The sequence below is a fragment of the Drosophila obscura genome, unplaced genomic scaffold, assembly GCF_018151105.1.
Source record: "Drosophila obscura isolate BZ-5 IFL unplaced genomic scaffold, ASM1815110v1 contig_185, whole genome shotgun sequence".
In the NCBI taxonomy this organism is placed as follows: Eukaryota; Metazoa; Arthropoda; class Insecta; order Diptera; family Drosophilidae; genus Drosophila; species Drosophila obscura.
The window spans coordinates 1316740-1555648 of NW_024542773.1; the positions used below are offsets into that span (position 1 = coordinate 1316740).

A 238909-nucleotide genomic window follows, 5' to 3' on the forward strand; every position below is an offset into this window, starting at 1 on the left:
TCTGATCTGTGGTGTATATATCGTATCTATCATGTATATATACTCGTATCGTTAGGGCGTAAATAAATTACCAAAAAAAAATCATATATATATATATTTATAAATATATATTGAAACCTAGCGGAGAATTAAACGAAATCACGAATAAGCGCAAGATCACAAGCAGTTTTTGTAGTGTTTTTTGTTTTTTCTTTCTTTTCTTCTTTTTTGTTTAGTTATTGTTGTTTGTTTTTGTTTTGTTTGTTCCTCTCCGACGACTACTCCACATATGATGAATGATTGATATATGTATATAGTATGTATATATACGATATATATAAATATTTATACATTTTTAATGTTTATTTTTAATTTAATTCGACACATAAAAAAGAAAAAATTCAGCTAAAAATTTGTGTATATTCTTGTTGAGTTTTGGACTCTTTCTTGCGTGCGTGTGTGTGTTTGGTTTATAAGGGTTTCTTATGTAGTTTCAATTTTTGTATGGTTGGGTTGTTCACATGACTTGACTATAGCGTAGTGTAAACTCAAATCGTAATTTCGCAGGGGATAATCGTAGGGGGGGAGGGCAGCGGGGGGGGGGTGTGTAGGTGTGCTGTGTGCTGTGTGCTGTGTATTGTGGTGTGGTTGTGTTTGTGTACCTTTTGTATGTAACTAATGTGTTTGTTTTCTGTGTAGCTTCTCTCTACTTTGCCGCCTTGGCCTTCTTCTCGTTCTCCGAGGTGATCTTGTTCTTCAGATGATCCTTGTAGTCGAGAATGCCGCCTTTCCACTTGGTCACCGTCTCCTTTTCGCACACCCAAATCTCCTCAGCCACCTGGAAAATTCAATCATCCATAAGCTTTCTTCGTGAATCTATATCTCGATTGATATCTTACCTGATTGATCAAACGGAAATCGTGACTAACTAGCACCATGCCGCCATCAAAGTCATTGATGGCATCGGCCAGGGCATCGATTGTCTCCATGTCCAAGTGATTGGTCGGCTCGTCCAGCAGCAGGAGGTGGGGTACCTGCCAGGCGAGCCACGCGAAGACCACACGACAACGCTGTCCATCCGACAGCTGGCGAATGGGGCAGACCTGCTGGCGACCGGTCAGGCCGTAGCGGCCGATAATCTTGCGCATTTCCTCCTTCTCCTTGACATCGGGAAAGGCGTGCATCATGTACTCCAGCGGACTGACATCAAGATCGAGCAGCTCGTGCAGATGCTGGTGGTAGCGAGCGATGCGCAGATGGGAATTCTTGCGTATCATGCCAGAGGTGGGCACCAGATCCCCATACAGCAGCTTCAGCAGCGTCGACTTGCCAGCTCCGTTGGGTCCCACCAGAGCGAGACGTGTATCCAAGTCAATGCCAAACTCCAGATTCTTGTAGATCCAAGGCGTTTCATCGTTGTACCGGAAATTCACATTCTACAAAAGGGGGGCGACACGTGAGAGATAAGAAAGATGTGTGGATGCGCGATGAATGATTGATGGATCGATGAGCTTACCTGCACCATGATCACAGGTGGGGGCACCTTGCCGCACGAGGGGAAATAGAAGTTGAGCACCTTATCGTCCGACACCTTTTCGGTTAGGCCCTGGGCGACCATTTTGGCGAGGGTCTTCTCCTTGGATTGCGCCTGTCGCGCCAACTTGGCGGAACCGTGACCGAATCTGGCAATGTAGTTCTTCATGTGCGATATCTGGTCCTGCTCCCAGTTGTACTGCTTCATTTGGTTCTCAAGCAGCTCCATGCGCGTCCGCACAAAGGCCTCGTAGTTGCCAGTGTAGTATTTGAGGCGCTTGGCGGTCAAGTGAACGATGTTGGTGCAGACGCCGTTGAGGAAGTCCTGCGAGTGCGAGATGAGCACTAGGATGCGTTTGTATGTCTTCAGCTCCTCCTCCAGCCACACACAAGCGTCCAGATCCAAGTGATTGGTCGGCTCATCGAGCAAAAGCAGATGCGGTTTCACGAACAGGGCACGAGCCAGGGCGATGCGCATACGCCAGCCACCAGAGAAATCCTTGGCCTGTTTCTGTTGCATGGCCTTGTCAAAGCCAAGACCATGCAGGATGCGGGCGGCCTTTACCTCGGCCAGGTCGGCGGACATGTCGTCGAGGCGCTCGTAGATATCGATAAGCTGCTCCTGGGCATCGTCCTCCTCGCTCATGGCCAGCTCTTCGGCGAGCTTCTCGAGCTTGATGCGCTCCTCGTCCACCTCCATGACGCACTGGAGGGCGCTCTTCGAGCTGGCCGGTATCTCGCGCGTCAGATGGAAAATGTCAATGTGCGGCGGAATGGGTACCTCGCGACCACCCAGCACAGCCAGCAGCGAGGACTTGCCGCAGCCATTTAGACCGATCAGGCCGTAGCGACGGCCGCAGTTCAGCTCCAGCATGGTGTCCTGAAGCAGCTCGGAGCCAAAGAACGTGATCGAGAAGTTGGCGATCTTGACATCGCGCGAGCGCGGATGCACAGCCAGGGAGCCGGTGCAGGAGCGGGCCTCGGCACTGATCCGGGCCTCCTCCTCAAGCTTGGCGCACAGCTTCTCCTCCTCCGTCAGTTCACGCTCCGGCTGGCCGTTGGCCTTCTTGGTGGAGGGAATCTGTTGGATCTTCTTGTTGCGGGCATCCTTCTTGCGCTGCGCATCGCGTTTCTTTGAGTTCATTCTGCAAGCTACACACAGAAAAATATATTTTACACTATTATTTTGAGTTTTTGTTTGCCGAGTATTTTGTAATTCAATCTGATTTTTAATCTTTCCAGGCCAAAGGGTTGCCTTATACTGACTCCGGAATACTGCCGAGATGCCAATAAAATCAGTGCTTACTGCATTAAAAAAAAAGGATATTTATTTTTCTCGAATACTGTAAGTATTAAAGCGCTTGTTACGACAAGGTCATGTAACGGTGCACAGCAGGGTTGCCAGCAGCCCTGCGTAATCAGGGTCACCTGCGTATGCATGTGCAGCACGCTTTCAGGCGTCCCGCCGGTCCTCTCCAGCCCAAAAGGCACAGACGCTACGTATGTACATAGATATGATCCCCCATCCACAACCCACAACCCACCACCTTGCACCTGAACAGCGCAGCGAAGCGAACAACTGTTTCAGAAAATGTTTGGTTCGGTCTCAATTTTAAATTTAGACAGCGTCAGCAAAAACGGAAAAATTTCCACTGTGCCTTCGGCGTGTGCTTGCGGGTTTCACTGTTGCTGAGCGGACAACTTCGTGTGCCGCGTCGCGTCTCGTCTGCCTTGCCACCCCGCTCGCTTCACGATGATTCACAGTTCACAGTTAGCCAAGCTACTACACACAATACCAAGGAATTCCGTTGCTGCAACGGACGTTCGTCGAGAGGGCGAAACCAAAAAGAAAAGGTGCAAAAAAAAAATTGCAGCACTCGTGTACGTACACGCGCTAGACAACACTACTGCCGATCTACCACCTTGCCCCTGTAGACGACGATGGCAACGCACACTTGACTGATGTTACACCACTCACACACACGCACGGCCCACGGGCGAACGAAATTCGCAGAAACACAGACACAGAGGAAGAAAAGTGCATGTGTGTGGCATACGCACATTATTGAATTTTCCGCAACTTTAGCTGTGCAGTTACTTACCTTTTAATTTTTAATAAATAATAGAGGTGTCGCGAACAGGAACGGATCGAAGTCTTAATACACTGGCTCGCAAATTATCGGCTGTCTCGGACTGGTGCTGGGCCGCTTAGAGGGGGGAACGGAACACACACATTTACACGTGTTTCGTAGGCAGTGTGACCGCGTATCTATCAACAAAATATACTGTCTGTCGCTCAAAAAATACCGAAATATACAGAGGAACGCGTTTCGGAACGCCGCCTTTGAAGATGCTTCATTTTTATAACATAATATAAATGTTACATATGTATGTGTATGAATATATTATATTTAAAAGCAATCGTCTGAGACGTGACCACATCCGACCTCCTCCTCGTTTATTGTGTCCAAATGGGAGTGGATTGGGAGGGGAATGGAGTCCGAGGCACAGACATGATTTAATTTGCTCCTTGCCGGCAGTTTCAGCAGCGGCCAATGTACAATAGACGTTATATACCGACTAACCGTTAATATACCTTGAACTCAATTTCGATGACAAAATATCCCGAAAAGTATTTAGATACCGTCAACGGTCACCCTGTTCGTAGGGCTGCAAAATCATTGATGGCACTATTGATAACATCGATGGTTTTAGAATTGTATGGTGCGATAAATTAATGGTTTTTTTTCGACCAAACATCTAACGAGAAATCTGAAACAAAACACACAAAATCACAGTCAAAAGTGAATAGCTTGTACAATTTTGTTATAAATTGGTTGGTTCCTTTGTATTCTGTGAGCTACTTCGTTCGTATTTTCCCCTCACTAGGCAGCACACCTTGCAGCTTGAATAAGTTCGCTCAACAACACAAGCTGCAAGTAAACAAACATTTTTTGTGTACTTACCTAGACCTGTGGGAAAACTGAAAACTGTAGCCATGTGGAAATTGGGCGACGGCAGCATTTCAATCAGCAAGTTCTTGGAGGCGTACCAGCAGCAGCCTTGCTTGTACAACCCACAATTGGAGACCTACAAGAGTCGTGTTGCCCGGGAGGGGGCCTACACTGCGATGATCGAGGCCCTCAACATTCCACAGCTGTCGATCCACGATATCAAGCGGAAAATCAAGAGCGTACGCACCGTCTACTCCAAGGAGCTGGGCACTCGCAGGCGCTTCAAGGAGCAGGGCAAGCCCTACGACACGAAGCTCATTTGGTTCAATCTGGCCGATTCCTTTCTAAGCAACGTTTCGCATTCCCACGGCAGGAACGTGAGTACCCAATACATCTTTGAAGATGCCCTCTTTTATGCACATAATCCACATTCACAGCGAAAGAAAACGACAGCGGTGAATCCAGGAAGCAGAATCCTCTTCAATGCCACTTCGGACATCAGCATGAGCGAGGATGCCATAGAGGCGGCGGGTGGTGACGAAACGGATGATGTGAGCAATACGGAAAGCACCAGGCGGCATCCTGTGGCCCGGTACACTCCCGATGGTCGCAGCATTCGGCAGAGCTCCACGCCCAATGCCAGCGCACGCAGATTGACCTACGACCTCACTATTGATGATTCCATTTTAGAGGAAAATCCACAGGCACAGGAAGAGCTCACGGCTCAGAGCCAACCAAACGCACAGCAGCAGAGAAAACTTTTTTACAATTCTTCAGCAGCTGCACTGGGCCGCAGCGTTCAGCCGGAGTCGGAACAGCAGGTCGATCCACCAGCACCAGCACTAGCACCACCACCACCAGTGGCAGTGGCAGCTGCCACACCACATCCCGATGATGATATGACGCACTTTGGCCAAAGCATTGGCTCGCAGCTGCGGCAGATAACCAATCCGTACAGCCGCTCCTGGGCCAAGCTGCGCATTCAGCAGATACTCTTCTCTGCCGAGACCGGAAGCTTTGAAAGCTCTGCTGGGAACCTTATTGAAGCCACAAATTTCACATCTCCTGTGTAGATTACCGACTTGCAAGGTCTTATTATTAATTATTATTGTACCTTTAGATGGGGGTATATCGATTTTATCCAGCAGAGCAGGAAGCATACGCGTCTTTTTACATGCAAAAAAGTACCCCAGTTCCAATTTATGTGTTTATTTGTATCACCATGTCATATAGCTTAATTGTAAATTTAGGTATTAATATTTTGTTATTTGGTTTATTTTATTTAGTATTCTAATGAATCCTTATGTTCGATGGCACATAAGAAAGCATCTCCAGTCCTATAAAGTATAAAAAATATATATTCTCACAAGTTCACAAAGGTTTCAAATTTGTGTCTATGTGAATGTCGCGTCGCGACGCTAATTTTTATATTTTGTTAAATTTTGAAGTCTAGTGTAAGATAGTTTAGGGCGGAGCGGGAGCGCAAGAAAGCTCTCTCTAGCTCTTGGCGAATTCGCCCCGCTTCACCGCCCTAGATAAGTTAGTTAAGCCTAATAACGTTATAACGTGGAAGAAAAGAAGTCGTTAAATATCATTGAATTCGAGCGCACGTCCCTTTTTTAGTCTTCCCTTTTCTTCGAAATATACATGTAACAATTTGCAGCCACCAAACTCATTTCTCAAATTTCAGTGAGTTTTTTACATAGATTTACATTACATACATTAAGATTTTATCCAAATCAAATTTGTCATTTAGTTGCCCTAGTTAGTAACTAAATATTTACATACACTGCTCAGCAAAAAGTCGGCATCGAAAAGTATACATTATTCGTCCTGCAGTAAGGGTATTTAAATTTTATAAGTAACTGTTTTTATAGTTTATTTAAACGATCCCCCTAAAACGAATATAATATTTTAGAAGGATCCTGTAATGAAGAAGATTTTGTGACCAAAGATATTCCAAAATAAAATTCAGTAAGTTTAATTAATTTAATTAATTATTTTTATAATATATTTAGCTATAGTTGGATTTATTTTTTAAGTTAGCAGTTAGTTATTTTCAAATATAGGCATGTAACCGCGAAATTCAACTTAAATTTAATCATTTTTATTGTTTTATCACCATTTTAAGGGCGAATTATGGTATATCGGTGTATAATAAAGTATATTTCATCAATTTTTTTGGTATATTTCTGAGGGTCACGCGGTATATTTTATCGGTGAGTCCGTGGTCACACTGACTGTGAGTTTCCTTGCTTTTGTTTCGTCAAAAATAAACTTTAACTATTTTATTGGTGAGTGAGTCTGCTGCACTTTGATTGTCCGCTCTGGGGGGAATGCGCAGCCTTGAGTGTGATGCGACGAAACTTAAAATGTTTTCTGTTTTTGTACGTAGCCGCCTTCAGCAAATAATTGCCAAAAGCAGCAAAAGCAACTCAATTAAGTGCAACATGACCGTGTGGAAATGTGTAGAAGGGTGTGAAACAAAGGATCGTAGGAGTAGCATTGCCAACACCAGCAACAAGGAGGAGAACCACTAACAACGACCGAAATAGCACGCAACAAGTTCTTATAGGATTCGGGGCACACAAAACATCGATACACAACCACCCATATACACACATATATATATACATATAGATATATATAGACATAACTACACAATTAATCATAATCATCACATAATCGGCATTGAAGCAATGAGCCCGTTTGGGTCCAAGAAGAATCGTTCCTTGCCCGTGCGGGTGAGCACATTTGACTCCGAGTTGGAGTTCAAACTGGAGCCGCGTGCCTCGGGCCAAGACCTTTTCGATCTCGTCTGCCGCACCATCGGATTGCGTGAATCGTGGTACTTTGGCCTACAATATGTGGATACACGCAACAATGTCTCCTGGCTTAAATTTGATAAGAAGGTCAAGGATCAGCGGGTGGAGCTGCATGCCAACAACAACATCTACGTGTTCAGTTTCTATGCCAAATTCTTTCCGGAGAATGTCAGCGAGGAACTTATCCAGGAGATCACGCAGCACCTCTTCTTCCTGCAAGTCAAGCAGAGCATCCTCTCGATGGATATCTATTGTCGGCCAGAGGCCTCTGTCCTGCTTGCCTCCTATGCGGTCCACGTTCAGTATGGGCCGTACGACTACGAGACCTACAAAGACGGCATGCTTGCCGGGGGCGAGCTGCTGCCAAAGGGTGTGACTGACCAATACCAAATGACGCCCGAGATGTGGGAGGAGCGCATCAAGACTTGGTCACTATGCACACCATCTACGCGGAAATCGAAGCTAATGAATTTCAATGCATTCACATTCACAGGTACATGGATCACGAGCCAATGACGCGCGATGAGGTCGAAATGGAGTATCTGAAAATTGCCCAAGATCTTGACATGTACGGTGTCAACTACTTTCCTATTACAGTGAGTCCCAAAACTACTCGGTGCTATTCATTTTAATTTCGTTATTCACCATTCACCCGACAGAATAAGAACAAAACCAAATTGTGGCTGGGTGTCACGGCCGTGGGACTGAACATCTACGATGAGCGTGACAAGCTAACGCCAAAGACAACGTTCCAATGGAACGAGATACGGCACGTCAGTTTCGATGACAAAAAGTTCACCATTCGCCTGGTGGATGCCAAGGTCTCAAACTTTATATTTTATTCGGTGGATCTGCACATCAACAAAATGGTAATGTAAATTTGTTGTATTTTAATTTCCTCGACGACGTTGCTAACGAATGTGGTACATTGTCCATCCAGATACTCGACCTGTGCAAGGGCAATCATGATTTGTATATGCGTCGCCGCAAGCCGGACACAATGGAGATACAGCAGATGAAGGCCCAGGCGAAGGAGGAGAAGCAGCGCAGACAGATCGAGCGCAAGAAGTTCATCAGGGAGAAAAAGTTGCGCGAGAAGGCCGAACATGATCGCTACGAGCTGGAGAAGAGCTTTGAGCATCTGCAGAACGAGATGCGCATGGCGAGCGATGCGTTGGTAACTGAATCAAACAGTTTGGGAGCACACAGTACCCAGTCCTATAATGTCCAATCAATCTATTGTTTTGCTAGCGCCGTTCCGAGGAGACAAAGGAGCTGTACTTCGAGAAGAGTCGCGTCAATGAGGAACAGATGCAGCTGACTGAATGCAAGGCGAATCACTTTAAGACCGAAATGGATCGACTGCGCGAGCGTCAGATGAAGATCGAGCGGGAGAAGCACGATCTGGAGAAGAAGATACGTGACGCTGACTTCTTTGTCCATCAACTGACGGTGGAGAACGACAAGCGTGAGGCCGAAACCGAGAAGCTCAAGAAGGAGCTCATCTGTGCCAAAATGGCTGAGCGCGAGGCCACCGCCCGCCTGTTGCATTTCCTTAACAGCGGACGCAAATCATCAACTGACAGCCTGCTAACCGCCTCCACCGTATCGAATGCGGTCAATACATCCTCCAGCCTAGCGGCGATTAGTACACCCTCGCTAACCACGAGTAGCTCTACCAATGATATGGAAACGGCCGGCGGGGCCGAACTAACCACATCCGCATCACACTATCTGGTTCAGGGTGACAACTCGAGTGGCATTTCGGACGATTTCGAGCCAAAGGAGTTCATACTCACCGACAACGAAATGGAGCAGATCACCAACGAAATGGAGCGCAACCATTTGGAGTATCTGCGCAAGTCCAAAAAGCAGGTGCAAAACCAGCTGCAGACCCTCCGCTCCGAGATAGCACCACACAAAATCGAAGAGAACCAGAGCAACCTCGACATACTCAGTGAGGCGCAAATCAAGGCCGGTGAAAATAAATACTCAACGCTCAAGAAGCTCAAATCGGGCTCAACCAAGGCGCGTGTGGCCTTCTTCGAGGAGCTCTGACCTCTGCCTCTCAGCATTGTATCATCGTCAGCCGTCAGCCCAATAACGATCCAAGACAACTCTCTCTTACGTTTAGTGCTCATGGAATGTTCTTCAATGTGTGCGTAACCGTAACCTCCTGCATCGTTTCGTTTGTAATATTTGGTAAAGCTTTTAATGTGTGTGTTGGATGATTGATTGATTGATTGATTGAGTGTTGTCTATAGATATAATTGCGTACTCGTAAATGTTTCGATTGTATACTCAAGCCGCTGCTGTAATAAATAAACACAACCAAGGACCAAGACCTAGGCCACACGAACATGTGGGCTGGGCCCAAAAGTACATGCACAATCCCTGTTTTGAATTTCTTTTTTCAACGAAGGAGAAGTAACACCAGGCAGACACAATGGTTAAAGCGTTGGTCGTTTTTTGTTGGCTATGAAGTCGAGTGCCTGTTCCCAGGGGCATGCAGATGAGTAGGCCGCCAGATTTCTCGGGGTAGAGACCATTTACCAGCTAGCATGACCCAAGAAGCTCGATGGCCGCATGGGCATTGTGGATCAGTTCAAAAACAAATAGAGATGCCCATTTCTTGGTCTAATCTAAACCAAAGCTGCTTTATTATCGTTTTAAAACACGTGACCATTTACATAATTATTACTTAGTTTCATTTTCATTCCTTCTCGTTAAACAAATAAACGTATATAGCTCCGTCTTTCTTTTCTGTCACACCACACTCCCTCGCTCCCTGCGCCAACACCACCACCCTCGCCGTCACTTCACTGTGTGTCCAGGAGGTCGAGGCGCTGGACAGAGGCTCTCCCTGCTCTTCTGCTGTTAGCCGCTTTGGCATCCGCTCCCTCTCACCAAAACTGTTGGTGGAGTGGCGGCGAGTGGCGATATTTTATAGTTAAAGTACTTACAGATTATACAAATAGACTTTATAGTTTATATATAAACATAAAGGGGAAAACAAACAAAAAAAAATTGAATAGGATAGGAGAGGAGAGGAAAGGAAAGGCAATATAGAATGCTGGGGATAGTAAAGCAGCAGTGGAAATTAAGAGGGGAAAACCAAAGAAATATATATGTATGATGACATACCACCACCCACATATACTCCGTACGCTCCCCGACCGTAAACAGCAGAAGTCCGTTAGTTACAGTTACAGTTACAAACAAAATATGTTGGCTAATAATATTAAAGATTAATACATTTGTTGTCGTTTTGGTTTTGTTTTTTTTTTTCGTGTTTGTTTTACTAAAGAATTTCAAGTTTTTGTTTGTTTTTGTTTTACGTCTTTTTGTTAACACCATTGGAATATTGTGTGATAGATATGAACCATATATGTATGTATGTATGTAGAAAATACCAAAATGTGAGGGAGAAAATGTATAGAGAGGGGGGAAAGGAACAACAGGCTGGACAGGGGATGGTTTGGGGGAGAGGAAGGACAAACAAAATATATATAATTATCCACCATGGGATCCACGCCACCATCGACAGTGCTCGGTCGCTCGCTCGCTCTCCACTCATAAAGATTCTACCGATGGCCTTGGGTTACGCTTTTTGATGCACAACATGCACGTAAAATGTTTCTTTTCATGCTAAATGTATATATATATATATATATCTAAATATATGTATGTATTTGTGTGTCCATTTCCGAATTTAACTGATCCAAACAAAAAAAATTCAAATAAAAATATCAACTATGCATCTTCCCACTTCCGACACTTTGGTATGGGGATTTTCTTTCTCTCTAAATCGCTCTCTTTCGATCTCAATATATATTTATATATATATATATATACGTATATATCTTTTCTATTGTCCACCCGCTCCACCCCATGTTCCGCACCTCTTCATATCCCAGGATTCTCTTTTTGTTTGTCTTTCTGTGTGTTTGTAGGATGTGTGTAGGATTGAAGGTATTTTTTTTTCCCAGTCAGTGAGTGAGTGTATGAAAATGCGCCCATATTTAGCTAATCCTGCCTGAGCTTATATAGTAGGATTATTGTGTGTGTATGTCCCTGTGTTCCTTTTCCCCTTTTAGGGCTCTCTTTCTTTTTCTGTACTTCTCGCTCTTTTCATATATGTATCTATCTCTCTCCCTCTCACATAGTTTCCGTCTCCGGGGCGGCCATAAGTGTCTAGGTATAGTTGTAGTGCGTAGATATATAGACAGGTTGTATACAATGTTGAAGGTTGTTGTTTTGTTGTTGTTTGTTGTTGGGAGGTGGTTTAGCGATGTTAACTCAGGGACAGCTGATTCACGGCCAGTAGACGCTCCACCGCCGCATTAATGTCCCCGAATGTGGCAATCAGAGCTGGCAGAGACAAAAGAATGGTTTCAATTTTACTTCGCAGAAGAATGTTAATGCCATGCTTTAATCGCTTCTTACCCTGCAAATTGGCATCACGGTTGCCAAATCCCATGGCCGCCAGCTGCTCCAGCTGCGATTGATAGCGCACCTCTGGTGGCTGCGTGACGTCTGCATTGGTGGACATGCCGTTGAGCATGCGCGACATGAAATCGTTGAAGAGCTGTGCATTGGGTCCGCCACCTGGGGCCAGGGCGGGAGCTGATGCATTAACGCTGTTGTTGCCAGCATTTGGTACGCTGCTGTTCGGCAAGGAGATATTGTTCGTGTTGGTGGGCGCAGTGCGGCTGTTGAGACCACCATCACCGCTGGCCGGGTCCGTGTTGATGCCGGGTGGTGGCGGCGGAATGCCCATGCTGCCGGCCAGGCCGGGAGCGGCACTGCGCAGCTGCTCCATGCCCTGCTGGATCTGTAGAATGGCATTCATGGCGTCCGGATTGGTCAGCATATTCATCACCTCGGGATTCTGCATCTGTGTCATAAACTGGGGCATCATCTGGCGCACCTGCTCCTGCAGGGCGGGATTGTTTGAGAGCAAGGGACTGCTGCTTAGGAGGCGCGACGCCATGTCCGGGTCCTGCGCCATGGAGTCCATCATGGAGCGTGTGTACGGGGCATTCAGGAGGTTCTGCATCATAGTCGGATTGTCAGCCATCTGTTGGAGCAGGCTGCGCATGGCCGGCGTATTGAGTACGTTATTAGGGGGCTGATCACCAGTGCGATTCGCCTGGCCGGTGGGGCCATTTGTAGAGGAGTTGGTACCATTGCCAGTGGCTGTCCCGCCGCCGCCGCCCCATGGATTGGGCAGTGGATTGCGGTTCTCAGTGCCCTGCTGTGGATTTACGGCAGTCACTCCGCCGCTACCGCCGCCGCCGCCCTCGACGAGACCAGCAAAAGGATTGCGCCCGAAGGACTCTGTGGCGGCATTCATCATGGGCTCCTGTATATCACGATAGATACGCTGCAAGGCACTGTAACCGCCTGGCACCGACTCCAGATTGGACATGGCCCGATCGTGGGAGCGCATCAGCTCCTGCAGCATCGATGGGTTGCGGGCCAGCTCCATGGTCTGGCGGAGCAGATCGGGATTGTTGAGCATGTGCGTGATCTCGGGATTGCGCTGCATCAGGTCCTGCATCTGCGGATTCGAGGTGATCAGTTGGCGCATGGTATCCGGGTTGTTCATCATCTGCTGGACCAGGGGATTGTCCATCAGGGAGCGCAGCATGTCCCCGTTGTTAAGCAGCTCGTTCTGCATGCGTGCCTGCAGATCCATAAAGGTGTTGGATCCGGCACCCAGGGCCTCCATGCCTGCCAAGCCACCGAACTGGTTCAGGCCGAAGGGCGTCTGACGCACATCGGCGGGCGCACGGGCCGGTGTCTCGTTGTTGCGCGTCGGCGACTTTATCACCAAATGCACCGTCAGCTGGTCCTTGATGTTGTGCATCTTGAGTGTATCAGTGTCCTTCATGATTTTACCAGCGAAAATCAGCACCAATTGCTCTGGCTCTGCCTCAAACTTTTGTGCAACCAGAATTTTAAACTGAAAAACACGAAAGCAACGGAACAGAACATGAGATATAGAATTATGACGCTACTGAATATCTACTAGGGGATCTCTTCCGGGTGGGAGAGATCCTCAAGGTCTGGGACAAGCAGCAAACTATCTCGCAAGAACAGAACGAAACAAAAAAGCTCTCGCTTTGCATGCACACGCACTCGAACCAGCACACACACACGCACACACATACAGGCAGACACACCGAGGGGAAGCAAAAAGACATTTCATTTGCACTTTGCCACCCTTTTTTCCATTTGAGTCGCTTTGAAAAAATGCACTGTACTTTGGATTAATTGTGTGGCACGATGGTGGGAGGGGGTAGCGAGAGCCACCGACTCACATGCCCGGTTGGGTCACAAGGTGTTGTGTACTCACATCTTTTATTCCAGAATCTTCATCAACCTCAACAGTTTTCTTGTCCTTTGGCGTTTTTACAACCACGTTGATACGTTTACTGCCGCCTTCCGCCATTTCGCTTGTGTAGTAAGCTAATTGTTCGCTTTTTTTATGGGTACTGACGCTGATTTGGTCTGCGATATTAAATAATAGTAGTGACTACCAATTTGAGTTGCTGAGAAAAATTTATACGTGTTTTCAAAGTAAATTATTTTCCATTTGATGAAAAGTAATTCGTCACTTTCTTACACAGGCAAACACACACACACTATCTCATCTGAAATGTCATTCATACACGACAGGGTTGTCGATAGTGTATCGATATACATCGATATGATGAAACAATGTTTTGTTGCAACACGACACGACTAATTGTTTAAGCGGTTTATTTAACCTATGCTTGGTATATGAAACACTGAGTTCACTTTTAATTTATTACAACCTCGCATTTAATAATAGTTTTTTTTTCAGGTATGCACAGTGTGACCGTTGACACCTGAGTGTTGTGTTTGATTGCGTATCGTGTATCGATTCCCGATATGCAAGTGCCTATCTAGCCAAAAAGAAAACGACAGCAGCGAACGAGCAGGGGGGTAGATCTTTGTGTACCGTTTTTTTCGTAGCCAGTGCAACAAACAATAATTAAAGTGTACCCAATATTGGAAAAATTAACTATTAACAGGCTAAGTCGTGCAAATAGATAAACTATTGAGCAGATTGGTGGAAAGGCCAAATCGAAATGCCATAAAGGCCTTTCCAGGAATTCTCATCACATAAACGTTTCCGAGAACCACACACCAATACAGAGCCAACAAGTGCCCCTACCAGTGCAAGAAAGGTGTGTGTGAGAGGAGGGCCACTCGCTCTTGGCGCGCGCGCGTGTGTGTGAGTGTCAGTGCCAGTGCCTGTGTCGGTGTCGGTGCTGGTGCGCAAGTGTTTGTGTGTTGTTGGCCCATTCCAAACAAAAACCCGAATAGCTGCTTATAGGAGGGGAAATCCATCTTCCAAATGCAACCGAGTCGGTCCATTATGCAGCAGGTCCTCGAACTGCTGGCCCTGCTCACGGCCGTCTGCTGCCAGCAGGCGGTGGCCACCGTGGAGCCTGGTTGGCTCTATCCCGACAAGGTCGAGCAGTTAATCGGCGCCGACTTTAACATTAGCTGCACCATCAACGAGACATACTTCCGGGAGACAAACACCGCTGAATCGTGTACGGTGGACCAGCTGTACTTCAAGAGCAAGGTGCAGGAGTACCGCCGATCGCCGGACATCCGCATCGTGAACAACACGACCATCATCTTCAGCGCTCGCGACGCCGTCGAGCAGGAGGATGAGTACCGGTGCATGTGCGGCTATTACGTGATTAACACATCGAAGGTGTACGTGGGAACCCGGCCTCTGCTAATCGAGGACTTCAGCTGCGTGGGCTATGACTTCAATTACATGCTGTGCAACTTCACGAAGCCGCAGAACAAAATCATCACCAAGTACAATGTCAGCTTCACCTTCAGTCAAAAGGACGCGAGCTACTCGTACCCGGTCGATTGTAACTTTGATGCTGCGCCGGTGGTCACCTGCAACATCACCGACGAACTCTACAAGAAGTTCACCAAGCTATACTACTTCCACCTGGACATCGGGAACACACTGGGCCAGGAGAAACAGATCATCGAGGTGAACCATTTTGAGCGGACAGTTCCTTCGCGTCCCGGCCAGAATCTTACCGTGGTGAATCGCACCGAGAGCTCCATCTGCCTGTCCTGGGAGATGCCACGGCGCACCAACTATATACTACTACACGGCCTCACCTGGCAAGTGCTCGTTACGCCCGCCAATTTTGCCGCCCTTAAGCGTAACAACTGGCGCAACAATTCTTCCTCAATCAAGGACACTCTGTGCCTCACCGAACTTCCCTATGCCGGCTACGACTATACGCTGCGGCTGCGCGTGCGCGGCAACCAGAATAACACCATGTGGAGCGAGCCGTTGGTCTACAATTTTGTCACCGGCCCAGAGCGACCGCGTCGTCCACCCCGCGTCACCGACGGCAGCTTCTACGTCTACTCGTCCGAGACAATGATGCGCTTCTACTGGGAGCCGCTGGCACCACACGAGCTGAATGGTGATGGCTTCAAGTACATTATCAGTGAATATCGTGTGAATGGAAGCCTCGTGTGAGTACATACATACATATGTATATGAATCATAAATCAATCAAATCGTCCCACAGATCTGATTAGATCTGAGCCCTAAGGGAGTGGGGATTTGCCCTTTGCGATTCGGGGGATTCCTTTACAATTCTTCCAAGTGATTTGATTGTTTCGTTGAATAGTCAGGTCAGCCATAAAACAAAACAAAAAAGAAACACATCCATTTGTACATTTTATTGGCAGGGGCCAGAGGTCCATACATACGATTGTACATACATTTGGTACAAGTATAGCGATTCTAGAGAAAATGTTTATTTTTAAAATTTCGTTGAAAGTGCTACACACACAGAGATACACAGTGATACACACACACACACACACACAACAGTGACGGTAAACGCGAAAAAAAACACGTTCATTTATGGTAAAGAAGAGCGAGCGGAGCAAAGAGGCGGCAGAGTATTTTGAGAGAGCGAGAGAGTGGGGGGAGGAGACGAGAGATGCTTTTTGTTTTTAACAGAAATAGGAGGAAATAAATCAACAAAATTCCACACAACTCCTGTATATATGAATGTGCACACGGGAATCGTATGTTTGTATGTAGGTACATAAATATTTATACAGAAATTCTTCAAGAGCTGTTATTGCTTCAGTGCAATTATTTCGCGGTATCCCGCTCCGGTTCGGTTCGGCTTACATTCGATTTTCTGGAAGTCGGGGAGCCGCCACCGCAGAGAAACAGATGCACTGACCAAGACGGCACAGAAAAGCAGCGTCGTATGGGGGGGACGACATTTCATATCGATTCGAGTTCGTAGTAATAGCGTTATCATCATCATAGCGCCATTGATGAATGCTAATTAATAGACAGTGTGAGGCTTGGCCTCCTCCTCGCTGTGCGTGTGACGATTCGTGGAACGTGTGCGGCTGGTTGGCTGGCTGGCATCAAAGTTGAAGATTTTTCCAACGAATCCAATGTTCCTGGAAATCTCATTTGAAAACAAGTCACAGACAAAGTTATCGTGTGCGAGGGGGCAAAGAGTTCAACGAAAAACATATTTGAGAGAGTGTCTTGTCCTTGGACTTTTTGGACAAGGATTAGGACTGGGATTGAATCCATTTTAGGTTGAAACGGTTTTGCAACATGTATTCGTATCAAGAAACTCTGATCACGGAAGGCGGCGTCCCCTTTGGGGGCCCTTCTCCCCCCTTTTTTTTTTTTTTTTTTTTTTTAAATTTTTTTTTTTTTTTTTTTTTTTTCTTTTTTTTCCTTTTTTCTTTTTCTTTTTTTTTTCTTTCTCCTTTTCTTTCTTCTCCCCCCCCCCGGGCGCCCCCCCCCCCCCCCCCGCGGGGGGGGGGGGGCCGGGGGAAGAATTTTTTTTTTTTTTTCCGCCGGGGGGGGGGGGAAAAAAACTTTTTTTTTTTTTTTTTTTTTTTTTTTTTTTTTTCCCTCCCTTTTCTTTTTCCCCGCCCCCTTCTCTTCTCCCTTCCTTTTTTTTTTTTTTTTTTTTTTTTTTTCCCCTCTTTTCCCCCCCCCCTTTTTTTTTTCTTTTCTGGGGGCGGGGGGGGGGGCCCTTTTTACCTTTTTTTTTTCCCCTTTTTTTTCCCCCCCCCTTTTTTTCTTTTTCCTTCCCCCCCCCCCCTCTCCCCCCCCCCCCCCACCCCCCCCCCCACCCACCCCCCCCCCCCCCCCCCCCCCCCCCTCCCCCCCCCCTCCCTTTTTTTTTTTTTTTTTTTTTTTTTTTTTTTTTTCTTCCCCCCCCTTTTCTTCCCCCCCTTTTTCCCCTTCCCTTTTCCTAAAAAGGGCAAAGAGGAAGCGAGTGTGGGCTAACTTCGATAGTGTAGAAAGTTATCGACACGAGGCCATCACTATTTCCAGTGATGAAAAACTACGTTTCAGAGGGTGGGAATACAAAGGGAATTTAAACCTAAGGACTATATGCTAATGACTCGTCTTTATTTACAGCGATCCCTCAGTGATCAAAGTGGAATCAAATTCAGCCCTAATTGAGCACTGGAACAATAATGCCTACCATGACATCCTCATACGGAGCAGCAACAGCGTAAATGCCTCGGTGAACGCCACCCGCATGTCCATCGGCCCCATCAGCAATGCAGACATCAACGAGCGTGTGCCCAAGAATATACGGAGCGTGTATCATCCGAACAACAAGAGCTACACGGTCAGCTGGGAGTCGCCATTGGATGTGTTCGAGCTGACAAACTACACGGTGTTCTGGTGCGTGGCAAAGCCGGCCCTACAGTCCGAGTGCGCGGGCTCCATACACTTCGAGAAGGTGGACAGTAGGCAGCGGCAGTTCACGACGACTCCGGACCAGCCGCCGTCCCTCCACATGGCGGTGTCGGCCAACTATCGGCGTCACAACACTGGCATGCGGTGGCTGATCTGCAGCAGCGACAAGAAGGACGACCTGGCCAAGATGGAGCCGACAATCGATGCGTCAAGCAACTCAACGCTGACTGTCAAATGGAGCACAGAGCGCGTCTGCCCGGTGATCCTTACTGGCTACAATCTCACCTACTGCCAGAGATCGGCCGGCAAGCCAGACAACTGCACTACAGAGGCGATCGAGGATCGCGATGCCAAGCAGTATGTGATCCGTGACCTGGTCCCCTACACTGACTACAGCGTCAAGATGCTGATGAAGTCCGAAACGCGGGCCAGCAAATATAGCGACGAGCTGATCAAGCGTACCGGCGAGGCGGCCTCCAGCCAACCACGTGAACTCCAGCTCCACAACGTCAGCAATTCGAGTGCCCAACTGGCCTGGAAGCCGCCCCTAAAGGCCAACGGCGTGGTGCGTGCCTACGAGGGCATCTTCCACCACGACAACACGACGGACTACTTCAAGCTGCCGGCCTCTGCCGACGAGCTGGTGGACAAGGAGAAGCTCATCACCTATGAGCTGGGCAACCTTACCGCCTATACCGACTACGTGGTAAGCATCCAGGCGAGAACATTGTACCCATCGGAGCCCAGCAATGTCATCCGCTTCCGGACGGCCATTGGAGGTGAGTAGCTAGATTGGAGGGAGGGTGATTCTGGTGTGACTCTGCAGTTGCTTTAACCGAATGTGTTGCATTGTTCCATTGCAGTTCCCTCACCGCCCACGCTGCAGGTGACAAACAACAAGGACCAGAGCTACAGACTTGACTGGAAGCCGCCGAGTCATCCGGCCGGACTTGTCGACTACTACGAGATCTCGCTGCGCGACAACAATGCCAGCTGCCTGTTCAGCTACATACTCTCCGGGCAAAATCGCTCGCTCGTGATGTCCACACCGCAATGCACCAGCCATAATCCCCTGCAGCTGGCGGTGCGTGCAATCAACGTAGAGCGGCTGGTCCACACAGGTGCCCTGCAAGGCCGTGGAGAACGATCTGCGGTGGCGTTGGCTTCGGCGTCGCCTAAGAGCTGCGAGATGCACCTGGAACGGCTCGGGGAGGAGGAGCGTATCGCCTTTGAGACATTCAGCAGCAACGCCACCGGTTACCGCCTGCACAGATCCGATTGGGGAACGTACGGATTCATTTGCACGCCGGACATCCACAGCGTGAAGGCCATGTACCAGACGATCGAGGTGACGGTGGCCTTCCTGGTGCTGGGCGTCATCTTCTACACGGTGTACAAGAAGTACCGAAAGATGTCGGACATTGATCTGGTGCTGCCGCAGGGCATTATGGAGACGCTGAAAAAACCGATGGATATGGGGGGCCTGGGACTGGGCATGGGCCCCGACATGGCCTCCAGCGGAGGCATCATCTGCACTCGGGTGGACGACTCACCGCAGTACACGCCCCAGGACATGCCGCACGACTTCAGTAGCTGCGGCAGCGAGAGCTCCAAACTGCTGCTGCGCAACACTTCCAGCAGTGGGGGATGCACGGATCGGGACGATCGCTACGACGACCAGCAGGAGATAGTTGGCATGAATCCCATGAACGCCATTAGCGCCATGAACAGCAGCCCCGCCGCACCCACAAGTTATGTGTCCATGCGCCACGGACTACTCGTGCAGAACGATAGGGAGAGCGAGAGTGAGAGGGACAGGGACAGGGACCAGCAGCGGAGCAGCATGCAGGAGCTGCAGGCGAACCACAACCAATCGAGTGGTTACATCAAGCCCACCCAAATGAAGAGTTGGCCCTCGTCCAATGCCAATACCTTGCCAGGTGCCAATGTTCCTACCCCAGCAGCAGCCGCAGCAGCAGCAGCAGCCACGCAGCCAATGTCGATGCCACTGTCCATGGCCCGGATGCCCCTGACTGGGTATGTGCCGGTGAACATTCTGAAGTCCCGGCCACAGATGGACCCAAACGGTGGCCCACGTGGTGTGCCATCGCCTGATGCGTCCTCCTTCTTTGCGCCAGAGCATTTGCTTAACGCGGAAAACTTGATGCAAGGATCCGACCGATCCGACCTGCACAAGCTGCAGCCCCTGAACGTTGTTCCCGCTGCTGCAGCGGCAGCCGCAGCTGCTCCGCCGCCTTATCTGCCAGCTATGAGTCCATCAGCAGCGCCTAAGCTGAACGTTGACACCAGCTACACGACCTTGGAGCAACTGCAGCGCACCGGAATGATGAAGCCACAGGCGTTCATGCCAGCCATAAGTCCATCAGCAGCGCCCAAGCCGAACGTTGACACCGGCTATACGACCATGGAGCAGTTGCAGCGCACCGGCCTGATGAAGCCACAGGCGTTACCACAGTCAATTGGCATGCACACATCCACGCATCCGAGCGGAGGAGCTGCTGGCGCTGGGGCTACGACGGGCCCGCGAGTGCAGCCACAGATCAATGGCTATGTGACGCCCCAGGATCTGAATGCCCTGGCCCACAACAGACACGTTCTCTAGGAAGATGAAGTTGGATAGAGAGAGAGTGTGAGAGAGAGAGAGAGAGAGAGAGAATAGAGAATAGAGTTAATCGTTGCATGGAAGTGCAAGCAATAACAACTTTAGTCCACACTCACGACATCGGCACCTACGCATCCATCCATCCATCCATCCATCCATCTATTCATTCATTCATCCATCCATCCATCGATCCATATAGCATTCATTCTGACCATACCCGCGCATAAGCACATCGATATCGATTCACCACAGACTATTGTCGGGCAGCTTTGTATAGTAATAATGCCACTCATCCAAAATAGGAGCAAAAAGAACGACAACGTTTCTTTATAATTTATTTATTTTTTTCTTTTTTCTTTGCGATGCGAGCGAACGTGTGAGGCACAACAAGTACTTTTAATGCTGTAGTATTTTTTTATATTATATTTGTACACTTACCTACTTAGCTCTTAGCCCGCGTCAAGCAGATCAAGAATATATGATATATATTTTAAACTAAATATACATAACAAGAAAACTATAATTTTAAACCCGCAACATACTGCAACCCTGCGTCTTCATTCCGTTAAGTTACGTTACGGTGAGAAAGAGACAACTATAGTTCGATGATCGATACCGACGTTTGTTATTGCCATATGACATTCGATTTTTCTATCTGATTAACTAGCAGCTGTCAGAGAGAGAGAGAGATATTTGTATATATATGCGCCCAGTTGAGCTGGGAGCAGGTGTGTGTTGGAAAACATCATTTTGTTTCAAATAGTGCCTCCGTTTTTTGACTGAAAGCCGGTTGACATGTCTAGGGGCGGGGGTGTGGCTACGAACACTAATTTTCCATTTAGTTTCACGTAAATCTCTTTTTTGAGCCAATAATTATTGGCAAATAATTTACTAGTTATCCTATCCTATACAAATGGTAAGTGAAAATCAACTAAATCAACTTTAATTTGATCAAATAAAATGGTTGTAATTTATCGGCATATCGAAACATAAGGAAAAGAAGAGAAAAGAAAACGGTTTTTTCTGAACGCTAATCTGAACACTAAATAGACGGATCGGATGATGGATGAGTTTCACGGTTCAATGGATCAGCATTGCGGTTTAAAATCGGGAATATTCATGTTCATATTTCACTGGAATCACCTCTCTGACCCCGAATTCTGAATAATTCTTTTCTTTTGTTTCACAGTTTGGATGAGGAGGCGGCAGGGCTATCAAATTCGTGCTGATAACAGCATTCAATTCGTTGATTCCACTGGAGCCGGTCAGCTGCATCCGCCGCATCCGCGTGCGCCTTATCGCAAAAAACGAATACAAAAAAAGGCTACAAAGAGAAGAGAAGGGCAAAAGCAAAATAAAATGAGTTGGAGTTGGCGGGCATATTTGTCGTTGCTGGTGCTGGCATCAGCGTGCTTCAGCGTCAGCTGCCAGAGGACTCAGGGGCCGTCCACGCTAACAGTGTCGCGGGAAGAAATACGCTCGGGCGACTCCTACAACGTCACCTGCCGCTGGGATGCGGCGGCTGTGAGCCCTGAGCATATCCAAATCCAGTCGGCCCCAAGAGGCAGCCAAACCAGCCACAGAACGGCGACGGACACAACGGTCGTGGATAGCGTGGATAGTGCAACGGTTGGCGAATGGCAGTACGAGTGCATGCAGGATGGTAGGACCCTCATGGGGCTATATGTTCGAGTGGGGGCACGACTGCAGGTTGAGGACTTTGAGTGCCGCATCAACCTCTATGATGCCACAATGATGACAAACTGCAGCTTCAGCAAGCCGAATGGCGTCAAACTTCATGGGGATAATGTCTCGTTTTATCTAAAGGAGGAAAAACTGCCTCCAGTCCAGTGCACGGACTATCCGCACAACGCCTCCAGGATACTGTGCCGCATTGACCCGGGCGCTATGCCAAAGGCAATATTTGAGCCGAGCCACAGCTACACGCTGAGCATGACCGATTCAGTGGGCAACCAGACGCAGCATTTCATTCGGACGAAAGAACAAGTCCGTGTCCTGGATTGGCCCAACAAAGATCAGCCCCTGACCCCGTCGGGCAATTACAGCTGCTTGATCTGGCAGAATTCCAAGTGGCTTGAGCACTACGAACAAGAAGAATCGATTGAGTGGCAGGTGCGTGTGATTCCCCTGAACGATGCGATCGCCGAGACCGTGATAAACCCCAACGAAACTCGCTGCGACGACAAAAGCAGAACGCGTGAAACTTTTTGCGTGAATATGCCGCCCTATCCAAACCAGCAGTTTGAGCTGAGCCTGCGACGGCGCTTTAGCCTGCCAGAGGCGCCTTGGAGTGAAATGATAACGCGCCAGTTCTGGGTGCCCAAATCGATACCCAGCCGGCCGCCACGACTTCTACCGAATGGATTCTACCTCGATCCCAGATCCAAGGGACTGTACATCTTCTGGGAGCAGCTGAGGGCGCTGGAACACAACGCTCCCAATCTGACCTACAGTCTAACGACCAGCGACGGGTAAGCTTTCGTTTTTGCATCTCTGCCATACATCGCTCATAATCCATTCGAATTGCTTTTCCAGAAAGCAGGCGAGTCGCGTCGGTCGCAACTTTGCCATCTTTCCACACTGGGACGACGCCAGGGACTCCACCATAACCGTATGCAGTGAAAACTCCGAGGGAAGGTCGCTGAACTGCAGCGATCTGTATGTACCAGTCCTAGAAAACGCCAAGGAGCGACAGCCGCAGGCCTTGAAATACGACAAGGCGACACACACCCTCAGCTGGACGGCGCCAGAGATGAGTTCTGGCCTTCTGCATTACACCGTCTACTGGTGCTCCCCCGTCAACGATACCCAGAAGATTTGCGACGATTCGCAGGCCGTGGATCTGCTGACGCTGAACGATGCTTCCCGGCAAGAGCACCGCTTCGACAGATCGATGGAGATGATCAATTTGGGCATAGCGGCCACATACCAGGACAAGGTGGACAGCGGCGGCATGCAATGGTTAAGGGTGGGCCTGCCCACAGAGGCTGATCTTGGCAAGAGTCGGTATCTGGAGGGCATTGTCGCCCTGATCGTGCTCTGCCTAATCTTCATCTCATACCGTAGACTCCATAGATGTTCGGGCATCGAAATTGAATTCCCAAATGGCGTCTACGACGATGTGGGAGAGCTCGGTAGAACGGGTGTGCCCGAGGATGATGACACAGATGACACCAAAGATCCATCCCAAGACCCCAATCCCGATAGCCCAAAAAGCCCAAAAAAGACTGGTTCTGTAATTGAACTTGCTGTAATAGAACATCCCACAGAGCCAACCAAACCGATTCCCGAGCCGAGTACTCCGTTGCCAGTCACTGTTAAGCCATGGATTGCCCTTGCAGGCACAATGCCCGATATGGTGCTAAAAGATGAGACAGCACGAATGTACCCAGCCGAATCCACAACGGGTGCGATAGAAATTGCCACATATGACGCCACTCCACCGACGGCGCGACCAATTCAGATTAAGAATGAGACTGATTCAGACGGAATGATGACTTCTAATGACGGGTACTTCAGCATGGCGGCAGTGGAACCGAATACGAGAAAATTGAATTTAATAATGAACAACAACGGTAATGGCTACGTGACGGCACCGTCTTTCAGATAATCCTGGGCACCCATCAGCCGAATCTGAATCTCTACTGCTTGCTACAGACGGGACTGAATCATCTGCAGCAGAGGAGTAGAGGGGGCTCAATTGACTCATTACATTGACCTACATTACATTAGGCCCTGCCTTCGTTTTTTTTTTTAATGTTATCTTGTATATTATTTATAAAGCAAAGAAAAAAAACATGTTCTCCTACAGACCATAAGAAAATTAAAAATAACTAAAGATATGTACATACATAAGAGACTATGTAAGTAAATAAGAGAGAGTGCAAAAAGGAGTGAGAGAGAGAGAGTTGCTTCAAATGATGTTATGATAAGGATTTTACATACATACATATGTACATATGTACCTACATATATGTAAACGACGATCACAATGTGAAAGAACCACCCAGAAGAATTATCCAACCGCTTATCAACAAATGTGAAGTGTTTCAGTGTTTGGATGTGGTCTGTTATGGAGTGGCCTTGCTGCCGTGCCATTTGTACGATCCCGAGTACTGGAAGTTATTGTCCTCGCATTTACGATCCGCCAGCTTGGGGCCCCGCGATCCGTACTGGTACGCGATTGGCCTAATGTGATCCTTCTCGATGCGATGGAGTATTGGCGTAAAGATGCGCCACGCCTCGCGCAGCTCATCGGAGCGGACAAAGTGCATCTGGGAGCCACAGAAGACGTCGAGAATGAGACGCTCGTAGGCGTCCGGCAGATAAGAGTCCTTGTAGCGATGCTCGTACGTCAGATCCAGCTCCGTCTCCTCGATGTCGAACGTGATGCCAGGACTCTTGGTCATCATCTTGAAGTAGAGTGCCTCGCCCGGTTGGACGCGTATCACCAGCTCGTTGCGCTTTGTGTTGCCCTCAAAAATGTCGCCGGGCACATCCTGGTACTGTATGCGCACCTCCGCCTTGCGCTCGTTCAGCGCTTTGCCGCAGCGCAGTATAAAGGGAACGCCCTGCCAGCGCTCGTTGTTGATCTTCAGCACGCCCAGAGCATAAGTGGGGGTACTCGAATTCTTGTTCACTGTGGGATCGTCCAGATAGCCAGTGCGCTCGTCCTCGGTTTTTCCCTGCGGATTGCCAACATACTGTCCCAGCACCATGTCGTCCAGCTGCAAGGCCTGTATGCTCTTGAGCACCTTCACCTTTTCGTCACGTATATCGTCCGGATGGCAGCTGACCGGCTTCTCCATCGCCACCAGTGAGAGTATCTGCAGCAGATGATTCTGCATCACGTCACGTATGATGCCAAACTCATCGAAATAGCCGCCACGGCCCTGTGTGCCGAATGGTTCCTTGAACGTGATCAGCACCGAGGCAATGTTCTCGCGATTCCACGTGGAGCTGAGTATCTTGTTGCCGAAGCGAATGGTCATCAAGTTCTGCACCATCTCCTTGCCCAGATAGTGATCGATGCGGTAGAGCTGCTCCTCGTCGAAGAGCCCTGCCAGATGGTCGCTCAGCGCCTTCGATGAGACATCGTCCCGGCCGAATGGCTTCTCCACAATCACACGATTCCAACCGCTATTTAAAAGACATTTTATAATCAATTATTATCTGTATGCTACTCGATTCGATCCACCTACCAGACAGACATGCAAATCTGCTTAATGTTGACGGTCACCTCCTCAAAGACGCTGGGTGGCAGGGCCAAATAGAAGATGCGATTCGCCTTGTTCTTGTTCTCCATCAGCTCCAGCTGCTGGTTGAGTAGCTCAAATCCTGTGCGTCCGTCATAGCTGCCAGCCACATACTCGTTGAGGGCCCAGAACTCCTCGTATTTGGTCTGCTCATTTGGCTGCACCTATTCTCAAATAAGGGGGGAAGGTTCTCAAAAGTTCTGTGTTCCAATCTGACATGGTATGTGTGAAACCCACCTTCATGTACTGCTTGCAGCTCTCCTTGAGCTTTTCTATCGACAGCTTGGAGCGGGCATATCCACAAAATTTGGTGGGCTTGGGTAGCAGATCATCTCGGTACAGCCACCACAAGGTCGGGTAGATCTTCTTCTTGGCCAGATCGCCCTGCAAAAGCGCAACAATTGATTCTCACTCTCATTATCAATCATTCAAAAATTTCAATTCAATTCTTACCGAAGCGCCAAAGATCACAAAAGTGTGCGGAATCTTGCCATCAAAGTGGGTGCCCTCGCACACCATGCTGGGCGACTTGAGCGACTTGATGATGAGATCCAAAGCGGTATGATCTGCGGTCATTATTAAATTATTTAACAATGTTTAGTATATATGTATGTAAGTTGAAGGACTGAAAGACAGATTAAAGCCCAAGTATGGTGGGGATCGAAGTCAAAGCTCAACTACCCCGAACCTTGAACGCCAAGGCGTGTCGAATAGAGAGGGTCATGTGCATGCCGAATGGTGGTCGTTAAGTTTTTGAACCGAATCGAATCAGTTATTCCATGAGTCTAGATACAGCCAGTAATTACGAAAGGTATTCGAGCACCCTAAGCCATTTTCAGTTTCAGTTTTTTGTATGGAACAGCCTAGTAAAATATAGAATGAAACAAAATACTCGTACAATAATCCCATCGGGCATTCATTCTTTATAATATTTATATTCACAATCGGAATGTTTCGATTATATCACATCAAATATCAAAGAATTCACATCATATTCGTCGACTGATTCGAACTGATTTTCCATAATCGACAGGACACAATTGTTTTGAATGACACAAACAGAGACCATTCGCTAGTGATTTAAAATTTGTAACAAATAAATTCCTACAAAATATAGAGGATGCATCACTGATGAATTGAAAAAATTCAAAAAATATTTGGAATTCAGATGAATTTTTTATTAATTACTTGGGAATCACTTTCGAACGGGACCAAAATTTCTGGAGTGGATAAAAGTTAAATTTAACCCAGAACGCGCCAATTTCAATATTCTTGAAAATAGTATTGTTGAATATGTTGAAGAGGAAGAACTTTTATCACGAATTAAATTAAATATACCAACTTTCACAATAAAGTTAATGAAAGATATGTCAATTGGTTCAATTAGTTAAATTTCAAAACATAATATCGGTACAGAATTATATGGAAATATGTTTTAATATTAGCTCTAAATTGATTGGTCTTTAGAGACCTTTTGGTACAAATTCTCATAAGCCACAGAAATATCTAAAATCATATCGGGGGGATCGTATATAGTGAGTTATCGAATAGCACCAGTAAACGAATATTTGAACATACTTGAACAAAAAATAGAGTCCTTTTTCCGTTCCTATCGCTGGTCTTTTATAGGGTTTAGTCAGATCTAACTGAATTTTCCGTGTATTGCAGGCCAAAGAGAGAGAGAGAGAGAGAGCTGGGGAACGCGTTGAGGACTCACCGAGTGCACGGAATGGAGTGAATACTTCTGGCCGTGCCAGTGCTATGACCTTATTTATGGAAGGTAAGTGGCAGTCATGGACTGGTGTCTGTGTCCGCCACAGTGGAAAATTGATTGATAAGCACTCGATTAGACTCCCCGGCCCTTGTCTAATCGAGAATGACTCCACAGGTTATCCGTGTGAGACAGCTAGAGAGAGAACTGAAAGGTGCCCGGAACGGGACTCGGGCGCTTTTAGAGGTCACCTCACCCGATCATCAACCGGAGATGCCGGAGATCGGTGCGATTGCGTCTCGTACGAGTATCAGTATCTTCCGATACGGTTGCAAACCAACAAATAACCGAGTGCCACTTACTATTGCATTACTTGACTTTGAAAAGGTACACAGAGACGTCGCCAATGGCAATGGCAGCGCCGTCAAGAGCGACAGCAGAGTGCATATAGCGACACTGCCATGTAATGTCTGGATACATATGTATGTACATATCCAGGTACATATATATATTGTACATAGTATGTAGATGCCAATGTGCCTATGTAAACATCAGCGTGACACGAACTGTTCCGCCCAATCGAGAATACGAGAGTACATATGTATATGTATGTAAGCCCCCTCTGATCGACTCATCTTGGCTGAGACGCATTCAGTTGGCATCACTTGCTTGGGGGCTCCAGAACCGGAACGAGCCACAACAGTTAGCTGAATCTGTGTGGGGTGGCAGCCAAGTGTAAGTCCGAACAAGTCCGAAATGTATACTTTCAGCCAGATATCAAAAGTGGCCGCAATAGATCTGAGGCTGCGATCTCCTGTCTTTCTCTGATCAGTTATATTCTACGCAAGCCACAGGATTTCTACCAATACGTAGAAAAAAAAAACATAATGTAACGTACCTATGACATTGCCAAACACTATCTGATTGGATCAGGGGGCATATGACTCAGTATACATATTTATGTATGTACCTAATGGATTGTATAGCTCCTTCGGTTGACCGATAATCGTGAATCAAACTATTAATCTCCATTGGAAACGTATCCGAAAGCAAAGTCGCGAATTTGACATTGACACAGACGATGGGTGGGGAGAGAGGAGAAAGAGAAGGAGAGGGAGAGGGAGAGGGAGAGGGAGAAGGAGAACAAGGTAAAATAGACATGAGATAATTTTTGAATAAATTAAAACATGTTTTTCGAAAGGCTTTTTGTAAGACCCCCCCGAACACGCACACACAAACAGATTGCACGCAACCGAGTATGCATGTGTGTGTGCTAATAATTTGCGTGTACATTTTTCAATGTCATTACCACAGAAGAGAGCACAGAAGAGAGTGGAGTTGAACCAAAAAGAGAGTGGAGCCAAGCACGAGAGAATATACACGCAACACATACTATGTACATAGATAGAGCAAAAGAGAATGCAGCCGAGGTAGACCGACCTCTGCGGTTCTTTAAACTTTTAATTCGAAAGGTGATTGTCATGGGGAGAGGGGGGCTTTTCTAATCTTGAGAGTGAGTGAGTGCCCCCAGCAGCAGCAGCAGCTACAGCTCGACGTCATTGGTAGATAATTAAAGAGCGCAAGAGCCACCGGGAAGCCAGAGCAGCACCGTTTCGTTTTCTTGTGATAAGACAACCGTCCGTTATATTTTGTAGGTGACCCTAGAGGCAAAAGAACACACATTTGAAGGGCGCGCGCGCACGACTTCAGGCAACCGTGCCATCCATTCACCTGATGTGCGACAGTGATCACATCAAGTATATGTACGCGCACGCATGCGTCCACATCACATCCACACATCACGCAACACGCACTCTGCCTGGACTTACCCTCTTTTAGCGTTGCCATCTTTTCGTCGGTGTGCCGTTAACAGTTAATAACAAAAAACAAACAAAACAAAAACTAGCATAAAAAACAATCGCCTTTGATCAACTTTTTTTTGCGTTGTTTATTTGACTATAAACAAGCTTAAGATTTCGGGATTGGTTACTGTTCAAACAACCAACAGTTGGCGGATATTTCATAAAACAAAGCCAAGCAATTACGGAATTACACCAGAGCTTTATATTTCGGTTGGTTTATTTGTTGTGAAAACGATGCGTAATGTTTGGTGTTTGGATTAACTTGATATTGGTGCGCGGAGCCCTCAGAAAGTAATGGAGCCAAGCGCGCGATCGTACCCTGACTGCGCCAGGTCGAGCGCACAAAACGTGCATGAAGCGTCGGCGGCAATGCCATGGCAGCGCAACAACAACAACCAGGGCCGCTTTGTAAACTGGCAAACCAGTGATCGGATCGGCAACAGGGGCGGATCCAACGCAAGCGGCGAGGGGGCGAAAAAAATGATGTTATCTTAGCGCTCCTTTACTAAAACTAGCATATTTTTATATCATTTCTTTTTTTGTCAAAAACTGACTGCTATGAAAACAATCGTTTACAAATAAAAATCAGTGGACTATATCATATAGTTAGGAACGTTCCATTTGCAAAAGCTTCCACCAACGAAGCTACTCCTCTTCACCCATCTGGTTAGTATTGAATAGAAAACAGAACGACGTTGGTTTTTATAATAATTTATTACGTGTACAGCTTTTTTAATAATTTTATTATTTTAACTTGATTGTTTCCGCCCCTCCCCACTGTGGGGCTTCGGCGATTGTTTGAAACTAACAGCCAGTCTACAATGGTCTACTGCCACACTGATTCGATTAGGTGTCTAACTTTTATTTTTAATTTTAGATTTCTTTAAATAAAAAAGCTATGGTCCGCCCACCCTTTAGGGCTGAATGCGCTACTGGTCTCCTCGGCCAGTTGCCGGTTCTCCGTTGTGCATACTCATACACACGCATCCACTGTACGAGAATCGTAAGAATGGATGTGTATGGGTGAGAGTTTGTATATTGTATGTGTATTAGTCGTCGTCCCATGCGTTTTTTGTGTGGAAAAGGGGGAGCCAGATCGTTACCCAGCCAGAGCTGCCAGTTGGGGAAATTCGGTATCAAATGATAAATAAAATATAAAACTAGGCTAAAATTGTTGAAGTACCATCGATAGTACTGTACTCCTTATTGGCATTAAAAAAATAAGTTGGACGCTCACACATACAAACATATGACATAAAGGAAAAGTATTCAAGCCGATAACCCTACGGCGTATTGTTTGATTGTTGTAATACACACATATGTATCTATGGAGAATGCTTGCTGCGAGTGCGGTTTAAAAAAAAACCAACAACGGTGTCAAATTATGCATGGGGCTGTCTGTTGTCCGTGTTTGTGTGTATAGTATCTGTCAATTTGTTGTTTAAATAAATCTAAATCTCGCTTTCGCTCTCAATCTATGTATGTACAATTCTTATGGCTCCCATTATTAAAGTTGGTATGCTGCTGTTTCCTCCTCACTCCCTTTCTCACGAATGGACTGTAGTATATGTAGCTAAAGCGCAGGTGATGGATAGGAAAAATACAAGTACCGTTGATGAATGTCGGTCGTCAGTAAAAGAGAACCGAGTGCAGGATCACTCGGTTGCGACGTTCTTCAAATTCCTGTATCATTTCATCAATATCATTATCGAGATCGTTTGATTTGGCCAGCTGAAAATGAAGTCAGATCAATCAATGATTGTTTCAGATTCATATTGATTATCATATTCATACTAAATTAATCATATCTGTTATCAGAAATGCCCCCATCAATGCATCCTCGGCATTGTCCACTACGTCGACGTTCAGCACGTGAACGGGGCGATTGTAGACTGAATCCATGGATTCCATGTGCAGCACCACCAAGTCGTAGACACGCTCCTCTACAGTAACAATAATATCAAACTTTTCTTTGGTTTCCTGAAATCGTTCCGGGGCCTTTTTGAGTCGGCGATTGCGATCTAGCATGTGCAGCAGACCGTTTTGTGTGTAGCTGCAGGGGGGCGAAAAACAAATGATATGTAGTAGATGCAGCAAAATTATTCACTCCACTTACAACTCCTTGTCCTTAGACTCCAAGTCGCGGTGTATGTCCTCATAGCTGGTACCGAACTCGTAAACATTCGGCTTGTCAAAGGCCATGCCGGGGAGCTTGACGCGTTCGCCGGTGCCATAGGAGCGCACGTTGAAACCCTTCTTGGCCAGAAAATTGTGCGCCTCCATGGAACGATTCATGTTGGAGGAACAGACCACAGCCACAGACAGTTTGCCCTTATCAGTCATGTTTCCGTCTCGTCTCCCTTCGGCAGTGCAATTTTTTTTTCAGCAAAAAAGAAAAATATACTGGATATGGAATATATCAGTGTGACCGCGGACTTACCGATAAAATATACCGCTTGACCCTCTCACATATACCGAAATATACCTTCTTATTTTCAAAATATACCGTAAATATACCGATTGGTATTGAGCTATTTAAATTATTTATTTATTAAGATTCATTTTAATACATTATGAACTAATATTAATATTAATTGTATGGAGCGCTAGCATCGGAACTTTTGGCTCTGTACGGGACAAAAGGGTCAAGCTATTTATATTTGTTTATTATTTGTTTCTACATTTTTGTAAAACTAATGCAACCATAACGTATTATTTTTTCGGTATATTACGCTTTAATAATATTCCGGTATATTACTGTATATTTAATAAGGTAACGCTATTCTCCGCCAGAGGGCGCTCACTACACGAGGAAAAGTGTTGGTTTAGAGAGGGGGAAGTCGGTATATTTACGGTATATTTTGGCTATATGAAGGTTTTTCGGTTAATTTCTGAGGGTCAGGCGGTATATTTTAGCGATAGATCCGCCGTCACACTGAAATCCACACTGTTGTGCCGTCAAGCGACAAGTAAAGCTGTCAAACGATTGATAGTTGAGCCATCGATAGCTTTGAATGTTTTGAAAAAACAATCGATACTATCGTGATAGTATCGGGCTCAAATAATTATTAAAAACCATTGAAACCTTTTAGGAACTTGTCCATTGTAAAAATTAGATGCCACCTGTCGATTTTTTTACAAATTTGTCTTCGTATATTATAGCAGCCAATCCAAACATATCAAAAGCGCAACGACTGTAGCTCGATACTATCATGATAGTCTCAAAACCGTCGATAGTAGAGGCCATCAGTAAAATATCGATACTATCGATAGTGCCCTCGATGGTTTGACACCTCTAGTTGTGCCGACAAGCGACAAGGGGGAAGAAAGAAAAAAGTGTTCGTGAAAAGTGTTCGGAGTGGTCGTCGTGAAATTTTGCTAGTGTGATTGATCAATCCGAAATTAACATGTAAGTATAAAATTAAAACTCGCTCATGTTTTTCTTTGCGCAAGAAGTTTGTGAAAAAGAACTGAGGTGCGGCGTACGGACATTGCCCACTGCAAAACTTGTGATGGCGGCGCGTCGGTTTCTTTCGGCATTTCGGTGCGATTGGGCATTGCATTTATTTCGTACAAATATTCTTGCTAATGGCAGCACCGGCTTTCAGTTGCCTAGCTTAGTTTTTTTTTTTCTGTTTCCTCGATCTCGTGCTCCGTCCCTTATCCAATCCGTTTGCTCATTTAGGGTGCTCCGCTGGTCTGGCGTCAGGGGCGACGTGGTGCCGCTTCTAGAGCCGCGTGTTGGCATCAGAATGTGTGTCTGCATGTGCGTCTGGGTCGGACCAGGTCAGCAAAAAGCTTCACCACTGCCCGGCAAAAATTTCCATGTGGATGGGCTAGCATAAAGAGCAATTTTTTCCATCCGCCGGATTGGCAACTGCTATTTATCGCACCCAATATTTTGTGAGGTTAAACATGAATTGCAAAAAAAAAAATAAAGTAGAAATTTGCGTCATATTTGAGACCGAAGCTGGCGCATGTGTCGGCAGCAAGAGCGTCGACAGCGGCGGCGTCTGGCCGGCCCGTTCATAGTGTGTGTGTGTGTGTGTGGGTCTGTTCGGGTGTGTGCGTCAACATTTGTTATTTCGTAAAATTTTTTTATTATTATGAGCATTAAATGCTCTTCGGTGGTTTGTAATTATGGTTGAAACGCTTGTGGCTACCACAGTGGCATTATTTCAATACATATATTTCATGCCGGCCTGCATTTTGGCGCGCTTTATTTGCGTCTATGGCTGTGGTTGCTGCATGTATTTGTTTGAGTGGGGGGAAGGGGCAGCGTTGCTACAGTAATGGAACTGAAGAGAGTTACTTTTTGCCTATTAAGCGTAAAAATTGTTGTTTTCTAATTTTGTTGATGGGCTTTGAGCTCAAGCATTTTCAACCATGACTTTCTGTTTTGAATAGGCAGCACGAGTGTGTGTGTGGCCAGACTTGCGTTTATTTGCGAAATAAAAATATCCTGTATATTGATACGTTTTTGCGTGAGTGTGTGAGTACGATTTCAATTTGCCAAATATTTCCTTCCGTATTTGGGCATGCGTTTTGTGTGTGTGTATTTTGGTTCTTGTGCGTAATGGAATTTTTCGCTTACAACAATTATTTGGTGGTGTATACCTGCCCTCTCTCAGGGACAGCAGCAGCTGCCTGCAGTATCTCGTTCTCTTTCTGTCTCTCCATCTGCTCTAATGAATGTTGTGCCCTGCTGTTGCAATCTATCGGGCTCCCTTTCACACACACACCCGTCTGCTGGCTTAGCAACAGCTGTTTGCTGTCCTTGGCGGGCTTTGGTCGCATCCGCTGCTACTGCGTCATATTTTGTTCGAGCCCACGTCAGGACTCTCGCAATCAGTCGCACCGCGCTCGGCCAACTACAAACACATCTCCAGTTCGCTTCCAAAAAAAACAAAGAAGCAAAGCAACAAAAAAAAACCCCCAAATAATAATTAAAGAAACGAAAAGATTTTGAAAAAAGTGTAACCTACTACCACTGCTTACAGCTATCGACGCTCCACTTGCGAGAAACATTTGAGTCTTCCCGAAACCAATTGAAATCGTTGAGAGTATAACATTCGATATGGCTCAGGAAGGTCAGGATATTCCCACTTTCAAGTGTGTGCTGGTTGGCGATGGCGGCACTGGCAAGACTACGTTCGTCAAACGCCATATGACTGGCGAATTTGAAAAGAAGTATGTGGCCACACTCGGTGTGGAGGTGCATCCTTTAATCTTCCATACCAATCGTGGAGCTATCCGTTTCAACGTATGGGATACAGCAGGACAGGAGAAGTTCGGCGGTCTGCGTGATGGCTACTATATTCAAGGACAATGCGCGGTAGTTATGTTCGATGTAACTTCCCGAGTTACATACAAAAATGTGCCCAACTGGCACAGGGATTTGGTGCGTGTGTGCGAGAACATTCCCATAGTTCTCTGCGGCAACAAAGTCGACATCAAGGACCGGAAAGTTAAGGCCAAAAGCATTGTCTTTCATCGTAAAAAGAATCTTCAGGTAAGTGTAAAACGGCGGTACCACCGGCCCACTGCGATGTTATTAATTCATGGTTTTATCCGTTCTTCTTTCATTCCACGCAGTATTACGACATTTCGGCCAAGTCCAACTATAACTTCGAGAAACCATTCCTCTGGCTGGCCCGCAAGTTGGTTGGCGATCCCAACCTAGAGTTCGTTGCCATGCCGGCACTCCTGCCGCCAGAGGTAAAAATGGACAAGGACTGGCAGCTGCAAATCGAACGTGATTTGCAAGAGGCCCAGGCGACCGCCTTGCCGGATGAGGATGAGGATCTTTAAGCGAGAAGCGTATTTAAAATAGTTAACTGAGAGACGGCAGGCCTATGCACACACAACATATACACATACCCACCACAACAATCACACACACACAACATACAAAAGACGGCTCCAGTACCAGAAAAACGAAGATAAATCCCCGCACGACCAGAGCAACTGCAGCCGAAACAAACAAAATCGCAAGCGGCTGCTTGCTCTCCACCCAGTGATACATCCAGAACTGTTTTGGCAGCTAATTTTGTTTATCTGACAAACGTTTGGAGATATCACAACACAGCAGCAACACAACAGCAACATAACCAGGAATCCAGAACACAGAAACAGCAGCAGCAGCCACTCCACCAGTGATGCATCCACAACAACAACAACAACATCAGCTGCTGCTGCCCAAAGTTAGGAGACCTCCAGATGGACACAACAACACCCTCAACAGCAGCACCCCAACCCCGTTTTCCAGTTAGTCGCTCTATGAAAATAAGTGCATAGTTTTTTTTTTTTTATAATTAAATTTTGTTTTGCCCTGGGGCGAGTAATTAAAAAAAAAAAAAACAAAAGAGAACACGAAACATAAAGTTTGAAAAAAAAAAATAAAGAAAAACGAATTTTTGATTTAGTGTGTGCGTGTGTTTGTGTACCACTACTACTACCAATCCAATGCTATCCAATAATATAATTTCGAAAAAAAAAACAGCCCAAAAACATTCAAGATATAGTCGTCTTCTATATCAATGTAAATGATGAACAGACGTACACAGACAAAGAAAGATAGAGAGAAGAGAAGAAAAGAAAGGTTGGCGCACGCCTTCATGGAAACGAGCGAGAGGGCCGAGCAGCGCTGCGCCGTAGTAGTAGTTGTAGACCGTAGAAGTAGGCGTAGGCGCTGGAAAAAGAACTGAGTCGATGAGAAAGAAGAGAGCCAGAGCCGCCCGCTTAATCCTCTCCACATGTTATTAATCTAAGAAACTATGAAAAATAAAAACACACAAAAAACCTTCAAACAACAAACAAAAATAACTTGAAAAACATACGTTTTGGTATTGTATGGAAAAAGAAGAAAAAAATAAAGGAAAGAGAAACGCCAAAATTTAAACTGAATTTTCATTAGGGAGATTAGGATTAACCTCCTTCCTATCATTGTCTTTGGTTTATATCTAAATGGAGGAAACTCGTCCCTACACACAGATCTGTGCAAGTGTGAGAGTTGATAAACAGCGAATGACACGTATTAGCAAAGAATGAAGCTGATATAACTATTGTATATTTTTTTCAAAGATTAGTTTCCTGTAGATTCAGCCATCATCTAGGGCACATTAATACCATTGTAATCCGCCTTTTAAGTACTCCGTTGTATGAAAAAGATAGACTGTAGCAAAGGGTTTTGTTCTGTAACACTATAAGAAAGAAAGAGGAGCAGCTCATGAACGAAAATTAGTAGATAAAGAGCAAAAGGCTTCCAACATCGCTTCGGCAGAGTGGGGACAGGACAGTGCATGATTATTGCTTTAAGCTGCGCCACTGGCTATGAATTCGAGATTTAATTGCTTATATCCGGGCCGCGCTGTGCTGTGTGAACACCGACAACTCAAAGTAATATGAAAAAGCTTCTTTGCTGTAGGTTTTCCTTTTGATAATACCTGAGATATCATCCTGTAACATCAGTTTTCGTTTAGCTTTCGTTTGATTGCAATTTATTCATTATACATAAATGATTATTATTGTCTTCTACTTCGCGAGTATTGTTGTATTTTAAGAATTAGGAGAACAGCAGGAAAATTCATACGTATTCTGTGCTCCTCCAGATCTGCCTACGGACACTTGAGACAACAGGCTGGATAGACGCCCGTAAAGCGATCCTTATTGGCACAATTGATCTTGTGCTGGGCACAGCTGAAAGTGACACAAAATAGATTCTAGACGTACCACTCGGGCCCCATAGTATTTGGTTGAACTTACTCCTCCACCATGATCTTAAAGGTATCCGTGCAGATGGCACGCTTCAGACATTTGCCATCCTGACCAAAGTCCACATAGTCCTGGCCACGCTTCAGCAGCGGCAGATACTTGAGAAATATGGTCTCCCCCTCTGAGTTACGATAAGTGCACACCGGCTCGCTGGCTGTTTAGGGATACACAGAAATCATTGAAACCGAGAAAAATGTTTGTTCCACTGGCTCTCTCACCCGCATCGATGGTGGATGGGATCACCAGCAGCATTAGCAGCACGGCGGAGAAGCACAGTAAGATCGAAACAGCGCTGGTACGCATCTTGGCAATGTGGAAACGAGACTGAAACGATGGTGAGGCAACCTGTTTCCTATTTATAGTTTGCACTTTCGTTGCGATTCATGTGTGTAGAAGTAGAAACTGGCATTTGCATATTCACAGCGAGCGGCTCTACGATCATCGTATGATGATGCTGATGATTGGCCCCCCACTGGCTGGGGGATGGAGACAACTGGACAACTGCGGAACAGAGCAAATTCAGAAGCGAGGAAACGAGACAAAATCTGACCTACCGACCACACCACATGCCAGGCTTCTTAATTGTGTAATTGTTCAGATTGTGCAACGCCATTGTAGACATAACGTAACATACAAATTTAAAACTCTCTCAACTTGTGACAGTCGTACGAGTAAATCGAAATGTATTCCCTTAGATACGAGAAATCTATTGATGTATAGAAAACAATGATAATACTACAAAAATACGATCCATTGCTGGAGCAGCACACAACCTATAGTTTAACAAAGAGTAGTCGTACGGGCGCTCATCCAGTTCCGGCCTAGATGTAGTTGCTCTCCGGCTCCTGCTCCTGGCAGATCAGCTTGGGACAGCAGTCGGGGAATGTGCGCCGCATATCGCTGGCAATTTTACACCTTTCGTTGGGCACTAGATTATGGCGGCCGCAGCTGCGCATTAAAAAAAAGGGGGGAATTCTCTCATTAGTAGCTTAGCCAGTACATGTGAATATTCCTCTGAATACTTACTATCCAATTTCGAGAACATAGTCCGGCCGACAGTAGATGGATTGGCAGTAGCCGTCGCGATTGATTGGCTTGTAGGACTGCTTCTTGGGTATTGCCTGATTGAGCTCCTCATAATAGCACTGTCCGGGATAATCTGCGGGAATAATAGGCGGGCGGGTATGCTTCAATTGATACCGAGTGATGCTGGGTATTTCGATTGGATGCAAACCTGGATGCACAGCATTGCCGCGGTATGTCACATCGCCCCAGGCCATGCCACAAATGGCTAGGAGCAGGAGCAAAAAATGACAGCGGAGTCCTCCGGCTCGCAGCATCATCATTATCAATTGCTGCAGTAAACGCAAAGCGAAAAAAGGAAAGAAATCAAAAGATTTCCCGACCTGGGCTCTTGTGCGCTGCCCGTGCGACTGAGTCAATTACAATTAATTGTTGTTGCTTTTATATAAAATTAATATTAAACATTTTACACTGTCTGTGTATGTACGTGTGTGTATATCGCATCTGTAGCGCTGTGGCTTTTGTTTGTGCGACGACTTAAGGCGTCCTCCGCTCTAGCTCTAGTTTAAATTAATTAAGCCAGCCCCAGGCCCTGAAAGCGAGAGTGCGCGGGGCAGTGGCAGTACGGTTCCGTTGTATCGCATGGTGTGATGGCGGGTAGAGGGAATACACATCCACATCCATGACAGTTAAGTGCCACGGTTCGAGAAACTGTGGCAAGGTTGCTGCGCCGCTAAAAAATTATCCAAACACACAAAATAAGTACAATGCTTGACAAAATACAATAAAAGAAAATAAGGCCTAGGCCACGACTGCCGAAGTTTTTGATACTCTTTTTTTGTACTCTGTACATATGTACACACTGCACTCACATGAAAATGGTTTACTTTGCATTTTTGTTGTCATTTTGCGTAATTTATTATAATATCCTCCTCCCTACAAGGGTATCAGAAGAATAGTCGTGAGCATTTGTCAATTTAAATTTCGGCCAAACACAACGACACGACACGGACACAAGCAAGCAAGCACTCATGTAAATGCATATGTATATTAAATGGGATTTACTGCTTGCGAATGCATTCTAGACGGCTTAGCCTGCATTTGCATTAATTAACTGTAATCGAGTGAGGAGAAGATACGATATCGAGAGAGTGATGTGACCGCCGCACCGCATGTGACTCTAATTGAGCCAATGAACTCTTTCAGCACTGGCTAAACGAGGTAAGCTGCGCTGCATGTATTATGTTGGCATCATCTGTTTGCGCACCCACGCACATTCACAACAATGCTGCAATGGCACCCGTTGGGCAGTGTGCTTTCGATTCAATCATTTTGGTTACATTATTTGATCATTTTTGAAATATATATTTAAGATTCTTCCAGTAAGTGCCTTCCTGCCAGTCGATTGATTGGCGGCCGGCCACTCACTAAAACGATTTCATTTCCTTTGTATTTGATATTGATATTGTTATGGACTTTCTGCAGCCACATCGCTTCGAGAGCAAGGCAAACCTTAAACAAATCACTCGACAACGACAATAGAAAACCGTAAATGATTGCAAAGCACATACGAGGCGCTCTATATATATTTGTTTACATATAAGCCCCCAAAGCTGATAACAGAACCCTGTCCGAGGTGGGACTGCCCTTATAAGCGGCGGATCCGCCGCTGGGCAGCCAAAAATCAGAAGAACCATGAATAAGCTGCTAGTGCTGATCGTCTCCGTGTTCATCCTGCTACAGCTGGCGGCGGTTAATGTCAATGGCAATGGCTTCAGCACACAGTATCGGGGACACACACAACACCCCACACTGGCCGGGCATTGCTACTACGAGGAGTTGGATCTGGCTGTTCCACTTAATGGCGAAATTCTGCCGATCAATCACGAGGACTACTGTGTCAAGGTGCTCTGTGCCGATGATTACCTACTGATGATCAAACAGTAAGTGGTCGTTACACACATATACATTATGTTCAAAATCCCCCATCAACAGCTGTGAGCCGCAACCATTTCCGCTTCCTGGATGCCAACTTTCGTCCGGTAACTATGCGGTACAATTCCCCGAATGTTGTCCGCAGCTAGAGTGTCCCAGTCGTACATAGTATTTTGTTATATGATTTTTAAATAATTATATGTATGTATATAGCTTTGAAATATATTATTTTTGTATTGCATAAAGCCTGTAGTATGAAATCAGTTTGCATTGTGTATGGTTGACCTTTTGATAAACCCATCGAACCCCGTGACCAACACGGGCGCTGGGGAATCTAATCTTCTCTCTCTCCCTCTTTAAGCTAGAATAGAACTATATATTGCAAGACGCACAGCGACGGTCAGCTCAGTTCGATCAGAACAATGAAGTCGCTTACTTTTGTGCTGTGCCTCGTGGTGCTTGGCGCCCACTCGCTGCTGGTTCTGGCCGGTAAGTGTGCAAAATACTCACACTTTAAGCTCATGTATGATCTGATCTAATGTATTGGCAGCGGATTGCGAGATAGATGGTCATCAGTTGAAAGCGGGTGAATCGTACAAGCCAAATGGTCGATGCATACAGTACACCTGCAAGGCACCCAAACAGATGATGGGCGTTAAGTAAGTACACATGTATACCCAGAAAGGAGATCCAACACTCTCACTCTATTTGGTACGTTTTAGTTGTCCTCTGGAGAATAGTCTGAAGCCGTGCAAGCTGGTTGGCGATGTAACGAAACCATTTCCCGAATGTTGTCCCAAATTTCAATGTTGATTACAATAAATTTGCATTGCTAATGTGGTAATCACTTCACTTACAAAGACCAAAAAATTATTCATTTATTCGGTTTGGTATACATGCTTGAACTATGCTCATATATATATATATATATGGATCCTAGGTATATAAGTACATACATATAAATATGAGTGTGCCAATTGCCACTAAATTTGTAGGGGGTTTTCCTTCCACTTAATCTTGATCGCGCACTTGTATTATAGGCATAACAAGTCTATATACATATATGTATGTGTATATCTTTTCAATATATATATATATCTCTTGTATCTCTTATTTTTTCTTCATCTTTTGTATTGTATATACATCATACATCATTGTATAGTTCTCTAAAATAAGGGGGGGAATCAGCTTAAATTTCACACAATATCGGAGACCCCGGGGGGCAGTGTAATAATTACGATCTCCTCGTTATACGGTTATTTAGAAAACGACATTCGCACACATTCATACACACACACACACACACGACTTTTCCTTAAAATAATAAACCGACGACCAGATCTCGTTGCGTATCCAAATCCAATTGCATACATCGATTCGACCTGGATCTGCCTTCGGTGTGTGTGTACATAGATCTATTATGTATTCTATTAACCTTATATAACCTGAGCTAGTCTAAACATTCTTTAACTATGGTCGGGGGGCACAGTTTGCCCTTTATATGGAAAATATATAAAGCAAAACGGAAAGCCCTTCAAGTGAAAAGGGTTACGTTTATACAAATTGCTTCTCGTTCGTTTTGCAGCATTCGGACAAGGCCTAAACCTTCGACTGAGATTATACATACATACATACACATACGTGCATACATATCGACAAACCCAATTTACTTTAAACTTAAAATCCTAGCCCTAGAGCCTAGACCACCCCCGCACGACCGACCGACACTCAGTCAGGCGAGAGGAGCTGTGGCGTCAAATCGCCACTGCACTCCTCTTCTCATTGACGCGCTGCCCGCTCTGTCTCCATCAGGCATTCGCGCACCAAGATGCGGGCATGAACAATGCCACGCTTCAGCCGCTCCGTGGAGCTGCGCGACCCTGTGTATGTGGGTCTTATGTCGCGTCCCATCTCCTCAATGACGGCCAATAGCTGGGCGTATTTGGTCAGGCCATTGCCGGTGCTCAGGCTGCCCACCGTCGGCAGGTTGGCTGTGGATGTGAGGGGTGTGGTTATGTTTGCCGATGTCTGGGTGGTCACCACCAACGGCGATGTGGACGGGGGCGGGTACTTAAGCTGTGACTGTGTCAGATTCAGGCCAAGATTGTTACCATTGCTGTTGCCCGAATTGCGAGCCCCATTGGTGGCTGCGGCAATATTCGCGAGCGAGAGGGCCGCTGCAGCAGCAGCCGCCGGTGTGGCCGTGGTGTTCGATTGTTGCTGCAGCAGAGCCAGCTGCGCCTGCAGGAACTGCGGTGAATATTGCAAGGCGGCAACAGCGGCTGCTGCAGCAGCATTGGCTGCCGCCGAATTCTGTTTGCTGGATGCGCTGTAGTCGGCGGAACGGTCGCGCTTGTTACTGTTGGCGTTGCCGCTGCCGCTGGTGGTGGAGTAGTCCGTGGCACCCATGCCGCCCATGCTGTTGTTGCCGGAGCTGTTGCCACGCGAATGATGGATGGCAGATATTTGGATTTGGGGCTGCTGTTCGCGCTGTTCACGCTGCTGCTGGTAGTTGTAAAAGTTTTGCACTTGCGAGCGTGGTATTGGTGTCACTGTGACGTCACTCAGCTTGGATTCGACAGCCTGTATGTCCATGATGTCCATGCTGATGCGTGGGCTTCGTGGGCTGCACACCAGGCGGATCGTTATTGGATTTCCGGATAGAAGTGCGGGGCATGCTTACCGAATATTCTTTGGGAGTTTGCAAACGCTTCTCTGCTCTCTATGTCCAATTTTCGTTGCAACAATTTACGCTTTCCTTTCTACGCACAAACAAATCTATTGCAACCACCACAAACATGCACGCACACACACACACGCACTCAGCTCATGCACAGAGAAACAGTTATAGTGTTGTCAATGTGGGCGCAGATGTAAATACCGCAAGGAGACTGTAAAAAATACCAAAACATATTTTACATAAACATTTTTGTATTCATATTTTGAAACATTCCCTGACGATTATATATGCCTGAATCTCTCTTGTTAGCCCAATTAAATTCGTTTATGAGTTATCCACAGCTTTATCTTTTTCCAACAAAATGATTGGAAAACAGCTGGCAGCGTCAGTCCTGTAAAGTGGTTGGATATGAAGTGATTCAACATAAATAAAAAGTGGACTATTGGAAATAGCTATGCGTATTTTATTGCCGAAAATTTGCAATTGAAACATTAGGATTTACATTTTTTTGGCCCAAAGTCTAACTTTTCGACGTTAATACTGCTGCAATTCAAATAAAACGATTGCTTTTTCAGCACTACCATAGCCGAATAAGTGCTGCACAACGCCGTGCCATCGTCATGACAGTGTGGCGAAAAACAATGGCGAAGAAACTGTGAAACTATAAAACTCTTGTTGTTGACATCTGGTCGATTTTGTAAAAATTGTGCGTTTGCAGTTTACTATTTATTTTGTTGTGATTGGTAATTAAAAATCAAATAGACGTTTTAGGGAAATTAAAGTGTTTCGGACCACAAACAAGGTGAGCGTAAACAGCAGATTGCAAAAAAATTCAATCCCATTTCCGCGACTTCGTCTGTCCGATGCATCTGTGTGTGTGTGTGAGCCGTTTGTGTGGGAGCCAATGTATGACGTAAAACGATAGCGTAACGCCGTGCGTTTGTATGCTGCGCTTGCATATTAACACCTCAAAGCATTGATTAGTTGCCCTGCAATCGTCGTTAGTTTCTTCTCATTTTTGGCAGACTTGGCTGCCGCATATGCAATGTGTCGCTATGTGCCGCATAGGCGATCAGTGTTGCACAGTGCCGCAAACGATGCATGCAAAATGGGCGCACAACCAAAAAAGAATCACAATTGGTCAGGGTCCGTCCCAGGGCCAACTGCAGATCCCCCAAAGGTATCTGGCCGGTCCCACCTGGAGTGATGGTTCTGCTTGGCAACTCCACCTTTTCTCTGCTTTTCCCCATTTGCATTTCCATGTGTGCTGACTTTGTTATTCGTTGCCAGACGCGACCAAAGCGACAGTTGGCATTTGAATTTTGCTGTGAACACACACAGACACACACAACACAAGCTCAACCAGATATACACATATGTATGGAAGCACGCACACAATAGGCACACACAACACAGATGCGTTCACCGAAACAGACGCTGTCGGCGACCTCGACATAGAAGAAGCAGAAGCATTAAAAAATCTCATTTGGAGGCATCAAAAATTTAATCTAAAATCTATTACTGGCTCTGCTGTCTCTTGATCCTGTTAGTGCAACACAGAAATCAATTGATTGGCAAGAAATAATACTAATAATTCACCCTCGTAATATTTCTTTCAATCAGAATACATTTTGGAAATCCGCTACAGTGGGAAAACTGTGGCCACAACTATTGGATTCGCAAGCGGAATCGGAATCGCAGCGTTAAGCTGAGCTGAGCTGACCAGACCAGACCAGAGCAGGCGAACTCGATAGATAGGCAAAAAGTGATATTGGATATTTGTTTACACCAAGTGATAGCCATTTGTGGAACGGAGTAAAAAGTGATCAAAAATGGATATTATTACGATTGGACAGAACGTTAAAATCAAACGCACTGACGGACGCGTTCATACGGCCATCGTAGCCATGATCAATGCGTCCGGTAAGTGCATAACAGTCGAGTGGTTCGAGCGTGGAGAAACCAAAGGCAAGGAGGTGGAACTAGAGGCCATACTCACACTGAATCCCGAACTGACGCAGGAGGCTGTGGAGCAGCATGCGGCCCCAGAGCCAAAGAAGCAGGCCACTGCCCCGGTGAATCTGGCCCGCAATCCCACACAATCGAATATCTCTGGTAACCTCACCAGTCGCTTGACCATGGCCGGCAATCAACTGAACAAGATACGCGAGACTCATCCGACCATCAGCACGGGTAATGCAAACTCGAATGCTACTACGGGTGGTACCACCCCTGCAGTGTCGACCAATTCCGGGCTGCAGCGGCCACGGTTCTCACAGGCCACGACTAGACAGCAGCATACGCGCAGTGCCACGGCGCCCATCACAGCGTCCGCCCAAGTGGTCGCTGGTGGGCAAATCAGCCAATCCACAAGTAATCCAGTGGTCAACAATAGCACACAGAGCAGCATTGGTGTCGGTGGTGGTGGTGGTGGAGGTGTCGCAGGAGGAGCGCGTCGTTCGCATGCCCTCAAGGAGGTGGAGCGTCTAAAGGAGAATCGCGAGAAGCGTCGGGCACGCCAGGCTGAACTTAAGGAGGAGCAAAAAGCACTGCAGAATCAGGACCCCGGTAACCCCAACTGGGAGCTAGCGAATATGATACGGGAATATCAGAATACGCTGGACTTTATACCGCTGCTCGATGGTCAGGCGGTGGACGATCACCAGATCACGGTCTGTGTGCGCAAGCGTCCACCAAGCCGAAAGGAGACCAATCGCAGGGAGGTCGATGTCATATCGGTGCCCCGCAAGGACATGATGATTGTCCATGAGCCGCGTACCAAGGTCGATCTCACCAAATTCCTTGAACATCACAAATTTCGTTTCGACTATGCTTTCAACGAATCGTGTGACAATGCCATGGTGTACAAGTGAGTATAGTATAGCGCATACATACCATACATACACACATACTATGTATGTTTACCAAGTAGCAAACTCGATTTCAGGCATTACCATATATGTATCACATCTATTTATCTATCCTCAACCTCTCATGATATCTGTACAGTTGTACATATGTACATACATACATATGTATGGTATGCACACGGTATTTGTCGGTTGCCAGGGGATAAATATATCCATATGCACTTGTAGCATATCATAAACATACAGGAACGGCCACAATTTCATTGATACAGGGCTCCAATTCAATTCCAGTTATAACAAAAACTTTAAAATATTGTATTTATTACAGTTGAAAATGTAAATTTCCAATTGGTATTCCCACGCATGCACGCATACTGTTGCATTCAACAGCTGTTATTGTCGCTTGGCGTCGCGACACGACAATTGCTTGTGGACCATCTCTAGTAGAGCGACTCATTCGAATGCACACAAACAAACAAACCCACACACGCACACACACACCCATAGAGAGAGGCGGCCAAAAGCGGGCTTATGACTAATTTCACACAAGCTCTGGCCATCTCTCTCTGCCACTTGCATGGCCTATAAGCGGCCACTCCATTGCGTTCCGTTCATTCATTCATGGGTCTGCTCTGCCTGTCTGAACTCTGCCGACGACGCTTGATTTGATTTGATTTACGTTTCAGTTTTGAACTCTCTAAATTGTACTTAGCGCCTCTTTCGAAAAGTAACCGCCATCCGGCGTCCATTAAAAATTGTTTACCTTTTGTTCAATTGCGTTTAAGAAGCTCTCTCTTCTCTACCTCTCCCTCTCTCTCTCTCTCTTCTCTACCTCTCCCTCTCTCTCTCTCTCTCTCTTCTAACTGGCGCATGAGTCAATGGCTGCTGCCGTAGTGGATGCGTCACGTAACGACAGGCGCTAAGTGAAACGTTAAGCCTCCTTCCTTCCCCCTTCCTGCTGATGATGCATAACATTTCGCTAGAAATTGTAGGGAATTTCCTTACGATTATGATCGTAGATAACAGTCAGGCTGTGATATTTATTGTGATTAGTAGATCGCATACTGGCATACCTTTAAATAGATTGCCTGATTCATTTTCCTTTTTCCCGTCACCAATTATGATACATGCTCTGATTCTCTGTGATCCTCCTTCACCTTCTCAGATACACAGCCAAGCCGCTGGTGAAGACTATTTTCGAGGGCGGAATGGCGACATGCTTTGCCTATGGCCAGACTGGATCCGGCAAGACCCATACCATGGGCGGGGAGTTTACGGGCAAAATACAGGACTGCAAGAACGGCATCTATGCCATGGCCGCCAAGGATGTGTTCGCGACACTCAATACACCGCGCTATCGCTCCATGAATCTAGTCGTTTCGGCCTCGTTCTTTGAGATTTACAGTGGCAAGGTAAGACTCGTAATTAATCACACGCAATTAATCCAGATCAATCCCATTTGCTAATGTGCTTGTCTCCTGTGCTGTGTCAAACAGGTCTTCGATCTGCTGGCTGATAAGCAGAAGCTGCGCGTGCTGGAGGACGGCAACCAGCAGGTCCAGGTGGTCGGCCTTACCGAAAAGGTGGTGGACAGCGTCGAGGAGGTGCTAAAGATCATCCAGCTGGGTAATTTGGCGCGCACCTCGGGCCAGACATCGGCCAATGCGAACTCATCGCGATCGCACGCCGTCTTCCAGATTGTCTTGCGGCCGATGGGCACGACAAAGATCCACGGCAAATTCTCGTTCATTGATTTGGCGGGCAATGAGCGGGGTGTGGACACCTCATCGGCTGATCGCCAGACACGCATGGAAGGGGCTGAGATCAATAAGTCGCTGCTGGCACTCAAGGAGTGCATTCGGGCACTGGGTAAACAGTCGGCCCACTTGCCGTTCCGTGTCTCGAAGCTCACGCAGGTACTGCGCGACTCGTTCATTGGAGAGAAGAGCAAGACTTGCATGATAGCCATGATCTCGCCGTGCATCAATTCCTGTGAGCATACTCTCAACACGCTGCGCTATGCGGATCGTGTCAAGGAGCTGGTGGCCCCCAACGTCCAGGAGATGGGACCCTGTGGCGATGGCAATGATCCCATGGATGATAATGATATTGAAATCATGGACGATGACGATGAGGAGGAGCAGGAAAACAATCCGGTGCGTAAGCCAGATATTCGTTCACACAATCAGCGGAATGTTCCAATATCTGCGGGCATTCACAATAACAATAATAACAACAACAAGAATGGGAATGCCGGCAACACGGATCTGGCACTTTTAAGTTCGCTGAGCGTAAGTATTTACGAAAGTCATTTATGTGTTATATATTATAAAGCCATTCGATTCAAAAGAGAATACTGTGTAGAGAACGATTTGATTTTATATTATTTTTTTTTTTGTAAAACTAGGGGGAAAGCCCCCTGCTCAGTCACTTCGCTCGTTCGCCAACCCCAAGTCTATCCTTAGCTATTCCCCCCCCCGCCTTCGCCCGCTGTCCGTCTGCGTCTTGACGCCCTTTTTTAGATCTTTTTAGTTGTTTGTTTTGTATTTGAATCATTTCACATCGCTAGGCATTCATATCACTTAAGAAACATAGTCATCGCCTTTATTCTTGATTGAAGATAGTTTAAACTGACTGCAGAACGATTGTCAATATCAATGTTGATACTTGTTGATCACGTGCACCATTATCAATATTTTTGTTTTAAAATATTGGATATGCATCAACGTTTTTGCCATTAATTCAATATTCGCTTGATAAATAATTGCAATAATACATTTTGAGCAGTACATAGTGCCGGCATAGTGAGGCTGTTTCTATAGAAAAGATTCGCCAGGCACAGGCCGAGGCACATTAAATTTGTAATTTCCAGCATTTAGGTAGCCTTTGACTTTGCCACACGTTTTATATATTCACTCAACCGTATATCGTAGTATACGGACAACAAAAAAAACAATGTTCTCGCACAGCAAGACCACAAATGGAGGCGGCCAACAGAAGGCGGCTTCTACTGACAACACGGAAGCGAGAATTCAATTGGAGCGTTCGTGGAACAATACACCCAAGTTGAGACCCCAGTCCAGTCCAAAGCTACGCACAACACGAAGATACTGCATGTACGCACACGTGCAAAAAAAACTGCCGAATGCGACAGCAGATTCGGTGGAAAAGTCGAAAGTTAAAGTGGCTGCCAATGTGGACAGAAAGCCAAAACAGTTGGCAAATCATAGATCGCCATATGCTAGAGCAGCTGTACGAAGCAAGAAGAAGCCGGAGATACGCAACATTGGGGATATTCTGCTGGATAAGAAGCCGAAGCCGAGTCAGAATCGGAAGGATGATCCGGATGTCATGGCGTTGGCCAAGCTAATACCGCGCGTTCGAGAAGAGTTGATTAAGAAATTTGGGGAAATGCCCAAGCTGCTACGCAGCAAGACTCGGATAATTTTCACTGTGCGTGACTGTGGCTTCAAGGGGGTACTGTTCGATTACGCTAGTCGCTTGCCCCACATCAATTTGGACGAGTTGGAGCCCCTCGAAGATCTAAACTGAATATATATCGCAGTTTTCCCTGCACTTACACATGCACATTTCATTTTGCTTATCTAATCTTATATATTAATCCTGCTAGATCCATCCTCAGATCCCCGCCACAAAAGTAATAATTAACCTAGGCAAGACACGCTCTCTGATTCTACCATTTCTACTCTACTTTGCAGGAACACGAAATGTCACAGGAGCTGATCACACAGCATGAGGCCATTGAAGATTTACAGCAAACTGAAGAAATGGTTGTGGAATTCCATCGATCGGTGAATACCACACTGGAGACCTTCCTGGGTGAATCAAAGACACTATACACTCAAACAAATTATGTGAACTATGATCAGGAGGACTATTGTAAGCGCGGTGAATTGATGTTTGCCCAACTGATGGACATTGCCACACAGTGCCGTGACATGATGGCTGAATATCGCATTAAGTTGGCCAAAGAAGAGATGCTTTCTTGTAAATATAGTCCAAACAGCCAGCGCTAGAACCTACCTACTAGCAATACACATCCCCCCACGATCAACATTTACCCCCACCCCCTCACCACTACTAACTATCATCCACAAAATTTTTAAATTTTTTTCATCACACAAATGTGACCCCGAATTTTTGTCAAGAATCACACAATGAAATTAACCCCACCCAGCTCTATCCTTTATCCCTCACTGCTGCCCGTAATTGAAAATGTGATCCGAAAAGGCAAAGACTTTATATCTATGGTCGAATTCCAAAAGAAAACGTTGCAAAACAGAAAAGAACTGAAGGCTGCTGCAGATGAGGTTAAGTGTTCACCCACGCAAGGGAAAGGGCGAACACACACACAACACAGATATGCACACCCTCGCAGAATCAATTGTTGGTTATTTTTTGTTGGTTTTTGCGGCAGTTCAACAATTTTGTAGCGTTTAGTTTTAAATAAAAATTCCCTATACTGTTAAAGAATTTCATGAATTCATTATTTGCCCCCTGCAAAAAGAGCGGCGTCTCGTCTCGTTCCAAACTATTCGCTCATCACAGTCATCACTCCATCTCATTCAGTCGTCACATTTCGCTCTCTGAACGCACTAACCGCCTTTCCTCTTAAGCGGCTTGCTCTCTCGTAAGAGCAGTCGCGAATCTTATTAAGTTTTACCGTTCATTCAATTGTTGTTGAATGATTGGGGAAACGGGGAAGCTGGGAAAGGCTTTAAGCGGTTGAAAGTTTTACAGTAAAAACAACCCAAACCAACAACAACAATAACATTTAATAAGCGACATATTTTCTTTTTGGTTCTCATTGATTTATACGATACTTTTGTAAAAGAAAAAGACATTTACATACTATAACTAAAACTTACTATTATGAGATTCCATTTACATTATAAATTACCTGATAAAGAATTCTAAATATTTTTTTTTTTTGTTCTTTTTGATTGATTGGAGAGGAGAGTCCTGCCCTGTCCTCTCTGTAGCGCCGCGGCACAAATCAATGACATTTTACTATTATGGATTAGTTGCGTATAGTATTTGTAATTATTTAAAGGCCACAAAACTGTATTTAATTTGTATTAATTTATTGAGCGTACTACCACTAATACTGCTACAGCACCGATACCAATTTACCAGCGTATTCCTTCTCCCACTCACCCTAACTTTAATGATATTTATCTTTTTATATATTTACTATATAAATATGTATACCATACCCCCACATATGAATTCATTTGGTTTTCAAACTGATTTTATATTCTTTGCCTGAGAAATATTTAGCCTATGTTTAATTTTCCATTTATTCGCTTTCCTCATTTCTGGTATGAATAATTTATTTTTAATAATTATTTTTTTTATTGTATGCGCGTGTGAAAAGAATTTAAAATGCACTTATTCGCGTTGCTCATTTGATTTTGAGAAATTTGAATTTGCATTTCATTTTGTACTAATATTTATTGCATATATTTAACTAATTTTACACGACTAAAATGGATAACGAATGACAAAAACAGGAACATAACCAAACCACAGATTTCCAGGCACTGCTTGCACTTCTTACTTGTAGGCAAACAAACAAAAATCAACACGAATGGAACACACAAAGCAAATAAAACACCTTAGCCTTAAATACAATACACGAAATGACACGAACACAAAACAAAACAAAACAGAACGAAACTGTAGAAATGTAAAAGTAACGAAACGAAACGAATAATGAACAACATACTCACTTCCCGTGCTTTCTCCCAAAAGGGTTTAAACAATTAAAAAAAAGGTTTTAAACAATTAAAAAAACCTTTTATAAAGTTGTTTTATTTTTATTAATGGCATTTTTCCAAAGCACTTTACTACTACAGAACTCCCCTTCTACTACAGTCGAACGATGACAATTTTTTTTTGTAATTCACCAAATGCGAGTTTTTAAAACAATGTTAATACGAATTAAACAAAAACAAACTGAATAATGAGTGCTTCGATATTATACAGTATAAATATAATAATAAAGAAATGTGTTAGGAATGGAATGAACTCTAATAATGTATTATTAAATATAAATAATAATTTATATTGTAATAGAAGCGAAGAGACACGAAAACTAAATTTAACATTAAAGATGTGTAAAAACCAAAAAAAGGAGAAATATTTTTGTTTTTAATGGGAGTCTTCACTTTGTTCTAAATCAGCGGACGGCAAACGGCCCTACATGGGAATAGGAAAGACCAGTATAGACCATTGGGTCGGCACCAATAGATTATATATATTTAATCAATTTCATTAATATATTAAATATAATTTTAAAAGGTATATTAGAAGGCTATGATTTTGGTATATATTCAGCAACATTGGGAAATGAATTAGCAGCATTGTTGTGCAACTTTTACACGAAATGAGCAACAAATTTGAATACCTTGGGAAAATGGATATTATGGACTTGAGATATTGTTTGTAATATCAGGCTCCCATTAATGCAGAAACTAATCAGTCTCTGTTTTAAAGATATTAACGAAATTGAGCATGTCACGGGTTCCAATAATAGGTATCAGACCCGGGATAAATGTATATATAAAACACAAAACATATGCATAGCTAGGTAAAAAATAACTCAATCTAACGAAAATGCAATATTGATGTTTCAAAGCAGCCTGAAACAACAAATTTAACATCAATTAAAGGAAATAATGTATACAAAAGCCATACGCATAGAAGAAACTTTGTTGACCAGCAACACTGACGTCACATTTAGTCAACATTTACGTTTTATGCTTTGGCCGTTTTCGCTTAAACCCTATTATGTAAAGAATTAAATGAAAAGGAGTTCTGAAAACTAGCCAATCCTGTAGAAAATTTTGTATGTATCTATGGATAAAATTATTTGTTTAGGGCTGAGAGGGCCGACTATCCTAGTAATATTAAACGGAATAGAGGAATCCCGCACCAGCGCATCTGTTGACCGAAAACTTCCGGTTTATTATTTAATATATTTTTTAATATATTAAGATACTTTTCAATGGAATGACCGCCAAACTCACATTAGAATCGTACAAAAATATCGATATTATATCGCCACTCCATTTGATCGTACAAGAGTTTCGAAATTACTCGCTCTCAATTCGTGGAGAGTTTGCAAAACTCGCTCTCAATTCGTGGACAGTTTTCAACATTTGCTCTCAATTCGTGGAGAGTGCTCTCTTTTCAGTGGAGAATAGAGTGTTTTTGTGGAGACTTTCCCCTCATTTTCGTGGTGTGGCAGCATGTTGCTGAAATTTTTCCCATACAAAATCAAATGTATCTTACGGGAACGCGTATGGAATAAAGATTAATTGTTGCGTCATTCCATACGCGTTCCCGTATGATACATTTGATTTGTATGGGAAAAATTTCAGCAGCATGGGGAAATGAATTAGCAGCATTGTTGTGCAACTTTGGCACGGAATGAGCAACAATCTGCATACCTTGGGAAAATGGATATTATGGACTTGAGATATTGTTTGTAATTTCAGGCTCCAATCAATGCAGAAACTACTCAGTCTCTGTTTTAAAGATAACGAAATTTTTCAGCTCACGGGTTCCAACAATAGGTATTAGAACCGGGATAAATGTATATATGAAACACAAAACATATGCATTAATGAGTAAAAAACATCTCAATCTAAGAAAACTGCATTATTAATGTTTCAATGGAGCTTGGAACAATCAATTTTACATCAATTAAAGAAAATACGGTATACAAAAGTCCTTACGCGTAGAAGAAACTTGGTTGACCAGCAACATGTGACGTCACATTTAGTCAACATTTACGTTTTATGCTTTGGCCGTTTTTGTTTGAACCCTATTATCTAAACAATTCAATGAAAAAGAGTTCTGGAAACTAGCCAATCCTGAACAAAATTTATGTATCTATCGGATAAAATTATTTGTTTGCGGCTGAGAGGGCCAACTAGCTAGTAATTTTAAACGGAATATCAAAATCGAGAAATATCATGTCACAAAATATCATGGTATGGCAGCCCGTAGCAACTCCGAATTGCACGAGTCTGGCAGCGCCTCAAAAACGACGTCACATTCGTTTTATGTTGTTTTTGTTTGAACCTTGATATGTAAATAATCCAATAAAAAGGACTTCTAACAACTTGCCAATCATGTAGAAAATTAATGTCTCTATCGGCTAAAATTATTTGTTTAGGGCTGAGAGGGCCAACTAGCTAGTAATGTTAAACGGAATATCAAAATCGAGGAATATCAACGTTGAATGTTTTGAAAAAACAAAAACAAACAGCAAAATATCGATACTATCGATAGTGCCCTCGATGGTTTGACATCTCTAGTGAACGGCCAACGCGTGAAAAGCGACGAAAATTGACGCACCGTAAAACGTACGTATAAAAATGCAATATAGCCACTTAAAAAAAGCTAATGGTCTTTTCCCTACTGTTTTTTTTCAAAGTGCGTCTATCTTTGTATCTACCGTGTGCAAACTCGACTTCGGCCCTTCTATTGGCAGTGGGTGAAAAAGAAAAAGTTTGACGGACGACGCGCAGCAGCCCACTGAACTCTCGCAGGCCAGCCTGGCCCAATCTATTGCTGAGTGGTCACAATGAGCACCACTACTGACTCCAAGGCGCCCCTGCGCCAGGTGAAGCGTGTACAGTTTGGAATTTTATCACCTGATGAAATTGTAAGTGCAATTCCTTTAAATGTCTGGGACGCCATATTGAAAAATGATCACCCACACCAAATGCAAAAATATTTAATTGCAAATAGCTTAAAGAGAAAGGGAAGTGGGGGTTTTTTTCGTTTGTTAATTTTTGTCTGGCCAAAAAGTTATCCATCCATACCCTATGATATATACCATGTATATTTAAGTCGGGTAGCTTTGGGGTCTCGTCTCTCATCTGCTAGAATGTATCCATATCTATCATTGTTCTTGTTTAACGTTTTTCAGCGCCGTATGTCAGTTACTGAAGGTGGCGTCCAGTTCGCCGAGACGATGGAGGGCGGCCGTCCAAAGCTAGGCGGCCTCATGGATCCCCGACAAGGTGTCATTGACAGGACATCGAGATGCCAGACCTGTGCCGGCAACATGACCGAGTGTCCGGGCCACTTTGGACACATCGATTTGGCCAAGCCGGTATTCCACATTGGCTTCATCACGAAAACCATCAAGATCCTGCGCTGCGTTTGCTTCTACTGCTCGAAGATGCTGGTCTCGCCGCATAATCCGAAAATCAAGGAGATTGTTGTGAAATCGAAGGGTCAGCCACGCAAGCGTCTGGCCTATGTCTATGACCTGTGCAAGGGCAAGACTATCTGCGAGGGCGGCGAGGACATGGACTTGACCAAGGACAACCAACAGCCGGATCCAAACAAGAAGCCAGGCCACGGCGGTTGTGGCCACTACCAGCCGTCGATCCGGAGAACGGGCCTGGACTTGTCCGCCGAGTGGAAGCATCCGAACGAGGATTCGCAGGAAAAGAAGATTGTCGTCTCGGCGGAGCGCGTGTGGGAGATATTGAAACACATAACCGACGAAGAGTGCTTCATTCTGGGCATGGACCCGAAATACGCACGCCCCGACTGGATGATTGTCACCGTACTACCCGTTCCGCCACTGGCCGTGCGTCCGGCTGTGGTGATGTTCGGGGCGGCAAAGAATCAGGACGATTTGACCCACAAGCTGTCGGACATCATCAAGGCCAACAATGAGCTGCGCAAGAACGAGGCCAGCGGAGCGGCGGCACACGTTATACAGGAGAACATCAAGATGCTGCAGTTCCATGTGGCCACGCTGGTGGACAACGATATGCCCGGCATGCCCAGGGCCATGCAGAAGTCGGGCAAGCCCCTGAAGGCGATCAAGGCGCGGTTGAAGGGTAAGGAGGGTCGCATCCGTGGCAACTTGATGGGCAAACGTGTGGACTTCTCAGCCCGTACCGTCATCACACCGGATCCCAATTTGCGCATCGATCAGGTCGGCGTGCCTCGTTCGATAGCCCAAAATTTGACCTTCCCCGAGCTGGTCACCCCATTCAATATCGATCGCATGCAGGAGCTGGTGCGTCGCGGCAACTCGCAATATCCGGGCGCCAAATACATTGTCCGCGACAATGGGGAGCGCATCGATTTGCGTTTCCATCCCAAGTCGTCGGACCTCCATCTGCAGTGCGGCTACAAGGTGGAGAGGCATCTGCGCGACGACGATCTAGTGATCTTCAATCGCCAGCCCACCCTCCACAAGATGAGTATGATGGGGCATCGTGTGAAGGTGCTGCCCTGGTCCACGTTCCGCATGAACCTTTCCTGCACATCGCCCTACAATGCCGATTTCGATGGCGACGAGATGAACCTCCATGTGCCGCAGTCAATGGAGACGCGCGCCGAGGTGGAGAACATTCACATCACACCGCGACAGATTATCACGCCGCAGGCGAATAAGCCCGTCATGGGTATTGTGCAGGACACCCTCACCGCCGTGCGGAAGATGACCAAGCGCGATGTGTTCATCACGCGCGAGCAGGTGATGAATCTGCTCATGTTTCTGCCCACATGGGATGGCAAAATGCCGCAGCCGTGCATCCTTAAGCCGCGTCCGCTGTGGACGGGCAAGCAGATATTCTCTTTGATCATACCCGGCAACGTCAACATGATCCGCACCCATTCGACGCATCCCGATGAGGAGGACGATGGCCCCTACAAGTGGATCTCGCCCGGCGACACCAAGGTAATGGTGGAACACGGCGACCTCATAATGGGCATACTCTGCAAGAAGACGCTGGGCACATCGGCGGGCTCTCTGCTGCATATCTGTTTCCTGGAGCTGGGCCACGAGATAGCCGGACGCTTCTACGGCAACATTCAGACGGTGATCAACAACTGGCTGCTGCTCGAGGGCCACAGCATCGGCATTGGCGACACCATTGCCGATCCGCAGACCTACAACGAAATTCAGATGGCCATCAAGAAGGCCAAGGACGATGTCATTAATGTTATCCAAAAGGCCCACAACATGGAGCTGGAACCGACGCCCGGCAACACGCTGCGCCAAACATTCGAGAACAAGGTGAATCGCATCCTGAACGATGCCCGTGACAAGACTGGTGGCTCCGCCAAGAAGTCCCTGACCGAATACAACAATCTAAAGGCCATGGTGGTGTCCGGTTCCAAGGGATCCAATATTAACATCTCTCAGGTAAAGTTGAGCGCATACATACGCTTTATCGCCTCCACCTAATCAATGTTTCTTTTGCCCAGGTTATTGCTTGCGTGGGACAACAGAACGTGGAGGGTAAGCGTATCCCGTACGGATTCCGTAAGCGCACCCTGCCGCATTTCATCAAGGACGATTATGGTCCCGAGTCGCGCGGCTTTGTGGAGAATTCGTATCTGGCCGGTCTGACGCCCTCAGAGTTCTACTTCCATGCTATGGGCGGTCGTGAGGGTCTCATTGATACGGCGGTGAAAACAGCCGAAACCGGCTACATCCAGCGACGTCTTATCAAGGCTATGGAGTCGGTGATGGTCAACTACGATGGCACTGTGCGAAATTCGGTGGGCCAGCTGATCCAGCTGCGATACGGTGAGGATGGCCTCTGCGGCGAGTTGGTCGAGTTCCAGAACATGCCCACGGTGAAGCTCTCGAACAAGGCGTTCGAGAAGCGCTTCAAGTTCGACTGGTCGAACGAGCGATACATGCGCAAGGTCTTCACCGATGAGGTGATCAAGGAGATGACCGACAGCAGCGAGGCCATACAGGATCTCGAATCGGAGTGGGACCACCTGATGCAGGATCGCGACCATTTGCGACAGATCTTCCCCAACGGCGATTCGAAGGTGGTGCTGCCGTGCAATCTGCAGCGCATGATCTGGAATGTACAGAAGATATTCCACATTAACAAGCGACTGCCCACAGACCTGTCGCCCATGCGGGTGATCAAGGGCGTAAAGACCCTGCTGGAGCGGTGCGTGATCGTGACGGGAGCCGATCGGATATCGAAGCAGGCCAACGAGAATGCCACATTGCTGTTCCAGTGCCTCATCCGGTCCACGCTGTGCACCAAATACGTGTCCGAGGAGTTTCGCCTGTCCACGGAGGCCTTTGAGTGGCTGATCGGTGAGATCGAGACGCGCTTCCAGCAGGCCCAAGCGAATCCTGGCGAGATGGTTGGCGCTTTGGCCGCTCAGAGTTTGGGCGAACCGGCCACACAGATGACCCTCAACACGTTCCATTTCGCTGGTGTGTCCTCGAAGAACGTGACACTCGGCGTGCCCCGTCTCAAGGAGATTATCAACATCTCAAAGAAACCGAAGGCCCCGTCTCTGACGGTATTCCTGACGGGTGGTGCTGCCCGTGATGCCGAGAAGGCCAAGAATGTGCTGTGCCGCCTTGAGCACACCACGCTGCGTAAGGTGACGGCCAATACGGCTATCTATTACGATCCGGATCCACAGCGTACGGTGATATCGGAGGATCAGGAGTTTGTGAATGTCTACTACGAGATGCCCGACTTTGATCCGACCCGAATCTCGCCCTGGCTGCTGCGTATCGAGCTCGATCGCAAACGGATGACGGACAAGAAGCTGACCATGGAGCAGATCGCCGAGAAGATCAATGTGGGCTTTGGCGAGGATCTCAACTGCATATTTAACGATGACAATGCGGACAAGCTGGTGCTGCGCATCCGGATCATGAACAACGAGGAGAACAAGTTCCAGGACGAGGACGAGGCCGTCGACAAGATGGAGGATGACATGTTCCTGCGCTGCATCGAGGCCAATATGCTGTCGGATATGACGCTGCAGGGCATCGAGGCCATTGGCAAGGTCTACATGCATCTGCCGCAAACGGACAGCAAGAAGCGGATCGTCATCACCGAAACGGGCGAGTTCAAGGCCATCGGCGAGTGGCTGCTCGAGACAGACGGCACGTCCATGATGAAGGTCCTCTCCGAGCGGGACGTCGACCCCATTCGCACTTCGTCCAATGACATTTGCGAGATCTTCCAGGTGCTGGGCATCGAGGCGGTGCGAAAGTCCGTTGAGAAGGAGATGAACGCGGTGCTGCAGTTCTACGGCCTGTACGTGAACTACCGCCATTTGGCTCTGTTGTGCGATGTGATGACCGCCAAGGGCCATCTGATGGCCATCACCCGTCACGGCATCAACAGACAGGACACCGGCGCCCTTATGCGCTGCTCCTTCGAGGAGACGGTCGACGTGCTCATGGATGCGGCTGCCCACGCGGAAACGGATCCCATGCGAGGCGTATCCGAAAACATAATCATGGGACAGCTGCCCAAGATGGGCACCGGCTGCTTCGATCTGTTGTTGGACGCCGAGAAGTGTCGCTTCGGCATTGAGATACCCAACACCCTGGGCAGCAGCATGCTGGGCGGCACGGCCATGTTTATTGGCGGTGGCTCCACGCCGAGTATGACGCCTCCGATGACGCCGTGGGTGAACTGCAATACGCCACGCTACTTCTCGCCCCCGGGGCATGGTAAGTTGAACGTCGGCTATGGATATGGCTGTCTCTTTCTATCATTTATGTAACTATCTCGCTTCAATTCGATATTCTTTGTTCTCTTTTTTTTTTTGCCTGTACTGCAGTGAGCGCCATGACACCAGGAGGACCTAGTTTTTCGCCATCGGCCGCCTCGGATGCGTCTGGCATGTCCCCAAACTGGTCGCCTGCACATCCGGGCTCCTCGCCCAGCTCTCCAGCACCCTCGATGTCCCCGTACTACCCGGCCTCGCCCAGCGTATCGCCATCGTACTCGCCGACGAGTCCCAACTACACGGCCTCGTCGCCCGGCGGGGCATCGCCCAACTACTCGCCTTCCAGTCCCAACTATTCGCCGACATCGCCGCTATATGCAGCGCCCAGTCCGCGGTATGCCTCCACCACACCCAACTTTAATCCGCAGTCGACGGGCTACTCGCCATCGGCATCTGGTTACTCACCAACATCTCCGGTGTACTCGCCCACATCCAACTTCCCCTCGAGTCCGTCGTTTGCGGGCAGCGGCAGCAACATGTACTCTCCGGGCAATGCCTACTCGCCCAGTTCGACCAACTATTCGCCGAACTCCCCCTCATACTCCCCGACATCGCCCTCGTACTCCCCATCGAGTCCCTCGTACTCGCCCACGTCTCCTTGCTATTCGCCAACATCGCCTTCGTATTCGCCCACATCGCCCAACTATACGCCGGCGACACCCTCGTATTCGCCCACATCACCAAACTACTCGGCCTCACCCCACTACTCGCCGGCATCGCCTGCCTACTCCCAGACAGGGGCCAAGTATTCACCGACGTCTCCGACCTATTCGCCGCCATCGCCCTCGTACGATGGCTCTCCAGGATCGCCCCAATACACGCCCGGTTCGCCGCAATATTCACCGGCCTCCCCCAAGTACTCGCCCACATCGCCCCTGTACTCGCCCAGTTCGCCGCAGCACTCGCCGTCGAACCAGTACAGTCCCACTGGATCCACTTATTCGGCCACCAGTCCACGGTACTCGCCCAATATGTCCATCTACTCGCCGAGCAGCACCAAATACTCGCCGACATCGCCGACGTACACGCCCACGGCACGCAACTATTCACCCACTTCTCCCATGTACTCGCCGACGGCACCATCGCACTATAGTCCCACCAGTCCAGCGTACTCGCCCAGCAGTCCCACGTTCGAGGAGAGCGACGACTGAGCCACGGGGAACCCTGGAGGAGGAGGACGAGGAGGATCAGGAGTAGGAGTAGGAGTGGCCGATAATCGATCAGATCAGAGTTTTGACGCCCAACCATCATCCGACACAAAACCGAAAGCCCCCAAGAAGCGCACTTAAAAAAACATGCAAAAACAAATTAACCGATTCTGTGTTTGTGTGTTCCATTACAATATTTCGTTGCTTTAAGATAGCAATAAGATAAGTCGCGTTTTAGCTGCAACAACAACTGCAGCTGCAATCGCAACAGCAAAATCAACTCTATAAAAGCACAGCCCAAAACGGGACGCACGGGGGCATGTTCTACAACCGATCTATAATGTATCTATATTTTTTTTAGCACCACACGATTGGGTACCACTATCAGATTGTTATTATCAACGCACATATGCGTGAAACATAACGTTTCGAAAACATAAATAAACATAAACATTTTAAGAGTGCAGCAGACAAGCGTCATCTATGTATTCATCCAAGTACATACGACCATACATATACAGATATACATACATTTGAATACGTGTAGATCTATGACCATCAATTACTAAACAAATTGTAAATTATGACGGAAACGTATTAAATATACAATAAAAATACAAAGAAATATTTTTTTTTTATTAATTAACGAGCGAGCTGAATGTCCCCAGAGTGTCCCCGAATATAGCACATTCTGTGTGTCTGTAAGCTTGTATCAAAAATGTTTAAATATATAGCTGACCTGTTTCGTTTTAATATAGTTTTTTGTTATGTATTATGCACAGCATAGTGGCCGATAGCGATGTCAGTTGAAGAGGTTCAAGAGTTACATTAAAACTAATTGCAAGGACCAATTACGAGCCGAATGTCGGTGCCCAGAGTGCACGCAAAGCTTTGAATGAGAGCGAGATCAGCTAAGATGGTGATGTTAGTAGAAAGTCAACGAAAATGTGCACTGGGGGCAGTTCCAGGAGCACAACGAGATTTGAGAGTTTACTTTATGGAACGCCACTAGCTAAGAATTATTAATACGTATTTTTAAATGCTAATTTCGGGCTGTGTGACCGGACAGTGTCATTGCTGGTGTCCCTCCAAGTGTCGGATCAGAGAGTGGAGCGTGCAGTCCCATCTGATTGTATACAAAGTGCATGCAGCCATCAGTGTATGTACATATGTAAGTGCCTGGATGTATTCATGAACTGTGTATCACCCAAATAAAATACACTACCCTTAACGTTCGAAGGAACACACTTGCATGAGCACTTATGTACATACTCTTATGCTGACCACCAATTTTAAATCAATCGAACTGTGTCTTTCTTGTGGTCTTGCGGAGTTTATTCACGGACGTCTTCGTACAGATAATTTTTAGGGTTTGATCCTTCGGCTTAACAATGACCGATCGTGTTGCTTAAGATTAAAAACACAATCAAATAAAAATCAACTCGTAGATCCCCTCATTTCCCGAATTATTATTTGATCCACTCGTATTTCTTTGTTGCACCAATCTAATTGTACCATAAAAATGTTCGCAAATCAACGCACATCCGTCATCTATAGTGCTAATTTCTAATTGTAGATATTTTTAAACTATGCGAGAACAGAAAGGAAGTAAATAGTATCAAATACACGCTGGAGTTCAGCAAGAATGTTTTTGTAATCAGTAGATTTCTTAAAGAGTTTTATCTGCGTTTGTGTGTTGCAAGTGTCAAGTACATATTGTTATCAATATATTATTTATGGAATACATATGTAAGTGTGTGTCAAGTGTTAAAAATTAAAAATTCAGTTTTAAATTCCTTCTATAGTATTGAATTTGGAAACAATATACATATATCTTTACTGACTGCGTCGTGGCTCATGCTCTTCTTTGAATGCCACTCGTTCTTAAATTGAATAGTTCTGGAATTATAGAGAAAAAAACATGCACAGGTATTATGAATCGGTTTCCAGTCATTTACTACTACTACATGTACGTACATAAGTGCTTTAAAACTTAATTCATTTCGATCTTCCTGTAGTCTTCGGGTCGCTCCACCCCCTCCTCCGATTCGGTCTCGGACAGCGGGTTCCTCGCTGCTTTCCACTTTTTCTTTGATTTTTGGCACTCCCCATCCATGCTGACGTATCAACTGTTCAAAGTTGAATCTTTCTCGCTGATGCCACTTCTCCTCGATCACAATCTTGTCGTAGTTCGTTTGAAAGTACTTTAAGTGGACAAATTGTGTGGGGTAGTAGCCTGGATTCTTCTTTTGAAGCTCGATGTATACCGTGCGCCCCTTCATGGAATGTTGTATACCTTTGAAGATCATATGTGTGTTCACAGAGAACTCGTAGCCCCCAGAGTTAGAGTTGCAAGTGGCGGATCCCAATCCTGATCCGACAGTAGGGATGGCCTTAAAGAAAATCGTGCTGCTTTTTATCACACGTGTTCGGTAGGAAACTTTTTCATCGACCATGGTCACCTGCAGATGGAGGGCGTGGAGGGTCTGGAAGTATTTGACATCGGGACGCGATGCGGACCGCAAAATACGGGCAGCATTACTTGCTGTTACTCCTGTCCGGGCTGACAGTTTCTCGCCGTTGGATTCTTGGATTAATTCTTGTTTGGGCTTTGCCTTCTTGGACTCCCGGGAGCGCTGGACTGGGGCTTCAGTCAAAATCTGATAGCCAACGTTCGGACCTGCCTTGCTAGTGCCCGTTTCCATTTCCTCCATGCGGTCCAGCGCGGCGCATTTCATGAAGCAGTCGTAGAAATCGGACATTGGGACCTCTTTAAGTACGGAAGCTTCCGATTCTGCAGTCTGGTCCTGGTCAACAGGCGTGGCAGGTCTCTGACTCTGCTTAGGTTCCAGCTCGACGTTAGTGGTCTTGGCTTTCTCGGAATCCGTTTCTTCCTGGCTGCGCTTTTGGCATAGGCGGTTCTCCAGGCTCATCTTAAGCATCTGGTCCACTACACGCTGGAATCTGGCCGGCAATTTATGAGTGTCCTGCTTTGAGGGTGAGCTCTTGTACTTGTCCTCGGCGATGTGCTCTTTGGGCCCATTTTCCGCCAAACGCACATCGTCACATGTGTTCGTTTCCTGTTCCTGTTCTGGGGGTTCTTGGGGGATCGGCGGTGCGTCCAGCTTGATGAGCTCCTCGAAGAATTTTAAAATCTTCTCTTTGGTTCGGGCACACCGCTTGCTTATCTTGTTCTCGATCTGGGCTCTTAGTAGGTTCAAGTGGAGATTAAAAGTCTTCACTGTCTTCAGGTAGAGCCATAGACACCATACATGTGGCAAAGATCGTGTGCGAAGTGGAGAACGCGACTTTGGCCTGAACGAAGTGGTCCTTGGGCGCCTTGTCCAGCCAGTCTTGAACCGTCTTCGCGTCTGCGCCAGCCCAATTGCGATCACTCATGTGATTAACCATTCCCAGGAGGCGCAGATCCATGCACAATGGCGGCTCACTGACGTACTCATCGGGGCAGACATGAAGGGACATGCATTTGGTCTCGAAGCGGCGAGTGCTATAGTCCATGGCCTGCACGAGCACCACGAGGTCCGACTGGGCCAGATTCACATTCTCAATGGGCGGCACACTGAGCACCCGGACACGCTCATATGAATAGCCAGAAACCGTCTCAGACTCTGTCTTCCACAGACACACGGCTTGGTGTTGCGGTGGCCAGTAGCGAGGCGGTGGCTCCACATTCTCCCCGCTGAGTTTGAAATTCAGCAGAGTCGGCAAATTGCTGTCGGGGCTCTAAGCTGTGCCATTTACCCTCCGGGGGCAAATGCTCGTAGGCGATTACACAGTAGTGTCCGGGGGAGTACACGCGGAGCACTTTGACCTTGATGTCTCCCGAGCAGGGTACTGCCGATAAACGGCGATCCGATTCGTGCAAATAATGACGATGCACGCACCTGGTGTCCCAGCAGTCGCCGTGAGTCAAGATCTCCCTGCATATCGGCTTAACAATGTTTTTCATTGTGTTTACCTTCTTGCGGATGCGATCAGCCATCGCCACAATATTGGGATCCAATTTCTGGCGGAGCAGCATTAAGTCGACCAGACGGGGCAGCTGCCTGGCGTTCGCCTCATCCAAGAGGACAAGCGAATCCAGGATCCTTGGATCGGTTGCGGTTGCTGTTGCCGTTGGCGCCGGTTCCGGTACCTTGGGACGTTCCAGGGCATTGGGCACATTGTTGGACAGAAACATGAAGCGATTCTTGAACTTGTTCCACGAGCTGCTCATGCTGTAGTGGATAATGGTGTGCGCATTGCGTATTTTCAGCTCCGGACAGTCGTCAGTGCAGACAAATATGAGGCCGCGGCTGTCACACGTCCAGCTGCTTACCTTATCAAGTTGCTCCAGATCCATGGTTTGGTAGTAGGCCAGACATTGGTACTCGAAATCCTCTAAGGCTCCGACCAGCAGGGTCATTTGCAAATCGTCATCGCAGAAGATTATGGTGCGATACACCGCCGGCGGGCGCTGAAGAAGTAGATTCACGATCGTAGCGACCTTACCCTCCGCCCCGACCATATTGACCAACAATCTCATCCCGCCATAGAGAGCAGCTTCCAGTAGATCGCCAAATATCAGGCACGGATGTTGATTGAAACGGCGCACCTCGGAAATCAGGGACGGAGTGAAGTGTTGACAAACTATCACCACCTGCGGACGGGGATTGGCCTTGCGTATTGGCCTATTGTGTTTAGCCGCCATGCTTGGAATGTACTGCTGGGCCAATTTCAGTTCTTCTTTCTGCATTAGGTCCACATCATCGAAGACCACTACCTGTAGCTGATTAAGCTTTAGCAGACCTTCTCCTTGCTTGCACGCGTTGACAAATCGGGCGGGGGTGGCCACCAAGACGCCTATTTCGCTGATCCACGCACCCATGAACGTGGGAGTGCACTCCGATGGAACGGTCAACACCTTCTTCACCATAATGGTCCACATGTCCTCGACGGTCTCATCCCTGGGCATGAGTGCACTGCATAGGGCGGCAACCTGCTCCATTCGCGTTATATCTGGCACTAGAATCAGGGCAATGGGTCCCATTCCATGCGAGACATCCAATAAGTCAATTGCCATTTCTCTCCTGTATCGATTCGCGGCCAGGACCGTGCTGGCCACGTGACAAATGGGCGGCACATATCCCATCGTGCGACCGCTTCGTGGGGCACTCACAATGAGGACACCGTGGCCCGGTCCATTGAGAATGTGCGGCCAGGCATAGCTCTGCAGCCGCTGCAGACGGTTCAGGCCCAATTTCCTCATCCTCTGCACAATATCCGGCAGCAGTGAAACCTCTGCAAATGTGCGAAACGGTATCACATTCACAGTTGCATGGGCCACTGCATAATCAGAGCAGTTCGCCCCTATAAGCGGCTGGATAATATCCTCCAGGTTGAGCAAATTGTTATTCTCGCTGTCTGACATTTTGTTGGGCTGATCGCTGTCGGGATGTCGCTGAACTTCCGCGATTTCTTTCGCTTCTTCTGAATCACTCATTTTTGCAACAACAACAAAAAGCACAGACAGCTGCGTGAAGTTGGCTGGGCTGCAAGAAAGACCTGCAAATGGATATCGGTGATAATCGGTCTCTGTCAATCGAATATGGATCTGATCTCATTGCTTTGTTTAATTCATTTGTTTAATTTAATTGCAGAGCAGTCCATTTATTTACAGGTAATTAATTTGAGTTTGCAATTTAGGCTTTAAGCCTGTACTAGATCAAGAAAACTGTTTGCTAGCAAACAGATGTCATATATTTTTCGAGCGACCAGTGGTGTGACCAGAGTGTGCACTGCATTCCGAACGGTTACACTGCTCAGACCGCTGCTTGGTTTTGTTTAAAGTTAACAAAATGCAAAATCCTGGGCTCACCAATATTTTATTGGCAAGGTAATGTGTCTGACTATCAGCAGCAGCAGATGGCGACGCCACCCGTGCCGACCACCGTGAAGACAAACTGTTTTGAAAGCAATATTTGTTTTATATTTATGAAAATTAATAAAAATATTATATTATAATATCCATATAATTGTCCTTTATATAATGCTGCATTAATTAGATTCTATTTGTCTTCATTATTAAAATATTTCATTTGGTTTTTTGTTCTCTTATTGCAATGTTTGCTTCGTGTTTGCTGGCAAAAGATATCAAATTGATATCTTTTTCGAGGTGGGTCGAAACATACAAAAAAAACAAGCAAATACTTCTGATACTTGTCCATTATATACCGACCTTTTTGTTTTTTGATCTGAGTACTGCCTTCCGTACAGAGCCTAGAAAACAGTTTTGCCGTAAAACATTTCTTATCGGTTTCATACGAATATCAACCCTGATTCCGTTCGCTAGGTGTTTTTCTCGATCTGAGTATTAGGATTAATTCAAACGGCACGGCCATGTTTATTGGCGGCGGCTCCACGCCGAGCATGACGCCTCCGATGACGCCGTGGGTGAACTGCAATACGCCACGTTACTTCTCGCCCCCGGGGCATGTCAAGAACTTCGGCTATGGATATGGCTGTCTCTGTCTATCATTTATGTAACTATCTCGCTTCAACTCGATATTCTTTATTCTCTTTTTTTTTGCCTGTACTGCAGTGAGCGCCATGACACCAGGAGGACCTAGTTTTTCGCCATCGGCCGCCTCGGATGCGGGCTTCTCGCCCAGCTCTCCGGCACCCTCGATGTCCCCGTACTACCCGGCCTCGCCCAGCGTATCGCGATCGTAGTCGCCGACGAGTCCCAACAACACGGCCTCGTCGCCCGGGGGGGGCATCGCCCAACTACTCGCCTTCCAGTCCCAACTATTCGCCGACATCGCCGCTATATGCAGCGCCCAGTCCGCGGTATGCCTCCACCACGCCCAACTTTAATCCGCAGTCGACGGGCTACTTGCCATCGGCGTCTGGTTACTCACCCACATCAAACTTCCCCTCGAGTCCGTCGTTTGCGGGCAGCGGCAGCAACATGTACTCTCCGGGCAATGCCTACTCGCCCAGTTCGACCAACTATTCGCCGAAGTCCCCCTCATACTCCCCGACATCGCCCTCGTACTCCCCATCGAGTCCCTCGTACTTGCCCACGTCTCCTTGCTATTTGCCAACATCGCCTTCGTATTCGCCCACATCGCCCAACTATACGCCGGCGACACCCTCGTATTCGCCCACATCACTAAACTACTCGGCCTCACCCCACTACTCGCCGGCATCGCCTGCCTACTCCCAGACAGGGGCCAAGTACTCACCGACGTCTCCGGCCTATTCGCCGCCATCGCCCTCGTACGATGGCTCTCCAGGATCGCCCCAATACACGCCCGGTTCGCCGCAATATTCACCGGCCTCCCCCAAGTACTCGCCCACATCGCCCCTGTACTCGCTCAGTTCGCCGCAGCACTCGCCGTCGAACCAGTACAGTCCCACTGGATCCACCGATTCGGCCACCAGTCCACGGTACTCGCCCAACATGTCCATCTACTCGCCGAGCAGCACCGAATACTCGCTGACATCGCCGACGTACACGCCCACGGCACGCAACTATTCACCCACTTCTCCCATGTACTCGCCGACGGCACCATCGCACTATAGTCCCACCAGTCCAGCGTACTCGCCCAGCAGTTCCACGTTCGAGGAGAGCGACGACTGAGCCACGGGGAACCCTGGAGGAGGAGGACGAGGAGGATCTGGAGTAGGAGTAGGAGTGGTCTATAATCGATCAGATCAGAGTTGTGACGCCCAACCATCATCCGACACAAAACCGAAAGCCCCCCAAGAAGCGCACTTAAAAAAACATGCAAAAACAAATTAACCGATTGTGTGTTTGTGTGTTCCATTACAATATTTCGTTGCTTTAAGATAGCAAAAATAAATTGCGTTTTAGCTGCAACAACAACTGCAGCTGCAATCGCAACAGCAAAATCAACTCTATAAAAGCACAGCCCAAAACGGGACGCACGGGGGCATACACTACAAGCGATCTATAATGTATCTATATTTTTTTTAGCACCACACGATTGGGTACCACTATCAGATTGTTATTATCAACGCACATATGCGTGACACATAACGTTTCGTAAACATAAACATAAACATTTTAAGTGCAGAATACAAGCGTCATCTATGTATTCATCCAAGTACATACGAACATACATGTGCAGATATACATACATTTGAATACGTGTAGATCTATGACCATCAATTACTAAACAAATTGTAAATTATGACGGAAACGTATTAAATATACAATAAAAAAAATACAAAGAATATTATTTTTTTTTTTATTAAGTGCGAGTGAAATGTCCCCGAATAGAGCACATTCTGTGTCTGTAAGCTTGTATCAAAAACGCTTAAATTAATAGCTGAAATGTTTCGTTTTAATATAGTTTTTTGTTATGTATTATGCGCAGCATAGTGGCCGATAGCGATGTCACTTAAAGAGGTTCAAGAATTATATTAAAACTAATTGCAAGGACCAATTACGAGCCGAATGTCGGTGCCCAAAGTGCACGCAAAGCTTTGAATGAGAGCGAGATCAGCTAATATGTTGATGTTAGTAGAAAGTCAACGAAATTGAGGGCAGTTCCAGGAGCACAACGAGATTGGAGAGTTTACTTTATGCAACGCGACTACCTAAGAATTATAAATACGTATTTTTAAATGCTAATTTCGGGCTGCGTAACTGGACAGTGTCCCTCCAAGTGTCAGATCAGAGCGTGGAGCGTGCAGTCCCATCCGATTGTATACAGAGTGCATGCAGCCATCAGCATACATATGTACATAAGTGCCTGGATGTATTCATGAACTGTGTATCCCCCCAATAAAATACACTACCCTTAACGTTCGAAGGAACACACTTGCATGAGCACTTATGTACATACTCTTATGCTCACCACCAATTTTAAATCAATCGAACTGTGTCTTTCTTGTGGTCTTGCGGAGTTTATTCACGGACGTCTTCGTACAGATAATTTTTAGGGTTTGATCCTTCGGCTTAACAATGACCGATCGTGTTGCTTAAGATTAAAAACACAATCAAATAAAAATCAACTCGTAGATCCCCTCATTTCCCGAATTATTATTTGATCCACTCGTATTTCTTTGTTGCACCAATCTAATTGTACCATAAAAATGTTCGCAAATCAACGCACATCCGTCATCTATAGTGCTAATTGCTAATTGTAGATATTTTTAAACTATGCGAGAACAGAAAGGAAGTAAATAGTATCAAATACACGCTGGAGTTCAGCAAGAATGTTTTTGTAATCAGTAGATTTCTTAAAGAGTTTTATCTGCGTTTGTGTGTTGCAAGTGTCAAGTACATATTGTTATCAATATATTATTTATGGAATACATATGTAAGTGTGTGTCAAGTGTTAAAAATTAAAAATTCAGTTTTAAATTCCTTCTATAGTATTGAATTTGGAAACAATATACATATATCTTTACTGACTGCGTCGTGGCTCATGCTCTTCTTTGAATGCCACTCGTTCTTAAATTGAATAGTTCTGGAATTATAGAGAAAAAAAACATGCACAGGTATTATGAATCGGTTTCCAGTCATTTACTACTACTACATGTACGTACATAAGTGCTTTAAAACTTAATTCATTTCGATCTTCCTGTAGTCTCGGGTCGCTCCACCCCCTCCTCCGATTCGGTCTCGGACGCGGGTTCCTCGCTGCTTTCCACTTTTTCTTTGATTTTTGGCACTCCCCATCCATGCTGACGTATCAACTGTTCAAAGTTGAATCTTTCTCGCTGATGCCACTTCTCCTCGATCACAATCTTGTCGTAGTTCGTTTGAAAGTACTTTAAGTGGACAAATTGTGTGGGGTAGTAGCCTGGATTCTTCTTTTGAAGCTCGATGTATACTGTGCCCCTTCATGGAATGTTGTATACCTTTGAAGATCATATGTGTGTTCACAGAGAACTCGTAGCCCCCAGAGTTAGGAGTTGCAAGTGGGGGATCCCAATCCTGATCCGACAGTAGGGATGGCCTTAAAGAAAATCGTGCTGCTTTTTATCACACGTGTTCGGTAGGAAACTTTTTCATCGACCATGGTCACCTGCAGATGGAGGGCGTGGAGGGTCTGGAAGTATTTGACATCGGGACGCGATGCGGACCGCAAAATACGGGCAGCATTACTTGCTGTTACTCCTGTCCGGGCTGACAGTTTCTCGCCGTTGGATTCTTGGATTAATTCTTGTTTGGGCTTTGCCTTCTTGGACTCCCGGGGAGCGCTGGACTGGGGCTTCAGTCAAAATCTGATAGCCAACGTTCGGACCTGCCTTGCTAGTGCCCGTTTCCATTTCCTCCATGCGGTCCAGCGCGGCGCATTTCATGAAGCAGTCGTAGAAATCGGACATTGGGACCTCTTTAAGTACGGAAGCTTCCGATTCTGCAGTCTGGTCCTGGTCAACAGGCGTGGCAGGTCTCTGACTCTGCTTAGGTTCCAGCTCGACGTTAGTGGTCTTGGCTTTCTCGGAATCCGTTTCTTCCTGGCTGCGCTTTTGGCATAGGCGGTTCTCCAGGCTCATCTTAAGCCTCTGGTCCACTACACGCTGGAATCTGGCCGGCAATTTATGAGTGTCCTGCTTTGAGGGTGAGCTCTTGTACTTGTCCTCGGCGATGTGCTCTTTGGGCCCATTTTCCGCCAAACGCACATCGTCACATGTGTTCGTTTCCTGTTCCTGTTCTGGGGGTTCTTGGGGGATCGGCGGTGCGTCCAGCTTGATGAGCTCCTCGAAGAATTTTAAAATCTTCTCTTTGGTTCGGGCACACCGCTTGCTTATCTTGTTCTCGATCTGGGCTCTTAGTAGGTTCAAGTGGAGATTAAAAGTCTTCACTGTCTTCAGGTAGACCATAGACACCATACATGTGGCAAAGATCGTGTGCGAAGTGGAGAACGCGACTTTGGCCTGAACGAAGTGGTCCTTGGGCGCCTTGTCCAGCCAGTCTTGAACCGTCTTCGCGTCTGCGCCAGCCCAATTGCGATCACTCATGTGATTAACCATTCCCAGGAGGCGCAGATCCATGCACAATGGCGGCTCACTGACGTACTCATCGGGGCAGACATGAAGGGACATGCATTTGGTCTCGAAGCGGCGAGTGCTATAGTCCATGGCCTGCACGAGCACCACGAGGTCCGACTGGGCCAGATTCACATTCTCAATGGGCGGCACACTGAGCACCCGGACACGCTCATATGAATAGCCAGAAACCGTCTCAGACTCTGTCTTCCACAGACACACGGCTTGGTGTTGCGGTGGCCAGTAGCGAGGCGGTGGCTCCACATTCTCCCCGCTGAGTTTGAAATTCAGCAGAGTCGGCAAATTGCTGTCGGGCTCTAAGCTGTGCCATTTACCCTCCGGGGGCATATGCTCGTAGGCGATTACACAGTAGTGTCCGGGGGAGTACACGCGGAGCACTTTGACCTTGATGTCTCCCGAGCAGGGTACTGCCGATAAACGGCGATCCGATTCGTGCAAATAATGACGATGCACGCACCTGGTGTCCCAGCAGTCGCCGTGAGTCAAGATCTCCCTGCATATCGGCTTAACAATGTTTTTCATTGTGTTTACCTTCTTGCGGATGCGATCAGCCATCGCCACAATATTGGGATCCAATTTCTGGCGGAGCAGCATTAAGTCGACCAGACGGGGCAGCTGCCTGGCGTTCGCCTCATCCAAGAGGACAAGCGAATCCAGGATCCTTGGATCGGTTGCGGTTGCTGTTGCCGTTGGCGCCGGTTCCGGTACCTTGGGACGTTCCAGGGCATTGGGCACATTGTTGGACAGAAACATGAAGCGATTCTTGAACTTGTTCCACGAGCTGCTCATGCTGTAGTGGATAATGGTGTGCGCATTGCGTATTTTCAGCTCCGGACAGTCGTCAGTGCAGACAAATATGAGGCCGCGGCTGTCACACGTCCAGCTGCTTACCTTATCAAGTTGCTCCAGATCCATGGTTTGGTAGTAGGCCAGACATTGGTACTCGAAATCCTCTAAGGCTCCGACCAGCAGGGTCATTTGCAAATCGTCATCGCAGAAGATTATGGTGCGATACACCGCCGGCGGGCGCTGAAGAAGTAGATTCACGATCGTAGCGACCTTACCCTCCGCCCCGACCATATTGACCAACAATCTCATCCCGCCATAGAGAGCAGCTTCCAGTAGATCGCCAAATATCAGGCACGGATGTTGATTGAAACGGCGCACCTCGGAAATCAGGGACGGAGTGAAGTGTTGACAAACTATCACCACCTGCGGACGGGGATTGGCCTTGCGTATTGGCCTATTGTGTTTAGCCGCCATGCTTGGAATGTACTGCTGGGCCAATTTCAGTTCTTCTTTCTGCATTAGGTCCACATCATCGAAGACCACTACCTGTAGCTGATTAAGCTTTAGCAGACCTTCTCCTTGCTTGCACGCGTTGACAAATCGGGCGGGGGTGGCCACCAAGACGCCTATTTCGCTGATCCACGCACCCATGAACGTGGGAGTGCACTCCGATGGAACGGTCAACACCTTCTTCACCATAATGGTCCACATGTCCTCGACGGTCTCATCCCTGGGCATGAGTGCACTGCATAGGGCGGCAACCTGCTCCATTCGCGTTATATCTGGCACTAGAATCAGGGCAATGGGTCCCATTCCATGCGAGACATCCAATAAGTCAATTGCCATTTCTCTCCTGTATCGATTCGCGGCCAGGACCGTGCTGGCCACGTGACAAATGGGCGGCACATATCCCATCGTGCGACCGCTTCGTGGGGCACTCACAATGAGGACACCGTGGCCCGGTCCATTGAGAATGTGCGGCCAGGCATAGCTCTGCAGCCGCTGCAGACGGTTCAGGCCCAATTTCCTCATCCTCTGCACAATATCCGGCACAGTGAAACCTCTGCAAATGTGCGAAACGGTATCACATTCACAGTTGCATGGGCCACTGCATAATCAGAGCAGTTCGCCCCTATAAGCGGCTGGATAATATCCTCCAGGTTGAGCAAATTGTTATTCTCGCTGTCTGACATTTTGTTGGGCTGATCGCTGTCGGGATGTCGCTGAACTTCCGCGATTTCTTTCGCTTCTTCTGAATCACTCATTTTTGCAACAACAACAAAAAGCACAGACAGCTGCGTGAAGTTGGCTGGGCTGCAAGAAAGACCTGCAAATGGATATCGGTGATAATCGGTCTCTGTCAATCGAATATGGATCTGATCTCATTGCTTTGTTTAATTCATTTGTTTAATTTAATTGCAGAGCAGTCCATTTATTTACAGGTAATTAATTTGAGTTTGCAATTTAGGCTTTAAGCCTAGTACTCAGATCGAAAAACTGTTTGCTAGCAAACAGATGTCATATATTTTTCGAGCGACCAGTGGTGTGACCAGAGTGTGCACTGCATTCCGAACGGTTACACTGCTCAGACCGCTGCTTGGTTTTGTTTAAAGTTAACAAAATGCAAAATCCTGGGCTCACCAATATTTTATTGGCAAGGTAATGTGTCTGACTATCAGCAGCAGCAGATGGCGACGCCACCCGTGCCGACCACCGTGAAGACAAACTGTTTTGAAAGCAATATTTGTTTTATATTTATGAAAATTAATAAAAATATTATATTATAATATCCATATAATTGTCCTTTATATAATGCTGCATTAATTAGATTCTATTTGTCTTCATTATTAAAATATTTCATTTGGTTTTTTGTTCTCTTATTGCAATGTTTGCTTCGTGTTTGCTGGCAAAAGATATCAAATTGATATCTTTTTCGAGGTGGGTCGAAACATACAAAAAAAACAAGCAAATACTTCTGATACTTGTCCATTATATACCGACCTTTTTGTTTTTTGATCTGAGTACTGCCTTCCGTACAGAGCCTAGAAAACAGTTTTGCCGTAAAACATTTCTTATCGGTTTCATACGAATATCAACCCTGATTCCGTTCGCTAGGTGTTTTTCTCGATCTGAGTACTAGGATTAATTCAAACGGCACGGCCATGTTTATTGGCGGCGGCTCCACGCCGAGCATGACGCCTCCGATGACGCCGTGGGTGAACTGCAATACGCCACGTTACTTCTCGCCCCCGGGGCATGTCAAGAACTTCGGCTATGGATATGGCTGTCTCTGTCTATCATTTATGTAACTATGTAACTTCAACTCGATATTCTTTATTCTCTTTTTTTTTGCCTGTACTGCAGTGAGCGCCATGACACCAGGAGGACCTAGTTTTCGCCATCGGCCGCCTCGGATGCGGGCTTCTCGCCCAGCTCTCCGGCACCCTCGATGTCCCCGTACTACCCGGCCTCGCCCAGCGTATCGCGATCGTAGTCGCCGACGAGTCCCAACAACACGGCCTCGTCGCCCGGGGGGGCATCGCCAACTACTCGCCTTCCAGTCCCAACTATTCGCCGACATCGCCGCTATATGCAGCGCCCAGTCCGCGGTATGCCTCCACCACGCCCAACTTTAATCCGCAGTCGACGGGCTACTTGCCATCGGCGTCTGGTTACTCACCCACATCAAACTTCCCCTCGAGTCCGTCGTTTGCGGGCAGCGGCAGCAACATGTACTCTCCGGGCAGTCCCCGAAGTCCCCCTCATACTCCCCGACATCGCCCTCGTACTTCCCATCGAGTCCCTCGTACTTGCCCACGTCTCCTTGCTATTCGCCAATATCGCCTTCGTATTCGCCCACATCGCCCAACTATACGCCGGCGACACCCTCGTATTCGCCCACATCACTAAACTACTCGGCCTCACCCCACTACTCGCCGGCATCGCCTGCCTACTCCCAGACAGGGGCCAAGTACTCACCGACGTCTCCGGCCTATTCGCCGCCATCGCCCTCGTACGATGGCTCTCCAGGATCGCCCCAATACACGCCCGGTTCGCCGCAATATTCACCGGCCTCCCCCAAGTACTCGCCCACATCGCCCCTGTACTCGCTCAGTTCGCCGCAGCACTCGCCGTCGAACCAGTACAGTCCCACTGGATCCACCGATTCGGCCACCAGTCCACGGTACTCGCCCAACATGTCCATCTACTCGCCGAGCAGCACCGAATACTCGCTGACATCGCCGACGTACACGCCCACGGCACGCAACTATTCACCCACTTCTCCCATGTACTCGCCGACGGCACCATCGCACTATAGTCCCACCAGTCCAGCGTACTCGCCCAGCAGTCCCACGTTCGAGGAGAGCGACGACTGAGCCACGGGGAACCCTGGAGGAGGAGGACGAGGAGGATCTGGAGTAGGAGTAGGAGTGGTCTATAATCGATCAGATCAGAGTTGTGACGCCCAACCATCATCCGACACAAAACCGAAAGCCCCCAAGAAGCGCACTTAAAAAAACATGCAAAAACAAATTAACCGATTGTGTGTTTGTGTGTTCCATTACAATATTTCGTTGCTTTAAGATAGCAAAAATAAGTTGCGTTTTAGCTGCAACAACAACTGCAGCTGCAATCGCAACAGCAAAATCAACTCTATAAAAGCACAGCCCAAAACGGGACGCACGGGGGCATACACTACAAGCGATCTATAATGTATCTATATTTTTTTTAGCACCACACGATTGGGTACCACTATCAGATTGTTATTATCAACGCACATATGCGTGACACATAACGTTTCGTAAACATAAACATAAACATTTTAAGTGCAGAATACAAGCGTCATCTATGTATTCATCCAAGTACATACGAACATACATGTGCAGATATACATACATTTGAATACGTGTAGATCTATGACCATCAATTACTAAACAAATTGTAAATTATGACGGAAACGTATTAAATATACAATAAAAATACAAAGAATATTATTTTTTTTTTTATTAAGTGCGAGTGAATGTCCCCAAATGTCCCCGAATAGAGCACATTCTGTGTCTGTAAGCTTGTATCAAAAACGCTTAAATTAATAGCTGAAATGTTTCGTTTTAATATAGTTTTTTGTTATGTATTATGCGCAGCATAGTGGCCGATAGCGATGTCACTTAAAGAGGTTCAAGAATTATATTAAAACTAATTGCAAGGACCAATTACGAGCCGAATGTCGGTGCCCAAAGTGCACGCAAAGCTTTGAATGAGAGCGAGATCAGCTAATATGTTGATGTTAGTAGAAAGTCAACGAAATTGAGGGCAGTTCCAGGAGCACAACGAGATTGGAGAGTTTACTTTATGCAACGCGACTAGCTAAGAATTATAAATACGTATTTTTAAATGCTAATTTCGGGCTGCGTGACTGGACAGTGTCATTGCTGGTGTCCCTCCAAGTGTCAGATCAGAGCGTGGAGCGTGCAGTCCCATCCGATTGTATACAGAGTGCATGCAGCCATCAGCATACATATGTACATAAGTGCCTGGATGTATTCATGAACTGTGTATCCCCCCAATAAAATACACTACCCTTAACGTTCGAAGGAACACACTTGCATGAGCACTTATGTACATACTCTTATGCTCACCACCAATTTTAAATCAATCGAACTGTGTCTTTCTTGTGGTCTTGCGGAGTTTATTCACGGACGTCTTCGTACAGATAATTTTTAGGGTTTGATCCTTCGGCTTAACAATGACCGATCGTGTTGCTTAAGATTAAAAACACAATCAAATAAAAATCAACTCGTAGATCCCCTCATTTCCCGAATTATTATTTGATCCACTCGTATTTCTTTGTTGCACCAATCTAATTGTACCATAAAAATGTTCGCAAATCAACGCACATCCGTCATCTATAGTGCTAATTGCTAATTGTAGATATTTTTAAACTATGCGAGAACAGAAAGGAAGTAAATAGTATCAAATACACGCTGGAGTTCAGCAAGAATGTTTTTGTAATCAGTAGATTTCTTAAAGAGTTTTATCTGCGTTTGTGTGTTGCAAGTGTCAAGTACATATTGTTATCAATATATTATTTATGGAATACATATGTAAGTGTGTGTCAAGTGTTAAAAATTAAAAATTCAGTTTTAAATTCCTTCTATAGTATTGAATTTGGAAACAATATACATATATCTTTACTGACTGCGTCGTGGCTCATGCTCTTCTTTGAATGCCACTCGTTCTTAAATTGAATAGTTCTGGAATTATAGAGAAAAAAACATGCACAGGTATTATGAATCGGTTTCCAGTCATTTACTACTACTACATGTACGTACATAAGTGCTTTAAAACTTAATTCATTTCGATCTTCCTGTAGTCTTCGGGTCGCTCCACCCCCTCCTCCGATTCGGTCTCGGACGCGGGTTCCTCGCTGCTTTCCACTTTTTCTTTGATTTTTGGCACTCCCCATCCATGCTGACGTATCAACTGTTCAAAGTTGAATCTTTCTCGCTGATGCCACTTCTCCTCGATCACAATCTTGTCGTAGTTCGTTTGAAAGTACTTTAAGTGGACAAATTGTGTGGGGTAGTAGCCTGGATTCTTCTTTTGAAGCTCGATGTATACCGTGCGCCCCTTCATGGAATGTTGTATACATTTGAAGATCATATGTGTGTTCACAAAGAACTCGTAGCCCCCAGAGTTAGAGTTGCAAGTGGGGGATCCCAATCCTGATCCGACAGTAGGGATGGCCTTAAAGAAAATCGTGCTGCTTTTTATCACACGTGTTCGGTAGGAAACTTTTTCATCGACCATGGTCACCTGCAGATGGAGGGCGTGGAGGGTCTGGAAGTATTTGACATCGGGACGCGATGCGGACCGCAGAATACGGGCAGCATTACTTGCTGTTACTCCTGTCCGGGCTGACAGTTTCTCGCCGTTGGATTCTTGGATTAATTCTTGTATGGGCTTTGCCTTCTTGGACTCCCGGGAGCGCTGGACGTTCGGACCTGCCTTGCTAGTGCCCGTTTCCATTTCCTCCATGCGGTCCAGCGCGGCGCATTTCATGAAGCAGTCGTAGAAATCGGACATTGGGACCTCTTTAGTACGGAAGCTTCCGATTCTGCAGTCTGGTCCTGGTCAACAGGCGTGGCAGGTCTCTGACTCTGCTTAGGTTCCAGCTCGACGTTAGTGGTCTTGGCTTTCTCGGAATCCGTTTCTTCCTGGCTGCGCTTTTGGCATAGGCGGTTCTCCAGGCTCATCTTAAGCCTCTGGTCCACTACACGCTGGAATCTGGCCGGCAATTTATGAGTGTCCTGCTTTGAGGGTGAGCTCTTGTACTTGTCCTCGGCGATGTGCTCTTTGGGCCTATTTTCCGCCAAACGCACATCGTCACATGTGTTCGTTTCCTGTTCCTGTTCTGGGGGTTCTTGGGGGATCGGCGGTGCGTCCAGCTTGATGAGCTCCTCGAAGAATTTTAAAATCTTCTCTTTGGTTCGGGCACACCGCTTGCTTATCTTGTTCTCGATCTGGGCTCTTAGTAGGTTCAAGTGGAGATTAAAAGTCTTCACTGTCTTCAGGTAGACCATAGACACCATACATGTGGCAAAGATCGTGTGCGAAGTGGAGAACGCGACTTTGGCCTGAACGAAGTGGTCCTTGGGCGCCTTGTCCAGCCAGTCTTGAACCGTCTTCGCGTCTGCGCCAGCCCAATTGCGATCACTCATGTGATTAACCATTCCCAGGAGGCGCAGATCCATGCACAATGGCGGCTCACTGACGTACTCATCGGGGCAGACATGAAGGGACATGCATTTGGTCTCGAAGCGGCGAGTGCTATAGTCCATGGCCTGCACGAGCACCACGAGGTCCGACTGGGCCAGATTCACATTCTCAATGGGCGGCACACTGAGCACCCGGACACGCTCATATGAATAGCCAGAAACCGTCTCAGACTCTGTCTTCCACAGACACACGGCTTGGTGTTGCGGTGGCCAGTAGCGAGGCGGTGGCTCCACATTCTCCCCGCTGAGTTTGAAATTCAGCAGAGTCGGCAAATTGCTGTCGGGGTCTAAGCTGTGCCATTTACCCTCCGGGGGCATATGCTCGTAGGCGATTACACAGTAGTGTCCGGGGGAGTACACGCGGAGCACTTTGACCTTGATGTCTCCCGAGCAGGGTACTGCCGATAAACGGCGATCCGATTCGTGCAAATAATGACGATGCACGCACCTGGTGTCCCAGCAGTCGCCGTGAGTCAAGATCTCCCTGCATATCGGCTTAACAATGTTTTTCATTGTGTTTACCTTCTTGCGGATGCGATCAGCCATCGCCACAATATTGGGATCCAATTTCTGGCGGAGCAGCATTAAGTCGACCAGACGGGGCAGCTGCTGGCGTTCGCCTCATCCAAGAGGACAAGCGAATCCAGGATCCTTGGATCGGTTGCGGTTGCTGTTGCCGTTGGCGCCGGTTCCGGTACCTTGGGACGTTCCAGGGCATTGGGCACATTGTTGGACAGAAACATGAAGCGATTCTTGAACTTGCTCCACGAGCTGCTCATGCTGTAGTGGATAATGGTGTGCGCATTGCGTATTTTCAGCTCCGGACAGTCGTCAGTGCAGACAAATATGAGGCCGCGGCTGTCACACGTCCAGCTGCTTACCTTATCAAGTTGCTCCAGATCCATGGTTTGGTAGTAGGCCAGACATTGGTACTCGAAATCCTCTAAGGCTCCGACCAGCAGGGTCATTTGCAAATCGTCATCGCAGAAGATTATGGTGCGATACACCGCCGGCGGGCGCTGAAGAAGTAGATTCACGATCGTAGCGACCTTACTCTCCGCCCCGACCATATTGACCAACAATCTCATCCCGCCATAGAGAGCAGCTTCCAGTAGATCGCCAAATATCAGGCACGGATGTTGATTGAAACGGCGCACCTCGGAAATCAGGGACGGAGTGAAGTGTTGACAAACTATCACCACCTGCGGACGGGGATTGGCCTTGCGTATTGGCCTATTGTGTTTAGCCGCCATGCTTGGAATGTACTGCTGGGCCAATTTCAGTTCTTCTTTCTGCATTAGGTCCACATCATCGAAGACCACTACCTGTAGCTGATTAAGCTTTAGCAGACCTTCTCCTTGCTTGCACGCGTTGACAAATCGGGCGGGGGTGGCCACCAAGACGCCTATTTCGCTGATCCACGCACCCATGAACGTGGGAGTGCACTCCGATGGAACGGTCAACACCTTCTTCACCATAATGGTCCACATGTCCTCGACGGTCTCATCCCTGGGCATGAGTGCACTGCATAGGGCGGCAACCTGCTCCATTCGCGTTATATCTGGCACTAGAATCAGGGCAATGGGTCCCATTCCATGCGAGACATCCAATAAGTCAATTGCCATTTCTCTCCTGTATCGATTCGCGGCCAGGACCGTGCTGGCCACGTGACAAATGGGCGGCACATATCCCATCGTGCGACCGCTTCGTGGGGCACTCACAATGAGGACACCGTGGCCCGGTCCATTGAGAATGTGCGGCCAGGCATAGCTCTGCAGCCGCTGCAGACGGTTCAGGCCCGATTTCCTCATCCTCTGCACAATATCCGGCAGCAGTGAAACCTCTGCAAATGTGCGAAACGGTATCACATTCACAGTTGCATGGGCCACTGCATAATCAGAGCAGTTCGCCCCTATAAGCGGCTGGATAATATCCTCCAGGTTGAGCAAATTGTTATTCTCGCTGTCTGACATTTTGTTGGGCTGATCGCTGTCGGGATGTCGCTGAACTTCCGCGATTTCTTTCGCTTCTTCTGAATCACTCATTTTTGCAACAACAACAAAAAGCACAGACAGCTGCGTGAAGTTGGCTGGGCTGCAAGAAAGACCTGCAAATGGATATCGGTGATAATCGGTCTCTGTCAATCGAATATGGATCTGATCTCATTGCTTTGTTTAATTCATTTGTTTAATTTAATTGCAGAGCAGTCCATTTATTTACAGGTAATTAATTTGAGTTTGCAATTTAGGCTTTAAGCCTAGTACTCAGATCGAAAAACTGTTTGCTAGCAAACAGATGTCATATATTTTTCGAGCGACCAGTGGTGTGACCAGAGTGTGCACTGCATTCCGAACGGTTACACTGCTCAGACCGCTGCTTGGTTTTGTTTAAAGTTAACAAAATGCAAAATCCTGGGCTCACCAATATTTTATTGGCAAGGTAATGTGTCTGACTATCAGCAGCAGCAGATGGCGACGCCACCCGTGCCGACCACCGTGAAGACAAACTGTTTTGAAAGCAATATTTGTTTTATATTTATGAAAATTAATAAAAATATTATATTATAATATCCATATAATTGTCCTTTATATAATGCTGCATTAATTAGATTCTATTTGTCTTCATTATTAAAATATTTCATTTGGTTTTTTGTTCTCTTATTGCAATGTTTGCTTCGTGTTTGCTGGCAAAAGATATCAAATTGATATCTTTTTCGAGGTGGGTCGAAACATACAAAAAAAACAAGCAAATACTTCTGATACTTGTCCATTATATACCGACCTTTTTGTTTTTTGATCTGAGTACTGCCTTCCGTACAGAGCCTAGAAAACAGTTTTGCCGTAAAACATTTCTTATCGGTTTCATACGAATATCAACCCTGATTCCGTTCGCTAGGTGTTTTTCTCGATCTGAGTACTAGGATTAATTCAAACGGCACGGCCATGTTTATTGGCGGCGGCTCCACGCCGAGCATGACGCCTCCGATGACGCCGTGGGTGAACTGCAATACGCCACGTTACTTCTCGCCCCCGGGGCATGTCAAGAACTTCGGCTATGGATATGGCTGTCTCTGTCTATCATTTATGTAACTATCTCGCTTCAACTCGATATTCTTTATTCTCTTTTTTTTTGCCTATACTGCAGTGAGCGCCATGACACCAGGAGGACCTAGTTTTCGCCATCGGCCGCCTCGGATGCGGGCTTCTCGCCCAGCTCTCCGGCACCCTCGATGTCCCCGTACTACCCGGCCTCGCCCAGCGTATCGCGATCGTAGTCGCCGACGAGTCCCAACAACACGGCCTCGTCGCCCGGGGGGGCATCGCCCAACTACTCGCCTTCCAGTCCCAACTATTCGCCGACATCGCCGCTATATGCAGCGCCCAGTCCGCGGTATGCCTCCACCACGCCCAACTTTAATCCGCAGTCGACGGGCTACTTGCCATCGGCGTCTGGTTACTCACCCACATCAAACTTCCCCTCGAGTCCGTCGTTTGCGGGCAGCGGCAGCAACATGTACTCTCCGGGCAATGCCTACTCGCCCAGTTCGACCAACTATTCGCCGAAGTCCCCCTCATACTCCCCGACATCGCCCTCGTACTCCCCATCGAGTCCCTCGTACTTGCCCACGTCTCCTTGCTATTTGCCAACATCGCCTTCGTATTCGCCCACATCGCCCAACTATACGCCGGCGACACCCTCGTATTCGCCCACATCACTAAACTACTCGGCCTCACCCCACTACTCGCCGGCATCGCCTGCCTACTCCCAGACAGGGGACAAGTACTCACCGACGTCTCCGGCCTATTCGCCGCCATCGCCCTCGTACGATGGCTCTCCAGGATCGCCCCAATACACGCCCGGTTCGCCGCAATATTCACCGGCCTCCCCCAAGTACTCGCCCACATCGCCCCTGTACTCGCTCAGTTCGCCGCAGCACTCGCCGTCGAACCAGTACAGTCCCCACTGGATCCACCGATTCGGCCACCAGTCCACGGTACTCGCCCAACATGTCCATCTACTCGCCGAGCAGCACCGAATACTCGCTGACATCGCCGACGTACACGCCCACGGCACGCAACTATTCACCCACTTCTCCCATGTACTCGCCGACGGCACCATCGCACTATAGTCCCACCAGTCCAGCGTACTCGCCCAGCAGTCCCACGTTCGAGGAGAGCGACGACTGAGCCACGGGGAACCCTGGAGGAGGAGGACGAGGAGGATCTGGAGTAGGAGTAGGAGTGGTCTATAATCGGTCAGATCAGAGTTGTGACGCCCAACCATCATCCGACACAAAACCGAAAGCCCCCAAGAAGCGCACTTAAAAAAACATGCAAAAACAAATTAACCGATTGTGTGTTTGTGTGTTCCATTACAATATTTCGTTGCTTTAAGATAGCAAAAATAAGTTGCGTTTTAGCTGCAACAACAACTGCAGCTGCAATCGCAACAGCAAAATCAACTCTATAAAAGCACAGCCCAAAACGGGACGCACGGGGGCATACACTACAAGCGATCTATAATGTATCTATATTTTTTTAGCACCACACGATTGGGTACCACTATCAGATTGTTATTATCAACGCACATATGCGTGACACATAACGTTTCGTAAACATAAACATAAACATTTTAAGTGCAGAATACAAGCGTCATCTATGTATTCATCCAAGTACATACGAACATACATGTGCAGATATACATACATTTGAATACGTGTAGATCTATGACCATCAATTACTAAACAAATTGTAAATTATGACGGAAACGTATTAAATATACAATAAAAATACAAAGAATATTATTTTTTTTTTTATGAGCTACTGCCAATGACCTGTTGCTCCAATCCACAGGGCTGTTCTTTCTTCAGCATTTGGTTAATCAGCTCATATCTGCTCTGCAAGTTTTTTAATTTTTCCGTCAACTGCCCATTCAGCAGATTATCGTGCTGCACAACTGGCACCTCTTGCTCCATGATATGCCAATACCATACCTTGGCCCGCGCCTCTACGAACCTCAACAATGCATATGTGAGGCATAAGACTATGACAAAACTGGCCATAATTTCAAAGTGGAGAGTATATCGTATATTTTCGCTTGACAATTGCTTGGATGTGAGCCAAGGGTTTTCTGGAATGCAGCATACACACAGATGTAGGCAAGGATATACAGTCGTAATTCGCTCCATCTCTTACCTGTGTACAGCTCCACATCGAAGTTCTCAGCGCATTTTTTTTCTCAATTGCATTAATATAGCAATTCGTACACCAAGTGGTGAAGGCCAAGGCCGAGGCCAAAAGAAACAACGCATTTACACTATTAGACATATTGGTTCCAAAAAATGTTGATGTGTGTATGTGGTTCGAGTCGAATTTGTTACTCAGAATGAAATCAAAAGAAAATGTAACGAGAAATTTAAGTATTTTCATGGGTTGCTTTGCTGGCAATTTTCAACTAAGATTGGGCTGGCCACACTGATCGCTAAATAAAAGGAAACGTGCTGTTTTTTTTAAGTTTTTTCGAGAAATATTTGTTATTTTCAAAATGGAGATGATGGTATGTATCGCCCGTGTATAGATCATATGAGCAGACATTACTTAAAGTACGTCCCATGCTTAGCACGGAGCCTCCATGCTGTCCAGGCCAGCGGACGAGTTTGGCAACGATTCGATGGTTGAAGAAATGTGGGCCGCTAAAGCTCTGGAACATGCCGAGGTTCATTTCAATGTAAGTTCTACTTTCCAAATGCAAATAACAATCGTTAATAAGCCCACATCGTTCATCCCTTCCAGCTGCGACTCACGCCCTATGACGATCAGATCTATGAAACCTTTCGCCAGGACTTTCCAGATCTCAAAGTGGGCCTGCTAACAGATGACGTACTAAAATTTGCTGTGGAGAAGCTGAAGTGGCGTGAGTTCGCCGAGAAATTCAACAAAATGGATGACTATTCCTATGGGACGCTGATGAGGGCCGATGCCAGTCAAGAGTTCAGCCCAGACAATTCCATTTTTGTGTTTCGCGTACAGTTCCTGGCCATAGAGATTTCCCGCAACCGGGAGGGACTCAAGGACGAGGTCCATGCGAATCATAAGCCTGCCAGAAAGACCACCCAAGAGGACACCAAGTGAACCTTCGCCTCCGTTTAAGTCTCTAGGTTATCGGCATTTGGATATTTCTAAGCAATAAATGCCTTTTTAGACGTTGTTGATTGATTTTAATTCCAAAAACAACAATAAACCCAAAATTTCTCAAATTAACTGTTGGTTTTTGTTTAGGTTAAGGCTAATGCTCGATTTTGAGGCGTTGTGTCGTGACGAGATTCTCGACGACTCTGACGCCGACATAACAGTGGTGGAGAGTAACTCTAATGAAGTCTCTGAGGCTTCTGCAGATAAATCTCCACCACTGTAAATAAGCATCCGCTGCCCAAATACTCCGCTTAGTCGCGAGCGGAGGGGACATACTTTATTAAGTGCGAGTGAATGTCCCCAAATGTCCCCGAATAGAGCACATTCTGTGTCTGTAAGCTTGTATCAAAAACGCTTAAATTAATAGCTGAACTGTTTCGTTTTAATATAGTTTTTTGTTATGTATTATGCGCAGCATAGTGGCCGATAGCGATGTCACTTAAAGAGGTTCAAGAATTATATTAAAACTAATTGCAAGGACCAATTACGAGCCGAATGTCGGTGCCCAAAGTGCACGCAAAGCTTTGAATGAGAGCGAGATCAGCTAATATGTTGATGTTAGTAGAAAGTCAACGAAATTGAGGGCAGTTCCAGGAGCACAACGAGATTGGTGAGTTTACTTTATGCAACGCGACTAGCTAAGAATTATAAATACGTATTTTTAAATGCTAATTTCGGGCTGCGTGACTGGACAGTGTCATTGCTGGTGTCCCTCCAAGTGTCAGATCAGAGCGTGGAGCGTGCAGTCCCATCCGATTGTATACAGAGTGCATGCAGCCATCAGCATACATATGTACATAAGTGCCTGGATGTATTCATGAACTGTGTATCCCCCAATAAAATACACTACCCTTAACGTTCGAAGGAACACACTTGCATGAGCACTTATGTACATACTCTTATGCTCACCACCAATTTTAAATCAATCGAACTGTGTCTTTCTTGTGGTCTTGCGGAGTTTATTCACGGACGTCTTCGTACAGATAATTTTTAGGGTTTGATCCTTCGGCTTAACAATGACCGATCGTGTTGCTTAAGATTAAAAACACAATCAAATAAAAATCAACTCGTAGATCCCCTCATTTCCCGAATTATTATTTGATCCACTCGTATTTCTTTGTTGCACCAATCTAATTGTACCATAAAAATGTTCGCAAATCAACGCACATCCGTCATCTATAGTGCTAATTGCTAATTGTAGATATTTTTAAACTATGCGAGAACAGAAAGGAAGTAAATAGTATCAAATACACGCTGGAGTTCAGCAAGAATGTTTTTGTAATCAGTAGATTTCTTAAAGAGTTTTATCTGCGTTTGTGTGTTGCAAGTGTCAAGTACATATTGTTATCAATATATTATTTATGGAATACATATGTAAGTGTGTGTCAAGTGTTAAAAATTAAAAATTCAGTTTTAAATTCCTTCTATAGTATTGAATTTGGAAACAATATACATATATCTTTACTGACTGCGTCGTGGCTCATGCTCTTCTTTGAATGCCACTCGTTCTTAAATTGAATAGTTCTGGAATTATAGAGAAAAAAACATGCACAGGTATTATGAATCGGTTTCCAGTCATTTACTACTACTACATGTACGTACATAAGTGCTTTAAAACTTAATTCATTTCGATCTTCCTGTAGTCTTCGGGTCGCTCCACCCCCTCCTCCGATTCGGTCTCGGACGCGGGTTCCTCGCTGCTTTCCACTTTTTCTTTGATTTTTGGCACTCCCCATCCATGCTGACGTATCAACTGTTCAAAGTTGAATCTTTCTCGCTGATGCCACTTCTCCTCGATCACAATCTTGTCGTAGTTCGTTTGAAAGTACTTTAAGTGGACAAATTGTGTGGGGTAGTAGCCTGGATTCTTCTTTTGAAGCTCGATGTATACCGTGCGCCCCTTCATGGAATGTTGTATACCTTTGAAGATCATATGTGTGTTCACAGAGAACTCGTAGCCCCCAGAGTTAGAGTTGCAAGTGGGGGATCCCAATCCTGATCCGACAGTAGGGATGGCCTTAAAGAAAATCGTGCTGCTTTTTATCACACGTGTTCGGTAGGAAACTTTTTCATCGACCATGGTCACCTGCAGATGGAGGGCGTGGAGGGTCTGGAAGTATTTGACATCGGGACGCGATGCGGACCGCAGAATACGGGCAGCATTACTTGCTGTTACTCCTGTCCGGGCTGACAGTTTCTCGCCGTTGGATTCTTGGATTAATTCTTGTTTGGGCTTTGCCTTCTTGGACTCCAGGGAGCGCTGGACTGGGGCTTCAGTCAACATCTGATAGCCAACGTTCGGACCTGCCATGCTAGTGCCCGTTTCCATTTCCTCCATGCGGTCCAGCGCGGCGCATTTCATGAAGCAGTCGTAGAAATCGGACATTGGGACCTCTTTAAGTACGGAAGCTTCCGATTCTGCAGTCTGGTCCTGGTCAACAGGCGTGGCAGGTCTCTGACTCTGCTTAGGTTCCAGCTCGACGTTAGTGGTCTTGGCTTTCTCGGAATCCGTTTCTTCCTGGCTGCGCTTTTGGCATAGGCGGTTCTCCAGGCTCATCTTAAGCCTCTGGTCCACTACACGCTGGAATCTGGCCGGCAATTTATGATTGTCCTGCTTTGAGGGTGAGCTCTTGTACTTGTCCTCGGCGATGTGCTCTTTGGGCCCATTTGCCGCCAAACGCACATCGTCACATGTGTTCGTTTCCTGTTCCTGTTCTGGGGGTTCTTGGGGGATCGGCGGTGCGTCCAGCTTGATGAGCTCCTCGAAGAATTTTAAAATCTTCTCTTTGGTTCGGGCACATCGCTTGCTTATCTTGTTCTCGATCTGGGCTCTTAGTAGGTTCAAGTGGAGATTAAAAGTCTTCACTGTCTTCAGGTAGACCATAGACACCATACATGTGGCAAAGATCGTGTGCGAAGTGGAGAACGCGACTTTGGCCTGAACGAAGTGGTCCTTGGGCGCCTTGTCCAGCCAGTCTTGAACCGTCTTCGCGTCTGCGCCAGCCCAATTGCGATCACTCATGTGATTAACCATTCCCAGGAGGCGCAGATCCATGCACAATGGCGGCTCACTGACGTACTCATCGGGGCAGACATGAAGGGACATGCATTTGGTCTCGAAGCGGCGAGTGCTATAGTCCATGGCCTGCACGAGCACCACGAGGTCCGACTGGGCCAGATTCACATTCTCAATGGGCGGCACACTGAGCACCCGGACACGCTCATATGAATAGCCAGAAACCGTCTCAGACTCTGTCTTCCACAGACACACGGCTTGGTGTTGCGGTGGCCAGTAGCGAGGCGGTGGCTCCACATTTCTCCCCGCTGAGTTTGAAATTCAGCAGAGTCGGCAAATTGCTGTCGGGCTCTAAGCTGTGCCATTTACCCTCCGGGGGCAAATGCTCGTAGGCGATTACACAGTAGTGTCCGGGGGAGTACACGCGGAGCACTTTGACCTTGATGTCTCCCGAGCAGGGTACTGCCGATAAACGGCGATCCGATTCGTGCAAATAATGACGATGCACGCACCTGGTGTCCCAGCAGTCGCCGTGAGTCAAGATCTCCCTGCATATCGGCTTAACAATGTTTTTCATTGTGTTTACCTTCTTGCGGATGCGATCAGCCATCGCCACAATATTGGGATCCAATTTCTGGCGGAGCAGCATTAAGTCGACCAGACGGGGCAGCTGCCTGGCGTTCGCCTCATCCAAGAGGACAAGCGAATCCAGGATCCTTCGATCGGTTGCGGTTGCTGTTGCCGTTGGCGCCGGTTCCGGTACCTTGGGACGTTCCAGGGCATTGGGCACATTGTCGGACAGGAACATGAAGCGATTCTTGAACTTGCCCCACGAGCTGCTCATGCTGTAGTGGATAATGGTGTGCGCATTGCGTATTTTCAGCTCCGGACAGTCGTCAGTGCAGACAAATATGAGGCCGCGGCTGTCACACGTCCAGCTGCTTACCTTATCAAGTTGCTCCAGATCCATGGTTTGGTAGTAGACCAGACATTGGTACTCGAAATCCTCTAAGGCTCCGACCAGCAGGGTCATTTGCAAATCGTCATCGCAGAAGATTATGGTGCGATACACCGCCGGCGGGCGCTGAAGAAGTAGATTCACGATCGCAGCGACCTTACCCTCCGCCCCGACCATATTGACCAACAATCTCATCCCGCCATAGAGAGCAGCTTCCAGTAGATCGCCAAATATCAGGCACGGATGTTGATTGAAACGGCGCACCATGGAAATCAGGGACGGAGTAAAGTGTTGACAAACCATCACCACCTGCGGACGGGGATTGGCCTTGTGTTTAGCCGCCATGCTTGGAATGTACTGCTGGGCCAATTTCAGTTCTTCTTTCTGCATTAGGTCCACATCATCGAAGACCACTACCTGTAGCTGATTAAGCTTTAGCAGACCTTCTCCTTGCTTGCACGCGTTGACAAATCGGGCGGGGGTGGCCACCAAGACGCCTATTTCGCTGATCCACGCACCCATGAACGTGGGAGTGCACTCCGATGGAACGGTCAACACCTTCTTCACCATAATGGTCCACATGTCCTCGACGGTCTCATCCCTGGGCATGAGTGCACTGCATAGGGCGGCAACCTGCTCCATTCGCGTTATATCTGGCACTAGAATCAGGGCAATGGGTCCCATTCCATGCGAGACATCCAATAAGTCAATTGCCATTTCTCTCCTGTATCGATTCGCGGCCAGGACCGTGCTGGCCACGTGACAAATGGGCGGCACATATCCCATCGTGCGACCGCTTCGTGGGGCACTCACAATGAGGACACCGTGGCCCGGTCCATTGAGAATGTGCGGCCAGGCATAGCTCTGCAGCCGCTGCAGACGGTTCAGGCCCAATTTCCTCATCCTCTGCACAATATCCGGCAGCAGTGAAACCTCTGCAAATGTGCGAAACGGTATCACATTCACAGTTGCATGGGCCACTGCATAATCAGAGCAGTTCGCCCCTATAAGCGGCTGGATAATATCCTCCAGGTTGAGCAAATTGTTATTCTCGCTGTCTGACATTTTGTTGGGCTGATCGCTGTCGGGATGTCGCTGAACTTCCGCGATTTCTTTCGCTTCTTCTGAATCACTCATTTTTGCAACAACAAAAAAAAGCACAGACGAAAGGAGCTGCGTGAAGTTGGCTGGGCTGCAAGAAAGACCTGCAAATGGATATCGGTGATTATCGGTCTCTGTCAATCGAATATGGATCTGATCTCATTGCTTTGCTTAATTCATTTGTTTAATTTAATTGCAGAGCAGTCCATTTATTTACAGGTAATTAATTTGTGTTTGCAATTTAAAAAAAGTTAAAAGCTATGTTGTCGTGTAAATGCAATCGGTTATCGAATAGTCCGCAAAAATTCGCGAATTATGGTGCTATGACACTAGACTTTGCTAGCTGACTGTCTTATGGGAAATGACAGCAGTCAGAGCGAGATAAGTATATGCGTCTGGCTGGCTTTCCAGTTGAGCTGGGGCAGAATTAGTCGACTATTTTACTTTGCGGATACAATTTTGCTGGCTTGGTGTCTGGGTTGTGCTGGAAAAAATAACTTTGTCTCAAATAGTGCAGTAGACGTGTCGTCGTCTATGTCGTTTTGTTTCTTATGCTATCTCACTCTACGCAGCAAAGTAAGCAAAGTCTAATGTCAAAACACCTTTAGATAACTTTAAGGATTGGAGAGCCAATGCGGCCACTCCTGAATCTCATTGTAGAGCGTCAGCCCGGGACTCTGTGTGCTGATCACCTGCGAGCCTGCAATCAGTCCATAATCCTCGCTCAGCTCCCCCTGCCTCACTCCGCACGCCAACAGCTGTTTGGCCGCCAGCAGGGCAGCTGGCGTGGGAAGTTTTTCTGTGAAAATGGAGAGGATAGGATCGGATCAACAATCAGCCGGAGTGGCTCCCTGTAAACGTAACTCACCCCCGTAGTTGCCGATGAAGGCAATGCCCGTGCCATTGGCGTTGTAGCCGTAAGTGTGGGCGCCGCGCAGACCCCAGCCGGTGCCCTCGTAGACGATGCCATCGCTGCCAATAAGGAAACTGGGAATGGAGCGTTGCAGTGAGTGGCGGCGTGTCAACTGATATCTCTGATTATACTTACTTGTAGCTGATGTCGTCAAAGTCGAGCTCCGTCTGGTGATAGGCTTGCATGCCCTGCAAAATCTGAGCGCACTGCAGCAATCCGCTGCACTCGCCGGTGACCGTGTGATGGATGACCACAAAGCGGATGGGACGCACCTGATAGTGGAGATTGTGGGAAGGCTTTCCGCCCCACTGCCGCTTCAACTTGATCTGCGGACAATCCACAGCCCGATGGCGAGCTTTACCGGACACACCAACCACCACAACAATCAGAGCAGCAGCAGCAGCCACAATCAGCGTGCAAAGGCGAGCAGTGGGAAACATGACTGTCGCTCGGCGAGATCTATCGTCGGATGCGAACTGCCAGCACGGGGCTTATCAAGCGTATTTATCAAGACGATTGAACTCCGTTGCGATCCATTTGGGGACTCCCGTACCCGACGCTCTTCCCGGCCTCACCATCTGGCTCTGTCCATGCTCATTTGTGCGGGTCTTTTTTGCTACTGTCAATTCAGACGGCAGAACAGCGCAACCAGCTCAAAAACAGTTTGTGGCATTTCCGATGGACCCGAGCGCTTGGAACAGTGACGAGAGTATTAACACCACACCACATACACAAATACGCGCACAAACAACGACGAATGTTTCCCAGAATTTGTTTATTGGCAAGTAAGCATTATATACCTAAACGTACTCTTATTTGCTAGCATTTTCTTATAACTGATTCAATTTACAGATTCGCTCTTAATGGAAATGCTGATAACAGGCCGCCAGGCATAAAACGCTCATTTAGTTACAGATAGAAGGTATACAAATCTGCCACTATATGCGTCGAACCAGGCGGAGCTGCTGCCAAAGAATGTGATCAAACTAGTCATGGGTCTGGAAGTTGTTTATCCGACGTCCAGTAGAGGGCATTCCTTTAACTTATAGACCTCATGATCCCTTCAATATGTGCTATCTCTCGAACAGTAAGTAAGACGGCCCTGTGGCTCCCAAGAAAGTTGATTTAATTGCTTGATTTTTATAGTAGCTCCTGGGGAGTGTGTGGTGACAACGAGGAGTTCACAGCCGACCACCAGAGCAGAAGAATGCGTAAGAGGTCGCCGAAGAAGACTTGTGTGCTATGGGGCCAAAGCGTAAGCAAGTTTTTGCCTGTAATCCCAAGTCTTGCCCTTGCACAGGGCTGAACTGGTTTTAATTATAATAAAAATGCAGTGATTTCTGAGCCCGGCTCAAGTCAACCCCTTAAGGCAGTGTTAAGCCTGAACTGATGATTATAAACGCTTGATAAGTTCAGTTTATGATTTACTCGTGGCATGCGGCATTTCACGAAAAAAACAAAAATTAAAAGTAAAAAAAAACCCATTTTCATATTATTCTCTCCTGATAGGAGAAATAATTTCATTCACTTTGATGTGATAAAGATCATATTTACTTTACATTTTGGTATTTTTAATAGCAGGCTTACCTTTATTATTATCGCCCACGATACGGGGAAAAAACATCAGAAACATTTTGGCGCATTTCGCTCTCATTGGTTGCTTTAGGGTTTTAAATAAAAAAAAAAAAAATATTTAAATGATATATGTATGTCTCTCTGTACCTAAAATTAAGTCAAGTCCCATATGCACTATATATGTATATGCACTTTTCCTTTCACATTTCCATGTTCTATACAAAACACTGAAGTACCAGAACAAATTTCACTCTTCCTTCCGCGACTTTCTGTTTCTTTATTCTAGACTTAGGAAAAATAATTGTGTAAATGAGTGAATCCACTCTATGTACGAGTATCTCTCTATAAACCATTAATAATTAAAATTTGTATTTTATTTTCAGGCATCCTCATCCTGATCCCCGTTCTCTCCATACCCAAGACAGACCAGATATAAACAATTAATTGCTATCCCTTTCCATGCAGATGGGCCGACCAACCGCCGGACGTAGTCCTGAGCTCCAGCAACACATTCACAGGGTGCCTAAAGCGGCGATTAGACGCTTGAATGGCTGCACAGGGCCAACACTCTGTCAACACGCCGAAATTGGCTAACGGACAACGCACATGTTCGATTATGGCCAAAGAGCGACCATGCAGAACCAGCACCCAGAACCCAGAACCCAGCACCCAGCAGCAGCACCAGTACGCGCGTCCACATGGTGTGCGGGTCTGGTACTAGGCCTGAATACTGACTGGACTGGGTTGTGCTTGACTGAGTGCGCAGGGGTAATGAGAGCCGCCAGCAGGCGCAGGCGCAGCACAGACGAGCGGGGAGCTACTACTCTGGCACCAACTCCGCTCCTGGCACCACTCAGCGTTTGTCCGCATTCCGTGGCTAGTCGCAGCGCGAGACGGAACTCGGCTCGGAGAATCCACACACAGAACACACACACCGCCAGTTCCAGTTCCAGCTCCAGTGCCAGTCCAAGTCCAGCTCTATATCGTTTAGCTCCTGTGCTCCTGGCGGCTAGTGGCCCTTCGTCCTGTGCATCCTTTTGTTTTTTGTTTGTTAGTTGCCTGCTGGTTACGTTGTTTTTTTTCCTGTGCCTCCGTGTGTGTGTTTTGGGCGTCGCGTGAAGTGCACGTGAAGCGAGCGAGCGAGCGAGGTCTGGGCCATGATTGTCAATATGCCCGTCAATGCCACGGGCAGTGTGAGTGCTCCCGGTGTCCATCTCAGTCCCGCTTCCAACAACAACAACAACAGCAACACCACCAATAATAACACCAACACTAGCAACACCAGTGACGGCAACAGCTCCAACAGCGGACACCTGGTAGGAGACTGCGAATACAACTTTTTGAAGCGCAAGTACGAGTCGCAGGTAGAGGTGGAGGTGGAGGGACAGGAGCTAGCACTGGGCCAGGACTACGACCAACTGGAGACGAATCCCTGGAAGAAGCGTCACCTTGAGTACGATGCCGGCGACCTGCACTTTCACCTTCAACTGGAATCGCCAGCGGCCAGCAGCACGGCCAGTGGCGGCTCCGCTCCTGCTGCCGTTGCCTCTATAGTTGCTGCTGCTGCTGCTGGACCAGCCCCAGAGTCCTCGGCCGCCTTCATTAACGATCTGTTCGCCTACGACAGCAGCCTCCTGGTGCCGTCCGCCGCATACTGCGGCCCGCCCAGCACGCTGCCCACGCCCACACTGAGCGCCCCCCTAGAGGATGGTCCCGGCGGCGGCTGGCAGACGGGCGAGCTGCTCGAGCTCGATCATCGCTACAACTCTGGTCTGCAGGCGGAGATTGGCCAGCTGAACGCGACGCTGCCGCTTACCAGCTCCCAGCCACAGCAGCAGCAGCAGCCGCAGCCGCAGCACCAGTCCCAGTCATCGGCGCAGGGAACACAAAATCAAAGCTTCATGGTTCCACTGAAGCAGGCGGGAAGTCGGATTCTGCCCACGGGCAGGCGCACTTCATCAGGCTCGACAGGCGCGCCCACGACTACGACAACTTCAGATGGCTCGGAGGCGGACTTTGAGGACAAGAATCTGTCGTGGCTGCTCAACTTCAAGTTCGACGAGTTCCCCCATCTGTCGCCCCATGGCCAGGGGCAGGGCCAAAGCCAGTCCCAGCCTGTGGGTCAAGCCGAGGCCGTGACGCTAACAACCGCTGTCAGCACATCGCCCTGTAGCTCTACCTCGCCCCCATCTGCATCCGCATGCACCACGAACTCGAATCACTCTCTCAACTCCAGCCAGAGCCATGGCGCCCTGTTGGATCAGCGCGCCCGTTCCCCCAAGAGCTGCCCCAGCGCCTCGATCGGTGCATCAACAGTCGTAGGAGCTGCTGGGGGCACTACAGTGTCCGGCAACATAAGCAGCTCCACCAAGACCGGCCGCAAGTTCGAGGAGCTGGTGATGGAAGTCACCTCGGAGCTGGATGGCAACGATATGATAGTGGCCGAGCATGTTGTTGTCGAGGATACAACCTCCAAGGCGTGAGTATAATCCGATTCAACATCCGAAGTACTTGCATACATAATTGTGTGCTGGCTTAGGCGAAATTACACGCATGCTCCCCAGTCCCTCTAGGAACATTGTATCCTGATGGTGTCCCTACCCTGCTAGCGGGGCCTACGTTTGAACAATGGATGACTATATCATACAGCTCTGCCACAGCTCTAAACGATCCGTAGAAAAAAGTCTTTGTCAGAAGAATTCTTTTGTTTCTTGCCTCAAAATTCAGCAAGCTGTAGTTTTATAAATTGTATTAAAATAATAAATATCACAGCTCAGTTAAATGGTATCAAAAATGCTTTAATAGATTTCTTAGGGAAAATATAACTGCCAAAGCGTATCCATACTCGAGAGTATCTGCTGGGAAATTCTTTTCTTACCTTTATAGAGGCGACTCTTGAATTTGATGAATGCTATAATATGAATGATATAATATCAGATATGCTATCTGATCATGAGATATTTATGGATTTTTACTTATTTATTTATTCAAAAAAAATCAAGCCAATTGCATCCACTCCCAATACCACCTGCCTCTCGCCTTTCTACAGAAATTTTCTAAACATTTTTGTAATACGTTTTCTTGATATGAATTTTCTCCATTTCCATTTCCATTCTGGCGCCGCCAATCGATGCCGACCACCGAATGAAAACCGCTCGCCCCATTACCCAAACGAATCAACGAACGAATGAAACACCCAACCACCAATCCACCCACCCATCCACCCGAAACGTGAAACCCGAAACCAACCACCGCAAAACAAGCAGGCCAAAGAAACCACCGTTCACCTACACGGAACTCATCGAATACGCCCTCGAGGACAAGGGTGAACTGACTGTGTCGGGCATATACCAGTGGATATCGTAAGTACTCCAATCCAGCTCTTCTATGTACATCAAACCAAACCACCCTGTACACCCTGTCCACCCTGTTCACCCACTGGTCCACCCCCACACCTATGTATGTACGTATGTACATACATCCCCCAGTACACTTGATGGACGCCATTTTGTTGGATGCTTCTTGGGCGATTGTTTTGGTTTTGTGTTCATGTTTTGGCTGTAGTAGATCTTTTTTGGGGGGGAATGGAAACGCCAGCCGGATGCAATTAAACAAATCTCAAGAATTTCTCCTGGGCATTCCCGCTGGCCATTTCATTGGCTCCTTCCTTCTTCAAGGTGTTGCTCACTCCACAAACAGCGAGGAGCGAAGGAACACACAAGGAACACCCAACCCCAAAGCTAGTGCCAAAAGTTTTTGACTCGAACAATTTATAGGCAGAAAAATTGCATTTTCCTAGCTGGAACTGTGTGTGGGTTTGTTCAACAAGTTGTTGGAACTAAGCAGAGCGGAAACCTTGTATTTATTAGATGTGTTAGGGGTCAAAGAGGAATTTGATGCCATCTCATACCATGTTTGGGGTCAGGAAAAGAATTCGATTCAGGTCGGAAATATCAAGGAAATTCCTTTGATGGTTGCTCAGAGAGAAATCAAGCAGGGCTATCAAACTATACCCACAGAGCGTTGTCATTGGAGGAACTGAAGGAACTTTTCCGATCTATCAGATAGGTCAAATGTTAAGCTACTTAATGAGCTTTTTATACCAGCTGTTGCGAAAGGTTTAGCTATGCAAACGTGCAGTTTATTGTTTTGTCAGCGATCAGACGATAGCGAAAGTTTCGAGATGCGTGAGGAAGATGTTGAAGCATCAGTTCACAATGAGTCAGTTCTAGATCTAGATCAGGAGGTTAGGCCAGTTGAAGACTAATTGCAGCGGCAGGCAAGCCGAATGAAAAATGAATGAATGTCGAGTGATCGAGAGAGCTCCAGGGAGCTCAGTTGAAGCTGCTAAAGAACGAAATAAAGTTAATTCTTAGCCTGCTGCCTTGTGTAAGCGTATTTAGCACTAGCTGTTATTTATGGCACTACTTGCGTACCAACATAAGATTCGATTGCTTTGATTCTGATTTACAAAATGTAAGATCTTTCTTTGAATATATTTTATGTGGATAAAAAGAACACAAATTTGAGATATTTCTCCTTTACTGATACGAGTACGAGTATCTACAAAATGATGATCTCTACTTGCATTATAGCTGTGCATAAAGACGGTTACGAACATTAAAAAAGTGTACCCATGATTCTTAATTTCCACTAACTCTTCAATACAAAATTCTTTGTTCTCTTTTTAGTTTTTCTGCTCAAATTCTTGTATGTTTTTACTGCTAGATCTACTGCGAGTATTTAGCTGTGTTTATATTCGATATCTTTATTTTTAATTCAATCAAACTGCACGTAAAATGTAAAACGCAAAATCATTTCCACTTCTATAGATAAATGTTCGGGCATATTCTGTCCTTTGTTTCTTAACGTTATACATAGATGACGGATATTCCACCCCTGATAACCCATTACCTACTTTTGGTCTATACCCGTCCCTCTGGGCAAATAAAAACTATCCATTCGGTTCAAATCATGAAGGGAAAAAAATAGAAAAACTTTTAACACATTTTTCAAGGTTCATTAATTCGGGGTTTCGCCTACGAATGGTAAAAACTCATCCCTGGCATTTACTGTGCCGCCTCCTGCCTCTCTGCACCTGTTCGGATGGGGGCCTGAATCAGTGTAAATATTTGAAGCCGCAGCCCAAAAGGTTGCGTGTAAATATCCTATATAAATTTACATACAAAACCATCCCCTCACACTGTGGTGGGGGAGGGAAGCAAATAATTTATGACATTTGCCCATCACCTGCACCACTCACCCACCCACCCATCCACCCATCCATCCAACCAACCAACCACCGACATACCCATACCCCTTTCGGGGCAGAGGTTCATTAAATGTAATGAGCCGACAGTCCAGGACTCCCCCTCCGGTTCCTTGGCAGAAGTTTCGTCTCAGGTTTTGGGGAACTTTTCATTAACCATTCACAAATTTATTTTGCGGCTCCCAGAAGGGGTGCCACTGCCACCCCATGGCCACGTCCTCGTCGCATTCAAGGCAAAAGACGACGCCTGCGCAATGGCCAATCCCCGATCCCCAATGCCCAATATATGTATATGTATATGCTCTATAGCAATAGCAATTTATCCAACCTTTTTCGCCCCCGCCACCCATTCCCTTAATCGTTTTACCTGTCCTGGCAATTGCCCATGAAATTTCAACGCTGCACATTGCTCACAATAATTATTAATTGCGGGGGTTGGTATATCGGAAGCAAGAGACCAGGTCCGTGCTGGGGTTGGGGTCGCTTTCGGCTCCCTTCCGGTTTTTCTACACCTTTTACATGCATCAATGAATCCCGGGGATCAGGTGTTTGACATGCCCATGCCCATGCCCATGCCCAATGGCTGTGCCTAGAGTTGAGTGCAATTACCTGCCAGTGCCAGTGCCAGTGCCAGTGCTAGTGGCGGGGGGTTAAGGGGCAAGGGGTTAAGTGGGTTAATAGAGGGAGTGGAGTGAAGTAGAGTGAGTGGTGGGTAGTGGCATACGGCCGCTTCCGCTCTTCCGGTCAATTGGAAATGTGCATATTGAGTGTTTATGGGATGCGGATCATGCATGATCGACCAGGACATGTGCCACATTTAAGCCACCCTCCCGCCACGGCTCTGGTAACCGCAATCGCTCTTAGCTGGGGAACGATAGAGGGTCCAGAAAAGTATACATACATATGAGCATAGGTACGGGTCATAAGTACTAACGACTATCTAGCAGCTGTAGTGCTCGTATCATTTGAATACGCGGCCTTAACTTTACCCTACAACCCCTTCTCAATCAAAATGTTATTTTAAAGGAAAACCTATCCTTCGAATAACCAACAGCACGATCAACATTGTCTTTAATTCTGTATTCTGTGTACGGAAAATAATGTGGTGAAATATGTACAGCAGTTCTGCTTCAAAGAATTATCCAGTTTTGATTATTAATTCACTTTCACATCTTCCGTTTATCCTTAAATCTAGACAAAGTCTTAAGAGCAGTGAACAAACCAACATTCAGGCAGCTGTAAGTTTTTCCCCAGCCGAATACGTTAATGGTTATCGAATGGCTATAAATATTTTTTATTCGGCATCAAGTTGAAACGTTCAAACTTTAATCTCATTGCCGCGTATTTGCTATCGATCTCGAAATTAAATCAATAAAGCAGAATGCGCCTTGTTTTGAGTTTCGTACGATCAGGAATCTAACTAAATTATGCAAAATGCCAAGAAAACGGACGAAAAATACTGGCTCTTCTTTTTTGATTTTCTTTAGGCATTTCCTTATAGACGTGGGCGTTCTTTCTCACACCACGAAAACCATCAATGTTTTCCTCCTATAGATACAGCAGCGCCTGTATGGCCACAGGGGTCCACAAAAATCTCATATCTATTGATACTATTGGTTTAAAGTTGTAAGGATTTTATGTCAATATTTACATTTCTTCTCTTCTCACACCAAAACCAGCCGGTTTATATCGCTTCCCTCCACCAGCTCTAAAAAAACGACTCGACTGTATGTGACTGAAAGAGAAAGAGAGAGAGTAGGCACGTGGAAGGGCGTAGCGTATCCACTGAAATTCGATTTTCTATTGCTGGCAATAATAATGATACGATCTGACCCAGATTCGGCAATCTGGTAGATTCACTACGATTCTTGTTCCGATTTCTCGAATTTTTAAAAATTTTGGATTCCTCAGGGACAACCTTGTGGGGGCGTGTTAATTTGGGGTTGACTCAAAGACAAAATCGAAGAACCCATTAATGCTGTTTTTGGTTAGTGGCGGATCAAGAAAGGAGACGCCTACTCAAAAGCGGGATGAGTCCTTTTGGCTTCATAGGATTGATCCACCTTGAGGCAGATCCAAGGAGAATACTTTCTGTGTCAGCCACACCGAGATCTAAGATGGAGTCGTCATTGGTCATGTGATTACTTTTGCCTTGGGATTTTTTATATATTTTTTTGCTGGTTGGGCGTAGCTAGCCGCGGTTACACCCACCCGTTCGTAGAAAAAAGAATCGAAAATTGCCATTAAAAACTTTTTCACTTTGCTTGAATCAAAATGAGGCAACTTGGGCTTTCGGTTCGGTTCGGTCTCAGTCTCAGTGTGGAGCTGCAGCTGCAGCTCTGGTTCTGTTTCTGGCCATAAATCCACGAAATGTATTTTAGTGGCTAGGAGAAGGAGAAGGGCCCCAAGAGGTGGACGCCAACGAGCCGCAACAATTTATGAACTGACTAACGTATTGCCATAAATATGCACATTTATACACACATATACATACGTTGGCTATACCTATTCAGATATACACGAAAATATATATATATGCATATTTTGAGCATATAGTATATGGAGCCAGTGCCAGTGCCAGTGCCACAGGCAGAGCCAAAAGTAGTTGCCCAGTCCGATGGGTCCTAGCTGCCATGTCAAAAAAAAATGAAGCTCTCTCTCTTTGAATATATGTACATATATAGTATACTATAAGTATATATGTATGTATGTGCATACTTATACAATATATATGCGTGTGTGTGGGTAAGATAGAGAGAATGAGAGGTGGTTTGCGTGCCAGGCACGCCCAGACACGAGCGAACCAACCATTTAGTCCGAGCGACCAGCCTATCAGACCTCATCAGAGTGCCTGCAATGGATGGTGGGGGGCTGGCTGGATAGTACCGAGGACCAGGGCGTGTGGTGCATCCAGTCAATTACATTTCAGTGCCCGACCAGGCCTGGACAGGAGGAACTAGAGCAGCCCCCACGAATGGAATATATGTAGAGTGCCCCGAAAGACGCTCGCAATAATTTTTTCATTTAAACCGAAACTGAAACTCAAAATATAAACCCACATATATGTATACACATATACATATATGATAATAAGTGGGTGTGGGTGTGTGGCATGCCGTGTATTCTGACAATTTCATACAAAAAACCTTTACCCAGAGCCAGAGCCAGAGCCAGGCCCAATCCCAACCCCTACGTGGCTCAAAGCGCAGAGTTAGTCAGTCAAATTCATTGACAACGATGACAATAGCTGATAGCGGGTATTTGATTTTTACCAACTTAACGAAGCCACTCAAATTCATGAACTAGTACCATCTAAATCACCCAAGAATATAATACATACAAATATACAAAACATACATACATATCTCTTACCCGATTTTCCGATTTCCACGACTCGAGTGCTTCAGGCCACGTTGACAATTCGACAAGTGCGACGATGGGCTTTGCCAACATGATATGCCCGCACTCATATATGTAGCTATAGCTGTAGATATATATGGGTGGGTGGTGGGGTGGGTGTTTTGTCTGGATGGATACACATGTATATGTCGCTTCTTGTGTAGGCCCATCGATTGCCTGAGTCCATGATTAAGCCCAAACAGACACGTAGATACCATGAACTATTGCAACATCAATGCCTGACTTAATATTTGGAAATTTACAAGTGCCTTCGACCAGGCAAGGGCTGGGCCCACAATGGAGCTGCTCCAGGCGGCGGCGACAGTTTATTTTTGGCAATAACTTTAAAGCTTAAAGAACTTTTGAACGAAAGCAAATGTCTCAAAGAACTTGGAAGTTGGAATTATTGGAAGTTCCAAGCATAAAATATACAGAAGAGATTACATTTAATAAATTATTTGATGGTGAATCACCCAAAAAAAAAAAAAACCCTTCAAAGACGTACTATCAAATGGGTATATCTTTCATTTATGGGGACTAATAGCTACAAATTAACGAATCTTTGATACAAAAACCAAGCCAGATAATTTAGAAGAAATATATGGGTGAAGTACACATCAACCAGAATCTGGTTACTCTTTGTATTAAACCTTAAGGCTACTATCAATGGGTATAGCTTTAAGAATTAATTCACTAGATCACTGGTCAGTCATAAAGAATATCTGTTATCGGATAATTTTCGGGATAACATTCAATATTAATTAGGAACTTTAAGACTTTAATTTCGGAGGTCAGATAATGGGATAACTCAAATGGATGATAAAATTCGATAAAAATAAGTTAAAGAAAATATACCAGAAAAAGTAGCTGCAAATATATACCAGAACTTTGGGTGAAATAACATGATTTGATGATGCAATAATAATATATTTATACCTGTTAAAATATATATATTAAATATGGTATAGAAGGGAATCCACAACTTAAGGAGCGAGTCAGATGCGTATAAATGAATATATCACCAGCCCAACCATTCCAATCTCAGCAAAGCAAAGCAAAGCAAATCAATTCAATTTCTTGTTAGGGTTGGAATGGAGCTAATTTCATTTAGCTACCCTTCTGCTGCCCCTCTTTCAGAGAGTGTGGCATAGCCATGCCTTCGCCGATCCCGCCATTGCCGGCGCAGTTTCAAGTGCCACATCATTTGATTCCGCTGTTTGATGCGTCATGACGGGACTGCGTGCCAGATCGCTTGAGGCATCTACATGTACGAACACACCATGAAAGTATATGATATCTGTGCACAGAGGAATACCACACACACACACAAACATCCCAGGGGAGGGGAGTCGGCGTAAAGCGAGTTATCAGAACATTACCGAGGGGTCATTAAGGACTCCACCAACCACGCCCAAACCTCTGCAAAGAGTCATCCAAACAAGACGGAGCGGAGCGTCAGTCCGCCATGAATTTCTCTATAATTCATTTCACTTCATTTATGAGTCGTCATTTTCCCGTGCCCAAAACAGCAACAACAACAACAGCAACAAAACACCAGGAAAATACGGAAAATACACGGAAGAAAAGCGAAAAACCAAGAAATAGCAGGAGCCATAATGGGCCCGCCCGCCCAATCCCCCCCTCCTGCTGGTGTGGAGTGATGGTGGGATGTTGGCCTCCTCTTTTGGGACTCGCGTGCTGAAATTTTTTGGATTGCTTTTCAACTCTACGTGGGCGTAGAATGGATGGTGGTGGGGCAGGGACAGCAGCAGCAGCAGCAACAGCAGCAGGGGGGCACTGGCAGTTAACCAATGACATAGCACATAGATCCCTTCTTCGGGGGTTGGTTTCTCCTTCTCCACAAGCGGCGCGTGTCTTCCATACCCTCCCCTCCCCCACTCGCTCCGAGCCATGTCTGTGCCGTAATTTGAAATACTTTCCATTTTGTTGCCTCGACCCGACCCGACCCGACCCAACCCGATCCACCACCCAATGGTCGTACACCCATACTCTAAAAAGAAAACCCCCCCATCCCAAAGGCAGAGTGGGAGTGGGGAGCACGCCCGGCATGGCACGCGATGTCCTTTCCGGTCGTCGTTGTTTCCTTTTTACATCTGGGCAAAATGGGCTGGCCGGAGCAGGGGGTTTGGGATGGGAGTGGACTGATGGCGGGTCTATCGGTGGTGCTGGTGGTGGTGGTTCCACCTGCCACTGGCATATACATATGTACGTACGTACGTACGTACGGCTCCGAATGGCCTGTTCGTGACTGGGAAACGGGAAAAAAGAATAAAAGAGAGGTGAATAAAAACGACGCATAATTTGTGCCAGTGCCAGTGGCGCTGTCCCTGTCCATGTCCCTGTCAGTGCCCGTGTCCATGTCCGTGTCCGTATTCAGCTGTACGTCGTGGCTCTGTGTGCGCTTCTGCCGCAGTGCCTGTGCGATGACGTGTTCCATGGAAATTGGCTTTCCCATGCATGCCCGCCCGCCCGCCTTCCGATAGGGATTGGCTGGGCGCCACCTCCTGCTGCTGCTACTGCTGTTGAAAACTTTAATTGCAATTGGTCAACAATGTTTTGGCCCTCCTGACCAGTGAATGGGGTGGAAAATGATTGACCAATCCTGAAGTATCTGCTTTAAATATACATGGAATGCAAGAAACAAAAAAGCAACGCTCATTTTTCTTTGTTCATTCCGCAGCGATCGCTTTCCGTATTATAAATCGAACGATGACCGCTGGAAGAACTCGGTGCGACACAATTTATCCATCAATCCGCACTTCCGGAAGGGCGTTAAGGCGCCCCAGGGCGCTGGCCACTTGTGGGCCATATCCAGCGGAGATTCGGCGGAGAATGTCTTGGCTTGGGAGCACGTGAGTGGAGTTGATGTGTTGTGGTCCACGGTAGCTCTAATTAAGGTGTTTTTCGTTTTTATTTTTTAGAAGAAGCAACGTCTGGATTTATTCTTCAAAATGGAGTCTATCAACCGGGAACGCATCCAACAGCATCAGCAGCAACTCCAGCAACAACAGCAGCAGCAACAGCAGCAGCAGCAGCAACAGAATTGCCACTCGTCGCAAGAGGGACAGGGGCAGGGGCAGGGGCAGGGACTCCATCAAACGAACAATGGCTGCCTGTACGATGAGGCAGCCGTGGCAGCTGCCACACTCACGCAAGAGATGCTGCAACATTCTTCAACAACAACGACGAATGAGTCAACGGCAGGACAGTCGCAGCACCACCATTCCGATCATCAGCACCATCATCATCACCAGAGACTGCTGCCCTTCAATGATCTGCTGAGCGACGACGAGCTGCGCAAGACGGCCGGTCAGATACTCAATGGCATCCATCGCGAGGTGGAGGTGCAGTCGGTGAACTCCATCATCAGCACCTACCACGACGTGCTGCTGGACAATGGTGAGTGCAACAAGCCAACAACCCGTAAAGCTAGGCAAAACCTAACATGGTTTCTCATATTTCTTTTCTCTTCCTGTTTGTTCCCAACCAGAAGACTATCTCAATCCCATACACAAGGACGTCGTCGTCACGGAGAGTGGTCTGAGGCAGCAGCAGCATGGCGTGGGCAGCGGCATCCACATGAACAGCGGCAACATCAACAGTCTGACCCACTCGCAGTACTACATCACCGAGATTGATCCCATGGAGCTGGGCATACAGATGTCGCACCAGGTTGAACCCTCCGAGGAGGAGGTGCTATTCAGCGATGAGTTTAATCTCAACTACTTTGGCTACAATCCCGGTAGTGATATTGTCGCTTGACCGCGTAGACAACAGTCGGAATCGGCTTCGGGTTCGGCTTCAGGTTCAGGTTCAGGTTCGGTTCTAGTGCCCGTTCCAGTGCCCGTTCCCGTCGCCATGTCCGTTTCAGCTTCGGCTTCAGCTCAGCCAAGCAATTGAGATGGGTCCGCAGGGGCCCAGTGCTCGCTCCATGCCAGACAACAATCGTAACTGTAGCAGATCCTACTCATAAGCCAACTCTCAACGAATACTAGTCACACACATTCATCACAGAAAAACACTCACAACTAACCACCTAAGGACTGTAGGACCCCTTCCCATCATCAGCGCATCCCCCCCGACCCCGACCCCGCCCCCGCCCCATATGTATAGTCTAGTCTTGAGTGTACCAATGCAAATCTCAATCCTATCATGTAATTTGTGCCCATTTTTTGTCTATTTTTAGTTGAGTGACATAGGCGCTAAGCTCTCTACCGTTAAGGATATATGTATCTACTATTGTATGCCTTGTATATCCCTCATAGCTCCTCCCCGAATTTAGTTAAGTGTTTCTACAAGTAGTCGAATAAACCATACCAGAGCCGACAGGCTCTCCCCATACCTAACTAATCTAGGCCTAGAGCATTATCGAGTAAACCTAATCCTTGTATGTACTTGGGGACACTGTTTACCCCTGTCTATCCATGTCTGTAGTAGTAACTGCACCTATCTGGTTTTATTCATTATGGCAAAATAAACCCTTTTTTTTTATTAAATCTATTCTATGTTATGTGAGTGGAGGCGTGTGGAGGGTTTTCCCAAAATCATATCGCTTGTTTGGTGCAAGTGCTTCCGGGTTGAAGGAAGGGAAAGGGAGTAAGAGCATCACATGATGATTGGTAAGGACACTACGCCGCTCTCTATTGTGGCAACCAAAAAGCATTTGGATATTACGTCGCAGCCATTTTAGTCATACATCCATATGAGAGACCAGGATGCTGTTTAAAAAAAGAATTTTGGGTCGCTTTATATTGTGTTCAGTGAGTGCGACGCTCCTAGGGAATTCCGCATTAAAGTTGAATTTAGCAGATAACCAGAGGTGCTGCCACACAAGCGAAAACCCATAAGTAAGACCTTAGAGCTGCCAGACAGGCGAAAAAACTAGCGTTTCAGCTGTTCTCCCGCGTTTAATTTTTTTTGGCTTTAAAAGGATGTTCGTCTTATAAGATTATGGGTCATGGAATTGAATTCAATTCAGGCATTTGCCAAGGTTTTTATATTATATAATTTATTAACAAAAAAATGTATTATGATTCTCATATGATGATAATCATAGCTTATATGTAAATCCAAATGCAATTGATACTACATAAAGTCGTCCGACTCGTTGCCGGCATCGTAGTTTGTGCGCATATTCTCCGACTTCTGGAGCGAGGCATAGCTGCGAAGCTCGGCCTCCAGTTCGCGCTGCTTGGCCGCTTCCTTCTCCTGTTCGCGCTTAACGCGAAGCATCTTCTTCTGATCGTTGCGCGCAGCCACATCACGAGCCTCGCGCTGGCCACGAAAGTCGGGATGCTCCTCCTCCGTCTTGGTGCGGTTCAGGCGGTTCACAATCTCATTGACCCGCTTCTCCAGGCGAATCTTGCGCACAGCACCCTCATCGTGATAGGCCACCTGACCCGGCTCCATGTCCGGGGTCTTCTTCAGGTTCTCCCACATGGTGTAGACAACCTCCAGATTGTTTACCTTGTTGCCCTGGATGCTATTGGCCTTGCACAGCTGGGCGGCATCCACCAGCACATCGCTTGGTATGTCATCAATGGTCTGGCCCGGCTTCAGGCGCAGGTAAACGTGCGCCGACGACAGATTGTTTACATGGAACCACACATCCTCCGGCCAGCCCCAGCGTATGAGCTCCTCGTTCTCGTGCTTGTCGCGGCCCATGTACAAAGTGGCCGGCGGCTGGATAATGTTGCTTTTAAAGTAGAAAACCATTTTGGCAGATCGAAAAATAAAAAAAAACTTTCGATTGACTTTTTGACTATTTTGACTAGGACAGACAGACCAGACACGTTTTGTTGTATTTTGTTCTTTTTTCTTCTTCTTTCAAAGCTTTTTGGTAGTACGGTCATATTATTTGGCAGTATTTCAGTGGCAATTTTAGGGTCATTACAAAATACCAAATGCATGCAAAAAATACCATCAACATATGTAGTTTTCTAAATTCAAACGTAACGTGTTTCCCACAAGCAATTACCATTTACCCACCCGATGCTGATTCTAGGCCACAATTGACTGACAAAAATCTGTCTTGTTGCCAAGCGGTCCTCAGCCGATCTGACGCAGCCCCAGGCACTTGAGATAACCAGTTTTGTGTGCTTTTTTGGTTGAGGTTCTTTTTCGGGGTAGACAGTCTCACGTTTCGCTTTGTTACAGATTTATCAGCTGTCTGGACGGGCCATTAACGTGTGAGAGTGTACCCTCTCGCAGACGGTATGCCCAAATGTCGGCCTGTTTCAATGACTTTTCTTTTTACTCTGGGGAAAACTCAACTACCAAGAAATATAGTATCGAAAAAAGTCTTCCATATCATAGGGCTTCAGTTGTAATGATCGATCTGCCAGAGTATATATTACTCCTCGCTTTTCTGTGTCTCACGACGAAATAGTTTGCTGGCAGTCCAAGATGATCGATAGGTGGCGATAGGGTGAGTGGGGTTGTAGAGGTATTTGTCATCGGTAGACACGAGAGAAACCGGAATCTGTTCATAACTCAGCTCGAGCGAGACTCAAAACACGAAAATAAAATTAAATTACTTTCTAGAACCCTTGTCGCCTGGCCATGCCATAAATAACTTATCGTTTCACTCGGCTTCAGCTTCAGGTTCGGCAATCCCATTTTTAGGGGGGGGTTATTTGTTGTTGTCTAATTTCATGCCTGGCAATCGCAAATTGGTAGCGTTACTCAAATATTGGGCGATAAATATTTTATTTTTGCCAAATTGGCTTACACAATCAGGGAGTAAATATTTGGTTTAAAGCAATGTTCCACCTGCCTCATTATGGCTATTATTATTAGAATTGCCGCGATTAAGTTGTTGTGGCGCTAAGAGCCACCATAAATGAGGCTCGAATTTTGTTAATTAAACCAACACGATTGGCGGGGCGATCCCCAACCAAACCGCATACTCGCAGACCACAACAGCGCAGGCCGCGTGGCAGCGGCGTGACCGCACGCCCGCCTCCCCATTGCTGAATGGGAAGACCAGAATACTCGCAGAGCCAGCGATAACTCGAGTTGCGCATAATTTATGCACCTCTTCCGCAGACCACAGGGGAGAGTGAAACATGAGCAACAGTAGAGCAAAGCAGAAGTGCTAGAGCCATCTGATAAGCATTCCACATTCTCTCTGTCTCTCTCTTTAAAAAACTCTCTTTAGTTTGCTTTGGCTTCTGGCCAATTGCAGCGGCACTGCCTGCGATCGTAAACAGAAAAATCATTATGCAAAACATTTTTGTTACCCTAAACCGAAAGCATGTAGATTTCTGCAGTCAGTCTTCAGTCTTCAGTCTTCACATCCAGAGATATGTACATATGTATCCTCTATATCTTCGTATACATATGTACATATATACTGTTCCTGCTGATTTATAATATCTTGATTCTGTTAAGGCTACGTCTCCGCAATGACAGTACATGACTATATTTATTATCCCAATACCCAATCCCAAGCAGATCTGCCCTGCTACTTATACTTATAAATATCAATGAAACGTGAGTGCCATTTATAAATTAAATTTCAGAACGGTAGAGAAGAATATATGTACATATAATTTCTGAATGAATGCACAACCCACCACGCAGGCCAGACCCAGACCCCCCCCTGAACGTTTTCCAACCAAAGAGTATGCGAATGACGACCAAGAATAGCTGTTACATATTCTAATTTTTCAATTCAATTTTCATTTTCATTGCACAGCAGCCGCAGCCTGCCGCCACCCGTCCATGGCCATGTCCATGCCCCAAGTTCGTTGCCAATGTCGTTCGATTGTGGGAGAGGGGAGGAGAGTGAGAGTGGGAAAGTGAGGGGGATTGAGAAGCGGGTGCCACAGGTTCGATGAGGCAAACAACTTGTGGGCTTTACTTCCGCAGATAGGGCAGGGCGTATACGTAACGCCGCATTCGATTTGTGCGGCACACTGCGTATACGCCGTGTGGAGCCAGCCAGCCATATTTTGTACACAATTAATTTGCAAATTATTCTGACCAGTTGAGAAAATAAAGCAACGTAAGCAGAGCATCCAGCCCAGTTCATTCTCAGTTGCTTGGCAAACGTTGACCCAAGCGGACGCGCAACCGGTTGATGCAACTCGCCAGAACCGCCAGCGTCACAAGAACAAAAGAACAGGAAGAACAAGGCAAAAAAGAGCAGGCAGCAGGAGCTACTTGTGGCAACAACAACAGCCTCGAACAAAGCCCCAGTGAAGGGAGCAGTCCAGACATCAGGCAGCGGTAGGCAAGAACTGCCGCTGGTTTTCACACAGAACACACCAACAAAAGCCCGCGAGAACGGGTAGGGGCAGGTAGACAGCCGAGAGCAGGAGTAGGAGCTGGAGCTGGTTGTCATAACAACAGTGTGGCCCAGGAAAGGGTAGGCAGACAGCAGACAGTAGACAGTGGAAACCGATTGAGTATGTACATGCGGAGGCTCGTCATTGGCTGTCATTGACAACAGAAGCAGAAGCAGTAGCAGCAGCCGCAACAGCAACAGCAACAGTAGCTCATATTGACTGAATGGTGAAAACAAATTGCTGAATTTGCAAAATTCACAGTCTATGAGTGGTTTAGTGAGTGCCTCAAATGAGAGAGAGAGAAGAGCTTGTGTTGACAGGCGATAATCGATAGGGGAATCAATAGCAAGCACGTTGCTGGCAAATGTTCAATACAGAGAGCGACATTCGTTCGACAACTGATAACTGAGGAGGGAACAGAACAGAACAGCACAGAACAGAACACAGCGCTCAGGAGGCGCCGGCGCCCGTCCTCCGTTATAGGTGGCTGATTGGTGGCTGCAGGCCACAGACAGAGACACGCACGCACACGGCAAACGACACACGGCACTGACACTTTCGCCGAAGTCGTCATAGAAAGAAGCTTATGAAATTGATACTGGAGCGAGCCCATGATTGAAATGCGCGGAAGTTTCCACTTGTCGTTACAATTCGAGTGTAGCCACCAGCAGCAGCAGCAGCAGCAGTCAAAGTATCAGAACAGAGTGGAGCAGCAGTCAACGACGTTGACTCCACGGTTCGTTTAGAACCATTAATTGATTGGCGGCGTGCGCGCAAAGAACTCCAACAGACAGCGCCAGGCAATTGGTCACACGCCTCATCCAAGAAACCCAAGGAACAGACACACACACACACATCTACATTCACCATGAAGGACCAAGAGGAGCCATCGTTTCGCAGTCCAGTGATCTGCAAGGATATGGACCACACCAAGGCAAAGGAGCATAGTAGAAAGCCTCTGGGCGAGAGCCACAAGGCTGTGTTGCGACAGAAGCTGATGGTATTTCTGGGCAACAGCGGAGTGCTCGGCTCGGGCATGGTCATCAGCATGCCATCGGTGACGCTCAGCCAGCTACATGACGAGAGCCAGCCCTTCTGGCTGAACAAGGACGAGTCCAGCTGGTTCGGTGAGTAATACAAATTATCGCAGGCGGCGAGCGGCTCTTACTTTTTCCGTTTTCTCCATGTGTTCCTTACGCACAGCTTCCATCAACAACATGGCCTGTCCCTTGGGCGGGCTTCTGGTCAGCTATTTCATGGACCGCATTGGACGCAAATATACCATTCTGCTGACCAATCTGCTGGGCCTGCTTGGCTGGCTGCTGCTGGCCACCAGCTTTTTGCACTCTGACCGCGACTTGATCTATGCCCAGATGCTGGTGGGTCGGGCCCTGGGCGGCATAATGATCGGCATGTTCGTGTCACCAGTGGGCGTGTACTCGGCCGAGATCAGCCTGCCACGGATACGGGGAAGACTCATATTGGGCACCTCCATTGGCCTCGCCAGCGGCATCTTGCTGATGTACGTGCTGGGTTACTTCATACGCAGCAACATTGTGCTCATCTCGACGATTAGCTGCTGCTACCAGCTGGCGGCCACTCTCCTGGTCTTCCCCATGCCGGAGTCACCTAGCTGGCTGCTGACCAAGGGACGCGACGAGCGGGCCAGGAAATCACTGAGATACTTCCGGGGCCTGACAAAGAAAGGTGAGTTCATATTAGGATTCCCGCCTGGCGGGATATTAATGATTCCTTTTTACTTACAGAGGACGACTACGTGCCGGAGTTCGAGGACGAGCTGGCGCACATGAAGGCGACAGCCGAGAATAGCCGGAATACGGCTGCCAGCGAATCGCTCAGCCAGGTCATTCGGCGTCCAGAGGTATACAAGCCGGTTCTGATGCTGACCGCCTTTTTTGGCTTTCAGCAGGCCTGCGGCGTGGTCGTCATCATCGTGTATGCCGTTCAGATTGCCCAGAGGGCCGGCGTCTCCATTGATCCCGTGCTGGTGGCCGTCATGCTGGGCGTTGCCCGCATCATCACGACATTTTTCATGAGCACCATCTTCGAGAAGTGGGGCCGTAAGCCGTCCGGCATCTTCTCCGCCTCGGGCATGGGCCTCTGTATGCTGCTGCTGGCCGCCGGCGGCTGGCTGCCGGATACGGTGGGCACCTGGCACTGGCTGCCCGTTGTGTGTATCGTTGCACACATCGTCTTCTCCACAATGGGCATGCTGACGCTGCCGTTCTTCATGATCTCCGAGGTGTTCCCGCAGCGGGCACGCGGCAGTGCCTCTGGCATTGCCGTCTTCTTTGGCATGATCCTCGCGTTCATCATGCTGAAAATCTATCCGAATATGGAGGATGCCATGGGCCCTGCCAATCTGTTTGCCTTCTATGCGTTCATCTCGTTCCTGGCGGCCGGCTTCATCGGCTTCTTTGTACCGGAGACGCGGGGTCGCACCCTCGAGGAGCTGGAGGAGCACTGGCGGACGGGTAAATTCACCCGCCGACTCACTCTCAACAACCTAAAGGAGGTGGAGCTGCACGAGCTCTTCCTGAAGAAGTAATAGTTAAGTGAAATTTATCAGTGTGGAGTATTCAATCTGTGATGTGTCAAGTACTTAGCCTTGGCAAGCAATGGAATGCGGCCCAAACGAATCAATCGGGGAAAACACAAACCATTTACAAAACCGATATCAATATCAATAAACTAAATAAACAGACGAACCAAGCCGTAATCAAAGTCAATTGAAGTGCATTCACTCTAGGGACTTCACTCTCTGGGTGTGTTCTGGGGCCAGTCCAGGCACAGGCACAGGCAGAGCCGTGCCCATTTCCCACTTCCCAATCAATTATGCAACGCAGCGATCCGCCTCGAGCCAGATCGAACCCTCACAGATTATGCGATTCGAGTCGAGTCAAGTCCAAACAATGACAGTACAGAAATTGGCCAATGTCCTCCTACGTAACCAAGTTATCGCACTGATACGATACGTAGTCATAGTGATTGATAGTTGGACGGCTGGCCGCCCCATGAAGCTTATGCGATGTGCGTGTCACGAAGGATCGCTATCTGGGTGCCAGTGGGGGAGACTCTGGAACATTTCTGCTTATCGTGCGAATTGCGTTCCCTGACGTAATTCAACAATGGATCGATTGGACCGTGTCGATGGTGGTGCGAACATTAATTGGATGTGATTGGAAAACGTGTTGGAGCACATACTATCATCAGCTGGCGATCATCATCATCATTAGTCGTATTGGAATGGCAGCGCACTTCGACTTCAATACGCTTGTTGTTTAATGGGAATTGGAACTGTTATCGCTTTGGGGAAACACTTGGCTTTGTTCCCCTATCAATTGGATACACTCGAGTGATAGGGCATTACTTCTGAGGACCACTGATGATATAATGTTTGTTGTGTTTCGAATAAGACAGGCCTGACGAAAGTGCATTAAGGAGAACGCAGCGACGTCTCATGGCAGCGGCCACGCTGCAGCTGTGTCGAATTCAAGTGATTTGTTAACAAACAACATTACATTACTTGTGGTGCCCGACTGATAAGCCTTGCGTAGCTGACAATACGACTGCCCAGTCCTGCCCTGCCTGTTGGTTGGCATTTTCCGTTTGAAGAGTGCGTTATTGACCGATTAAATACTTTGTTTAATACATATTTTTGTTAATCAATAAATATACCGTCAGACGGTATATACCGAAATATAACGGTATATAACGTAATACACAATTTCATACTTGTACCGTAAACGGATTACAGGGTATCAATGGGGAAACTATGTGTGCTGTAGGTTGCAGCTAGAACAAATCTCACATTAAAACCTCCGTTATTTCGTTCGTTTTCCGTTGAATTTTAAATATTTTCGTTTATTGGTTTTCCTTTTCGTAAGTACTTATCGCTTTGTAATGTGACATCTTAAGTACAACAATTAGCTGCTATTATGTATATATATATATATAATATATGTATATATGTATGTATTTATTTTTATAAACGAATAAAATTCAATTTGTTCTTATATCCGTTCGTTTATAAATGTATGTAAGTGTCAATGCGGGTTGTTGTGTGTTTCATTTACGGACTACGGAACAATACGAGTTCTCTTTGTATGCCTCTGTGTCTTGTGTGTGTGTGTCGTCGATTATTTGGTATTTTTATGATTTATTACGGTATTAATTATTTAAATATTTATTTATTTCAAAAAAAATTCCACTTGGGCTTAATAATTATAATATATATATATATATATATAGGTATATAGTGTATATACGGTTGTATAGTTAATATAATCTGCATTTCGGTTGAATATAATCCCTATTTTGTTTGTTTGTGGCTGATTTCGTTCGTTATTTAAATTGTATTTTGTTCCACTAAATTTGTTCTATTCATGAATGTAATGTATATTGCTTATTTCAGTAGGTCATTTAGTATTTTTTGTTTATTTTTGCATGAATTTATTTTCAGCACTGTCGACTTATAGTTGTTTGTTTCTCTTTGTTGGTGTTTGGTTTTTGTTTTCATTTTTTGTTTAAGTTTTTTTAAAAATCTTTCATAGGGCAGTTCACGTTTCAGATACAATCCTCGCCATCCGACCAACTTTAAACATCTTCATTACTCAAAAAAAATTCTCTTCTCTATGCTGTCTCTTTTAATGGTAGCTACCATACATTATCTTTTTAAGTATACATATATCTATACATACATATGTATATATTTATTGAATTGTATATCATTTGTCGGTGTTTTCGAGATGCTATAGGTGAACGCTAGAACAATAAAAGAGGGGACTTGGGATTGGTTGGGGTAGAGAGCAGAGATGGTCGAGATTGAAACCACAAAATAATACCAAAAAGTTTCATAGGTAAAAGCGCCATTAAACCTTTCTAACTCTACGCTCCTTTCTTCTCTTCCTCCACCGCTTGGCTTTCCAATTGACGACACGACGAAGAAGAATTCTTAACTATCTGGATCTCTATATACGAGTATACATATGTACTTTATGCACTAATCTCACTGATCACCGCTTTCTTGAAGTTCGATTTAAGTGGTTTATTTTTTTTTTCTTTTTCTATGTATAATACGTTTATATAAAACACATTTTCCCTTACACTAAACAAAAAAAATGTTATGCATATTTCTGGTATTTGGTTTCTTTTTTTTCTATTCTTTTTATAAAATGAAGCTTTGTTTTTTTTTTTATCTTCTAGACTTCTAGACATTTATTTTGACATAAAAAAATGTATGTTATTTTCCATGTTCATTTGTTTCTAAATATCCATTGAACAACATTTTAAATGTATTTGCGATTAGGTTGCCGTGAGGTTTTCATGTTCTACAACTTCTTTATTAAAAATACCAACAAAAAAAAGTCTCTCTAATTGCGCTTTCCTAGGCTACTTGCTCTGATTCTCTGATTTTCTGATTAAACATTGTCTCGTCTATCGGTATTCCAACAAAATTAGCTTGGCTTCTTATGAGTAAAGAAAAAATTGTCTAAAAGATGACGCCCGACAAAAAAAAACACTTCACTGACAAAAAAAACTATATTGATGATTTCCGTTTAGTCACATGCCCAAAAAAAGGTCACAAAAAATACTTATTCATACTAAAAAAAAAGGAGGATTAAAACCCACATGAATATTGAATTTGGTTTTCTTACTAAACGATCGACCACATTTTAGGCGCCATATGATTTGTTCCTCTGAGTAATCCAATATCCGTAATTCGTATATGTGTAAATCCACTTACAGGCTAAGGCTACAATTGGTTGAGAGTTTTTTTTTTGTTCGATTTAAAGTGTATCCATTCGCCCCCATCCGGTGGCAAACGACCGGTCGGGAGCTTTAGCATATGTATTATACGAACATACATAGAATATTGATTTAATAAACATTTCGTTCGCTTCTGTGTATATTTTCTTTTTACTTATTCGGGAATCCTATTGCATATCGGTATATTCGGGTATTTTTTCCGTTTAGAATCGTAAAGTTTGAGTGTTCAGCACAACCAAGCTGTAGGTTTAATCGAGTTTTTACTGTGTTGCGATTCGCCTTTCAAATACTTTTTTTTAGCTTACATATTCTCTTAAAGCTAGTTTTTTGTTTTGAAAAAAAAATTGTTTTACGTGTACTAATTCGTTGACATTTTCTTCCGCACAAACTCTGGGAAAGGGGTCGGTCTTGTCTTCAAGAAATAATAAGGTTAATAAAGTAAAAGAAAACTCATTGTGCATGTTTCTGGTGGTGATAATGTTTATTAGATAATTTTTCTTTCTTATTTGTTGGTAATTGTTGTATTTTGAAGTCAGATGTTGGACCGTGCAATAAAACTAGAAATAAATGGTATTTCAAAAAATTTTAATTTTTTGTGGACAAATTAAAAGTTTTCACATTCACTAATTAATGCATACAAATATTGAAAGGTTTGAATAAAATAAACATAATTGCATATTCTGAATTTTTATTTTTCTACATGTGGTTTCTGTTTTTCCATTAATTTATGCACCTACACCGAAAAAAAATTATGAATGCTATCTCTGCTTCAGGGTGAGAGCATGGTTGGCCAAAAAATATCATAATAAAATGAAACAAAAATAAAAAAAACCTAAAACTAAATACAGAAAATCAAAACAAAAAACAATGCGGGATGCTTAAATAAAAAATTGGGTTAATATTTTATGCCTAGACCATGCTCCCCAACCCCCCACCCCACACAGGCGCTTAAGATTTTGAGTGCTTTTGTTTTTTTTCATTTGCTTTTCCATTTCTTCTCTCTGTATTTCTGTCTCTTCTGATTTTCCTTTTTGTCGGACTCTTTATCACGTGGTTTCATTCATTCTTTTGCTTTCCTTCTTACAAATCTTGTTTTATTTTCGCTGTCACATGCTCAAGTTTTTTCATAAAATAAACTTAAAAAAAATGGATTTCACATCGATTATTATTATGTTATAAAAAAAAGAAGCGTTTCTTCTCTATAGCTATGAAAAAATTGGTATTATGTAATTTCGTGTGGGGAGATCGCGTCCCGTTCCCCACTTAAAGTTTGCCCTCTCCTCAAGCCTATCTCTAGCTAAGTATTTCTCTTGTATTTTTTTTTTCGTTTATTCTTAAACAGCCTGAAAACTTGAGCATGCACAGCCGCCTTTCCAGTCCATTACGGTTACAGTATATATTGAATAGACAAAAAAATTGGATTATAAATTAGGAAAAAAAAAACAATATTTATAAGATAATCATATAGTATCTGGATTAACTTCAGCTATAAACATACACGAAATTCGTGTACGTTGTTGCGGCATAGTTCGCGCCAAAAAAATCAGTTTCAGACACGTTGAAAAAAAAAACAGAGCTTATGTCCTCACGCCTACAAGTATGCTATGTGGTATTAGATATATAGTTATATGTGAGTGTTTTTGTATATATATATTTCTGTATATATTCTTTTTTATATATATTATTTTTAATTATAAATATGTGACAAAAAAATGTGTTTTCGTAGTTCTTTCTCTAAGTGTACGCAAAAAAAAATGATCGCTTTTTTCTTCGATCTTGATCTTTCGATCTATATATATATATAGTTATGTATCTTTTTATATATACTTGTCTTGTCTTACAACTAGTTACAAAAAGAAAAAAAAAGATTCATCCCAAAAAAAAGCACAAAAAGAAAAAAAAACGTACTACAACATAAAAGTTCGAATGAGGAACATACACAAAAAAGGTATCGGGGTTTGAGAACATACAAATTTGGGTTACGTATCTATATATATGTATAAATGGTTTCGATGGAAACTGCCACTAAGATGCTCCATATAAGGGTTTCATATATATATAAATCATTTTTTTATATATATTATCTTTTTTAAATCAACGTTCGAGGCTATGTACGCCAGAGGAAGTTAACATTTGATGAGTGATTGGCTGTAGTTGTCGCTATGGTGGCTGTTGTTGCTTCTTCACTTGTTGCTGCTGATGCTGCATGGAAGCTGTTGCTGATGTGCAGTTGCTGCAGCTTGAGTGTTTGCTGCTGCAGCTCTCGTTCAGTGGTCGATATATTGAAGCTGAACTCCTGCTGTGGTAAGCGAAGACTATGGCTGCCGTTGCTCTGATTGCTATGACTGTTGTTGTGTGGCAAGCCATTGCTGTTGTTGCTACAGCTATTGGAGATGCCTGTGCGGCTATTGTTCTGATTGTTGGTGTAGCTGCCAGTGTGACCTGAATTGCTGTGACGCGCTAGACCACTGTTACTGCTACTATTGTTGGTAAAGCTGTTGGTTAGTGACAGACTATTCCCACTATTGTTGGGGAAGCTGTTGTTGAGGGCCAGACCACTACTACTGTTGTTGGAGCAAGTGTTATTGAGTGACAGGCCACTGTTACTGTTGTTGGTGTAACTACTGGTATTGTTGAGTGCCAGGTTATTTCCACTAATGTTGCCGTAACTGTTGTTGAGTGCCAGACCACTGCCACCGTTGTTGGAGTGGGTGTTGTTGAGTGCCAGCCCACTATTACTGCTGTTTGTGTAATTGTTGGTGAGTGACAGACCATTGCCACTGTTGTTGGTGCAACTATTGTTGAGTCCCAGGCCACTGTTACTGCTGTTTGTGAGTGGCAGGCCACTACTACTTTTATTGGTGTAACTGGTGTTGTTTTGGTTTATACCACTGTTGGTATAATTGTTGATTTGGCTCGATTTAATGCTGTGCAGCATCTCATTGCTGTCGCTGTTGGCATGGTTGTTGGTGTGACCATTGTTCAAACTGCCACAACTGGAGGGTTGTTGATGCTTATGCTGTTGTTGTTGACGGGATGAGTGTCCATTCATCTGTTGCTGGTACGGTGGTGGTGATAGTAGTGGTTGTTGTGATTGCGGTTGCTGCAATTGCAGTTGTTGTTGAAGATAATTCAGAGCAGCGACTCCATTCTGTCGTATTACATCCAAATGATTGTTTGAGTGATTGTTATTGGATTGATTGCAGTTGTTGTTGTTGTTTCCTCCATTCGGGCTTAAACTGTGAGCAGCAGCAGTATTGCCCAGGCGTTGTAGTTCTTGTTGTTGTTGATGATATTGTTGATGGTAGAGTAGCATATTGTTAATGTTGGTGTTACTGTTGTTATTACTGTTGCTATTGCCAATCGCCTGCAGCTGATGTTGTTGTAGTTGCTGCTGCTGATGCGGTGTCAATTATAAGTAGGGATAATGGTACTTCCTACGGTACAGTCCGTCAAGCAAATCGGCAAAGTTGTCACCTATAGTGTTTCAACCACGATTCGGGAGAAAAACAAAAGTTAGAAGACAAAAGAAACATGCATTAGTATGATTCATAGGCATTGATGTACAGAGTTCTTAAATCATGCGTCTATTTGAAAAAGTTTATTGAGAAAATATATTTGCATTTCTAGAAGTTTCGATTCGTATCAATTCTATCGTTAATTCCGCTGTTCATTTCTGATCTGTGTCCTATTCTGGACTTTCCCTGACTTAACTACCTTATGGTGGAAGATCAATTAGATTAAGTAAGTTATACATATGTATATAGAGACTTTTGTTTGTTTTTTTTTCTCTCGTGTTTAAGGGGGTGTTGGGTTAGTGTTTATTGTTATTTTTTGTATTTGTTTGGTTTGTTGCTTTCGGTTAACTTTAGAGATTTTTGTATTTTGATTAAGCTGAAGTTTGTTTGTTAGCTTTTCGATTGCGGTGTCAGTAATATAATTAGTTTTCATTATATTCCATTTTCGATGCGTTTGTATTCGTCCACACGATTAAAAAGTTATCATAGTTTTTCATTTAACGTGCCATGTTTTTTTATTTTTCTTTTCTTTAGGATGAAGGATGGGATCGGACTAGGAATGGTACTTGGAACTGGGGTTAGGGCGGGCTTTGGTTTTTCATGTATGTACATATAAATATGGATATATGGATGACTGACGCTATGATGGTCGTTCTATTTAGATGTGTAGACATACATGTGTGATATGTGACTGATATGTTGCATATATAGAGCGTACACATATACACATTACCCAAGTGCGGCCAAAGAACATAGCAAGCAAAACAAGTTGATATATAGTTGTTATAACACATATAGGGGTAGTTGTAGCTGTGGTTTTGTTTAGTTTACTTTTAGTTTGGGGAAAGAACTGAACATTTACAAACTGGGGTACTCGGATGAATGATTATTTATTAGAGCAGACAAGACAGATCATGAAGAAGGGCGACTAAGGCGATGTTTAAAACAAAACAAAAGTGTAAGCAACTCTTTGGACTGTGTCTATGGCTTCTAAGAGAACCCTGGCTGGGAGGTGAAGTAGTTGTGTGGGAAAGCGTAAGCCAACTAATTTTTTGGTAGACGAAATTATTGTTTTGAGGGCCAGCAGCGTAGCAGATATCCATTCTGGTTTAAATTGTTTATAGTTTTTGTTTTATGTGATTTAATTTGATTGGGGATTCGAATTGGTTCATCTAGAAGTACAATTTTGGCAACTTTTCAATTGAAACTTTTTCAAATAACGCTCTAGCCTTTGGCACTTGCTCAACAGCACTCTGGAGCTAGAACATGGGCCAAAGGCGACAAATTTTGGGCTAAAATTAAATCGAGAGGGTTTTTTTTTTTTTTGAGAGAGTGAGATATGAGAGATAGATAGAGATAATTATAGTAGCTATTATGGCATGAGAGAAAGTAATAAAGAAAAAACATGGCACGCTTTGAAAACAATTGATTTTCTCCTTACATTTTTTTTTTTTGTATATACGATTTTATGCATGAAAAACTTGAAAACTGAAATTGAATTTCGATTTCTTCTGTCTTCTAATCGTGTGGGAGAGTATGAGTGTGTGTGGTAGTGTGTGTTTTCATGTGTGTATTCTCTTCTTGAGAACTACTTATATAGATTAGACCTTGGACTAAATCTCATTCTTAAGTGCTCTCAAAAAAAAAAAAACATTTATATTATGTATATGCTTTTGCTTTTCAGTGAAGCAAGTAATCTATGATAGATTATGATTAGGAATAGTATTAGAAATATATATATATATATAAAAGAGGAATAATTACTATCGAGACCAAAGATAGCATCGCAAATAGCATCGAATAATGAGCGTAATTTTTCCATAGCTCCGTCTATAAAAAAAAAAAAAGAACGAAACGGAAAAAATTGTACAACTTGGATTAGTTGCGGCGTAGGTTGGTTTTTTTTTTGTTTTTTTTTTTTTGGGTGGGGGGGACTAGGGAAGATTTTGGTTTTTTTTTTGTTTATAAATATTATTCAATTATGTGGATTTTTTTCTCTGTCAACAACAATCAATGAAAATGAATGGAATGGACCGCCATTCCCCAGGCTTCAAGCTAAGGGAATGACGATCGTTTCGGGTTAGTGCTGTGAGTAGATCAATCAAAGTGAAGAAGAGTATCTACGGCAAGAAAACAACAAATGCGGTTACAGTGGGGCAAAGAAATACATCGGGGCCATTCTAACTACGGATTAAGCTTAACAACGGTAACAGGTTTCACTTGTATTTAAAACAAGCGACCCAAGTTAAGGCAAACTAAAATTAAGCAATTCCCTAAACTGTCTTCGGTCGAGGGTACCCCCTGTCTGAAGCCCTCGATGCCCTTGCATTGAGTATGAAGTGCTGTCTGATTCGATATTCTTTTTGTATGGGCTGCCTCCCTTTCTGCAAGGACACCGATTTTGAGTTCAAAGATGTTCAAATAGCTGATTGCCAAAAAACGTTGCCTACTTTCTGGCTGACCCATAGTGCTCGCACAACATTCAAAATTACAAACACTAGAGTTCCTTGAATTACTGTGGCGCCTACTCATGTTCACAGACATTTAAATACACTTGTATATTGAAATTAAAATATCAGAAATTTTCTATTACGTTCGACAAATAAATAAGGGTCGGGCCTCTCTGTGTACCCGGTACAAAAACCCTGGTCCCCAACCAGGGCGAATAAAATAATATTAAAGACTTGATTTTCGAATTCAAAGCATTTTGGTTGATTCATCGACTATTTTTATTTGATTGTTAATTTCTGCTGTTGACTAAGCCCTATATTTGTTATTACTCGGATAGCTCGAGTTAGTTGAGAGGTAATAGTCATACACACTGGCGGCTTTTCAAAAAGTAGGCAACGCAATAATCTCAAGCCAAACTAAAAGTCTGAAACAGAACCCAACTCTTTCTTAATCTACAAACTAAAGACGTGCCAAATAATATGCCAAAATACTAAAATAAAATTGTATGTACGTATGTTCCAAATTAAAACTCATTTTTTGTATTTAAAACAACAACAAAAAATCACAAAAAAAATATATACATATTAATTTATAAAAAAAAAAGAGTAAGCTAGAAATCTACTAAAATTTCAAATGGGTTCTGCATATTTTGTATACATATATTATATGGAAAATACAGCATTAAGTCATTGGATCCACGCCGAACACTGACAGGCACAATAAAAAAAAATACACTAAAAAAAATCATTAAAACAATTTAGTTTTAATTTGAGTAGTCAAAGAAGTCTTGAGCACTAGCAATATACAGAAGAAAAAAACAAAATATTGGCTCGGCACACAGTTAACACTTGGAAAAAAAATTGAATTGTAATGGTTCCTCTCGTCATAGATTTAGGAAAATACACTGGCAAAAAAAGTTAAAAAAAATGTTTTTTTTTAATCTTTTAGTTTTTAGTTTTTTTTTCTTGTTGGCACTGGAACCGATAAAAGGGTGAGAAGTGTGTGGGCAGAGAGATAGCATTTAAATGTCATCGTTTTTTATTAGTTTCCTTTACAAAAAAAAAGAATTGAACATCAATAAGTTTGCACATTAAAAAAAGACAAAAAAAAACCATGTTTTGGCGATAGGGTCTTTTGATGTAGGAATGGAGGGTTCAGGGTATTGTTTCGGGGGTGGTGTGCGATAGCAGCACCCCCTTATCGTTTCGGTTGAGTGCGCGCATACTTACCATGCGCCACGCCTTCCTCACTTCTTTCTACTCAATTTCACAGTCTCTCTGCCTCTGTCTGTCTCTTGCGTGCCCTCGCTTTCGCATTGTCTCTTTCGCACCGCCTGGCCGCTGTGCCTGGGAACAACTGTAAACAGAAATCTGCACTCGCGCCACGCTCTCATTCCATCTCATTCTGTGATCAGGAAAGGATCCCGATCCCAACTCTCACTCTCACACTCGCACACACACAAAGACAAGCACACGCACATGCACGGGAGACGAGGCAAGGCAGATTACAAAGATAAAAATAAAAAAAAAAAAACAAACAAACAAAATAGTAGGGAAAAGAAAAAAAATATGGGTAGAAAAAACTTCCCGTTGTGGCATCGGGCGCTGCTTTGCTTTGTGCTGATTTCCAACACTGTTATCTCTCGTGAGAAATTCTTCTCGAGATTTGCTTTAAACTTGAAAAAAATTTGTAAAAAAAAATGTCGGTTTTGTTTTGGTTTGTTCTTACGATTGTTTTGCGTTTTGCCTTTTTATTTTTTTCGCTTTCTCTGGTCACACTTTCGGCTTTAATTTTTTTTTAAGCTTTTTTTGTCCTTTTTTGTTGCTTTTTAACGCACTACATACTAAATAATTATTAAAATTTAACGCTATTTATATAGAATAATTATCATATAATCAAGAATATATGTATATTATGTAAATCTATAAAGGTGTTTATTTTTTCCCCTTTTTGTTTAGATTTTTTTATTGGAAAAACTTGACTGACGAGTGACCAACTTGTGTTGGGAAAAAAATAGATGCCTTGTTGTTTATATTGACGTATATTTGGTTGTTGGTTCTCGATATTGTTTTTGTTGATGTGGTTTTAGTTGGGGCTGATTTTCATGATAAATAATAACCAACCAAAAAAAAATACGTGATTCGATACGATCTGTAGAGGTTTTAGAAGGGAAGGGTTGTTAAGAGGAAGAAGATTTTATGCTCGGGCGACGCTTTGTACATTTTACTCCTTCTTTTGTTGTTTTTTTATTTTTATTTTAAGATCAGTTCTGGTTGCTTTTTGATTCAATCTATAATCAATTTGTTAGCACAGTCTTTTTGTGAACAGAAAAAAAAATATTCCAAAAAAATTGCACACTTTTCGCTTGATTTTTGTTTTTTTGTCGCCGGGGGGCCACTGCAAACTCCATTTATAGAAATATATTTATCATTTATTTTTTAAGTTTATGCGTGTTTTTTTTTTGTTCTTTATTAAATGTTTTTGTTGTGTTTTTTCTTTAGATTAGGTAATGATTCAGTCCTTGGATGATTTTCTTTTGATTATTCACATTTAATTATAGTTTCGGTTTTCTGCGTTAATATTTTAGTTATTTCGTTAAAAAAAAATATAGTACATCTAAATTGCTACATGTCTTATGTGTGTCTGTCGTTTTTCTGTGTTTTTGTTGAAGGCTACATCCGATTAAGATGCTGTGGAACAAAAAAATACACTTGGAACTAGTTCGCGATTCACTGGAGCTAGTTCAAAAGATATGTCTTTAGTGTGTGTGTTGGTGTGTGTGTGTGTAGAGGGGAGAAGGATGGTCAAATCTTAAAAAAAAAACTTTGAATTCTTCCAAAATGAGTTGGTATTTAAATTTAGGTTTTTTTTTAATTTTTGTAAAAATTAAAATTGTTATTCTCCTTTAAGTTTTTGTATGTGTTTTTTTGTATTAATTTGTAATAAAACTAAATGAAATTTACAATTCAATTTTTGTTTACACATATATATAGATATATATATATATGTATATACAATATATAGAAGTAAGGAGGTAAAGTAAATTGCAACATTCAATTGAATCTTTTACGTAGATACGACGAAAATAATTAGTTAAAAGTTAAAAACAAATTTAAACAAAGGATTTTTTGTTTTGTTAAGGTTAGTGTTAAATTGTGTTTTTGTTGCTGTTGCTATACTCTTTTTTGTTGTTGTTTATAAAAATACAAAAAAAAAGTGAATAAAAATCGGGAAATATAATCGAATCATAGAAGAATAAATGAAACTCTTGTAACGACTTGTGTATATATATATATATATATATATATATCGTTTTTAAGAGTGTTTTTGGATGTAGTTTGTTTTCTGTTTGTGGGGGGATTGGTGGTTGTGGTTGTGTTGGTGTTGGTGGTTTGGTTCATCTCTTCTTTGCATTTTTAGATAAACTTTTGCGCATCGAAATAGGGATGCGTTTTTTGGAAGCGTTGCTGTGATTTTATTGATCTACCTCTGTGAACCATGTTGTTAAAGCCGGCGGCCATATGCGGCGGTGGTGGTGGTGGCGGCGGTGGTGCATTTGGCGCTGGCACGCCCATCTGTGACATAAAGTGCGCCGCCTTCGCCTTGCCATGCTCCTCGGCCAGACGTACGGATAGCGGCTGGGACCCGCCCTCGGGTATGACATTGTTTAGTGCCGAGATGGCCTCCTGTGCCTCCTCCCGTTTGTTATAGCTATATGATGTGATGTATATAGTAGTATATGGGATCGGTTCGATATGGGGGAGCATAAACATGCGCGCAGTAAAAGTATGTGGAAAAAGAAAACAAAAGAAAGAGAAAAGAGAAAGAGAACAACAATGAGAACGCTTTCAAAACAAAAACAACAAAGTGTGTAAACCAAATATAGTTGGATATAGTCTCGTATCTTCTCAGATCGATGTTGTGGATGTGGAAGCTTTGAGTAAAAACGTCCAACTGGACGAAAACTTACCGCACAAATGCCACGCCCCTCGGCCGACCCGTCAGCTTATCACGCAAGATATTCTTCTGCACAATGGATCCGTATTTGCCAAAGATCGTGTCCAGCTGATCATCGGTAATTGTGCGCGGCAGATTGGTCACATACAGATTGGTATCCTTGATGGATTCACCGCCAGGACGAGCATAAGAAACCTAGAAAAACAAACAGAGCAATGTTATTAGCGGATCAAGAAGAGGGGGAGGACAGGACTCACCTTTAGCCGCTTGTTGCGCACCGTAATGCCATTCAGAACTTTGATGGCGCGCTGTGAGTCCATTTCTGACGTGAAGTCCACAAAAGCATAACCAAAACTGTAGCCAGTCTATTCAAATATAGATCAAAAGTTTAAATATCAATTTTATTAATAAATTTATAGAAAAAAATTACTCACCTTATAGTCTCTCATGATTCTGCACGTGTTGATGGGTCCAATGGCTCTGAATAAGGCGTACAGCTCGCGATCAGTCATATCCTGGGGCAAGTAGTTCACAATCAGATTGGTGTTGCTGGATCGTTGATCATGCATCATCATGTGATCATCGCTGCCGCCGCTGCCCAGCGACAGTCCGCATAGATTGCTAAGCGAATTGTTGCTGGTCATTGGCAGCAGGTTGCACATGTTGCCGCCAAGATTATTGGCACTGCCGCCATTGGCACCAATGCCAATGCCACCGCCGCCGGGAAACTCATTGTAACCGCGACGGGACGAGGAACTTGGAAATGAGAATTCTGTATCCTGTGGTGAGAACGCATAACGTGACTGGAATCAGATTAACCATACAAAGATATTCTAATGTTGAGAGAAGGCCTCATATCGCTGTCTTGGGGTTTGGTTTGGTTGATTGATTGATCGTTTTGATTTATTGATTGGATGGTTGGTTTGGTTGGTCTGCTTTATTTATTCGGATATTTGTCGTTGAAGGCAGCACAAGGCACAAGCACCAGCAAAAACAACAACACACACAACTCTGATCGGATTGATGGTTGGTTGATTGGTTGATTCGATTGGTTGGTTGATACGATTGTTTGATTAAGGTTCAGGTTGATTGAACAGGAAGCGGAACGTGGAACGTGAACGTTTTCAACGTTTTTTGAAAAAAGTGGCAACTACGAAAAAAAACTAACGGTAACATATGCCATTTTTTCTTCTTCATTTTTTAATGCGTGCTTGAAATTCGAGTGCAGCAAATATCATTATCATAGTTATTTTTTTGCTTTGGAAGAAGCAAACATTCGCTTGCTTCACTGTACTTCCGAGTGTTTTCTGTTGTTCTCTGTCTATTTTTTAGTTTGCGTGAGTGTGTGCGTGTGTGTAACGGCATTCACAGGGTTGCAAAAACAAAACATACTCATGTTTATTATTTTTGTCTGTTTTTAAGCATCTAAGAAATGTTTTTTTTTTTGTGGTGTGTTTGTTTTTTTATTTGTGAGCTTTCCACAAGCACCGTTTCAATGAGAGACAGGGAAATACAGTGCGTTTAAATGGTATTAAACCAAAGGAACCAAAATATTAAGTAGAATTAAGTGAAATCTTAGAAATGCCAACCTTCCTCTTTCCGTTTTAGTACAATTTTAGTAAAATTTTAGATCGTTTGAAATTTGGATATAATTTCAAATTTGTTGTGATTTAAATTTTAATAATGGAAACGCATAAAATGCAAATATTTTAAGTCATTCAATTTTAAAACGCACTGTAGTCGGAAGTCTTAAGGGAAGCCGCAACTGTTGCGGAAACGGAAACGAAAGTGGGACGACGGGCCAGGTGGCAAGGCTGCTTTTCCCTCGACTCATGCAAGTGTGCGTGCTTGTGAAGGTAATATCTTCACGTGTGAGTATTTCTGCGTGTCTGTATTTTAACTTTCTTTTGTCTTATTTATTTGTTTATTTAAAAAATATTTGTTTGTGTTGTTGCTGTTGTTGTAGTTGCTTGGATTTGTTTTAAAGTTTATTTCTGTTTCTGTTGTTTAAGGTTTTCTGTTGTTTAAAAATGCAAACTTTAATTCGTTTTTTTTTTTTGTCATAAACCAAAATAAAATTTATAGCATCCACAAATAAAATTTAATTTATATTTTTTTGTTTTTTTATAGTATTGGATTCTTGCTTGAAAAATTCGTAATCAAAAGCGTGTGTCCCCAGAGCGTTCATGAGACAAACTCAATAACATACAACTATGGATAGTAATATAGATGGATAGATAGGGCATAAAATTTATATTATTATTATTATTTATGAGTATCGAAAACGGTACAGAACGGAACAGAGAACAGGAATTAAGCAGAGCAGGAAAATACAGAAAAAACATTCAAAAACGTATTTGCCGTATCATCATATTGTCTCTTTTTCTATAACCTGTCCGTCGTTCGTTCCGCTGATTGCTCACATGCAATGGAAATCGAATTGTAGCACTGATAATAATTATAAATTTCAGGCATAAAATTCTGGGATACTAACCATTCCAGATGGCAGTGAATGCGACATGCCAAATCCACGCCCACCGCTGCACGAATCGATTCGATGATGAGGAATAGAGAAAATATATATTAGCACTGGGAATTGATGGTGTTTTATGGTTGTTAGGGTTGTTGTTAAATATATTTTAAAATTATCAAAATTATATGTATAAAGCGCAATTTACTTTTAATTTTATTTTCTTCTATTTTTCTAATATTGGTAATTATCTTACAAAGATGGTTGATAAATGGTAGCTTCGGTGTTGAGATGATCTGAAGTTGCATTTATAAAACTAACTTAGGCTTACGGGCTAACTTATGGGAAAACAACAATTGCGGGCAAGTACAGTCAGGAGGCAGACTGTTAGCTAACAGAGCTGCCAGCTGTTAACTGACTTGACAGCATTTGCTTCTGCTACTGGAAGTCGATCTTAAGGACTAAGCGGAGAAACTTCGTGAGAAGGTTTTGGAAAAGAGGTTTTCAAAGAGCTATCCAACTTTCCCTTGACTTAAATTTGGCAAATCCCTCACAAAGAAGGATCCTGACAAGTTCAAGTCTTTCTGGGAAATTTGCAAAACTCTTTGCCAATGAATAAGTAAAAAAAAATTCGTTATTTTCACAATAAAAAAATAGGCACTTAAAAAAAGTTTATGTATGGTATGTATTTTTCATGCACTTTCGATTCACCGAAAAAAAAAGAAAAAAATATGTATTTAATATTGAATACTAATGGTTGGAACCCTTTTTTAAATCAATTCCAAAAATCGGACACAATTTAGTGGAACCATTTTTTTTCAATATTGTTGCACTTGAAAAAAAAGTTTAAAAAAAAAATCGATATTTTTCGATATTCAATCTTCATTGAGTGTTTCACTTGTGGCACTTGAAAAAAAAGGGAAAAAAATGTGATGTACAATATAGTATGATGGGTTCTCGGACTGACCCTCTCCAACGGCGACGACATTCAGTTGATTTTGATGTGTGGAACTGTGTGTGGTTTTAATGTCTAAGTAAGGGCTTATAGCCGGATTTTCCCTCAATTTTAATTAATTTTTTCTTTTTTTCATGGTATTTTTTTCTTTCTTTTTTTCATGGTTCTTTTATTTTTATTTTTTATAAGTTTCTTAGATTCTTGTTACTTACAGGCGTTCGATGCGTCCCCGTTTCAAGAACATTTTGTCTCAGCCGACCCCCGCAATGCGATCAATCAGCATTCATTTAGCCCTTCATCGAGCGACAACAAAAAATGCCTACTACATAGTATCTATCTAAGAGTTTCGTGTGTCTTTTCGCTTCTGACGGAATCGAAATCGGTTCCGCAATTTGCTAGGGGGGCAAGCTGTTACTCCTGCTACTCCATGGCTGTGGAAAGAGATGTCTACACAAAATTAAATTCAGCTGCAGGACAACGTCGATGACGGTGGTGGTGTTTACGTAATTGCTGGATGGAGGGGTTTTAGTGGGTATTGTACGTGGTTGGGGTTTCATATGTGTTCTTTGTCTTGAGGTTCTGGAGGTTTATTTTTGTTTCTTTATTTTTTTCAAGGTGATTACGATACTCTTGATACGTTTCTTCTTTGTCAACTAAAAACGATATTTAAAAAAAAAACAAAAAAGTGTCACAGAAAAAAATATGTAAAAAAAATTGTTTGCCAAAATAGATTCCAAACATTTTTGGACTGGCAAGGGCTCCTGCTGCTGCTACTGCTGCTGCTACTGCTGTTGGCGTCTGTTGAATGTTGATTGTTGACACTGTTGATTGATGTTCTGCTGCTGCTTTCGTTGTTGTATTTTTTGGTGATGATGCTGCTGAAGCAGTTCTTCTGCTGATGATGATGACCTTGAGCAAAAGCTGCTCTTTGGGGTTTCACTATCTCTCACCCACTGCTGCTACTGCCCCCAAAGGGCCACAAGAGGCAGAGTGAGAGAGGGTATATGTGCTCATTTTTGAGAGATAGAGATAGATAGAGAGAGAGGGGTTGGGTGGGAGGGCAAATTTGTCAGGTATGCATTGGGATATATGTATGCGGGGGCTGGGTCACACTGTGTTTGTTTTTGAGAGTGTGCTGCAATAACCACAACAACAACCGGTGCTTAAAACTAGTTTAAACGGTAAATGGGGGTCCCTCGAATGGGGCGGCTCCATTGGTGGGCTAGTAAAATGGATGACTATACAGAATACATAACTTAAGGCTACTGCAGGCTGCTGCGCAGCGACTGCAACTGTGCGTGTGTCTGTGTGCGTGTCAAGGTCCTGACACAAATTCAGCAGAGCACGTGGTGGGCCCCAAGGGGGGTTTGGTTCAGTTTCCGCTATTCTGAATAATGTGCCGTTAAGTGAAATGGGGCAAAGGCAGAAGAAGCAGCCTCAGCCACAGCAGCAGCATCATCAGACTTTGGCGAGTCATAAAAATGTCGAACTGTGACGCCGCCATGCATCTTCTTGTGCATCTGTGTGCGTGAGTGTGTCAAAAGTTCAATGGCTGCTGCTGCTGCCGCTGCTGTGGCTGCTTGCTTGGGTATCCCCCCCTCTGTGGGACTCTGGCCTCTTTTTTTTTAGGGTAAGATGCTATCCCTACATCATAAACTATGGCACGACTGCAGTGGACTGCCAAGGACCCCTCCCTAACTGCTGATATTGTACAGCAAAAAAAAAAAGAAAGATATAAACTGCTGGCCAAAACTTAATGCTTAACCTTAAGGCTTACATTCTAGGGAAGATTTGTATTTCGGATGCGGAAATGGTCAATGGGTAGTCAATGAGGAATGCGGCGAGGCGAGAGAACCAAAACAAACGGAAGAAAACTAAACACGCAAAAAGAAAAGCCATACGAAAACAAAACGCAACGGTTAAAACAAAAAATTTACTGTCAAGCAATAGTAGTAGGGTGTGGATAGAGAGAGAGAAAGAAAGAAAGACAACATTTACCGGTACATTGTGAGGCTGTTTGGGTAGCACAGGCCGCACGACGACGAGAACGTTTTGAGGCCGTTTCTATAATCCTCTTGCCACGAACAAATTATACCAACACATATACATCGATGGTATGTGTCGGTGTATCATATATATACATATATGTGTGTGTATGCGTGTGGGTTTTGTTGTGTATGTGGGTGGGTAACGACACTCGATGGCCGTTCCCCCAGTGTCGAGAATGTGGGTGTGAGCGAGAACAGACGCGTATCAAAGTGTCTTCTGAGTGCCAGACATGGCAGCGCTCTCCCCGCTCTTCAACATTAAATGCAGTTTTGATCTCTTTCTTCCTTCTAACGGTAATTTAATAAACACAAATATACATGTAAATACATACGTATGTATTTGTTTATGTATAAATGTGGAAGATTGCTTTTTCGTTGTCTTTCGTTTGATATTTCTTGAGTTTCCTTTTTACATTTTTAGTTCTGTATTTGTATTGCTTTTGGTAACTTTATATATCACATTTAACTGTAAACACAGTTTTGGGGAGGAGCAGGGGCGAGGCGACGAGGGCGCTGCGGAAGACGCTGCAAGGAAACATAAAAAAAGACAGGCGGGATTGCATGTCGCGCCGTTCACATTACATGCACGTTCACGTTGCGTTGCATTAGGTTGTGATATCAATGGTTTTACGTTACGTTATAGAAAACACGCAGACGATCAGCTGATTGTGTGTGAGAGTGAGCTCGCGCACGAATGTATGCAATGGAGATGGCAAAACGCAAAACGTAACATCTACAACGTGAGTGAGTGAGTGACTGATAGAAGGATAGAGAGCGAAAAAAAAAAAAAAAAACTAAAAAGCGGATCACTAAAGGTGGGGTCCTCTTTGTACTTTTTGTTGACACAGATTGAGATAGTTTTTGTTTTGGAAGGGCTTCGGTGTATATGTATGTATGTGGGTGGGGGTAGTATCTGTTGGGGGTTGGTTGGAGTGTGTTGTGGCTTGCTTAATCAATTGATTTACTCATTGTTTTCTGTACAATCTAGTACATGAAATATTTGCTAATACTTATAAACTGCTGTTGCTGCTGCTGGTGCTGGTGTTGTTCTTTTTACAATATTCCGTTTGTTGCTGTTGTGGTTATTGTTCTCCTTTTCTACTGTTGTTTCTTTTCTGCTCTGCTTCGCTCTGATTTAATCAAAGCTAAGAGCGTAACACAAAATATATGGAAACAAAAAAGAGAACACATACATAAAAAAAAAATCAAAGACTCAAATCGTTGAGGTGTGGGAGGAAAATATGGAGACGGGGGACCATGTGCTTGGCGACCAAGGTATATTCATACAAGGCAAGACATTCAGCCAGAGTTACTTTTTCGGTGTATATGCAAATGCCTTTCCTCATAAAAACACACCTTGCGCTGCCCTTGCACACACAGACATACCAATGCATACCGTTAGATTTGTTCCCACCAATATTCAAGCCTAACAAAAAAAAAGATTCGTAATTGCCTCAACAGTTGCTGCAAAAAGTTTGCTGCATCAGCTCGAATTTGTACTCGTAAAACTATTTAAAAAAAGAGAGATGGATTGAGAGTTGGGCAGAAAAAAAATGGGAAGAAAAAAATTGTGGGGGGAATTAGGTCCAGAGCTGGGTAGAAAAAAATCGTCAATACTTTGTCCCAAGTTTCGTTCGTGGCTCATGTTAATTTGTGGGTGGCTGTGTACGTATTTTGTTCGTTAGTTTGTTTGTATGTGTGTGTGTCCGATGTTGGTGGGGGTGGGGGAAAGGATTGTGATGGGAATAGGAGCGGGTAAAAGGCAATTCTTTGTGGGGATATCATGTTTTTTTTTTTAATGGAGGGTAAATAAATTAAAATCAAAAACGAAATGAAACGCATAAAAACTCAAGTTACAAAATTTACCTCGACTTGGTGTAACCGTATGGGGGATAACCACCGTTATTATTGTTACTACCCGGATTATTGTTGCCGTACATATCCTGAGTGTGTTTGGGCACGAGTATTTTTTCAACAAAATACTCTGCGCGCTCTTCCTTAATGTATATATAGATATTTATATACGTTTATCGATAGCAGTTCTATCGATCTATCAAAAAAAAAACCGTTCACTTTGCTGTGATGGTTCGTGTGTGTGGGTGTGTGCGTGCGTGGGGGTTGACGTAGGACGGGGGGAGCGTTTCGAGTGGTCAAGTTGTTGTTGTTGCAGAATTGTCGTAGAGAGATTAAGAGAGAGCTGCGTGTTTCCTGCCTTTGGCGCTCAGCGCTCTCAGCTGGCCTGCTGCTGATGGGTACCGTTAAGTTGGTTGTCGTCTGGTCGTCAATCTCTCTCGCTCTCTCTCTGCTACTTGATATATTTTTGGCGAACGAACCCCACGCACATTCAAACGGGAGCGGAGACACTCTCTCCAAAGGTGGTCGATTGTGGTTGTTGGTAGTTGTTGTTCGTCAGGTGCGGCTGCTGTTGCTGTTGTTGTTGTCTTCTTCTGGCGTACGCTCTTTTTATGTCTCTCTATTGTAGTATGTTTATTATTGCCTTTATTTCGTGTCTGATTTTCTTGTAATTGTAATTTCTACGGCATACTCTCTCAGACGACACTCATAATTATTTCGTTATCTTCTAACGGTACTTGTCTCTCCTCTTTTCTGTATTTGTTGTTGTTCTTATTGTTGGCGCGCTCTCTCTCTGAAGTTGTTATTTTTGATGTTGTAGGTAGAGATGATGATGTTGTTGTTGTTACTAAGTGATTGTAGAGTTTTGATTCGATTTGTTTGATTAGTTTACTAACGATTGCCAATAGATGAGAGGAAGTGGTGGGTAGGGGGTAGGAGGTAGGAAGAGAGGTTACATTTTTGGTTGTAACATTTTGGGTTAATAGGGATATTGAAGGAGTTGCTGGTTTCTAAAAAAAAATAACACATGACAAAGACGTGAAGTGTGTGCGCGCGATTTGTAGAGCGTCGAAATATAATATGAATCACAAAACAAAATATATGTATTTCCTAATAATATAACATATGCAGTATATAGTCGATACGAGCAAATCAGCGCGTGTGTGTTGTCGTTTGTATTATTTAAACATAGAAACAAATGATGTACCTCTTAACCTAGCATAACCATACAAAAATTGTTTTATTTGCGTACCTATTTCCCTCAAATTAGAATAGAAATATGTACATTTCTTAATCAACCTTAGAGAATCAATTGCGCTTTTATACACTAATTTTAAAAATGTGCCACTTCACTCAAAGAAGTTTGTTTTCCAATAGAGGGGTGGGGACATACCTGGACATCTTGAAATTATAGTACGACGACCATGTGGTCGACAGGGAGGGGGTCACAATATCGAAATTAAAATCCATCATTGGGATATCACACTTTTTACTCGAATGTAGAACACACGAAATCACAAATCAACACACAAGTTGGACTTGTCACGAGTGGAACTCGACTGAAGAGCTCGGCACAGGACATGATCTATTTAAGGATCGCATCGGTCTCACAATAGGCTCGGCCCTCTGGTCCCCGAGTTGGGCGGTGGGCCGATCAGGTAGTGGGTGGTAGAAAGGCAAGGGCAAGGTGCGCGTGCCAGACGCGTGCGCGGCTACCTGGCAACCCAATCTACTAGGAAGTGTGCCAGGCGTACTTTCTTGGGTGGCCGGCTGCAAACATTTAGGGGCCAGATCCAGATCCTGGCAGGCAGGCAGATGTTTTCTCACTTGTTCTCGGAAGCTGGATGGCTATGCTCGTATCAGCAAGGTGTTAACTTGGGTCGAGGCCGGGTGGGTGGAAAAAATCGAAAGGTGGAACTTGAAAGCAAGCTGCAAATTGTTTACATGGAAGCAAGCTGCAATTTTTCAACAGATCTGCCGTTGTATCGTTTCTAAGGAACATCACAAGATCCAGGGGATTCTTTCTAATGAGTATTTTTGCAATAAAAAATTCCAAAGATCAATAAAGGATTATAAATTTGTGTACTCAGAGATATTCTTTGAATATAATAAAAGAACAATCTTTCGGATAATCCAAAATCATTTATTTGCAGGCATCATATACCAATCTTGGAGGAAATCATTAAAGTTTCATTCAATTCTATATTTGATATCAACTAAACCATTCTTTAATCTAGCAATAATTATTGATTATAATCTATCGCCCTATCCATTAAACCCATAAACCTCACTCGATCTCGAGATAATGCAGCTGCCCTCTGCCTGGTCCCTGGAACATCGGACACACAGGGCAGGTGATATTTGCAAAGATTGACCGAACGACCTCCTCCGTCATATAAAAATTACAAGCTGCAAAAATTCTTCCAAAATACCAAGAACAGAAAAAAGAAAATTTGCTTGGCGATTTTCAGTAGAAGCATTAATTCCAGTCAAGGTGGTACCGAGGAGTGTCACGGGAGAGTGCTACCGGAGATATATTCAGAATCTAAGCGAATTTGAATTAGTGAAAAATAATACAAAAATACTAAGGTAATCCATAATCCAAGGATCGGTTATTATATGTAAATTGTTTGATCCATTTTAATTTATATTCAATTAATCATATTTGTGTACTCTATTTTTAATATATACTCCAGCTTTATATTAATAAAGACGATTTATTTATTATTTTCTTTACTGAATTATTTTTTGCGTAATTCAAAAATTAATAGAAAACTCACATTCCAATTGGAAAATAGAGACCTTTCATTCTACACATTGAAATAAATATAGTTAATAAACTATGCAAATAGGAATATGTACAACTTTATTAAGATTATACTTTTTTAAGCCTCACTTTCAACTAATATGAACAGGAAATATAATAGTTCTCTATCACTCACTTTCTTAGATCACATTTCAATAGAAATGTTCAATTTTCTTTTGCAATTTAAAACTTTCCTTAAGCGAAATCAGTTTTCCAATCGACTCATAATCAGATCCTCCCCCACAGGAGTAACAACGGTGCTTCTCTTCCAGCGGATAACCAAAGCGAGTAGCGGAAAGAGAGCGAACGAACGAGAGCTATGCTTAATGGAAAACGAGGCCAGCAGCACAGCCTAGGGGGAGAAGAGAGCATGTCTCGCTCGCTGGGTTGGTGTGGGGGAGGGGGCCAAAATCGCTTACGTTTGGACAGCGACACACTCAGGGGAAGATAGGAGGAAGGGCGGCAGGGCACCGTGCAATTCACAGGGCGGTTGGGGGTTTGGTGGCTTGGCTCTCTCGCTTATATACAGAACAAAGATTGCCGAAAAAAATACACACGTACACAAACGAAGGGAATGGTTGTATGTGTACATATTTATGTATTTCCAGTGCGAATACACAGCAAACGAAGATGAAGAAAATGAGGAAATTGCTAAAGAAAAGCGTCACACTCCGGCTCCATCAAAAGCGAACAGAGAGCGTCGTTGCCATGGCGCAAAAGAGGTAGAGAAACACAAAAGAAAGTAAGAAAAAGTACAACTTAAATTGAGCCAGAAATTAGAGCGATCTAGAGAACGATATAGGGGGGAAAACAAAAGAAAAAGAGGAAAATTCTTGAAGATGAATCCTGCGCCTTCTCCATTCACTTGGTACATACAGTTGTCTTCAATGAAATAGTAGTGCCGCACCTCATCACTTTCAAAACTCCTTTTGAGACACTTCCAGTTATCAAAATTTAACCAATTATACCTTTTTAAATAGACTGGACTGTTAGCATTAAAAAACAGAAGAAATATCCATAAATTTGAATTCCATCTTTTTTTTTCAATGAAATAGTAGTGTTTTTTAGAAAATTAAAAAACAAAAACAACGAAACTGAAATGAAAACATATATTTAATGTTCTTCATGTTTCTTTAGCTTTAATATTTAGTTTTTAATCAATTTGGTAAGATTTCGATGAGAAAAATATCCAGTTGGACATGGCAAAACGTCGATTTTTTCCGATTAAAATCAATTCCTAGCGACCTTTTCTGGGTGTTTCAAGTCATTATCCGGTTAAAAAATCCTTTTTACAGGAATTTTTCATCTGTAATATGAATGTTATGTATTTTAAAGTATGTACTTCTTATAATTAATTGGGTTAAATACAATATATGAGAGTGCTACAGCTTAGTTTTCAATCTCATTATAACTCCTGCTAGAGCAATTTTTAGTCTAACTCTGGTTTTAGGTATCTGTCTGGACCGAGCGATGATTCCTTCAACGCTGCAAAATCAAAAGTACTCCCTGCCCCCCCTGTCCAAAACTTTCCTTCTCAGCAAATTATCAGGCGGCGGGGTTGATATTTAAATTGAGCCTTATTTCAATAAAAATTTCTTTTTTCATCTTAAAAAATTAATTTAAACCAGCACTACTATTTCATTGAACAGGTAGTTGTCTTAAGTCATGAAAAACAAGAAGATAGAATGCAAATTTAACGGAGTTTCTTCGAGTTTCTAATGCTTACATTCCATGCTTTCCGTAGAGGCATCACTTGTTCCAATTTGAAGGACTAGAAATATCTAAAAAAGAGTTTTGAAAGTAGTGAGGTGCGGCACTGCTATCTCATTGAACACAACTGTACATAGATATATGAATTGTGATCCGACATTAAGGAAAAACCAACTACAAATATTAGATCTTGCTTAAAATTACTTTAGAAACCAGTCAGAGGCCATAGTAAGTACGGCACCTTATCCACTGAAGCTTTAGTTTTAAGTTGAAGAAGCTTAGTGGAAATAAATAAATAATTTTAGAAACAACGAACGAATTAATTACCAACAGTTTGGGCAGTAAGTAGAGCACAGTTGTGTAAATATCTACATACATACATATGTGTGTATATGGGAGCTACCACAACGTGTGCATATATTTATGGCCACCAGAGTACAACGCCAGCTGATAACAGCGTTCGGGTATTGATATATTTTTCTTGAATCCAGAGTCTTGCTGATGTGTATTGTCTATGCTCTCACATAGAGATTGAGATATAGAAACACTTGAATTTCTTTCAGTATCCATAGATAATACGGCAGAAATATAATGGGATCGGCGTAACAGATATAGTAGAGTTCCTGAACATGATGTAGTCAGCATTAATATAGAACCCCCATCTAGATCCAGCAACACTAGAAACCCCCGAATAATTTGCCGACTGAGTTTGAAAAGTATAGCTTCATCGAAGAGCTACTAAGTTGATTTTTGGATTATGGAACACCTAGAGCCACCTTGAAAGTGGCCTGTATACAATTGAAGAACGATCTTCTAATGATCTTTTTAATGCGTGGCAGTAACACATCAGGGAATTGCTTCTTTCTACGCGTTACAAACCTCTGATCAAAATCTGCAATGGCATAAATTACATACATATGTAAATATGTAAAATAAATACCAGGAACAAGACAGTGCCCGGCCAGGCCGTTTCACTGAAATGACAAAAACACATCCGAGTATTGGCTGTCCAGCAGCTTACAGTGAAACCTGCACTGGTTAAACGGGGCCCATTTGCAGGTTAAAACGGTGTAACGGCCTCTGCCTGTTTGGGGTGGGGGGGATGGAGGGGGATGCGGCGCCATTCCAATATAATGGAAACGCCATACGATCATTGGCCGCTGGAAAGGGGAATGGCCGTGAGAGAGGTAATGTGTTTAAAGAGTAGAAAGAGAGAAGCTCAGCTAAGCAGCAGCAGCTGCTCCTCCACAGACGCTCTCCCTCACCCCGCCAGCTGCAACAAACGGCAGCTGGAGAATTTGAGACAGAGAGAAACAGAGAGAGAGAGAGACAGAGGGCCAGAGAGCCAGAGAGCAACAAGAGCGTGAGCAAATCCAGCAAGAGAGTCGCTTGTCCTGGGCTTTACCTGTGCTTAAGGGAATCCTTTCGCTCTCTCATATTTTGCACCTTTTCTTCAATGGAAAGTGGATCATAAAATTTGCAATCCTAAAGCCAAATCGACAGGCGCGTAGGCGCGTGTCGCCTCCCCTCACGGGTCCCAGGTCTCGCTAATGATGATCGGATCGATCGGCACGCGTTTTTGACTTTGCATAAATCGATCGCTGGATTTATTTTCACCTTCTTCTCTCGCTCACACTCTCTGATTTTAATTTCTTGTACTTAATTGATTGTTTTAAGTATGCATTGCACATATGGCAGACAAGACATGCACGTCAAAGGTAAATTATTCCATATCTTATCCACGCAGATACTGCCACAAGGCAGACAAACCACAACACGCCGCTACTGCGATAACAGCTGGCAATGCCGCCACCACAGTCGTGTTTCGCATCAATGTGACAGCTGATTACCACAAACACGAAGACAGTCTTGCAGCGAAATATTGTGCTAGTCGTTTACAACAACAGAATAACCATCGATTTCACTCATTATGGTAGAAATATCTGTATGTATATAAAATCACTACTTAATTTCACAAATTATTCAAAACTAGAGACCATGCAATATGCATATTTGCAGTTAGAAGGTATTGATGCACTTTAGCTGGTTTGCAAATAGAACTTGTATAAATTCAATTTCCAAACCCCTTGTTCAAGGCAGCATAGACCCAAAAAAATAATCTCATGTTATAGATACAACATATTATATGGGTTCAGAAACCGGAAATTGGTATACAGAATATGCATACATTTTGGCTAGGTAGTCAAGCGGATGTGCAACGGAACCAAAATGTGTAAAATGCACCCCAAGGGACGGAATTTCAGGTACACGGCTGTCGCTCTCTGGCTAGACGCGACTGTATGCATATGTTGTTGCTTATAAGTCTGCATTCTCCAGTCAATTTTCTGTATATACCACAGTTGAGGGCAAAAAGATATGCTCAAATATATGTACTATTCTTTACACAAATACACGAAATAAATAAATACACTCGAACACACACACGCAGCAATTACTCAATTTTTTTGTTTGTGGCTTATGTCCAGGTGTACAAGTTTTTTTTCGAACTTACTGTTGCTGCTTACCGCTTTCTGCTTTATTATTATGTATTTATGTATCTTCCGCTTGTATGTTTTCGGCTATGTATTACTAGCAACGGTTAACTAAATGAAAACAGTATGTGTTTGAGTTTGTACAACAACAAAAAAAAGAAAAAAGACAAGAAAAACGAAGCGCATGAATTGAGAAAAACGTTTGTAAGTCGACAGAGGGGAGAGCGGCACGCGGGTTCAAAAAAGCCAGCCTCGCACACACACGCACGTAGGCACTCTTGAACACACACGCACACATGTTGGTTCACTCACACGTATTCGTCATCGAAGCCGCACACACACGTAAAGAAAAAAAAAAAAAGAAAAGATACAGCGGCGAGTAGCAGACGAGGACGTTTGTGTGAATGCCATTGAGTGTGTGCGGGGCTGTGTATGTATGTGTGTATGAGTGCGACGACGTTGCCATTTTTGCTGCTGTTTTTGCCTTTGCTGCGCTGTGTTGCTGGGAAAAGCAAGTAACGCCTCTACCAAGGCTGAGTGGAATTTTACAACATGGCTCAATATTCCGGCCAGGCAGTGTGTACGTAGAAGCCGCAGGCCCAGAGCCACAGGAGTGGTACAGACTTCAAACGACAACATCAATGGGCACACCATCAAAAGACACACTTGCACATAACTGTTTTTTGTTGTTGTGTTTTACCATTTTGTTCAATAACAAACACACAGACAACAGCAAAAGTATAGAGTAAAAAAAAAACAACAAAAAATAAAACAAATACAGCGAGTACCCGTGCACACACCGCCTACCCTTCTTCGCTTCCACTCGCTGGCTCTTCTTCATAGTAAAGACATACACACACATACACGCATGTATGATTGCGAGTGTGTGGTTGTGTGAGATTCAACGAACAAAAAATGTATTAAAAAAAAGAAAACTTGAAGCTTGTACTAGATAGAATGCATAAATATACTACAACTACGCATGTATTTGAAAATGGTGCACAAGAGGACGATTTTCTGCATATTCGCATATTTCACACTGTCTCTGCGTGTTTTCCATTATCATTATTTTCTCTTTTCGTTTCGTTTTTTCAGCTACTCTTCAGCTGCTTTTCGTTATTATATACACTTCACGTCACGCTAGAAACCATTACAGGGCCCTATATATACATGTGTTTTTGTGTCTGTGTGATGCCTGTGAGTGTGTATGTGTATTGTATTTGGGGTTTTATTTCGCTATCGGCACACACAACGTCTTTGTCTTGTTTTATTCAACTTAACTTGCTTTCGCACACATTATGATTTCAATTAATATTGTTAAAGCTGTTCGCTTTGTTGTTTGTATTCTTTCAATTTGGCAGAAAACAGTAGTTTTACAAGGTGGAGCAAAAAAATTACCAGAAAAAAATGCACTGCGCGGCGCTACAACTTCCTTTCACCGCAATTTTTTTGTTTCTTCTCGCTGTGCCAGTGTGACCAGGAAGTTGCTGAAAAAACCTAGTCTGACCCTCTGAAATATACCGAAATACACCTTTTCATTTTCGAAATATACCGTAAAAATACCTAGGGGCACGACAATATTCTTCGATGTTGATATTCCGTTGAATAGTACTAGCTAGTTGGCCCTCTCAGCCCTAATCAAATAATTTTAGCTGATAGATACATTAATTTTCTACATGACTGGTAAGTTTTCAGAAGTCCTTTTAATTGGATTATTTACATATTAAGGTTCAAAGAAAAACAACATAAAACGAATGTGACGTCGTTTTTGAGGCGCTGCCAGACTCGTGCAATTCGTAGTTGCTACGGGCTGCCATACCATGATATTTTGTGACATGATATTCCTCGATTTTGATATTCCGTTTAACATTTAACAAAAATTTCGTTAATATCTTTAAAACAGAGACTGAGTAGTTTCTGCATTAATTGGAGCCTGAAATTACAAACAATATCTCAAGTCCATAATATCCATTTTCCCAAGGTATGCAGATTGTTGCTCATTCCGTGCCAAAGTTGCACAACAATGCTGCTAATTCATTTCCCCATGCGAGTTTTGCAAACTCTCCATGAATTGAGAGCGAAATATGTCAATATTTTTGGTGCGCTAAATTGAGTTTGGCGGTCATTTTGAAAAGTATCTTTATATATTGAAAAATAAATATTTCACTTGATTTGTTTTGTCGAGTGTGACTGGAACCTCAGAAACGTCATTTTCAAAATATGCCGTAAATATACTGACGGACACGACATATTCCTCGAATTTGATAATCGATTTAATATTGCCAGCTTGTTAACCCTCTCAGCCCTAATCAAATAATTTTATTCAATTCATCTATAAATTTAGTACAAGATTGGCTAGTTTTCAGAACTCTATCCAAGGCCAGTATCCCAGGCGCCGGGTCTTAAAAGAGCTGAAAGCTGCATCTGATGATGAAAGCAAAATTGATTAAAATCGAAATAATAAACATTAAGAAACATGAAACATTGCGATCACTTTGTAAACACTTTGTAAACTTTCAACTTTAGACACAATAGCTTGCTCAGAATATGATTACCATATTATTATCAATATTATTACCAAAAACTTTCCGAAATGTAAGCTCTTTAGAACACAACATATACACTAAATATATAACATAACTTCATATACATAAACCAAACTGTATATTCATAACATACAATACAATTTGCCGTTAGCAAAACAGAAAAGCTACTATTATTAGTACTTATTAATCAATATAAGGTAACTAACTTACCTTTTTCTAACATGTTGATTGATTAAATTTCCTAAAACCTGAAATAAATATTTATTGAATGATAATTTTTATCAAAATTATCTAGAGCATATTTTCTTTTTTTTAACTTTTGAGTGATTTTGCAAAGTTCTCTCCTTAAAGTCTGCTAAAACATTGATTCTATTTTTCCATCAAAGAACCCTTCATTAAGCTCTGTTTACAAAAAAAAAATGAAGACAAAATTGATTTCCCTTACTCAGTCAGTATATACATTTGTGAGCTTATGATTTATGTAGAGTTTTAAAATACTTTACATATTACATATTTTAGCTACATATGTTATCAACATCTACAATGTCGATTAAACATCTAAAATGTAGACTATACATCTACAATGTAGATTCTCCGCAAAGGTCGCGCACCGCACAGGGCAGAGTGTGTGCGAGCGAAAGAGAGAATGAGTAAATTTTCATAACAGTGTAATATCACATAAGGCTGGAAACAAAATTTGGTTGCTCTAGCTCTTATAGTCTCTGAGAATTTGCACTTCCTCTGTGATACATACTTAAAAAAAAAATCGCATCAATTTATAATAGGCTCTTTTCCTAGAGGGTATTCAAAGGTTTTGCATGGTGCTGGAGCATGCTGCCGCACAAATCGAATATTGAAAACAGGATTGCGCATGAAATGAAGCTTTATTTTGTATTTTTTCAATGAATCGTTCTATTATTTTACATGAGCACCGTTCTTTTATCTTTTGATTAAAAAAATCTCCCAACTTGATGTTTTAGTCGATGTTTTCCATCAAAGAACCCATCGATGTTTATTCAGCTCTATCGTTCGTTCATTTCATCTGGATCTTTGGCTCTACTATTTCGTTCATTTGAGATGCTCAATTAAAGCTGTTGAAATTATTTTGAATATGCAAAAAATGAACTATCTTAAAAGAGCTGGAACACAAAATTGTTTTACATAACAACGGAACAGATAAGAATCGCAATCATAAATCAATTTTTTCTGTGCATTTGAAATACTTTTTTTAACATCTACTTTATATTATTGTAGGTATGATATGATATAACAAAATACTTACTTATTATTAATAAAGCAACTGGAACTAATAACGACCTAGTTCTTTTTATTATATAAATTAACGCTAAATATCGATTGCATTGCAGAAACTATTTACAGGATTAATTTTTTAAACATTTCCATTAGCAGTTCAAAAATGTATTAAAGTTGTTAAGCTATATAAATAATCTGTATTGAGATATTTATCGATCGTTGAAAAATCGTTTAAAACTACATTTGACGGGCTGTTTTCAGTTCTTCGTAATGATTACTCATTTCCGTTTTTATATTATTTGTATTTATTTGTATAGATACACTTCTAATATACAATTCCTTACATCTAAACGTAATATATTTAAGTTTCTGACTTGAAAAGTCGTACAAAAATCATGCATTCCTGTTGGTTTTCTTTTTTTCCAGCTTGGCGGATTGCTTGTAATTACATTTTATCAGTACCTAGTTGTAGGGATAACCTTATAGCTAGCAAAAAAAATAAACGTGTTAAATAATGTAAATTATTTACCGATGCTTTAGGAATTAGAGAATACATTTACATAGCAGTCAAAGCCCATTAATTGCTGTTCTTCATTGTTGGAGTTTAAAAGGTTTTCTTTCGTTTTGTTTTTTGTGTGGGTGTGTGTGTGGGGGGGCAGGCAAAACCCCCATCTTTCTTTGTGTCTTTTTTTTTTTTGGAGGTCTGGGTAAAGATCCCAGAGGTCCCCAATGGTCAGTTGATGAGTTTGGGGAAGAATCACATGCGGAAGGTGGGGCCGTGGGCCAAGGCAGGGACGCGGGTTGGGTCCATCATTTGGTATTGAACAAGTCTTTTTTGTTTGTTTGTTGTTGAATCCATTCTTTTGATCGACTTAAATGTTGTTGCGATGTCGGTTGTTTCCACCGCGACTGTTCCGATTGTTGTGGCCGCCACCAGAAAAGCGTCCTCCTCCTCCGCCTCCGCCTCCACCTCCACCACCATTGTTATGGTTGTTATTAAAGTTCTTGTTGTTGTTATTATTAAAGGACATGCCATTGTTAAACGGCATACCACCCATAACCATGTTGTTGAGGTTGTTGTTCATTTGATTGATATTTCCCATGCCACCGCCTCCGTTTCCGTTTCCATTTCCGTTCCCAACTCCACCTACACCTACACCTCCTCCACCACCGCCACCATTGTTACCAGCGAATGGATTGAACGGATTGTTGCTGTTGTTATTATTCATGTTGTTGGCATTGCCCATGAGGCCGCCGAGTTGCCCGGCAATGCCATTGCCAACATTATTACCCATTACACCGCCACCCATCATGCCACCCATGCCAACATTGGGTCGTGGCGGTGGCTGATTGAACTGCTGGGGCATGCCGATCTGTTGCATCATCATGCCATTGGATAGTCGTCCGGCGAGTAGATTTGGCGGAGGTTGGCGCAGCAATTGGGCAAGATTTGGCGGCGGCTGCGATAGGTTAGGTAGCACGACTCCAACTCCAGCGGGACCCATGGCCATGCTGGCGATCATGTTCTGGACTGGCTGATCATCGGCCAGATGTACCACCTGTCCATTATCATCAATATATATGCCCAGCTTGGAAAAGATCTGCTGCAGCGTCTGGTTGTTCACAATGAAGGAGACATCGAAGGTCTTGCAGCCACCGTCTGGCTGCTGGTGGTACTTCTTCAGTTCGGTGAAGACCAGAGCCAACTGCTGGTTGACCATTATCTTGTTGTTGCTCCCCAGATCCTTGTACCAGCTGGAGTTCTGCAATATGCTGCGTATCTCGGAGATCTGTGTGGTGCCACCAGTGGCATTGGTGGTGGCAGTGGCAGTGGCCGTCACCGTGCCTATGGGCGAGCCGGAAGAAGTGCTCGCTGATTGGGCCTGCAAATGGGAACGGCGGGGATCACGACGCGGATCTGCGCGTACGTTTGTCGCTAATGGGAGGACACCGCCAGCAGCCTTATTGGCAGCTAACAGCAGATTGGGTGGCGGCAGGCTCATCGATGGCGGTGGCACACTCATCGATGGAAGACCAAGACCGAAGCTTGGCGGTGGTGGCGATGTGGGTGTGGCATCGCGTCCCATTGGTGATCTGGGCCCGGATTCGGGCGATGAGAGATAACTGTTGGAACGATTCAATGACGATTCACCATACTGGGACTCCTCGGTCGCATACAAATGGTCGGGCAGTCCAAGAATGCGACGCATGCGTGGATCGCGCACCTCCTTGTCCTCCTTGTGGGCGGCACCCAGACGTAGCTGGGTAAAGTTTGGCTCCTCCACCTCCACTTCGTTTACCTCCCAACGCATGGGCATGTGCGAAAAGATGGCCGCATCTATCTCGGTGGCTGGACGGTAGTGACGTATCGGCTCGAACGGCAGACGCATATCAATGTCACGCTGCAGGATCGCACTTGACTTGGCCTCAAGACGGTTAGCTGCCTCACGCTTCTCCTCCTTCACCTTATCGTAGTCGTATAGGGAGGGGCGCTCGTATTGTGAGGGCGTGGGCGCTTGCTCTGGCTCCGACTTGACGAGCGATGGCAGCTTCATTGTCATTGCCATTGCCATGGGCATCGTTGTGGGCATATCGAGCGACTGTTTGGGCGACTGTGATCCCGGTTCGGGTGTTGGCGTGGGCGTCAGAGATCTGGAATTCGAGTTTGAGTTCTCATTGGCAGAGTCCACGTCCCCGTCACCGTCACCGCTGTGTGCCTTGAACGGATTGCGTATGATGTCGCGATAGAAGGCCGCGCGGGTCACAGGATCAGGTGGCTTGTCCCCAAACAGTAGACGACTGAACAGGCTATTCGCATCGTTGACACTCTCTGGTTCTTCCTTTGCTGTTGCTGCTCCAGCAACAGCTTCCACTCCCACTCCCGCTCCAGTCGAATCGTTTGAGCCTTGTGAGGGAGAGGTGGCACTCTGTGTGGTGGTGGGCTGCCGCTGTGTCTCTGGTGAGAGGCGGACTGGCTTCGCGCCGATCATGTTGCTCATAAATGTGGGCAAATCAAAGACGGATGGCATTGGTGGTGCCTCGTCTTCCTTCGGTGATGATGCCGCCTCCTCTTCCTCCCCCGCCGAATCGTTGCCATCATCAATCACCAGCTGCTCCTCATCGTCGCGATCATCGTCAACTGAAAGGAGAGAATGGTGCATTAAAAGAAGGTACAGAAGGATTAGTGGCTAGGGATTCTTACGTGGATCGTTGCTGGTGAAGCTAACATGGGCATCCTTTAGATACTGAGTGTAGTCGACCATAATAAAACCATTATTGCTGTTGGAGTTGCTGCTCACCTCCGCAACGGCTGCAGTATTGCTGCTGTCGGGTTCAAAATGAAAATATAAATTAAATTAGGCGTAAGGACTTTGCTTAGCTGGACTCACCTGCTAGCTGCTGTTGTTCCTGCTGCTGCTGCTGCCTCTGGCTCTGACTTGATCTCTGCCTTTTCCTTGGCCTCCAATGCCTTGCGCTGTATATCCCCAATCTCGGGGAGCGTCAGTCCCACCTCCGTCAGCTGGCCAAAGGGCACTTCGAGCATCTGCTCTAGATTGCTGATGCCCAGCTTTTTCAGCTTTGCCATATGGTCGGCGGGTAGCAGATCCTTGAGATTCACTAGATCTAAATGTGGAGACAGCACCTTGGTGGTAGCTGCTTTGATGGGATCTTCTTCGCCTGTGGTTTCTGCAGAAACTTCTGGTGATGTTGCTGCTGCTGCATCTGCTTCTCCTCCAGCTGCTGCTGCTCCTCCCTTGGGCTTTTCAGCCTTTTCAGCCCAGCGGGATTTGCGCTTCTTTTCCGGCTTGGATTCATTTACGGCGGGTGGATTGATGACCATGTCTAGGAGAGATGGGATGGACCCTCCCAGCTGCTGTTCTGTTTGTAGAGCCAGTGCCTGTTGCTGTTGCTGAAGCTGTTGCTGCTGTTGCAAAAGCTGCTGCTGAAGCGCAAGCTGCTGCTGCTGCAACTGTTGTTGTTGCTGCAATTGTTGCTGTTGCTGCTGCTGTTGTTGCAGATTCTTCTGCTGTTGCTGTGGGAGCTGCTGATCTATACGGCGACACACACCGGCACTGGCCAGCGTGGTCCAATTGTTGTCGCGTCCAAACTGCTCACAGAGCGCCTTCATGGCGTCGGGTCATTTGCCCCAGGGCCACCTCACGGGAGATGCGCTTAAAGTCGCCGAGTATCTCCTTAGGTGCCGTCTCCATGTGCTTGAGCAGTATGTTGCGCAGCTGCTCCGACAGAGGCTCGCCGTGATGGAACAAACACTCGTCGCCGGCAAAGCACTCCATGCCCAAGTAGTAATATTTGCAGGGAAACTCCTTGTGCATGTAGGAGCACTTGTCACGCTTCGCGCAGCAATCCATTAAATAGAATTTGCACAGCTCCAATTTGCGGGGCTCGACGCGGCCGGATTTTTCGGTCACTGGGCTGTCGCCAGAGTCGCGGCGGCTACGTTTGCTGGCAGATCCACCTCCTCCGCCGCCATCACCCTGTCGACGATCCTGGTCACGATCACGATCGCGATCGCGACGCTTGCGTCCCCCCCGTTGATCCTTATCGCGATCTCTGCGCTGGCGACGCCTCTGGCTGCCGGCAGCAGGGCCATCCTCATCTGAATAGGAATCGTAGCTGCTGTACATATCCTGGGCGGAATCATAGCCGCCACCACCAGCACCCGAAACCCCCGGCTGGCTGGACGCACTTGTGCTTGTCGGTCCTGGGGGCGGGGGACTGCCACCGCGCACATTCATCATCTCGTACTCCATGTCCATGTCATCGCTGGCCCCTCCACCGACAGCAAGATCGTCATCATCGCGACGGGCGCGTTTCTGTAAAAAGGAAACAATAGCTTCTAAATCGGAGACTTGTTGACAGACATATAAATAGGGGATTAGATATGGTTAGAGGATCTAATAGGATCTAGTGGGGTCTGAGGGGATGAATATGAAACGGTATGAGGACGAATACTGCTGCTGTCCCACCCACCAGAGTGATCCTAAACCAGCTCAGGCCACCCATTGAGCAGCTAAACGTATGTGATCTCTTGCCCGTCTGAGTTCTGGCTACTAACTGTATGCCGTTTACACCCCATGGGCGCAAGAGCTCATCTGTGACGATCGATCGGTCAGGCTTTTGGTGCAGATTTTTGGGTCACGCTTCGGCCAATCAGCTAATAATGTGCATGGAACTGGGGCGACAGCGACTTACTTGTTGCTCTTGATCCTTTTTCTCGCGTTCACGCTTCTTTTTTTGGCGATTGCGGCGTCTGTTGCCACGACTGGCTGTCCATACAGCGGTCAGTGGATCTCCACCAGGACCTTCACCAGCGCCGCCCTCGACGCCGGTGGCCGACGTCTCACTATGCAGGGATCTCATCTTGGGCATGGGCGGTTCAATGCCCTTTTTTTTCAGTGCATTGGCAATGGCATTCTCGATGTTGGAAGCATGATCATCTGGATGGTACGAGGTGAGATTTAAGAGTGAGAACTTAGCCCGTTTGGGGGGTGGTGTGGGTATTGGGTTAGGGTTACCTTCGAGAGGGCGTGGCTTTTTTGGCTTGCTATTGATGGGCGACCCACCCACATCCATGGCGAGGCCCATAAAGACCACATCCTCGTCGCAATTCTTTTTGTTCTGGCCAGCCATTTCGATGCCCACAAACTGCACTTCATCGTCGTTGTTTTGGGTCTTCTGTTGGTGCTGTTCTTTTTGTTGTTGCGGTGGCGGTTCCTCCTCCTCCTCATCATCATCGATTTCGCCATCCTCAAGATCCTCGGCCAAATCAATCACGGCCACAGTCGATGACGACATTTTTTGTATCAATAAATTCTAACCTTAAAGTTTATCAACGATTTCTGCAGATAGACAAAGCCAAAAGAGAGAGAGAGATATGCATAAAGGAAAGGTCATAGAAGGATCAGGGATATTTTACAGAAATTTCCCAAATATAGAACTGAAATTCTTTAGTAATACATATACATAATATTACGTCACAGCATGAGAGGAAAGGCAGAGAGAATTAAGTACCAGAATAACCCCTGTATAATCCATTATTTGTTCACTTATTTTTATACGATCTAACAGTTATGTTATGCCACTCAAGTAACTGGGGAATTTCTTCATGGAAATAATATAAAGTTGAATAAACAATGGTTTCAGCTTCTGTGTGTGGGTGTATGTGTGTGTGGGGAGGTGGGGAAAAGTACCGTTTGGTGCTGTCGCCAGTAAACGGATCTTCGATAAACAACACTCCACATTATTTTGCATTTATTCCACTGTAACCCACACATGCATATGTAAATATGGCGTCTGTATTCGTGTGCGTGCGCTCAGCTTTCAATCAATAACCATATGTATGTATGTACATGTACATACATAGATAATGATTGCATTGTTGTTTGTACAGATCTCTCATGGTGTTTTAAGTACTTGACATTTTAGATTTGCGAAAGTTCGAGCTATAACTACTATTACAGTACATACATACATACATATGTACATGCACGCTCGCTAGCGCGTGTGTGTATTTGTTTCATTCTGACTTTTTGGTATGTTTATCATGTTGTCTCGCTTGCGCAGCTACGAACTGAGACTCCCGTTTTCAAATGCGTGCGCTTGCTTGTACGAAATTTCATGCGTGTGTGTGTGTGTGGCTGTGTAGATGAAGTTAAAAAATGTGTACATACATACATAGTATAATTGTGAATTATGTTTTGACACTTGGCATTATTTTCCTTAATTATGATTGTTGTCGCTGTTCCACAAAAAGAATGGTGAAAGGGGGGAGGAAGCCGCATGAGGCGAATGTTTAAGGTGTGTGTGTGTTTGTGAGTGTTTCTGTGTGGCGCATCTGCGCAGTTTGCATGCACGTATACACACACATGTAGAAAATTACGCAGCGATCAGACTGCAAAGGGCGAGGGGGGTTTGGAGCATACATATATACATACGTATGTCTGTATGTACATAAGCCTTGAACGATCGGAAATCTCCCTCTCACTTGGTGACGATTATGGGGCGTGGCATTGAGGAATTATTGTGAACAGCTTACACACACATATGCATATGTAGGCATGTACATACATACATACATACAAATGCATCAATAGCAGCAGCATTAGGCCAAAACCACAAACATTTTGAGCCCTGAAAAACATTTTCTCTTACGTTTTGATGGAACATTTACAACTTTTAGTGATTTATAACATTTCTGTTCGATTGATTTTCGGTTATGTGATGGGTTCTTTGCTTTGTTTTTTTTGGGTTTCTTGTAGTTTTTTCTTTGTTGTTTCTTGTCGCTTTTTGGCGTCGTTCCCGCTCTGCTTACATAATGGAAGTGGTACAGTAGGTGAATAAAGATATGTATGTATATATAGGAACTATATGAAGCTATACATATACATTGACATACATTTGCATGTATATCGTATTAGCGGCGCAGTAGATGTGTGTGCACATTCATACAATTGTACATATATGCATGTATAGGGACGAAAAAAATAGCATTTCGTATGTCAAATGCATAGTTCAAGATTTTTCTTTTGCTATATATACATATATGTACATGCACGTGTGGTTAGGTGTATTGTATGTGTATGCGTGCGGGTCTGGGGCTCGCTTTCGCTCTGTTTTTCTGCCTGTGGCCCTGGCCACAGTATGTCTCTCTCTCTCTCTCCCTTTTCTTCATTCTGTGACGCTCATAGACAGAATACAATATACAAATACATTAAATTAATAAAACTTCTTCGTCCAACATATGAACAGTTCAACTTAACAGTTTCTACTTGAGTGTGACCACCAGCGTGACCGTGACGATAACGATAAAAAATACCATCCGGCCGAACAATAAATACCATTAATTACCATTTTAGTTTTGAGATATACTATTTAAATACCACACCATAAAAAAACCAGAGCTACGGCGATCAAACGAGACTTAACCCACTTAGCACCCCTCTATTTAAAAATTTGAGCACTCTTTGTTAAACCGCGGAAAATAATACTGTTTGCAAAGGCTCCATGTAGCTCCATCCTCCTCTTTACTTACAAAAAAAAATAACCACCGACATCTTTCACCTGTAATGCGTAATATATGTTAGAGTTACATAAATTTCGTGGAAATAATAAATACCCCGCTGGTCGACAATGGGATAACGTTCTATTTTATTGATTGAAATCGTAATCCATGATTTTGATATTCAGTTTACTATTACTAGCTAGTTAGCCCTCTCAGCCCTAAACATTAATTTTATCCCATAGATACATAAATTTTCTACAAGATTGGCAAGTTTTCAGAAGTCCTTGTTATTGGACTATTTACATATTAAAGTTCAAACAAAAACAACATAAGACGAATGTGACGTGTTTTTGTGGCGTTGCCAGACTCGTGCAATTCGTAGTTGCAGCGGGCTGCCATACCATGATATTTTGTGATATGAAATTCGTCAATTTTGATATTCAGTTTAATATTACTAGATACTTGGCCCTCTCAGCCCAAAAAAAATAATTTTATTCAATTCCTCAATGAATTTTGTTTAGGATTGGCTAGTTTTCAGAGCTATTTTTAATGGGATTGTTTAGATAACAGGTTTCAAACAAAAACGGCCAAAGCATAAAACGTAAATGTTGACTAAATGTGACGTTTCTACTTGAATCAGTGTGACCGCAGACTTTTCGATAAAATATACCCTCACCAAAATATTCCGTATCATTGTTAAAACATACCGTAAATATACCGAAAAAAATGGGCCCAAGTGGATCCATTTCCCTGATTTTGATATTCGGATTGGGAAATCCTAATTACCGGAGCCCTCAGCACTGATCATAAAATTTTGTTCGATAAATTGATTAGTTTCGCAAAAGATTTGTTTATTTTAAGTGCTCATTTCCATTTGATTGTTCATAAAATTAGGTTTAATCAATGGCAAAATTAATATTTTACATAGTAACTACACGCTAACTACACATTTGCTACAAATTAACTACATATTCATATAAAATTTGACAGAAAAACCTAACGAGGATATGTGTACGTTTCAGAACAAATTTTGCCGATCGATATATAGCCACTATGTATAAATATAAAATTTTTCGGTGTTTTTATACCGAGTTTTCATAGGAGAATGGCAGCGGCAGTGTGTCCTTCTTTCGGAAATTTTTGAAAATATTGATATTGGGATGCCGAACGGTCAGGAATTCGATGCAGATCACGAATTAGTACTCGATTTGCCCTGGGACATGGCTCTAAATGACATTTCTACACGTTTTCTACATTTGTGGATTATGACATCACGCGTTTCCAAAAATACTGGAAAAGAAGAAAATACTTAAAAATTCCAGCAAAATTATAGAAAAAATGTAAATGTCGAAACGAACTTAACCCAAGTGTGCCTAAGGTGGAGTAAAGGGACCCCGGCTCCTTTCAAACAGTGAAAACTCTTTAATTCAGCAGCGGAAAATAATACTCTTTTTTGAATTTTTCTTGTAGATCCACACTTTCATCTGAGTAAAGAGTGTTTCAAGTTTCATAATGGTCGTGCATAAAACGAAATACCCACTGGTCGACAATGGGTTAGACTGTCCCTGTCCATGATCGGACAGTAATATAATGCCTGTAAATTGATGTGTTTTTGTTGTACCCTTTGAGGCATTACCCTTTTGGTACAAATTTTTTTTTCTCAAACCTATTTGAACTTCTTTCGCACTCGAAGTTTTTTTTGCCTTTTTGCTATGATAGCTCTGCCGATTGCTGAGATCGATCAGCTGTTTTCCGTCATGTGGTGGTCCATCGCTATTGCGTGTGTTCGGTGTGTTCGGTGGGGTGTGGTTGCGGTTCGCTATTTGGTACTTCCCCGCTCAAGACCATGAGTGGCCACAATCTTCTGGCGGAATTGAAGAAAATCGATGTCCTCGATCTGCCCTATGTGGAGCGCGATCTGAACTTTGCTCAGAAGGTGGGTAGCGTAGCCCAGACACAGATCACAATCACGTTGTAATCCGTTTGTCTACTTCAGGTCAGCCTGTCCTTTCTGCTGTACGGCGACGAGCATTCCAGTGCTACGTATATTTTGCAAAAGCTCCTGGTGCTGGCCCGCGCAACCGACTGGCGGCACAGCGACATCTTGAGCCAGTATGCCAAATACAAGCCTCAATCCTGGCACCAAAATCTCGTGGAGGCTCTGTGCATCATCGGGGCGCGCCAGGTTTTGCGCAAACTTGGCCTGCGGTGGCAGGAGTTGCGCATGCACTACCTACCCCACATTGGTGGCATCAGTCTGCACATTCATCCGCTGTTAAAGAGCCTCTACACGATCTGTGAGGAGTTGACACTGGCCCAGAGCGCTCACATGGTGCTGGATATCAGGGATAAGGTCAGGGCCGGGGATCCGCTACGCTATTATAACTCGGCCCATCTGGAGATCTTCATGCTTGATTGGATGACGCGGCGTCTGATACGGCTGGGCGACATCAATGCTAACGGCAGTGATGTGCAGCTGCTAATCGAATACTTCAAGTTAAACGATCTGTGTGCCCAGGCCACTCTGCTCGTCGATACGGTCAACAGTAATGCCACGTCCATTCTCGCCCACGCTCCGACTTCGGTGTCCCCCAATCGTGAGACATCCGATTCGGCAAAACCGAATGTGCTGCCGACCGTGGTCTACAGTGGCTTGGCCAACGAAAGTTCCAGCTCAACGGCTTCGTCGTCCCGACAGCGGGCACAGAATGCCATTCAGCTAAGTCGCGAGAATGCTGGAATTGCGCTGATAATCAACCAGCAAAAGTTTCACCGGGATGTCAACGATGATCTCAAGGTGCCAAAGGAACCAGAATCCATTGTATGCCACTACTGTCGTTGGCCAGTGACTAAAGTGTTTTTGCATTCTGCTCTTGCAGATCTACTTGCCGCCAGTTGCATTACCGCCACGCCATGGCACCGATGTGGACAAGCAGCGGCTAACTGATGTCTTCTCCGCGCTCGGCTACAAGGTGCAGGCCCATGATAATCTCACCCACTTTTCGATGCTTCATCATATACGGCAGGCCTGTGAGCTGTCACTGCTGCACGATTCGGTGGTGGTGTGTATTCTGTCGCACGGCTTTGGTGAGGCGGTTTATGGCTCGAATAGCATTGCCCTGCGGATATCGGATATCGAGAATGTACTCTGTAGCTATGAAAATCTGTACAACAAGCCAAAGCTGGCCATCATTCAGGCGTGCCAGCAGGAGGACAAGAACAACAATGCCCTGCCGGTAAAAGAAAATTGTCAACACACATTCAAATGATTTCCCATGATTCTTAGATTGTTTGTGTGTCCTTTAGTACAAGATCCATGCCAGCACAAAGTCACCCGACCAGCACTTGAATATGCTGCGAGCAATGTCCACTGTGCCCGGTTTTGCAGCGATGCGACACACCCACACCGGCAGCTGGTTCATTCAGTGTCTGTGCGATGCCATTGTCGAGCATGCGGATAGGTAATCCACAATCCACATTCTCGAATCCACCAATCCTTATGTTTCCCTAACCCCTAACCGTTATTCTTCTCTACCCAAGCGATCATATTGCTGACATTCTGACGATTGTCATCAATAATGTTGCCAACAAACGGGGTAACAAAAACGAGACCATGGTTCCATGGATTGGCGGCGCACTACGACAGCACGTTTACTTTCCGTCCGCCATCGCCACAGATTCGAGGGTTCCCAAAGGTATATAGAGCAGAGCATAACAGTCCAAGATAACCCCAGTTTGCAGGTCCCTTTTTTCATTTCTTTATGCATTTTGTTTATTTGTATTCTATTTTTAAGACAAAAACTAATGGGCAAAACGGAGCACTTCCATAAATTATAAATGTATGTCCTTTATCAACGAAATGTTGCACAAAAATGGGCAGATTCCTTCCAATCGACCAAAAATGAAAGTCGTGATGAGACAAAATTCTATTTTATTTTTATATTTTTTTGTTCTGAATTAGGATAGCCCAACATAATTTGCATAACTAAATGTGCTTTTAAAAAATCTCTTGCAGATTTGGTAAAGATCAGACCACTATATCGTATAGTAGCTTTTATATAAATTCCTTAAAGTTAATGGACGTTTCGATAAAGCATTTATAATCGTTTTAAATCTGTTTTTTATGTAAAAAAATATAGTAGGATTAAGTGAATATGTAGCGAATATGAATCAGCGAACGATGGGTGCCCTGCGGGATTAAAAATATGTAGGGCGATACACTCAGAGAAAAATGGCAACGTTGAACGAAACACCTACATTGAAATTCAATATTATCGCATTTTTTAAATAAATAAACTGTGAAACTAATTATAATTCATTTTTATTTAAGAAAAAAATATTAAAGTCTTTTTAATACGTCTTGTTAAAACATATTAAATATGGCTGTACTGGCTAGCTTCTATAAACAAAATTAGCTTATATAATTGCAGTCCCAACAATCAAATATATATACTATATACAGAGATACATAAATAAACAGAGTTCCGTGTGAGGTATCTTGATGTCGAGGCCTTTACAGAAAACAGTCCGACTGGATATTTTTTCGTTTCCTTCTAATTCAACCAAATAAAAGCATAAACTTTATAAAAGTACAGGTATACACATATATATTTTTTTATAATTTTTTTTTTGTATTATTTGGATATAAAAAAAAATTGTGGTTCAGGTACGCTTCGCAACCATTTTTTTTATATTGTCAAAATATATACTAATATAGTACAGGGGATACAAATATTTTGTATTTTATTTATTTCATAAAAAATTTAATTTTTAAATTAAGTCGAACGGTTCTTCTTGGTTTTCTTCGGGGCGACTGGAGCATCATCTCCGGCAGTGGATTTACGCTTACGGTGTTCTCCTTTTGGTGAAATTCATCCAGTGATTGGGAGATCTTCATCAGTATTTCCTTGGTCTCCAATAATTTGGGATTCAGATATTGTTTCAGAGCCTTAAGCTCCTGAACTGTGCTTGCTGTAAGGGGGTCTGATTCCAATACATTTTTCGCATATTTTTCTAGCCCCTTGATGACAGCCTTTTGGCTGTGGACCGTGGGCTTGAGGCGATTCTTGTGAGCAGCCAATAGCTTTAAAATTATTAGGCGTTTCATCGGATGTGTGGAGGCATTCAAATGCGAAACTAATATAGCGACCAATTGGTTGACGCCTGGCCAGGTCGGCTTGAACTGAAAAATGGCCTCAAAGCCGAACAGCGGCTGTTTGGATTTGCGCCCTGGTAGCCAATCATTTAGCTTTGCTTTCAGCAGTGGCCATGCCACATTGTTGTCAACATCATTCTTTTCGGAGCACTGGGTTATCAAGGCGGCAAAGCTTTTATCGCGCCACATGACCAGCTGCTGTTGCAACTCATGCGAGTTCGGGGCACCGCGAATTTGCCTGGCCTCCAATGCCGAAGTTGTGGCGGCAAACAGCTCCTCAATGGCAACAATTATCTGGCCACGATCCTGGGCTTCTTCAAATGTGATTTCCTTGTTAATCAGCTTGGCCAGAAGCTTCTGGCTGGCATGGTGGAGCGGTCGCTGATCCTTGTCGTTGATGGTGCGACAAAACACTTGAAAAACGCACTGCAACACATCTAGGATTACATCCATGGTTGGCTTCTTGTTGGCAAAGACTTCGACAAGGTCTAATACGCGTACACGAAAGTGCAGCAAGGTGGTGCTGTTAATGCGATCGGATTTTGTTGGACGTTTTTTGCGCTGCGTCGTCTGATGGCGCATCTTAAATATGGCCGCTAGGGACTCATCCAGGCGCTTGCCACTCTCCTCATCCACATCGTTCCAGTCGACGCTGCTAGCTTCCCCGTCATCTTCGTCGCCATTCTCCAGTGCCCGGCGAACAGAGTCGCGAAGTTTATCCAAGGCATTATCTTCCAAAATGGCTGCATCTTCGTCCTCGTTTTCGTCTTTGTCATCGTCATCGTCTTCGGAGTTGTCATCATCGTCAGCGCTTGAGTCATTATCATCGTCATTGCTCTCTCCCTCATTTTCATTTTCATCGCTGCTGCTCTCGTCCTCATCTTCGCCCAGAGGATTCGAATCCATATCCAGGCGCTGGAGCATTTGCATCAAGTGCGCCTGTCCGAGATATGGCAACATCGATTTCAGAATTATGTTTGTAAATTCTCGCCAATGGGCAGCCGTCTCCAGCAGCATCTGCAGCAAGATGTCCGTGACCACTTCCTGCCAGCTGGGCTCCTCCTGTTTGAGAAAATTAAATTTTACAATCACATGTGGGCCTGTATCTGTACACATGTATGTATGTACTTACCTCAGATTCCACCTTCTGTTTGTTCTTTTTCATATTGCGACAGACCATCAGATCATTTAGGATGCTCATCTGCAACTGGCAGCACGATGTGTACTGTGCCAGGCCCACAAACAGAATCAATACTTCAATGATCAGAGCGCTTGCATTCGATTCGTTGTCGTCGCTCTCCTCCAGCTTTGTCAGCACATCCCAGGCCAGTTGCTGCTCATCATTGGCTACACGCCGTTGGGCGCTACTGTTCTTCGTTTTCGACATGAATTTCTTCAAAAACTTCACAGTCTTTCGCAAATCAAGACAGAGCTCTTTGATGTCACCGTGACAGCTGCGTACGAGCAAGCCAATGAATATTGTTTTGCAGCGATCGGCACTCGAATCGCTTAAGATTGATTCTGCAGGCAGACAGGGCTGCAGGCCAGCTGCCACATGACAGAGGCCGGCGGTCAGTATTGTCTTTAGCATTGAAAAGCGTTCCTTTTTGTGGCCCTCAAGCTCGGTATGCTGCAGTATGGCATGCATTTGGTTGACGCAGTCTAGTTGGTTGCGCGAGCTATTGTCTTGCGGTGCTTCCCCGTCGACAGGCCTTGTCAGTAGGTCCGCGTATACGTCAAAAATAATCTGGAGGCCGTCGTACTTAAGCGTATTCAACAACGTCTCAGTGAATCGTCGCATTGTGGCAATCTCATTCAAATTTCCCCTCTTTTTGAGCAGATTGCTTAAAATTGTGGCTTTCGTTTCGTCGCCAGTTGCAGGATTCTCAAAGAGCAAAACGACCGCACATTCGAACTCCTGGCATATCTGGCGGAGCTGCATTGTCAATGGCTTCTCTTTCTTGGCGCTGGTTGTCTTTGCCGCCAAAAGCTCATCCAATATAAAGTCCATCAAGGGACTGTCAAACAGGTCTATCAATGGTTGCTCATTGGCGTTCTTGTGGCTGACAATTTGGTGCTCGAGCACCTTGAAGATGCACCCCTTCGATGCAATGTTCTGCGACCTATGCTCATATGCATAATCCTGCCAGGATTTGAGCATCTTCGCATTTGTGTCGGCAGTGCCGAGGAACTTGCCGAATCTGGCATAGATTCTAGGATCGTACATCTTCGGGGCGGCTAAATAAATCTTAAATAGTTCAGAATACACTGCCTTCTTGGGCCACAGGATAGCCATCAACTGTTCGTATGTGAGAATATTGTCGTAGCTGTGGTGAACAGCCAATAGAACATCAAAGGTGTGTAGATTCAGTTCAGACACAGGCTTGGCAATGTCCTGCTTCAGCACTGGCCAAACATCTGTTGCGAAACGTTCTTCGGGGACCTGCAGTTGGGACTAGATTAGAGAATTGCTGAACATTTATTCATGCAGGTGGCTCACCGTAGCAAATGATTCCACAATCACATTGTTGCTCATGCACATCAGGTACTCGCGCCCCTTCAAATAACTGATCAGCTTCGTGTAGATGGGCGCCAGCTCTCGTTTGGTGGACAATTGTTTTGATAATTTTATTATGATACTGGCGGTGATCATCTGTCCGACTGCCGCCAGTGCCTCTTCCTTCTTTTTTGGCTGGCCGTTAACGGGCAATTCACGCTCTAGAAGGTCCAGTAGATCCAGTTCGTTCACATCGGGCACATTCTTAATGATGAGCTCTATGATGCTGCCCACCTTGGCGGCAGTATTTTTGTTATCCGCCCCCGTTGCGCGTATCAGACGTTTGATAACATAAGTGGCTGTGGCGTTGCGCTGTCATTTGAATGATTCCAAAAAACAAAAGGCAATTGCCGGTGTGGGAGCGAATGAATAAATACGATTTGGTACTAACCTTTTCGGACGACTCCTCTTGGAGTAGGGCAACCAGGTCCTGCAGCATCTTGGACGTTATATTTGTGGTATCTTGAAAGTTTTTCAAAATGCTAAATACGCGCTTGTCGATATTGTTGCCTGTCCCATTTTGGAGTTTCTTCTTGCTTCCTTTCTCATTGCTCTGTTCGTCGTCGGTCTTTTTGGCTTTTCTTACGATTTTTTTACGAAGTTTCACATTCGATTCAGAATGCTGCTCATTTTCATGATCGCTGCCTCCAGACGAGCCTTCACAGTCGGCAGAATCGAGCTTCGCAATTTTTCCCTTTATAAAATTGAAGATATTTCAAATTATTAAAAGCGAAAAATTTGATTTTTTCTTCCAAGAAGTGCTCTTGCACGTTGGTTTACTTACGTTCATTGTGTTCGTTCGTATAAGTTAAGCAAATGGGAAACGCACGCTCGTTCAATTCAACAATTTTGAACAATTTCTTGGAGCACGTTGTGATGAGGGACAATAGAGATGAAACTACTCAAACAATAACTATCGATCAAATATACCGATTAACATAGTGTCAGTCTAGAACCAGTTTGATATGCTAGTTATGGTGCTATAACATTACACTTTGCTAAGTTTGCTGCATAGAGAGAGAGAGAGATAGCATGAGAGACAAAATGACAAATTAGTGCTCGTAGCCGTTTCTAAACACGTCTACTGGCGTTCAGTCGAACAACAGGCCAAAGAGGCAGCAAAATTATTTCTGAAAACTACAATAAGAGATCATTTCTGCCCGCAGCGCTGCTCTCAGTTCAACTGGAAAGTCAGTTTCCAAAGTCTAATGTCATAACACCATTAGCATTGCAAAGGCAAACGAATAATATACCAGATTTTCAAAACATATTGTATGGAATTGTAACAAAAAAAATACTAAAATAGCGCCCATACAAAAATTTTGCTTGAGATTGTAACAAATAAATACCATGCAAATGGTTCCAGTTCCAGTTCGATAATTAGTTCCAGTTCATCAGTAGTTCCAGTTCATCAAAAACAAAACATAACATATTAAATTGTCAAACTGGCTGGTGTGAGACTATCAATGCTGTTTGCTGTGAAACTCCAGTTAATTTCATACCCGTCCACTTATTCGAATATACCCTTGTAAAATGACATAGCAATTACCTTCAGTTGATAGTTTTTTAGCATTCACTATGATATAAAATATTTTCTTTCTCATTAATCGCAGTCATGCAGGAGAACGATTCGAAATCAAGGGAGCCTCGTCCACCAAGGAAATCTCGGCCATACGGCCCATCCAGACCCCAGACACAGACCGGCACAGCAATTTGAAATTTTTAAACATATCCGCAAAACGTTTCTCGTAATTGCTTTTTTCTTTTGATTTTTATTGTAATAAAACTACTCTTCTATGAATTATATGTTATATGTATGTGGTACAGTTGTGTATAAATGGTTATAATAATATTGTATAAACGGATGGTGTGCTTTGTTGTTAGCTGCCTAAAGCATTGGATACTGTTTTCCACTAGAAATGCAATTGGATCGCTGTTAAATAAATGCCTCTCGTCCGCAGTCTCCCCTCACATCCCCATGACGTGAAGGATGTAAAGGATTCATTGGACAGATGTGCCAAATCTTGTGCTTTCACACTCGAGTATATATGTTATGAGTGTTCTGTACGGGATTTGAACACATTACGGATTCTACAATGCTATACGTACATCAGAGATTGCGGATCTGCAATAAAATGACAGACCAGACATAATATGGCGTTGTTTGGTCAGAGTGTAGAGGAGTATGGGTTTTGTTCGTATACATATATATGTACATGTTCGGGGGCTAAGAATATGCACCAGATTCATAAATGGGAGACTCGAAATTTTGCTAACAAATGGTATTGCACGTCCCAACGGCCAGGCAGCGTCGAACACTCAAGTTCAAGTGTTCTCGTAGTACCCGAAGAAATCGGGCTGATACGGATCTCACGCCGCCCATCGCGACTTCTGCAGCTCGATTTGACCCTCCAGTGTCTTGGCCAGATAGATGACAAGCAGCTGGATGAGTGCAATGCCCAGCGCAATGCCAGCAATTACATACAGATTGCGTTCGGCCCAGACGCGCACGATTTCGATGCATCCGCTGGTCCAGATGCGCTTGCTGGCGGCTACCACAGTGTGCTCCTGCACCCCATAACCGCACATAATGTTGACTAGACCCGAACTGATGTCGGTGGCATTAATGCAGCAACTATAGGGGACTCCGCACCTTTCCACGGACGGCGAGGAGCAGTTGAAGTACTCGTTCTTACCTGTGGGCACGTTGAGAGTTCATGTTTGGTTAAATCTACAGTCATATATTGTTGGAATCAATTGGCGATCACTTACTCCAATCCTGGTAGCCGGCATTGCTGAGACCGCAACACTTGAATTCCTGCTGGGCAAAGTCCACAAAATTCTGCAGATCGGGATCATCGCGATACGAGTGTATAATGGTTTCGGTGAACTCCTTCTCCAGGAATGTGTTCATCAGTTGGGGAAAGACGAAGCAAACGATGGCTAAAAATGAGAAATTCATAGTTCAGAGCCTCCAGGGTACAATCGAAATCGAGTGGGGGGCTCTCACCAATGGCCATTTCCATGAGAAAGAAGAGGAGCAGGCACATGGAGTAAAACTTCAGCAAGCAGGTGTTTTCGCGCAACGCTCCAAGGCACCCAGCAAAGCTTACCACAAATATAACAATTCCCGTGATGATCATCACCAGCGAAATGTTGAGTATTACATCGTAGATGGTCTCCAGCCTGACCCCGCCATTGGCCTCTTCCCACTTATCCTTGAAGGCGTAGATGCCGATGCCCAGAAGCAGGCCACCGAAAAGCCAGAATATGAAGTTTAGCATGAAAATCATGTACTTCACGCAGGTGCTGACAAATGTGAAGTGGTGCGGATGCATCATCCGTGGATGCATGTCGCGCACCTCAATGCCGCTGTAGCCACGCACTCCGCCACCCCCTTCATTCTGGTATCTATAGTTACTCATTGATCTGCTTGTGGCTAATACTGTTTGGTTTTCTCCTAAAAAAAACGAAACAATGTTCAATTTTTTTCGTGCTTCTTTGTTTGCTCCGAGTGAGTGTTGTTGGACTTACCACCCTCTTGGTTGTTGCTGCGCCGCCCTGTTCAGATCTTTTGCAGACCCACAGTTGGTCAATTAGGTTGTAGCTGCACGATGAATTCAACTGATGTGTACTGTATGTATGTGATGTGTGCAATTAATTAAAGTGAAATGTATGAAATGTATAAAAAAAAGTACTAGACAATGAAAACAATTGCACAGGGCTGTGTCGCGACTGTTGGTCGTGCATCGAAAGCGAATATCGATAGTTGTGAACAGACAGGTGATTGCTCAACACTGTTCGACAAATTCGAGGGAATATTTAAATATTTAATTTATTTTAATTGTTCTGCTTGTATTGTGTCAATGTGTCTGGAAATATGTCTAAGCACATTTTTACTTAGTTATCCACCTTATATATTGCAGTTAGTGTAGTTGCTTGATGAAAATACTATTTTTCGGCATTCGATGATCGGTCACGATGAATGATCCCGCCTTCCGCCTCCCACAACCTGCTGATTAGCTAGTGGATGTTTTTACTATCTGAAACATAAACATATCATCATCTCAACAAAAAAAATTGAAAACGCCGGCTACGAATGCCAAAAATCTAAAAGCTCAAATCTCAAGTTTGCTGCCAGTTGGCGCTCTCTGCTGTCACATTGACCTTTGAGCTGGTACAACGTCTGGCGCTGGCTATCGACGGCGAGGCGGACTCTTTCAGTGAATCAGCTCTGGAAGCAGAGCGAGGGGCAGATAGGAGCTGGGCGTGCGTGCGAGCGAGAGGCAATGAAAATCCAGCAATAGCTCAAAACGCAAAGCCGGTCGGTCGGATCCACTATCGAGTCGATAAGCAATCAGTTGATACGTACAGAATACTTATTGCACGGCAATAACAATAGCCGTATTTAGTTGCTGTCCACTTGGCGACGCCTCTGCTTGTGTGGTGCATTCGCTTCGCCTCAGTCAAGGCTAACAACATCAACACCATGAACTTCCTGTTGCGCTTCATCGTTTTCTGCTTCGATCCGCTGGGCCTGGGACGACGCTTTTTAGTCCGGCCAGCCCTCAATGTCGGCTGGAATGTGTACGATCGGGTGCGCAGCAAGGCGGACGAAAAGGTTGGCACTGTGCGGGAGCTGGTGTTGCGCCTGGGACTGATCGCCTTTGCCGTCGTCCTGATCATTTGGCTGGCCGTGTTCATGTACGCGGCCTTCTACTATATCTACATGCCGGCCATTTCGCACACGCGTCCCGTTCACATGCAGTTCAAGTAAGTGAGAGCTTGTCTATATTATATATATATATATTATATCGATCAATTATAGAACATGCCTGGAGACAAGCACTCCCTGCACTTTCCCCCACGCCCACGTCTCGCTGACCAAGAAGCAACAGCTGCTGATGGTGGGCCAAGCGTACAAGGTTATTGTGAATATTGATATGCCCGAGTCGCCGCAGAACCTTGAGCTGGGCATGTTTATGGTGTGTGCTGAGATGCGCGACTATGACTCTTTGCTGCGGGGCCACTCCTGCCGCTCGGCAATGATGCGCTACCGGTCGCCACTCATCCGTATGATATCCACGTGGGCCCTTAGTCCGCTGTATGTGCTCGGCTGGAAGGAGGAGTTCCAGCAGGTGCCGGTCGAGATATTCTCACGCTATCTGGAGGAGCGACAGCACCCCATCACCGATGTCTATGTGGAGATACAGTCGCAGAAGATTCAGTTCTATACGGTCACCCTTCACATAGTGGCCGATTTTACCGGCCTCCGTTATATAATGTTCAATTGGCCCGTCCTCTCGGCCATAGTGGGTATGTTTAAATTGAGTTGGCACGCCCCAAAGCGATTATCATCTAATACTGTTCTGTTCTGCCTGATCCATTTCCAGCCATTAGCACCAATCTATTCTTTATATTGGTCGTTTTTCTGCTCAGCTGGTACCACTGGTCCGACGCCAACTGGCTGCACAGTCTACAAATCAAGTACGCACGGCTCACGAACACGCTGCAGTCCGGTGCAGGCAGTGTGATCCTTTCTAGTACCAGCACGAGCAGCCTGCGCGACGACGATCTTCTCTCGCTGGACGAGAAATCTGACATATCCGATGTTGGCGGTGGCGATGCCGATGATCTGATGGTGGAAAAGTCCCTGGACAAGCACAGACATGGCCGGGACGCCAAAGATGCACTGCGTCAGCGCAAAACGAAACGGAGCGACAAATGATGTCCTCCCCGCCGTAACGTGACCAATGATGAGCATCGAAAGCAGTAGCAGTAGCAGTGAGCAGTGAGCAGTGAGCAGAACCGCCAACGCGACGCTTGAGCCAAAGACTAATAGATTTAGGATTAGCTTAGTACTCCTACAATGCTGCAGGGCAGCGACGTTTTCATTCCATCTGAAGTATTCTGGCGGTCTTATAAATGCCTAACTCTAATTGTAATCATCACAGCCCAGCCCAGCCAATCAATATGAATACATTTCAATTGAAGTTGAAATATAGCAATTCATATTCATTCCTTGTTGTCTGTTGACCTTCGTTGCGTTTCGCGGTGCAGTTTATTGCATGCGAATATCGACAGTGCGGCTGACTACCAATTAAGTCCCCCTGAGGAGGTCATAGACATCCAGTCCGATTCGGCATGGGTGTAGGAAAGTTAAGCCAGTGTTTTTCTATTACAGAAGAGGCTGCCATTTGCACAATGTCAGGCGTCAAGGAAATATCTCATATGGAATCAGTGTTCAGGATTGATGGGATGTCTCTACATGTCTCCCTGTATCCTAGCATTTCTAAAGGAATTGGCACACAAATTGGGAGTGGAATCAATGCAAAAAGAGGGGACGAAGCCACTTGAAGAAGATTCGTACAAATATACCTACAGAAATATTAAAAAAAAAATACAATTGGATGATGTTGTCAAGGGGTTGGGGTTGTGCACCTCGTACGGCTCTCAGTATACTCGTCACCACGTGCAGGGGAGCTCTCCAAGTGTGTGCAGTGCACGTTTTTCTGGCTTTCTACGGGCAATTTCTCTGTTTGGTCAACCCGGGTGCGAGAGATTACTTACTAACAGACCAGACCCCACAGCTGTATGGCTGGATGAATGTAGCCTAGTATTCTCTTGTTGAATCTGTGAGTCGGCGAATCTGCTCGTGTATTTATTTAATTAACACTAATTCCGACCTGCTGGCCCAGCCAGTTCCACGTTCTCGTCAATATTTTCCCCAGCCCTACCCGCTCCAGATTCATTGAGCAAATAAATATTAGGCAAGTCGCGTGTTCCAATCCAATCCAATCCCCCAGATGCGATGCGATGCGGACAGATGAGAGGTTCGTGTGTATCTATGAACGTATCCCCATTGTGTGTGGGTGGAACGTGTAGGATCTGAAAATTTTTTCCCCTATGAAAAATGCGTAGAAATCTTGTGGTTTGTTCTTTTTTATTTGGTTTTTTTTTCTTCTTGTACATAGTATGTACATATTAGTATGTATGTATGTATATGTAGCGTAACTTGTAATACATAACTAAATTTTACAAATATTCCTTCACTTCCTGTGCTTTGGTCCTATATGACGACGAAAAAAAAAAAAAAAAAAAAGTAATATGTACTATATGGTACATATAGTATGTATGTATATCTGTATGTATATGTTATATAAATGTTATTTGATATATGTATGTATGTTTATATATAAAGATAAGGTTATATACGTATGTATGTATATGTTTTATATAATAATAGCAATAATAACAAACAATAATTGACAACAGAGGGAGGAGCTTCGCATTGCTTTGCTTTTGCTTTTGCTTCGGTTTTGTTTTGTTCTTCGGTTTTCGTTTTCTCGCCTCTCACTTCTCTGCTGTTTGCTTTAGCCGGCGCCGGCGCTTGCCAAATATGTATATGTAATATATACATATATATTACTTACTACCACTAATACACACAAAATACATATCGTACATACAATACATAAATCGATCGCAATCGATATCTATATAGCTGCTATATCTTCTCGTCGGCGAGGGGGGGGGGGGGGGGGGGGGGTTGCGGGGGCTTGGCTTCTTGGTTAGTTTGTTGTTTTGTTTTGTTTCTTTGTTATTCCGATTTAAATTCCGATAGGCGTTAAAATTAGACCACAAACAAGAAAGAACGTTAATCGTTATTGTTATCGTTATCGCTATCGTATAATAATTACTGATGATAGTCGTGTTCTATAGCACACACACCATTATATACACAGATACACATTCCCCCGCTTCCGGTTCCCGTTTGGGATAATTGGCGCAGGGGTGTGGGGGAGAGGGAAAGTGGAAATTAAATGTGGGGTTGGGTGGGTGTGGGTGTTCCTGTTCTTATTTCTGCAGCTGGCTCTGTTCCTGCTGATCGGTTGGTATACATACATATATATATATATATTTTGTTTTGTTTTTTTGGCGATTTGTTGTTGTATTATTGTTATTGGTGGCAATTTGTAGCACCAGGACAGGAGACAAGGACACACAAACTGATGTTGTTAGTTGAGCTCCTTGCGCGTCGTATTTGGCAACAGGAGGCACATGAGACCGCCGCCGATGAGCAGGCCAGAGACAATGAATGTCGGCGAGGGACAGTAGTTGTCCAGCAGCTGGGCAATCACAATGTTGCCAATGATGCCGCCGAGACGGGCCGCCACCATGGAGATGGCCACACCGGTGGCCCGCAGCTTGGTTGGGAATACTTCGGTGATGAGACAGTCGAGGGCCGCATTGGCTGCCGATATGGCACCACTGAAGATCGCCGACACGATGAGATTCTGCAGGGAGCTGCGCACAAAGTACATGAGGGCCGAGCAAATGCCGGCAGTCATGGTGCCGGCAATCAAGAAGAATTTGCGCCCCAGCATATCCATGCCGAGGATGGCCAGCAGATTGGCGGGCAGGGCGGAGGCAAGCGAGATGAGCGACTCCATGAACACCGACTGGGGTATGTCCGAGGAGCAGGTGCCGTTGTTGGCACTCTCACGGGCAATGCCCACCACATAGTCGGTGACCGAGCAGACGCTGGCCGACTTGTCGGGGAAGGCCTTCTCGTACTCCTCAAAGCGATTGAACAGCTCCGGGAACCACATCAACAGTCCGTAGTAGCCAATGTGGAATGTAAAGTTAATGGTGATCGATACAATGGTGAATCTGAGGATGGGCGACTGGAACAAGGCACGACTGTGGTCCACCATGCCGCTGATCATACGCGAGTACTTGTTCTTGCTGTTGCCCGAGCTCTCGAGCAGCTTTTCGTCCACCTCCAGATCGTAGACCATGTACTCGTCCGGCCGCTTGCGGGTGTTCGTCACAAAGATGCCACGGAAGATGGCCAGGGCTCGATCCTTCTTGCCGCGCGTCAGCAGAAACTTGGGCGACTCGGGCAGGTAGAATAGCAGGAAGCCGACCAGGAAGGATGGCAGTGAGCAGACCAGCAGGAAGATGCGCCACGAGTTGTATGTGAAATATGGAGTCATAAAGCCAATGTCCGTGGGTATGATCAGCCAGGCCAGGCCGGCCACAAACAGGTTACCAAAGGTCCAGAAGGCAGCCATGAAGCTCAGCATGGAGCCACGTTTCGCTTTCGGTTGGAATTCGGCAAAGTACGACCAGATGACAGGACCACTGCCTCCGAGCCTGAATGGAAAAAAAAAGAAAAAAGCAAATTTCGTTAGAGTCTCAACACGGGGATCCTTTGCTACACTACGAGTATGAGCAATGTTTATGGTATGACCACGCCAGGCCGAACATTGCGAAATATTTCTGAGAGTGCTCTCAAGTAATTAGCAGACGATTGGGAAAAATAATGATCAATATGAGAGCATGAGACAGCGGGGAACTTGGATGGATGATGGATGACTAATTTACGAAGTAAATCATAGCCAAGGGGCCAAGGCCTGGAGGCCTCCCATGGGTGGAGGGGGAGATGAGCGCACTGAGATTTTCCAATTTCGTTTACGTCTGTGGTTTGTTTTTTTTTTGTATTTTATTTTTTTTTGGTTGTGGCAGTAGCAATGTTTTCGGACGCGGACTCGGACTCGTATTCGAAGCCTTTAATTAGCATAAACAGTCACGATATTGTGGCTCAAATATTTTGTTGTTATTTATAACAAAGTTAATTGAATTAACACCCTGGCTGCCCCGGGGTTCGGGCCCGTGTGTCACTCGACCAACAGCGATCGATAATGGATAATGGATCATGGATCATGGTTGGATGGATCATGGATGATGGGTGGCTGGATGGCTGGATGGCTGGTTGGCTGGGGAGGGCTTAGATGCTGGGGAGAGATTGATTCGGTGGGGTTTTGCGTTGATCCGAGATACTTACGCTGCGCCATTGAGAAATCGAAACAGCATGAAAAACGTATAAGTTTGCGAAAACGACGACGCGACAATGCAGAAGGCATTCATGAACGATATGACAATCAGCACCTTCTTGCGGCCAAAGCTGTCGGCGATGCTGCCCCAGAAATAGGCGCCCACCATCATGCCAATAAAGATGATCGAATTGAGCCAGCCCTTGGTCTCCGTGTTGAGATCCAGGTCACACTCGGCCGATGGCAGGATGAACGACATCGAGATGACGTCCATTTCCTCCGATGTACTGACCAGGCCACAGATGGCCAGCAGTATATAGTGGAATTTGCCATAGCCGCACAGCTCGATGGCCCGCTCAAAGTTGGCGACTATTGGACTCGTGGGCTCCGGGAGCGGTGCTCCCTTCTTGCCCTTACGGCCCCCCTTGCCATTGTGTTCGGTGGTGCTGCTGTCGCCGGCAGCGCCGCCCACCGCACGCTCTACGTCCTGCTTGCCATTGGTGTTGGTCGTGTCCGGCTCGTAGCCGCGATTGTCAGCCGCAAACTGATACTCTGGCTGCTTGGCGCCCGTACCCAGGGAATACGGCTGGATGATCGCTCGGTTGTCGATGTGCGGATTGGTGTTGGCGTTGCCAGTCGCGTTGCCAGTCGAATGGTTTGTTGGATTGCTTGCTGCGCTCTGATTGTAGTTTGGCTGTAGTCCAGCATCTACATTATAGGCTGTGGATGACATAGGATGAGGGGGATTCACACAGATTAGTTTTGCCTGATTCAAGGCTCCTCCGGGCTGTGCTTCAGCAAGGGGATGGCGGATGGGGAATGGGATACTTACATTCGCTTTTACCTTTTGCAGAATCACCTTCTACCATTCTATAGTTCAAGTTGTTGTTGGCTTTTTGTGCGCGTAGCAAAAAGGAAATTAAATTGTTCGATTTGGGTGCTGCCAAGGGCTGCTTAGAAAAGTACAGTTGTGCGTGCCTTGCTTAGCGATCTGCAATTACAGAGAAAGAGAAGGATAGAAAGATATTAGTTGAAATCTTTGTTACATCTCTGACCCCGTGTCGAAATGGGGTCAAATTAACATTCGGCGGCACCCTTCGATATCGCTCAATTGGGTACGCAAGGCGACCATTGGAGGAGTAATTGAATGAAATTAATAAACGATCTGCTCACGCATACATAAATATATATCAACTATATACATATGTACATACATATACCGCCAACAATCGAGATCTAATTGGCGGGACAAACAGCGTCGTCGTAATTGATTAATAAAAAATTATGCCTGAAATAGTCGAGAACTAGCCGAAATGCTGAAGGCGTGAAAAAAATAAATAACAAATAAAAAAACCCCCCGCCAGCGCAGACAGAGCAGCGCATCGGTGCGTTTATATTGCGACACTTTTATTAATAAATAATTGGGGAAATAAAACGAATTTGTTGAAACCTGTCAGGGCTCCCAGCCGGGCCAGACCACCGTTATGCGCTGTTATTGCTCTGTTAGGAAAATTTAAGAGAGCGGATCGAACGCGTTCCAGTCACACGCGATTGAGCACATATGTATGTTTGTATGTATATGTGTGATACCAGCCGGCGCTCGGAAGTTTGCCTTCTCGACGGCATCTTTCACCACCCTGGGAGCTGTGTGTTCGAAGTCCTGGAACGGCATGAAGCCTGACGCCCAAGCCAAGCTCGGTATAACAGGCTTTCCAATGATTTCATAGATATGAATTCATTAATGGCCTGCCTGCGCGGTCACGTGCCGCCATACCAACAAAACAGCTGTTAATTAACAGAGCTCTGGTTCTGGTTTTGGCACCTGCATTTCTTTCGGCTCCATTTCAGATTCGATTTGTGATTTATGGGCGCAATCTTTCACTTTATTCATTAGGCGAAAAGTAACAACAAATCTACGATGACCTCATCGCGCATCGATTGAACCTGGTGGGAAGCCAGAGGACAGGCGATGCACGCATGTGCACTGAAGGAGAACAGGAACCGAAAGTGCAACGTAACGCCATCCGTTAACGTTACCGTAACGAGATGACAGCTAAGCAGAGGCACTGGCAGTGGCAGTGGCAGTGGCGCCAGCAGCAATACTAACTGAGAGTGTTAGCAAGAGAGTATGTCGTCTCGTAGGTGGACTGCAGCGATGCGTTTATTATATTGGATCAATGGGAATCTATGATCTATGCTACTTTATTCTGATTAATGCTAATACGGGTCCCGACCTCGATGCGTACTACGCCCACGCTTCCGCAAATCAGGCAATGGCATGGCATGGCAGCCCTTCACCTGGCCTTTGTGCCAGGTACAAGTACAGCCCCATTTCCATTTCCATTTCCATTTCAATTTCCCTTTCCATCAGCGATAGAGAGATCTGATGAAATCCGATACCAACTGGATATCTACGGGGTATCGGCATCTGGCAAGAATCGTATTCGGTTCCAGTTTACACTGCGACTACGACTACGATTATTATTTATTACGATTGTCTTTTTCGCAGCCGCATAACTGGAAAAACTGCGTGTGAATGAAATACCTCGGACTTGGACGGGGTCCCAGACTCCCAGACAGACTTCAATGTCAGTCGATGCATATACGAAAGCGCATGTGCCATATGGGTGGGGCATGGGTGGAGCGGAGGGGGTGGTGAGGGGGATTAAGAGATTGTACTTCTCGGATCGTTCAGTTTATGGTGGTGCAGCATTTGTTTTGTATTTGCGCTTTTGCATATCTCAAATTAATTAGCACATAAAAGTGAGACATTGCGCCTTAAGGTTGCATGGTCATATAGCATTTGATATAGTACATAAATAAATGTGTACGAATCACAGCAAAAGATGCGCCCTCTAGATTGATCTACGCAACTAATTTCAATGGTTTTGTCAAACGAAATATGCCAAAAGCTGACAGATGACTTAATGAATTATTTCTTGTAGGAAAACCCCGCCTTCAAAGACTTATATAATTATGATTTTTAAATAATTTTAATTATTATTTTATGTTTAAATTAGATCTGTTTGATCTCCTAAAATGAATGTGTAACATGTAATCTCTGAGATCTGAATAAATTGTTATATTCCAGGTAAATCTTTCTGAATAAAACATTTAACTAAACTCTTTTCTGAGAATTTTCAAGATATTTCTTTTAAAATTCTATATTCTGGGGCCATTATTTAGCGGGCCGGCCCCAGTGTTCAGTTCAGCATTTAGTTTCGCTAATTGGTTCGTTCGCTTACTAATTTCCTTGACTCGAGCGACCGATAATGATTTTCGTATGCGTTTACCTGTTGGATGGGGGGATCGGCTTGATTTTCGGCTTGGAGATCGCTTGATTTGTTTGTACGAAGCGTTGCACTGGTTTTTTGTGGGCCTTATTGTTAAACAATAAATTATTGTATTTTTGGCGAAAAAGGAAATATGGAAAAGCAGCTTTTCGCACTTGCTTTTGGGTTTTATTTATTTTTTATTTATATTTTGCTTGTGTGTTTTTTGTTGCGTTATTTTGTTGTGTGTGTTGTGGATGCTGTGCTGCCGTTTGTTTGTGGTATAATAACGGAATAGATTGGTTGGAAAGTGTACTAAAATTGTAATTATGACGATTTGTTTTGGGTGTCAGCTGAGCGACTGTTTCTGCTTGTTGTGGCTTTTGGCGTTTGTGGTGCGCGAAGTTCTCAGGTTGGCCTGACAATTGTCACTACAAGCTGGCGAAAACATTAAAAACTTTAACTGTCAGACGGTGCGGGAATGCCGAACTGCATTGGGAGCCAGGCCGTTCCAAATGTAAACGTAAACGAAAACAAAAACACACAAAAACTCGAAACAATAACAAAAACAAAAACCGAAATTGGATTTGGTTGATACGAGTATTACTGTTAGCGTTTTACTATTGCTGGCGGAGAGCGTAAGCCGGGGCGGTATTTAGCGGGTCTATAGCGGGTCTCTCGATGAGCGTTTGTTCGCGCCAAATGGTGGAAAGTATCTGAGAAGCGTTACGCGCGCGCTTAAATACACCAAAAAGGCGTCCCAAGCCAGAGACAGAGCCGCCCCGATCGTGACGGAACGAAGTGGGACTGGAACATGCCCTGAGGCTTATCAAGAAACGCTCAGAGCGACGATTACCTCTCATGACTATACTACACTACCACCTCACCTCACCCCCGCCCGCAACACTTTCACATCGGTCCCCTTTTCAGTGCTCACTGTGTTCCCTGTGTTCCATTGTTCCGATCGGGCTAATTGAAATTCGAAATTTAGGCGCCAACCGCAGTCGCGAGAGCAAAGAAGTAGTTGGGACTGGTCTTGATTTCCCGGAATGATTGAAAAAAAAGCTCAATACTATTTTTAAATTGTAAATTGGTATACATTTTGTTCAGTGCACAGAGATGCTTTTGATCAGAATACTCAATAGCATGGATCCCCTTTGAAACGAAAGACGGTTCATGATCTGTTCGAGTCAAGTTCAGTTCATAACTTATGATGATTAACGATCGGTTAACGATGGGCGGATGGAGACAGGAGAGGGAGATGACAAACCCAATGAGTATCCGTAAACCCTTTTGTGAGGGCAGAACAATTAACGGCAGCAGGCAGCGGCTTAAGTGATCAAAAGAATAATACTTGATACTTATAAACGGCATTATTATTATTATTATTGTTGTTGTCATATATGTATATTGCTGATATTGTTACATGCACAAATAAACATATATATGTACGTAAAAATATATACATATATAAATATATTGTTGTCATTGCGATTACTGATACATGGGAATCGATGCGAGCGAGCAATGATCGTGTAAGCTGGCCATGTGACTGAGTCAGCAGAGATACAGATACGAAGTCGGAGACAGAGAGGAAGCCTCTCGAAAAATACAAAATAAATATAAAGAAAGATTTCACAGAAAATGATCTATAAGCCGTAATGATTTATATGGTAATTACAAGCCTAAGCCCCTTCATTTGTGTTTTTTTCTCGGTCTAAAATGTGTGTAAATATATCATTAGGCTAGGACGTAGATCATTCCTGTGGTCTTAAAGTCAATTCGGGGTGGATAATTGCCTAATTGGCAACACGGGCCTTGAAGCCTTCGACTTTTGGGTGAGAGTTTGCGTTTGCGCCCCCGAAAAACGTTTACACGTCTGTCAGCATCTCATGATATGGCAATTGCACATCGAAAGTGAAATTTGAGATCTATTGCAACGTACGTACAGTTCTTAGACAATTCAAAACGTGACTGTCCCCGTTTCTAGCGGAGACGGGAGAGAGAGAGAGAGAGATTAAATGAAAGCGTGGACCCAACGAGGGCTTGCATAATAGTTGATTAATCCCCAACCCATTCGCTTATTCGTTTATGGAGCGTAACTTGACGCTAATTTCTTGTTGCCTCATTTGGGAAATTATCGCACCTCCGACCCGACCCATACGGTACGGGTTCGAGTGGGGAACGTGTTCTTTTTTCATTTCACATTTCTCATTGTCACTTCAATTTCAATTTTCGCCACAATCACACTGTACTTTTTCCCCAAGTGTTTGTGTGTGTGTGTGTGTAGATGTGTGTGTGGGCTGCCCACAATTAATTTAATTAGACATTTCTGAAATGCTTCGAAATTGTCATCCTCTTCACCCACAGCAAACTGTCAGACTGACAAAGAACAAAAGAAATTTGAAATTAAAAATAAAAATAAAAAAATGGATTATTATGCTTTTTGACGGACAGCCTAATTTCCAAAGAAAAAATCATTATACCGTATAAACTTTTGAATGGAGTTGAACGCAGCGGGCGTGGAAGCGTTGAACTTTGAAAACTTTGAGAACCTTGTACGCAGCGAGGCTCAGTTCCAAGGGTTGAGTTCCAAATCCATAGACTCGTGGACTCTAAATTTTAGACTCTAAACTCTGGCATGTAGGAGAATATCTGGAATTGGTGAACTATCCAGGAAACTTTCATTACAAAAAAAAGGGAATCCCAGACATGGAACGAATCGAAACGAAACGAAATGGAACGATCGGGGGTGGTGGTTGTCTTGGATATCTCGACCACTGGGTTTCTGCACTCGCTTCATTCGAGTTCAATTTGGGGCGTATATGGCAATGCAAAATTTTAATCTATAAACAATAACAATTCCAGCACATATGTGTATAGTATTAAATCGAACATATATTCGTATATATATATATGCTCATTGAGTGTTTTGTTATTGCTGAATGTTAAACAAACTGCGTGGACCGGGCGGCCCCGGCCCAAACTTGTTCGAACTGTTTTTTTTTTATTCTTCACTCCTTCTCGAGCTCTTTCTTCATCTTCAATTGATATCCGTCGCGCCCCGTTTTCATTGCTGCACAAACATTTCAATTAATTGTCCAATTCTCAATTGAAAACAATATTGTGCGAAACGAAAACAAAAGTCTCAGAGAGACCAGAGAACCAGAGCAGATGAAAGCATTAAAAACTAAGAGATCGACGGAATTCCGAGTTTCGTATTGGAAAAGGCGATCGATCCATGTATGTATGTATGTGCGAAGCAGCCGCTCAGCCACAGATGCAAAACAACGCATGACTAATACTCGTACTACATACATGCACACATAGGTATATCGCATAGGACCGATGGAGATCGCCTGGGATCGAACTCTCTCAGCAACAGTTAAACCTCCTCAAGCTATTCTCGGTCAGTATGATTCAGCAATTCGATTTAGACCAGAGATCATTGGAGATCTGGTGAAATTGAGTGGACTACAATCGATGAGACATTACTACAGCTATTCTTTCGCTTCAAAGGAACTCTTTGGAGCTCGATCAAAATATTGTTGAACATTCTTTTGGTAAAGAATGGCAAGAAAATCTTCAAGCACAACTGTCCATTTTTGATCTATAAAATGTGCCAAAGGAATGAAGAGAACTGAAAAGATCCGATCCCCTTTTCCTGAAGATTGAAGCGATCTGATCTTTACTCTTGTGGGAATGCACGGCAAGGATGAGGATCGTGTTCTGGGGGACTGACAGGTGTTCTTTTTTACTTTCCCGTTTTACCCGTTCAAGCAATTTGAATGTTTCTTTTTTTTTTTTTTTTTTATGCAGGCGGGCGACAATTTAGTTTGCATAATTAATTTATGCATTTTTTTTATTTTAAGCCTTTACTCTGTATTTTGATCGGTGGAAAGAAGCCATCGGATCGGATCTGATCGCATCGAATCAGATCGGAACGAAACGGAATAAAAAATGTGGAATAATGCCCCCATCTGGGCAGCCAGAAAAAGAAGATTTCGTTTTGCATCTTAATCTTATTTACGAGTGTACGAGTACCAGGAAGAAGCGAATCCAATTGAAACTCAATAAAATTCAATGATGATTCATGGATTCATAAGCTCCATATTATACATACATGCATATATTTATCCTTTTTGGGCAGGGATGGGCTTAGGGATAAGGGATTTTTGGGATGGATACGCACCTACTACTGCTGTCGTCGTCGTCGTCGTCGATTTCGCAAACTTAAACGTTTTTCTGCCCTCCGGACCTGGACCTGGTTACAATGCACGTGAACGGCACTCAGCGATTAACGAATTGGGAATATGGATACGGAATACGGATACGGATGGTGTTCACTGGTTGGAGGAGCTCCACGCGGCTCCAAGAGCGAATGGACAATGCGTTCCAAGTGGCGTCGGGGAGGCTCTTTTATAATCGCCAGTGGCACGCCACAGTCCCTGTCTGTCCGCCGGGTCTGAGTGTCCGTCGAGTCCGTTAGTTTGTTCACTGTCTCTTTGTTTGGATGCTGCTGTCGCTCTCTTCCTCTCTCCCTCTCTCTCTCTCTCCCGCCCCTTCTATCTCTCTCATTCGATCTTTGAGTGTGTCTATCGCCCCCCCCGTCCCCAAACCTAAGTCGGAGCGTGTGTGTACGCCACTCTCGGGGGCTCTCTCGGTTCATGTCTGGTGTGTGCTCTGGTTCTTGCTCTTGACGTTATCGCAAATGGATCGCGCAAAGCAGCACCAGAAGGCGGTGGTGGGGGATGGAAGAAAAGGCAGAAAGTCTCTTGGCAAAATGTGAGGAAGAGCCCAGTAGCCTCACCAGTAGCCGAAGCATCGTTGTGGTCGCACTTCGATGCTTATCAGTGGGCTACCCTACCCGCTTTGTTCTTATCAGACAGCGCCAGCAGCCTCTGGCTTTTGCTATCGCACAAAGTCGCAACTTCCCCACCCCCCAAACCCTCCACCAACAACCACACCACAGGCGAGAGGGGCTGCTGTTGGTAAGCAAAAAGTGCACACAAAAAAAACCAGTTTCCAAAATCTGCCAGGAATTTTTGAAATAATAGCCAAAATGATGGCCAAAAATACTCGTATGACAAGTGCTTAAAATAGGCTTCAAATCGGTTAGGATCTGCCAAAAGTCAAGTATTTAAGATGCAACAACTAAATCGGTTCTCAATCAGCTTTGAACCGGTTAGCTGAAGGTGTTTTTGAAAAGCCATTCAAGCATACAAAAACAGTATGACTGCAGCATGAATTTGCTTTGAATGTGAATCCTGATTCCTGGAGTCAAAATCTTCGATATAAAAAGTTGAAGAAATATCCAGGAATATCATAAATACACAGCTCTACGAACATACATAAAACATGTGCATACATATATGAGTGACTGTGTGTATGTGTGTATGTGTGTGTGTCTGTAGTGAATAATATGTGGACTATTCTGTGTGGCTCTCTGGGCTCTCCACCCCCTTCTCGCATGTGTCGTCGGTTGTATTTGCGTGCTGATGTCTCGTCTACACCACCGCTCTCTCGCCCCCACTTTTCCGTCTTGTCCACGTCCGTCTCTCTTCTGCCACCCCCTCCTGTGTCCCCAGGGTCCCCTCTGGCCCTGTCGTCCGGCCTCGCCTCGGTGTCGGCAAAAGATCTACGTAATTTTTGTCATTTCATAAAAAAACAAAAAAAAAAAACCAAGCTGTTTTTGTGTGTGCAAAGTGTTTTTCCGCAGGCCATAGCCATGGAATTAAATCGAGAGCACGTCCAAGTTCAGCGGAATGATTATTGTCACTTTTTTACACGCCTATGTTTCATATGTACGAGTATGTTGTATAGCTCCGATATCGTTCCGTTTTTAGAATAAATCAATCATCACATATAACTGGCCTGACTGTTTAGAGTGGATTTAAGGGGATAAGGGGGATAAATCGAAATAGATTAGGTATAATTTGGAGTGCTCCAGAGTAGGAATAGGAATATTTGTGGGTCACTTCGGACTTCTGGTGATTTCTGAGTCTTGCGGAGTGCATTTAAATGTAATTTAATGTAATTAAGAGTGCTCTTAAGACAACCTAGAGATGGTTCAGATCAAATAAGAAGTATTCCGAATAATTCGGAATTTTATGGAGTAATTAGGACTATTTAGGAATAGATTTAAGTGCCATTAAATTCGACCAGCTGCACTAAAGTTAAAGTATATTCCTCGAAATTTCGGAATCCAAATTCGGAGTCGTTTGGAGTGCAAGTAAAATTAAAAGTGCTCTCAGAAGAGGCTTCAAATGGTTTGAATCAAATAATACGTATTCCATATAATTTTTGTGTGTTTTCGGAATGGTTTGGACATTTTCGGAACGGCTTTAAATGCTATTGAGTGCACTATTTTATCTTAATTAAAGCACCTTCGAAATTTAATCCAAATTGGATTTCGGAGTGCATGTAAAAGTAATTAAGTCTTCCGAGTGCTCTCAGAAAAGACCAGTAATGCTTCGAATCAAATATCAATACCATTTGATTCGGAGTTTTTCGGAGTAATTCGCATCGCTTGTTTTAAATGCAAGAAAATGCAATCAAGGGCATCTCATTTTTGCCACACTTTCGAAATTTCGGAATCATGTAAACACAAATATTGGCCACACGGATAGGCAAATATTTGTCCACCTATACGTACAAGCAATCTGAACTCATTTCGCTCAAGTTCAGAGCTGTTTGCCCAGTTGTCAGCTGCCAACGCTGGATGGAACCGGTAGACCCGACGTCTTCCCGTCGCCTCACCAGAGCGGCTGTCAACCCATGTGACCCATCCGAGGCCCATCCGTAAACAAATTTCAGACAGCTTAGCGCGTGTCCTTTGACTGTCCAACTGTCCAATGGCCCGCCTTCTCGTCTGTCCATTGGACACCATCAAAGTCAAAGTCTACGTGTCGTCCCTTCCAAAAGAAGATGTTTGCTTGCGACGAGATCTCTACGTACACTCCAAGTGGAGTGGAGTCGGCTGACGTCAGTGAATATGTGTGTAGACTTTATGATGCTGCGGCTTAGGGTCTGTTGATGTATTCTGTGATTTATGGGTCACCCCCACACACATGCACAGACACACACACCAGAATGCACATAGTTACGCAGCTCTTATCAGCAAAAAGGCAAAAGTAAACTGTTTATCAGATATAAATCTGCGTAGAGAGCGGATCTACAGCAGATCAGAGGCATGGCCATAAAGTTATTGTATCTTAGGCCAGTGCCAGTTAATCTTAGCTCTAGGCAGCCCGCTCTGTCAAGGTCCAGCTCGAAAGTATGCAATGATCGATCCTCAATGCTGGCTTGGCAATGATCCCATCTAAGATCTGCATAGCTTGCTTGATCCTTACAGAACTTCTGGGAAATCAGCGCTTGACTTAACGGCCTCGTAAAGCCGTCTATCTTTAGCTTTATGATCTGTCAGCAGGAGAACATTATAACGATCAAAACATCAACATTATAATTGGGCTTAGCGGGGATTTTTTTTTAATACCTTTCGGGGTTCCTCTGACGCACACAGCTCGCGGGTGCTTCGGTGTCTCGGTGTCACGTGAATGCAAACTGCCAAGTCACTTTCGGCTACGCAATGTCTATGGTCCATCTCTTAACCCTGCTCGTAGTTTCATTTATCATTGCATGCCCAATAACAATTAAGACAAGAGCAAATGTACGAGATCGAGTCGAGTCGAGTGTCGTCTCTTCCTCAGACTCAAACAAACAACAAACAACACACTCCACAAATGAGAAATACTCGTACTCGTATGTATAACCGATTGGTGGCCGTATGACTAAACATGGAACTTAAGCAGAAATCAATTCAATGCCCAATTTCATCAAAATCAACAACCAGAAGAGACAGAAGAGCCAGAAGAACACTCTCCAGAGTCGCCAGTGTGAACCGGTTAGAACCAATGCCAATCAACCCGCTGAACCTTTAAGGCGGCAACGTCATCAGTATTAAATAAGTACTGGAACGGCGATAGATGGGAGATGTGCGGTTCAGTTGTATGGTTCATTTTGCGAGCTGGATGGATTTTGGATTTGGGTAGAATGCATCAAACAATCCTCTTAGCTTTAAGGCATTAACGATCGTTGATCCTTAAGAGCTTTCAGGAGTTAGTAGTCGTTTGGAAGTGCATTAACCTCTCTTCTGTACTGTTGCAGTCCCTTCTACTCTTCTACAGCTATTTTGGGATCGATCGCGGCTCTCTTTTCAACTCTTCCCGTAACTAGTTCCACATCCCCCTCTGAACTGGAAGAGTCATATCTATAGGCCCCTATGGGATGGCATCAATTGGGAAATGTTTATGGGGTAACGCATTGCCCCGCCCGATCGAGGGACTGGGGGACTGGGGGACAGCCACTGTCTGCTTGAGTGGGTTTTGGTACCGAGTATCGTTGCAGAGATATATTTCTATTCCTAACAGGTTTGTGGCACCAGCCCGGCAATAATGATATCCATCAACAACAATAACAGCATCCATTCGGACAATACATGTTGTCGCTCTATGCAAATGGATATGGTATGATATCTGAAGCAATTGTTTTGGGTTTTGTTTCTGTTTCTGTTTCGGTTTCTGTTTTGTTAGGCATTTTGTTGTCCAACTGTCTCGCTGATGATGAATTCTATTAATTCTGGTAGTTTGCAACTTGATGCTGTTTCTCACTGCTGTTTGCTGCTGTTACCTTAGGACTTAGGGCAACTGTAGCTACTGTCGTTTGCTAATCGTACATTTGAGTACGTTTGAGTCATTAAATAGTCTACTACTTGATTAACAAGCCGCCACGCGAAGCCGTAGCGTAGGGCCCCATAAAGGTGGCAGCAAATGAGGGTCGGTCTCGCGTCTCAGGTTGACAGGCACTGCACTGCACACTGGCGGCGGAGTACCTCATAAGAGTGGAATTAAGGGGCTTTTCCGTTGAATCCATTTAATAGTCTGACATTGGATAAACAAACTACTTGAGCCAAGGCCCATACACGAAGGATGATTACTTGGGCTCTAATATGCATTATGGTAGATAGACAGAGAAGATTGGCTAGAAGGGCCAAGTATCTCAAAGAGTGTGGGTCATTATCATCATCCACATCATCATCCACCTTGGAGCACTTGCAATAGGTGGACGTGGACCACCCTCGGATACCACCCATACCCGCCTGCACTCAGAGCATTACAATTATGCAGCCTAATTGCACAATTAAAGCAGTTTCCTTGCTCCGATCTGGTCTTTAGTTTGCTGATCTGCTTTGTTTCGCTCAATTCGCTGCACTGCCAGCACCCACTGTATTCGTGTACATACATATGTAGAACTGCAAACGTACGTATCTGTATTTGTTTCTGTATCTTTACGTATGTATATGTATCTTTATCTGTATCCGAATCGAAGAACTTTTCACTGAATCAAACCAATTTGAATCGGTTCAGTGCGAGCCGACGCCCCCCAAAATGAATGAAGGTAAGGCACACACAATACAAAAAAATATACAAACAAATAAATAATTAATTATTACGAGCAGCATGTTGATGCATTTTATTTTAAGTATTTATGCCTTGGGATGCCTTTTATAGATTTTCTGTATTTACAATCGGAGGGATGGAAACCTACCCCAAGATTTTGTGGTAGAAAAAGGCCACAGCTCTGTCGAAAATTCCCAATCTACTTATTGTGATTCTCGATTTCTTTAATGCTGGAATATTTTGATACGTGTATCTAAAAGATCTTCCATTATCTTTTAGAATTTTTCCTCCGTTTTTGGCATTTCCTTGTTACCCAAGTCGCAAATAAACAATGGCGAATTAGTGCAAGTGATTACAGCCCCCCAATGTTGACTGAACTTCCATCATCTTCCTCATCTCATCAGCAGCAACAGCCCCATCTCCGTCTGCAGCAATCCTCCCCACCCCCCCACCAAAAACCCTTGGCAAGTGCCACGTTTCACTTGTCTTATCTGGGTGTAAATATTTTGATTAAATTATTATTTGTGTTCTGTTTTGTTCTGTTTGGTTCAGTTTATTTCAGTTGCTGTTTAACTGTCATAAAAAGACAGCGCCACAAGTGAATTAACTTGTTTAATTACCCTGGGGCGTGTCCATAGCTTTTCCATATACATATGTACCTATGTAGGTACATGGCTACTCATATGAATACATCTATTCATATTATATGCGCTTTGGATAGAATGGCAAATCAAGTGCAATTACCACCAATAATTATAATTAGAAGCGATTGAATGCCCAATTAGGTGTTGGATGATGAAAGAAAGATAGTCGAATACGAACAGTTTATACGCTAGTCGAGCCACGAAAATCCATCATTATAAATCACGTTACTACATATCTCGAAAAAAGAAAATCTACATCTACAGATCATCTCTATACAGTTCATAGTTACATATATCTGAATATTTATAGCCAAGAAGAAAAGAGAAAAAGTTTCCCAAACTTATCTGACACTCACTTTTCTTGTGCGCGCTCTCTCTTTCTTCCAGTGTGGCTTAGCACTTATGGGTGAGTGATCATGGGCTACTCTCTCAATTAAGACCCTAACAGCTCATGACTTTGTCTTGTTTCCGTGTCATTTATGTTTGGGAGGAACTTACCTCTTCTTGACGCACTGCTTGCTGTAGCGATAGCAGTGGCAGTGCAGTTGCAGTTGCAGGTGTACCGTTCTGTGATTTTGGTATGGGTTGAGCTGCAATATTGCTTCCATTCAAATGTTTAGCAATTGTTTTTGGTCTCGTGGATTACTTATTGCTTCGGCTTTGGCTGTGCCTTCTCCTTGGGGATTTTCTCTTTGCTCTTTATTATTGATTGATATTAATATTTCTGGCATTGATTAAGGATTTGTTGGCTGTTTGCTGTTTGCTGACTGACAACTCTGAAATGGAAACAACTGAGTGTAGAATGTTCCATGAACGTTAATTGTTATACATATTTCCAGAGTGATGCGAATGATAAAACGGAAGGCAATCCAATGGGGTGGCATATTTGGGGGGATCTTAGAATTATTCTAAAGACTCGTGGCACTCGCCTATCAGATTATTCTATCTATAAAAACATCAGCACGTTTTATTCAATTTGCTTGCAAAACAAAAGAATTTAAGCCAAACAAAACACGTGAATCCTCATGGCCCCAAAAAACATGAGAATTTTCGTACAAATTCGAATCGGTTTCTATGAGAGCTACGACGAGATCCATAAAGTACATAGTCGAAACATACAAAGTGCTACTGAAAGAGAAATCTTTCGAAAGTGAGTATGGAAAAACTGATTAAATCTTGTTTATTTTGGACACGCACTGAGTGTGAATGTGCTTGTTATTCCGATCATTCTATATATATATACATATAATATATATGTACATATATGCATATGCTCTTTTTTTTTTTGTTTATGTTTATTTTGAACAAAATGTGTATTCGTCTTTCGGCTTTATGGGGCCCCTACACCTAAACTTGGAAGGGTTCCTTTTGCAGAAATAAAACTACAACTAAGATCAATACCAATGCTACTGAACATACATTTGTATATATGTACATATGTAGGTATGTACATATGGCATCCAAAATATTCCTTTATGATATTGGCAGACCACTGGTCGATACGGTATTCCCGTTGGAACCGGTTAAACCGGTTGTACTGAATCAGCCCCTACATCAACTGCGTCAGAGAGTGGTTCGAAAATAGATCATCTTTGAAACTATTGAAACGGTTTCCAAGAGCCAACCCCACAACAAGTGTCATTCGTGTTCTATATTTCACGGCAATCTGTTCTGTTTGCCAAATTGGTGACGCAGCACCTTTAGGAAATTTTTATTTACATATGTATATATCGGAAATACCGGGCCCCCTCCCCACCCCAGATGCTATATGAATGTATGCTGATGGAAGGTCAAATGGGGTTGAGAAAATGTCTCTCGATGGTTGAGAGCACAGAGCACAGGGACCATTGTGAAAGTTTCTCTCTCGATGTTTGAGAAAATGTCTCTAGGTGTTTGAGAACATTTCTCTCGGTGGGTTAGAGCACAGTTGGAGAGACTGAGCAAGGTGGACGAGACCTGTTTGGTCTGGAAATTGCCAGATCAGAGCTACAACCAGACCGCACCAGACAATACCGAGACTGGGATAAAAATATATACTCCTCTCTCTCTCTATCTCTCTGTATCTCTGTCTTTCGAGGCTGTACAAGACTGACGTTGACATTGGATGACGCCTAGGGCGAGGCTATATTTATATATATATATACCGACTATGATTATGGGTGAGTAAGTAATTTTTTGTTGAAGTTCTCGTACTCCTTCTGCAGGGGAAAAACTTGCCACGACACGTGCAACGCCATCCCCCCACAGGGAAGTTCTAGAAAACTTCCCCCTAGTACCTATTTATGGATTGTTCCAATTTTAATTAGCATGTAAATATAAAGAGGAACAACAGCAAAGTGCAAATATTCCCACAATTTAAATGCAAATTTTCGAGTAAACAAAACCAGGCACACACACAATATTTATTTGTGTTATTCTCCGTGCTGAATATGAAATGATTTATCAATCAAATTGTATGTTAATATTAGACCAATCGACTGGTCCGACCCCGACCCCGACCCCCACCCCCACCTTCTCCATACCTTTTATAGTTGTTCCCAGTAATGTTTTGCATCTTAAATCGGTCTGGTCTGCCCTATCCATAGACAATCGAAAGACGCGACGCCACCCCCTCCCCCCGCTAGTCAGTGCCGCATTCGAAATGTGTAAGATGATTATGGGATATAGCCGAGCCTTACTTTGGGGCCTATACTGCTGAGATTGGGATCTACAATCATTAAGAGTGTGTTCCTTGAGATCTTTCCGTTGCAGCTGGAATTCCTAAGATACTCGTATTTGATTCGTGTTGACTGATTTCTCTGTATGGGAACGGAACAAAAAAATCACTTAATCCGCAATTTATCGATGATTTTCGCACTGGTAATATGTTTATAATATCTCTGCGTATCTCTGCGTACCAGATCCGATGCTTTAGTTTAGGTTTTATTTTGTTGTTAATTTGCCCGATGGCCTGTCGATTTTTTATTGGCTTTTGTTCGTTCTTCTTATATTTGTTGTTTGTTTTTACATTTGAATTTGTTTAGTTGCAGTGCATTTGTATTGATTGGTTCACGCTCTAGAAACGTTTCGAATCGTATTGGATCGGATCGGATGGGCTGGCGTTGAATGGAAACCAATACGAGTGGTGGTCGGAAAACGAAGAGGCAGATCGATCACCTAATCGACGGGGGGCTTGCTAAATATTCGGATTTGTTATTTAATTTCGAGTGTCGAGATTGAGATACAGTTGCAGATTCAGATTCAGATACAGATACAGGCTTTACTTTTGCGGTGTCGGATAATCACAGATTTCGTGTGTTAATGTCGCGGCTTGAACTTTAAAACTGAGAACGAACGATATTTCGCATTGTTTAGTTCTCGGTGCGAGCTCTCGGTGCTGCCTTTGGCTGTGGCTGCTATTGTTATTCTTATTTGTTATTGTTATTACTCGTGCTGTTGCTGTTGCTGATGTTGTTGTACTATGCTTCTGCTGCCACAGTCAGGCTAGGTGCAGCACTGAGGCTTAAGCTGTGACAGAGTAGCGCTGCCAGCTCACTGCCTCATCTCCAGCCCCCCCTGCAACATCCCTTAAGCCACCACATACCCATTCTCATTCCCATCGAATGGCATCCTATCCCATCCAATCCCATGCCATCCCCCTACAATGGAGCGCTCAATGAGCTTGAGTGTCATCCACTTAGGAAGCGCCAACCTGAACTCGCCCCACCGTCAACAGCAGCAACAACAACAACAACAATAAGATCAACAAAAAAAAAAAAAAACGACTACAACAATGTTCTGGGGACGGCAGCAGAGGTCGATGTCGACGTCGACGTCGTCACAGATGATTATAATACAATGGACGATAATGCGAGCGATCATGTAAATTAGATTTGTCTCAGTTGACGACGTTAGGTGGGTTTTCTGGTGGCTTTATGAATGTGTGGGTGGGTGGGTGGCATGTATGGGTGCTCGGTCGAAGCCGAAGTCAAAGCTGATCCCTATGCCGATGCTGATGCCGACGTGACGTGACATCACTTGGACGGACTCAAGCTCAAGAGCTCTGGGACCATCAAAAACAATACCAGAAATTTGCTTTGATTTATGGTAGCTACGAGTACGTACATACATATGTAGATGCCTCAGCATTTACTGCATTATTCTGCTCAAGTGCTGTTGATGTTGCTGAATTTTTGTGAATTTGATCAAGTACAGGGATCTTCACCAGACGATGCGATGCCCGTTATCAAGCATGTTGTACATATCCACTAACGAATCAGAGGTCCGTCGTGAATGGGCGTGGATATGGTACTAGCTCTGAGGCTATATCTGAATGATTCAGTTCGAGATAGTGGAAATTTGTTGGCATATTTTTGTATGTTTATGCGTCTGTCTGGATCAGTGATGCCATTTCAGCCTTTTTGCGTAAAGTGTCTTTTAAGAATGCCCAAGGAAGCTTATATGCAAAAATTCCGCGATTCGTGGCTTTGCCAACCTGATTTTAAAGCCTGGATGTGCCGCGACTAAGTGGATGCGAACAAAGCAGTACTAACTCAAAAATAGACCAAATTCGTGCAGATATGGCTACAAAAAGGCATGTGCAGGATGCATTACCTTTCGCACAGGCAAATAAAATTAATTTCCAGTGTATTAAGACCAGGGAAGCTTGTCGCCAGGAAGCGAGGCCAGTTGCCAGTTTATCCTGTTTTTGTGAAAAAATAGTTGGCATCACTGGTCTGGTTACTCGCAGTCTTGCGGCCGGCAGGCCAGTAAGTTGTTGGGGTCGGGTCGCTTGTGCATGATAATCAGATGAGCGGCAATCGAAAATGGTGAACCGCAAAGAAAAGAAAAGAAAAAAAAAGGAAGGGAAAGTAATATAAAATCATATGAAGTGAATGCTGGGTAGTAAATTGAAATAATTCAATTAATTTGCATTGTAAGTATAAGTACGCGGAGATCAAAACGGCTGAATTGTAATAAAGAGAATGTGGGGAAGCAACTAAACGAGTGCGCTACAATGAAATCAGTTTAAATGAATAACGTTTTTGATGGCTCAACCAAGTGGACACTCGTAAGCAATTTATGCAAGTGAATGCGCGCAAAACATACTAGCAACATTCCATGGCTGGCCTGCGGAAGGAAATGAACCAGCGAGAATTCTATCTTCCAGGCCCGCTGGCAAGGCAAATCGTTTTTCAAACTCCAACGGAAAGGGCGCGCATGCTAACATGCTCGCTGCGAAAAGCTCGCTGCTATAATTCGTCAGCGCAAGTTACAGCTGCCTGATGGGAAACTATCGTTTCATATTCACATTTGGCGGCTTGGCCAATTGATAAAAATTACTTTTTGCTTATCGTCGTAGTTGCTGAAGCTGCTAACTTATCGTATTTACGTCTGTATTGTCTGTGGTTTTAGGCTTTGACGTGTATTACTTAATTCTTATTTTGTAAGCAATCCAATAAAAAGGAGTCCTTCAAATTAACCAACCTTGTAAAAAATTTATTCATGAATTGGAAAACGTCATATGTTCAGTGCTGAGAGGTCTTACTAGCTAGTAATATTAAATCGAATATCAAAAATAGGGAATATGATTTCGATCAACAAAATAGAACGTTAGCCCACTGGTCGACATTGGGTATTTCGTTAATCGCACGAATATTATGAAACTTTAAACATTGTATCGTGGTCATTTTTATTTAGTAACAAAGAGAAAGGATGGACCCACAAGATTAACAAACAGTTACATTTTTCGCTGTTTAACTCAAAGTGTTCACCGTCTCAAATAAAGTTCAAATAAGTTCGTTTTTTTCCTTAGTATATTTACGATATATTTTGAAAATCAGAAGGTATATTTTTAAGTTATATTAAAGTACTTTTCAAAATGACCGCCAAACTCCATTTAGCGCACAAAAATATCGATATTTTTCACTCTCAAATCGTGGAGAGTTTGCAAAACTCGCTCTCAATTCGTGGAGAGTTTGCAAAACTCGCTCTCAATTGTGGGGGTTTTCCAACTTTTCCCTCATTTTCGTGGTGTGGCAGCATGTTGCTGACATTTTTCCCATACAAAATCAAATGTATCTTACGGGAGGTTCCCGTATGATACATTTGATTTGCATGGGAAAAATTTCAGCAACATGGGGAAATAAATTAGCAACATTGTTGTGCAACTTTGGCACGGAATGAGCAACAATCTGCATAGCTTGGGAAAATGGATATTATGGACTTGAGATATTGTTTGTAGTTTCAGGCACCAATTAATGCAAAAACTACTCAGTCTCTGCTCTAAAGATATTAACAAAGTTTTGCAGCTCACGGGTTCCAATAATAGGTATTAGAACCGGTATAAATGTATATATAAAACACAAACATGTGCATTAATAGGTAAAAAACATGTCAATCTAGGATAAAATCATAAATAGTGTTTCAATGGAGCTTGGAACAAAACATTTAACATCAATTAAAAGAAATAAGGTATACAAAAATACGCATAGAAGAAACTTGGTTGACCAGCAACACTGATGTCACATTTAATCAACATTTACGTTTTATGCTTTGGCCGTTTTAGTTTAAACCCTATTATGTAAAGAATTAAATGAAAAGGAGTTCTGAAAACTTGCCAATCTTGTAGAAAATTTATGTATCTATATGATAAAATTATTTGTTTACGGCTGAGAGGGCCAACTAGCTAGTAATGTTAAACGGAATATCAACATCGAAGAATATTGTCGTGTCCCTAGGTATTTTTACGGTATATTTCGAAAACGAAAAGGTGTATTTCGGTATATTTCAGAGGGTAAGACTGGGTATTTTTTTTCAGCAAGTTCCTGGTCACACTGGCACAGCGAGAAGAAACAAAAAAAATTGCGGTGAAAAGTTAAGTTGATTAAAAAAACTATAGACCGTGAGATTAGCAGCAGAAAAGTGAAGTTGCAACTAAAAAAGCCGAGCGCCGCACTGCCAACCAGAAATTGTGCAAAATGAGTGGGGATGTGGCTGCCGAAAATGTAAGTAATTTTTTTTGTGTGTTTGGCGGGGGTAGGAGGCGAGAGATGGCAAATGTCGTGGTAGAGCAAGCAGGAAGGCCGCAGCCCGAGAGAGTGAGTGAGTGAGCGAGCGCGAGAGAGACAAGAAGAAAGCTGAAATTGTTGAACTCAGCAGCCGAAAAGCAATTGCAATGCGTGCAATTAATCAATATGTGTGTTGTTAACAATGTGCCAGTGCTAAGTGAAAAGTGCAAACTATAGGAAAAGGCGCAGCCCCGAAGCCCAGAGGCAGGCAAGTGCAATATACATATGTATGAAAATTGTGTAGTGAGTGCACCCATGCTATGGAACTGGAGGAGAATTGTAATGAATGCTAATGCATTTGTGTAGGTGTGTTTGTGGTGTGTGTGTGAGTGTCTGGCCTGGCGTGCGTATTAGTGTGTGCATGGGTGTAGTGTGTGCCTGCGAGTGTGTGTACGCGAGAGCCAGGAGAGCAATAATTAAATTAAGCAAAGGTGTTACATGCATGTGCATGGCGAGTGAGTGGGTGGGTGGCTTGTGTTTAGCTTTGTGTGTATATACAAAGTGATAAAATTCTTATACGAATTTTTGTGTTATCGCTGGCTGCACTCTCCATTTCCCCCTTTCTCTCTCTGTCACTCTCTATCTCCCTGGTATATGCCAAATGCATTATAAAAAAAGCGACACCTATAAAAATGCGCTATCACACAAGGGGATGTGGTGGGAGAGGGGGAAATACTAGCAAACGACGTACTACGAAAACGACATCGCACACGACAAGAAGGATGTGTGAGTGTGTGTGTGTGTGTGTGTGTGTGGGGCGGCCAGCGCGTTAAATTTTTCCGGCTACTCCTTTTAGGAGCCTCTTTGCGTCATACAAATGTGTGTGTTTTTGAGCGAGAGAGAGAGTGTGTGTGTGTGTGTGTGAGAGAGTCTCTGCGAGTGAGGAAGCTGCAGGCGGCTAGCGGTACTTTTTTACGCACTTCAATTTCCAATTGGAAATCTCCTCTTCTCTTACTTTGGAGAGTGTCGCCCCCTACCCTCGTACGCCAACCCTCTCCCTTGGAGAATCCTGAATCTGAAATCCGAATCTCCGCCCAAAAAATTCCTGCCATCAATTTTCTCTGCGCACAAGCAGCACACGAGCCGCACGACGACGCTGATGGAGGTGCGGGCCCCGCGTGCCGTGCCGTCTTTGGTAGCACGAGTGTGTGTTGGGTGCAGCACGTAAAGGAGCATACACGGGGCCGGGGGAGGCTGTTGGATTGTGGGTGAGGAGGGTGGCAGGACGAAAAACGGCGCACGCAACTGTCATTGACCTTCAATTGCATTCGTTGCAAGTAGCAAGCGACGACGACGCCGCACCCAAAGGTCATAGGTTGTGCCTCGCCTGCAGTCCACCACAGTCCAGAGTCTGCCACACAGTCCGCTGTGTCGGATGGATGTGTGATATAAAAAAACTTTAACTATTTGGAGGCGCCCACTCATCCTCTCCATCCTCTGTCTTTCTGCACAGCTATCGCCTCGCTTCTGAGAAAATGGAATCGTCCATTAAGCTTAAGGACAACAACTCCAATCCCAGCAGCAATTCGAATGGCAACAATGGAGCAGCAGGAGCAGGAGCAGCAGCAGGAGGAGGCGGTGGCAGCAGTGTCGGTGGCAGCAGCGGTGGCAGCAGCGGTGGCGTCTGTGTATCGAGCATCTGCAGCAGCGATAGCTTCAGCATCATGCCACCGCCGCATCATGAGCTGGTCAGCGCCAACAGCATCGAGCTGAATGCGGCCGCCTCCTTGAGCGATGACAGCGGTGTGCCATTGACCACCAATAGCTCCATATCCAGCGGTGATTCCTATCGCATTGGAATGTGCAAATTTGAAATTGAGGTAAGAGCCGGCATCTGTATCTGTGGTGATCCTTTCAATCGAATGCTAAACCCTCCCATCTCCCCTCTTCCTGCTCCCGTTTCAGATGGTGGAAAGCGATGGCGAGGTCTCACAATTCGATTCGCTGGACAATTGCTCGGAGGGGGGCATGAGTGCCGAGAACTTTAATACACTGAAAAAGGGTCCATTGGCACCCATTGATCCGCCGCCCGAGTTCCAGGACTCGCCACAGACAACGCTTGTGCGTTCCATCTCCAAGAACATTGTCAACAGCCTGCGGCGTTGGACCTCATCGCAGTCATCGTTTGAGCATCTGAAAGATGATGTGACGACGACGACCAGCACCAAAGTGGCAGTAGAGCCCCCAACAAAGACGGCTGCAGCTGTAGCTGTGGCAGTAATGGCCAGAGCAGAGCCTGAGCAAAACCAAACAAAGATCTGCCAAATGGATGTAATGGAGAGCACCCATCTGAGCCTCAAGGAGTCGTATGCCATCAATAAGCATCTGTATGTGAGCGATTCGATCCTGAATAGCCACACGGACAACATTTACGATGAGCCCAATAACATCATCAGCAGCTCGTTGGGCAACAGCGTGGATCTGCTGGAGGATGAGGGGTGCTCCGATCAGAGCAGCTGCTCGCCATTGCCCTCACCGCCGCCGCCAGTCTCCATCATCAAGATTAAGCAGACACTGTGCCCCTACTATCAGGATCATACGCGCTACTTCAAGGCCATACCCACGGAGCAGGACAGCATTGCGAGTGCTAAGGCGGCGGCAGCCGCTGCCTCTCAGCAGCGTTTCAATTTCAATGCTGCCGGTCTCTCGGAAATCCACGATTACGATTTGTATTACGGGGCTCGACGACAACCGCCAGCGGACAACAGTAGTTTGAGTCTGCAGCGGCGGCAGGCCACCCTCTACAGCCCCTTGGGTGGGCATACGAGCCACTGTCACTACCACAACAACAACAACAACAGCAATAGTAGCAGTCAGGGGCACTACAACCAACCGTACAACAGCCATCCGCATCACCATCATCATCATCATCACTACAGCGGGGGGACGGCTGCCTCCAGCCATGGGCATGGACAGCGTCCGAACTCGAGAAATTCATTGAACAGTCGCCTGAGCAGCTCGCACAATTCCCTGAATGTTTCGTCGGCAAACAAGCCCGATGATTCCATCTTCATAACGCAGGCCATGTCCCACGATGCTCTGTTTACCCGCGAGATCTCAGATTTTTATAATGTGCCCATCGATTCGGACATTTATGCGTTTCCCGTGGACATGATCGAGCAGCAGCAGCAGCAACTGGAGAAGGAAAAGGAGAAAGAGAGACAGGTGACGGCAGTGGCAGTGACAGGGGCGGGAACAGGAGCACCCCCATACCACAAGGCTGCCAGCAGAAGGAATAAACGCAACAAACGCAAGCAGCGACATGGAGGAACGACTGCCGCGGGAGCGGGGACCGAGACGAGCGACGGGGATGGGGAAAAGTCAGGGAAACATGGAAAATATCGCACACCAGTGGGGCAGAGCCAGGGACAGGGACTGGGCCAATGCCAGGGACAAACGAGCGAATCATCGGAGCCACTGCACATGACCCTCGACGAGGTGAAGCAATTCTATCACACACTCTACTCGGATGCGGGCAAATCCTGTGCATCCTCGGGCGGCGGTGGGGGACCCAAACCGATGATGGTCAAGTCCAGTAATGAGACCATCTGGAGTGTGTCCACGGCCACAACGAATGCCACAACGACCACAGCGCGAACGCGCAGCAGTGTTGGCACCTCAAATCGTTCGACTAGTGCTGCGCCCGCAGGTGGCGGTGGCTCTGCCAGCGATGGTGGCAAGTATCTGAGCAAACAGAGCAAGCACAATCTTGACAATGATAAGCTCAACAACAACAATAATAATAATAACCAGCAGACGCCCATCGCAACAGCAACAGCAGCAGCTGCAGAACCTGCAACAGCAACAACAGTCATCGGAAAAGCCACCCGGAGGGGAGTTGCAAATGCAGCTACAGATGCAACACCACCAACAGCAGCATCCGAACAACAAGCATGTGGTGCACTCGGAAAAGAAGTCACAGTTTACGCTTAATCTCAAGCAAAAGTTCTGCAGCATCTTTCGCTTTCGTCGGAATCATCATAGTCGTTGTCGTGCCGCAGCCGCCTCTGTGGCAGCAGCGAATGCAGCTGCCAATGCGAGTGCCACGAATGCCATATTGGCTGTGGAAGCAACAGCTGTGACGGCCGAAGGCCAGGACCAGGAGTCGTCACCAGCAGCAGCAGCCACAGCAACACCAGCCGCCACAGGGGAGTCGTCATCCGACGAGGGACTCAAGAAGTTCCAGTCGCGTGCACTGCCACCATTACCAAAGAAGGGTAAAAAGATAATAGATCCCTTCTTCTAGCCACAGAATCTCTCATGTTCTTCCTTTCTTTCAAGCAGCAGCCGCCTATGCCATAGATGAAGCTGTCGAACAGCCCGAGCAGGAGGATCAACAGCAAAAGAAGCAGCCTGGTGGCCAAGAGCCGCGTGCATTGCAGTTTACCTCAAGCATTGAAAAAGTCAAAGATGTAAGCAAAAGGACACTTCCATTCCCTTCCAGACCTATATTTATGCCAAATCTTTGTTCCCTTTGCAGTACGGCTGGTACTGGGGCCCCTTGTCTGGGGAAGCAGCCGAAAAGGTGCTCTCGAATGAGCCGGATGGTTCGTTTATTGTACGCGATAGCTCCGACGATCATTACATCTTCTCGCTGAGCTTCAAGCTGAACAATTGTGTGCGACATGTGCGCATTGAACAGGATCAGGGTGAGTACTCCTTATACCCAAGCTATGGCCCATACTTATGTTGATGGACTGTGCTTCTAGGGACCTTCTCTTTTGGCTCTTATGCCAAATTCAAGTCCCAAACCATCACCGAATTCATTGAGAAAGCTGTCGAGCATTCGCGAAGCGGCAGGTGAGAATGAACCTTAGGGCTTCCCCCTCGGATATCCATTAATCTCCACTCTTTTTTTTCTATACTATTTCAGATATTTATTCTTTCTGCATCGCCGGCCAGAGCATGGACCAATGCGTGTGCAATTAACCAATCCAGTATCTAGATTTAAGCACGTACAAAGCTTGCAGCACATGTGCAGGTGGGTGTCGTGTCCTTCCTCTATGCCTGCGGCTGCTGCGGTGGCTTCCCCTCCTTGTGTGCCTCCTGCAATCGCCTGAGTTCGCGTCTCTGCTGCTTGGCCCGCTGCTTGCGGCTGTAGGGCGGTCCCACATGCTGCTTGGGCGCATCCAACGGTTGGCGGGGACGCGGACAGCGCACTCGTAGCCAGGCCCTCAGATATTTCCAAATTTTCAATTCCATTTTTTATTATTACAAAATTTGTGTCTATTGTTTGTCCAAAATAATTGATTTGTATTTCTAATGTCTGTACATATTTCGGTTACATTCCCATTTCAGATTTGTTATACTAAAGGCGGTTATACGAAAGGATCTAATACAGACGTTGCCATTACCAAGAAGACTTTTAGACTATCTTAACTATAAGCATTGCTACTCCGAGCAGGTGGAGTCTGACAGTTCCCATTCGCAGGTGAGTCGCAGAGCACCCCCATAGCAAACACATACTAGCAGCAGCAGCTGTTCTCTTGCCAAATGAATTGTAGTACTTTTTCCTACGATATTGGAATGCTTTTCAGTTGTATATTCATCTAAGAACAAATATTTTGCATAATTTCCAACAAATTGAAGACATATTTAAAGTGTTTCGCAAATTAAAGCAATGATATAAAATGAAACATCGATCCGTTCGCTTATTGGAACGTGTGCATTCAAATATACTGTTACTCTAGCCCTTTCTTTATTGAAATAAATTTTGGAATATATTTTGTTCTTTTAGATTTCTGGCGATGGAACCATGTAGGAGGAAATGGAAATGGAGATGGAGAATGGGGATGGCGAAGGCGGACTCGGAAGCGATTCGCTTGTGACAAGCAAAAAAGTAAACGAAAGCAACAGAAATTATTACCTTACATAAGTAGTAGAATTTAAACAAACGAAACAAAGGAATGCGAAAACAAAGCAAAAACAAAACAACAAAAGTAACGAAACATAAAATCGTTAAGCGTTCTGTATAACAAGAACAAAAGAAACAACAAACAAACAAAAAACGTTAAATAAGTAAAATAAGTAAATGGAGGAAATTGTTAGTTTTGCTAAAAATAAAACCCAAGAAGAAGTAGTAGAAGCAGAGGAAGTAGAAGACGAAGAAGATGCAGACGCAGGAGAACAGGAAGTAAAAGGAAGAAAGAAGAACACAAAATTCAAAACTCTGTTTATTGATCATTTTTTTGTACTCGGTGCTATACTATAAATATAAAAACTATTTAATGAAGGAAAGGAGGCAGTGGAGACGAAGCCGAACACAGGAAGAAGTAAGAACGAAGAAAGAAGAGCAACAAAAAGCTACAACAAAACGGAAACACGAAACAGAAAAATATTATTATAGATATTATAGAAATTATGCGGTAGTCAAGTAAACGGAATAACGAATTAACTGAAAACAAATTGTACATACAAAAATATGTTTGAGAATGAGGAGCCATATGCCACCCAGCAGAACCCCCGACACCCAGCCACACAGTCATCCTGCAACCGAAAACCCCGCAACACGCAAACCGGATGGGGGCCTACGTTTTTCATTAATTAATTTTATGCTTGCCTTTTAGCTGTGATTTATATAAGGTGTCTGAATCGACTATGTCGGGAGTATTTTGTTCAAACTGCAATTTGATATTTATAGAATTATGTGTGTCACGACGAGCGAAGAGATCGCGATCTAACCGAAAGGATAGACAGAGCAAAGCAAATGTAAAAGCAATCTTAAAACAATCTTACGTTTAAGCAAAGACTTTTGTTTTATGGTCTTTATGCTTCAAGTCAAAATATACTCGAAAGCATGAGGTGGAAAACCGAACCAAAACCGATCGATAAGAGTGGGACAGCAATAGCAATAGCAAGAGAAAAGAGTAGGAAAAAGAAACAAAAGAAAAGTGAAACAGAAACAGAAACACCAACAAAGAGCATATATATATGTATATGTATATGTATATATTCATATTGCTTAGATTTATTTCAATTGTTGACTAATTATGGTTTCGGATTTGTTGTTATTTATGTTTTAAGCTCCCCCAAAACCCCTCGCATACCACACCATACCATGCCCCATTTTTTTTTGTGTATACTATTATTATTATTATTGCTCATGATTGATGATTTGTTTATACGTTGTATTTATTTCCTTTTTGTATAAATATATATGTATACGACATTTGTGTGTGTGTGTTTGTGTGTGTAGAAGAGAGGGGGCAATCACCCTCCTCCTCCTCCCATCCAAACAAAAAAAAAAAGCCGAAACCAAAACAAAAAACCGAAAATCCCATTGGACTAATTTTTAGGGTTCTCCTGATATTTCCCAGCCACCCTTTCCCTCTCCACCACCGCTTCGGGCAGCGAATGAACGAACAATTTAACGAAACAAAACAAAAGAAAACAACCAAAAATATTTGTCTATGGAAATTATTATAAACGAACGGAAGATAGAGAGATACATGGAGTACCGAGAACAGAGGGAGAGGAAGGAGTACCGGGAGGTCACAGTAAATGAGCAAAACAACAAAGGCAATATAAAGACAAATTTTTAATAATAAAAAGTAAACAATGAAAAAACCGTAAAAATTCTTTTATTTTTTGGAGGGAGGTATGATTCTTGCTGTCGTAAACTTTGCTGAACATTATCCCCACAAAACGAAGTCGGGTGGTGTAAAATCTGGGGATTTGGGTGGGTAACACCGTCTTGTTAAAACCAGTAACTGTTGAATTGAACTTTTCAACAAATCGAGAAATAGGATTTTCCATGTTATATAATAAGATACTTTTCTGTTTTGCCGGTGGCAAAATTGATATTTTGAATTTGAATTCAAATTCTGCAATTTTGATAACGATAAATATACAGCCACCGATTAGTATGTACCCTCTAGCGGAACAAACTCACATTTTTGCATTGAAGCTACACATTGTGGCCGCTCACGGGCATGGAAGCGCTGTTCATCTTTGTTTTCTGACAAAAGAGGGCGTGTTAAGCTTCATTTTATATACGACAGAGCGCGCTGCACTAGTTCATTTTATACACAACAGAGAGCGCGCGCTTAGTGCTGTTTTTACATAAAAGATGGCACTGCTCTGCTTCAATTATGTACACAACAGATGGCGCATTCGTTATTACTGTGACCTAGATGGCGCCTTTATAAATGTTGGCGCCAACTAGTGTTCATGAAATCAGCGAAGACATGCAGGCAAAATTTTCTAATGAAATAAAAATTCATTTTTGAAAAGGTGAACTTCAGTACGGGGGTATAACGGAATCGTTGAAATTAATTTGAAGAATCCAAGGATGTGCCTCTAGACCCAAATATAATATACATATGTATGTATATTTTTGCTATCAGCATTAATAGATGAGTAAATATATTCACTGATCAGATTTATTTTGTATGTTTTCTATGGCTCTTTAAATGACTTTATCATTTAAAGGCCATGCTGGAAATAATCAGTCTCCAAAAACTCTAAACATGCGCTTTTCCATATGTTCTTATTATTGAACCTCCGTCGAAAGGGTATCCACATTGTCGAGGCACTCGACTCAGACGCTTTGCAGATATGTGGCGCCATCAGGAGCTCATAGCAGAAAATTTTAAGGTCTAGATGGAGCCACAGGTCTCGAATTTAGTTAAGCATTTAAGCAATGGACAATGAAAAAAGAAGAAACCTAAGAGAAATACTATTTTAGTTTGTCTGCTTACGCTTGGACACTCAATCACCCAATCATTGCTTTATTTTATGTCTAAAAAGTTGTGTACCCCGCCCACAGCCCACAATCAAGCAATAAATACCCACAAATGAGTGGAAGCATCTGATCAGTTCAGTCGAAAGATCAAATTGGGGGAAACAATATCATTTTTCTTCGTAAACTTTTGGAAAATATGGAGGTTCTATAAATTGTAACGGATTTCAAGAGAGGGCGCCTCTACTTAGCCAGCCAATAACCTGGAAACTGGTCGACTTTTGATGCCTCTTTGTTTCGGCTTTTCTTTTTTGTTTGTTTGTGCCACCACCTCATGTTGCACCTATGCTGCTTTTCGTGTTTTTGTGGCTTTTCATTTTTCCCAAACAGCGAGCAACAGCCAACCGTCTTGTGATTAATTACATTTTCTTTTGCCAGTTTTCTCTTTAGACGTTTTTTCAATTCAATTTTTTCGGCTTCGATAGTGGAGTGTGGACTGTGTGCAGTGTGCAGTGCAGTGCAGCGCCGTCAACGTCGCTATTTGAAATTAAATTTTGATTAATTGCTGCCGCCGATGGTCCGAGTTTCGACGTTCAACGTTCGATGGCTGGGATGGTCGGCACCTTTTTGGTGTGTGTGTGTTGTCTTTTTTGTTGTTTTCTCTGTTGTGGACGGCGCTACGGGAAAAGTGTTTTGCAGCCGCACTCGGAATTTGCTGCACTTGCCGACAGTCGACCTGCCCCGCACTCCCGCACCCTCCCGCTGAGATGAGGATGAGCAGTCCGTCAAGAAAAAACGATGTCTGGAAACGAAATAATTTTCAGGTGTGAAAAATTTTGAAATGCGCTTTCAATTTGCGCTGCCCGAGCCGACAATCGAATGCACAAGGCAGCAGAAGGAGTGGCAGGAGGAGTGGAGAAAGAAGTAGAGGAGAGGCAGAAGGAGGAGTAGCAGCAGCAGCAGCAGCAGAAGAGCGCGCCCCATTAACGCAGCAACCAAATAAAGTCATTACCAATGGACTGGTACAGTGGCAAGGGGGTAGGAGCAGCACCAAGGGGCAGGGGCAGAGACAGAGGCAGAGGCAGGAACCAGGGGCAGGAAGGAGAGCTAGGAATAAGATTGGCAGAGGCAGGAGCCAAGAGGAACAAGTACAAGACGGCAGGGAACGACAGTGGTTACCATCTAATGTGCCCCCAAACAATTTGCTACATAAACCCTGCTGTTGCTGTTGCTGCTGCTGCTGCTGCCACACCTACCTGCTGCCAGTGCCAGTGCCAAAACATGCAATGTGCCCCAGCCCGTCCACCATCCACTGTCCGTCTGCCTCATAGCCATAGCAGCAGCCGCCGTTCCCCTAAACCCCACACTTCAGTCCTAGAAAAGACGGTCCTAGTTTGCAGCAGGCATCCCCCATCCAAAAGTCACTTTTCGTGTCTGCAAAGCCAGAGCCAGAGCCTGGGCCCCCAACTGCAGCTCCAACTGCAACTCTCGTGGCGGCTCTGTTGCTCTCTGGGACTGAGACTGAGACCTGGAGATCAGATAACTCAATTATTCGCGGCGTAAACAAATGCTGCCTTTCAGGGTTTTTAGCCAACATCCCAACAGCCCGTCCAACGTCCATCTGCTGCCTCCCAGAGCCCTGCTGATGCCCTGATGCGCCGCCGCCTCCTGCCAAGCAGGATGGAATGGGGTATGGGTTATGGGGGTATGGGGGTATGGGCATGGGTTATTATCCCAGGCATAAATGGATTGTAAACGTGATTTTTATAGTCATTTAGCATAATAATGCATTTTATGGTTTTAGCCCAGTCGGAAAGGAGCCCTCGGATTGGGACTCGGACTTGGACTTGGAATTGGAATGGTACTGGCTGTACTGGTACACGGGATTGCACCAGCCTCCATCTCTGGACTTCCTTTTCCCTTTCCCCTGACTCAGACTCAAACACTTCATTCGGCTGAAGCTCTGCCCCCGACGCTTGGCCAGGGGAAGAAAGAAGCCTTTTCTTTTCGCGTAAATGAATCTCGAATTTGTGGGAAGAGGTTACTTACTATTTAGTTGAAAGATATGCAGTTCTGCTCTTCTGTTTGCTGAGGCATGCGGCATAAGGAATGAGAGAAAAATATATGTAATAGCTCTTTATCAAATGACATTGATTTGGTGTTAAGTTCAGAGTATTCAGAGTAGATGTGACTTTAATCATTAATTTAGTGGTTGCACTTTAGCAAAATGTTTCAAATTTATTGAGAAATTACGCAAATATTTGGGGTTTTGATGACTATAGATGGAAAATACATATTCCATTTCAATGTTGTACGATTTTTGGGCTGAATATTAATGAAACTGAATGGCCACATAGAGAGAGATATAGAGAGAGTTATTCTCTATCCCACTTCATGCATCACTCCACCGCATACACCTCCCCTCCACCCCCACCCGAACATTAAATCACGTTATTCTGGAACCGGATAAACGCATTTTCCTCAAAGACTTTTTTTGTCTTGAGTAGATCTCTCTCGACTCTCGGAGTCTTTTAACCAATTTGCGGCCCCGTTCACGTTTGTTATTCACGCTTTTCAATTGAGAACACGCCGCCAGATGGGGCAGCCTGCCCTGCCATGCCCCCCCTGTGCGGTGGGGTGGGGGGGATCACGGCTGGGGCCTCGTTTTATTGTTTGTCTTCTTTATTACAAGTTAAAACGTAATTACTCAACAAATATGCGGCAATTTGCAAGCGAGCAGTGAACCGCCGAAGCACCACAGAGACAGAGTAAGTGAGTAAGAGAGAGAGGGAGAGAGAGAGAGAGGGGAGTAACACGAACCCAAAGCTGAAGTAAGTTAAAGTTAAAGTTAAAGATGAAGATGGAGTCGTACAACTCTTCTTCGATTGCAGTGTGCCCCTGGGGTTGTTGCAATGCCCGAAATCAATCGACCAAAAATGTCTGGACTGTAAATTTGTTTTTATTTATTTCCCCACTCACAAAAACTGGAGCTGGAGCTGAAACTAAAACTCTGAAGCTGTGAGGGCAGAGGAAGAGGGCTCTGAAGGTGTGTGTGCTGTTTCTTGATGTTAGCCGACACACGGAGCAAAGAAATGAAATGAAGTAATCCAATTTGCCCACCGGTTGTCCTTTTGGCCGAAGGCCCAAGGTGCTTATTAGTGTTATAACCCCCATGCCCCGTCGCACCTATCGCTCCCTGCCTCCGAAGGATTGAGTGACGGTCTGACGGACTGCTGCTGCTGCTGCTGCTGCTGCTGGTTGGGTTGGGCTGGGATTCTGTGGATGGCAGACGGACTGTTACTGTCTCCATTTAACGATACCCCCGCAAATGTGCATAAAACGTTGTTAACTTTTCCATAAATCTCAATTTGATGACCCATAACCCGCCCCCTCCCCCAATACCCCAACCCCCCACAGCAGTTGCAGGGGTTCGGCAACGGGTGTGGGGGGGGGGTGTTAAGCGTTCGTCCTTGCCACCCATTCTCTCTCCATTGTGCTGCTGGAATTATTATCGCAATACTTATCAAACAATAAAGGGAACTAAAAACAAAAGTTCTGCTCTCTCTCAGACGAGTGTATGTAGATTTATATTTATGTATGATTTATGCTCGTATTTCGGTTCGTCTTATCTTTGGCTTTGATCCCGACAAAAACCGCACGCGACCTTCATAAAAATATAGAAGTAATTTTCAAATTATTTCCAGCAGGGGCAGAAGCAATAGCAGCAGGGTTTGTCGTATCCCCCCACCCCCCGTCGCATCGTCTCATCATCTCATCGCATCTACATTTTTGGGTGTCGTTTGACTGTCAGAAATGTCGAATGTTTATCAAAACAAGTAAATCGCATAAAAATAGAGCCATTGTCAAGGGTCTGTCCAGGCTCGTGCCCCTGCCCGTGCCCGTGCCCATGGACAAGGGGAGGATTCTACGGTTTCTAAGGGTTCGAGGGCTCGAGGGGGGATTCGAGAGGGTTCCTCGTCCAGAGACAATGTTGATGCTGGTTTGCTGATTAGCCGCCACCGCCGCATATACACTCGTAAATCGTACTTAAGCCATTATAAATTGTTATCCCATCATCCCATTGGACACGACCGACAATTCATCCGGAATATTGCTCTCCAATGGGAGTAGGAAATCTGAGTAGAATTATCTCAAGTCCGAATGCATGGGAAAGTGTTTGCTAGGGTATTCCTGGAGGTTTTCCCTTAGCTTTCACCCACTCCCACTGTGTTCTATGCAAATATTGCATTGATTGGGAAGTGACAAATATTGGGTATCAAGGATATGTCTAAATGATTAACAGTCCCTTCGGTTCTCTTATAAATGCATCCAGAATTTATAGAAATTTACCATCACCGCAGCTTTTTACGGCAGAAACGACCGAGGGGCTATGCTGCATGACCCGCTACATGCATAACCGGAACAATCGAACCATAAGAATATCCCCCCAATGGGGATAGAAAAAAAATCATATAAATTACAAGCAGAATTTGTTTTCTTTTTGGAATCCCTGTTTGTTTATTCTTCGACTCTATCATGTGGTTTGCGGAGTATTTTCCATCGGGTATTTTGTTGTTCTTGCTAATCCCATTGCCATTCTCTATTTCCCATCATCTTCTCACGCTCTAAACAACTATTAGCAGGCCACTTTACAGGCAATACCCTCTAAGCCCAACCCAAAATACAAGCCACCAGTCCACCAGTTTACCAGTCGCTAGTCAAACAAATCGGATTCCCAGGCAGACGCTAATCCTTGTCGATTGCTCACTTTAATGCCGGCCACCCTCCGGGGCTTCAGTGCTCCTGAATGCCACCCTGCCTCTCTGCCTCCTGGCCTCCTGGCTGGGCCTTCTATTTGCGTCATGTTGTACATGTTAAGCCGACAAATCGGTTGCGATTGATTAAAGTGCGAGCCGAGTCGAGCGCCGAACGGGGCTCTGCGCTCTCTTCATCCCCGTCGATTGCTATCTTGACTTCAGTTTTCGGGGGGTTTCGATTTTTGGTCTTTGGTTTTTTGTTTCTGTTTTGGGCTTTTTGGAAATCTGACAAAAGCCTCTACCCGTCTCGAAAGGTAAGCCGCTGACGGCGTCCACCTTGCCCTGTCAGGCCACCTCCTTTGTTGTCCTTTTTGCGTTAAGCGCGTGAAATTTGTCATATCCTTATCGGCAGGCAGCGCACTGCTGCTGTCTCATCCTCATCCTCAGCCACATTATCCTCTCTGGTGGTTAGTTTTGCATGCAGGGAGCACCAAAGGAGGCGTGAAATATCCACAGAATGTGCCACGTACTGGCTGGCAATCCTCTGAAGCGTTTTGGTCCCAGCGGAGGCGGCGGCTCTTGTGGTTTGCAAGCCGTGAAATCGAGGCGTGTGTGCCCGTGTGCTTTTGGCGAGCGAGTGCCAAGGATTTGCGACTTAGTTTGCCACAGCGAATCGGTCACCGTTTGAAGGATATTCGCTGAAGGAGTCCCCAGGGGCACACCAATGGATCTTTGCTTGGTTTCGCCACCAATTTGAAGGTCCTTTAAAGATATTTGCTCAGCGAATTACCAATGCAATGGGGTCACCAATCGTTCACCACTTAGTGGGTGGGTCACCATGGCGAAACGTGAACTTCGCCCATTTCCATTTCCATCGGTAGTTGCTTGTGCCTCCCCTGTGAGCTAACTTTGATTTTGCATGGAGTCATGTAACCTTTGCTATAGTTTTCAGACTGTGAAAAATATTGCAAGCTCCACCATTTCGATGCCCTGGGGCCGCAGGTCACTTCCGCCGGGTAGCAGGCTGCCAGGACGCCAGCTACGGCGAGTCCTTCCACAGGCAATCAGTGCTGCCAGCCATTAGGTAGGGGACCCAGCAGGAGGCAGCAGCCAGTTGACTATCCCACAGTTTTTGAGAGATCTTCTGTGGCAATTAATGCGCCACCTGATCGGCCTTGGGCTGCGCGTTATGTTTCCGCGCTCCAGTTATGCTCCACTTGCCACACTTGCTACACACTTGCCTCCGCCTTTCGGTCTGGCTGGCTGCCTGGCTGGCCACGCCTCCTTCTCCTTCTCCTTCTCCACCGAAGGGCTGTTGGGGCACTGTTGCCACTGTTACAATTGTGTCGCTCTTTTTGTTTTTATACCCGTACTCAAAAAGAGTTAAGGGGTATATTAGACCAAATAAAGTATATATATTCTTGATCAGCATCAATAGGCGAGACGATATAGCCATGTCTGTCTGCCCGTCCGTCTGTCCGTCCTGTTTGACGCCTAGTTCTCAGAGACAATAAGAGCTAGAGCAACCAAATCTTGTTTCCTGAGAAGAAGAAGATATAGAATCTACATTTTAGATGCGTAATCGACATTGTAGATGTATATGTAGATAACAGATGTAGCAAAAAAATGTAAAATGTAAAATATTTTAAAATTCTACATAAATCATAAGCTCAAAAATTTATATACTGACTGAGTACGGGTATAAAAGTAGAGTCGCGTCCACAGAAGCGACTCACACGTTCCTTCTCGTTTTTTTTTTGGTGGCAGTAATTAACATTGTTTTCCTTGTGGCTGCTTCTGCTTTTGCTACTCTTTCTGGCTACCTCTTGGCTGCTCTGGTTTCCCCCTCTTGCTGCTCTCTCTTGCTACCTTTACTCTCCATATGCCCCTTCCTTCTCGCGGCAGTTTCTTCTTTGCATTCCTTTGCGGCTGCCCCTTTTTGCATATGCGCATTGCGTTTATTAATGTCATCAACGCCCCAGCTACAGCTACAGCTCCAGTTGCAGCTCCAATTTATGCCCCACGGTACTACGGCTGTGCCACACTCTGGGGCACAGTTGAGTTGACAACTCAATTGTTTGTAGTCGTGTCCGACTGTGGACTCATCATCAAAGCGACATCAATTAAAATGATTTCTGCGATCGGCAGGGCAGAAGCAGCAGCAGCAAAACAACAACAAAAACCAAACAAAAAGGCTAATTAAACGCCTAACAGTAAGCCAAAGGCAGTGGCATGGGGCAGTGGAAAAGGTACAAAAAAATTGGAGCTAATTTGATTAATATGCCACTGCGACGGTGAGGAGGATGGGGGGAAATGGGGGCCGGGAAATGGGGCTACTGTCGGCCTAATGATGGGAAGTGCGAACGCATTTTGGCTCCCAAGACGCGTAATTGCGAAAGTAATTAGTGCAAAGCGTTCAATTGCGATACTCACCACAGAAAGATGCTTCCCAGATGCTGCCCTGCCCCCCACAGCCAAGCCAACTGTACAACGGATAATCGAAGGGATTTCCACGCATTTAGACATGGCTTCATCCTTCCATCCACTCGTCAGTGGTTCTGGCTATCCATTCCCCAAACTGCACAGATTAATAGCCGAAACTCCGTTTAATGATTACCCCTTTCATAGCCTCCATTTAATAGCGAGAAGTGAATTCAAAGCATGGAAATTTTCCATTTTATTTTTGACAAAAAATGTTTGTATTGTAATGGGAAACGGACGGGGGGAACGGGACTCGTGGATACTGTTCTAGCGGCGTCTCTGTGCCCTTATTCGCACTGTCCTCGAACGATATTTGTGCACCTCAAATGATCGAAGTGGGATGGAGAAATGGAGGATTGTCAATGGGGGCCAAGGCTGATCTGTATGCCTGCCTGTTGCCTGCCTACCAGCTGCTGTTCTTGGGCACGGTACTTCGAATATGTCCTCTTCAGAAGTGGCCTGCCCTCGCAGGAAATATGCAAAATCTCATTCCACAGCGCGAAGAGATCCAGGGATATGCCCACAATCATTCCAAATCTCAAGGCTTCCTTGAGGTCATCGAACGATTGAATGTGGCGCAACATTTCTTCATTGCTCAAGACATCCTTTTCAATCTGTTTAAGCAGTTGCTTCATGGAGGCGCCTACGAGTAGGAAGAGGGTGTAGTCCATTTCCGATTCCCTACCCCACTAATTTACTTAAAATGATGAGGCTGGCTTTGCAAAAAGCCAACTATGTAGAGTAGCAGCGATGGGCGCTAGGCAGCATCGGGTGGGTTGGGGTTAGGGTTGGGCTAAGACATTTTAAATTTAAATTTGTTTTAATATTTTTTTTAGGTTTTAGGGTAAACTGACCATATTGCCTGGTGATGCAAAGGCAATATTGCAAAGGCTTCTTGGGAGTCACATAAATTGAAGAATTATATTTGATCACAGTTGCCTTTGTATTCAAAAGTCAAGCCACAGTCCTTAGAAATAAACAAAAATCTATTATTGCGATAGAGATCTAACAGGTAACAACTAAAAACTGAAAACTCACACTCGTCGAAAAAAAATTTAAATTTAACAAATTTGTCTAAAATTTTTATTTGATTTCTATTAATATAGAATGGAGACCCCAAACACAAACGTCTATGAATCGGTGCTGCCGCACATCATAGCCATATTGAATTGCGAGCCACGTCAGAGTGAGTAACCTAAGGGCCAAGTGTGTGGGGGGGAATCACTAATTGATTTCTCCTCTTGCTCGCAGGCACCACTGTGGACGATTTGTGCCACAAAGTTGAGGTCACTGCCCAGACGGATGATGTTGTGATGCGGCACATTCGTGCCTTTGAGACTCCAATGACCGCTGTGAGCTATGGCATAGCGTTGGGCACTGACATGGGCCTACTGGCCCACTCAAATGGCATGGTCCGCCTGGTCACCAAGCTGCCCATACGCAGCTCTTCAAGCGAGCAGAGCGCCGTACAGGTCGAATACACCGATCTTCGCCGCAGCGTCGAGAAGGTGGAGCAGCCGCGGTTGAATAAAGTCGACGAGGAGCTCTTGTTCAGCGACGAGAATGGCCGCCAGTCTTACAGCGTCGATGAGCCCCTCATCCCGGGCCAGGTACTCCGCTCGGGAAGAAAGCTAGGGACAGGAATGGTGGCCACTTGCTCAGCCCCACGTACCATTGACGGACCAACTGATGGACCTACTAACGGACAAACTGACGGAACAAATGACGGACCTGAGCAGGGGAACTCCGATGGTGACACCCAAAACGACACAGTCACCGGGGCTGACTTAGCTCCAAATTAAATTTTTTGTGCTCATTCGTTATAATTAACAATCAAAGCATTAATAATGCTACACTATTTGGCATTTTCCACAAATTCTTGTCACACCGTTTTGCTTTCTGATATCCTGAGTATTGTTTAATAAAGGATTTGATCTGTAATTGCCAGAGTTTAATGCATTTGAATACGAGTATTGTCTTTGGTGTGAGACCTCGGAAAGGGCTCACATTTGGTGGCTGATTCGCTCTGCTTGGAGGAAGTCCCAGCAAGATCCATTCGACTAAGCAGATAAGCAGAGGAAGGCCAGAAGTGAGAGCCGAGGAATCAGTGGGCCAGGAAGAGCCCAGAGGATCGGATGAGCTGCAGAGCAAAAGGGTCTGTAAGAGTGGGTGAGGAGGAGCAGGAATAACAGAGGAAAAGGGCCGCACCATTTGCGGCTAATTTTGTAAATCATGATATCGTAATTAATTTTTGCAGCAGGCAGCGCAGAAACAACAATGCAAGAGGGGCAGGCAACACCAACACAAAACTCTGGCAGAAAAAAAAGTGATCCGCGTCGGCGTTGCCGTTGCCTTCTACTCCTCCCACCATTCTCTCGGCTTAGCCAGAAATCCTCAGAGTCAATGTCGAAGTCGGGTCGGAGTCGGAGTCGAAGTCTCTGGCTCCGCGTGGCACACACAGAGAAAGTGAGAAAACCAATTAATATTTGAGCAATGCTCCTGCGGCAACAATTAAAGTCAACGGCAACGGCAACGGCAATGCTGCAACAAAAGGCTGCAACGCCAACGGACACGAAAAGATTTTTATTGAGATCTCAAAGATGCAAAGTGATTTGAATTTGATTGCACCGCGCGTGCGCTGTGGCAACGTTCCTCCAACGCCCCCTCTCTCTCTCACTCTGTAGCATCTTCATTTGTGCCTCTCGTTTCTGCCCCGTTTGTCGGCCAGCAGAGGCGCAGTGGGGCGTCAGAGGTGTGAAAACCCTGCTGGGTCTTAATGCAAGCTAATAAGAAGCAGCACCGAGTGCTGCACGGTGCAGGCGGCACCCAGAAAGAGAGCTCCGAGAGTCGGTTCGTTTGGCCCTTGATCGGTGGTTACATGCAACCGAAATACAGGAACAAAGCGAGTATCAGAGTTGTGGGGATGTGCATGTGGATGTGGCATGACCAATGTGATGGACACTCCGGGAGTGGGGAATGATTGGCAGTAACCAATGATCGCATGGAGGATCACTTCATTTGAACAGCAAGGAGAGAAATTATTGCAAGGATGTTGCACATTGACTGCACCAACAAGTGGCCCATGCGACACCAAGCCTGTTAGCCGCGCATTCCAGGCAGGGCAGACCGAGGTGCGCTGCCGCATGTCGCGCGACGTACATAAGTGCAGGAAATAATAAATATCAAATAGGAATAGTCAGGTTTATCTACGCCAGCCCTGATTAACAAACAACAAAAAAGAAGACCCATCGAAAGTAAGCAGAAATCATCATAAGACCAAGATCAGACCGACTCGTCTGGCTTGCACAGAGGAGATGACGCGAAGTCTCCCCCCGAAGATCCACGCACTCATCCTCGAGTTTGCATGAAGGCAGCTCGTCCCAGGAGTTGCATTTGGCCAACTTGAAGGGAATGCGGTACGCGAATAGCCCCATATCCATGCCCCTGCTTTATGCGTGCCACAAAATGACATCTATATTTTAATCATATTTCATAGCTTAATGAATATTAAAATGTGTGTTCGGGATCTTTCATTCCATGCCATGGACATTCAATCCTGAAATTGTACGCCTCGAATGGCGGACTCTCTCTCTCTCCTAAGTTTCTGCGACCTTATGGAGAGAGAATGATCCAACAGATTGCGCTGATTACGATACATTAAATCAATGATGCAGAGCCCCTTCTCCGTCTTCGTCTGTGTCCCATGGCCATTCAGGCCCATGTCCAGCCCATTTGCAAACACACAACTTAACCTCCTTCCAACCACACAAATCGGTCAACTAAAACAGCCCCTGCCCCCTGCTCCGGCTGCTGTCTCTGTCCCTTCCTCTGGCTCTGGTATTGATATGGCAAATAAACCACTGAGTGGCAAAAGGCGACAGGGTGGTTGGGGGGGTCAGCAGACCCATGAGGGAGACGCAACACAGAGACGTGTGGCACAGAAGCAGAGGAAGGAAAACGCAAAAGCAAAAGCCAAAGGAAAAGGAAATAAGAATCAAATCAAGCGACAAATAAATGTAACAAAATGTGGCAACAACAACAACAACAATAACACCAGCCAGCAAGCCAGCCAGCAGCAGGGGCAGTGGTGGCTGTGGCTGTGGCACAGGCAAAAGAACATACATACCGCATCCAAGGAGGCGGCCGCAAAAGGCGACCTCAAAACGGCTGCCTAAAAACTCAATTACATAACAATCTGTTCACATTTTTTCACACACCATCAACTTTAAATGAGCTAGAGGCTGCCTGCTGCCTGTTGGCTGCTCCTGCCTCATTCCGGGGGGCAAGGGATGCTGCGGCTTCTGCTGCTGCTGCATGGCAATGCCAAAACGGTGGGCGGTGGGCCAAAAGCCACTCGAAATGAAATTACGAGCCCACACTACAAGGCAACAAAAGCAGCAAAAACAACAAGGAGGAATATCCTCAAGGGTCGAAGGTTTAGATACCCTTACAGATGCGTTTGTTACCATTCGATTTTGGATACATTTTGATCTAAACTATGAAATATCAGTACGAATGTTTAATGTAGAGTCACACGTGGCTGAACATCATGATACTCAGGGTGTGATGCCAGTACAAATCTCACTGGGAGAGAGCAAGCAGTTCAAAAAGAGGGAGCGCGATCGCATAGGAATAATATATAGTACACATGTATATTTAGGTAGTACCTACTAGGTACTCCCAATAGAGAGCCGTCGCAAATGCTTCCTTCCTTTTGTTGACAATCACCTTACCCGTCTTCAAGAGTATTTATATGTCGCAACGAATGTGTGCTGCAAAGTTGAGGGTTGGCCAAGAGTCTAGCCCAAGGACGAGACTGAGGATGATGTTCAAGGGGGGGAGGGAGAGGTGGTGGGCAGACATGGCCATAACAACTGGGGGACACAAATTACAATGTAATTTATTTGCCGCCGGAGCGCACAAACAGCGTGGAGGGGAGGCAGAGGACCGGCACGGGGACCTGCTCAGAAGTTGGCGCTTGGAAAAATCAATCGCGACAGCACCCAAAAGAGCAAGGAGCATCCGGTAGAGCCCCGAGAGAAGAATGTATTATATTTTGGGGGTTGACAGGCGACAAACGACAGACAGACAGACAGACGAATGGACAGAGCAGAGACGAGCATCAAACTAGCCAATGAATGTCAATTGTTGTTCTCGTTGATGGCGTTGATGTCCTCATCGTCGTTGTCGTCTTTGTCGTTGAAGGAATGTGCCAAAATCCCCCCACAGAAAAGCCCCGCATAAGATGGCAGCCATCGCTTTGATGGGCAGCGCTGAGAGTGTTGAACAATTTCATCACAATGTCATCACCTGCTCTGTGATATATCTTTATATGTATTTTCTTTCAAAAAGGAATTTATCTTATATGCAGGTCATTAGGAGTACGCAAAATCTCAGAAGTGTAGCAAATGAAATTGCTTAACACTGGATGGTCAAAGTGGAATGCTGCGAAATACATTTAACAAGGAAATTCTAGTCTTTCAATTGACTCAGATAGTAATGATAGATATAGGGGTATTGCATTGCCTTTTGGAGAAAATTCGTCTTGTAGAAAGTATTGGCGAAAAAAAAAACTGTGCTGTGAAATGCAAAAAAAAGTCCGCTGAATAATGCTTTATAATTTGTTTGTTTTGGAATATGTACTCGAAATGTGCTCTCATTTGTATTTCAAACCGCTTTCCAGAGACAGTGCTGGAAAGCGCCACTGCCGCTTATAGAATGTATATGAAAGGCTAGGAAGGTTTCCCTTAAGTTCCCCTTTATCGAATGAGTAATTAGTGTTGGGCAGCAAAGAAAGTACCGAGTTTAGTGTGGGAAAGTACTTGATTTCGGTATCGGTGACACGTTTCCAGGGCATCTGCGAATTCGATTAAATCGCCATGGAGCATTTAGTTTAGTTGTTTTGTCATTTGTCAAGATTGTTCCCCCATCGTCTGTCTGTCTCTCTGTCTGTCTGTCCACCTGGCTGTCGGTATGTGGGGGCGTGTGTGTGTGCCAAGTCATTGCAATTTTATGAGCCTAATGACGACGAATCCACACACCCACCCATAAACCCACTACACCCATCGACCCATCCACCCACATAGAGGCCGCCATGGATGGAGCAGTGGAGATTGGGACTTCGATTGGAGGAACGTTTCGGGTATTGTGAGTGCGGTTTTTCATTATGTCAGCGCTCTCTTTCTGAATGTCAAAATGGATTTTCGAACATGTCTGCTAACGATGTTGTTTCTCTTTGATTTTTCCCCAACACTCCACTAGATGGTGGTGTGGTGTGGGGTTTGGCGGCGCATCCACATCTCTCACGTATAGTTTTGTCTTGTTTTCTGTGCTGTGGCTGCTGGTTCGCATTCGCAATTATTCATAATTCGTGGGCTCATAAAAATAAATGGGCTGCTTAGCGTAATTGCCATAATTTCGTGTGACTTGGCTTTGTGTGGTATGAACCATAATGGAGCAGGGGCAGCAGCAGTGGCAGGGGCCGGGGCAGCCACTATATAAGCGGCTGCAAAAGGATGGAGGGGGAGGTGAACCACAGGGTTGTTGCCCAATTCATTACAGGGGTTGCCACGCTTTGGCAAACAGAGAGATTTTTTTTATAGTCGAAGACACCCAAAAAAGTGGGCGTTTCCCGTAGCGACACACATGTGTGCTGTTGTGCCTGCTGGTTGCGGTGCATCTGTTGATCAGTCGCTTAAATTTCAGTGGTTCGTGCCACAGAATCAGGATCGCCAGGATGCAAGCGGTGGGCGTGTCGCTGTAGCTGTTGCCTGGCAATGTTTTTTGATGCCCACAATATGATATGCGGTTGACATACTTGGGTTATGGTCTATCTGTCCCAATCAGGACCAATTAACACGCTCATTAATTGGTCCAATCGTAAATCGAGCCCACAACTGGCAGCATTTTAAGGAATGAGAGAAATGAGGGGGAATATCTTAGTACGGAATTTCCTTCCTTTTAAATATCCCCTAAAGTACTGTTAAGAAAACTATTGGAAATAGATAGAACAATTGGGATAGAAAATTATTTAGAATGGCTTTTCAACCAATGGCTGAAAAGATGAAACGAAAACAGATAATAGGGAAATTATAGCTGTGAAAAATGATAGCTAAAAGTTGCCAAATCTGAAAAGAATTTATGATTCCAACTTTTCCCAGTGTTCCTAAATTCAATCTGTGCGATACTCGAAGCAACCACATCGCTGCTTCCCATGCCCACTGGTTTGGCATTCCCCCATTTATCATTACTTTTTTTTTATTTTCCAAATACCATAAAACAGTTCTGCAATTTCCTGCCTGTCATTCCCTAAGTTTTCATATCCGTCCGCAATAACGCTAAACCCCCCAAACCACCCACGCACATTCCCCATTGCCCCCCCTCCGCCATATGATGGACAAATCAAAGAGACATTTTGAGCGTAAAATTCCCTCACAAAGCATCCCAAGCATTCCACATCCAATCCAAATTTGTCTGCTTGCAGCGGAAATTTCCCAGCCATGCGTTTGTGCAAATTTCCCCCTATTCGCACAGGGAATTTCCCTGTATTTGCGTTCTCCTTGTGTTTTTGATTGTGCTTGTATTTCGAAAACACTTTTTTTATAATATTGTCTATTTATAAGTTGCAATGTACTTTTTCGTTGAAAATATAATAGTTTAAGTAATTCCCATTATGAGATTATTCAGATGAGATTTATCAAGAGATTTATAACAGATAATAAAGTGAGTGATAAATGAAGTACAGGGTAAAGTGATACGTTAGTGAGAATTCACTCTTTCAATAATATTTTTGAAGGGCTTTTGGAAGTGGAAAGTGACCGATGCAGGTAAATGTTTCATTACTTCACTGTCTGCTAGTAGAGTTTTTATCAGAAATATGATATGTGTACATATGTATGTATGTTTTGGCCTACATGCATTATTTATATACATACTCGTAGCTCATCGTGATCTTGTTGGGAGTCAAAATGGTTCAGTATTCAATTCAGTTAAATTCAAGGATATGGTTATTGATATCTTTCCAACTGAACTTCGATACATTTTCAAGACATTGTATCAGTTTATGGAACACTTGAAAGCTAATATGTATTATTATTTATTTCAAAGTGGTTCAAAGATAAGTAATTTAAAGTTATTTGATTGTTTATTTTAATATTCAGGGTGCTACACAGTTATTCCTTGTAATTAATGCACTAGTCACAACAATATTTAAGTAAGATTGATTAATAAATTTAATATTTCCTAGAGCTATTTTTGAACATATGGATATGATAGTTGTTTGCCCAATTCTATACAAATTTATTTAAGTTTAAAATTTTTAAAATCTTATTTTAAGTTTTATTATTATTATTATTTGAATTTTGATTTTAATTAAGGTTTCTTGGATGTTGAGTTAAATTATTTTTGTATTTGTATCTGCGTCTGCGGTGGTTTTTACGCTATTCCGTGAGTTGATTCCATAGGCGAATGTAAATGAAAAAGTGTCTTTCGTAGCTAGCTAGTCGAATTGAAATGTGTACGACAGCTTATTAAACAGCTCTCGTAGGTTTCCCAGGTGTATAATTAAGTAATCTAATTTGTAAAACTATTTTGAAACATCTTGGAAGTAATTTGTAACTCTTGATCCCTAAAAGGGATATACATTACATTGTTGGGAGATATGTATGTACATTGTACACATTTACATACATATATTCTTGAACAGATTTAAATTCTTGTAGGGTTCCTCTAGTTCCATTTTTATTACCATCACCTCCACCTCAACACTTTCTGATCCTGGAGAGGATAGGAATTTCTGGAGAATAGAGAATAAAGAGTTTTCCAAGAACGAATGAAATCGCTAACAATTATCTTAATAGAATCCCTGAAAGATAATAACGGCCGGTCGAGGAAGATTCTGATTGGGAAGCGATTGAGAGAGTAATACGATCCAAGATCTGATGGCATAGCAATGGCAGCTTTTAATTAGATCCGTAAAACATTTAAATGTGTGTGCTAATACGTACAAGTGTTAGAGTGTTGAATGAAATAAACTTTTTCTTTCTCTGACTCAGCTCCGTGGGTGCCTCTGCGAATATTGACAATCTGCCAGTTCCGCTTCAGTTGCCATCATCTCTTCACTCGAACAGATTCTGATTAGATGCACCTCAAGCATAACTTCAAAAATATTCCCCAATTCCCCGCAGTTCTGGGTGTTTTTTCTCTGATTCGTATTTGTTTTTGTTTTTTTTTTTCAGCGCTCATCTGTGGCCCCTCTTCACCCATTTTCCGTTCCCATTTCCGGTTGGTTTTCTAAAAAAGTTTTCCCGCTACCTGGAGGCAAAAAAAAAAAAAACAAAAAAAAAGATGAAAACTTTTTGCAGGCACAAAAAATAATTAAAATTCATTCGTTTGATTTGCAAGGGAATGTGGCATGGGGCATGGGGAAAGGATCAGGGTCTGTATGTGCAAAGGACATGGAGCTATCGTTGTCCCAGTGGTGGGGCAACGGTGGCGGCCATTTTGTTAAGGGGGTACCTGGGGGGAGAAAACTTTTGAAACAAACTGTGGCAGAATTAATTAAGTTTCGGTACGCATGGAAATTTTATTAACAAAGTGGCAGGGGGGGCGGATGGTAGGGCAAGGAATGAGGGGTTGGATACCACTGGTGGAGGGGAAAGGTCGGTGGGTGGGTGGCTGGCTGGCTGTCGTTTTTCGCCCACTAGCGCTGTATGTCATTAATAAAATGAACACCAATACAGACAGCGAGAGAGAGACAACGTTGCACATGTGACAGGAGAAAGAGAATGAGAGAGAGTGTGGAATTGAGAGAATGAGAATGAGAAAGAGCGAGGAAGGAAGAAGGACGAGAGGGAGAGAGAGTGAGAAAGTGAGGAAAAGAGAACGAAGGGCGAGCAATTAAGCAACCTGCCAACAAAACATCTGACAGATGAGACGCGGGACTTGCCACATTGGGAGTGGAAGGGTGCGGAGGGGGGGCCAGAGGTCATTCTGCTCCACAGACTCCACAGCACACAATGTCATTGATTGCCCTGCCAGCGAGGAGGAGTGTGTGGCTATGGCTGAGGGTGTGGGTGGAAAGCTGCACAGCAAATGGGTTAAGTGGAGCATCGTTTGGCGCTGCCTCGGTCGCAGCCGATGCCTCAGCTAACGTCGCTGTCCAGGCGCCTAATAAAATGAATAATTCATGCGCAGCAGCACCAGCACCACCAGCAGCAGCAGTCTCGGAAGTTGGAGCTGTTTCTCCCGCTCCTTCTGCTTGGAGGAGTTGTCGTGCTCCTTTTGCTCCTCTTCCTCGTCCTTCGGCAGGACGAGGCGCTTATGTTAACAAATTAAAGGCAAATTGGCTGGCGTCGGCGTTGTGTGTGTATGGCCATCCCGCTTGCACGCATGGCAAAGTGAATGCTTTGGAGAGGAGCGGAAACGTAATTGAAAAGAAAACGCGCAAGAAACGCTAGTGAAACGCGAGAGCAAAGAAAAAAGCGCGTGAAAAGCTGCGAAGAAGAAAATGTAGGAACAAGAGGAACAACAACTACCCGATTATTGTTAATTAATTGTTAACGAATTTTCATTTTCTATTTTGCCAGTAAAATAGCCATAAATGGCTATTGGGGGTGGACGCGTTTTGCGCGCTGCAAAGGTCGTTGAACGCCAGCTGCGCGGCAGCAGAGCAGCGGCCAAGCAGAGAGCAGAGCGCAGAGCATATAATAATTTGATGGAGAAGCAAATTGAAAAAATGCCGCATAACTCCGCCCTGGAAAACTTTGTCACCCACACAAACACACACCAACAGCCTGAAGAAAATTGAAAACTCTTGAAGTCGTTTTTGGCAATGGCGACGCAGCAGTCAGTGAGCAGCAGCAGCAGTGAGCAGCAGGCAGTGAGCAGCAAATTCCCAGTATTTGTGGAAAGCCAATGGAAGCGGCCATGGAAGAGATATTTGTCTCGCTCTACCACACACGACACGAAGGCAGAGACCATGTTGAAAATGGCCACACACACACTCGCACATACAGCCAGACAGGTTTCTCTTTTAAATGAATTACAGAAGCAGCAGCAGCAGCAGAGGCAAAGGCAGTGGCAGTGGCAGTGGCAGAGAGAGGCAGTAGCAGTGGCAAGTTGATCAAAATTGAAACAGGCGAAACGCAGCGCATATAAAAATTAAGTGGTTGTTGCTTTTTGATGAATTTCTACCTCGCTCGCACACGCACACAAGCAGAGAGCAGCCCAAAGAGCGACAGATAGTGGGAGAGAGAAAGAGAGAGAGAGACGGGCACCAACAACATGGCAACAATCTCTGCCCGCGTTGGTGGTGGTTCGGTCGCCTTCGCTCTCTCGCTCTTGGCACTCGCTCCATCTCGTTTCTGAGGGTTTCCTGGCCGCACGGCTCGTCGTCGGCTCGCAGATTGAATTTTCATTGCGAGCCGCTAGCGTCGTTTGCTGCTGCCGCTGCTGGTGTCTGTCTCTCCCTGCAACACCAACTGCCCCCCCCCTGCAGCACGCGAATCGAATCGAATCCAATCGAACGGCGGACCGTACCCAGAGCTCGAGAGTGGAGCCAAGACCCTCAATCAGTGTGGAGCGACGCGTCTTCTTCAGTAGTGCACCGCCGCCGGCCGACGGCAGAGCCATACACCACACACAAGAAAACAAAACAGAAACAAAAACAAAAAGCACGCACACTGAAAAAAAAACAGACTGTAAATTTTTTTTAAGCACGAAATTGAAAACGAAAAATATCAAACTCCCAAAAAAGAGTCCTTTAGTGATCGATCCCAAGCGCGAGTGTCCACAAAACCCAAAAACCCAAATCCCCCCAAACACCATCACCCCTCCAATTGTTGTGTAAAGAAAAGTGTAGATTCCACCCAATGGCCCAAAAGTTCTGAGCGTGAGAGCCATAATGGTACTGGAGCAACGACACAATCAATCTTCACCCACAGCCACCCACACCGCAGCGGACACCAAAAAGTACTCCATAAACAACAACAACAACAATAACGACAACAATAACAGCAACAACATCAATCACAATAATAATAGCAGCAGCCAGGACGAGGACGAGACGGAAGTAGTGGCACCATCGTCCCGCCAAAGGATAAAATCCAATCCGTATCCACATCCGTATCCCCATTCAGGCCATCACCATCTGCCATCAGCCACGTCGCCGCAACAGCAACAGCAACGGTTGAGCGGCAGCAGTCCACCCACATCCCATTCCCATCCCAGGCCCAGTGTCAGTATGCCATCGGAGGGACTGCATCCGACGGCCGCCCTCCAGTTGTATGCCGCTGCCGCCCAACTAGCGCCCGGCGGTGTTCGAGTGCCGCCCTGGGGGCCCTTCCTGCAGTTCGGAGTGCCCGGCGTGTTTGGGCCAAATGGACCGTTCCTTGGACGGCCGCGATTCGATGCGGCCGGCGGCGGACATCCCACCACAGCGGCAGCTGCCGCGGCGGCCACTCAAATGGCGGCGGTAAATGCCAGCAATGCCTTCGCCAATCTCACCGGACTGAGTGCGGCGGCGCTAAGGAATGTGAGTGCCGCCCAGACGACGGCAGTGGCCGCTGTGGCCAGCACTGTGGCGAATATCCAGCATCGATTGATGATCGGCAATCGGCAGAGTCTGCCGCCGGCGGGACCACCGAGCGAGGGATCCAACGAGGATGGCGGTAAGTGTTTGACTTTTGGTAGAAGATTCAGTAATCAGGCAGGATATGATTCAATTGTATGATTTTGTTGATTGTGGAGAGAGTTCAGGATTAATTCCCACTTGGCTCGTTTCAATTTTATGGTCTAAAAGTAACATCAATAAAATTGATTTCCCATTAGAAAATTTACTCGTGAAATCAGCTATTCAGCTACAGATGATCAATTTTTTTCAACCTATCGACTAATTTTTTAGTAAATTTTTTGGATGCCTGTCCTTTGGGGGAAATTCGTACACCAAATAAAGCTCATACGTCTAGGTATCTTTGGAGATTCCTAGTCAAATCAGACTATAGAAAAAAAGTTCATTCATATGGAAAATGCAGGGATCTAGTAGCTTAATTCTTATATATTATACGTCTATTGCTTCAACTCAAAAGAGGAATACGTCTCCTTGTTAATCACTCATACATATATAAAGCTCTCTTTCTGAATATTGTACATACAAGTACTTAAGGTAGAAGCAAAAGGCAAAAGTGCCGGCATGACGCTTAGCCCTAATCGCCAACACGTGTGTTAGGTAACCCAGAATCGACGTCACAGTTCCCTATAATTCGCATTCCGTATTCCCCCATGAAATCAATTTCCAATCGGCGACTTTCGCTTAGCTTTCCTCAGCTTTCGTTTGCCAGTGAATTTGCGTTCAGAGATCGGGAGAGTGGCTAATGAATTATCAAATCCGAGAACACACGTCCCCTACATTATAATGATAGAGAGGGGTAGAGGGTAGAGGGATGGGTTTTGGAGGTCAGCGCCAGTTGATCGATCCACTTCGTCAGAGGCTACGGCTACTCGTAGATTGTTTGTTAAATGTGTGATTGGAATCCATCCTGGTGTCGTTATCTGTGCGGACAATATGCTAATTCATTCAATTAGCCCTGCTAAATGCTTTCGGATTGTCAATCATGTCTCCGTCTCCTATAGCCGTGCGCTCTGAGGCCGTGAGCTCTGAGTATCAGTCAGATTTTTGTGCTTTGTGCTTGACTTTTGCTACCTACAAAGCATATTTATTGATTTAGCTAATCAGCGATCGATTATTATGTAAAATCCGATTGATTTTCTGATTTTTATTTAGCATACAAAGTATGTGGATTGCTCCAACGAATGCCCTGAGAACGAACTGAACTGGGCGACGGAGACGCCTGCTGTGCGCCGTTGAATGGTCGCATCGAGTTTCAAGTCTCGAGATTCGAGTTCCCAATGCCTGCCCATAGATGATCAAACTATTGTGTGTTGTATATGTCGCTCCACATACAATACTAATAAAGAGTTGCCTCTATACAGCGCAGACTCACTCTGATTCGACATTTCAGTGGGTTTCGGATTACAAGAGAGGATTTATTATCTCCATAGCCATAGGTATTCCGCAATCGCTCCTATTTCTGGCCACTATGTTACCGAATCGCTTTCCATTCCATAAAAGTCGTAAAGATATTAAGCACCTGTTTTTTTTTGTAAATTTAAAATTGACTTTCCTAATTTGTGCTAGAAAGATCTCTCTACTTTTAGCCATCCCTAGCTCTATTACTTCTATTGACATCGTACGAGTATTCCATTGAAATGTTCCCAAAGATAAAATATATATTCTCTACCGGAATCGAAGGTGTATTTTCATTAGTAAAAACTTTTGTTAAGGAGATCTGTTTTCTTGTATCATTCCATATTCTGCGATGAAACTCACATTAAAGAAATCTATTTTTTTAACAAGAAATTTGATAGTTTGTTTTCATGTTTTTAAAATGTGTCCCTATGTTCCAGTTATTTATGATTATTTCTATGTGGAAATTAAAGTAACATTTCATATTTTGAAATAGAAATCTACTTATAAAAATCCCTGTTCTCACATTCAATGTTTCTTACGGATTTATATGGAAATATCAATTAGAATTTTAAAGTTATATTCTGACTTACCTACTTGAGCAATCTTCCACTCTTCCAAGTATTCCAATATGTTATTCAAAGTGAGTCCAGAATTGGAGGATTCATTTCCTATTCCGCAATTGCTCTCATTCCAGGAAACGCTAGTTATACATCTCATTCTCTGCCTCTGATGGAAATCATCTCGTGGATGATTTATGCTTAACTTGTTTTGTGGTCATTGCCACTTTCTTTACTTCTTTCTTGTGGGAGGTGGGGGTTTTATTTTTCTTGTTATTGGACAATTGCTTGGGGAGCAATCACCGGGGAACCGAAATTGATGGGTCTCCATTTGCTTTGATCATCGCTCTCCGCGCTCTCTCAATGGAGAGCCATTAGATAGGTCCAAGGCGTTTTGTACGAGAGCAGATCCAAGTCCAAGACGAGGAGAGGGCCGTCTGGCTGTCTGGCCGTCTTCTGGCTGCGGCTCATTGACCAATTAGCATTAACAAATGATGGCTAGTTGGTGTAATTATGGCCATAATGCATATATCCAATGCGCGCGGCCATTCGGCTCTCGGCCACTCTCGTGGGGCGTTTGCCAGGGGCGTGGCCAGAGGTAAGCAGTCCTCACTGCTTGTAATTAACTGCACTCACTGGAGGATGGTAGATCTCGGATCTGGGGCCTTCTGCGACATTAGCTGTGCGCCAGGCCGTTTAATTAATTGCAGCCAACACATGAAGAGACACAGAGAGGGATAGTGCGGCACCCACTTCCACAGAGAGACAGCGAGACAGAGGGAGAGAGGGGAGAGAGAGGAGGCACTTCCTACTCCTTTGGCGCTTCAGCGCTTTAAAAACTAATTATTAATTTGATTTGATTCAATTTGATTAGGCCAGAGATTGCCAGATTGCAGGTTGTGCGCCGCCCGTTTTGCTGCTTGGTGCGGTGTGTGGGAGGAGTGTGCTGGGTAGAGGGATGGGGGAGGGGGCTTGGGGGAATGGCCTTTTGCTCATTAATCATTTTGCGGGATAGAGTTGACATGCAGCCGAATGGCAGATGGGTGTGTGGGTTGTGTGGGTGGTGGAACGGGACATCATCATCATCGTTGTCGTCCCCACTCCCATTCCCACTCTCATTCACATTCCCATTCCCATCCACACCATCATCGCTCTCTCATTCGCTCCCTCTCCTTGAACTTTTTCTTGTGCCGTTGCCGTTGCTCATTTCATGCCGGAAATGAAGAAACTGTCATAAGGCGATCGGAATCATTTATCATGCGATTTTCAGTTTTCTGCTTCGACGCCGCCATTTTCTGTGTTTGTTCTCTTTTCTCTTTACTCTTTACACTCTTTACACTCGTTTTGTTGTTTCTTGTTTCTTGTCTCCTAATGAATTCCGAATGGTTTGAAGATGTGAGGGGGAATGGGATGACGGGTGTTTCCGTTCTGCCCCAAAAAAACGGAAATCACTCCACATTGATGGAACGATGGAATGGAATACTGAATGATAAATCATTTTTCTGCCTTCGAATAGATTTCGTCGGAGTTTCGAAAACTCGTTACTTCCTTGGAGTTTTTCTAATGGATTTCCGTTTTGTGATTGGGTTTTTGTTTTTTTTTTTTCGTTTCGGGGAAGTGAAGCTGTGATTGCTGTGAGCAATTCATCAATGTATTCATTCTGGCTATATCCATGATCATCACGAAATCTGTTCAACAGTTGTGCTTGCAGCAAAGAGTGTCTAAGAGAAGTGAATCCTTTGATCGTTGGATTGGTGCTACCCAGTGGAATACTCCGTTAAATCTATGCAGAAGAGTCTGCATGATATGCATGATGGCAGTCACGCGTCAACGTTGATTGATAATAATAATACCCTTCCACTCGTGAATTTGGATCATGAAAATGCTGCGTAAAATTCCATTTTACTGCTAATGAAAGACTGTTCGAAATAATTAAATCCATTTGGAATATATGTATAGAGTGAAGTTTCCTCAATGAAAACTCTGCGTATTATGCATGATGACAGTTAACGTTGAATGATCATGTTCAGTGGAATCACTGCCATACGTGAAATTGAATTATGAATATGGTAACTGGCAACTGCTAATGAATCATTCAATGGAAGTGAATCAAGCATTCATTAGGGTTTTTAGTCCTCTGTTGCTGCTTTGGTCAAATGCAATTAGACGAGGAGTTTCCCCATAATCCACCACACTCCTTCAAAACCATAAAACCATTCTTTGCCTGCCATCCCTCTTCTTTGCTCTTCTCTTCTCCTCTCTTCTCTCTTTTGCCTGTTTCTTGTGTTAACTTTTTTATACATATATTCACTTTAATTTTTATGACTTAAGTGGCTCCTCACCTGCGGAGGATCGCGGTAAAGGGTAGGGGCGTCGTCTTGAGTTGGGGGTTGGGTACGGTCGGGGGTTTGGGGTTTTGGCGTTGGGGGAGTTTGAGGGGGTGTGTAACTGTTATATTGCCTGCCTGACGCGAGCTGTAAACGAAAATAACATGCCACGGAATGTGACTGTGGCATGCAATACACCACACACACACACACCCAGGCACACACACAAGTCTGTTCCGTTCCGTTCCCTGTGATTTAGCCGCCCGTTTCTTCGTCTCTTTGTTTCGTTTTTTGGCTTTTTGTGTGGAGGTTGAGGCCAGGAGCCACACCGAGTGCAGCGGCGTTGCCAAATTGCAGTACATCTGTGGTGGTGGTGATGGTGGTGGTGGTGGTTGTAGTACGTTGCACATTGCACACTGCACACGTTGCACAGTGGGTGCAATAATCATAATAAATTTCAATTATCGTTTTGCATTTTCAAAAAAACCACATGAATTATGTGTTCTCTCTGTGGCACTGTCGCGGCACTCAAATCGCACTCCAAGCCAAGCCAAACACTCACCTTACCTCACTCACCGCGCGACTCCTTCGAAGGGGCGGAGCAGTGCAGTCCAGCCGCCTGTTATTATTAAGTCATTTGAATGCATTTTGTGTGTACATACATACGTATGAGTATCTGTGTGTGCACCGCCCACTCCACCTCCGTCTGCCCCGCCTCATACTCTCACACATTAAAGGGCGGCCCGGCCGTCCTCTGCGTCCTGCGTTTTGTTTGTCGTTTGTCGCTAGTCGCTTGGTGCCTTTAATGTCTCTATTATTTCTGTGTATTTGGCGTTGTTATTGAGTTATTAACACATACATATGTATGTACATACACTGTGGCATTGGCTTGGAACACACACACACACACGTAGTCAAAAGACTGACCGCGGGTCGGCGCGTCGTTTAAAACAAACGAGTTTTTTGTCGCTCCACAGAGTGCAGAGAGCGAGTACCCCACCCCCCCACCCCCGAGAGCTGCTATTGCTGCTAAACGATACGTTTTCTACCGTCACTTTTTTGCTATTTGTAGGATTGAATGATCACTTTGATAGCTATACAAAATCGACTCGTTTGATGGCATTTTTCAATTCATTTCATTTTATTCTACATCTAAATCGCATCGTATGCCGAAAGTTTAAATGTTAAGCGGTATTTTAGCGTCGGTTATTTACCCAAAAAATGCACCATGCTAATAAGTATCGTGTATGCAGAAAGCAGTGCAAAAGCAGTGCCAAAGCTTGGCGGCTGCAGCACAGTCAAAGCAAAGAGTGAGAGAGTGAGACAGAGACAGAGGCAGAGGAGAGGCTCAGGCAGCGTTACAGTGCTGCACGCATAATTAGGTACACTTAACAGCAAAATGCAAACCATTCATTAGTGGCCCGTCCTCTTGTTATTGCGCTTTAATGCTGGAGTGGAGTGCATTGTGTGCGTATGTAGGTAGTCCACATCTTACACAATTGATAGTTGGGACAAGAGTAGGACCGGACTGGACCAGTGGCAGAGGCCGGAGCTGGCGCCGGCAGGGTGTAGCGATGTGATTACAAAGTTGCAAGTGTTGTGGCATTTAAATGGCTTTCGATTGTGTCGAGGCAATGGCAATCATCGATTCAGTGCCAACACTCATTGCGTGACGAGTTGGAATATTGGGGGATTTCATTTGCAATAATGGTAATTCTTCAAGCAGATTTCAATTTGAATTATTACTGAATTATGTACATTACATTACGCACTTGAATACATCAAATATTTGAGGTGAATGCACTATAATTCATTGGTCTACTATGTATAATAAGGTATAAATATATACATATGTATATCTGTATATGTTTGGCATTTATTATATGGAATTACATTCAATTATTGAATGAAAATCAGAATCAGAATGACAGAAGCTTTCATTTTAATGACAGTTTCGAGTGCATTCGAATGAATAGAACACGTGATTGTCGCATTGTAATTTTAATACTTATTTGTTGATGGAAAAATAATTCAAAAATGTCACCCGACTGAATTTACCTGTGAGCATCGACTGAGAATCAGTTCCACAGTGAGAGAAAAACGTTTCCCGTGAAGTAAATCGCCAAAAACATTCACTTTGCATTCGTTTATCCAGTCACATGTATTCACTGTTCATTTGCTTTATGTTCCTGTCCTGATGGCCATTGCAGTGTCCCTGAGATGCCTCATCCTGTCCTGTCCTGTTCAGTCCCACTCCCATCATCTAATATCCAACACCTTTCTGGCCCTCTCTCCTGTACCTTTTCGGATTCACTTTGGGTCCGATCGGAGCTAATTTGATAAATTGCGGGCCCTTTTGCATGCATTCTTTCTGTGTATCCACTCACCGTCTCTCTCCTCTCCCTCTCTCTGTGTATGCGAGTGTGTTTGCCACGCCCCCTCTGGGTGTATAATCTAAATATAGAAAACTATACATTCTGGACCGGATCGGATCGTTCAGGGAATGGGACTGCGACTGGGACTGGGACTTGGACTGGGCGAGTGGACTGCAGAGTGGAGAATGGAAACGTAATTAAATTGTTTCGTTTTTATTGTATGCCGACGCGTCGGTTAGAGTAGACTCCCTTTGCAATGGGATAAGGGGATGTGGAATGGAATGGTGGGCTGGGGGCTGGGGGGGCCCATTGGCGTTGTAATTGAAATATATGATTATGAATATTTATGCATTTTGGCGCTGCTCCGTGGTGTGGGTGTGTGTGTGTGTGTGTATGTTTGTGGTGCTGGCTTCATTTAAATAATTTCTCCAACACTTAATTATAGGGTTTTTAGTGTCGAGAACAAAGTGTTTTTCGTTTTGTGTGTGTTTTCTCTATTAATTTTTCGTGGGTTTTCAGGGTTTCCCGGGTCTTCCGGGTCCCATGTGTGATGGGGTTCGGGGGTTAGTTTTTTTTTTAGGTTTTTTAGTCTGTTTCTATTTTTGGTAGAACCCTAATTAGTTTTAATAAGTCAACACCCTCGATGTTCTCTGCTCTATGCTCCATTGTGTGGTAGTTATATTAATGACTTGATTCCGACTTGAAAATTCATTTACATTTTTCCCTGTTTTCGTCCCTGTTTTTTGTGTCTTTAGGTTTTCCCGGCGACGGCGATGATGATAGCAGCGCCGCCAAACGCCGTCGCTCCCGCACAAATTTCAATTCCTGGCAGCTGGAAGAACTGGAGCGGGCCTTCTCCGCCAGCCACTATCCGGATATATTTATGCGCGAGGCATTGGCCATGCGGCTGGACCTCAAGGAGTCGCGAGTTGCGGTGAGTCTCGTTCCACAGGATCCCCCTGCCACACCGTATCCGAGCACCTTTGCTGAGATTATACGCTTTGTTCCAGATAGGTATGGTTCCAGAATCGACGGGCCAAGGTGCGTAAGCGCGAGCACACCAAAAAGGGTCCCGGCCGGCCCGCCCACAATGCCCAGCCGCAGACATGCAGCGGCGAGCCGATACCGCCCAACGAGCTCAAGGCCAAGGAGCGGTAAGTGTTCCCAGAGCTCTACACTGCTGCACCACCACCCCTTCCCCCCAAAGATTTCCCCAGCTATAGCATTTCCCTCTTGCCTCCTCCTTTTTCCATGATCTTTCCAGTGCCAGGCGCCGGAAGAAACTGGCCAAGGCCATCGATAGGCAGGCGAGGAAGCTGCAGGCCAAGGGCATCACCGTCGACCTGGAGGCCCTCAAGGCCGAGTACATATCACAGCACAAGGCGAACGGCACCTTCTCGGACTCGGATCTCGAGGACGATGGCATCCAGATCGATGTCGTCGGCGGCACCGACAGCGATGATGAGCTGGACAGCGATGCCGTCAGCCCGGCCCGACACGGGCCACAGCATGGCGGCCAGAGCCACTGCGGCTTGGACGGCGACGGTGACAGCTCGCGGGCGGGCAGCTTCATTGGCGGCGGCGGCAGTTTGGGCAGCCCCAGCTCCGTGGCCCCCTCCACGCTGCTCTCGAACGGCGGTGGTGTCTTCGGTAAGATGGAGCCGATGGATGGCGGCGAGTCAGAGGATAGGGACAGGGAACAGGAGTCGCGCGCATCGCCCAAATCGCTACTCTTTCCCGCAAAGGCCTTCCATCAACTCAACCTGCAGAACTCCCAGCTTCACGGGCACGGCCATGGGCATGGGCACAACCACAGTGCGGCGGCCACCGCCGCCTCGGCGGCTGCGGTGGCAGCGGCGGCCAATCTTGTTCACCAGACCTCGCCCATCAGCATGCGGCGCAGCAATCCCTTCAGCATCGAGTCGTTGCTCTTCAACAATACGTGAGGCAACCAAGCAGCGGAACAGGAGGTGCAGCTGATGCTGTCGTTGGTGTTGGTGTTGCAGTTGGAGTTGGAGTTCGACCGAACCGCATTTGCTTCTCCATTGATTTATGCGTTCCTAGAGGTTTTTGCTCAGTTTTACATCTCCATCTATCTGTCTATAAGTTAAAATCTCTCCATCTTTCTCTCTCTCTCTATTTAATTGTATGGGTTCCACTAGCACGTCATGCAGTTCACCCATGAATCGCAATACAAAATAATCTCAAATATTCTGTGCAAAAAACAATATAACTTCCTCACCAAAAATCGTATTACAGAGTAATCAATAGTTTTCATAATGTCAAAAAAAATTTGCTAAAAATATCAGAATCGCTCGTTCATATTCTGATATGTGTCCTCCGTTTGTGTCTATTCGCTTACGGGAAATTTGAACAGCGAATCATATTCTAGTGGAGCCCAGCTAAAAGTTTTCCTTCAGTTGACTTCTCTTCGGTTCAGAGCTTGAATATTCTTAAGTGATTTTATTTATTCGACTATATAATATACATGAATATACATATTTATAATGTATATATATATATTTTTTTTTTTGCGTATTGTAATTTAAAACCCCCTGTTCCAAGAGAGACTAAATTAGTGTTGTAAATGAATTTATTATTTTTACATTATAGTATAAAACTTATACTATTTTTTTTTTTTTTTTTTTAAGCAATGCTTGAAATATAAATAATACTTTTATGTAATAAAAAAAAAACGATATCAACTAAGGACAAATTTTTTTCCCAGTGTAGTCATGAATGAATGTGTGTGTGCATGCGCAAGTATGTGTGCGTGTGTGTGTGTAAAAATGTAATTTAATTTAGCTCAAAACAAGCAAGAAAGAAAGAGAACAAAAAAAAACCACAAAGAATCGGATAGATACCCAAAACCTAATTGAAGATGTTTTTTTTTTGAATAAAGATATAAAGAGGATCCTAACGAAGAGGAATAGTACATACAATATATTTAAAACTATGAGAAAAATATGAGAATATGAGAAACCAACACAAACTACGAATAGAAATTGCAAACGAAACGGAAAATGAAAAACATTATACTGTATCGAATAAAATGATTGTCAAACAAGAATAAAAGAACGAAAAATCTGTAAAGAAAAACCCACATAAGACGAAACATTATGCTTATTATTTTTTGGTTTATTTCGTGTCGAGCTTATCCACAAAATAATACGATACTTACACAAATGAAACTGTGCGCAAGTCTCCTCCCCCAAAAACTCCCCACAGTCCCCTTATTCAAGCAGAAATTTACTCACAAAAGACAGCAGCGAAAAAAACAAATAGCAAACAAAACAGAGAACCGAAACCTAAAAACCCGAGTTGGGGAAACAAATTCAATAAACAGCAATTTAAATGGCATCAAAAATACACATATAAATGAGCGAGATCTCAAAGCGTTTTCCTTTCCGAAATGGTGTGGAAATTGGCAGGGAAATGGCATGGAAAATAAAATAAAAAATAAAATTCCCGCATTAAGCGAAATGGCCATTTAAAATCCATCTTTATATGATGCATTAAACACACCCAAAAGTGACCATTTGAACATCAAAATCAAAGCATTTCCAGGCAGTTAAGTAACCAAATAAAAGGGGGGAATAGGCACACTTATTGTTGGACTTTGAAGCCATTGCACTGAAAGAGAATATGCTGAAAATTATCCATAGACCGACGGCACTGACACATTAAGAAATTTCTAAGTGTCTTTTTTGGAAGAAAATATTTTCCCTTGATTGACTTAAAAATATTTTTCATTATGTCGGAGAAAATTCCACCATAGAACCCTGTAACTACATAGTAAAGAAAAACAGAGGTTCATCCTCTTTTATCCGGTTCAATGTCTGTATAAGTGTCTGTCCCACAGGCAGAAGAAACTTGCAATTCCTACAAACAGCACCATAAAAGCTGAAGGCAACAATGTTGGGCCGGCGAAATCAGGGAAAACTTTAATCAAATAAAAATTTTAAACATTTTTATGAGCTTCCAGTTGAATTGCAACTTTAAACGTGTCAGCCAAAGACATTTCCGACCCAAATCGGTCAGACTCTGGTCCAGTTATCACCGAATTATGAGAAAGAAGCCAATGAGCAGAAGAGCAGCCCCATGGGGGGGCATCAGCTGGAGCAGGAGCAACAGGAGTGGACAGGAAACCAGTCGCAAGCCGAAGGCCAGCGAAGTGTCAATTGAATTTGCATTCATTTTGAGGTCCAGCCTCAGCATCAGGTCCGGTTCGGTTCGGTTCGGTCGGTCCGTTTGAGTTTTGCCTTGGTTTCGGGTTTGGGTTTTTTTCTTCTTTTTTTTTTTTTTTGGTTGGCTTTTGGGGTCGTGGGGGGGGGGGTTCCAATCTGTTGGGGAACGGTAACACCGATTAACCGTTTTGGACTCTCGGGAGTGGACTGGGATGCTGCAGCTCCTGCCTTTGGCTCCACACAGCGGGTGGGGGAGGGCTATGGAGATGGAGAGCGGTCGCTTTCATGGGAATTTTGTGGTGTAGTTCATTTCATGGCAATTTTATTGCTTATTAATTTTTCAGTGTTCGCGCTTTGCTGTTCGTTTCCCACTCCCCCCTTGCCTTCACCCCTCTCCCACAGATATTGTTGTTGTATGTGGCATGCTGTTAATGACTCCACCTTATGGTGGTTATTGTTGCCCCACCACATCACACCACACCATCCCGTTCGGTGCTCTGTATTCTCTTTATTCTGATCGTCTTGGATGATCTGGTTGGGGCCTGTTGATATGATTATTACGTTTATGGATTTTAATAATTGTGCATGATTCGAAAGATTTTCCACATCTTCATCGCCATAGCCATAGCCATAACCGACTCAGACTCGGACTCGTGCCCCCGTGGAGCGTTTCCATTTATTTCTTTTTGCCTCGTTTTTTGTGGCTCAATTACTTTTCGATGCAAATCAAATTGGACGACGCTCTTAACTCTTCTTCACACGTTTTTTCATTAGGTTTATTTGTACGCGTACGACGAGTCTGTCTATCCAAATGGCAGACATTCCTATCCGAGCTTCCCAGCTCCTTAAACTTACCCCAAAAAAAGACCAGAGACAGTGCTGCTGCTGCTGCTGCTGCGGCGGCTGCCCCCCGATCCGATCCTCCCGCTTTTGTTGTAAATGAGTTTTTTATTGAGCTGAAAAAAATATATCGAATGTTAAGCTTATTGTCCATTGTGTGATTGTTTATTGGGCGAGAAGAGCCCATCGCTTTTCGGGGCTTTGGCAACTGGCTAATGCCCTGCAGGGCAAAGAATTCATCCGAGAATATTATGGAAATTGAAGGAAATTAAAAGGATTTATATGGCTGAATTTTTAGGGGGTAATTAAAGGACTAGAAAAGAGAGATTCACTTTGTGCATAAAAATGAAATAATTAGGAATAGGAAAGACAAAAAGAGAGCAGAAGCAAAGCAACAGGAAAGAAAATATATTCAGGAAGGTCAAAGTTATAGAGCACTCTCTATAAAGATAGAAATTCGACATGGAAGAGGCTCCCGCAGAGAGTTCCTTGAGCTAAAACTCAATCGAAAGTGTATCCTCTTTTTGCTCTATCCCCTATCCTTTATCCTCTTGCTTTTCTTTTCTTGCTTTCCCAAGAACCGAAATGCCCAAAACCAAATCCAAACAAATGCCGATGCTGCCAATGTCGGTGATGATGATGATGATTATGATGATGATGATGATGATGATCACCTCACGTTATAGCGCTTAATCGAAATCAATAAAGTTATTAAAGCGACGCTTTTAAGTTTTCTGTAACAGATTCTTAAGCCAACAACAAGAGGAGCTGCACAATGGCCCCAACAATGGGGATTAACGCTCCATCATAAAGCAGCCCAAGCAGGCAAGCAGGCAAGCAGGCAGGCAGTCAGGCAGTTAAAGGCCCATATAAACCAGCTCCAGCTCCAGCTACAGCTTCAGCTCGATGGTCTGCAACTCAATCCCAGAGATGATTGTCATAATTATGGGCATTTTGGTGTTTGCCGCTCTCTCAAGAAATGGTGGTGGCGGGGGGGGGATCCGAGTGTTGCCTCTGCCTGTGCCTCCGCACAGTTGCTTCCATTTCAATTTCGCAGCGGGAGTCGATGGTTCGAGCGGTGAGCGCTAATCAAAGTGTTTATCGTGGACCGATCGTTTGTATTATGAATTTTGATGCCTTAATTTATTCACACTCTCGTATAAATGCTCTCTCGGGACAACGTGCAACATGACTGGGCTGAGGCTGAAGCTGAAGCTGAGACGACTCTTGACGGCTTGACGGTGTTAATCTTTGCGCCTTGCCCCTTTAAGAGATTCGTTTTCTATTTGCCTTTCGAACGCTTTTCAATTTTCACAGCGGGCATTCCATAGCTCAGGGGTCAGCCACAGCTACAGCCACAGCCATCGACTGGGACTGAGACTGCGACTGGTACTGGTACAGGGACTTGGGACTGGGACTCACATCCATCCACAAACAATGTTTGTAATTTATTTCTTTGTGCGATGATTAGCAGCATTTCTTGGGTTTCTTCATAGATTCTGATTCCTATTCCGAAGCGGCCGTTTGCTCCACTTTCTTTGTTTTGATATTGTGTTAAAGTCTTCTCATCCATCGCCATACGCCATTACGCCATCATCATACCCGATCCCAATCCCCAGTCCGACCTTATTAGTTCATAGTTATGGTTATTGGCATAGTTTATGGCTATGACTGGGAGTTGGAGTTGGACTTAGAGCTGGACTTCATCATTCGATGTTCGAGGCGATGATGATCCGGTTGATTGTCTGCTTCAGGTAGCAGGCAGCAGGCAGCAGCAGCAGCAACAAAGGTTGTCCGTCTAGTCGTACAACAAATTGAAAAACCCCGCCTGCTCCGCCTCTCCGCCTCTCCGCCGTGCAGCCAAAGGGAAAATCTGAGCATATTGTTATAATTGAGTTTCAGTTTTTTTTTGTCTTTTCTGTTTTTCAAAACACACACTGCCACGCCCAGAGGTCTGGTCTGGGGAAAGTCGAGGAGGGTTGGCACAGCACGGCGCTGACACCAAATATCATAATAATGAACTCAAGTGCGACATGGGGTGGAGGAGAGAGAAAGAGAGACAGATCCTGGACCAGGAAAAGGCAGAGTAGAGCCACAGCCACAGCCACATACACGGGCGGGTGTGAGTGACTTTTAATTTACTTCAAATCCGTACTCAACTACATGACTCCTGGGGGAGTTGTACCCTGCGGCAAGTGGCACGTCCACGGGGCTCACCTCTTGGGCAAGCCTCCCCCCCCCCATTGTCAGTGTCCTCCGCCGTACTGGTTACTGGGTTATGACTCCGGCAGCGGCAAGCAACCACCGACAGGTCCAGGCCCAACACTAGGCAACAAAACAATGGGTCCTGTTCGCTGTACAAATTTCACATGAGCAAACGCAAACGGTTCCATGCGATGGGCACGGAACAAGGACTGTTAGGACCCGAGATATACGAGATATAATTACAGTGAATCCCACTACAAAATACAGATTTATTGCCATATGAGAATGATTGTGGCAGGGGACTGTATATTCTTCTTTGAATATCTATATTCTATTTTTAAATGATTTTATATGCAGAACTAATGGAAGAGTAGTGAATGGCTGCCTGGAAATCAATGAAACCTTAAAATTTGTGTCTTAATATGTTTCTGCATTATCCTGTTTAATTGCAAACATATGAGAATATTTTTAGTCAAAGCTCTTCTCATAGAAATATTCAAACTTCAAGTATTTTTCTTGACTTTTTTTAATGATATTTCCCGATGATTTTCCACCTGCATTTGCTTGCTTTTGCTGGCCAGTGTAATAATGAATAGGAAAAGCGAAAAGTTTTCATATTTTCCTACCCTCACAATGGCACCATTACAGCCCTCTCGCCCTCCTGGGCCTCTCTGTCTCTCTCTCTGTCTCTCTGTCCGGCCCCTCTCTCCCTGTCGCTGGCGCACATCATTAATTTGTTATACGGAGATTATCTATTTTTATTGTTATTAATGGCAAACAATTTATTAAGCCACCAGGACGAGCAGGAGCACCAGCAGCAGGGCCGCCCACACATGCACGGGCTCCTGCCAGGACGAACTATCCAGAGGAAGGTCCTGTCCTGTGGTCGGAGGGAGGCATGTAAATCAACCAAAAATTTCACTAAACTACGTGCGGGTGGTGTTGCCTCAGATGGATTGCTCATTACGAGTCCTGCTTATGTATGTCCTGCGGAAGGAGATGAATGCTGCTACTACCCTGCTCCTGCTGCTGCTGCTCCTGCTGCTGCTGTGGCTGAGACGAGGGAGGAAGAAGGTGTTGACATCCTGCACTTTGCATTGCTGCTTCCTGCTTCCCATTTCGCATCGTTGGCATCATTGGCATCGTTGGCATCCCGGGGTCCTTCGTCCTATTACCGCTTTTGCTTCATTAGTATGCCGTGCGGCCACAAAACTGTTTATTAGGGTCATTAGCGGCGCCTCAACACAGTCGCTGGTAGCCACCTTTGTGCAGATCCCCGTCCTAGAAGGAATTTATTATTATTTTGTAGGGAGAGAGTGTACCCACACCCACCACCCCCAACCACATATCCCATTTACCATTTCCCCATTCCCCCTACCCCTGCCCCTGTCTGAGGGGAGAGCTCTTTCGGTTTGATTTTCGATTCGAATTAAAATCGAAAATAAACAGCGCATAAATTTAATATTAAATAAGCATAACATAATAAATTCGATTCCAATAAATCCAATTAGTCATGGGCAAATTGTTATTGAAGGCAGCAGCGCCTCGTCAAGAGACGTCCAATCGAGAGACCAGACACAGACACAGACCCATGCCCCCTGTTTTCCCTTTTCCCCATATTTCATGCTCTGCTTTGTTGGCATTTTCGTTGATAAGCCTCTGGAGGCGAGTGGCGGCGTCAGCGGCGGCGGTCCCTGCCTGATAGCAAAAACCCAAACAAGACGGGCAGCAAGACGCAAGAGCCAAGAGGCAGAACAAGCCCCGCTTCTTGTTCGACTGCTCCTTGGGGGACTGACTCTGTCTCTGGTTGCCCCCCAACTTTGAACTCGCTGAGAAATTGAAATGCATTGCAATCATATACGAAATCGAAACGAAATGAAATGAAATGTCTGTGAGGATCGTTCGTCTCATCCTCCAATCCGAATGCCATATGCCATATGCCACTGCCCTACCCACCTCCCCCCCCACTTTCCATACACCCTTCTCAGATTTCCGTTATGTCAAAGGGCCGCGTAGACAAATGAGATAATTGGGGATACATCGATTTATGGTGACTGTCCCTGTCCCTGGCCCCCATCATCTTCTGCTCCTCTTTTTTTTTCTTTCCTTTTTTTGTGTGTGTGATTTATTTAATAAGCAGTGGAGGGGGGTAGGGGGACATGTAGCAGCCAGCTACAGCTCCCGCCTCCACTGATAAAGCACCAGCAGCATCCGAATGTACACGAAATTTCCATCTCGGCTGCATATCGGCTGTCCATGGCCATGTCCATGTCCATGTCGGCGTCCACAGCCACGTCCAGTGCGCCTCTCCAGCGCATTCATGACTGTAAAAATTTATTGGCCATCAGTCACAATTGCCAATGCCTGGGAATGGGGCAAACGAATGGTGGCAATATGTTGCACACGCGCGCCGATAAGCTGCCCCTTTTGTATCCGCATCACCATCACCATCCCCATCCCCATCTCCAGAGACTCGCTCTGCTCTCCCTCTCTCTCTCGGGAGGCCCAGGCATACAGGACTTTGATGGCAGCGTTTGTTGCATGCCACTCATGCCATGCAATCAGACCACTGACTGAGGCGTGGAGGCGTATGAGCAATGCCAGGAATCAGTGTGACCAGATGAGCGATGGGCAGGTCTCCGACAAAGCGGAAACGGAAACGGAAACTAGGGAAATGCGGATATGGAATCCTTTGAATGCTTGCCAACCAGAAGTAGTTGTAATGTGAATTGTGGGCAAGCTCTGGAGTTGAACAAATTTTCAAAGCGGGAAAAAGGGAAGGCAAGTCCACAGGCACCCTACAGAGAGGAACGGCAGGCGTTCGCTTCAAAGGAAAACTGAAAACGGAACTGCAACCAACTTGGAATCATGCAAGAAGAACTTCATAGAATAATTATGTATCCACATACATATATCTTAAAATCGAATCCAAGAGGCACAAGTTCTTCCTGCTTTCCGCATAGAGCATCCCAAGAGCGACTCCATAAGGACACACTTTCTTCGCTGTTCGTTTTTCCTTTTTGGCACCGAACTTTTTTCGGTTTGCAGAACGGACCCGCGGGTGTGTGGGTGTGTGTGTGTCCGGCTGGATATCCATTCGTGTGTGCAGTGAAAGTAATGGCGCTCAATGATTTTAATACGTTCGCTCGTTATCAAATTGCGTTTGCATGCAAAATGGACATATACCCCCGTGGATTCCCCCCTCTCCCTCCTTTCAGTAGCTCCCCCTGCCTGCGTGCCTGTCTGCTGCGTCTCCTTTTGGTGTTATTATATTTATTTATATATATTATTTCTCCTTTTGCCGGACACGAAACGGACATGAAACGAGCGCCATATTTAAGAGCCGTACGTGATTTGTGGCAGCTCTGAGCTCAGGTCCCGGTCCCGGTCCCTCAAACCCTTATCCCATAAAGAGCCTAAACAATAAACAGAAACCCGCTAACAGCAAATATGGACAGGGGAGGCGGCGCTTAAACGTGAGCGGAAATCCCGAGCAGCCAGCCCCAACGACGGAGGTGACAACATGCCAATGCAAATATAAAAAGGCGGGCGGCAAACGGCGTGGCGGAGCGAAAAACTTTATTTAATTTAAGAGCTAAAAATATATATATAAAATAAATTTTACACATTTGACTTTTACACCAACAATTTGCCGTTTGAGTGTCGTAAACCTTTGTTCGCTTTCGCCCCACACAAAAACACAAACGGAGAACGGAGAACAGAATACAGAAAATGGTGACCCCAAACCCTGACATGGAGACCCCGCCGACATGGGAGCACCCCTCGGGTTCGCCACCCTCGTAACGAATCCGAATTCGAATCCGAGTCCGTAGCTGTAAACGTATCTGTATCTGTAAACCGTAGCCAAAAACCGTACGCAAAGTTACGATAATCGTTTATTGAAATGCAAATTTTTAGCTGATTTTGCTGCTTTTAGAAGTCAATTTGAGTTTTTCTCTCTCGGTTGTTTTGTTGGTTTTCCTCCCCAGCCCCACCTCCACCCCCACCCATTTATTGTTGTTAGTCGGTAAGTTTTTTTTAGGTGCGGGGGGCAGGAGAGGCGAGAATGAACTTCTGAAACCCCCAATAAAAGAAACATCCATTTACAATATATCTAAATTTGCATATTAAGAAGTCCTCTTGGGGCACATCCCCTTTCCCCATCCGATCCGGAAAAGGGTTCAAGGTGGGCAGTGGGAAGTGCTATGATTGGTTTTTGGCACCTGCCATATAATTGGATAGTCGACTTAAGCCTCTTCTATTGCTGCGATTAGTCCCCTCCCCTCCCCCTCACCATCCTCCTCACCACACCTCTCACAAATCGATCGATCAGAAATCAAAACGCAAAATCTCATTAATTTGACAAGCAAAAAGGGGACCAGGGACGATGAGTGCTCAAATTTCGCTCTGCTGGGAAACATAAATATTTCAACAAAAGCCTCAGACAGATACACAGACACAGGAGATACAAAATTGGAGATGCCACTGCCGCCGCCACCACCACCACCACCGCCAAAGCCACCAAGAGATCCCAAAGATAACGCTGCCACTGATGCAACTGTCAACTGTCGTAGTGCAGCCCAGGGATTTGGGTTCTAGATTTTTCGGTTTTGGGAATCGGATTTTGGAATCAGGTTTGTGTAGTCAGCAGCAGCAGCAGCAGCAGGGGTGTTCCAACTATTTACAAACTGCAAAGATACAGATACTGCTGATAAGATAAATAATTGGAATATGAAGCTGCCGTAGCGGAATCACAGCTGGTGGTGGTGGTGGTGGAGTGGTGTTCCCGTTCTGTCTGTGCTTGTGTGTGTGTTTAATCACAGCAAATAATTAAATGTCCATTTCACAGGCAACGTCAATGTCAAAGCACACAGCCACACCCAACTCCACACCGCACACACCCGTGGGTAGGGGTAGGGGTAGGGGTAGCCACAGCCGCAGCCGCAGCCACCTCTATGTCCCTGTATCGCATGCCGCATCACCACCCCTTCGGAAAGTGTCGAATCTCCAAACCGAATCTGAAACCGACTACCACCTCCCGCCCACGACCCATCGACCTCGATGACGATGCGACACGTGTGCGACAAGCGGCATTTGTATTAAGACTTAATTTAAGTGCTTATCACCCAAAACAAATCAATGACTCCCCCCCGCACCCCACCCCCCCAAAAACCAGTGAACCACTGAACCACCTCACCTCACCTAACCTTCAGCTGAATTGTCATGTGACATTTCATATGAGTAACGCACGGCTAATGAAGTTATTAGAGTCCCCCACACACACATAGAGAGAGCCCCATAATGCTACTACATATACGTCGTCTATGTCTGACCTGACATTGGACGATAGCGTACAATTTTGGGCTACCGAACAAAGGGGAGGACATGGGTGATCCGCTACATGAGCGGCATATGCAAATGGGAAGAAGCTTCAGCAAATTTGAATGCTATTTATTAGATGGCATAGCCCAAAATGTATTCCTAATCAAAAAGGCTGCTAGCATTAAGCAGATATGCATTTTCGCTTGATGGGAGACAGAAAAGCGATTGAAATGCATCCATAGGCCAACGATATCGGACTTTTAGCCAGCTAGTCTATAGTATATATCCCGCTCATTATGGATGTTTGTAGCGCACTCGATCTATGCCCCTGGCCCAAGAAGGAGCGACCCATGCACTGTGCCTAATGGCACCCATCCAAAAATAGACGGACAACAGCAAAAATATCTCCACTGCTCCGTGACAAATGCGACTTCAATAAATGTTTATGATTTGACAAATCAATCGGGCTACTAATGTCACAATTTTTTGTTACCCACATATCCGTGTCCAGGGCCCATTCAGACCCCGTTCCGAGCCCTCCGCTTCGGCCACCTGTCAGTCGGAGGGGGCCCCATTCCATTGGCACTTATTAATTTCGTTATTTGCTTGCTGTCCATTTTATTTATTCATCAATTTTATCAGCACAAATTAAAAACAAATTAGTCGACAGTAGGTAAATAATAATAAAGTGTAATAAAAATCACAGCCGCTTCAGAGGCGGGAAACGGAACATGGTGACTGGTTGGGGAGGGTGGGGGACCTGCAGGTTGGGGATTCAGGGATGGAGAACTGGGGCAGAGAGACGACAGTCTGTCGATATGCGGGGCGATAAGCAGACGACCAGACCAGACCAGACCACAACTTGATTTGCTGCAATGCAATCGAACGAAATGATTAAAACTTAATATTCATTTAGTTTATTTTGTTTCGTTTCGTTTCGCTTAACGAAAGAATCGATCGATTTTTAGTTGCTTTTAATTCGTTTTGTGTTTACTGTAATCGGTTTTTTATTGTTTTTAATGTGCTTTTAATAATAATTGATTTGCGATTACAACAATTTGATAAACCAAGTCAATGATGCGTTAAGCTCAACAAAATGCGAATAATGTCTGTCCCCATAAAATATTTACTCGTAGATCTAACTGATATGTGACAGTTGTCTGTACAAAAAGGTGACCTCTACGTGGCAGTGAGAGCCAGCCAGATACAACATAAAATATTTGGAGTTTGGACTTTAGAGAGGTCTCTACAGAGGTCTCTTACGAAGTCATAATTGTAGAACAGTTCACTGCTGGCAGCTCTTTTGGATGGGAAAACCTTTAAAGCTGAGGAATAAAGAGAAATTTCAATGGCATGATAACTTTTTACTTGCATTCACCGAAACCATATAAAAATAGAGATAG

General features: G+C 44.7%; 41 protein-coding genes and 3 long non-coding RNA genes across 62 annotated transcripts; 22 read left to right on the forward strand and 22 right to left on the reverse strand.

Annotated features, from left to right (window-relative positions):
- Positions 1–610: 610 nt before the first annotated feature.
- LOC111072747 (ATP-binding cassette sub-family F member 2) lies at positions 611–3749 on the reverse strand. Its single transcript, XM_022364786.2, has 4 exons — positions 3615–3749; positions 1496–2664; positions 879–1415; positions 611–817 (listed from the first exon to the last, which is right to left on the reverse strand). Exons 2-4 carry the CDS (start codon positions 2654–2656, stop codon positions 686–688), a joined length of 1830 nt encoding a protein of 609 aa, XP_022220478.1. The 5' UTR covers positions 2657–2664; positions 3615–3749; the 3' UTR covers positions 611–685.
- A 465-nt stretch (positions 3750–4214) lies between these two features.
- On the forward strand, positions 4215–6384 carry LOC111072748. Of its 2 annotated transcripts, XM_022364790.2 has the most exons (3): positions 4276–4316; positions 4483–4843; positions 4904–6384. In XM_022364790.2, exons 2-3 carry the CDS (start codon positions 4511–4513, stop codon positions 5537–5539), a joined length of 969 nt encoding a protein of 322 aa, XP_022220482.2. In that variant the 5' UTR covers positions 4276–4316; positions 4483–4510; the 3' UTR covers positions 5540–6384. The 2 variants fall into 2 exon arrangements, with proteins under 2 accessions (XP_022220480.2, XP_022220482.2); XM_022364788.2 differs by having other exon boundaries at positions 4215–4843; positions 4904–6383.
- A 276-nt stretch (positions 6385–6660) lies between these two features.
- On the forward strand, positions 6661–9671 carry LOC111072740 (moesin/ezrin/radixin homolog 2). Its single transcript, XM_022364778.2, has 6 exons — positions 6661–6760; positions 6862–7719; positions 7785–7887; positions 7951–8160; positions 8232–8468; positions 8543–9671. Exons 2-6 carry the CDS (start codon positions 7166–7168, stop codon positions 9347–9349), a joined length of 1911 nt encoding a protein of 636 aa, XP_022220470.1. The 5' UTR covers positions 6661–6760; positions 6862–7165; the 3' UTR covers positions 9350–9671.
- A 1572-nt stretch (positions 9672–11243) lies between these two features.
- On the reverse strand, positions 11244–13930 carry LOC111072739 (ubiquilin-1). The gene is made up of 3 exons (XM_022364777.2): positions 13653–13930; positions 11738–13259; positions 11244–11662 (listed from the first exon to the last, which is right to left on the reverse strand). Exons 1-3 carry the CDS (start codon positions 13746–13748, stop codon positions 11586–11588), a joined length of 1695 nt encoding a protein of 564 aa, XP_022220469.1. The 5' UTR covers positions 13749–13930; the 3' UTR covers positions 11244–11585.
- A 285-nt stretch (positions 13931–14215) lies between these two features.
- On the forward strand, positions 14216–20854 carry LOC111072738 (cytokine receptor). Its single transcript, XM_022364774.2, has 3 exons — positions 14216–15847; positions 17790–18856; positions 18941–20854. Exons 1-3 carry the CDS (start codon positions 14682–14684, stop codon positions 20698–20700), a joined length of 3993 nt encoding a protein of 1330 aa, XP_022220466.2. The 5' UTR covers positions 14216–14681; the 3' UTR covers positions 20701–20854.
- Positions 20855–22059: 1205 nt separating this feature from the next.
- LOC111072783 (cytokine receptor) lies at positions 22060–24614 on the forward strand. The gene is made up of 2 exons (XM_022364841.2): positions 22060–23192; positions 23257–24614. Exons 1-2 carry the CDS (start codon positions 22060–22062, stop codon positions 24329–24331), a joined length of 2208 nt encoding a protein of 735 aa, XP_022220533.2. The 3' UTR covers positions 24332–24614.
- On the reverse strand, positions 24509–29888 carry LOC111072784 (glucose-6-phosphate 1-dehydrogenase). Of its 2 annotated transcripts, none has more exons than XM_022364842.2 (5): positions 29517–29888; positions 26430–26542; positions 26214–26360; positions 25923–26140; positions 24509–25860 (listed from the first exon to the last, which is right to left on the reverse strand). In XM_022364842.2, the coding sequence occupies exons 1-5, from the start codon at positions 29533–29535 to the stop codon at positions 24792–24794; spliced, it is 1566 nt and encodes a 521-aa protein (XP_022220534.1). In that variant the 5' UTR covers positions 29536–29888; the 3' UTR covers positions 24509–24791. The 2 variants fall into 2 exon arrangements, with proteins under 2 accessions (XP_022220534.1, XP_022220535.1); XM_022364843.2 differs by lacking the exon at positions 29517–29888 and adding an exon at positions 27555–27654.
- Positions 28316–30147, forward strand: LOC121404095. The gene is made up of 2 exons (XR_005967692.1): positions 28316–28422; positions 29343–30147. It is a non-coding gene; the product is annotated as an uncharacterized LOC121404095 (long non-coding RNA).
- Positions 30148–30249: 102 nt separating this feature from the next.
- Positions 30250–31977, reverse strand: LOC111072785 (RNA polymerase II subunit A C-terminal domain phosphatase SSU72). Of its 2 annotated transcripts, XM_022364845.2 has the most exons (4): positions 31666–31977; positions 31344–31602; positions 31160–31280; positions 30250–30662 (listed from the first exon to the last, which is right to left on the reverse strand). In XM_022364845.2, the coding sequence occupies exons 1-3, from the start codon at positions 31890–31892 to the stop codon at positions 31179–31181; spliced, it is 588 nt and encodes a 195-aa protein (XP_022220537.1). In that variant the 5' UTR covers positions 31893–31977; the 3' UTR covers positions 30250–30662; positions 31160–31178. The 2 variants fall into 2 exon arrangements, with proteins under 2 accessions (XP_022220537.1, XP_022220536.1); XM_022364844.2 differs by having other exon boundaries at positions 30250–31280.
- An 866-nt stretch (positions 31978–32843) lies between these two features.
- Positions 32844–35895, forward strand: LOC111082136 (GTP-binding nuclear protein Ran). Its single transcript, XM_022378319.2, has 3 exons — positions 32844–32958; positions 34550–35061; positions 35145–35895. The coding sequence occupies exons 2-3, from the start codon at positions 34627–34629 to the stop codon at positions 35358–35360; spliced, it is 651 nt and encodes a 216-aa protein (XP_022234011.1). The 5' UTR covers positions 32844–32958; positions 34550–34626; the 3' UTR covers positions 35361–35895.
- Positions 35896–37051: 1156 nt separating this feature from the next.
- LOC111072791 lies at positions 37052–37653 on the reverse strand. The gene is made up of 3 exons (XM_022364852.2): positions 37541–37653; positions 37314–37476; positions 37052–37247 (listed from the first exon to the last, which is right to left on the reverse strand). The coding sequence occupies exons 1-3, from the start codon at positions 37623–37625 to the stop codon at positions 37166–37168; spliced, it is 330 nt and encodes a 109-aa protein (XP_022220544.1). The 5' UTR covers positions 37626–37653; the 3' UTR covers positions 37052–37165.
- Positions 37654–37880: 227 nt separating this feature from the next.
- Positions 37881–39835, reverse strand: LOC111072789. 2 transcript variants are annotated; one of them, XM_022364848.2, is made up of 4 exons: positions 39218–39835; positions 38557–39078; positions 38349–38481; positions 37881–38270 (listed from the first exon to the last, which is right to left on the reverse strand). In XM_022364848.2, the coding sequence occupies exons 2-4, from the start codon at positions 38666–38668 to the stop codon at positions 38144–38146; spliced, it is 372 nt and encodes a 123-aa protein (XP_022220540.1). In that variant the 5' UTR covers positions 38669–39078; positions 39218–39835; the 3' UTR covers positions 37881–38143. The 2 variants fall into 2 exon arrangements, with proteins under 2 accessions (XP_022220540.1, XP_022220542.1); XM_022364850.2 differs by lacking the exon at positions 39218–39835 and having other exon boundaries at positions 38557–39153.
- A 177-nt stretch (positions 39836–40012) lies between these two features.
- LOC111072790 lies at positions 40013–40520 on the forward strand. Its single transcript, XM_022364851.2, has 2 exons — positions 40013–40288; positions 40341–40520. Exons 1-2 carry the CDS (start codon positions 40041–40043, stop codon positions 40447–40449), a joined length of 357 nt encoding a protein of 118 aa, XP_022220543.1. The 5' UTR covers positions 40013–40040; the 3' UTR covers positions 40450–40520.
- A 138-nt stretch (positions 40521–40658) lies between these two features.
- Positions 40659–41140, forward strand: LOC111072792. Its single transcript, XM_022364853.2, has 3 exons — positions 40659–40769; positions 40831–40939; positions 41003–41140. Exons 1-3 carry the CDS (start codon positions 40703–40705, stop codon positions 41091–41093), a joined length of 267 nt encoding a protein of 88 aa, XP_022220545.1. The 5' UTR covers positions 40659–40702; the 3' UTR covers positions 41094–41140.
- A 790-nt stretch (positions 41141–41930) lies between these two features.
- Positions 41931–43096, reverse strand: LOC111072788 (homeotic protein ocelliless). Its single transcript, XM_022364847.2, has 2 exons — positions 42964–43096; positions 41931–42906 (listed from the first exon to the last, which is right to left on the reverse strand). The coding sequence occupies exon 2, from the start codon at positions 42882–42884 to the stop codon at positions 42060–42062; it is 825 nt and encodes a 274-aa protein (XP_022220539.2). The 5' UTR covers positions 42885–42906; positions 42964–43096; the 3' UTR covers positions 41931–42059.
- Positions 43097–43575: 479 nt separating this feature from the next.
- LOC111072787 (kinesin-like protein Klp10A) lies at positions 43576–50242 on the forward strand. Its single transcript, XM_041592687.1, has 6 exons — positions 43576–43762; positions 44584–45289; positions 45335–45829; positions 46996–47242; positions 47327–48121; positions 49550–50242. The coding sequence occupies exons 2-6, from the start codon at positions 44793–44795 to the stop codon at positions 49865–49867; spliced, it is 2352 nt and encodes a 783-aa protein (XP_041448621.1). The 5' UTR covers positions 43576–43762; positions 44584–44792; the 3' UTR covers positions 49868–50242.
- A 3917-nt stretch (positions 50243–54159) lies between these two features.
- On the forward strand, positions 54160–60613 carry LOC111072794 (DNA-directed RNA polymerase II subunit RPB1). The gene is made up of 5 exons (XM_022364855.2): positions 54160–54226; positions 54298–54528; positions 54796–57039; positions 57102–59346; positions 59457–60613. Exons 2-5 carry the CDS (start codon positions 54448–54450, stop codon positions 60554–60556), a joined length of 5670 nt encoding a protein of 1889 aa, XP_022220547.2. The 5' UTR covers positions 54160–54226; positions 54298–54447; the 3' UTR covers positions 60557–60613.
- Positions 60614–62267: 1654 nt separating this feature from the next.
- LOC121404074 lies at positions 62268–62613 on the reverse strand. The gene is made up of 2 exons (XR_005967686.1): positions 62531–62613; positions 62268–62452 (listed from the first exon to the last, which is right to left on the reverse strand). It is a non-coding gene; the product is annotated as an uncharacterized LOC121404074 (long non-coding RNA).
- Positions 62614–62686: 73 nt separating this feature from the next.
- On the reverse strand, positions 62687–66165 carry LOC121404099 (putative ATP-dependent RNA helicase BoYb). The gene is made up of 4 exons (XM_041592745.1): positions 64316–66165; positions 63858–64182; positions 62850–63760; positions 62687–62757 (listed from the first exon to the last, which is right to left on the reverse strand). The coding sequence occupies exons 1-4, from the start codon at positions 66054–66056 to the stop codon at positions 62687–62689; spliced, it is 3048 nt and encodes a 1015-aa protein (XP_041448679.1). The 5' UTR covers positions 66057–66165.
- An 851-nt stretch (positions 66166–67016) lies between these two features.
- On the forward strand, positions 67017–68316 carry LOC121404071 (DNA-directed RNA polymerase II subunit RPB1-like). The gene is made up of 2 exons (XM_041592667.1): positions 67017–67095; positions 67155–68316. Exon 2 carries the CDS (start codon positions 67206–67208, stop codon positions 68196–68198), a length of 993 nt encoding a protein of 330 aa, XP_041448601.1. The 5' UTR covers positions 67017–67095; positions 67155–67205; the 3' UTR covers positions 68199–68316.
- A 1555-nt stretch (positions 68317–69871) lies between these two features.
- On the reverse strand, positions 69872–70183 carry LOC121404075. The gene is made up of 2 exons (XR_005967687.1): positions 70136–70183; positions 69872–70056 (listed from the first exon to the last, which is right to left on the reverse strand). It is a non-coding gene; the product is annotated as an uncharacterized LOC121404075 (long non-coding RNA).
- A 907-nt stretch (positions 70184–71090) lies between these two features.
- On the reverse strand, positions 71091–73656 carry LOC121404100 (putative ATP-dependent RNA helicase BoYb). The gene is made up of 3 exons (XM_041592746.1): positions 73583–73656; positions 71216–73454; positions 71091–71120 (listed from the first exon to the last, which is right to left on the reverse strand). Exons 1-3 carry the CDS (start codon positions 73654–73656, stop codon positions 71091–71093), a joined length of 2343 nt encoding a protein of 780 aa, XP_041448680.1.
- Positions 73657–74493: 837 nt separating this feature from the next.
- On the forward strand, positions 74494–74903 carry LOC121404073 (DNA-directed RNA polymerase II subunit RPB1-like). The gene is made up of 2 exons (XM_041592670.1): positions 74494–74696; positions 74756–74903. Exons 1-2 carry the CDS (start codon positions 74554–74556, stop codon positions 74781–74783), a joined length of 171 nt encoding a protein of 56 aa, XP_041448604.1. The 5' UTR covers positions 74494–74553; the 3' UTR covers positions 74784–74903.
- A 2555-nt stretch (positions 74904–77458) lies between these two features.
- On the reverse strand, positions 77459–78488 carry LOC111072797. Its single transcript, XM_022364858.2, has 2 exons — positions 77722–78488; positions 77459–77643 (listed from the first exon to the last, which is right to left on the reverse strand). The coding sequence occupies exon 1, from the start codon at positions 78473–78475 to the stop codon at positions 77738–77740; it is 738 nt and encodes a 245-aa protein (XP_022220550.2). The 5' UTR covers positions 78476–78488; the 3' UTR covers positions 77459–77643; positions 77722–77737.
- A 1263-nt stretch (positions 78489–79751) lies between these two features.
- Positions 79752–81212, reverse strand: LOC121404101 (putative ATP-dependent RNA helicase BoYb). Its single transcript, XM_041592747.1, has one exon. It carries the CDS (start codon positions 81210–81212, stop codon positions 79752–79754), a length of 1461 nt encoding a protein of 486 aa, XP_041448681.1.
- An 837-nt stretch (positions 81213–82049) lies between these two features.
- LOC121404072 (DNA-directed RNA polymerase II subunit RPB1-like) lies at positions 82050–82530 on the forward strand. Its single transcript, XM_041592669.1, has 2 exons — positions 82050–82252; positions 82312–82530. The coding sequence occupies exons 1-2, from the start codon at positions 82110–82112 to the stop codon at positions 82337–82339; spliced, it is 171 nt and encodes a 56-aa protein (XP_041448603.1). The 5' UTR covers positions 82050–82109; the 3' UTR covers positions 82340–82530.
- Positions 82442–83354, forward strand: LOC121404102 (DNA-directed RNA polymerase II subunit RPB1-like; the record flags this gene model as incomplete). Its single annotated transcript, XM_041592748.1, has 2 exons — positions 82442–83118; positions 83198–83354. Coding segments are annotated over 2 exons (834 nt in total), but the record flags the coding sequence as incomplete, so codon positions are not given.
- A 1261-nt stretch (positions 83355–84615) lies between these two features.
- On the forward strand, positions 84616–85370 carry LOC111072803 (protein PBDC1-like). The gene is made up of 3 exons (XM_041592668.1): positions 84616–84723; positions 84787–84894; positions 84960–85370. The coding sequence occupies exons 1-3, from the start codon at positions 84712–84714 to the stop codon at positions 85296–85298; spliced, it is 459 nt and encodes a 152-aa protein (XP_041448602.1). The 5' UTR covers positions 84616–84711; the 3' UTR covers positions 85299–85370.
- Positions 85371–86697: 1327 nt separating this feature from the next.
- On the reverse strand, positions 86698–90477 carry LOC111072795 (putative ATP-dependent RNA helicase BoYb). Its single transcript, XM_041592750.1, is given in 4 exon segments — positions 86698–86882; positions 86961–88671; positions 88673–89109; positions 89146–90477. Coding segments are annotated over 3 exon segments (3456 nt in total). The 5' UTR covers positions 90470–90477; the 3' UTR covers positions 86698–86882; positions 86961–86976.
- Positions 90478–90974: 497 nt separating this feature from the next.
- On the reverse strand, positions 90975–91967 carry LOC111072801 (peptidoglycan-recognition protein SA). Its single transcript, XM_022364866.2, has 3 exons — positions 91482–91967; positions 91302–91420; positions 90975–91232 (listed from the first exon to the last, which is right to left on the reverse strand). Exons 1-3 carry the CDS (start codon positions 91784–91786, stop codon positions 91048–91050), a joined length of 609 nt encoding a protein of 202 aa, XP_022220558.1. The 5' UTR covers positions 91787–91967; the 3' UTR covers positions 90975–91047.
- A 1909-nt stretch (positions 91968–93876) lies between these two features.
- On the forward strand, positions 93877–106083 carry LOC111072798 (alpha-protein kinase 1). The gene is made up of 6 exons (XM_041592678.1): positions 93877–94462; positions 94508–95400; positions 96188–96283; positions 104291–104462; positions 104532–105009; positions 105104–106083. The coding sequence occupies exons 1-6, from the start codon at positions 94079–94081 to the stop codon at positions 105370–105372; spliced, it is 2292 nt and encodes a 763-aa protein (XP_041448612.1). The 5' UTR covers positions 93877–94078; the 3' UTR covers positions 105373–106083.
- A 546-nt stretch (positions 106084–106629) lies between these two features.
- Positions 106630–107423, reverse strand: LOC111072800 (coiled-coil domain-containing protein 25). The gene has a single exon (XM_022364865.2). The coding sequence runs from the start codon at positions 107323–107325 to the stop codon at positions 106696–106698; it is 630 nt and encodes a 209-aa protein (XP_022220557.1). The 5' UTR covers positions 107326–107423; the 3' UTR covers positions 106630–106695.
- A 3151-nt stretch (positions 107424–110574) lies between these two features.
- LOC111072799 (facilitated trehalose transporter Tret1) lies at positions 110575–112641 on the forward strand. Its single transcript, XM_022364864.2, has 3 exons — positions 110575–111028; positions 111105–111608; positions 111668–112641. The coding sequence occupies exons 1-3, from the start codon at positions 110770–110772 to the stop codon at positions 112468–112470; spliced, it is 1566 nt and encodes a 521-aa protein (XP_022220556.2). The 5' UTR covers positions 110575–110769; the 3' UTR covers positions 112471–112641.
- Positions 112642–117022: 4381 nt separating this feature from the next.
- LOC111072737 (protein sex-lethal) lies at positions 117023–141423 on the reverse strand. Of its 12 annotated transcripts, none has more exons than XM_041592725.1 (10): positions 141351–141423; positions 132957–133791; positions 129255–129473; positions 128112–128157; positions 126052–126420; positions 125875–125982; positions 125631–125812; positions 125148–125371; positions 120974–121039; positions 117023–119168 (listed from the first exon to the last, which is right to left on the reverse strand). In XM_041592725.1, exons 3-10 carry the CDS (start codon positions 129284–129286, stop codon positions 119104–119106), a joined length of 1092 nt encoding a protein of 363 aa, XP_041448659.1. In that variant the 5' UTR covers positions 129287–129473; positions 132957–133791; positions 141351–141423; the 3' UTR covers positions 117023–119103. The 12 variants fall into 12 exon arrangements, with proteins under 12 accessions (XP_041448659.1, XP_041448662.1, XP_041448658.1 ...); XM_041592728.1 differs by having other exon boundaries at positions 126052–126396; positions 129255–129489; XM_041592724.1 differs by having other exon boundaries at positions 129255–129489.
- Positions 117269–119007, reverse strand: LOC121404103 (putative uncharacterized protein DDB_G0286901). Its single transcript, XM_041592751.1, has 2 exons — positions 118008–119007; positions 117269–117282 (listed from the first exon to the last, which is right to left on the reverse strand). The coding sequence occupies exons 1-2, from the start codon at positions 119005–119007 to the stop codon at positions 117269–117271; spliced, it is 1014 nt and encodes a 337-aa protein (XP_041448685.1).
- A 3014-nt stretch (positions 141424–144437) lies between the features above and the next one.
- On the reverse strand, positions 144438–151467 carry LOC111072758 (protein suppressor of sable). The gene is given in 8 exon segments (XM_041592752.1): positions 144438–146891; positions 146955–147046; positions 147142–147671; positions 147723–147875; positions 147877–148587; positions 148967–149211; positions 149290–149613; positions 150926–151467. Coding segments are annotated over 7 exon segments (4278 nt in total). The 5' UTR covers positions 149570–149613; positions 150926–151467; the 3' UTR covers positions 144438–144624.
- Positions 151468–153538: 2071 nt separating this feature from the next.
- LOC111072750 (caspase-8) lies at positions 153539–155936 on the forward strand. 2 transcript variants are annotated; one of them, XM_022364792.2, is made up of 6 exons: positions 153539–153711; positions 153772–154572; positions 154655–155011; positions 155082–155236; positions 155316–155470; positions 155791–155936. In XM_022364792.2, exons 1-6 carry the CDS (start codon positions 153622–153624, stop codon positions 155835–155837), a joined length of 1605 nt encoding a protein of 534 aa, XP_022220484.2. In that variant the 5' UTR covers positions 153539–153621; the 3' UTR covers positions 155838–155936. The 2 variants fall into 2 exon arrangements, with proteins under 2 accessions (XP_022220484.2, XP_022220485.2); XM_022364793.2 differs by having other exon boundaries at positions 155570–155919.
- A 556-nt stretch (positions 155937–156492) lies between these two features.
- Positions 156493–160381, reverse strand: LOC111072749 (myb-binding protein 1A). Its single transcript, XM_022364791.2, has 5 exons — positions 160272–160381; positions 159879–160181; positions 159431–159799; positions 158063–159373; positions 156493–157992 (listed from the first exon to the last, which is right to left on the reverse strand). The coding sequence occupies exons 1-5, from the start codon at positions 160275–160277 to the stop codon at positions 156523–156525; spliced, it is 3459 nt and encodes a 1152-aa protein (XP_022220483.2). The 5' UTR covers positions 160278–160381; the 3' UTR covers positions 156493–156522.
- An 849-nt stretch (positions 160382–161230) lies between these two features.
- On the reverse strand, positions 161231–163233 carry LOC111072734 (tetraspanin-33). The gene is made up of 4 exons (XM_022364771.2): positions 163022–163233; positions 162498–162947; positions 162260–162430; positions 161231–162183 (listed from the first exon to the last, which is right to left on the reverse strand). The coding sequence occupies exons 2-4, from the start codon at positions 162910–162912 to the stop codon at positions 161858–161860; spliced, it is 912 nt and encodes a 303-aa protein (XP_022220463.1). The 5' UTR covers positions 162913–162947; positions 163022–163233; the 3' UTR covers positions 161231–161857.
- Positions 163234–163485: 252 nt separating this feature from the next.
- Positions 163486–165568, forward strand: LOC111072733 (seipin). The gene is made up of 3 exons (XM_022364770.2): positions 163486–164260; positions 164316–164803; positions 164881–165568. The coding sequence occupies exons 1-3, from the start codon at positions 163977–163979 to the stop codon at positions 165213–165215; spliced, it is 1107 nt and encodes a 368-aa protein (XP_022220462.1). The 5' UTR covers positions 163486–163976; the 3' UTR covers positions 165216–165568.
- Positions 165569–166672: 1104 nt separating this feature from the next.
- LOC111072736 (synaptic vesicle glycoprotein 2B) lies at positions 166673–176995 on the reverse strand. Its single transcript, XM_022364772.2, has 4 exons — positions 176791–176995; positions 170159–170317; positions 169338–170046; positions 166673–168646 (listed from the first exon to the last, which is right to left on the reverse strand). The coding sequence occupies exons 2-4, from the start codon at positions 170193–170195 to the stop codon at positions 167506–167508; spliced, it is 1887 nt and encodes a 628-aa protein (XP_022220464.1). The 5' UTR covers positions 170196–170317; positions 176791–176995; the 3' UTR covers positions 166673–167505.
- A 12524-nt stretch (positions 176996–189519) lies between these two features.
- Positions 189520–195781, forward strand: LOC111077176. 2 transcript variants are annotated; one of them, XM_041592683.1, is made up of 10 exons: positions 189520–189686; positions 191203–191569; positions 191655–193514; positions 193552–193966; positions 194034–194161; positions 194230–194398; positions 194459–194549; positions 194623–194730; positions 195048–195180; positions 195487–195781. In XM_041592683.1, the coding sequence occupies exons 1-10, from the start codon at positions 189670–189672 to the stop codon at positions 195508–195510; spliced, it is 3312 nt and encodes a 1103-aa protein (XP_041448617.1). In that variant the 5' UTR covers positions 189520–189669; the 3' UTR covers positions 195511–195781. The 2 variants fall into 2 exon arrangements, with proteins under 2 accessions (XP_041448617.1, XP_041448616.1); XM_041592682.1 differs by lacking the exons at positions 189520–189686; positions 194034–194161; positions 194230–194398; ... (2 more) ...; positions 195048–195180; positions 195487–195781 and adding an exon at positions 189751–189957 and having other exon boundaries at positions 191655–193767.
- Positions 195782–206606: 10825 nt separating this feature from the next.
- On the forward strand, positions 206607–207616 carry LOC111077180. The gene is made up of 3 exons (XM_022371341.2): positions 206607–206679; positions 206774–206853; positions 206919–207616. Exons 2-3 carry the CDS (start codon positions 206775–206777, stop codon positions 207467–207469), a joined length of 630 nt encoding a protein of 209 aa, XP_022227033.2. The 5' UTR covers positions 206607–206679; position 206774; the 3' UTR covers positions 207470–207616.
- Positions 207617–216770: 9154 nt separating this feature from the next.
- On the forward strand, positions 216771–227080 carry LOC111077174 (homeobox protein unc-4). Of its 2 annotated transcripts, XM_022371333.2 has the most exons (4): positions 216771–218335; positions 225708–225886; positions 225967–226106; positions 226217–227080. In XM_022371333.2, the coding sequence occupies exons 1-4, from the start codon at positions 217570–217572 to the stop codon at positions 226896–226898; spliced, it is 1767 nt and encodes a 588-aa protein (XP_022227025.2). In that variant the 5' UTR covers positions 216771–217569; the 3' UTR covers positions 226899–227080. The 2 variants fall into 2 exon arrangements, with proteins under 2 accessions (XP_022227025.2, XP_022227026.2); XM_022371334.2 differs by lacking the exon at positions 226217–227080 and having other exon boundaries at positions 225963–226092.
- Positions 227081–238909: the final 11829 nt, after the last annotated feature.

What these genes read in the sequence shown, in the direction of transcription:
- LOC111072747 (XM_022364786.2), bottom strand. Translation starts at nt 2,656, where the DNA reads ATGAACTCAAAGAAACGCGATGCGCAGCGCAAGAAGGATGCCCGCAAC. An exon ending in CACCTGTGATCATGGTGCAG is followed by an intron (nt 1,416 to 1,495) that starts GTAAGCTCATCG and finishes CCCCTTTTGTAG; the next exon opens with AATGTGAATTTCCGGTACAA. An exon ending in ATTTCCGTTTGATCAATCAG is followed by an intron (nt 818 to 878) that starts GTAAGATATCAA and finishes TGAATTTTCCAG; the next exon opens with GTGGCTGAGGAGATTTGGGT.
- LOC111072748 (XM_022364788.2), top strand. Translation starts at nt 4,511, where the DNA reads ATGTGGAAATTGGGCGACGGCAGCATTTCAATCAGCAAGTTCTTGGAG. An exon ending in CGCATTCCCACGGCAGGAAC is followed by an intron (nt 4,844 to 4,903) that starts GTGAGTACCCAA and finishes CCACATTCACAG; the next exon opens with CGAAAGAAAACGACAGCGGT.
- LOC111072740 (XM_022364778.2), top strand. Translation starts at nt 7,166, where the DNA reads ATGAGCCCGTTTGGGTCCAAGAAGAATCGTTCCTTGCCCGTGCGGGTG. An exon ending in GAGGAGCGCATCAAGACTTG is followed by an intron (nt 7,720 to 7,784) that starts GTCACTATGCAC and finishes TCACATTCACAG; the next exon opens with GTACATGGATCACGAGCCAA. An exon ending in GCATGGCGAGCGATGCGTTG is followed by an intron (nt 8,469 to 8,542) that starts GTAACTGAATCA and finishes TTGTTTTGCTAG; the next exon opens with CGCCGTTCCGAGGAGACAAA.
- LOC111072739 (XM_022364777.2), bottom strand. Translation starts at nt 13,748, where the DNA reads ATGGCGGAAGGCGGCAGTAAACGTATCAACGTGGTTGTAAAAACGCCA. An exon ending in AAGATTCTGGAATAAAAGAT is followed by an intron (nt 13,260 to 13,652) that starts GTGAGTACACAA and finishes CGTGTTTTTCAG; the next exon opens with TTTAAAATTCTGGTTGCACA. An exon ending in CCGTGATGCCAATTTGCAGG is followed by an intron (nt 11,663 to 11,737) that starts GTAAGAAGCGAT and finishes TGTCTCTGCCAG; the next exon opens with CTCTGATTGCCACATTCGGG.
- LOC111072738 (XM_022364774.2), top strand. Translation starts at nt 14,682, where the DNA reads ATGCAACCGAGTCGGTCCATTATGCAGCAGGTCCTCGAACTGCTGGCC. An exon ending in CGTGTGAATGGAAGCCTCGT is followed by an intron (nt 15,848 to 17,789) that starts GTGAGTACATAC and finishes CTTTATTTACAG; the next exon opens with CGATCCCTCAGTGATCAAAG. An exon ending in CTTCCGGACGGCCATTGGAG is followed by an intron (nt 18,857 to 18,940) that starts GTGAGTAGCTAG and finishes GTTCCATTGCAG; the next exon opens with TTCCCTCACCGCCCACGCTG.
- LOC111072783 (XM_022364841.2), top strand. Translation starts at nt 22,060, where the DNA reads ATGAGTTGGAGTTGGCGGGCATATTTGTCGTTGCTGGTGCTGGCATCA. An exon ending in AGTCTAACGACCAGCGACGG is followed by an intron (nt 23,193 to 23,256) that starts GTAAGCTTTCGT and finishes TTGCTTTTCCAG; the next exon opens with AAAGCAGGCGAGTCGCGTCG.
- LOC111072784 (XM_022364842.2), bottom strand. An exon ending in TTGTGATCTTTGGCGCTTCG is followed by an intron (nt 26,361 to 26,429) that starts GTAAGAATTGAA and finishes GCGCTTTTGCAG; the next exon opens with GGCGATCTGGCCAAGAAGAA. An exon ending in CAGATTTGCATGTCTGTCTG is followed by an intron (nt 25,861 to 25,922) that starts GTAGGTGGATCG and finishes TCTTTTAAATAG; the next exon opens with CGGTTGGAATCGTGTGATTG.
- LOC111072785 (XM_022364845.2), bottom strand. Translation starts at nt 31,892, where the DNA reads ATGACTGATAAGGGCAAACTGTCTGTGGCTGTGGTCTGTTCCTCCAAC. An exon ending in GAGTCTAAGGACAAGGAGTT is followed by an intron (nt 31,603 to 31,665) that starts GTAAGTGGAGTG and finishes GCCCCCCTGCAG; the next exon opens with CTACACACAAAACGGTCTGC. An exon ending in TAACAGATATGATTAATTTA is followed by an intron (nt 31,281 to 31,343) that starts GTATGAATATGA and finishes CTTCATTTTCAG; the next exon opens with CTGGCCAAATCAAACGATCT.
- LOC111082136 (XM_022378319.2), top strand. Translation starts at nt 34,627, where the DNA reads ATGGCTCAGGAAGGTCAGGATATTCCCACTTTCAAGTGTGTGCTGGTT. An exon ending in ATCGTAAAAAGAATCTTCAG is followed by an intron (nt 35,062 to 35,144) that starts GTAAGTGTAAAA and finishes CATTCCACGCAG; the next exon opens with TATTACGACATTTCGGCCAA.
- LOC111072791 (XM_022364852.2), bottom strand. Translation starts at nt 37,625, where the DNA reads ATGCGTACCAGCGCTGTTTCGATCTTACTGTGCTTCTCCGCCGTGCTG. An exon ending in CCCATCCACCATCGATGCGG is followed by an intron (nt 37,477 to 37,540) that starts GTGAGAGAGCCA and finishes ATCCCTAAACAG; the next exon opens with CCAGCGAGCCGGTGTGCACT. An exon ending in TTTAAGATCATGGTGGAGGA is followed by an intron (nt 37,248 to 37,313) that starts GTAAGTTCAACC and finishes TGTCACTTTCAG; the next exon opens with CTGTGCCCAGCACAAGATCA.
- LOC111072789 (XM_022364848.2), bottom strand. Translation starts at nt 38,668, where the DNA reads ATGATGATGCTGCGAGCCGGAGGACTCCGCTGTCATTTTTTGCTCCTG. An exon ending in CGGCAATGCTGTGCATCCAG is followed by an intron (nt 38,482 to 38,556) that starts GTTTGCATCCAA and finishes TTATTCCCGCAG; the next exon opens with ATTATCCCGGACAGTGCTAT. An exon ending in TATGTTCTCGAAATTGGATA is followed by an intron (nt 38,271 to 38,348) that starts GTAAGTATTCAG and finishes TTTAATGCGCAG; the next exon opens with CTGCGGCCGCCATAATCTAG.
- LOC111072790 (XM_022364851.2), top strand. Translation starts at nt 40,041, where the DNA reads ATGAATAAGCTGCTAGTGCTGATCGTCTCCGTGTTCATCCTGCTACAG. An exon ending in TACCTACTGATGATCAAACA is followed by an intron (nt 40,289 to 40,340) that starts GTAAGTGGTCGT and finishes CCCCATCAACAG; the next exon opens with CTGTGAGCCGCAACCATTTC.
- LOC111072792 (XM_022364853.2), top strand. Translation starts at nt 40,703, where the DNA reads ATGAAGTCGCTTACTTTTGTGCTGTGCCTCGTGGTGCTTGGCGCCCAC. An exon ending in CTCGCTGCTGGTTCTGGCCG is followed by an intron (nt 40,770 to 40,830) that starts GTAAGTGTGCAA and finishes ATGTATTGGCAG; the next exon opens with CGGATTGCGAGATAGATGGT. An exon ending in AAACAGATGATGGGCGTTAA is followed by an intron (nt 40,940 to 41,002) that starts GTAAGTACACAT and finishes GGTACGTTTTAG; the next exon opens with TTGTCCTCTGGAGAATAGTC.
- LOC111072788 (XM_022364847.2), bottom strand. Translation starts at nt 42,884, where the DNA reads ATGGACATCATGGACATACAGGCTGTCGAATCCAAGCTGAGTGACGTC.
- LOC111072787 (XM_041592687.1), top strand. Translation starts at nt 44,793, where the DNA reads ATGGATATTATTACGATTGGACAGAACGTTAAAATCAAACGCACTGAC. An exon ending in GCCACGGCGCCCATCACAGC is followed by an intron (nt 45,290 to 45,334) that starts GTCCGCCCAAGT and finishes CCAATCCACAAG; the next exon opens with TAATCCAGTGGTCAACAATA. An exon ending in GACAATGCCATGGTGTACAA is followed by an intron (nt 45,830 to 46,995) that starts GTGAGTATAGTA and finishes TCACCTTCTCAG; the next exon opens with ATACACAGCCAAGCCGCTGG.
- LOC111072794 (XM_022364855.2), top strand. Translation starts at nt 54,448, where the DNA reads ATGAGCACCACTACTGACTCCAAGGCGCCCCTGCGCCAGGTGAAGCGT. An exon ending in TTTTATCACCTGATGAAATT is followed by an intron (nt 54,529 to 54,795) that starts GTAAGTGCAATT and finishes AACGTTTTTCAG; the next exon opens with CGCCGTATGTCAGTTACTGA. An exon ending in CCAATATTAACATCTCTCAG is followed by an intron (nt 57,040 to 57,101) that starts GTAAAGTTGAGC and finishes TCTTTTGCCCAG; the next exon opens with GTTATTGCTTGCGTGGGACA.
- LOC121404099 (XM_041592745.1), bottom strand. Translation starts at nt 66,056, where the DNA reads ATGAGTGATTCAGAAGAAGCGAAAGAAATCGCGGAAGTTCAGCGACAT. An exon ending in CGAGCATTTGCCCCCGGAGG is followed by an intron (nt 64,183 to 64,315) that starts GTAAATGGCACA and finishes TGTGGAAGACAG; the next exon opens with AGTCTGAGACGGTTTCTGGC. An exon ending in TTCGTTCAGGCCAAAGTCGC is followed by an intron (nt 63,761 to 63,857) that starts GTTCTCCACTTC and finishes GAACCTACTAAG; the next exon opens with AGCCCAGATCGAGAACAAGA.
- LOC121404071 (XM_041592667.1), top strand. Translation starts at nt 67,206, where the DNA reads ATGCGGGCTTCTCGCCCAGCTCTCCGGCACCCTCGATGTCCCCGTACT.
- LOC121404100 (XM_041592746.1), bottom strand. Translation starts at nt 73,656, where the DNA reads ATGAGTGATTCAGAAGAAGCGAAAGAAATCGCGGAAGTTCAGCGACAT. An exon ending in AGCGATCAGCCCAACAAAAT is followed by an intron (nt 73,455 to 73,582) that starts GTCAGACAGCGA and finishes GCACATTTGCAG; the next exon opens with AGGTTTCACTGTGCCGGATA. An exon ending in AAACGAACACATGTGACGAT is followed by an intron (nt 71,121 to 71,215) that starts GTGCGTTTGGCG and finishes ATTGCCGGCCAG; the next exon opens with ATTCCAGCGTGTAGTGGACC.
- LOC121404073 (XM_041592670.1), top strand. Translation starts at nt 74,554, where the DNA reads ATGTTTATTGGCGGCGGCTCCACGCCGAGCATGACGCCTCCGATGACG. An exon ending in TGTCTCTGTCTATCATTTAT is followed by an intron (nt 74,697 to 74,755) that starts GTAACTATGTAA and finishes CCTGTACTGCAG; the next exon opens with TGAGCGCCATGACACCAGGA.
- LOC111072797 (XM_022364858.2), bottom strand. Translation starts at nt 78,475, where the DNA reads ATGTCCGATTTCTACGACTGCTTCATGAAATGCGCCGCGCTGGACCGC.
- LOC121404101 (XM_041592747.1), bottom strand. Translation starts at nt 81,212, where the DNA reads ATGAGTGATTCAGAAGAAGCGAAAGAAATCGCGGAAGTTCAGCGACAT.
- LOC121404072 (XM_041592669.1), top strand. Translation starts at nt 82,110, where the DNA reads ATGTTTATTGGCGGCGGCTCCACGCCGAGCATGACGCCTCCGATGACG. An exon ending in TGTCTCTGTCTATCATTTAT is followed by an intron (nt 82,253 to 82,311) that starts GTAACTATCTCG and finishes CCTATACTGCAG; the next exon opens with TGAGCGCCATGACACCAGGA.
- LOC111072803 (XM_041592668.1), top strand. An exon ending in ATGCCGAGGTTCATTTCAAT is followed by an intron (nt 84,895 to 84,959) that starts GTAAGTTCTACT and finishes CATCCCTTCCAG; the next exon opens with CTGCGACTCACGCCCTATGA.
- LOC111072801 (XM_022364866.2), bottom strand. Translation starts at nt 91,786, where the DNA reads ATGTTTCCCACTGCTCGCCTTTGCACGCTGATTGTGGCTGCTGCTGCT. An exon ending in TTTGACGACATCAGCTACAA is followed by an intron (nt 91,421 to 91,481) that starts GTAAGTATAATC and finishes CTCCATTCCCAG; the next exon opens with TTTCCTTATTGGCAGCGATG. An exon ending in CTTCATCGGCAACTACGGGG is followed by an intron (nt 91,233 to 91,301) that starts GTGAGTTACGTT and finishes CCATTTTCACAG; the next exon opens with AAAAACTTCCCACGCCAGCT.
- LOC111072798 (XM_041592678.1), top strand. Translation starts at nt 94,079, where the DNA reads ATGATTGTCAATATGCCCGTCAATGCCACGGGCAGTGTGAGTGCTCCC. An exon ending in GCGGCTCCGCTCCTGCTGCC is followed by an intron (nt 94,463 to 94,507) that starts GTTGCCTCTATA and finishes CCAGCCCCAGAG; the next exon opens with TCCTCGGCCGCCTTCATTAA. An exon ending in ATGTCTTGGCTTGGGAGCAC is followed by an intron (nt 104,463 to 104,531) that starts GTGAGTGGAGTT and finishes TTTATTTTTTAG; the next exon opens with AAGAAGCAACGTCTGGATTT.
- LOC111072800 (XM_022364865.2), bottom strand. Translation starts at nt 107,325, where the DNA reads ATGGTTTTCTACTTTAAAAGCAACATTATCCAGCCGCCGGCCACTTTG.
- LOC111072799 (XM_022364864.2), top strand. Translation starts at nt 110,770, where the DNA reads ATGAAGGACCAAGAGGAGCCATCGTTTCGCAGTCCAGTGATCTGCAAG. An exon ending in GGACGAGTCCAGCTGGTTCG is followed by an intron (nt 111,029 to 111,104) that starts GTGAGTAATACA and finishes CCTTACGCACAG; the next exon opens with CTTCCATCAACAACATGGCC. An exon ending in CCGGGGCCTGACAAAGAAAG is followed by an intron (nt 111,609 to 111,667) that starts GTGAGTTCATAT and finishes TTTTACTTACAG; the next exon opens with AGGACGACTACGTGCCGGAG.
- LOC121404103 (XM_041592751.1), bottom strand. Translation starts at nt 119,007, where the DNA reads ATGCTACTCTACCATCAACAATATCATCAACAACAACAAGAACTACAA.
- LOC111072737 (XM_041592721.1), bottom strand. Translation starts at nt 133,030, where the DNA reads ATGTACGGCAACAATAATCCGGGTAGTAACAATAATAACGGTGGTTAT. An exon ending in TGCGCAACAAGCGGCTAAAG is followed by an intron (nt 125,813 to 125,874) that starts GTGAGTCCTGTC and finishes TTGTTTTTCTAG; the next exon opens with GTTTCTTATGCTCGTCCTGG. An exon ending in TAACAACATGGTTCACAGAG is followed by an intron (nt 121,040 to 125,147) that starts GTAGATCAATAA and finishes TTTTTTTTATAG; the next exon opens with ACGGAGCTATGGAAAAATTA.
- LOC111072750 (XM_022364792.2), top strand. Translation starts at nt 153,622, where the DNA reads ATGAGTGGCCACAATCTTCTGGCGGAATTGAAGAAAATCGATGTCCTC. An exon ending in ATGTCAACGATGATCTCAAG is followed by an intron (nt 154,573 to 154,654) that starts GTGCCAAAGGAA and finishes CTGCTCTTGCAG; the next exon opens with ATCTACTTGCCGCCAGTTGC. An exon ending in ATTGTCGAGCATGCGGATAG is followed by an intron (nt 155,237 to 155,315) that starts GTAATCCACAAT and finishes TCTCTACCCAAG; the next exon opens with CGATCATATTGCTGACATTC.
- LOC111072749 (XM_022364791.2), bottom strand. An exon ending in AAGAGGAGTCGTCCGAAAAG is followed by an intron (nt 159,800 to 159,878) that starts GTTAGTACCAAA and finishes TTCAAATGACAG; the next exon opens with CGCAACGCCACAGCCACTTA. An exon ending in TTGTGGAATCATTTGCTACG is followed by an intron (nt 159,374 to 159,430) that starts GTGAGCCACCTG and finishes TCCCAACTGCAG; the next exon opens with GTCCCCGAAGAACGTTTCGC.
- LOC111072734 (XM_022364771.2), bottom strand. Translation starts at nt 162,912, where the DNA reads ATGAGTAACTATAGATACCAGAATGAAGGGGGTGGCGGAGTGCGTGGC. An exon ending in TCTCATGGAAATGGCCATTG is followed by an intron (nt 162,431 to 162,497) that starts GTGAGAGCCCCC and finishes TCTCATTTTTAG; the next exon opens with CCATCGTTTGCTTCGTCTTT. An exon ending in TGCCGGCTACCAGGATTGGA is followed by an intron (nt 162,184 to 162,259) that starts GTAAGTGATCGC and finishes ACGTGCCCACAG; the next exon opens with GTAAGAACGAGTACTTCAAC.
- LOC111072733 (XM_022364770.2), top strand. Translation starts at nt 163,977, where the DNA reads ATGAACTTCCTGTTGCGCTTCATCGTTTTCTGCTTCGATCCGCTGGGC. An exon ending in CCCGTTCACATGCAGTTCAA is followed by an intron (nt 164,261 to 164,315) that starts GTAAGTGAGAGC and finishes GATCAATTATAG; the next exon opens with AACATGCCTGGAGACAAGCA. An exon ending in CGTCCTCTCGGCCATAGTGG is followed by an intron (nt 164,804 to 164,880) that starts GTATGTTTAAAT and finishes ATCCATTTCCAG; the next exon opens with CCATTAGCACCAATCTATTC.
- LOC111072736 (XM_022364772.2), bottom strand. Translation starts at nt 170,195, where the DNA reads ATGGTAGAAGGTGATTCTGCAAAAGGTAAAAGCGAAT. An exon ending in TGCAAAAGGTAAAAGCGAAT is followed by an intron (nt 170,047 to 170,158) that starts GTAAGTATCCCA and finishes TGTCATCCACAG; the next exon opens with CCTATAATGTAGATGCTGGA. An exon ending in CGATTTCTCAATGGCGCAGC is followed by an intron (nt 168,647 to 169,337) that starts GTAAGTATCTCG and finishes TTTTCCATTCAG; the next exon opens with GCTCGGAGGCAGTGGTCCTG.
- LOC111077176 (XM_041592683.1), top strand. An exon ending in GCCACCATTACCAAAGAAGG is followed by an intron (nt 193,967 to 194,033) that starts GTAAAAAGATAA and finishes TCTTTCAAGCAG; the next exon opens with CAGCCGCCTATGCCATAGAT. An exon ending in CTGACAGTTCCCATTCGCAG is followed by an intron (nt 195,181 to 195,486) that starts GTGAGTCGCAGA and finishes TTGTTCTTTTAG; the next exon opens with ATTTCTGGCGATGGAACCAT.
- LOC111077180 (XM_022371341.2), top strand. Translation starts at nt 206,775, where the DNA reads ATGGAGACCCCAAACACAAACGTCTATGAATCGGTGCTGCCGCACATC. An exon ending in GAATTGCGAGCCACGTCAGA is followed by an intron (nt 206,854 to 206,918) that starts GTGAGTAACCTA and finishes TCTTGCTCGCAG; the next exon opens with GCACCACTGTGGACGATTTG.
- LOC111077174 (XM_022371333.2), top strand. Translation starts at nt 217,570, where the DNA reads ATGGTACTGGAGCAACGACACAATCAATCTTCACCCACAGCCACCCAC. An exon ending in GGGATCCAACGAGGATGGCG is followed by an intron (nt 218,336 to 225,707) that starts GTAAGTGTTTGA and finishes TTGTGTCTTTAG; the next exon opens with GTTTTCCCGGCGACGGCGAT. An exon ending in GAGCTCAAGGCCAAGGAGCG is followed by an intron (nt 226,107 to 226,216) that starts GTAAGTGTTCCC and finishes TGATCTTTCCAG; the next exon opens with TGCCAGGCGCCGGAAGAAAC.